The sequence below is a fragment of the Pagrus pagrus genome (genome assembly GCF_965226575.1).
Source record: "Pagrus pagrus genome assembly, chromosome: 17".
NCBI classification, from domain to species: Eukaryota; Metazoa; Chordata; class Actinopteri; order Spariformes; family Sparidae; genus Pagrus; species Pagrus pagrus.
In genome coordinates this window covers 29,082,057-29,370,414 of record NC_140201.1, presented here as the reverse complement: position 1 = coordinate 29,370,414, position 288,358 = coordinate 29,082,057, and the positions used below count along the sequence as shown (strand labels likewise).

General features: G+C 41.3%; 7 protein-coding genes and 4 long non-coding RNA genes across 25 annotated transcripts; 4 read left to right on the top strand and 7 right to left on the bottom strand.

The window, feature by feature from the left end:
* Positions 1-2,636: 2,636 nt before the first annotated feature.
* Positions 2,637-6,499, bottom strand: LOC311272593. Its single transcript, XR_014624582.1, has 4 exons — positions 5,976-6,499; positions 5,569-5,699; positions 2,908-3,053; positions 2,637-2,785 (listed from the first exon to the last, which is right to left on the bottom strand). It is a non-coding gene; the product is annotated as an uncharacterized lncRNA (long non-coding RNA).
* Positions 6,500-22,444: 15,945 nt separating this feature from the next.
* LOC311272422 (sterile alpha motif domain-containing protein 3-like) lies at positions 22,445-36,148 on the bottom strand. Its single transcript, XM_084378812.1, has 5 exons — positions 36,143-36,148; positions 30,732-30,896; positions 29,237-29,431; positions 25,492-25,571; positions 22,445-24,709 (listed from the first exon to the last, which is right to left on the bottom strand). The coding sequence occupies exons 2-4, from the start codon at positions 30,882-30,884 to the stop codon at positions 25,497-25,499; spliced, it is 423 nt and encodes a 140-aa protein (XP_084234938.1). The 5' UTR covers positions 30,885-30,896; positions 36,143-36,148; the 3' UTR covers positions 22,445-24,709; positions 25,492-25,496.
* Positions 36,149-43,393: 7,245 nt separating this feature from the next.
* LOC311272331 (uncharacterized protein) lies at positions 43,394-44,749 on the top strand. The gene is made up of 2 exons (XM_084378676.1): positions 43,394-43,518; positions 44,162-44,749. The coding sequence occupies exons 1-2, from the start codon at positions 43,412-43,414 to the stop codon at positions 44,550-44,552; spliced, it is 498 nt and encodes a 165-aa protein (XP_084234802.1). The 5' UTR covers positions 43,394-43,411; the 3' UTR covers positions 44,553-44,749.
* Positions 44,750-62,315: 17,566 nt separating this feature from the next.
* On the bottom strand, positions 62,316-64,830 carry LOC311272327. Its single transcript, XR_014624548.1, has 3 exons — positions 64,091-64,830; positions 63,876-63,969; positions 62,316-63,767 (listed from the first exon to the last, which is right to left on the bottom strand). It is a non-coding gene; the product is annotated as an uncharacterized lncRNA (long non-coding RNA).
* Positions 64,831-64,927: 97 nt separating this feature from the next.
* LOC311272839 (uncharacterized protein) lies at positions 64,928-77,318 on the bottom strand. Of its 2 annotated transcripts, XM_084379539.1 has the most exons (8): positions 77,228-77,318; positions 77,044-77,153; positions 76,857-76,932; positions 76,495-76,752; positions 76,039-76,210; positions 75,630-75,778; positions 75,324-75,543; positions 64,928-65,438 (listed from the first exon to the last, which is right to left on the bottom strand). In XM_084379539.1, the coding sequence occupies exons 2-7, from the start codon at positions 77,080-77,082 to the stop codon at positions 75,353-75,355; spliced, it is 885 nt and encodes a 294-aa protein (XP_084235665.1). In that variant the 5' UTR covers positions 77,083-77,153; positions 77,228-77,318; the 3' UTR covers positions 64,928-65,438; positions 75,324-75,352. The 2 variants fall into 2 exon arrangements, with proteins under 2 accessions (XP_084235665.1, XP_084235664.1); XM_084379538.1 differs by lacking the exon at positions 64,928-65,438 and having other exon boundaries at positions 73,498-75,543.
* Positions 70,327-74,319, top strand: LOC311272840. Of its 2 annotated transcripts, none has more exons than XR_014624604.1 (3): positions 70,327-70,541; positions 73,275-73,487; positions 74,239-74,319. It is a non-coding gene; the product is annotated as an uncharacterized lncRNA (long non-coding RNA). The 2 variants fall into 2 exon arrangements; XR_014624605.1 differs by having other exon boundaries at positions 73,275-73,491; positions 74,239-74,296.
* On the bottom strand, positions 77,230-81,093 carry LOC311272430 (uncharacterized protein; the record flags this gene model as incomplete). Its single annotated transcript, XM_084378818.1, has 7 exons — positions 77,230-77,318; positions 77,410-77,692; positions 77,832-77,958; positions 78,042-78,270; positions 78,533-78,698; positions 78,999-79,277; positions 80,914-81,093. The coding sequence occupies 6 exons, from the start codon at positions 81,091-81,093 to the stop codon at positions 77,450-77,452; spliced, it is 1,224 nt and encodes a 407-aa protein (XP_084234944.1). The 3' UTR covers positions 77,230-77,318; positions 77,410-77,449.
* Positions 81,094-82,055: 962 nt separating this feature from the next.
* Positions 82,056-189,843, bottom strand: LOC311272994 (large proline-rich protein BAG6-like). Of its 4 annotated transcripts, none has more exons than XM_084379814.1 (25): positions 189,539-189,843; positions 189,266-189,355; positions 189,062-189,179; positions 186,952-187,178; positions 186,804-186,875; positions 186,556-186,678; positions 161,041-161,219; positions 155,859-155,988; positions 154,702-154,905; positions 153,168-153,393; positions 113,965-114,027; positions 113,493-113,803; positions 113,211-113,289; positions 102,252-102,559; positions 100,785-101,034; positions 100,450-100,619; positions 98,445-98,498; positions 98,221-98,323; positions 91,082-91,206; positions 90,626-90,760; positions 90,229-90,291; positions 88,382-88,593; positions 87,202-87,309; positions 84,476-84,622; positions 82,056-83,597 (listed from the first exon to the last, which is right to left on the bottom strand). In XM_084379814.1, exons 2-25 carry the CDS (start codon positions 189,341-189,343, stop codon positions 83,594-83,596), a joined length of 3,489 nt encoding a protein of 1,162 aa, XP_084235940.1. In that variant the 5' UTR covers positions 189,344-189,355; positions 189,539-189,843; the 3' UTR covers positions 82,056-83,593. The 4 variants fall into 4 exon arrangements, with proteins under 4 accessions (XP_084235940.1, XP_084235937.1, XP_084235938.1 ...); XM_084379811.1 differs by having other exon boundaries at positions 88,382-88,579; positions 189,539-189,842; XM_084379812.1 differs by having other exon boundaries at positions 88,382-88,579; positions 161,041-161,186; positions 189,539-189,842.
* LOC311272995 (uncharacterized protein) lies at positions 189,172-214,504 on the top strand. Of its 4 annotated transcripts, XM_084379816.1 has the most exons (8): positions 189,173-189,252; positions 190,275-190,356; positions 190,446-190,670; positions 191,733-192,229; positions 192,878-192,927; positions 193,561-193,694; positions 207,973-208,139; positions 213,618-214,504. In XM_084379816.1, exons 3-8 carry the CDS (start codon positions 190,604-190,606, stop codon positions 213,786-213,788), a joined length of 1,086 nt encoding a protein of 361 aa, XP_084235942.1. In that variant the 5' UTR covers positions 189,173-189,252; positions 190,275-190,356; positions 190,446-190,603; the 3' UTR covers positions 213,789-214,504. The 4 variants fall into 4 exon arrangements, with proteins under 4 accessions (XP_084235944.1, XP_084235942.1, XP_084235941.1 ...); XM_084379815.1 differs by having other exon boundaries at positions 190,275-190,670; XM_084379817.1 differs by having other exon boundaries at positions 189,175-189,252; positions 190,275-190,670; positions 191,698-192,229.
* Positions 214,505-232,107: 17,603 nt separating this feature from the next.
* Positions 232,108-285,560, bottom strand: atat1 (alpha tubulin acetyltransferase 1). 7 transcript variants are annotated; one of them, XM_084379742.1, is made up of 13 exons: positions 285,151-285,559; positions 284,461-284,521; positions 270,945-271,036; positions 270,561-270,618; positions 270,301-270,414; positions 262,626-262,727; positions 258,055-258,100; positions 257,629-257,674; positions 251,817-251,891; positions 245,346-245,559; positions 241,999-242,084; positions 240,089-240,191; positions 232,998-233,135 (listed from the first exon to the last, which is right to left on the bottom strand). In XM_084379742.1, the coding sequence occupies exons 1-13, from the start codon at positions 285,240-285,242 to the stop codon at positions 233,088-233,090; spliced, it is 1,137 nt and encodes a 378-aa protein (XP_084235868.1). In that variant the 5' UTR covers positions 285,243-285,559; the 3' UTR covers positions 232,998-233,087. The 7 variants fall into 7 exon arrangements, with proteins under 7 accessions (XP_084235866.1, XP_084235864.1, XP_084235863.1 ...); XM_084379743.1 differs by having other exon boundaries at positions 240,089-240,173; positions 285,151-285,558; XM_084379740.1 differs by lacking the exon at positions 240,089-240,191 and having other exon boundaries at positions 232,108-233,135; positions 285,151-285,560.
* On the top strand, positions 236,571-239,236 carry LOC311272953. Its single transcript, XR_014624624.1, has 3 exons — positions 236,571-237,121; positions 237,214-237,301; positions 238,293-239,236. It is a non-coding gene; the product is annotated as an uncharacterized lncRNA (long non-coding RNA).
* Positions 285,561-288,358: the final 2,798 nt, after the last annotated feature.

The window sequence follows — 288,358 nt, the reverse complement described above, 5'->3', positions numbered from 1 at the left end:
ACACCTCTAAGCTTCAGCTGTTGTCATTGGAGTGGTTATGAGGATGTTCAACAGCGCCACAGTCTCAGAGAAGGTTTCCTGGATGTTGTAGCTCTGTAGAACCTGGTACAGAGCCAATGCACTGCAGCAGCCCCTGAAGTCCGGACTCTCGTACATGAGAGAAAGCTCAGTCCTGAGCCTCTCCTTGTGTAGCATCGGGTATGCCCTCACGGTGGTATTCAGAGCCTCTTCAGGGAATGTTTTCAGATGCCGGTCAAACAGCTCTGCCTCTAGCAGCACGGCACTCACAAGGTAGCTGGTGAAGGAGAACCTGTCTTTGGCATGGCCCAGGATTGTTTCACAGATCTGTTAAAATGATAAAAATGTATAGTCAGTAACACACAATTGTAAAAAAAAAAAATTCTACTGGTGTTGGCATTAATGTGGCCATGATCTACTGTATCTACTGTCTCACAGTTCCAAAGTATGCATTTTATTATTCATGCAGACTTATTACTGTATCCTTGTGTGAGTATAATGGACAAGTAATGGGTGAGTAAAAAAAATGGCTATCATCCATTTCTGAATCTAACTCTGTAAAAACAGAGATTGTGACTTTAACACTTGGTTCCAACACTTGAGTATGCCTACATCATTGGTCAGTAATGAATGCAGATACCTCTTTTGACAGCCTCTGCTACTCTTGTTCCTAAGGCTCTCCTTGATCGTGTGGTACCTGGTGCTTCTTGCTGCTGCTGTTGAGAGGCGCTTTGGTCCCTGAAGGGAGACAGATCAAAAGTGTGAGAATATGATTACAGTATGTCAATGCCATTATCAATAATTACTGTCTTTAAAAAAAACAGTAATACTAGTAAGTAATAAAAAAATGCCTGTGTTGCACAACTTTCTGGACATGGCTGAAAAAATATCACTATTTCTGGATGTGCTAAACTTACTTATGCACACAAATGCAGATGACTAAAGTGGCTCATTACTTTTGAGTTCCTATACATTATAACCATCACAGCATGCTGACATTTAGTAATGAACATGTGCATAACTATTATTATAATTACTCTATATTATCTTACCTGATGGCCTGAACACTGCTGGTGAAGTTCTGCAGGGCACGTTTGATGAACACCATGTCAATGTCCCTCTTCTGGAGCTGTTGGTACATCATGTCAGCATGAGGCATGATTTGATGAAACAGCTGCAGGAAAAAAACAAAATCTTCATCCTGCAGCATCCTCAGGAAGCCAGATGCCTCCCTCACCATGGTGCTGTCAAAGGTGTGTCTGACCTGATGGTCTTAAAACACTCTATGAGGTTGCCCAGGTTCTCATAGACAGTGCTCACGATAACACAACAAATTTTTGCAACAGCATAAATATCTTAAAAATACCATTAAGTGCAAGAGAGAAAGAAAATAAAGGAATACCACTACACTGCATACAGCAGGAAGATTGTCCACTGGGCCTAGCCTTTATAGGTTTTTCTTTCTTTAACAGAAGGGTACAGTCAGATCTGCATTTGATGGTTAAACCTGCATGCAGCAGCAGCAGCAGCTTAAGACTGCTAACAAACATGTCCTTCATAAATTATGTTCATGAATTAAAGTTAACACAATTAAGCACATCCTGTACAACACATGTAAACTAAGTGTTAACTTAATGAACATTGCAACTATTATACAGATGTGCCAAATGTTATTAAAGGATAATTACCATTTTTTACAATCTGGACCTTATTTCTAGCATAAAATATGATCATTTACTCACCCAGATAACTTTGGTGTCATTACAAGTCGTTCCGACGAAATTAGCTCCAGCTGAGAGCCGCGTATATCCGTATAATGAGTATACGGGGCAGCACAATGCAGCCTCTAAATAACACATTATCTGCCGCGAAACTTGTTCATTCACCAATATTTTGTTATGATACGCTAGTGCTATTCCCCTCTGAGTCCGGGGTTAGGTGTTATCAACAACCGGGGTCTGTAGGTTGACTTACTGACCTCTAACCTGGACGATATCATCTCCGACCGCTGCCCAGCTCATTCTGATAATAATCATTCCGCTTCGGCATTCGGGTCCATTTTTAGTGCAACTAGCCAAGGCTTTAGTAAGTCTAGGTTGCGGAGAGGAAGCTCAACTTCGTCCAGCGGCTCATTTTGTTCAGACAAGTCGGAAACACGCAGAAACGAACCGTAGCATTAGCGATAGCAACAAGCCGCGCCGCGGTCGGAGATGACATCATCCAGATCAGAGGTTAGTAGGTCAACCTACAGACCAACAGCTAACCCCGGACTCAGAGGGGAATAGCAGTAGCGTATCATAACAAAATATTGATGAAATTAACGAATTTTGAGGCAGATAATGTGTTATTTAGAGGTTACATTGCACTGCCCTGTGTACTCGCATTATACAGATATACGCGGCTCTCAGCTGGATCTAATTTCGTCGGAACGACTTGTAATGACACCAAAGTTATCTGGGTGAGTAACTGATCGTATTTTATGCCAGAAATAAAGTCCAGATTGTAAAAAACGGTTATTATCCATTAATAATCAAAAGAAATATACCATCTGACCCATTTAAAAAAACAAAAAACAGTGTTATGAGTATGAAAAGCCTCAGAGTTATCAATGTCCTGTATTAAATCATGAATGCTGTGCAGTGAATATGCCAACAGCTTCCTCCTTGTTGATCTTCTGCAGGGATCTGGAAAGGGGAGCCGCAGCAGACGAGGACAGGACAGTGCTGCACTCTCGCACTCTCAGAGAATCCATGAGGAGCCAAAAATGCTGACAGACATGGAAGACATATGTGAAAGGCAGAAGATTACAGTACATAAATAACACAAGATATACAAACTGAAATACAAGTTATGATACTCTTTCATCAGAAATCACAAGAAGACCCTTACCTGCTTTATTTTTGCACAAGTTCCCTCCTGCGTCTCAATGTTTCCTTCCGTTGGAGTTACTGACTTCAGTTTCTCCACAACAGGCTGAGCAGTTAGTAAATAGAGACATCAGCTGGCTTTGGCACACAATGAACTTGTCAGTAGCCCTGAAAAAAGAAAATGACCTATTAATTTGCACCATGACACATCTTGGGCTGTGCCTGGAAAGCTAGGATAATAAGAGGTCAATCTTTATACAATTATGTAACTTAATACATTCAATGGTTGGTTTACTACATATACCCTTGTCCAACCTGCAATCCCATACAACAGCTCTGTCACAGAATGTGTTCAAGTGTGTTAAAAATGGAGGTCAGATAGTGTTGGAGTTGTACCGCCTGTGTGCATATAGATAGCATATATAACTAGAAAAATTTTATTTCCTGCGAAAATACAGTGTGAATGCTGACGGCTGAAGTGATTTCGGAAATCTGCTGAATGTGCTGGAAAACACTTGCCTAATGCATAAAAAATAAATAAAACTATGAGAATGAATGGTCAAGAATTTGCAGAAAAAGCTGACTTTTTTCAAAAGCTGAAAAGTCAAAGGCTGAAAAGTAATGAACTGAAAGAGCTTAAAAAGCTGAACATTTTGATAGCTGAACAGTTTCTCTAGCTAAACATCAAGTTGAATATTTGAAAAAGCTGAAAAGGGAGAAAAGCTGAAAAGTAATGAACTGAAAGGGCTTAAAAGCTGAACATTTTGATAGCTGAACAGTTTCTCTAGCTGAACACGAAGGTGAACATTTTGATAGTTGAACAGTTTCTCTAGCTGAACATGAAGCTGAATATTTGAAAAGGATGAAAAGGTTGAAAAGCTGAAAAGTAATAGGCTGAAAGAGCTTAAAAAGCTGAACAGTTTGACAGCCAAACAGTTTCTGTAGCTGCACATATGCTGGAGCAGTAGCAGAACCAAAGTTGAAAATGTCCCCATAATAATGAATGGGAAAACACCTCCCAAACTCCTGCAGGTTTAGAAAAAAGTGTAATGGTTATGGCCAAAATATGTATACAGTGAGTAACAGGAGACATTGCTGAACCATGTGATGTCTTTTTTATTTCTGTAAAGAGAAAAATGAGGGAGCCAGAGCGAGAGACAAAACCGGTACCGTCTGCTCCACTCCAGAAATTTAGGCTCAAAGTTAACACTGCAGCTAATTGGGGAGTTGCTGGAGTGATTGTCGCTCGAGGGCTTCTACAGCCAAAAGTTTAAGTCCTACATCTGAAATAAGAACATCATCTGAAAGCCAACAAGATTTCCTACATTTCTATGTATATATTGTGTTGAAAAGGCTGTCTATCATCAGGAGCTGAAAAGAGAGTGGCTCATTACTGACCACTAGAGGGCGCGCTATTGCTGTTCTGCCTAGCAACAGGAACCAGTTTGGATTGGTTTGCTTAACCAGTAGCAGAAAAGGAGAGAGGACAAAAAGGTCACTAAAAGGTGTTGCTGGCAGTTTTCAGTCTGTTTTTTTTCCTGTGTTCCAGGTCTAGTTTTTTCAGTTTAAGAGGGATGTGTGCGTCCATTTGTCCTGTAAGTAGAGTCCAGTTGATATTAACAATGATTATCTTGTGGATTGCAATTCTTTTGAGTTAAGTAATAAGCAGTGTGTTAATGTGGTAAACCTTTAAGCTACTATTGGTTATACACCTTTTGTTGTATGAAGATGTAAACAATAGTGTGATTCACTCTTTTGTTCTGTGTACATCCTAGAAACCACACACACAAGTCCCTGTAAGACCCAACAACTTTATTAGAAATTAAAGAACTCTTTCTGCACTCCACGGCCTGGTTATTGAGACCCACCAGAGCCCTGATCGGACTCTCCACAGCGATTCGTGCTCTCCAACCACCCTACACCCTAACACCTATTTATCAATTGTCTATGTGAAGTAAAAGCTGTGGGACCCAAATCAAGCTGAAGAGAGTTTTTTCTCAAGTTTTTGCAGCTGCTCTCCACTCTAGCGATGATGTCACCCACTCTAGCTCACGCAATACACACCCATTATAAACCCAGAAGACGAGCTAAAAATCCTTAAAACTAAAGCTGTGATAATTTCAAAACCGTAAAAGATTTTAAAAAGCTGAATACATGCCAACTAGTTCGAGGTCCTGTGACTATTTTAAAGTTGGAATGGTGTCTCTAGCTCAAAGTATGAGGGAGCAGAAGAGCTTGAAAGTGGATGAGTTTTTAAGAGGATTTGAAGATTTTCCCATTTGCTTCCATATTAATTTTTTTTCTGAAAAAGCTGAATATTTGAAAAAGCTGAAAAGTACAAGGCTGAAAGAGCTTAAAAAGCTGAACATGTTGATAGTTGAACGGTTTCTATAGCTGAACGTATGCTGAAGTAGTAGCAGAATGAAATTTGAAAAAATCCCCATAAGGATGAATGGGGAAAATTTTGCAGAAAAAGCTCAATATTTCCAAAAGTATAAAAGATTGAAATGCCAAGCAGTAATGTCCTTAACGAGCTGAAGATTTTGATAGTTGAATGGTTTCTGTAGCTCAAAATTTGTAGGAGGAGAAACGAGCCTAAAAACGTACGGAATACGGAATAATAAATTCCAGAGGAACAATAGTGTGAATGCTGACATTCTCTATATGAATTATGTTACACTACCTGTTTCACGATGAGAAGGTCTGGGGCTGCACTGTGAGCCGCAGTGGGGCACTGAGGAGCCAGGGAAAGCCTGTTGCTGCAGCACTGACTGTCATCTCCCCTGCCTCATTACTGCCGATGTCTCCCAAATCCTTCAGAATATAGCACATAAAATACATTAGGAATGTTTTAACTGTGCAAACAGGGTCACTGGGCTGTAACTAAACTTGACACTTCTTATATTGGCAAACCGAGTGCCTTTTCATAAGATAGGTTGTGCAAAAAACGTTGCTAACGCTAGCTAGTGTTAGCTAGCATTGCTCACTTATTAGCAAGCTAGCTGCGCTGCTCTACAACAACATGTCACGTTGCTTCTTATGTACGTCCAGTAAATGGGTACTTAGCAAATGCTATAAAACAAGACTTACAAGTGGCTGTTCACGTTCAGCTGAGTCTCTGTCTGATCCGTGACTGTCGCCTGCCGGGGCGGCAGCACCAGCAGCTGCTGACAGACAGCGGTCCGGATGAGGCTGTCGGCACCGAAGGCACCGCACCGCACCGGGGGTTGGGAGGGGAGAGGGGGGCGGGGGGTCGCACAGTTCTTGCTTCGGAATCCCAGTTTAACTCCATCAGATCGCTGGAGTGATAATCCTCTGGTTTAAAGTGAGCGACACACAACCGAGTTTTTTCGTAGCTGACGCAGAGGTGAAGCCCCGTCTCTTCAGCTGCACAACACGCACCCAGGCACGAAAGATAGCACCGTTTTTTTTCTGTTAGGAAACCGGTGGACTCGGTGTCGTGACAGGCTGGAGTTTGTGAAACCACCACAAACTCAATAATTTACCATGTCCATGATAACGCAATCCAAACCTGCTGTAAACACACTGACTCACGATAAGATGGCCGCTCTGACAGATAGCCATCTGCTCCCACACTAAGCTATGGCAGTTGCTAGCATACAACTCCCTCTCGTGACGTAATATGACGCAAAATCCTCACTCAACTTTTCAAATGGTATTTTTCACACAACATTACATATTTATTTTGTAAACTAGTATAACCTGCAATATGAAAAATCCTTAGGCACACTTGTATTGGGGGGTCAACAACCGTGCAAAATTTAGGGTCTCTAGGGCCAAAGGGCGAAAACTTTATCCTAAATGAATACGATTTGAGTATGTTGCTCAGCTAAAATTGTAATACAAGAACATTTTGGTCCCATAATTGGAGCTTTCTTCGCTTTCCTAGTGGCCAGCAGTGGTGAGCTTTTGGAATAGATAACAAGTTTCAAGTCATTCAGTTTGTTGTAATGGTGAGCCTCATTTGGTTTGAAAATGTGAAAGTTTGAAGGCCCGCCTACCAAAAAGTAGATGTCTAATCAAAGCCAAACCAATGCTTATCTACTCATCTGGGGCTACAGAACAACATATCAAAAGCTCAGACTTCCACGACCTCTATAAAAAAAATGCTATAAATTTGTCAGTATGTCAGAGGGTGTAACACCCTTTTGAATTGGGTTTTTGAAAAGGACCTTTTTTCTAAATGACTTATATTTTGCTTTCGTATTCTTGTGTAGGGGCCCCAAGACAACCTTCATGCAAATTTTGGGGTCTCTAGGGTGAAAGGGGGCTGCATGGCAGCCAAAGAGACAAGGGGTATTAAAGGTGAAAAAACAGGATTGAAGGGATTTAGCCAGATTGAAGAGGATTTAGCCAGAAGTGTCATACAAAAATATTTTTGTCCCATAATGATTAGAGCTTTCTAAAGCTACTTAGCTTTCCTATTCAAAACACTCTGTATACATTCAGGATGACAAACTCTCTGTTATTCCTCTCAATCTGCACACCAATGCACCAGTCTGCTTCGAGTCGGATTATGCTGACCACTGGGGCATACCTTTTATGCAAGAGTGTTACTGTTCTGTGCATGTTTAAAATACTTTTATTAAAACATGTTACTGTATATCCTACTGTATAGCCTCCCTTTTCACCCCCTCCATGCCCCCGGCTTTACTGTGGAGCCCCCGCTGCACCATCCCGCCGGTAATGCTCCACTGTCACACCAACTGGGGTAAAAGTCCTCGCAGACATCTCATGGGACACATAAATAATCAAAGTGCAGCTAGTGGAAAGGAGCCAGGAAAGAGCAGAATGAACAGAATGATTGACATGTTGGAGGACAAATAAGATGATCCACCCAGGGTGCTGCATTTGCAATGTTATAAAAGGTTGGCCACCAGAAAAATATCTTTGACCCAGTAGGATTACAACCTATATGGACAACCAAGTTAATTTTTTGCTGGAAATCCAATATGGCCACCACAATATTAGCCCCTGTATAATTGAGGTGAATAGGGCAAAAATTTAAACTAAGCGATATCTCCATGAAACTTCACAGGTTGATCACTGACATGAATAAGAACATCCTTTGTATTGGCGGTTTCCATGAATGTATATTTAAATATGCAAATAGGGCATTATTTGATTACATTTCCCTTAACCTAACCCTAACACTGTAAAGTAACTCGGATTAATGGGTAGTCGGACTCTTGGGTGGTCGGACTGACGTATGCTCCCCCAATTCTGTATGGAGGCAATTTCCCGAGCAGCATCAGAAATCTCTCTAGTGAGAGGGAGAAGACAGACTTCAAAGCTAAGGCTGTTAAAAGAGGACTCAGGGTGGGGGAGGGGATGCCACGATAGGATGCCACTCAACAGGCTTAGAAACTGACCTTCAGTCAAGGGCGCAATTTACACTGGGGACAGGGGGGACATGTCCCCCCCACTTTTCAAAATCATGTTTTTTGTCCCCCCCACTTTTTACAGTTTGAAAACTAACAGTAGGCACAAGCTGTAATTGCAAAACAACAAGAAACCCTGCGTATACTGACCGCTCGGAAGCCCCCCTCCCCCTCCCCTCTCACTACGTGCTCAATCAAAGACACAGACAGGACGCGGCACAGCAGCAAAAAGATGAAAAGGAGCCGACAGCTCAACTTAAAGTCCTTATTTGGAACGGGACTAAAAAGGAAGAAAGAAAATGTGGGTTGATTAGTCATTACTGGTATTTCTAACTTTACTCTATACGCTATTGTAGCTAACGTTAGCTAACTAATATGTTAAACCAGGCGCTTAGCCATCTCTGTTTAAAACGTGTATGCAGCGCACTGATCACACAAGGAAGAGAGGAGGTGAAAAGAGACAACAACACCGTTACCTGTTGTATACTGGCCTTAGGCTGTACGATCGCTAAAACGCTGACGACCAGTGAGTAACGAGTTTGAAAGTAGCCTCTAACTTAATCAATCAATCAATCAATCAAATTTTATTTGCATAGCACTTTACAATAGCCAGACGGTACCCAAAGTGCTTTACATCAAAACAATAAAATAATACATAAAAACAATACATAAAAAACACAGGAAAGTGCTACAGTGCTGCAAGAAAACACAAGAAAGTACTACTAGTGCTGCAGGGTGTTAAAGGCCCTCCAAAAGTGCATTAAGTAAAAAATAGGCAAAATAAGTACACCTAAGAGCAGGACTACCCTAGTCAGATTTAAATGCCAATCTAAAAAAGTGTGTCTTCAGCTTCGATTTAAAAAGGCTGAGGTCAGTAGTGGTGCGAATGTCAGGGGGCAGTCTGTTCCACAGCCTGGGAGCTGTGACAGCAAAAGAACGATTGCCCCACTGTTTAAGTCTTGACCTTGGGACCTCTAACTGGAGCTGGCCGGAAGAACGGAGGGCCCTGCCATGATCGCGGACAGTTAAAATCTCTGACAGGTAGGAAGGAGCCAGGCCATTAATGGCGTAAAAAACAAACAATAAAAGTTTAAAATCAATTCTAAAACGAACTGGAAGCCAGTGGAGTGACGACAGCACAGGGGTAATGTGTTCACGCCTGGACGTGCCTGTTAAAAATCAGGCAGCAGCGTTCTGAACAAGTTGGAGACGCGAGATTAAAGACTGGCTTCATGAATGCAGCTCAAACCAACCCGGTGCCTCAGCATGGTGACCAAGCTTTGATAAATACACCAGATCCGCGCATCCTCATGCATTTCAGCCGGGTCGCTACCGGAGCTAAATTTAAGAAAATAATTTTTTTTTAAAAAGTGCTCCTTGCGGTGGAGCTGAGAACAGCGGAGTTTCCTCTACTACAGCTGAACAGCTGACATGTGGTCAAGACGTACAGACCTGTCACAGTCTCACGGTGCATTTCATAATTATAAACTTCAACCTCAGAGCTCTCTGTCCTCAGACTGTCCTCACCTGTCCTGAACATCACACAGGGACAACATGGAGCCATGGAGCTGCTTGTGTGATTGGTTACTGAGTTGAGTTGATTTGTGTCTGACTGTCAGTCTGTGACCAACACTGTCTATGGTGCTGAAAGCTCAAGCAGGTTGATGTCTGGCTGAGTCAGTAGCTACCATGTCTTTGGTACAACACAAACATTAAATGGACACAGACAGTCTACAATTAACATGGTAGCTACATGGCTTAGACATGGTAGCCACTGACTCAGACAGTGACCTGTGTGTGTGTGTGTGTGTGTGTGTGTGTGTGTGTTAGAGGGGGTGATCTGTGGCATTGTCTTCTGCAGAAATATTTAGTGTGACTAGCATGTTTAAATAATGGAATAAATGCAATGTTTAAATAACTATCACAAGGGCCAATCGAGAATGCTCCTGTCTCTCTGTGCTGAGACCCACGCTCCGCCACTGGCAGTATGGCTAATGACAAAATAGTAGGCTAGGGTTAAATAGAAATGGCATGATTTAAGCTCTACGCAGGCAGAAATCGAGCGCACTATGCATGCACAAATTTGCCGTTCCTACTTGTGTCCCCCCCACTTCTGAAACTAAAGTTTCGCCCTTGGTTAAGTATATTTCTCCAGGAAAGTTTCTTCTGCCTCTCAAGTTTACAATTACAGTTTATAATTCAAGAGAAGGTCCAAACAGTCCGATGACATTATTTTGCATATGAATTAGCTATGTGCTTCTGTTCCTTTGCAGACCATGTCAATAACACCCGAAGACATAGTGTAGTCGGATTCTCTGAGCACCGCATACAGTTCAGTCCTTTTGAATTCTCCTTCACATCTTTCTTTGACCTCATGACGCTTTCCAACAAGGTCAAGGTGTGGTTTGGTAAACACTAGGAGGTCATTTTTGACTATGCGCATTCCTCCGAAAAAGGGCGCTGACGTCCCCTGCAGAGTTTAATCTTGATATTTTCAACACGTCCTCTATATAAAATCACAATCGAGTAAGTCGACATTAAAAAAAAAAGCGTCGCGCATGGAAACGTAATTTGTTACATACTGGTTGAAATAAAATCCTTGGTGACTACAGCTGTGGCTAGTGGTTGTGGCTAACCTTGCATGCCACCATATGCACAAAGGATTGTGCCATGAGAACAGCTCATGGCAGTCTATCACAGATGTTAATCATTAAAATCTGAATCACTTTCACTGTTTGTTTCAATCTCGTAATTTATGTATTTTGTAACGTTACAATCGACCTAATACGGCTTGGCTTGGCTTTATTCGCGGACTTCATGCTACGAGGATACGATAGACAATAGTAATTAAGGTTTCAAACATTTAGTAAATGAGGTAATTTGAATGTCGACAAGATAACATGCAAAAATTAATTTTTAAAAAATAGTACCGCAAACATACCTCCAGTCCTCAGTCGACTTCCCGCACGATCCGCTTCTCCGATTGCATTCACAGGCAGTGGGAAACTTCACTGCTCTAGGCAGTGGGAAACTTCACTACTGTTATGGCCTCAAATTGAAAGGAAACTTTTATCAAATGTTTCAATGCAAAAATACTACAGATTGAGGTAATTACTCCCATATTAAATAATTACTTCAAATATAGTTATAAGCAGAGTGAAGAATACGAAAACTGCCTATTAAAAATGAAATAATCTTAATATTCTCAGTCATGCAAGCCATGGGATGGTTTTGATTAGTAAAAACGAGTTAAAATAGTTTTTTATCTTTAAATAATTTCAAATCATAAAGGGATTAAGAAGTTATACATGTATTAATAATCATTATTTATTCAGTTCCAGGAAATCAGTAATTCCTGCCTGCCTTGAACGCAGCAGTGTTTTTGGAGGGAGTTTGGAGGTGCAGGTGCATTGAAAGCTCCCCTCCCCCACCCTGACTTGCACCTGACCTGACTGTGAACTTTCAGAGGAGCATGTAGTATGGCACTTATTCAATCTGAGATACAGAGCAGCACAAGTCTGAACTTTTTAAATGCTGTTTATCTTTAATAGGGATTTTCACATATTTTATACCAGATATGTATATTTAAATTACTATTGAAAATAAAATAAAAAATACAATTAGAATTTTTCTTTTCTATTAAATTTTGTTACTTGTAAAAAATGACTTATCATGGAAGGCTGAATATTGAGACAATATTTAGGAAAGACTGATATTTTAGCTCTGGCAGCTCATTGTAGTGACACTGAAGGCAAGACGACTGTCAAGGCCGGCCTGAGAGAGCAGCTGGACAGCGGTGCTGTCTTGAAATGTTGCTATTGCCAGGGCGCCAGTGTCGGCGGCTTTTTAACTCGTTAAATAATTGTGCTCCAGTATAATCGGTACGCCTGAAACTCATCCAGTGAGAAACGTTCGGCGGTGCAAAAATAAGTGCGATTAAAATGCGTTAATTTTTTTAACGCGTAAATTTTTGTGTAATTAATTAATCTTAACTAACGCGTTAAAGTCCCGGCCCTAATATATATATATATATATATATATATATATATATATACATATATATATATATAATAATTCATCCAATGTTTTTGAGAAAATCCTCCATATTCAACCTTTAATACAGGTTTTTGAACTTGTTCCCCTGAATCCTTGAAGAGGTGGCAGTGTCCATTTGCGTGGCAAGAATGAGTTAACATTTCTTTTCACCATGTTGCGTGTAAATAGCTCAAGTGGAGGTCATTGGAGTGACACTTTTCACTAGATACAGGTCTCTTCTCTTATTGCTCTCAAGTTATAAGTTCCAGGTCTCTTCTCTTATTGCTCTCAAGTTATAAGTTCCATTATTTCCCAAACTACAGAAACATAAAATGAATTTTCATTACTAGGCATTGGCGATGTATCACATTGTCATTTTTGAGAAAACAAATGAAGTGGAAGTAGTACCATCAAATTGGGTCAATGGAGGAGAGTGCATGTGGCCACCAAGCAAAGTGGATGTTACCAAGGCCACAAAAATTCAAGAACAACCTGGAGCTGACTGGACTCCATATGGGGTCCGAGTTATATATACATCAAGTAAGTAATTGAATGGTTATGTTGACACTTAATATCTTAAGTTAATGTGTATAATCATCACATACAAATGTAACTTTGATATTAACCAGTTGTGTTTAGGCTGTTATGTGAATTTAAAAAATGAACCAACTAATGACTTCATTGTCCCACCTTATTGTGAGGGACAGTCAATGGTATGTTCTTTTTCCTTTTTCTTTTTTGATGATTACAATGAGGCAAGGCTAAAGCTGCCAGAAGCTGTTAATAACACTGATCTTGGGACCGATTGGGAGGATTCTCCAAATAAACCCAAAAGGCGAAGAATGCAAGTCACTATGATTTATTTCTACATGTCTACTCTTGTATGTATTTTAATTTTAAATAACATCCAGTTCTTTTTTTATCAGACAAAAGAACATCCTCTTTCCTGGTGAAGATGAAGATGACGATGAGGCTCAACATAAGTTGCCAAAAGATAAGCCAAAGAAGAGGTAAGAAGTTACGATTGCAGCTCATTTGACTTCGATCATCTATTCTCAGTAGGGATGTCCCGATTAAATTTTTTTGGGTTGGATTCCGGTATTTCCTTTTCAACATCGGCTGATCGCCGATATTTCCCGATCCGATATCATTTTTTTGTGACATCAGACAGATAAAACAAGTAGTCGTCCGTGAACGCAACTCATTTGTCCGAGGTGGTGCTGTGACACTTTAACGCACCTTCGCTTTCTGTCTTCCTGTGTAATCGGCTGATCCAATCCACCTTAAAAATGCTGGATCGGTATCGGGACATCCCTAATTCTCAGTAAGTAAAATTTTGTTTTGTTTTGCTATGACACCACAGAGCAGCTGAATTACCCAGTCCACCAAAGATTCTTCATCCATTTCCCCCAGGAAAATCACGGTATGGTCCATCTACTGTTAATTTGAATTGGTATTGTTATTTCCTTACATACTAGATGGACTGTCTAATGCACTAGCCTCTTTAACTTTGTTTATTCCCCTACTCAAGAACATTACCATTCAGAAAACTCAACCAAGGAGGGGCATCTTTGCAACACAAAACCAAAAAAATCTAATGTTTATTATGCTAATTGCAGAGTCCATACTCACCATACTCCTGAGGTGGATCAGAGAAGCCATCTGTCCCCTAGCCCTGACCAGAGAAGTCACCTGTCCCAGAGCCCTGACCAGAGAAGTCATCTGTTCCCTAGCCCTGACCGAAGAAGCCATGCATCACCTAGTCCTGACCAAATAAGCCGTGCATCCGCAAAGCTGCACCACAGAAGCCATGCATCCCCTAGTCCTGACCAAATAAGCCGTGCGTCCTCAAAGCTGCACCACAGAGGCCATGCATCTCCTAGTCCTGACCAAATAAGCCGTACAGTACGTACTCAAAGCTGCACCACAGAAGCCATGCATCCCATAGTCCTGACCAATTAAGCCGTGCATCCTCAAAGCTGCACCACATAAGCAATGCATCCTCTAGCCCTGACCAAAGAAGCCATGCATCCTCAAAGCTGCACCACAGAAGTATTTCGTCACCTGATCTCACCTAGAGAGGGACCGAGCCACAGCCATTAATAAGGAGACCACAAACAGGTCTTGACACATGTGAGCATTTTATTTATTCATAACGGTAATCTGCTGTCTACTGCACAATCTCTATATGTTCTCTATCTCTACTTATCCACAAAATATTTTTTTCCTTCCTAGCTCTCCTGTGAAATCTTCTTGCAAATCAACAGATAATGATGGACCAAATGAAAATCATTTTCACAACTGTGCAAGGATTGAAGTCCGTCACTGAGGAGGAGATAGGAATCGAACAAAATCTGCTGCCGTTGACAGATCACGAGTCTCTTGAGAAACTTGAGGAGCGGCTCACAACAACCCCTGACCTCAAAATCCAATTGGTAATGTTGTGCTCACATCACACGAGGCACCATAATGTAGTGCTTCATGCAACAGTAATAGGGAGTTTTGAGTTAAATTTGGCTATCAATAATAATTAATGATTATCAGGGACAATTATTAATTATGATTACTAATAAGATCCAATTTACATTAGATCACCTCGGGGCACCACCCTTGAAGAAGGGAAAATATAGCCAATTCACCAAATCAGTCTCAGAAAAGGTACTAAACTGTTTGTAACTCTGATTAATAATTAACTTAATAACTACAACCAATATTACCATAACAGCTAGTAATGGTCGAAGGATTTTGGAGCTCTTGACAGAGTAGAGGTTGGCAACATTCACTCTTGTACAATGTTAAATAGACAACATGTGGGTTAAAAAGTCTTTTATTCAACACAAAGATGAAAACACACTAACTAACATGTACTATATACAGGTGTGTGTGTATGTGTATGTGTGTGTGTGTGAGTGTGTGTCTGGCAGAACAAAGAAACAATGGTGGTCACTGATATCACATGTGGGTGTGATATGCTCCAGGCTCAAGGAATGTGTGTGTGTGTGTGTGTGTGTGTGTGTGTGTGTGTGTGTGTGACGTGATGCCAGGTTATAGACGATGGTTAGTTGCATGCAAAGACCCTGAGTCTGTGTGAAGCATCATTCGACTAACGTCGAATTAGCCATCTAGGAAAGCAAACTACCAATAACCTGACCTGAGATCACAATAACACTCAAACAGTGGACACACATAAATTGAACACATATTTTATTGCATTACATCAACCAGAGTTTAAAGTCCTGTGCTTAGCCGTGCTATGCTATGCTATCTAAGCCCAGTTCAACGTTACCAGTCTTTGAAGAAAAGGTGCTGGTGGTTGCAGGAGAACGTTGGGATTCCAGTGTTGAATGCTGTTCTTGCTGCTGTGCAAGGACTGATGAAAGTCGGCAGAGGAGGAATCGGTTCGCTCCTTTCCTTTGCAGGGATAGCAGCTCAGTGCTAACTTGCTTGGTGTTCCTCAGATTGTGAAGTTAGCTGGCAAGCTTTGCGTCGCAGCTGCTGGTGCTAACTGATCAGGAATACTGGCAGGACCTCGTGTCGCTGCAGTGAGGAGAAGTTCTTTGGGCCTGCTGCAAATGAAGCTTGCAGCTCTCCGCAGCTGTTAGGCCCAGAAGAAGAGATCTTGAGGGCAGGCAGCCCCGTGGGGGGGAGATGGAGAGGAGCCCTTGAGGATAAGAAGTTGGAGGAGAAGAGAGACTTGAGGAGAAGAGAGGCTTGAGGAGAAGAGAGAGAACAAAGGAAGGTGCTGGAGTTTTGACTCTCTGATCAGAGGGGGATCTGTCACCCTGACCAATAGTAGCTCAAAGCTGAATTTTGCACCTAGGTGTGAAGAATGGGGAATTCTGGGACACTGAGTTCAGTTCAGAGTCCATTTTGAAATCCACAATGAATGACTTCATCTGTGGGTCCCAACAGTAAGAATATCTGGTCGGGACCAGGTTATGAGCTAAGCATAAGTTACCATGGTAATCCTGCCGGGTTAAAAGAGAGCCACCTTTGTAGTGCAGGAGAGCCTGGCTTTAGACTCAACATACCTCGCTAACCCACTAAACTCACTTTGCAGTACACCCCTCTGTATAAGGAATGTTCAGCTAAAATTTTCCCCTTAAATTTAGGTTCTCAGGAAAATCGCAGCTTATCAGGTTAATCTTGTCAATCGTTATTATGAGTGTTACCGGGGGCGGTATTTAATCAGAGATTTCATCCGGAGTTTCAGTGACGGTGAGCGGACGCTGCTTCATTGCCGCCGCTGTTCAGAGTCGGGACAGATGCACAGTAAGGTTAGACATACGGTAACAGTCACCTGTTACCAGCGTTACCATAGCGAGGAGCTAACGTGTCCTTTTTTTTAATCTCCTCTCCTTCAGCCTCACGTTCTCACTGCTGCAGATGGTGCTGCAACCCAACTACACAGCTGTTAGCTGGTTGGCTGTTTGCCTGTCACTCATAGCATCCAGGGATGTTTCAATGTTCCACATTCTTTGACTTTTGAATATAAAATATCAAATTATTATCTAAAAATACTTGGTATGAGTGCAGGCTGACAATGGTGTTGTCATGATAGAATAGAATAGATTTTCTATTCTATTCTATTGTCTACACTTTATTTAGATTAGATTCTGCAGGTGAAATTGCAATAATAAGGTGACTTGACTTGGACTTGACTTGACATAACCTGTGACTTGACTTGACTTGCCCAAAGATAATAGCCTAACTATTAGCTTCCAATGTAGACGTGCGACATGCACACTCACAACCAAAAGCGGCGTGTAGCCGCGTGCATTCGGTGCGACGGCATCGCCGTTTTTTACCCCTGTGCATGTCCGTGGAGCTGTGCGCCGCAGACGTGCACGGTTCCCTACGTTGCTGTGTCAGGCAGGTGTTTCCCACGGAGCTCTGCCCCGTTTCAAAGGTGAAGGAAGCCCTAAGTGGAAAGACGTTGCCTCCGCGATGTAGAATGTGTTTTATAGAAGAGAAACACACAGTTCAGGACCGCTGACTTGTATCATCAAAACAGACAAATGTAAACACAGAAAGCTGAAAATCACTGGACATGTCTGTTGGGATTATACAAATCAACAGTGTAAAGTAGAGCTGTCAAGATGTATGCAGTAGTTAATTATTGCATATCCTACTGTACCTATCACTCCTATTGTTTCTGATGTACAGGTGCATTAGAATATCATGGGAAAGTTTATTAAGGCCTATGTCACTAATTCAATTCAAAAAGTGAAACTAATGCATTATATATATGTCCATTACACACCTAATGAAACATCCCATGTCTTTATTTATTCAGTTTATTTTAATAGTAATAATTATGGCTAACATTCAATGAAGACCTAAAATTCAGTATCCCCAAAAAGTTAAATATTACAAAGGAACTTTTTTTTTTTTTTTTAAACATTGTTAATATAGAAATGTTGGCCTTCTGAAACTATGTCCATCTATATGCACTCAATACTTGGTTGGGGTTGAACTACTGGAAATGGACTTTTCTGTGATACTATAATGTAATTATTTGTTAATGGTGAGCACCCCCCACCAGACAATTACTCTCTTTTTTTGTCCTGACCCGTTTGCATCCCTGTATTATATTCCTATTTCTGGCCGCGCTTGGACAGTAAAGTTGTGAGGTTTCAACTACTTCCGGTGGCAGAGTTGCAATGACATGCGCACTGTTTTGATTCTAGTCAGTTTCCACCGCCTGCCGATGCCCTGTGTCACGGCTCCAGCAGTCCGAAACCCAATACAACACATACGCAGAGCTTATGTTTTTGCCGGACGCCGGAGCACGGCATATCAATTCAGCACAGAGCAGCTCGTGCGGGACAGGAAGTCGTGCACAGACACAAAATAAAACATCCGGTTTATTTTCAAAATAAAATACTCCATGTTCAAGGCAGATCGTATTTCCCGCACTACACCTTGAAAACGGTATTTTGTTACACGTGAAAGAAACACTGATTTGCAACAGCATTTGTTCCGAGAGGGACAAATTGCACTGTCGGACCTGGGTCTCTGCTCTGTCTCCGGTCCCGAATGGGCTCCGGACACGGAGCAGAGAATGGGAGTGAAGCGCTACAGCGAAACTGTGACAGAGACCCAGGTCCGACAGCGCAGCGGGGAGAACAGTACGTTAGGAAGATGAAGAACTAATGAACGATGAGCTTGGTCGCTAATGTGTAAAAATAAACTGAGGGATTTAGAAATAAAGGCCGTCGGCCGTAGCCTACGTCATACTGAGCTGTCAGATGCAGCCTGACTCCATACGCCAGATGCCAGGCTGCTGTATGGAGCCAGGCAGGCTGCATATCACATCAAAAGCATAGATCTATGCATTATATGAGATAAATGTAAGTCAGACAAATTGAGTTTAAATTCAGTCTTTTTTTTTTTTTTTTTTTTTAAAAGCGTAATGCTGGGGTAGGGAGGCTGATGGAGTGCAGGAGGGGGGGCGGATGGGAGGGGGTGCGGCCGCACAGGCAACTCTATGTTTTCCCTGTGTGATGTTCAGGGACAGGTCAGGACAGTGTGAGGACCGAGAGCTCTGAGGTTGAAGTCCTATAATAATGAAATGCACCGTGAGACAGTGACAGGTCTGTAGCTACGTCTTGACCACATGTCAGCTTATCAGCTGCAGCAGAGGAAGCTCCGCTGTTCTCAGCTCCACCGCAAAGAGCGCTTTTTTTTTTTTTTAAGATTTACTGTACAAAATTTGATGAATAAAACCAATGATCGTAGACTAGACTAGTCTGAAAATGACATAGGCCTCTGTGCTGTAAGAAAAAGAAAAACAAATCGAGGATCAAATCGAATCGTGACTCTAAAATCGACAATTAAATCGAATTGTTTGGAGAATCGTGACACCCCTAGTGAAAACAGCGGAGACCTATTCAAGATTTGCGTTTGGGCAACACTTGACATATAACAGGTGATCGGAACATCGGAGTTAATTTATTCATGGTCACATTAAGTGAAATTATTAACTTTACTGATTATCCATCTGATTATCTGTCCTGCTTTCTTTCAGCGGTGACTGTATATAAAAGTGAAACATATAGGCTATAGTCTAATATATAATGAGCTCCGGATGCTCGGCTCAACGGGTGAGCAGCGTATTCCCTCAGCTGAACATCTGTAGGCGGAGACACTCATCAGAAAGTAAACAACAGTGGATCAGCGCGATCTCCCTCCGTACAAATGCTCCGTTCTGATCCAGCTCCACTGGACTTTCAAAGTAAAGGTGACGCCAGCTGAAAATGAGTTAAATAGTGAAACAGCGGCGCTTTTATAACCGATTTTATGATTAAACTCTGAACATAACCTGGTCGGGACCAGGTTATGAGCTAAGCATAAGTTACCATGGTGATCTAGCTGGGTTAAAAGAGAGCCACCTTTGTAGTACAGGAGAGCCTGGCTTTAGACTCAACATACCTCGCTAACCCACTAAACTCGCTTCGCAGTAGTGTGAGAAATTAAGTAGTTTTCCATTCAGTAATCAGTGTACTGTAAAGACCATATCAGGATGTGAGAGGAGGAGGGGATAATCCTCCTTAGGTGTAAGGGTCATAAAGTCACGTGAAGGGCAATTCTCTCTGCCTGAGGTGTTTACAGGAAGGATGATAAGATGATATTTACATTTCAATAAAACAGCAAATGGTCACTGCCCTGGGAAAGACATGATCAAAACAAACACCAGGGGGTCATTGTTTTTGGGAAAAAGTAATTCATGACTGTCGTAAAGTATGCAACCACTGTATTTAAGGCAGAGACATTTGGAAGACTGGAGAGAACACTTTGGGTCTTCTCTCCATGCAGCATGTATTAAAGAGATCTGATTCATGATACTGATTCTGAAGTTCTTCAGAGAATTAGCAACTCTCTACTTCAACAAGGAGAATTTCCCTTACAATTTGGCGACAAGGATGGGATGGACGCTCTGCTGATTGACGCCTGAGCCTGGACTGAAGGTTTAACTGTCGGCAGGAGTTTCAAGGAGACTCAGGGAAAGTTCCGCTCCGACAAATGGAGGACTGGATCCCGCCTGAAGTCAGGCACGGTTGGCGGACAGCGGACGCTCCATCTAATAAGTGAGTACGGTGTTATGAATAATTTGCTCTATTGTGAAACCTAGGTTGCTCACATAATTCCTGTGTGGTAGTGAGTTCACGTGTGTAAAGGGTCCATGAGGGGTGCCTGTTTTCCATGTAATTCCTGTGTGGTATTGGACTTCCATGTAATTCCTGTGTGGTATTGGACTAGAAAAAGAGAAAGAAAAAAAAAAGAGAGAACTAAAGAAACTTAAGTAACAACACAGCAAGAGGCTGTTGTAATACTAAATAAAGCTTGCAAAATAACTGATTATTATATTTATATATTGTGATTTCAAGAGGCTGAAGGAGTTCTAGATAATCTTTCAGGCGACTAAGAAATTGAATAAGAGTGTTTGGAGCAAACCTGATAATATAATAAATAATAATATAATAAATAATATAATAATATGATCCTATATGAGATACTGTACTATAATGATATGATACATTATAGTATTATATAGGGCTGTAGCTATCGATTCTTTTTGGAATCGATTAATCTAGCACTTTATCGATCGATTAATCGATTAATCGTATATATATATATATTGCATTTTTAAACAACCAAAACAAATAATGCATGACGAAAATGATGTGGCTGTAAAATGATCAACCATTTGGCTTTTATTTCTTTAAAAAACAGAGGTATTTCTTACAACTCCAACTCCTCCTTAAATAACAATACGGTTTCAACTTACTGTAAAACATGTATAACATGTAACACTATGAATCAATACAAACTTAAATAGTAACGGCCATTTTGCCTTAGTGTTGTCTTATACAACATTACAAAAAGGGATTGCACCTTCTAACCACCTACTAACAAATAATATATAATCTCTGGGATAGGCCTATTTGCTATGGTAACCTAGCAACCTATGTGTGTGCACGCATGCTGTGTTATATATAATGTTATGTTATACACAGCACCAAATCACAACAGAAGTCATTTAAGGTCACTTTTCCTATAGAACCGGTCCGGACCGTGTTCATTTAATTAATAATTTCTTCATCGTCGCGCATCTACAATTCTCCTCCGCTCTGTTTTACGAAGGGAGGAGCTCCGGACCGACGTAAACAAACACACGTGCACACACACTTACAAACAGACAGAGAGAGAGAACATGTCACGTCGGTCTCAACTGTCTGGAAAGCAGATATCATATCTACGTTTTTTAAACGCGCACAAACTGACTCTGCTCTGGCATGTCATCTCGAGCCTTCGCAGTTCTCCGTCGTGGTGGCGGATACGCAATGCAATCTCCCCCGGGCTGCTGGAGAACCAGCGCGAGGACGTGAGTTTAGAGGACCAATCACAGCCCTTGCCGTCTCCGTTTCCCCTCGACGGAGTGACGGACACTCCGCGCCCGGAGAGGCTCTCCGTCAGGCTCTCCGGCTCTCCGTAGTCACAACGGTCCGTGTGGAACATTCAAGATCCCTGCGCGTCATAGGAATTTAACGACGCTTCGAGGCAGAGTTTTTGCCTCGACCAATTTTTGTAATCGAGTAACTCGAGTAACTCGATGAATCGTTACAGCCCTAGTATTATATGATAGGCCCCACTACAATAAAATGGGCGTATGAGTGAATATATATATATATATGAAATAAGAATATAAAAAATGAACTTTGTGGTGACATTCAGTGACTAGTATACACACCAAGAAATCAAAGTACAGGATTGTACCTAAAAGAGTACAAATGCTTTGTCGCTCCAATGGTACCCTATCATGGTACAAGCACTGTACCTTTAAAATTAGTACATTTTTGTACCTGCTTGTTTTTACCTCTAAAGAAACATTTCTGCACCCCTAGCGACAAAAATTTACCTTTATGTCCTGGTACAAAAATGTACTGATGATTAGAAAGGTACAGTGCTTGTACCGTGATAGGGTACCACTGGAGCGACATGCTATTTTGTACCTTTATGAGGCAAAAACATACCTTTAAATTGAGACAAAAGACTTGACAATCATTCAGATTCAGATCACTTTATTCAAACAATTTGTTTACATCTTGTAACAAAATCAATATTTTACATGTTAACGATTTTCAGTTCATTTTCATAAACCACTTAAATTTCATTAACCACTTTTGAATTTCTTTAATCACATAACCACAAAATGTGACATTCTAAATAAAGCACACAACATTAACCAAACTCATCTTTAGAACTGTAATATAAATTCAGTATGAAACAACATTTGGGACGTGTTTAAATTGTTTAAGCGCTTAAGCACAAAAACTGAAGGCATCAGGCCCAATGAGCCGCTCATAAATCAGTCCTAAATGCAAAACACTCAAGCAGTTCAACAAATCCATGTATCCTGACACTTCATGCAGACTTGTTTTCATATTAATTTTGTCCCTCTTTGCAACAATGACCAGGGTTTCCACCAGTGTATTATAAGCCTGGTGGGCCGCCAGGTCTTACTTGCCCCCCCGCCGGGCTAAGCATCGTTTATTTTTATTTTTTTAAATCAGTTTTTGCGCTCCATCAACACGTGATCAGGTGTCTTTTTCATCACCTGACAACGTCATCATGGACATCATGCTCATCAGACCGCCGCTTCACCAGCTGACCGAGAGGAACGCACCAAGTCGACGTCGACCTCGTAGCCGTTAACGTGAGCCGAGCTGTGGCTCTAGAGGCTCAGCCAGCTGCTGCAGCGGCTAGTAGCTGTTAGCTGTTAGCACGTCGTCCCCTGCAGTGTCAGAGCTCCGGACTTCTGTGAGCCGAGGTGCTTTCACTAGATGTGAAAATGACCCAGTGTTTAATTTTTCAGCTCGTACGGTTCGCGTTTACACACGTTTGTTTTCTCTGGTCCCAACAGTAGATTACAGAGTATCTTTGGTAGATCCGTGATTGTCACGTTTCCATGACGACTGACCGGAAAAAAGACGCATGGTCATGTTTACGTGACTCCAGATTGTAAAAATCTCTGAGGAAAAAAATAAAAATCTCTGGAGACACCAGGCAGTTATTTTTTAGTTTTTAGTGCAGACAGTTGATATTATTTATCTAAATAGTATATTTATTATTTATTTTTGTGGTTGGTTGAAAAGCATTTCAAGAGTGCAATCTGAAAGACCTGGTGTTACATAAATGTCTTATAATAACACATGATAATGATAATATTTTCAAATTTCCAGTCAACTTTTAACATTGATCTTAAAGCCTTATGGAATCACTCCTAAGTTCTACTACTCCATTAATGAATCTGTTACCTATAGGGCCCTGCCATCAGTCAATGGTCAGGGTCAGGCCCCTGACACAAAAGAACACCGGTGGGCCGCTGGTGGGCCACCCTACCACCGGGCTTAACATGTTTTCTGGGGGAAACCCTGAATGACTACAACCTTACTTGATGATCAGTATGCAAATTTGTATTTTGAATACATAAAACACAAATCAGTAATCTGGACAGGATACTAGAATCCATTTAAGTGTAAAGAGGGATAAATATTCTCACTCCTAATACTTGTACAACACTAAGCCTTCCATTTACATACCCTTGTCAAAAGCTTGCAAGCATTCATACTAGATGCCTCAATCCGACATACAAATTATCATCAACTATATATGTGTCAAGTGACATGTGGTCCAACTCATCTCTGGGTTTGAGCAAAATCCAGTCACTGTCTACTTTTACACGATATGCATGAAAATGTATGTCAAAGGACAATGGAAGCAAAATTTTTCTGCAGAGCATCCACATGGTATCAATGTTAAGACTGTATTTGATCTGCCCAAACACCAGATTTTTTTCAACATGTATAAGATCTATTGTCAACACATCTCTAACAGCATACTTGATGTTGTCTACAGTCATCTCAGAGACACGTTGAGTTAAGTTGACTGACAATCACCCACACCACACCTGATACTGAAATTTGGCTCATGTGCATGAACAAGTCCAACATGTTGGATGAACTTCATCAGAGTACGCGTCCTTCGAGTGCACTTTGGGCACTGGTACAGTTGAGGTATGATGATCTAGCACAGACGGTTAATCACTCAAAGTACTGTCACTGGCAGGGGCTTGTCTCCCTCTTCCACAATACCAACAATACGCCTCTGGAGGAAGGCGAATGTGCTTCTCAGGTGCTGTGGGTATGCAATGTTGAAAACAAAATACATACTGAAGGCTGTTATGAAGGCTTCATCAAGGCCTGCACACTGGCACACATCTACTCCATCTGCTTTGACCACACTTAGTCCTCTTGCTGTGATTGCCATTTTCCAGTCATTGTCAGTCAGTTGTATGGTTGGATGGAGTGTAGCAGGGTCCCCCTACATAGAAGAAAAACATGTAAGAGAAGCAATTACAAGTTAACTAGTCCTTTTTAAAAAAAATGTATTTACAATAATTTATTTGGCGAGTACACATCCATTCTGTAAAATGTTTTGATTTTTACATATGAGAAAAAGTTTCTGGGACAAAAAAAACTATAGTAAAATAGTGTGTAAAAAGTGAAAGGTGAAAAGTCAATTTAAAATCTGTGCCACACTGAACAGTTTAATTTACATATAACAAATTCCATAAATTAGTTATTCTTACAGTTAGCCATATTTTTTTCTGGATAAATCCATCAAATTTACATTGCAAACTCCCTGTAAGCAGGAGGATTTTATGGGTATACTTACCCTTTATTCTTTCTATCTCACTAATAGGCTTTATGCACAGCTCCACTACTTCCTGATCTTAAGCCAGCTCCTTTATTTCCTGTCTTACATTATTGGACAAACTGATCCAGGTGTGTCTGACCATTGTTGTGACTAGTACTGAGGTCAGACACACCTGGCAATCAATTTGTCCAATAATTTGCCAATTTGTCCAATAATATAAGATGAAATAAAGGAGCTGGCTTAGGTTCAGGAACTGTGCATAAAGCCTATTTAAAGAGCAAACAAACAAAATACTAATACCAGCTGAAGACATAAAAAAAAAAGGGGGAATTTAATTAGGATTAAATCAGGCCCATCAGTTATCAGAAGAGTCAGTTAATTCCTGAACCCAAGATATCTTTAAATACTCATACATGAGGTCAGTATAAGCCGACTCAGATGCCTACCTCTCTCACAGTGATGCAGTGTTCGATATTTTCTCTGAAGATGGATGGTAAGAGGATAAGCCCAGCCCTAAAGTCGATTCCTGCAATGCAGAAAAACATGATACTTTCACAATAACCTACAATTTTCACTTTCACCTACTTAATAAGGTGACTTAGCTACTTGGTAGATCTTCAGCTAGGGCATCCTGCCTTGCATCAGTGTACTGTTTTGCAAGGAGAGATTTTCCCTCAGCAAGTTTCAGCACATTTGGCAAAACAGTGGCGAAGCTCTCCCTGAAGCAATGACAGAAGCTATGTGTTGAAGGATGGATTCGGTCAACCTCGTCAAAAACCTGTAGAATACATCCCAGCAAACATTTTCTCGACCTGCGTCTAGATGAAGACGTCCAATCGACGTCGCGTCACGACGTGACTTTAATTCGACTTTTTTTCGACATGATAACATTAAGGGGAATACGATCTCAAAGAAAACATATTTAACTGAAAAAACACTGTCAAGAATGATTTCCTCTATCTACTGCTGTGTCGAGATGCAGATATCCAATCATGTCGGGACGTCTGATTAACGTCGGGCAGGCAGGTTGATTTGACGTCTATCTGAGGGGCTGAAATGACCAACGTCATTTAGACGTTGTTTCAACGACATCAACGCACGAATGTTAAAAACTATTCGAAATAATGGAAATATGTTCGTGAATTTAAGAAAATAATGTAGTATCATATTGGCAATGTGGGCTGAAATGTTTGTGATTCTAGCATCCATCTAGGAACTATTTTTCCTCGCGTAGTTAGCGCACCTAGTGGTTTCCTACGCATGCGCAAGAAGAACTTTGCAGTGTCAGTTGACGAGGAGGAGACACAGACACCTGTGAAAGGTGAGTTACTAAAAGTACTGTAATTTAAAATGAAACCGTGTTTGGTAAGACATTATACGTTTATCAGTTGCATGTTAGAGTTTTGATTTTGTTGCTGCATCGTGTATTGTTACAGATAGCTGTTTTTTTTTGCTTTTATTCGTAACCGAGCGGCGGCTAGCAGCCGAGTTAGCTGCCATGTGAAACTAGCCCTGAGTTAGCTCACAGGCTACGTGAGGTGCTCGATGCTAAACCGAGCCGAACATCTGTGCAACTCTCGGTTTAGCATCGTTACAGAACCAAAACACTTTAAGGGGCCGTCCAGACGGGCAAAAACGTTATTTTTTCTCCGTCTTCCTCGGCATTGTTTCAAGAATATTTGCATCTAGACGGATCCACCGAAAACGCTGTAGTTCATATGCCAGGCCTATAGGTGTCGCTTGACATACACCAAAAACGGGACGGACCATACGGTCCATACCAGCTCCCGAAAACTATCTGGTCCACGGACATTGATATGTGGCCAGAAATCGTCTTATAACCGGGGTCTAACCGTTGACACATGCTGATAGTTGTCTGGTGTCGCTACACGACCGCAACGGCAGAGGGCACCAGCTAATTGTAGAGACGTGACTGACAGTGTGGCTGGTTATCTGTCACAGCGTAGGTGTAGAATGGTCATACTTTGTGCCATCTTCTTCAAATTTGAAACAAGTGTTCACTGATAGTGTGGCTACAGCCCCATAATGCCATTGACATGCTCAGATGAAGCCACAAGCAGTTATTCATCCTTACAGTTTTTTTTTATTTGAGGCGTTCTAAAATTTTTACATTTTTATTGACTTCAGAGGTTAATCAAAGTCACTATCTCTCTACATATAAAAGTAATCTATTTGTGTGTCTCTGTCCCTCGCATAGGCCTGTTTTGATAACTATTTGTCCAATTTACCTCACTTCACAGGTTTATTGTGAGACGCACACCAGGTGAGATACACACACACACACACACACTTGAATGGGGGGGCTTGAATGAATACGAATATTTGGATACAGCCTCAGAGCCGTCCGCCACTGTTTTATGCTGTTGTGATGATGCTTGGACAGAGGAGCTAATGCATAACAGCAGCAACAGTGAGGAATATCTTCAAATTCATTCTTTTAGAGTAAATGTATTCCGAAACTGTAGCACATGTTTGAAATGAAATGGAATTGTCCTTTAAAAGAAAACCTCTAATGTGCTATTGTGCTCCCTGTGTGAACAGCTAGGCACCTGCATGAAAGAGAAATTATGTTTAGTGTTGCCTCTCTGTGTTGTGCCTTTTAAAGCCACAAAGATGTTCCATGTCATCAAGTGTAAGAAACTAAGATTGATATAATTGAAATTACTGAATGGGCTTCATGTGCATGTGGCTATCCTGGGCTAAGCTGGGCTACCATAGCACAGACTGTTAATGCCTACTGGCTTTATTAGGAACCATCAGATTCAGGCTACTGAGTGGCTCTAAGAAGTGGTTCTTTCATTACTCTTTCAACTCCCAAAACAATTTGTTCTTGCCATCTATAAAGTGCATTTAACATCTGAATAGGCGCTCTGTAAAAATGTTTATTTTTTTCTTATGCCCTCTCTCCAGCTGCTGTGAAGAGACGGAGTCTAAAGGCCACAGATGCAGAAATAGAGAGTGTGATTCAGAACCAACTTAAACATGCCCCAGCAAGAAGCAGGGGCAAGGGGCAGACCCCCACAGGACTGCAATAAAAAGGAAGTCAATAAAACATTTGTTCCAATAAACATGTTCGGTTTTTATTCAGTTATTCAATATATAGATAACTCGTTACATATATCTGGTCCTGAATGCTGTCTTTTTTTTTTTTTTTTTTTTACCTGAGATTTGTCCATGTACTACTTGTATTTTACAGTATGGGTGAACATTATTCGAGTATTTTTAACTTTATCACAGGTGAGTTTATTTACTATGAAAGTTTTAACCAGGTTCACCATTCCTGTGATATTTAAAGTTGGCAAATGTGAAATTTGCTGGTGTTGTCTATTGAACTTTTTGACCTCTTTGCATTTTAAGGATTTTTTTGCTGAAATTGATAAGTTAATTTAAATAGTTGCAGATTAGAGCATTGAGAATTGCACGTATAAGCACAAGAGCTGTGCTTGTCATAGAATGTATGGATGTGGTAATGCCAGTTATGTAGGCACTAGTTGAAACTCGATTTAGGTAAACATATTTTTAAATGCAATACATTACCTGTGTATTTTGACAAAGGTTGATATGCTGTCGAAACGACGTTGAAACGACGTGAATTGATGCGGTCTAAGAGCCGTCAAAATGACCGACGTCAGAAAAACTTTCATTTCAGCACCTCTGCTAGACGTCGAATCGACCTGCCTGACCGACGTTGATTAGACGTCAGATAGACGTCACGTAGAGACGTTGAAAAGTCGTCTATACGACGTAATAATGACATAGATTGAAGTAGCCTGCTCTGTGAGCCGTTGATATGTCGTTGAAACTACGTGAATTGATGCGGTCTAAGAGCCGTCGAAATGTGGTCGGTCATGAGACCGACGTCAGAAAAACTTTCATTTCAGCACCTCTGGTAGACGTCGAATCGACCTGCCTGACCGACGTTGATTAGACGTCAAATAGACGTCAAAATGTTTGCTGGGATATATGAAGACATTACTATTAGCATTCTGTATGCCACTCAAGTAAGCTTTAATGCTGTCGCCTTAAACGATATCAACTCATAGAATTTTTTTTGTTTTACTTTTTTCAGTGGTAAAAATTAATACGCCTTCAATTTCACTTTCACTATATCCAAAATCATTACAGATTGATAATACTCAATAACATTCACTGTATTTACACAATACTTACCCCGGCAGGTATCCTTAAATATGGGTATTTGTGGAGTACATCCTCCATGGGCACTCCTTCCATAATTTCACGACGTCTCCAGGAGAACATGCGGTCTTTGACAGTCAGGATGTCTGGATGTGTCTTCCGACACTGACTTTGCAGCACGTTCACATGGGCCTCAACAGATGTTGAATCCTCGCCAACACAAAGTTCCTTTGGCACAAGGACAGAGACAGATACATGCTAAAAGTCTGCACACTTGTTCTATGTACTCTAAATAAAAACATCCACTGAACTGTATTAACATTTTAAAACCTAGTGTACACTTATATACTCCACTCCCATCGTTACACTAAGTGTAGTGTTCTGTAGATATTTTGTATATAAAAGATTTATGTCTATAGCAGGGGTCGACAATATAAATGGCCCGGTGGCCTGGACGTACTTTTAAAACCGCCCCACCGGGCCACCAGAACGCCCCAAGCACTGGCCCGGTGGGGCCAGCAAGGATTAAAGTTCTCCGTCGCTAGAACTGTTGGCTGATGTTTATTGACAGATTGTCACACTCTACAGCTAATGGTATCATTAACAGCGTGTGCGCGCCTGACCAATGACAGTGCAGTGAACCACACGGGGCTGGATCTCAACATGAAGCGGCACTAAAGTTTAGCTGCTTAGCTAGCAGGGACTCGTCACGCTGCTACGTTATCAACTGAGTTTAGTCAGCACGTGAGAACTCGTCTGACACGTCGAGTCTCCTGTTGTGTGCTACATGTGTGAAATAACAACTATAGTCTGGACTTTGTCTGCAGTGTATCTGTGTACAGGAACGCCCTGAAACTTTATAATGATGATCAATAAGAAGTTTTTGGTTAGTTTGACTGTACAGAATCATGAATGTCGCCTGATTCTAGCTCAATGCTAAAATCTTGTATTATAACATATAGAACAAAGCCTCAGAGCTTCTTTGATTGAACAGTATGTTAGTGATGACAGAAAGGTGATAACTCGCCATCAGACTGACAAGGCTGCAAAAGTTGCTGTTTGTATGATGTATTTTTCTGTTAAACGAGAAGAGGCTCACTTTAAACAATATTATTAATAATAATAATTAATGATAATGATGATGAGAAGAAGTAGAAAAATAGCGTACTGAAAAGTTCTGTAGATGGTTGATTATTTGAAAGAGTAAAATTTGAGAAGCTTGGCAAAAAAAAGGCACAGATTGACAAAAAACATTTTAAGTGTGAATATAACCGCTGTTCAGATCATCCTCCTGATGACAAACAAATAAATGTTATTAAATCAAATTTTTCTTTTTCATTATTATGGGGATCGATTCCTGGGCCAGTGGTTACAATGGTGGGGCCAGTGATCTTCAGAGGGCCAGTGGCAAATTTCCCTTATTGTCTACCCCTGTATAGTATCTGCATTCAATTGCTTAACAATAACTGAAAAGGTTATGATTAAGTGATTAAAACATAATAGGTTATACACATGGCAATGGACTTACAAATGTTTGATTGGCTGGCTTTCGACCCAAACTTGCAGGTACACTGGTGGCTTTGGACTGCTTTGTGTGGCCAAACGTGTCTTTTAGCCTTTTGACCTCGTTGTCACTGACAAGTGGCGCTCGCTCTGCTTTAAATCTTCGCTTTAGAGACATGTGCCAGGTGTGCTGGTAAAAAATAAAAGACCTTTCACTGTTAGGTACAATACCATATGTAAATATACACACACAAATACCTTATGTAAATATACACACACAAAACACACACACACACACACTGTCAGGCAGCCTTCTATGACAGGGAGAGGAGAAACCTGGATCTGACACAACAGCGGTGGGAGATGCACATCCGTGGAGCTGTGCCACCTAACATGGCCCACTATGGAGGCGACGTGCGTCTACAAAGCCCCCATGAACGCACACACATTAGTCGGGCACGCGAACGGCAAGGACTGGGATTGGTCCGCTCAGACCGTCATTCCGGCAGTTGCTTTTCCGGTCAACAGTATAACAACACCGCCAGTTACTTCTGCTGCTTGCATGCTTGTCTCCTATTGCTTGTGAACTCCATGCTTTGTGAGATCCCAGCAGGGCAGGAGGAGTATTGGTGTTGTGCAGCATGTAGCTTGTAAGCCCCACACTGTGACCAGAATGCTACACAGCATATCCGCTCTGACCGTAACTGCAGTGCAAGAGAGCAAGAACCCCCCGAAACCAATTCCCCTCCCCCATCCCCCCTCGCGGCTTGGCGGTGAATTGCAGACCAACGCGTTCCCTCGACGCAGAACTTCGAATGCTCAATGACGGCGTAGGGTCGCCGACGTAGCTACGCCGTCGCCGCGACGCAGAAGCATAAACTAAGCTTCATACGCCTCCCGTAACATAATGAAATGTGATAAAGTCACCAATTAACACGACCACCACTTGAACTAAAACACCTGAGCGGCTGGACACGGAGTACACAATCCTGAAACAAAGCTAACACACATCAAACCGAATAGTTAGCTAGCTAACAACTCGCCGACGTTACATCATCCACATTGCATAAAAAGCTTAATTAATGTAGAACATTTACACAAAAGGCAGCTAGCGACCATGCAAAATTATTTAGGGTGGACAGTGACTTCATATTACAATCGAATGATGAAACTACCAAACATAACCATCTTTAAGCTACTCAAGCAGCACCTACAACATGCTGACTCACCGAGATGCCATGCCTAACTTCGACTGTGGAGGAAAAAAAGGGGTGCACTCCCAAAGTCTGCAGGGGCTCCGTACGTGAGCGGGAAAAAAACAAAGAGTGGAGAAAAAAGGGGCTGCTACACAAAGTCTGCAGGGACTCAATGAGGGAGTGCTTGCAAAGGGGAAAAAAAAAAAAAAGATCGACGCCGACACCATGAAAGTAATAAAATATGACGAAATGACACACGAACTCATGTTGGTCGCACTTTATTTTACAGTACGTTAATAAGATGTAACAGGCCGTACTTTGTATCAAATTAGACAAAAACAATATGCTAATAAGACGTAACAAGCCGTACTTTGTATCAAATTAGACAAAAACAATATGCTAATAAGACGTAACAAGCCGTACTTTGTATCAAATTAGACAAAAACAATATGCTAATAAGAAGTAACAAGCCGTACTTTGTATCAAATTAGACAAAAACTATATGCTAATAAGAAGTAACAAGCCGTACTTTGTATCAAATTAGACAAGAAGAAATAATGTAATGTTAATTAGACAGTAAACGAGAAAAGTTAAACTATTATTAGACACTATATAGCCTACCCAAATTATGCTGTAATCAGAAACCACATATAAAGCCTTATTACTTACAATATAGGCTACTATACTGAGACACTATTATACCAAATTATACTGTGATTACAAACCAAATCGGAGATCCTAATACACTATTAGACACCATTTCACAAGATCTTTGTCTAATTACAAATCACACACAATGCCATATTAGATATTAGACGCTATTCTACCCTCACTACCAAATAATGCATTTAATGCTACCAACATCGGCCTATAGCTTAATTAGACGAATGTACTGCCATATTATATCAGACATCGCCTTTATAATAGGCTATTCGGACAAAACACACAGAGTTCTGAGGAAAATACATTTATTTGAACTTTATTTAACATAGTTTCACTTTCTTACAGAGTCATTTAGATCATTAGAAGAAAACAGCACCTTAACTAAAGTCAAACCACATCGGTTAACATCTGGTGCTACTACACACGTCCCTGGTAACCTGGATGTTCTCCGGAGTCTTGTGGAGTTTGTAGGTGGCTCCCTCGATGCTCCACTCCCATAGTTAAGACATCAGACCATTTAAAACCATGTCACTATCCAACCCCAGTAACATTAGACTCTTATTAGACTTACTTAGAGGATAATTAGTGGCACATTACAACAGAACTGCACTGTAAAATAAAGTGGTCCTCCTCACTGTTAGACCCTTATTAGAGTCTTATTAGACATAGTTAGAGGATAATTAGTGGCACATTACAACAGAACTGCACTGTAAAATAAAGTGGTCCTCCTCACTGTTAGACCCTTATTAGAGTCTTATTAGACTTACTTAAGAGGATAATTAGTGGCATATTACAACAGAACTGCCCTGTAAAATAAAGTGGTCCTCCTCACTGTTAGACCCTTATTAGAGTCTTATTAGACATAGTTAGAGGATAATTAGTGGCACATTACAACAGAACTGCACTGTAAAATAAAGTGGTCCTCCTCACTGTTAGACCCTTATTAGGGTCTTATTAGACTTACTTAGAGGATAATTAGTGGCACATTACAACAGAACTGCACTGTAAAATAAAGTGGTCCTCCTCACTGTTAGACCCTTTATTAGAGTCTTATTAGACTTACTTAGAGGATAATTAGTGGCACATTACAACAGAACTGCACTGTAAAATAAAGTGGTCCTCCTCACTGTTAGACCCTTATTAGAGTCTTATTAGACATAGTTAGAGGATAATTAGTGGCACATTACAACAGAACTGCACTGTAAAATAAAGTGGTCCTCCTCACTGTTAGACCCTTATTAGAGTCTTATTAGACTTACTTAGAGGATAATTAGTGGCACATTACAACAGAACTGCACTGTAAAATAAAGTGGTCCTCCTCACTGTTAGACCCTTATTAGAGTCTTATTAGACTTACTTAGAGGATAATTAGTGGCACATTACAACAGAACTGCACTGTAAAATAAAGTGGTCCTCCTCACTGTTAGACCCTTATTAGAGTCTTATTAGACATAGTTAGAGGATAATAAGTGGCACATTACAACAGAACTGCACTGTAAAATAAAGTGGTCCTCCTCACTGTTAGACCCTTATTAGTGTCTTATTAGACATAGTTAGAGGATAATTAGTCGCACATTACAACAGAACTGCACTGTAAAATGAAGTGGTCCTCCTCACTGTTAGACACTTATTAGACTTTCGTAGAGGGTCGCTTTTCAGACCCTTGTGGACGGCCTCCAGTGCTCCAGAGCCCTGCCAGCATAGGGCTAAAGGGCGCTGTGCGGCTCACGATGCGTCACTGTGGCCCTCTCTTCACACAGGGGCCTCCGCAGCTGTTCGTAGCCGAGCTCCAGCTCAAACACACGCTGATGGTCGCTCTCTGGAAGTCCTTCTCTGGAGGTTTGCTGAAGCGCCAAGAAAAACAACGTTATCTCCTAAATTAAGGAACAGATGTCAGTCAAATAACTGAACTGTCCAGTGACGTTCACTGAACAGCTAACCAGTGTAGCATCCCCAGCTGAATGATGGTCACACTCTCTAACTGATGGTCCAAAGTGTTTAATGCAGGAACCTTGTACACTTGAGCTATGAAAAAAGTATAAAAAAAAAAAATAAAGGTTCTTCCTTCATGCCCTTTTTGCATCATAAATTCACTCCAAATAAAATTATGTATTTTTGTATTTAGCTGCTTCAATCACTGTTACATTCACGGAAAAATCACATTTTAATCTGCTTTAACTTAAATGAAAACCTCTATTAGAGGGCTGTAATACAAACCACACAAAATGCGTTTCTTTATATTAATAAATAGATAAATGAAACGACCAGCCTCATCTCTGTTCTTCTGACCCAACAGGATAGCTGAGCTAATGCTAATTAGCGTCCCCGCTAGCTCAAACAAGCTATATCAAACTGTACACAACCATAAAAGTTACCGCAATCTGAACTAAACATTAAACATATTATGAAACGATATGACAACAAACCTTGTGCCCTTCATCAGCCAGGTGCTAAGTAAACAAAATGATTGTTTTCATCACTTTCAGCAAACACCGTGCAGGTACACTTCCAACACGCAGACACTATCCACAACAACACGGGTTGTTTTCGGTTCACAGCGAGACGCTTTCAAAATACAAGTCCCGCATTTAGCGTCTAATATACAGGTAATCAATGAAATAATAACCCGGCTGCAAACAATATCAGTAAACTAAATGAAAACAACATGTTCTTAAAAACAAGTGTGTTTTGTCCAACTATTGTAAAGGCCATGCCCGATATAATATGGCAGTACATTCGTCTAATTAAGCTATAGGCCGATGTTGGTAGCATTATATGCATAATTTGGTAGTGAGGGTAGAATAGCGTCTAATATCTAATATGGCATTGTGTGTGATTTGTAATTAGACAAAGATCTTGTGAAATGGTGTCTAATAGTGTATTAGGATCTCCGATTTGGTTTGTAATCACAGTATGATTTGGTATAATAGTGTCTCAGTATAGTAGCCTATATTGTAAGTAATAAGGCTTTATATGCGGTTTCTGATTACAGCATAATTTGGGTAGGCTATATGGTGTCTAATAACAGTTTAACTTTTCTCGTTTACTGTCTAATTAACATTACATTATTTCTTCTTGTCTAATTTGATACAAAGTACAGCTTGTTACCTCTTATTAGCTATTGTTTTTTGTCTAATTTGATACAAAGTACAGCTTGTTACTTCTTATTAGCATATTGTTTTTGTCTAATTTGATACAAAGTACGGCTTGTTACGTCTTATTAGCATATTGTTTTTGTCTAATTTGATACAAAGTACGGCTTGTTACGTCTTATTGGCTATTGTTTTTGTCTAATTTGATACAAAGTACGGCTTGTTACTTCTTATTAGCATATTGTTTTTGTCTTATTTGATACAAAGTGCGGCTTGTTACGTCTTATTAACGTACTGTAAAATAAAGTGCGACCCTAATGTTAATGGCAGGTGGAAGTAATTTCACTGTCCTGCATTGACCAAACCCACTCTGAAATAAGAGAAACGAGAAATAACATGCAGTTAGCTCACATTAACTTACATTGCCTAAGTTAGGCTCGCTAAAGTTAATTACCGACAGTGTTATGGACAGACATGTTACTTACCCCTAAATTTCCTTGCTTCCTCTTCATTTATTTGTATTCCAGCTTCAGTTTTTTTTTTGAATTAGCTCGTCTGTGGACAAGCTTGATAGAGGAGAAGTGTGCCAACATGTCGGCCGCCCGCCGTCTCAAATTCTATTGCATTGTGGGAATCCACTCCAGAAGCCGAGGATTCTGGGACTCCGACCCCTGTTGGTCTTTCGAAGTAATGACAGGAGGGTTAGCTAGCTAGCTAACTGGCTGTTTCGATAGCTATTATTATGCAGTAAAATCGGATTTTGCACTAAAACACGACCAACAATAACTAATCAAAACACTCAACCGAATGAAAGTGTCTGGGTGAATGTCTATTGATCTATGTATCTACCAGCTGGTTAACTAGAGAGCTAGAGACAGCCAGTTGGCTAGCTAGCTGGCTAACTGGCTGTCTGGCTGTCTCGGTAACTACTATTATGCAGTAAAATCGGCTTTTGCACTAAAACATGACCAATAGTAAACAATCAAAACACCCGAATGAAAATGTCTGGGGTAATGTCTATCGATCTATGTATCTACCAGCTGGTTAACTAGAGAGCTAGAGACAGCCAGTTAGCCAGCAAGTTAGCTAGCTAGCTGGCTACCTGGCCGTCTCGGTAGCTATTATTATGGAGTAAATTCGGATTTTGCGCTATAGCATGGCCAATAGTAAACAATCAAAACACTCACCCGAATGAAAATGTCTGGAACACACTTTCATATATCTCTGGATGCTGGCAAACTTGATCTCCGGGAGTCTTACGGCTGCTAGCCGAGCCATCCGTCTCCTCTTTGTAATGTCGGACACAATGCTTCCCTGAAGGAAAACCATAAAATGATAGTCCGTTGTCGAGCTGTCATCCCTTATGGTAGTGAGACCGTGTATTGCAGCTGACAACGCAACAGGTCCTTCCCATGACTCAAACTTTCCGGTATGTGGTTATCGATAGTTCACACTGCATGAAAAGTGTGATTTTCGGCCCCGTAAACGCCCGGAAATCTCCCTAATTTTCGGCAGTTAACGACAATTAACAGGCTGTGAACATGGATCTATAATATATATATATTTTTTTTAAACTTTCTTAATTAAACATGTAAGAACAAATGCAATAACATACTCATTTCTGTCCATGTGTGCAAATGAACATATCTATAATATAACCTAGATATGACGAAGCCTCTCAGCAGGCACGCCGATTTTTTCCAGTGGCCACTCGCGGTATTGCAACAAAAAATCCCATGGGGCCCAGAAAGCATTTTTCCCATAAGCCGTAATAGTAAAAGAGAAGCCTGTAAAACTGTCCTCAGGACACCTCCAGCTGTCACCACTGTTAATTGCTAATCTTTATATTCGATATTTTTAAGTCATGGACTTTTAAACCGTCAAAAAGTTTTCTAAAGGCCAGAAAAGCCCCCCCAAAGTCTCATTTTCCATGGTGACGTCACAGCTGTGTGCATGAACTCCCAAGCGCGGTCGTGCTGTGTCTCGGGAGCGAGGATGCCTGTTGGCTTAATGACAGCTCTGAACGGGGCTAAACGTGGTCGGAAAAGTGAATTAAATGACTCCAGGGTGAGTCTTTTTCGAGACAGAGTTGTGATACAAGTTTGATATTTTAATGGCATGTATTTTTAAATGCAATTCTAAAGGTATTTTGGCGTTAAATTACCCGCTTAATGACCACATGTTCACTTACTGCCAGTGCCACTGCTGTGGAAAAGTCCAAAAGTTATGTACCATGCATGTGATAGTGTCGGTGATGTGTGTCACCAGGGTCTGATGACTGTTTAATATCCTTTTCATCCTGTCATAACGACCTTTTATTACGGTTTGAACCGTCTCAGTCTGACGGCCTGGAGTCATGCAGTCTGCAGCAGAGCATACTGATGATGATGCAAGTATAAACTACAACGCAATAAATAATAAAGCTGAATAAAATAGAAACATATAAGAAAAATATTTTACAATTATTTTTTATACATATATGCACAATCAACTTAACAATGCACATGAATAATGGCACTTGCACTTCGGTAGATATCTGCACTTTATTGGATTCACACACAACATTGTTTACACATCACAGCAGCTCCGCCTGAAAGGGAGATAGTCAGGATCCTGAATAGAGGGAGACTGGACATGCTGTATCACTTTGTTAGTATTTGGTGGAACATGTGCCATAATTACTGTGTCTCACATGTGTAGGATACAGTGCCATCAGTGCCATCAGTGTTGCATCAGAGTTGCTCGCGCCAGGCGAGCAACTCCGTTGAAATCAACGGCGGCCATTTTCCGGTCCTGTATCCACTAATAATACATCCATGGCCCGGACTCAGACGGGAATAGCACTAGCATATCGTAACAAAATATTGGTGAAATGAACTAGTTTAGTGGTAGATAATGCGTTATATAGAGGCTGTGTGTCGATGCCCCGTTACTCGCATTATATGGATATATCGGCGCTACACTGGATCTAATTTCGTCCGAACGATGCCGAATGACACCAAAGTTATCTGGGTGAGTACATGACCATATATTTTGCTGGAAATAAGGTCCAGGTTGTAAAAAACGGTAGCTATCCTTTAATGATGTCTCTTTGTTTCAAACAGGAGCTGATGTTTTTTTTTTTTTTTTTTAAAAACCTCATCTAGCATCATGAAGGCTGCATGAAGGCACAGTACTGCAAAAAGCTATATTCCCTTTTTGGCAAATTTGCCAAGGGGGGATGTTGGATATTGTAAATAGATTGTGATATGCGCCAGGGTTTTCAACTTTTGCTGAAATGTTTTGTAAGAAATGTGTGATTGTGCAACTAACAATGGCCGCGTTTCCCAGATTCGATCGTTCTTAAGGACTTAAGAAGGCTCTTAAGAAGGGTTCGGCTAAGAAGGAGCGCTAAGATACGGGTGTTTCCCAGATGCGTTCTTAACTGCCTTCTTAGGAGAACCTTAAGATCAAGCCAAAGAAGCTTCTTAAGAAGCTCTTAGTGGGAGCTGTCCACCGCGGTGCTGCTGTGCTGAATCAATCGATGCCAGGCAAATCGATCACCTACCTCTTTATCAGCGCATAAGTGTGTGTGTGTGTGTGTGCGCTGTCAGACCGGGCTGTCCAGGCAAAGAGATCCAACGGCCGTTGGATCTCCGCACGGGGCAGCCGGTACTTTGCCTGGACAACCCGGTCTGACAGCACGTCCAGTGGGGAGAAGTGCTGATGCACGTATGCATTTATGTAAACTCTAGCTTCGCGCACGGCGACACTGTTGGTTCGCAGGGAGAATGTGCTGTATTGCAGCCGTGGTTTCTCACACGCGCGGACTTTGGCAACGCAGAGTAGCAGGGGAAGCCTCTCTGGATGAGGTTCAGCTAAGTTTAATACATCTGTTCCCTTGATATCTGTGAAATGCCACAGTGTTGTTTTTTTTATGTGTAGTACTATAAACTCATATATGCAGATGTTGCGGAAAACTTAAACGTGTAATTCAATAAAAAGGTTTTTTTTCATCTACCATTTTCTTATTTTCTTTTCTTGCGCCAGTGGTCCGCAGCTATGAGCGCATTTCAACACTGAGCATTGTTTTATTATTTTGCAAAGTGGATGATGTAAATTTCCCTGACGCGCTTGATCACTGAGCATTCGGTCACTAAGAAGGCTGTTAAGAGTGGGTCAGCTCGATCTTACATTTCCTTCTTGGTGAAAGATCTTCTTAAGCTAAGAGCGACTCTGGGAAACACATCCTTCTTTCACAGCGTTCTTAAGAGCGCTCCTAAGAAGATCTTAGCACTTAAGAGCTTCTTAACGAATCTGGGAAACGCGGCCAATGTTGGCAGAGGTGTAGCAATGCCCCTATCAGCCCATCCACACCTGAAAGTCCTTTTTGAGCATTTAATGATGGACTTTATTAAATCTTCTCCATGTAGGGGGTATAAATATTACCTTAGTATTGTTGACATGCTTCCAAAATGGATTGAGTGCTTCCCATGTAAACATGCTACAGTTGCTCCAGTTTGCTCCCAGTAGCAAAAGCATTGTTGAGAAGTAATTCCATGTTGAGAGCCTTCAATCTAAATTAACTTGCGATAATGGGTCTCATTTTATGAATAATGTAATTCAAAGCTTCTCCGATAGCCTGTAGATAAACCTAAAAAAAAAAAACATTGTGCCTACCATCCAGCTAGTGGAGGTGCAGTGGAATAGGCTAACCAGACCCTGAAAACAAAACTAACAAAATTAGTGGCAGAAACAAATTTATTAAGAGTTGAGGTTTTACCTCTTGCATTAATGTTTATGAGAGACTGCCCACTCAATTGTCTCCTTATGAAATACTCATTGGCCATCCTATGAGAATGATTAATAGCCCGTTTCCTCAAAACAGGTTAACTCTGACAGGAATGGATGATGACATGTTAAGATATTGTTGTGAGCTTAACTATGTCTTGAAGCTTCTCTTCCCTGAGGTAAAAGCTGCCCCATCTGAGCCTGACTCCACATCTAGTCGGGAGACTTGTGAATGACTCCAACTGTGTCTGGATAGCTGAGGGAGAGACGTGAATCCAGATCCAGGAATCCGAGTGCAAACCTTCTCCAGCGATTATTCTTCTGAGAAGAAGACAACTTAACCTGTGGGGAAAGTGATGAGGACTTCTGGTGGACGATCGTGGCTACAGCTGTAGATCAATCCTGGTCTTCAGCTTAACAGCAAGATTAGAGCTGTTCCTGCAAATTCAGAAGCTTGCAACAACTGGACTCCAAACGTCCTCATATATTCATACCTATCACACCACCGCTGATTCACTTGCAATCACCAGTCAAACTGATGTCATTATACTGATACTTAGACACCCATCCATCACAGAAGGATGGCAATGGACTGTTATCAACGCGGGTGTAAGAAGACACAGAGGAGAAAAAGTGACATTGGCATGCTGACTACACAGAATCAAGTGACCCCCGAAGAAGATGACATCAGAACAACCACAATAGCGCAGCTGATCAAGGAATAAACATTTTTTTAAAAAGCAGCACTAGTTTGAACAAAATGATTTCTGGAGTTCAATGCTGTTGAACTAATTGATTTGCTTTAATGCTGTTGTTGTATTTTCTATGTACTGTAACGAAGAGTCATAATTTTTTAGGTCAAATTAAGTGATTTTTGAATTGAATCCTCCTTAGGTGTAAGGGTCATAAAGTCACGTGAAGGGCAATTCTCTCTGCCTGAGGTGTTTACAGGAAGGATGATAAGATGACATTTACATTTCAATAAAACAGCAAATGGTCACTGCCCTGGGAGAGACATGATCAAAACAAACTCCAGGGGGTCATTGTTTTTGGGAAAAAGTAATTCATGACTATCATAAAGTATGCAACCACTGTATTTAAGGCAGAAACATTTGGAAGACTGGAGAGAACACTTTGGGTCTTCTCTCCATGCAGCATGTATTAAAGAGATCTGATTCATGATCATTGGCGGTTTGTCCATAAGGGCGATCGGGCGACGCGCCACCAAAGGGGGAAAAGGAGGGATTTTTTTCTATCATATTCTTCCACAGTGTTACAGTGGCTGTGACAGGTCAAGACAGTTTGAGCTGCTCTGTATGTCATTGTCCAATCAGCGCAGGGCAGTGCTCCATGAAGTACCGCCCCATTTGGGAGACTTCAGTCAGATTGAAAATCGCCCAGATTGCTCTCATAGACTCTCATGTAAAATCAGTTTTTTTCGAATTTCAGTCGTTACAATGCATTCTCTATGGGTTCCGGGAGGGCTCGCCCTAACGTGCTTTTGTCATAGTAACGTGAGCATAGCCGGCGTAGCTAAGCCACCGCACCGCGCTAGTCACGTTCAAGGTCAGCATGGCGGTGAGTGTACGGAGCTACTCAATCGTTTCACTGAAAGAAGTCCCTTTCAGTCGTCGTAGTAACGAAGATAAATTGGCAACAAAACAATTAGGACCTCCCAGACCAAATTTAAACATAAAACAAGTTTCTACCAAGGGGGGGAAATCATACAACCGGGGATTTTCGCGGAGCTGGTATGAGCGGAAAACCTGGCTAGCAGGCTGTGAAGCAGCTAACGCCTTATTCTGCTACACTTGCACACTGTTTCACCCTGATGGCAGCACGACAGACACCACCGCATGGACAACTACAGGAGTCACCGACATGCATCATCTCTCTGAAAAGGTGAAGAAACACGAGTCCTCTAAGACCCACATGGACAGTTGTCTGAGGTTTTCTGCGTTTGAGCAGGTGAACATCGCAACGCAGCTGGATGAGAGCTACCGGCTAGCGGTTCGTCGTCACAACGATGAGGTGAGCAAGAACCGACACATCCTAGCCCGCCTCATCGACTGTGTCAAGTTTTGTGGAGTGTTTGAGTTAGCTTTGCGAGGCAAAGACGAAAGTGAGGGCTCCAACAACCCAGGCGTTTTTCGTGGCTTGGTTGACTTGGTGGCATCGCTGGATGAGGCGTTTGAGGAGCACCTGAAAACGGCCACAGTTTTCAAGGGCACGTCAAAGACTGCAGAATGAGCTCCTGGAAAGCATGCTAGCGGTCATCAGGGGACATATTACGGAGGAGGTAAAGTCCGCTAAATTTGTTGCCATCCAAGCGGATGAGACGACCGACGTGTCAACACAGACGCAGCTGGTGCTTGTGTTGAGATGCAACGGCTCAAACCATGCGGTGCAGGAGCGTTTCTTTGAGTTTCTGCCTGTTAAGGATGCAACATCTGAGTCGATTGCTAGCGTGCTTCTGGAGAGACTGAACGGTCTTTTTTCCGAAGGTGACAGAGAGAAACTCATTGCGCAAGCACATGATGGAGCCAGTGTGATGAGGGGAGAGCGGGCTGGTGTGCAGCAGAAGGTGCGTGCGCATTTCAAAAATGCCCATTATGTGCATTGCTATGCACACCAGCTGAATCTGATCATGCAGCAGGCCACTTCTCACGTCCCAGCAGTGAGAGTTTTCTTTTCGGACCTCTGCGGTATTGCCACTTTTTTTACCCGGTCACCAAAACGCACCAGCATACTTGACCAGATTGTTGACAGAAGGCTGCCAAGAGCTTCATCCACAAGATGGAACTTCAACAGCAGGATCGTCAACACTGTGCACGAGAACCTTGATGAGAACCTTGATGCAGTGTTTTGAATCCATCAGGACATCGGGTTCATTTGACAGCACCACAGTGAGGGAGGCATCAGGCTTCCTGAGGATGCTGCAGGATGAGGACTTCCAGTTTTTTCTGCAGCTGTTTCATCAGATCATGCCTCACGTTGACATGCTGTACCAGCAGCTGCAGAAGAAGGACATTGATGCAGTCTTCATCAAGCGTGCCCTCCAGAGCTTCACAAGCAGTGTGCAGGCAATAAGGTAAGATAAAATAATATTGTTCAATCCTTCTCAATACTGAACCCGTCATAAAGAAATACACTCACTGGCCACTTTATTAGGTACACATGTGTAACTTAATACAATCCAAAACAACAGCTCTGCTATAAAATCTACATTAATGTAATTTATACATTTTCAGTTTTTGTTGATGCCAATAAGGTGATAATTCTACTTTATTACTGAGGTCATAGTGGGTGATTGTGGAGTATTAGAGTGCATTATATTGACTGGTGTTCCTAATATTTTGTCCACTCCATTAACATACAAAATATTAGAAACACTTTTCAAGGTAATGCAATTCAGTACACCACCACCACCCACTGCAATCAATAATAAAAATAAAGTAGAATTATCACTTTTCTGACAATGTCAAAACTGAAAATGTATAAGCTTTGTAAAAGCAGAAGTTATAGCAGCTGTTGTATTGGATTGAATTTGATTGCACAGGTGTATCTAATTAAGTGGCCGGTGACTGTATATGCATAAAGTAAAGCGAGATACTATTATTACTAATAGCTAGATAAATATTAGTGTTTTGAAATGAGCATTTTCTTAACTTTTCTAAATGCTACCAGGCACTTATATTTTCATGTGCAAACACTGTTGGTCTGCTTGCCCTCAGAGACTCCTCTCAACAGCAGCAGGAAGTAGCAACAGGAAACACAACACCAAGGAGGGCCTTGGGAGAAGAGGAGAAGCAGAAGCTGTCAAGGGAGATCTGCAACACAATCCTGGCTCACGCCAAACAAAGGTTCTCCTTCAGCGACCACCTCGTGAGTGCCACACTGCTACAGGCAGAGATGTTTGAGCAGCACTGCCATACATTTCCTGTTGAGGCTCTGAATGCCACTGTGAGGGCATATCCCATGCTGAACAAGGAAAGCTCAGGACAGAACTGTCTCTCATCTATGAGAATCCAGAGTTCAAGGGCTGCTGTGGTGCTCTGGCACTGTACCAGGTTCTGCAGAGATACAACCTCCAGGAGACATTTTCTGAGACTGTGGCTCTGTTGAACATTCTCATTACCACTCCCATGACGACGGCTGAAGCTGAGCGGTGTTTCTCAACACTGAAGAGAATCAAGACGTTCCTGCGCAATGCAATGGGCCAGGAACGTCTGAATGCACTGGCCATGCTCTCCATGGAGAGGGAGCTAGTCAGGAACATGCCTGATTTTAATGAGAGGGTTATTGATCACTTTGCTGCTCTGAAAGAGAGACGAGCAAAATTTCAATACAAGTAATCTAGTGACACTGTCATTCTTAGTGTCTGTCTCTCTCTCTCTGTCACACACACACACACACACACACACACACACACACACACACACACACTGTATTAACTGTTGATGTTGGTTTTTAATAGTTTCTTTTTTCATTCAAATGCTGCTTTCAGGCAATATGTTCATCTGTTTATTTTTGTTCATGTTCATTTTTGCAAATCTATCCAATTGGCCAGAGATTATATTTGTATTTATAGTTCACTGCTGAATGTGTGCACTTTCATTTGCACTTAAAGATAATTAAGCTGCGCACAATCTTTAAAATGTGGTTACTGATATGGCAATCTGTACATTTACTGCATTTACTGTTTGTTTCTGCAAATACAGAGTATTGTTTGTGCAATGTTTGAATGCACTACCCTTTTATTTGGATTTATATAAACTATTTGTAATTAAAAAAACTACTTTAAAGAACTGTAAATAAATACTTTTAATGTTGACTTATATGTAGTCCCCTTTGTAATTCATGGTTTATCTCTCTGTTTATCTTCATTTGTAGAGCCAAGATAATTTTATTTGTTGAACACTCCTGGATGTAACTTTTCCCTGTAGTCGTTACATTTGGTATTGCTATGTAAGTTGACCAGAAAATAACAAGATGTGGCAATTGTCTTGCTGCCTATTAATTTTCCCATATAACGGGTCACCTTAGTCATCATCAGAACAGTTGCCCCCCCTGAGAAATTTGTCAGGAGCCGCCACTGTTCATGATACTGATTCTGAAGTTCTTCAGAGAATTAGCAACTCTCTACTTCAACAAGGAGAATTTCCCTTACAGTAGCCTACACCCCTCGCGTCTCCTTCTCTCTCTCTCTCTTCAAGCTCTGCGCCGGAGGGGTGTGTTCACGCTCAGCACAACGTTTGAACAGAGCGGAGCCCCTATGAGCCCCGCGGGCACACAAGCAGCGCGTCAGCGTCATTTTGCGGCCCGGAGCTGAAATCAAACGCACCCCTTCCGCTGCGGTCGAGTTGAACTGAGTTGAAAACAGCGCCACTGAGCTTCCATAGAACTACATTGATTTTCAATTTCAGCGAGGCGGCCGCCTCAAAATTTATAACGCAGAAAAAACCCTGTATATACATTACATTTTCCCAGTTGTTTGTGGCAGTGTAGTATGTATTGTGCCTGTTAAATAAATGTTTGCGCTTCATTTATAACACAAGACAAAATGGCATGCGGCACTATAATATTTTTTTCATTTAGATTATCAAGTTTTCAAGATTGTGGGCAGTCAATATCGTAAGCAATGATTTTTGGTGTGCTGTATGAACAGTATTGCAATGATACAACTATGAACTAACAAAGAAATATCAATTTACAGAGAAATGCGCTGGCTCTAAAAGGGGGAGGAGACATAAAAAGAGAGATATATAATGCACCTTATGTCAAAGTGACAGGTCTATTGTTCTCTATTGTTCTCTGTGGACCAATGAGATTGCAGTATTTATGTAAGCCCCGCCCCCGTCCGACCAATGAGAGGGGGTGACGTCACAAGGTCCAGCCTCCGGTGTTGAACCAATGAGAGGGGAGTGATGTCACAAGCTACCGTGTCCGATGTTGAACCAATGAGAAGGGGGTGATGACATCAGTCCTTTGGTCCATTGAGTTTGAAGGGTGGGGGAGAGGAGCGTGTATTTTAAAGTTTTCAAGAATGTGAGAAGTATTTTAACCAAATAAAATAAAATGTCGACAAGACACATTGCAACTCAAACGGAGGCAAAAGAGGTAAAACAAGAAAATAGCCAGCCGGCTGACAGGATGTGTTAAAATTCTACAGCTATGCATTGGAAACAGAAACTGTTAAAAAGATACGCAGAAACAACCATGGATGGGATAGAAGAAGAAGAAGAAGAAGAAGTCGAAAAATCACATACAACTGACTCTACATCGCCAGAGCACTGGAAACAGAAAATGCAAAAAAGATATGCAGAAACACCCGCGACATTGGAACTGGAGAAATCTACATCACCAGAGCAATGGAAACGGGATCTTGTAAAACGCCGTACTCTGAACGTGGTGCTCTCTGAAACACTGGTGACATGCTTTCGGGAAGTATGGGGAGCTCCAAAGAAGCGACTATCACATCTGTGTCGCATTCAGATGCCCCCGCCGGAGGCTCTCCACAAAGAATGGCCGCTGCAGGATGGTGGTTATTGGGGTTATGCGTTCAACTACAGCGCAAACGAAGCGTGTTTTTACCAGCTTAAAAAAGGGGAGAGTTATAACCCTTCTGGGTTCAAGGTCACACTCACCTCCATAGACTGGTCTGTCTTGAGCCTGTTGGGTTCAACCACTCTGAAACCATAAGCCCTTCAAAATGGACAGAGCGAGGAGAGAAAAAGAGCCGGGAACACAATTGTATCCAACATGGTGTGGGAGACCAAAAGTTCAGCCTCTAGCAGATGGTACCTTAGAGCTAGCCATCAGGAGCGCGTGGAAGCAGAGAAGATTGAGGATGATTTTGTCCTGGAGTACTTTAGCAGCGAATGTGGTGTATTTCAGACAGCACTGCGCATTCCTCTCGGGGAATGGTTGAAAGTGATGGAGGAAAATGGGGAGAAGCTTAGACTTCTGTTTGTAGCCAGCCGGGCCTTTACAGACATCATGTGGGTGAAAAGGGTTTTGTAAAACGTAGACACTCCTTCTTTTTCTACAGCACCCAATCAAGAGTCCCTCCCTCCCTCCCTCCCTCCTCACCATCTAACATGTTTAAAAGACGCTAGATTTTGCATCTGTTTCACTACTGCCTCAAGATGACCTCTCAGGAAACCCTGCTGCCGTCTCCTCCTTCACCACCTCCTCCTTCATCGCCTCCTCCTCCTTCATCTCCTCCTCCTCCTCCTCCTTCGTCGCCTCCTTCCGACCTTGGAGTCGGAAGGAAACCACCGAGTCCGCCGGGTGGGCCGCGTAAACCCAGATGTACAGCTCGACCACAACGGAGGGTTAGTAGTCCGTTTCCAAAGTGCCGCAAAAGGTTGTTTAGATGTTTGTTGGCCCCTGCAGTACTGTACAGATCTTATTCTTCTCTACCATCAACCATTCAGGAAGAGAGCGATCCAGAGCCTTTGACTGACTCTCAAACATTGCCGGCTCCAGCACAATCACCGGCATCACCAACACCACCACCACCACCACCACCGTCTCCCGAGCAACGAGAGGACGAATCCGAGGAAGAGGACAACTCAGAGGACTCTGAGGCCTCGGGTGTGGAAGAGGAAGACTCAGAGGACTCGGATGGGAAAGAGGACACGACTGACGGGGTGCTGTCCGCCCTTCTCATGAACAAGGTGAAATCTGTGGTGGTGTACGTGTTGGAGCATGTTCTGGTGTCGTATCGAAAGGAAATATGCAATGGTTGTGCGGTGAATCATCCTAGCCAGCTCCAGCACCCGTGTTTGGAGGCAGAGGCCGATTACTTTTACCTGTCACATTTTGAACGAGTGAACAAAAGACTCATCTAAAACTACACTCATCCCCGCCATCACGTACGCTTTGGCGACACGGCGCATTTACGTCTCTGAGTGCAGAATCTACGGGCTCGTGGAGGCCTTTCTGTATGATCTGAAATTTGCCACTCGCATTAGTGAGAAAATAAAATCTCTACTTGACACAATGATGGGCAACATCAAAGCTAATCATTTCATGTTAGCAAGGTCCCTTGAGATATGGGAAAACAAACCAGTGGAGCAGGAGGAGGAGGATGACCTGATGATACCATGCTTGCACCTAGGGTAATGTTTAAGTAAATGTTGTAACTCTGCTGAAAACAAGTAAAAAAAAAAATTTTAAAAATGGGGAATTTTCCTCAAAGAATGCTGACCTGTGTAGAAAAACACATGATTGTTGATCGTTTAGTCTCTGTTTTGACTCATGTTATCAAAAACAAAACAAATTGCTCTCTGTTTAGAGACGCGGAGGTTATTCAAACGGAAAAGATGTTGGAGTTGGCTCGATCTCACTCTGTGCAGACACCTTGGGAAACGCTTGTAGACAGCGCCTTGACGCTAGTTGATGAGCGTATACTTTTGTCAACATTTAACAAAATTATCAGAGAGACAAACGCCACGCACTTGGGACATTTATTTACATTGTATGCTCTGTTTGTAGATGTAGTAAGTCGGCGTGTACAAAACAACATCCCAACAGATGTCTTGGCAGAATTGAGAAAGATACACATTATTCTCAGAGACACCTTTGATAGCTCTGTACTGAGGAGAGCCCTGGCTACCATTCAATCTGAGTGAATCAATAAAAATTTTTCAATATGTTACTTTTATTGCATAGTTTTAGCTCTTTTAATGCATAGATTTTTTAGTTCTTGTAATGCATATATTTTCTAAAATGCTTAGATTTTTTTACTCTTGTTACTTGGTTTTGCTAACGTCACTTGTTTTGCTTAGATTTTTTTTTTTTTCTAATGTCACTTGCTTAGATTTTTTTAAACTCGTTAGTTGATTTTGTAATGTAGTTTAATGCATATATTTTTTAGTTCATGTAATGCATATATTTTCTAAAATGCTTAGATTTCTTAACTCTTGTTACTTGGTATTGCTAACGTCAATTGTTTTGCTTAGATTTTTTAACTCTCTTGTTTTTCTTTTCTTTTTTGTAATATATTTTATTGATTTTACAAAAACAAACAATGAACCATACAGCACAGATACAGCCAACCTGCAAAATAGAAATACACTAATTCACATACATGAATTGCACATTATACAACATAAAGAAAAAAAGAAGTTTACATGGGGACTATACTAAGAAAAGCATTCTATGACTTGTTGCTGAAGGCAAAATATGGTCGCCCTTTCTGCAGCAAATCCACAAGATCACCAGGAAGGTAATTCAGGAAAGGTTGCCAGATACTATAAAACAAATCATCATTGCCCTTTAACGTAGCACTGAGGTGCTCCATAGGAAAAACCTTGAATATTTCCCTGTACCACTGTGTGACTGAAGGGGTTTTTTCTTTTATCCATTGAAACAGAACACATCTCCTCGCCAAAAGGAGAAGTTTACCCATTAATGTCAGCTGCCCTGCAGATAATGAGAGCTGCCTCATAGGTATATTCAGAAGGAATAAGACTGGTTCCAGCTTAACTGTTTTGTGGAAGATTGAGCTGAGCTCCTTAGTGATATTTTTCCAATATCTGGCTATCAAGGGACACTGCCAAATACAGTGATAGTATGTCCCTACCTCTTTTTTACACTTCACACATAGAGGGGAAATCTGGGGATTAATTTTGTTTAGAAAGTGAGGGGTGCATTGTAATCTGTGTAATATCCTATACTGGCTTTCTCTGAGTCTATTACAAGTTAAAATTTTCTTTACAGACTCAAAAGCGTCTGACCATGCGTTGGCATCAAGGTCAACCTCCAAGTCTCTTCCCCATGACTCCATATATCTGCCGGCAATGACAGGATTAACAGAATATAGTTTTGCATAAAACAGGGAAATACATTTTCTACCGTTCATGGCAGTTAAATTAAAATTAAGAAGGAAGCTATCAACTGGGCTAACTATTGGTTGGTCTGTTGGGAATATAAGATTAGTTTTTACAAAGTGTCTCACCTGTAGAAAACCAAAAAAGTGATTGTGTGGTATTCTGTATTTAGTCTGAAGCTGTGTGAATGATGTAAAATTACCATTTTCAAATAAGTCAGCTATAAATCTCAGGTCCCTTGAGTACCATTCACCAAAAATACTTTTCCCTACACCGTGAGGAAAGGCTTTATTTTGAGTTAAAGGTTGTAAAGCTGATGAGAGACCTCCTCTGCCAGAATGCTTAGCGACATCACACCAGATCTTAACGTAGTAAGCATGATGGCATTGTCTTTAACCTCAGCAGGAAGTTTACTCATTTCAGTTAAAATAAAGCAGAGGGGGGAGAAAGGGGCACAACACCAAGCATCCACATGTGTCTCCTGATAAATAAAGTGTTTGAGCCAGCCTGAAATTATCCTAGCATGACAAGCCCAATTATAATAAAGAAAGTTAGGCAGGGCCTGACCCCCCTTATCTATTGGTAATTGTAGAGTCTTCATTTTTAGTCTAGGTTTCTTTCCATGCCATATAAAATTTGAAAGAAATCTTTCGATATCTAAATTAGTTCTCCTAGTAATCTTCAGTGGCAACATTTGCAATGGGTATAATATTCCAGGGAGCACATTCATTTTCATTAGGCTAATCCTACCCATCCATGACAGAGGGAGATCGAACCATCTGTTAAGATCACTTTTAACTGCTGCCAGGGTTGGTGTTAAGTTTAGTTTATACAGCTCTTTAATATTAGCTGATACTCTGATACCCAGGTAAGTAAAGCCCGAGGGTGACCATCTGAAAGGGAAATTAACCAGGGCTGCCTGGTCCCCAAAGTCGCCCAATGGCAAGGCTTCCGACTTGCTATAATTAATTTTGTACCCTGAAATCTGACCAAACTGACTAATAATTGATAACAAAATAGGAATAGAACTCTCTGGGTTAGTAATAAACAGCAAAACATCATCAGCATACAGTGAAATTCTATATTCATTGTCTCCCAATAAAACCCCAGACATACCATGGTGGCTCCTAATAGCTTCGGCCAGTGGCTCCAGTGCAAGTGCAAATAATAGTGGTGAGAGGGGGCAGCCTTGTCGTGTACCTCTACTCAAGGCAAAAATATCAGACATAGAGCCATTTACAAGAACTCTAGCAGTAGGAGACCTATATAGAAGTTTAATCCATTCAATAAAACCCGAGCCCAAGCCAAATCTATAGAGAACATCAAAAAGATACTCCCATTCTACGCGATCAAACGCTTTTTCGGCGTCTAGTGAAACGGCGAGGACCTTTTTCTTTGTACTATATGAGAATTGTATTACATTCAGGAGCCTGCGAACATTGGATTAAGAATATCTATTTTTAATAAACCCTGTCTGGTCTGGCTTAACTAAAACAGGTAGAACCTCCTCCAATCTTCTAGCCAGGAGTTTTGATAGCAACTTGCAGTCAACCCCGAGTAAGCTTATCGGTCTGTAAGAACCACACTGATCCGAGGGCTTATCTTTCTTTAAAATCAGAGCGATGTGGGGCAGATTTAGAGTTGGTGGGAGTGTGCCTCTTTCACAAGACTCAATAAACATGTTGGTCAGAGGTCCCACCACCGACTTCGCCATCTTCTTATAAAATTCAGGGCCAAACCCGTCAGGGCCCGGAGCTTTCCCACTCTGTAAAGATATAATAGTCTCCAGGACTTCCTGTGCTGTAATTGGTCTACACAGATCATTTTTACATTCTTCGGATAATGTGCGAAGGTTTATTCTATCAAGAAAAAGTTTCCTTTGCTCTGAAGTGTTTTGGCACTCTGAAGAGTATAGTTCCTGATAAAAATCCTTCATTATTTTACCTATCGTTTTAGTTTCAAAGTGTTCTGTGCCCGTTCTGTCCCTAAGTGATGGTATTGCATAAAGCCCTTTACGGCCCCTGGCCAGACGAGCAAGGAGCCTACTGGGTTTATTACCAGATTCAAATAACCTATGTTTAGCAAAGAATATTGCTGATTCTGCTTTTTGGGTTAGCAATTGATCATAAGCAGATCGCGCCGCTTCTAATCTTTTAAAAACAGATATTGAAGAGGTAGCTTTAAACTCCCTATCTAATGTTGTAATTTGCTGTTCGAGTTCTAATTGTTTTGCTAATGTACTTTTTTTCTTTGCGGCTGTGTATGATATTATGCTGCCCCTCAGGAAGGCTTTACCTGTTTCCCATAAGGTTGAAGCAGAGACGTCAGGCGTATCGTTTGTAGAAATAAAGAGTTCCCATTGTGATTCTAAATATGTTAAAAATGTAGGATTGCTAAGAAGACAAGGATTTAGGTGCCAGTGTCTGGATGTGGGGTCATAATAAGGTGGTAGAAGGTCAATGGTGACTGATGAATGGTCTGAAAGGGTACATGTGTTAATGGAGCAAGTGTTGGTCCTGTCTAGAGCTAGTCTTGAAACAAATATATAATCAATTCTAGAAAAGGAATGATGAGGACGGGAGAAAAAAGTAAAATCTTTCTCTTGTGGGTTAATAATCCTCCATGCATCAAACAGACCGAGATCAGAACAGAGCTCCCTTGTGGCTCTAGCCATCTTGGAGAGAGGTAGGGCACTAGGTGGGCTATGATCCATCCCTGGGGCCAAAACACAATTGAAATCCCCTCCAATTATTACTAGTGAAGGACAAATAGAAGAGATATTGGCCAATAACTGAGAGTAAAAAGAGCTGTCAAAAGTGTTGGGGGCATAGATGCTTCCTATAAGAATATGTTCACCATACAGACACCCAGTAATGACCACAAACCTTCCCTCTGTATCTTGTATAACTTTATCTAGTTTAAATGCCACATGTTTATTGATTAGTATTGCTACCCCCCTACTCTTAGAGTTAAAAGAAGAATAGTATATTTGGCCAACCCAATCACGTTTTAATTTTAAGTGTTCAAGATCAGTGAGGTGGGTCTCTTGTAATAATGCCACTTGTATCTTATCTTTTTTGAGCATAAAGAGTATTTTACGTCTCTTCACCACGTGATTGATACCTTTGACGTTTAATGTAACAATTTTTATGTTACTCATAGTGTAGATTACTTGTCTGGTGATAAAGGACAATGATCAGATTCAAACAGGTATAGCCCATGACAAGAACTATGCAATTCACAACTGTTTGGCAAATAAACTGTGCTGATATAAACATCTCCTACACATGGGGGAACAAGAACATTCCCCATGCTCACAAAAAAATACAAATATGAAAATATTATTAGAGCATGAGAATTCAGGAAAAAAAAACCCCCAAAAAAACCAAAGAGCTACCCACTGGGTAGTATTACGGGATTACGTGCTGCTAAAAGGGGTATTCACTTTGGGAGAATAAAACCAAAACAACTTCCCTATCTCACCCCCGCTCCCACAACATAAAATTATTGACAAGCATGTAGATATCCTAGTATTCTAAATGAATTTAACATTATCCTTTCTCTGCTAACACATCAACCTAATATATCAGATATGATTGTAGCTGCAACATGGTATATGAGACACTGAACCAAACCAATTCAGATTTGAAACCTTTTACAGTATTATACAGACTGAGCATGCTGTTTCTTTCTTATATCACACAATTCTGTTAAACAGAATAGGCTACTTAAGTGAAACTTACTCAGTCCTTGATGATATGTGGTCATGTCATCCCACAGTAGACAGGTCACAGTCCAGAGCCATCCTTCAGATTATTCCAGTTTATTAAGAAAGTCCTCTGCATCTCTCCGCGCTTCGAACCTGTGCTCTGTGCCGTTGTGGTTTATGGTGAGTGTAGCCGGGTAGCGCATGTTGAAGCGGACTCCCTTGTCTATTAAGGCTTGACACACTCCATTGAAAGCGCGACGCTTCTCTCGAACCGCAGGAGACAGATCCTGATGAATGAAGATCCGCTTTCCTTCATATTCCAAGTTAGTTTTCCCCCTTACCGCTGCCATTATCCTTGGTTTGTCCCTGGAGTTGTGGAGCTTGATAACCACCGGTCGGGGACGCGCTCCCCGCGGTCCCAGGCTGCGATGTGCACGGTCAATTTTAATGCAGCTCTTAGTCTCGGGGCTCGCCGTCAGTCCAAGTACAGTAGGTAGCCAGGATTAAAAAAACTCTATTGGACGTTTTCCCTCCGTGCCCTCTTCCAGATTAAGGACACGGATATTGTCCCTTCTGCTTCGGTTCTCCATATCGTCCATGCCATCAGCGGAATAGAGTGTTTGTACCCCGACCTCTGGTTCAATTCCAGGCTGACCTTTGCGATATGCAGGCTTTGGTAAAGCACAACGACGGTTACAATTATCTCTTGACCGTTAGAGACGTATTTTCAAAAAAGGCCTACGTAAGGGCTCTAAAGAGAAAATCAGCCCCTGAGGTCTTGATCGTGAAAAGTTACAGACAGACGCCGGTAAAGAGTTTTTCAACAGAAATTTTAAGAGCCTGATGAAGATTATTCACCTAGCCACAGGGAGCGATCTGAAAGCCTCGGTGGTGGAGAGATTTAACCGCACGTTGAAAACGAGAACGTGGAGGTATTTTACAGCCAAAAATACACGCAGGTACTCGGACGTTTTGCAGGATCTGGTCAAAAGTTACAACAACAGCTACCACAAGAGTATAAAAATGACCCCTGTGCAGGTCACGGTTGAAAATACTCCTCAAGTTTTCCAAAACCTGTACGGTTCTTTTCCTCTCCGATACAAAGAAAAGTTTATGCTTAATTTTAATCAGGGGGATCTGGTGAGAATATCTAAACTGAGAGGCGTATTTGATAAAAAGTACGAGCAGAGCTTTTCCGACGAGCTCTTTAACGTATCTGAATGCATTCCGCGTCTACCCCCTGTTTACAAACTCAAAGATTTTGACGGGGAACCTATAGAGGGGACTTTTTACGAAGCAGAGATGCAAAAAGCACAGGTACCTCCTGACAAGCTCTACCGAGTGGATGAAATTTTAAAAAGGAGAGTAGTGCGAGGTGAAGAGCAGGCGTTGGTACAGTGGAAAAATGGGCCTGAAAAACGCGAGCCTCAACGTGTTTAAAAATAACACGGCCTCTAAATTTCAGGTGGATTTAGCCCAACATATAAATTTAGAGGGTCCCTGGCAGGTAGCGTTGACGGAAATTTCCTATCCTCATACCTGGTTTAACATACCTATAGACAAGGGGTTCTTTGAATGGAGAATACAACCTTACGAGGGTGACCCTAAAGAACCCCCAGTCAATCGTCAAAGGATTAGAGGAGGTTATTACAATGACCTGGGTCAATTTACAACCGAGATGAACGCCTTTCTAAAAAAAATTGCGGCGGATATCCAGCTACACTATGTGAACGTTCAAAAGAGATATGAATATCTCGCAGGGGGCGTATATCAACTGCGGTTTTTTCCACCCGTGGCTTACATTACAGGGGCAAATCCCGGGGAATGGATTACTTTCAAGGACAGGATAGCTACCTACCCGGCCGATATAAAGGGAGGATTCTATCACCTCTTTTGTTACAGTGACAGAGTGAGGCATCAGGTGGTGGGTGACGCTTACGCTCCTCTCCTGAGAATCATCGATGTGAAAGGCAAATACTGGGATGTGATTACCCAGCATTTTAACCCACCCTACTATCTACCTGTGGCAAAAAACCACATTGAAAATATTTCCGTCGAGATTAAATCGGATCAAAATCAACCGATCAACTTCACCTTCGGCAAGACGTTGGTAAAATTACATTTTAGACCCGTGTCTTCTCAGCAATAAAAATGATGCATCAAGCCCTCGACCCTCACCGGTTTGTGAGTTAACCCCATCTAAAAACAGTGGCTAAAAATATAGCCTCGCAGGCCGTCTCACACACCATGAGTAGAATAGCCGGAGATTCTCAAGAAGGCTCAGGTGGTATTATAGTGTTGTCCAGAAGACCCAGGAAGAGGCCCCCGGGGGACCGTGTTTTATCATCCTCTAAAAAACCCAGACGCAGTGGAAGGAGGTCTGTCGCCGGCAGAGACCTAGGCTCCGGAGACATATTTCTCTAAGATTTTTTAGAAGAAAAAAATTAATTAAAAAAAATGGCCTTACTGCATTATAAATCAGTGGAGTGCAGCATGGCCGAACTGGATTTATTTTCGGCTCCCATGTTGTCTATCGACGAGAAACTCTACACAGAGGTCATGCCTCTGTCGGCCATTACAGATACGGGCCCTATAGAGTCCGGGGACGGTGAAAAATATTTGGATTTAAACGACACCTTGCTCCACCTCAGGGTGAAAATTACCAACGCCGACGGCACAGACCTGGCGGTCGACGCACCTGTGGGTCTAATCAATTATCCTCTGAATACAATCTTTAGCCAGTGCGACATTATTCTGGGGGATAGACTGATATCGCAGTCCAGAGCCACTCACCCTTACAGGGCTGTGATAGAAGCCCTGCTCAACTTTTCAGAAGCCAGTCTACAAACACAGTTTAGCTCCGGGTTATTTTACAAAGACACCGCCGGCTCTATGGACTCTGTGGTGACCATCGACGGTCCCAACACTGGTCTAAATCAGAGAGCCCTTTTTATAGCAGATTCCAGAGAGCTCCACCTGCTGGGGCCTCTCCACTCTGATATATTATTCAGCGAGAGACTTCTTTTGAACTTCTTTTGAGCATCCGACGCCTTTTGTCTCATGGGGGCGGCCAACACCACATACCGTTTGAAAGTACTGGCTCTTTATGAAAAAAGTCACAGTTTCCCCACCCGTCCGTTTAGGTCACGCCGCAGCCTTGATGAAGGGTAACACTCTCTACCCTCTGTCACGCGTGAACGTGAAAACCTACTCCATCCCGCAAAACTCTAGGATATGCAACCAAGAGATTCCCTTTTTGGGTACCATGCCAAAGTATGTGGTGATAGGCATGGTGCACCACGAAGCTTTTACGGGCCGCAGGGATCTGTCTCCTTTCAATTTTATTCACAACGATGTTGAATACCTGGCTCTGTGTCAGGACGGAAGACAGGTACCGGCCAAAGCTTTTCAACCTCAATTTAACAACGGCGTCTCTGTCAGAGAGTTTTACAACATGTTTACAGCTACAGGGCGACACTAAGGATTTACCTCTGAGCATCAACAGGAGAGAGTTTGAACAAGGATACTCTTTGTTTGTCTTTAATCTCAACGCCGGGGAAGATGCAGACGCCCTATCCCCCGTTTCCAACGGGAATTTAAGACTGGAGATGAGAGCCTCTTCCTCACACCACTACTCTGATTGTGTACGCTTGCTACGAGTCTATTTTGGAGATCAACTCTAAAAGTCAGGTAATGGTGGATTATTACTAAAAAAAAAAGAAGAACATGAACAGCCACCAGTTGGAGAGTTTAATTACTCGGCTGTTGGGAGATGCTTTCTGCGGAGTGTGGGCCTCTGACCAGCTACCCCTGCTGACATCATCTTTTAAAACACCGGCTTACCTCATTGTTAACACACACCCGGCACATGAGCCGGGAGAGCACTGGCTGGCCCTCACCCTGGAAGAAGATGGATCAGCAACTTTTTTTGACTCTTTTGGATTTCCTCCTTATTTTCCTCACTACCCTAAACACATTTTACAGTTTTTAAAAGACCGTTCCAGTGTTATTTTATTTCACAACAGACAGTTGCAGCATACGCTATCCTCCGCTTGCGGTCAACATTGTGTTTATTATTTATGTCATAGAGCCTGCGGGCAAAGTTTTGAAAATGTTTTAGCGTCCTATCAAGAAGACGAATTAAAAAATGACGATGCTTTGACAGCGTTTGTGAAAAAATATCAAGGATGTGTAAAGCGACAGAGATGTCAATCTTTTCACCACACCGTGTGTCCTTTACAAATGTTTAAAGAGTGTAACAACTTGTGAAATAAAGACAAAAAAGATGAAAACTTGTTTTGAGTTTTTATTGATATTATCATTAGTTACAACTTATGAAGTAAAACTAATCCAAGGAGATTTGTGTTTCCTTTTTCTCTCTGTCATAGACGCGCTCCACTTGGGAGATAACTAAATTTTTCTCCGTTTTAGTTCTCTGTAGGACGCCCCCCTCTCTTTGTCTTTTTCTTCTCCATCGCTGAACCTCTCTGTCATAGGAGTGTTCCACCTGGGGGATAACACAATTTTTCCCCGTTTTAGCTCTCTGTAGGACGCCCCCCTCTCTTCGTCTTTTTCTTCTTCACCCCCGTACCTCTCGGTCATAGGCGTGCTCCATTTGGGAGATAACACAATCTATTGTATTGTTCGCGAGCGTCAGGGTTATTCACGGCTGATAAAGGAATGTTTAACACGCTCAGAGTATTCAAGAATCCCGACCACCCTTTGGCCTCTGTTCTCCGGGCTCTTTTGTAAGATGATGACAAATGTTTAATTAGGTCCATCATATGGGAGCCTTTGATTGTTTTTCCCATGTAAACAAATTCACCCTTTTCACTCCACCTCCCATCACCATTTTTACTCATTTTTTTCAAGATGTAAGAGGCGTTTTTTCGATCCCGCTGGGGAAGGTTTTGTATTATTTCATCGACTGTTTCATCAGCCTTCTGTTGTTCTTGTTGTTGTTCTTCCTCTTCTTCTTCTTCTCGTTCAGAGACTTTAGACGGACTAGTGTGACTTTTCTCCTCTTTAACGCCTTGTTTGATAAAGGCGAGATATCTTTGCAACAGCGAGTTGTATTTTTTAATTTTTTCATAAGGATTTAATCCCGGCTCGTCTAATACAGCCCTCATTTTTTCATCCAAATCACTTCCGGCCGTGCTTCTCATGGTTTGAGTCTGAGTTTCACCGACCGCGGGCAAAGGGTTTGAATGAGTCAGACGACTCATTTGCTGAGCGTTCAACAGATACATTTTTTGAGTTGCTTTTTGTTGACTCGTCATCTCGCCCCACAAATTTATCCTCTATTCACCAGACCTCCTAGAAGCTGTCCAAATATAGGTACCACGGCAGAGAGCAGCGGTAAAAGGAAACCTCCTGACTGTCTCACCAAAGCCACACGTCTGTTTTTCAGAGATGTTTTTTTATCCGCCAGCAGTCTGATTGTTTTTTTCTGCTTTTTCAGTTTATTATATTGACAGGGTGTGAGAGGGACGTTTCCCTTTAGCAGGTTTAAACAGATTTCACCGAGACACTGAAGAAAGTCTGACGAGCAGTGTCGGAGAATCTCTCTCCGCTTCTGAGGTATACAGTGACATAAAGCGCTCAGCAGAGGAGCGTTTCTTTTTATGCGCTCAGGCATGGTTGTGTGCGTGTGTGCGTCTTGCTACTTGGCTTTAGGCAGATAAACCACGGGCCACTGATGAGGTAGTATTCCCGCCCTTAGTCTGTAGCACTCTGGACAACCCGGCGTGAGATCTACTACTAAATATGAAAAGGGGCTCTGAGTGGCGTCTTCAAAACTCTGAAGAAAAAAACTTTTTCTCCCAGGAAATATCTGCTGAGTCAGCACGTTGATTTGCAGTTTGTCTCGTGGGTTGTTAAAGAGCACCAAGTAGTTGGTGTTCAAGCTGGTGGTGCGACTGTATTTACCTTTATAAAAAAGATTTTGTGTGAGCAACATCACGCTCATATTTTTATGATGCCTGTATTGCGTGAAAATTCTTGCCACTTCAGGGTGCTCGGCTGCTTGTAATAACACATCGTCCAGTATAACAAGGTGGGAATGATGAGGTGGAAACAAATCAGGGTCATCAAAAGAATCTGGTAACCCTTCAATGAATTTAATATTTTTATTATTTTGTTGCAGTTCATCATACATAGGTTGACAAGAAGTATAAATCCATACAATATTGTCAGGCACTCGTTGCATTACATCCTTTCAGTTTTCTAAAACATTTTTTACAAAATGCGTCTTCCCGCAACGACTAGGTCCTACAATCTGACATGAGAAGGGAACACACAATCTAGGATCAAACTCTATTTCTTCAGCAAGCTGCGACATTTTGCCCTCAAAAACCAAAAGGTAAAGTATGACCGGTAGGCAGCAGCCTTCTCTTGTCAAACACTACACGAAACCTTTTTTGAAATGAAGTGTTTTTGAGAAGGAAACCTTTCTTATCGCATTGAATTCCTTGCTGAGGGGTTTCAAGAAAATAGCCCCCCTCCTTCTCCTCCTCCTCCACTCTCTCTGCACCCTGTCTGCGTAAGAAATTCACAAAACCGTCCACCAGTTTTTTGACACTGTCAAAGTTGATTTTTTCGCAGCAGGCGTGCGTCTGTGCAATACCCTTCACTTTCAACACCACTTTGTTGTTTTTTTGTCTGATAGGCATAACTTTTAGGACCCGCGGCTGCAAATTCCCTTCCCCCAGCTCATCCGTCAAGTCCCCCAGATAATTACCCAGTTCAAGCGTATTCTCTCCTGGTTTCGTGGTGTAAATGAGGCTGTCTGTGTCAAAATAAAGCACTCTCTCCTGCATCTGTTGTAAGTAGCCGTAAAGTTTTAGACGCCCGTACGCCGTTGTGAAAGCAGCGATGAACACGTTGTCTACTTTATTAGGAGGGGCAATGTACCGGTCGCCGTAGACCCACTGGACCAGGGCCACCTTGTCGTTTACGAATGAAAAGTATTTAATGCGGTGTTTTTCAGAAAACATTAACGAAAAAACTCTTCGGGTTCTGTAACGAGTTGCGTCTGGCAGAGGTTGCTTCTCTGCGCAAACTTGCCCCAGAAGCTGTTGAGACACAATTTAGACACTTGTCTTTTAGCCGGATTTGGTTTAATTTTGTCAGCGTCCAGCAAGATGCCCTGATGTTCTCGATATTCTTTTATGTATTTTTCTCTGCTCTCCTGATCTACAGCCTCGGGAGGGTAACCCGAAGCCTCTTGTTTTCCTTTTAAAAACGTTTGCATGTACTTTAAAAAGATTGAATCGTCCCTACGTCCAAAATGCCAAACCTCTGTGATTTTCGACAGGCGATAGCCCATCTCCAGAGCCTTGTTAAATTCTGGAGTGACCCAAACCCCCTTTAAAGCTCTGGCCTAGTCGTCATGACTACAGGGTCCGCTCTGAGCATTCAGCTCCGTGCAGGTGCGGCACAGTGTAAACACCAGTTTACCAGCTTGTGTTCTGTAATGTAAAATGGGAAAATACAAACCCCTCGGCGGATACACAACGGCTCTGATTAACCCAAAGTAGGAGCGCGGATCTTTAAAATCTTTGTGAATTATTTCAGGGTGACCCAGGGGATAAGGGTAATTGCAGTTGACGTACGGGTAGAGTGACGTGACGTCTACGTAACGCACGCTCTCATCCTGTTCGGCCGTGTGTCTCAGCCTCACTGCGCATGTCCTTCCCCCGTACAAAGCTTCCCGGGGGAGGAGGGGCTGCGGGGGTCGTAGCACTCGAGGAACTTTATCACGCTCGCGTCATTCTTTTTCATCTCGTTCCATCTATGCTCCCTCATAACTATCACTTTTACCCCATACGCGGATTGTAGCGTTTCTAATCTCCTCATGGTGCTCGAATGAAGCTCTTCGAATGTGGTGTTGGTGAGCGGACAGCGGTCCTGAGGCTGGAAACACATCGGGCAGCCGTGATAAAAACAGCCCACATCAGGCAAGTTATCTGAAAAAATAGATCCTTAGGTTATAAATATGTCACAAAATACGCATTAGCAGAAAAACTGTAGACTAAAGAATTTAATAACTTACCGTTCTGCATCTTGTTTGTCAGGAGAGAGTTTCAGAGGACTGGCCAGCAAAAGTTGTCTCGAAATGTCTTCAGACATCGCTCGAGTAAAATCGTGGTCTCTCTTATAGCATTTTCTGAATCCTTTCATTTTCATAGGAAATTGTCTATTATAAGCAGTAGAAAAGGGGGGTGGCTTTTACCTAGCAATTAACAGGACGAAGTTGTCTCGAGAGAGAAAAGTCTTTCTTATAACAATTTCCTCGCTCGAGTTTGCTTTTTGTTAAAGTATAAACTCTCCGGAGTTTACCTATTGTTCACTGCTCATTACAACTTGTAACCCAGAAAAGGGTGGTGACCTTTGACCTAGTGGATAATTAGGACAAAATCATCAGTCAGGGGCCATTTTCCTCATTCGAGTTTGCTTTTTGTTCAATGCTCATTACAACTTGTAACCCAAAAAAGGCTGGTGGCTTTTTACCTTGCAGTTAATTAGGACAAAATTATCAGTCAGGGCCTATTTCCTCATCTGAGTTTGCCTATTGTTCATTGCTCATTACAACTTGTAATCCTGAAAACGCTGGTGGGTTTTTACGTAGCAGTTAATTAGGACAAAATCAGCTCTCTCAGAGAGTGAGAGAGAGAAAGAGAGAGAGAGCCAGAGAGAAAAGGGAAGGAGAATCAGAACTTTTTGTATAATACAGACATTAAGCCTACAAATCTGCATTTGAGTTCAATTTCCGTTTGAGTTGCAATGTGTCTTGTTGACATTTTTATTTTATTTGGTTTAAATACTTCTTGCTGTCTTGAAAACTTTACTTTCTTAAAAACCAAAGGACTGATGACATCCCCCCCCTCTCTCATTGGTTCAACATCGGATGCTCTAGCTTGTGACGTCACCCCCCTCCCTTCGGTCGGATGGGGGCGTGGATGGGGCGTGGCTTGCATAAATACTGCAATCTCATTGGTCCACAGAGAACAATAGACCTGTCATTTTGACATAAGGTGCATTATATACTCTCTCTGAGGTCTGATTTTTTTTGTTCTTTTTTCTGAACATATTACGTATGGACTACTCTCAGGATGGAAAGACCATTTCACCTAGTATAACAAAAAGTGTTTCTGAAGAGGATTACCAACTATACCTTTAAAGAACTGCACTGCAGTGGGACTGCATGTTAAACTCAGCCAGTTTTCAACTGTTTACATGCTTATGGTGTTTAAGGTGTTGTTGTCTGTTACTGATGACCTTCAGAAATACCTGCAAAGTGAGTCAGTAGATCTGGCAAGGGCTGCTGAGTTTAAGGCAGCTGTGTGTGATACTCTGAGACAGATGCGTACTGATGAGAAGGCTGCTGAACTGTATGATAAAGTGAAGACCTTCTGTGCAGCAAACCAGATTCCTGAAGCATGTGGCACTTCCAGACAGAGGCAGAAGCAGAAACGCATGGAAGATTATGTAGTGGAGTCTAGCTGTGGAGCAGTAAGTGACCTCAGTGATTCAGAAAAGTTAAAGAAAAACCTGTTCCTTCCTTGTCTAGACAGGACGGTTGCAGAAATGAACCAGCGCTTCTCATCTGTAAACATCCAAATTCTAGAGGGTGTTCAGGCATGTGATCCAAAGTCAGACAACTTTCTCTGTGAGGAGCGCCTCTCTGGCCTGGCAGGTCATTACAAGGTTGAGCTGAAATCATCTTGATGATCTTTGGGAGGTCTCTCTGGCAGCTGACCATTCCCCTCCACAAATACCTCTGCCGGAAACCTACAAAATGAAAATTGATTGATGAAAATGATCCACAGAGTTACCTTACTAAACTCTACAAGGAAATTATTGTATTCCCATACGTATATTTATGGTCTGCAATATTACATGTTTTGTTTTGCTTTGTATGCAGTTGGCGAAGCTTGTGACGTCTTCATCCTTTGCTATGAAGACACTATCAAAGATGGGCTGTTCCTCAGATCTAAATACAGCAAAGGGACACTTCATGACATCTTGTTTTCTAAGGTTAATTCGTTCACATTGAGAGACTTATGTTTTGTTATCAGTTCAAACACTATTACATTCTAAATATTTTATAGTACCGTGCTGCATTCTTGAAGCGATAATGCTTGCGATTTCCATCCACGCACACTGCAAGCATATCCGGACAGCACGCAGGACAGGTGAAGGGCTCCTCCTTGCAGATGCTGTCCACCTCATATTGTACAGCCTCCCACTCAAAGAAACTTTTTAGAAAGCTATCTCCTGAGATTTTCCCAGTCTATCACAAAAAAGGATATCAACAGCTAATGATATTTAAAAAAAAAATCCAATCAAAAAGGGAAAACAACCTCAGTACTCACACGGCCAAAGCGGACAGTTCGCTGATCTAACATTCTTAGAAATGCCTGACAGGACAGACCAGGTGCAGCCATTTTCATTTCTTTAAATGAGAAGAAAACATCTGTGGCATAAATGGTGGCGAAGTGAAGGGTGGCTGGCCAGTAGTCACTTTGCAGAATATCATCAATTCCAGCAGTCCACGTGGCATTGCAAGCTTCACAAGCCAATTCCGGCATACTGAGCTCATGTCGTCCTTGAAATAACAAACACAAGAACAAACAAAAAGCACAAATTTAATGTAGGATTTCATAACTTTGTTTTTTTAATGTACTGCTGTAGTACTTGATAGCCATGTTGAGATTTTATATGCAAAGCTATTGCAAACATGGGAGTTGTTGATAAGGGATAAATTAAAGAGTCACTTTTTCTTTGCATCCCTAACATTCATTGTGATCACAGTGAGAGTCTTTCCTGCTTTGATCCTCAATGACTCTGCTGGACAACCACAGATTCTGTCAGGGATCTCCACTGGCACAAACCGCTCTGAAAAGAAAGAAAGAAAGAAAGAAAGAAAGAAAAGAAAAATACAAACAAACAAACAAACTCAAGAATTAAGAATCACTTGTATCTTGAGGAAGCTAAAGTTTTCAACATGATGTGCTCAAAAAGTCCAGCAAGGACTATATTTTATACACTCACAAAACCAGAACTTACCACAGGGGCAAAGGGCCTAATTTAGCACAACAGTTGTTGGGGGTAATGGCTGATAGAATCCTGCTGTACTGGCATCTCTGTTGTGAAGGGGGTGTCTGGTGTGCATGCTATCATCACATTCAGCACAGAGGAAGGGGCGTGGTTGACAATCACGACAACGAATAACAGCAGAATTGCTCCAACACTGTTGACAGATGTGGGCTTTCACATTTTCTTTTGCCACTGTGGTGTTAACTAGATGTGGTCTCTCTGCCCTCCAGCTCTCTGAAAAGAGACTCTTTCGTGTGCTCCAGTTTGAGGAAGCCAGAAGTGGTGCTGGTGCTTCCATGTCATCTTGTATTGCATCTCCTGTTGCATCCGTAAGTGCTTGCTGGAGATCTTGTAGAAGCTCCTCTGATAAAATGGTACAAAAGAAGTTAAAAGTAAGAGGACTGTTAACTGCTGTGATCAAAATTCTGGCAAATTTGTATTAAAATACAAAGATAGAATTTACATCTTAACTCTGTATCGCATCCACCATACAGATACAAGTACAAATGTCAAACATTTCGCAAAAGGCTAATGGAGACCAAATAAAGTGCATACCAACATCTGGAGCAAAGACCACCTCAGAGTTAGTGTTGGAAGCATTGATGGGTGGATGAGTCATCTGAGTGTGGCAGGTTGAGTGTTGCATCACCTGTGCCTGATTGCGCAGTAGTGCCACCGGTTAATTGGTCGGGCTTTGGCTGGTGCGCGGACTATTGTCTGGTGTTCAGCAGGAGAGCGTTTGCTCCGGCGTGCTACGGTGGTTTGCACCGAGCTCGGGATTTGTACGGTCGGCGTGAGTGCTACTATATGGATGTGTCCAAATTCAGGGGCTGCAGCCTTCAATGACCTAGCCTTTGCGGTCCACGAGGGCCGGGTCCTTCGAACAGGTCTTTGAAAGCCTCGTCCAGCGTTGTTAAATGGGACGGTCTAGCCTTCAGAGTATTTCCTGGTTGCCTCACCAGATGTTCCCGCCCCTTACCCTTACGTCACGATTGTGAATGAAGAGATGCATTAAAGTCTGTTTTGGTTCAAATCTATCAAACGTGTACATTTATTTGTGTGTACAAAAATTAATGACAAAATGTGTCAAATCTAAATTGAATTATCAACATTACAAAATAAACATTAACCCATTGGTGAATAACAACTATATTTACCATAGCATTACCAGCGTCACGTATTTTAACTGAAAGTTAACATCTGGAAGTTTTATAGTCCCTTGAAGTTTAACATATCTGGCGTTGGATGTTCAAATGACTAAAAACCGAGTATAAACCCATTACTTAAATTTGAATGTCATGTCTGCGCCACTTGATGTCGCCATTTTCTCTTGCTTCCTCTTCTGTTTCGGGACTGAGCAGCGGTGCGCAAAGGATCTTGGGATATGTGAGGCCGCGAAGGATAGTAGCGGTGCGTCCTCCAAAAAGAGGGAAGGCCAGGCTGCATTTGTGGGCTGCGTTTGAAGGAGCCCTCGAATTTGGACAGCCTTCGCGCAGCATTGTGACGTAATTGGCCTTCAAATGCGCCCTTCGTGGGCTGCAGCCCCTGAATTTGGACACAGCCTAAGTCTTTCTCTGGTACTGATTTGGTCATGATGTTACAGCTGTGTCGATTTTGTGACTTCACAGTGGTGTTGGCCGTACTGTTGGGTGTAGCGTCGGCTCTCTGCCCTCACCGCAAAATGGTGACGGTGTTGGGATTTCTTCAGTCAGCTGCTGAGGCCACAGCTGGTCCCCTCCTCCCCCCTGCGCTCTGTGTGGGGCTGCGCTGCACGGCTCTGACGTGGGCTGCCAGCGGGGCATCGTAAAGGACGGCTGTCCACTGTGTGGTTTTGTATGACTCTTATTTTAACTGCATAATCCATTTGCCTGAGTGTCCCACTAAAAGCGGTATTATAATTTTCTTTCTTTCTTTTTCAGGACGGGAGCGGGTGTATTGTGCGGCAGACTCCCCCGGTAGTGGTCCCCCTCTCACTCCCCTGAATTTGGTGTGTCACGTGGTGGTTGGTAGTGGTCTTTTTTTGGTTTGAGTTGTGTCCCCTCCTTTGGTTGTTTTTTTTTAGTCTGTCCGCCAAGCTAAGCCTTAGCCCTGTTCCTGTTATTTGTTTATCCTTTTCACCGCCGTTTATAGTGCTTTGTCATTTTGACACTTAGGTTGTGTATTTGACATCCTTGTGTTCTTTTAAACTTAGTATGTATATTTTTTAAATCAATAAATCTTGTGCATTTGGAAGTCCGTCTCCCATGTCCTCTTTAAATTAAGTGGTGTTACGAATCTGTGTGTAACCTTCTAATAAGAGTGGTGACCGTATTTCCTGGGGTGCAATTCCCCAGGTTGCGTTGTCTGGCAACTCGACTCTCTTGCCCCCATTGTTTGGCCACATGAGGGTAACCAGGGGGGTATTCCAGAAAGCGGGTTTTGTGAAAACTCTGACGGTGCGTTCAGACCAAACGCGATGGACGCGATGAACGCGATGAACGCCACAACTTTCCATACAAAGTCAATGTAAATCACGCGATGGCACGTCGGGCGACGCATTTCGGGCGATACGAGCGACGCGATGACGCGTCCATCGGTCATCGCTTCATCGAGTCCATCGCTTGAAGTTGAAAAATTTGAACTTTTCAAGCGACATCGCGTGACGCTTTGCGGCGACATCCAATCAGCGTTGATATCCAAACCACGTCACCGACGTAGTGACGTCAGGCGCACATTTCAAAAAGTGGAGGAGAAAGTTATTGTGGCCGTCTGTGGGTACGCTGAGCTGTACAACACCACATCACACTTTTACCGGGACCGAAACCAAAAGGACAATGCCTGGAAAAAGGTCAGCGAGGAGGTACAGCTTCCTGGTAAGTTGTGAATATGTAGGTTGTTTACAGCTATCAGACGTGACTGTGGAGGTTGTTAGCAACAGTTAGCAGTAGCATGAATTCACATTGCATGAATCCACATTGCAACAGACTTCAAGGAAATAGCGGGAGGTGGATTGCGTCATTGCGCGATGAAGCGATGGTGAAAAATGTGACAAATGTGTCAAGCGACGCGATGCTCGCGTTACGGGCGATGGCATCGCGTCCATCGCGTTTGGTCTGAACGCACTGTTAGTTTGTTAACCCTGAGATGAGAGAAACTCTGAGTTTTCAGTTCCAGAAAGAGAGGTAACTTAAACTCTGGGTCTGTTACTGCGGTAACTTACTCTGTGAACCTAACCTGCTCACTGGCAGGTTCACCTGAAGAAACCCTGAGTCTGACGGAGCTGTCTGACAGCGGCTGTCCTTTCCTTCTCAGTCCGATCATGTTGAAGCAGAAATAATTCAGTTTTACACCAGGAGGAGAATTTAGATTCATTTAGATGAGCTCTCACTCCCTGACGAGGACTGAACCGAACAGTAGACCGCTTCTCATCAGTCCGTCATTTATATTCTCCACAGCGAATATCAGGCTACACGTCATCGCTGACGTGCTCTCAGGTCTAAACAATCCTCTTTAATCACTTCGCAGGTTAATCAATCACCTTCCAACAGCCAGAAAAAGAGAAATAACTCACATTTCATTTGGCTTTCTTTATTTCCCACAGATAGCTACAAAAGTAACCATCAGTAGAGCCTATTGTATTTTTTCCAACAACGTAATTTCAAAGTCTGTGTTTCTAGTTTGCCGCCGCATTGAGTATAAGACTAAATGACTTCCTGTTCAGTCTGTAGACAGTAAGTGTGTGTCTGCCTCTAATGTTGGGTCCTGGGGGTGAGTGACGCCCTCAGCCTCTGGTCACCCAGCGACCTGACTCAGGACCAGCTCCTCTGCCTCTGGCGGACGTGGTGGAGGTGGAGGTGAGCACCACTTCGTTAGGACACAGATGTGTGTTAAACAGCATCTGTTGGTGGTAAAAGCTACTACAAGGTACAATATCCACTGAATAAACTTTGACTTTGTTTAATATGTGAAATAAAACCAAAGTGAGGAGCCATCGTGAGACTGTTTTTATATTTCATTTTCAGCCGATTTAAATAAAATAAAATAGCCTAAAATAAAATAAAACATTGAACAACATTCAACCACTTCCTCAAAGGCTAATATAAAATAAAGTGATGTTACATTCAAAATGAAAAGAAGACCGCATCTAAAACTCTGTCAGTGATTTTTATTACGGCCGCAGCCGTGTTACTTTTTTTCCCCCAGAAAATGTCTGCTTCCTGTTTTCCCCCGTTGCCATGGTGAATCACAGTATCGGAGCTCCATTGATGATGGCTTTTTACTAGTCGTCAGGCACGAGCTCAACTCAGAGTTAACATACTCAGAGTCGACTTACCTAACTCAGATCAGCTGTTCTGGAACTGAAAACTCAGAGTTTCACTTCACAGGGTAAGTCAACTCAGAGTTCAGGGTTAGACTCAGAGTTTGTTGAACCTCCTTTCTGGAATACCCCCCAGCTGTACCAACAACAACAACATCAACAATCATGTATACTATTAAAATGTTCTACTTTTATCAATACTACAGGCACATGTTGCCCTATTTAACAGAGTGAAACAGCACAGCCTCAGTGTCAAACATTTATCTACATGGGTATGTGGAAAGGACAACTAGACTTTTTTTCCCCCACATCATCAATGACAGCAAAGGGAAATACCAGCAACTCAGTCAGAACAAAACATCTGAAATGGAGCCTTGCTAAAAATAACATATCACCAACTAACCTCATTCATGCATGATCCAGAACGGGAAATCTCTGCAGTAAGTGACCACCAAGTAGTAAGTATTAGCGCCCAGCTACACTATGTCAGTTACTGTATATCAGTCCGCAAAGCCAAAAGGATACTCAAAGACCACATCCACTTAGAGTCTGTTACCCCCTACTGCCATTTGACAAAAGATATACAAATATTTGTTACCATTAGACTATAGGCAGTGACCCTTTAAGTCATCCTCTGTACGCCAATATTAAATTTTTGTGACAGCATCATTTATTCATTAGTTTGAATAGTTTGCATACACGTGTGTGTAAAAGATTTGATAGAGGTAACATTTAAGTGCAAAACCATGACTTGACATTTTTTTTATAATCTTCTGTAGTATCACAGTTATAATGTTTAATATAATATTACTGCTTCAAAGTAAAAAATGAAAGTAAAAACAGGAATTTTGTTTGCAGATCAGTTCAAATGCTAGTTCTGGATCGTTTCCCTCTGCCTGCACCCCCCTCTGTCCCCCCCTGCGCGCACTCATCACGTGTCACCGTTGCCGGATATATTCAGCACACTCGATATGGAGTTAGCGGGAGATACACCTTCCAGGTCAGAAGGTGGCGGTAATGCACACGTAAAAGTTGTTTGCCAACAGCCATAAAACAGCAGCAGAAGAAGAAGAGTTAGCACAGTTAGCAAGAGAACGATGGCAGAGAAAATGCAGCTAAAGTAGCACTTCCAGAAGTGATGCAGAGGTTGCTGTCTTTCTGTTGGACAGGTAACTATTTGTTTTGCTTCGGGGGGATTTGTTATTTTCATGAAATATGTAACGTTAGCCAACTTAGCTACTTTTGTAGCTTGTATTAGCCCAGTGCTAACGGCTCTCCTCTGCCCTGCTGACGGACTGTCTGACGCGTGTTCAAGTTTGTGGGGGCGGGGCTTTGGACGGAGCATTGACGGGAGGGGGAGAAGGGGATGGAGCTTAGACGAGGTGCCACTTTCAAATCTTGCTAGCTCTCCAACATTACCAACTATACCTTTAAGTTCTCATTGTCATAGTTCGCAATGTTTTGACTATGTTTATCACAGACCTAAAAACTGTGTGCGCCTTACATGCTTGTACTTAGACAGTTTAATGTTTTGGCTACCTTTCAAGGTGTTAAGCATTTAAATGTACAAGACGTTTGTTTAAAGAGCATATTGCAGGTTAGACCCCCCTTTACATCAGTGTTTAGAAAAATAATCTAGGAACATTTAAAAAAATATATATACAGTACAGACCAAAAGTTTGGACACACCTTCTCATTCAAAGAGTTTTCTTTATTTTCATGACTATGAAAATTGTAGATTCACACTGAAGGCATCAAAACTATGAATTAACACATGTGGAATTATATACTTAACAAAAAAGTGTGAAACAACTGAAAATATGTCTTATATTCTAGGTTCTTCAAAGTAGCCACCTTTTGCTTTGATTACTGCTTCGCACACTCTTGGCATTCTCTTGATGAGCTTCAAGAGGTAGTCACCTGAAATGGTCTTCCAACAGTCTTGAAGGAGTTCCCAGAGATGCTTAGCACTTGTTGGCCCTTTTGCCTTCACTCTGCGGTCCAGCTCACCCCAAACCATCTCGATTGGGTTCAGGTCCGGTGACTGTGGAGGCCAGGTCATCTGGCGCAGCACCCCATCACTCTCCTTCTTGGTCAAATAGCCCTTACACAGCCTGGAGGTGTGTTTGGGGTCATTGTCCTGTTGAAAAATAAATGATGGTCCAACTAAACGCAAACCGGATGGAATAGCATGCCGCTGCAAGATGCTGTGGTAGCCATGCTGGTTCAGTATGCCTTCAATTTTGAATAAATCCCCAACAGTGTCACCAGCAAAGCACCCCCACACCATCACACCTCCTCCTCCATGCTTCACGGTGGGAACCAGGCATGTAGAGTCCATCCGTTCACCTTTTCTGCGTTGCACAAAGACACGGTGGTTGGAACCAAAGATCTTAAATTTGGACTCATCAGACCAAAGCACAGATTTCCACTGGTCTAATGTCCATTCCTTGTGTTCTTTAGCCCAAACAAGTCTCTTCTGCTTGTTGCCTGTCCATAGCAGTGGTTTCCTAGCAGCTATTCTACCATGAAGGCCTGATTCACACAGTCTCCTCTTAACAGTTGTTCTAGAGATGTGTCTGCTGCTAGAACTCTGTGTGGCATTGACCTGGTCTCTAATCTGAGCTGCTGTTAACCTGCGATTTCTGAGGCTGGTGACTCGGATGAACTTATCCTCCGCAGCAGAGGTGACTCTTGGTCTTCCTTTCCTGGGGCGGTCCTCATGTGAGCCAGTTTCTTTGTAGCGCTTGATGGTTTTTGCGACTGCACTTGGGGACACTTTCAAAGTTTTCCCAATTTTTCGGACTGGCTGACCTTCATTTCTTAAAGTAATGATGGCCACTCGTTTTTCTTTACTTAGCTGCTTTTTTCTTGCCATAATACAAATTCTAACAGTCTATTCAGTAGGACTATCAGCTGTGTATCCACCTGACTTCTGCACAACACAACTGATGGTCCCAACCCCATTTATAAGGCAAGAAATCCCACTTATTAAACCTGACAGGGCACACCTGTGAAGTGAAAACCATTTCAGGTGACTACCTCTTGAAGCTCATCAAGAGAATGTAGAGTGTGTGCAAAGCAGTAATCAGAGCAAAAGGTGGCTACTTTGAAGAAACTAGAATATAAGGCGTATTTTCAGTTGTTTTACACTTTTTTGTTAAGTACATATTTCCACATGTGTTAATTCATAGTTTTGATGCCTTCAGTGTGAATCTACAATGTCAATAGTCATGAAAAGAAAGGAAACTCATTGAATGAGAAGGTGTGTCCAAACTTTTGGTCTGTACTGTATATTCATACATGCCGTATTTAGGCTTTGGTGACGGTTTTTGTGATAAAATTGTACTTCCGCATTTGAAAACGCTTGACCGGAAGTGACGTAGGCAGAGGGAGAGCGGTCAATTTGAACAATAGGAAAACAATGGATTCTGGTGCCGGTTCTGACCCTGAGGAAACTGTAAATGTGTACAATTACACCTACGACGGACCGCAGCCGTATAATTACGAACCTGAATTACAACCCAGAGAGCAAAGAGAGATTGGGAGAAGAATTAATGGCCTGAGGAGGGAGATTGAGCTGTGGTGCCAGGAGAATCAGTGGAGAGTAGGGCAGGTGTCTCGGTGAGAGACCGGTGTTAGCTTATACGCATTAGCTACGAATATGAATGCTGTGCTCATATCACAATATCTTACACATTACGATCATGTATCAGGCAATAAAAACTAGCATTGGTTATCTAATTCAGGTCTGAGCATCGATACTTAACAGTACCAATAACAGAAACTAAATAGCTTGTTTACGTCCCGTCTCATACTCGTTAGTAGCGCTTTACCGTCACCATCCGCGAGAAAGAGAGTGAGAAGATAAACACTGTCCTGACACACCTTTTATTTGATAGGTGCTTGTGTGGGAAATGCGATTCCCATGTCCACAACTGAGGAGAGTATGTGCTGCACTGGGCCTTAGTGGACACCGTCACCCCCAGGCTAGACGTGCAGTGCCTAACACAGCACCCAGGCTTCGAGGCGTGCTGCCTTAATCCCTATGTGCTGCAGGTCGCCTACATGCACTTCAGACAGGAGCATGGACCTCTCCAGGCCAGCAGACATGAGTAGGTTAGGGCAGAAATAATTTATTACTCTGAGCTCTTTCACTTATTCTGTTTTCTTAACACTATATGTATGTGTATGTTTGTGTAATAGTTTTATAAATAATGGTGGTGTAATAGGTGCAGTATATTGAAAGGTGTTTCTAACATTGTGTTCACTCTGTAATCACACAACAGGGGCGAAATATTAGGAGCACCAGTCAATATAATGCACCCTAATACACCACCATCACTTTGTATGACTTAATATGGAGTAGAATGAGCATCTTCCTGGCAATATTTACAAACACTGAAAATGTTTACACTTCACAAATGTGGAATTTGAAGCAGAGCTATTATATTTGATTGAATTGGATTGTACTGTACAAGACCTAATTAATTAGCCAATGACTGTAGATGTTTGTTTTTTCAACCTTTATTTTACCAGGATTGTCCCTTGAGATTAAATCTCTTTTGCATATATATTTATATATACAGTATATATAAACCATCACACACACCCGTACACATACACGTAGACACATATAAGGAGTACACGTTGCTTATATTTGTCATTATTGTCATTTTGTATACAAGTGTTACAGAACAAAAGTTTATTTGGCTCAACACAGAATTTTAAATAAAAAAAAATTGTACAGCATATATATATATTTTTTTATAAAAAAAAAATTAAATGCAAAAAAAAGAAAAAAAAATCATTACTGCCCGTGTCACAGTTTTTGATGCCATAGTAATTTTTTGTCCCTATCCCTAGGCAATACCGATACACTGCATACAGGCAGATTGTCCGCTGGGCCTATGGCATTCTGGGAAGGCACATCAGAAAACCTCTGCCTGCTTGTGTTGCGTCTGCCATTCGAAAGCAGTTTCCGGAGGAAGGAATAGATTATAAAGGCTTTGAATGGCCTCATTTGGGTGGAAATTAATAATAAAAAACAAATCACAATTACCAAGTGTCTCTCTGAAAATGTGTACAAAATTGTATATCATTTATCATTTTCTGGTCAGGCACATCAGAAAACCTCTACCTCTCTGTGAAACATGGATCAGGCTCAGTTCTGTTCTGGTTCTGCTTTGCTGCAACAGATAGAGACAGACAGATACACAGTACAAACAGAGATATGTTTCATTTTGCATCTGTGTACAAGGAGCTGATGTGACTTACAATAAAGCTTCAGTTTTGGTTCAAAAAGTTTCAGCAAAAGGACATTCTCCCAGAAGGTTTGTGGACAGATGAAACAAAGCTGGAGCCTTTTTGAACCAAAACTGAACGCCTCGAAGTCTGGGTGCTGTGTTAGGCACTGCACGTCTAGCCTGGGGGTGACGGTGTCCACTAAGGCCCAGTAGGCATCTACCTCCCTGCAGCACATACTCTCCTCGGCTGTGGACATGGGGTCGCATTTCCCACACAAGCACCTATGAAACATACAAGAACACTGTACCTACTGTGAAACATGGATCAGGCTCAGTTCTGTTCTGGTTCTGCTTTGCTGCACCTGGTACACGGTGTCTCTGTGTCTCTGTGCAGGGTTCAATGAAATCTCAAGACTATCAAGTCATTCAGAAGCCAAATGTGCTGCCCAGTGTCACAAAGTCCCGTCTAGGCCACAGGTTAAGGGTACCATCATTTTTGTTGTTGTTTGTTTTTTAAAAACTTCTGTTCAAACAAAATTCAAAAGCAATGTCTGATTTTTTGTGTGTACATCTTAAGCAGATCTGCATCTGATGGTTAACCCTGCATGCAGCTGCAGTTTAAGACTGCTAGGCACATTCTGTACAACACAACATTGCAACTTTTATGCAGATGTGCCAAATGTATAAAAAAATATGTGTGTGTACTTTGAGTAAGGCAAGCCTCTGTGGGGGCATCAACGTCTTGTATTAAATCGTGAATGCTGTGCAAGGTACACGCCAACAGCCTCATCCTTGTTGATCTTCTGTAGGGATCTGGAAAGGGGCGCAGGTGCAGAGGAGGACAGAACTGTGCTGTGCTCTCGTAGAGCCTGTGGTGACCTGGAGTATTCCACTCTCAGAGACTCCATGAGGGCTGATGCATATGCTGGGGGAAGGATAAAAAATTTTGATCACATTCACTGATTTATGGACTGACAAAATTATATTTAGGAACTGACTGAAACTGCTAACCATATGATGGCTTTTCCTTGACAGGGCGAACTACCCAGCCACCTTGGCGAAACCTTGGGTAGCGAACCGCATAACACACTTCACCATCACTGGTTTGAGCAACTTCTCTGCTGCCATTGCTGTTGAAATGCAAAGCTGCCAAGAGAAGTCTGTAGTAAAAAGCAGAAAGTCACAAGTTGTACATGTGAATAAATCCAAAAGTAATAACTCATGTAGAAAATTTGAAGACCTAATTTTCTTGTGTAGTGACCTAGGGCAATGTTACAGAACAAAGTATTCAAATACAATAAATCATTCACCGTTGACAGAGTACACCAAGCTAAAACTCAGGCAGTCTAATACAACATACCTGCAATGAATTGTACCTATAATTTTAGCCGTACTCACTCTTTAACAATCACATACTTACCTGCTGTACATCCCAAGGAAGGAGAAGCCAGTGTGCTTTGGTGCAAAGTGCAGGATGAGGGAGTGGAAGGCCTCCAGTGAAAAGGTCTGATGCTGTGGGGACAACTGACGAACATCCTTTACCAGTGCTGTTCTTGTAGCTACATGTTCCAGTTTTATTGCTACAGTTGATCCTGCATAAACACAAATTTAGTTCTGATGATGTGGCAAGACTGTATAATCATTCAGGGATGCAAACAGCGGGCCAAAAAGCGCAACTCGCTTTTCCCCCCCGCAACCCCGCCCCCGCCAGACAATTACTCTCTTTTTGTCCTGACCCGTTTGCATCCCTGAATCATTATTAGCTGATTTGTATTACATTTATGTTTATTATTTGTTTTATATCTTTTAATCTTAAAAGCACCTCTTAAAATCACAAGCAAGCACATTGAACAAATGAAGATTCAATATGTTGTACCTGGTTCCAGCCACTGCTTGTTCCTTGCTTCTCCCTCAAGAGGTTGATGTGCACAGCTGAGAAACGCAGGTGTGTCATGTTCGTGGATGTCCTGAACATGGTTGACCATGCTTTTCCACTTGGCCTCCATCTCATCTGGATCTCCATCAGGAGTTGAAGCAGCAGCCCAGTAAAGGTGGTTTATAACAGCTGGCCTCCACAGCTTCAGATCTTCACACTCCCTCTCCTTTGAAGCAGCATCCAAAGCTTTCCCTACACCTGTTTCAGAACAGAAACACAAAATGTAAAAACAAATAACAAACCAACAAAAAAAATGTGATTATAGACAACCCAAACAAAACTACGTTCATCAAGATGCATACTTTTGCCAATATGCCAAATGTCAAAGAAATTACTGGTTCCTTTTGGGCACAGCTCCTCCCGCACCCACTTGGCAACCTAAAACAGGGGGTACAACACATTAAAAATATTTTTTATTCAATTTTAGCTTCAAATAGATTCATCAACAAGATTTTCAATGGACACTGGTCTGTTCTTGCTCATCTTTACCTGTCGATTTCTGTCCGTGATGAGGGCTGACACATGCATATGTTGCTCATCAAGAAACCTTACGCTGCGCTTAAGACCCTCTAACTCACACCAGCTACTACTTGGGACCTCTGTGTAAAACATTAAGCAATGTCATTATCTTGCACTACACAAGTGGTTCATGTGTCTGATAATGTTAACTTACCTGGACAAGTTGAAGATCTAACACCTTGTTGATTCTGTCCTCAATCAAGGAGTATGTGCCGTATTTGGCACAATGACCAGGGGAGTCTGACCTATGAATGACAAAAACAGTTAAATTCAGACATGTAAGCACAGTTCTGTTTTGAACTGCTTTCTATGTTGATATAAGTTGAGGTGTGCTACCTGCAGTCACCAGACAGGATCAGTCCACCTCCCATCTCATTCAGCTTTTTGATGATCCCTGCCTGTTCATTCTGCCACGCCTGCACAATCGTTGGGATTGTGTAAAGAAGGTGCTGGTGCTGATGCTCTGAAGCCCGAACAGCTTCAGCATCCTGATCGTCTGGGTAGCCATGCAACCTGAAAAGTGGATGGCTCCACTCAGTAACAGGTTGCAGGCTGGCATATTTCGGTGCAGCATGGGCTGGTTCTGCCAAAAACGCTGATACCCACATGTGACACAGACCTGAGACATTTTTGAAAGGCAGAAAATTACCAATCTATGCCTTAACAAAAAAGTATATGAACAGACCTAGACATACAAATTGATATACAAGTTATGATACAACTTAGTTTTCCATCTGAAATCACAAAAAAAATATTACCTGCTTTATTTTTACATAAGTTCTCTCCTGAGTCTCAATGTTTCCTGGAGTTTCCCCACAACAGGCTGGGCAGTTAGTAAAGAGAGACATCAGCTGGCTTTGGCACACAATGAACTTGTCAGCAGCCCTGAATAAAGAAAATCACCTATTATTTTACACTGACGACACAATTTGGTCATACACATGTTCTAAAATCAAAAGAAGTCTTACTTGAGGTCATGGTGAGAGTTCTGCAGAGGCGGATTTGAGAGTTCCTCATCAGATGAGTCACTTCTCATTTCTTCCTCTGGGATCCGTGACATGTCTCCAGCAGCTCCCATGAAAACAGAGGACGATTCATCATCGCTGTGCACAGGACTGGGCAGTGGAGTAGGTGTTTGTTTCTCAGAGCTTTCTGTCTGAGTTCCCACACTGACCATCTTGGGCTGTGCCTGGACAGCTAGAATAAAAAGAGGTCCCCCTTTATTTGTGTAATTTCATACATTCAGTGGCTGGTTTACTAGATACCCCTGTCCAACCTGCAATCCCATACAACAGTTCTGTCACAGAATGTGTTAACTCAATTATGTGTTAAAAATGGAGGTCAGATAGTGTTGGAATTGTAACAACCTATACAGAAAGATTTTCTATTTTATTCCCCTCCAACATTGTACATAAATGGCATATACAATTACTTCTATATATGAGTGATGTTACAGTACCTGATGAACGATGAAAAGGTCTGAGGTTGCATTGTGAGCCACAGTGAAGTGCAGATGACTGAGGAACCGGAGGAGGGAAAGCCTCTTGCTCTGTGTCCACGTGCGCTGCAGCAGCAGAAATGGCTGTCATCTCTCCCGCCTCATCACTGCCAATGTCTCCTAAATCCTTCAAAATATAACGGATTACATTATGAATGTGTGCAAACAGGGTCACTGGGCTGTATCTAAACCTGACTGTTATAATATAGCAAACCGAGTGTCTTTGCCTATGACAGGTTCTATAAAAAATAAATAAAAAACGGTGCTAATGTTAGCTAGCGTTAGCTGGCATTGCTCGCTTATTAGCTTGGGAGTTGAAAGCTAGCTGCACTCTACAACAACCTATACATGTCATATTGCTTCTCATGAATTAAATCATTATGTTGAGTAAGTAGGTAGTTAACAAATGTTAGAAAACAAGACTTACAGTGCACAGTTCGCGTTTACGCCGAGCTGAGTCTCTGCCTGATCCGTGACCGTGTCTCCCGCCGGCGGCAGCGCCAGCAGCTGCTGCTGACGGCGGTCCGGATGAAGCTGTGGGAACCGAAGGCACCGCACCGGGTGTGAGTCGCACCTGGTTCTTGCTTCGGCATCCCACATTGAACTCCAGTAGGTCGCTGGGATGATAATCCTCCGGTCTGAAGTAAGCGCCACACACGACCGCGTTTTTTGTAGCTGACGCAGAGGAGAAGTCCCGTCTCTTCAGCTGCACAAAACGAACCCATGCACGGAAGATAGCACCGTTTTTTTTCCTGTTAGGAAACCGGTGGACTCGGTGTCCTGACAGGCTGGAGTTTGTGCAACCTCCACAAACGCAGTAATTTACCATGTTGATAGTAAATTAACGCAATCCAAAACTACTGACAACACACTGACTCACTATAACACAACCGCTCTGACTGATAACATACCTACTCCCACACTGAGCTATGGCAGCAGCTAGCATATAACTCCCTCTCCCTACGTAATATGACGCGGTGTTTAAAAAAAAAGCGGTTTTGAGCGCTTTGCTCAAAACTGTCACTTTTTCGGTTAAATATCTCCCCTAATGTCTTGAAAAACATTTTAAAGCCTCAATCAACTTTTCAAAAGGTATTTTTTGGACCAGATTACACATGTATTTTGTAAAAAAATTAACCTGCAATATGCTCTTTAAGCAAATATGTTTACAGTTGTTTTCTGTTATTTACATTGTACATTGTTAACAAGTCACTTGAATGGAATGTATTGACATTGCCAAGTGTAAATGTTTGCATGTTTGGTAGAATGCCATTATCCACATAAAGAAAGAAATTCTAAATGGTCCTGTGTGAAAGCTTTCTGAAATAGGTTGATCTTGCTTGGTTTGACCCATATTGATTAATCACAGACACACATCTTCAGTTTTCAGACATTTTACTTCTGAAGAGATCTGACACTTGACAGACACAAAAACAAATTGCCTGTTTGTCATTTAGTTAGAAAATCGGAGGACAAGCATAGTAGTGCAAATAAGCTGCCTCTGTAGTGCAAATTGTCAAGTAATAAATAAAGGTATCTTTCAGGTAAACTTAGACTTAAAGAGGAATAACTAAATTGACAAAAGTAGCGCACATAAACTGCCTCTTCAGTACTGCTGTTCAACCAATAAGCTGAACAAAAACACTTTTCAAGTAAAACCTATAAAGACTTCAAGAGGCCTTGAATAGAACTAAACTCAAGGCTAACTCGTTTGTACATAGAATCCATTTGTAAACTCTTGGTACAAAAATATTGGAACTGCTGGGGGTAACATTTCACACTGAACACCCCCCAAAAAACTAGTGTACAGATTTGTTTTTACAAATTAGCATCGCAGCTGGTAAGACAAGCAATTGATACTTGCCATTATTTTACATTTCAAAATATAGCTGTGCAGGAACAGTCATAACACACAAAATGTATGTGAAGACATAAACTATCAGAGGTAAGATTGACTAATCTTCCTTGAAAAGGGCTTGGGTAAATGAAAACTGCCCCATGCCCTTGACAGGTGTGTGTGTGTCAAATCTGCTGTGTTGATGGTGCTGAGTGGCACTGCATTCTGTGTTCTATTGTCAGCTGATGAGTTGGATGGGAATGAGTGTTGAATTGGTGCTGAATTTGGGAAATATGACTGTAGTGGTGGTGTGTGTACATATATCTGTCTATAATGACCTCTTCCATCTCTTCACATTTCCCTCAGCATAATCAATCTATGAACAAGTCTAAGACTAAAAATCACGATTCACTACAGACTATAGTATAGGAATATAGAAAAGTATTTGATAACATACACATACATACACACGTTCATTGAAATAAAGCCAACAATAAATACATACCTGAAGCAGGTCTCTCCTCTCCTTCACTGTGGGGGTGGGGGCCACACTGCCATCAAAATCTATCTCTGCTTCAGACTCGGCGTCCGCGACTTTCGATGCCAGACGTGATGGTTGTAGAGGCAGGGGAACCACCCCAAACCTGCTGGCATAGTTCGTAGTAAAGAAGTACCACTCTACCATGAGAGTGGTACTCCCCCGTGAGAGTGGTCGCTCCTACGTCCAGTGTCAACTGCATTTCGGTACTTTCCTCTGACTGCCTTCATTTTCGTCGTCAGGTGCGCCTGAGTTATTTCCTCCTTTACATGAGGATACTCCTCGGAGGTCTCGGACGGGTACTGTTCCAAGAACAATGCCAACATGTCCACATATTTTGTTTGGCATGATTCCCAATCTACATTCTCTTGGGCTTTACTTGTCTTACAATCTAAGGCGACTCGAAGGAGTAACTCCACTTCACTGTCAGTCCAAACAAATGAACCTCGCGCCATATTTACTATTTTGAAAGGAACTTGAAGTCGCTCGTGTTATTCATTGTTGTTGTTGATTTTGAGGATTCTGATTGGCTGGCATGGCTTTATCCTTCTCATTACACTGCCACCTACAGGTTTGGCATAGTTATGATGGCGCTCGATGGTGTATATGTGGGTTCATGTAAACAAAAACTTTTTTGAAAACGATCTTGTGTGTACGACGTTATTTTTGAAAATGGAGGGGGAGAAATATTTGTTTCTGTAAATGTGGTCTAAGCACACAACCAAGATAACAAAAGAGTGGTTACGGGACATCTCTTTGAATGTCCTTGAGTGGCCCAGCCAGAGCCCAGACTTGAACCCGATTGAACATCTCTGGAGAGATCTGAAAATGGCTGTGCACCGTTTCTTCAACAAAATACTGCTTTGATTTACCCTTAATAAATGTGAACAAGACATATTTGTTAACAGTTACGCATTGCTTATTATTATATAATTAATTGTTAGTAATGGCTTTTTTTCTGTGTTAGCTGTTAATAGCATCTTTATTAATGATTGAATTATGTATAAATGAATGAACATGGTTTACCTCCTCTTGGGGTCTCAGCAGTTTGAAACGCTGGTTTTGTAAGTGTTGCTCTAAACTTGAGATTCCTTATAAAACAGTTGAACAACATTGTTAAGTTAATTTATTTCAGTGATGTTAACAAGCGCAGAATAACCATTCACAGTTTGACAAACCTCTTGTGTCTGCAGACAATCATCACAGACTACTGCCATCACCATAGTCTGATCATGCTGTGGCAGATTATAGACAGTTGAACACATGGTCAGACAACATCACTGAAGTTTCCTGTTTAAATAGACACCAGTGTCATTGATAAAGATAATGCCCTAAAATACAAACATAAACTAATTATCTTTGTGATATACATGATGCTGAAAAATAAAAATCTGATACCATGGCAATCAACACTGATTGGTTACCTTATTGACACTGACAAAGCTCTATGATATCACTCATTGCCCATTTTCTGTGTACAATTTGCACTCGTATACAGTTATGCAGATATATAGAGCAACTACATTTGCAACATTGGATAGAAATTATCAGTACGATGGATTATCAGGACTTCACTGCTGTGAAACAAAAATGACATTTTGAGGACAAAGTCAGAATAAAGTAATCTTGAAACAAGAATAATGCCATCATTTTATGAGAAAGAAAATGTGAGAATATAGTCATAGTATTTCGAGAAACAGGTTGCAAAGAACACAACATTTCATATGATTACAGAGCATATGCATGTTTTAGCATTTTCCAGCCCATATACATATTTATAGCTAGTATTTTTCCTTGCAAAAGAGAGGTTTTGCAGTGCCACTGTTAACTGTTGTTATGTTGATGTTGTGGTTTTTTTCTTGTGACAAATGTACTTGTATGTACTGGACAAAGCGTTTGCTAAATGCCCTAAATGTAAATGTAAATGTTAACTATGACGGACAATAAATATTTTTCTCATGATATTATGACTTTATTCTCCTATTTATTCTCTTATTGTTTTTTTCTTTGCAACATTTCAACTTTATACTCCTAGTATTTACTTTTTTTTCCTCACAATTCAGCAGTTTCTCAAAACATTACAACTCCATTGCCTCTTCGGCCCTTATACATATCTCAAGCTGCTTCAGACCTACAGAACAGGATTGATTCTTAATCCAGATAATTTTTTCTACACTGACCTGCTGTTGTCAGATTCTGTCTTATATCAAATGATTGGTACTCTTGACACTTCACTAACTGATTCCATTGTTAGTTTCTGTCTGAGAGCAAAGGGAATGTTTAAGCATTAGGGTGACTCAAGTAGCTCACAGTTCCTGAATCCATGAGCCATGGGGGGTCCAGAGTCAGCAGGTTTTTCCATTCTAAATAAACCACAGCACACTCTGAGGAGGAGGAACCATTCAGTGAAGTCAGTAGCTGTTGTCCTTCAGGCCATGTTTACAATGGGATGTTAAAACACTACATGAACTAGAGTTCCATGCTGCAGGTAGTGAGTACAGATCCTGTTCTGGACCTAACTTTGCTCCTCTGTGGCACAAGGCCATGGATGATTAGTATTCTTCTATAGAGAAAGCTTGGTGTGTGTTGGGGAATCTCTGGGCGTTGTAGTCTGGATCGTCTCTCACTCGCTCTTGGATGTCACTTTTTACCTGCCAGGTGGACACAGAGAGAGAGAGACAGCAGTTTAATGACCTTATTAAAGTTAGCTGAGGAAAATCTTGATTCTAGGTCGCCAGTCTTCGTATGTGAATGACTAAATGTGGTTTATTTTACTGTTGACAGGACATAAATCTGGATATTTTGTGTGTGTTCTTCACAGCTGGTTCAAAATGATTCTTGGGCTGATGTCAGAGGAACAAATCCTTCCACTCAAACTTTCAAATATTTAGACATGCTTACTTTTAAAAGGTTCATGAGTTTTTTATGGAATTAGATATGTGCCAATAAGAATCAAATAAAACTTATTCAATCTAAAATAAAAATAGGAATTTGAGAGAAAATAAATCTAACAGAATTACTTGACTCTTCTATGAGATTATGTAATGTAGGCAAACTTTCTTTCTTTAGCAATTCTGAAGAAAGAAAGCTGTTTTTTGAACGTCAGGTTGTCAACACACAGTCATCCTCTTATAAATTTGTAGATTCCAAACCCAAGATGAGATAACCCTGAAGACATTACTATGACATCATCAAATCTTTTGAATGAGATTCAAATGTTTGCCTCTTTTGTGTTTGTTGTTTGCACCATTTTTAAAAAAATATACAATATGACACCGACACTGTATAAATAAGCACACAAATAGTATGTTTTAGTAAAGTAATCTGCAAGCATATGTGTAGCCACAGCGCAATGTCAGCAAATCATAAAAGTCTTGCTGATTATGGTTTCTATTCTGCAGTCATTTTGTCTTTATTTCAAAATAATCAGCACAACTGCAAGACCATCAAACAATCCTTAACCTGTGTTTGAAGCTAGATGACACTGAACAAGATAATTCAGGATGACAAACATCATGCTGTCATTTACCTGTTGGGTGTATGCTTCCTGCAGCTCTGGCCTCTCCAGCTCCACCTGCAGGCCATTTGGGGCAGTGACAGGTAACACTCCTGCAGCACGTGCAGCTCGATTAACTGCATCTGACAGGTACAGGTGTGGGCCTTCACACTGTGTTGTCTATGAATGAATGAATGAATGAATGAAATTTATTGGTCACTCAGAGAGTATAAACTCTGGTCACAACCAAAGGATGGGGGCGGAAGCCTCAGCTTATATATAGCCCCCCCTTTTCTTACATATCAATCAAAACAAGAAGCATATACATACCTACGTACAAACATATGCATCACAAAAACGCCTACACACCCAGTACATGCTTAGATATATTATACATTCACATACATAGATACAAACATACATACATACATCTATTTTTCATAAGTAGTTATAATTATAATACTCATCGCTCATTGCTCTCCATTGTTTGGTTACCCAAGTCTGTATTTATCTATCATCATATCTTTGTACCTTTTTTTAAATATTGGCACATTCTTACTGTATTTTAGTTCATCAGGTAATGCATTCCATAACTTCACGCCACAAACAGAAATGCACCTGCTTTTCATATCTGTATTGTAGACGGGCTGTTTCCAATTTAGTTTGTTTCTGAGGGCGTAACCCCCCTCTCTCTCTTTGAACATGGATTGTATGTTGGAAGGAAGCAGGTTATTTCTGGATTTGTACATGAGTAATGCAGTTTTCTGGTCTACCAAGTCCATGAATTTAAGTGTTTTTGTCTTTATAAATAGTGAATTGGTATGATCATAAAAACCAACATTATTTACTATTCTTATTGCTTTTTTTGGTACTGTGCATACTGTCTGTAGCGTAGTTTTGCAGGCATTACCCCATATCTCAACACAGTAAGTTAAATATGGCAGAATCAAGGTGCAGTAAAGGAGGTTCATAGATCTGAAGTTTAGAAGGTGTTTGACTTTGTTCATCACACCGATGCTTCTGGAAATTTTGGATCTGACTTGGTTCACCTGTGGTTTCCAACTGAATTTGTGGTCTATCCTTACTCCTAAAAATGTGTTTTCATATACTCTTTCTAGTTCCATCTCCTCTATCCTTAAGTTTACTTGAGTTGTTAAGTGGGTTTTGCGATTTCCAAAAATCATAAATTTGGTTTTTTTCACATTCAAAGATAGCTTATTTGCATCAAACCACAATTTCAGTTTACCTAATTCTACTGACACCTTCTCCATTAACCTCTGTAAACAGTCATCTGTACAGAAAATATTGGTGTCGTCGGCAAAAATTACATATATATGTTGGACACATGACAGATGTTGTTTATATACATAATGAATAATTTTGGTCCAACTATTGAACCCTGCGGCACTCCACATGTAATTTCTGCTGTCTTGGACATGGCATCACCAACCTGTACATACTGGGTCCTATTTCTGATGTAGCTCTTTAGCCATTCCAGTCCCACTCCTCTTACTCCAAATCTTTCCATTTTCTTCAACATAATATCATGGTCTATCGTGTCAAATGCTTTCTTCAGGTCTATGAAAACCCCCACTGCAAACTTCTTCTTATCAACAGCACTTGAAAGCTCTTCCATAAGTTCCATCAAGGCCATTGAGGTTGATCTACCGTCTCTGAACCCGTATTGACAATCAATTAATAGTTTGTGTTTTTCAACAAAGCAGTCCAGTCTGGCAACAAAAGGTTTTTCAAGTATTTTTGAAAATTGAGATAAAAGTGAGACTGGTCTGTAATTTGTATATGAGTTTTTATCTCCTGCTTTGAACAGTGGGATTACTTTCGCTGTTTTCATTTTGTCTGGGAAGCAGCCCAACTGGAAGGATAGGTTACAGATGTGGGTTAGAGGCACTACAATGGCCGAAATTACTTCCTTAACTAACATCATATCAATTCCATTCCAGTCAGTAGATCTTTTATTTTTGAATTTATTAACAAGTTCAATAATCTCTGTCTGGTCAACTTTTCTCAGGAACATTGTTGCTGGATTTCTACTGCCATAAATTAGCTCTGCACTGCTTTCCTCCAGTGGTACTATTTCCCCTGCCAATTTGGGGCCCACCGAGACAAAGAATTTGTTAAAACCATCTGCCACTTCATTCATGTTACTGACAATTTTTCCATTGTCAATAAAATGACTAGAATAGCCAGTGCTGGTCGATTTGTTTCTGATAATTTTACTTAGTATATCCCACGTTCTCTTAATGTTGTTTTTATTGATCTCAAGCTCATTATCAAAATACTCTTTTTTACATGTTCTCATTATATCTGTTAATTTGTTTTTGTACCTTTTGTATTTGATTTCTTGGTCTTCACCTCTATATTTAATAAATTCCCTGTACATAGTGTTCTTTTTCTTGCATGCATTCAGTAAACCCCTGGTGAGCCATGGTTTGTCACTGCTCTTCTTTTTCCTTTTATTTTGCCTGACTGGACAGCTTTTGTTGTATAGTGCTAAGAAAGAGTCTAGAAATATTTCATAAGCAGAGTTTGCATCATGGGCCTGTAAAACATCACTCCAGTCATGAGACATAAGATCCGTTCTGAAGGCATTCTATGGATGGAAACACCATTGTTACTCTCCTCCGTAGACAGCAGGCATTTTTATTTCAATTCTGACAGGATAAGTCTGGTAGAATCCCACAGTCCCATGTTAAGTGAGACTAAACCCACACTAAACAATCATGGGTTGCACTGCTCACCTTCCTCCTCTTGGCAGGCATCCCGTGCAGGTAGGCGTCAGAGAGTGGCGGCTGGGCTTTAATCTTCCTCTGAGACAGCATGTCATGTCTGATGATGGGAACCCATTCCTAGCCAATACATTATTATACAGTCAAAGTCCAATTAACTTATGGTCACTTTACTCATATATCAACTGATTTACCATATGGTACTTTTGGCACTTATCACTTTTATGATTTATGTGTTTTTTTTCTGTTTCGTCTGACTGTAACTTAATACTGTAATGCTGTTGTTGACCAGCAGACTGTGCGGACTGTCTCAATGTAACTACCTGCTTGAGTAAAAGTTAAATAAAAGAAATATAAAGAGGCATGTTCATTTATATAGCATTTTTCATTCATGTCTTTATGTCATGTCGTTATATGTTAATTAAGTTATGGGGAGAATTTAAGGTGTAAAAGATTCACAATGCTTTTGTTTGCATAGAACACAAACTAGCCTCCTTCCAGCAAAAATAATTCAAATCCTTGTAGGAGACAATTTTCCAGTCTGTCTAGTGATATGTTTTCTGACTAACTGGATGTAGTGTTGGTGTAATCATTAGTGCCATTAGGCACCTATTTTAGGCCGCATTCTCCTCCCTTTCATCTGTGTGGGACTGTTTTCAAAATCCCTGTCAATTTGGGAAACAACAACAACAACCACCTCTGAGTCAGCAACCTAAATAACAGCAACTAGCTGTTTGGCAAGTTTTTAGCACATTGTCTGGGATGTTATCAGGCTCAGCAGCTTTGCTTATATTAACTCTCAGCATTGTGAGAATAAAGTTCAGCTCATCTGGCAAAGAGGACTCAAATGAATAGGGTGATCCTATTTTTGTAGCCTGACACATATCTTTAGTGTGTTGAAAGGCAGCTTTTTTGTCTCTGGATTTGAGCCATCACTTTTTCCAAAAATCAATCTTGAATGAATTTGAAATGACATCTAATTCATTCAATTGCCTATGACTGAAATGTAATCACTGTAAAACACAATCTGCTCGTGTCAATGTGTAGTCACAGGTTTTATATAAACAGGTCTCATATCAACATATCAACAGGTTAGTCCCAGTTCTGGAAAGAGAGATGAGCTTCATAGCAAGTTTAGATAAGGCATTACCCCTGTATTGCAATATAATCCTAGGCAAACCACATTACTTACAGGTGGAACAGCTGCTGCCCATTGCTCCACCTCAGGGGCTGCCTCCTCCCGTCTTGCTGGGGCCACAGCAGGACACTGAGTGTCCCCTGATGAGGAAGAGTTCTCTCCAGGAGATGCTCCTCTCTCTCCATGGTCACCTGATGAAGCCATGGCCTCCTCTGCTGTGGTGGCTTGAGCTGGAGACAAACTCTCCTCCATCTGACAGTGGAAAGCTTTTGTATCAATTAGAATCCACATGATTGCAAGGACCAAAAGTTTCCCAGCAGAACATTGAAGTGATCAGTTTTAATCGCTTCACCAGTCAGTAGTTATGTGGTAGTGGCTGGTTGGTGTAAGTATCCATAGAAAAACTGGACATCCATATAGACATTGTTATGGGTCATTGTTACAGCTATTTTTTCACCTAATGTATGTATGTATATATATATATTTGTGTGTGTGTGTGTGTGTGTGTATATGTATATAGATATATACCATAGATAATACCACATGTTTATTTGATCTTCTTTGTTTAGTTTTGTTCTCCTTGTTTTAGCTGTATGTCTTTCTTTATCTCTATTAGAATACTGTACAAATCAGAGCGAATTACATGCACGTGTGTAAATACATGGCCAAAAGGTTCTCATTCGGAGTCTGTATTTGTGAACAACCATATTTGATTCCAGAAAAATTCAAGCTTTGACCATTTTAAAAGCATAAGTCTGGTAATATTTTTATATCTTTCCTCCCAACAAATCCTGAGCCAAAGCAACACTGAATATATTAAAGGCCTGACATATCTTCTTCTCCTGTGCCAAAGAGCTAAAATGTTGTCCAAAAACTTTTAAAACACATGAGCCACACTGTTGCAAGGGATGGCATGTTCCCTCATTACCATGAACATACACACTGTAGTTTATTGTGATGTGTGTCGGCTCGGCCTGGAGCCCCAAATACTTACTAGATCAGTGTTTTACCAAACGTTTGGGGGGACCCACTTTTTGGCGACCCGATATACAATAGGCCTTATAATGTTGAGAATAATGAATTTGTGCATAAATTAACATTCCTGACCATTTTACTATCATTTCAACATCACCTTATATTGTCTTGAATGTTTTAAATGAGATTTAAAAAAAAAATGCATTGAGGAGGTGTTCACAGGATTATTGTTTTTATTTCCTCTCACTAAAATCATATGCTTTTTAAATACTTCTTCTACTCCCTCCTCTTGTTTCTCTTTAAAGTGACTCGTAAATTGCTTGTTTGCTTATTTTTAATATATTAAATCTGATTTTAAAAAGAGAAAGAGAGAGAGAGAGTGGTCACAGAGTGATGCCTGAAGCTATGAGTTTAGTGCACGTCCAGTAGGCATACTGGATTTGTTATGTGTTCCGTGACTTTTCTCTCCCCCTGACCCACCGGAGCAGTACTCACTCGCCGAGTGCGCCACTACCTCCTGATTTACAGGTTAAATACTGGATATACCAACAAGCTCCCCTCATGTGACTCAAAGGTGTACTGCAGATATTAGTCTTAAACGATAGACTATGGTTGAAATTCTGCAAATGTATTTGGTGACCCGCATAAAATCTTCTGCGATGCGTATAGGTGGCAACCCAATCTCTGGAAATGAATCACTGAGAGCTCTAAATGTGAAATAATCTGCTGCTGAAATAATCCCCAACAAATGCAGAGAGGTCAGAAAGAATTGAAAGATGGATTACTACATTGTTGGTCTACACATGGGATTTGTTGGTCATAACCAAAAACGTAGACTAACACCAGACCAATGCTTCCAGAGCATGGCTGGCAGAAATTATTCAGATCGAGGTCTTTAAAGATAGATTAAACAGAACAAAAGTCACCTCTGCATTCAGACTCTCTGATGGTGGTTCCACCTCAGCCTCTGTCCTCTGGTTCATCTGCCCCTGAAATGACATTGCCGTTTTATAATCTGAAACTGGATCTGGGCCTAAATATTTAAAATATAAAAATCATTTTATTTACAGTATTTTGTTAAAGACATATTAATTCTGATACTTTTGATCATAACCTGATGCAGGTGACCAAAATTAGATGCCATTTTCAAATTCTATTTTAATTTTACAAACCATGACCAAGACCTGATGCTGTTTGTGTTACTTAGAGTACAAAATCGAAACATGACATTATTGTTATAGAGGCTGCCTGATATTTATTAAATCCAGTCAGTGCCTACAGCAGGTGTTGCTGGGTGTGCTCACTACTGACTCAGTTTATTACCTGTGTATAGATGACGTTGTGTTGGATTTGGTCCTCAGTAACTGGGTTGTGTTCCAGAATGACATTCAGCCTCATAGACATCATACTGGTTAGCCAGTTGACCAGACTGGGATTGACTTCTGCAGACATCCTCCTCTACACAAACACAGTGACAAAGTCATGCAGGAAAATAAGTTGATAAGCTGATTTACAATTGCCTGTTGTTTCCCAATGATGATGTGACATTTGTTGGAGTCAGTGCCAAACATGTTTTCTTAAATAAGGGGATTTGTTGGCCAGTACATCTCTGCAGCTCTACAGTACTTCATTATAATGCTGTCATATATTTCATCCTTATTTAAAAATTGCAGCTTCTAAGATTTGGGATGTTGCACTTGGCCATATTGCCATTTCATAAAATTGTGATTAATTGTGCAGCTCTACATAATGCTATGGTTATAAAAGATGTATACTAACAATGCGGTGGTTGATGACTGCAGTCAAAGCTCTCTGTTCTCCTCCAAGGCAGTACAGGTTTAGAGCCAAACACTCAAACAGACCCTGAGTGCACAGCAGCAGCAGACGGGGGCCAAATGTTTGATCTGCATGAAGAAAAACCCAAGAAAATAATGAGTGGACAAATGTGAGTGTTTTTGAGTAGTCTTGCTGCTGTATTGCAACTGCTGCATCGTTTAGGTAATTGAATAATGAGTTACAGTAATCGAGTTGGGAAGAAATGAGGGTTCAACTATGTTTGTGAGTAGCACTAGAGGTGGGAATCTCTAGGCACCTCACGATTCGATTACGATTCAGAGGGCTGCCATGCGACGATAAAACACATTTTTCTATACAGGATTTCTTTTTTCTCACTGTGTGACTACTAAAGCAAAGTACTTGTAATGATCCATACTGAGTTTACTTCCAATATCTTTTAATAATAAAACAAATGGAAGAGATGTGGCAAGTCAATTGGAAGGTTACATTTGCCAGCAAATATCCCAGCTTTGCTGCCTGTAGCAGCATACATGTAGTAAATTAAAACAGCTTCAGCATATTCTTGCTCTCTATAAACATAAAAAAAAACCTTCTAACCAACATCCTCCTGTAATGTGCAATGAGCAATATAATTCTTCAGACAAAAAAACCCAAAACATTTTGCTGTACCAAAATCACAAACAGCTTTCATTCATTTCATTCTGTACCAGCAGCTCTCATACAAAAATAATGTTTGTGGACTTCAGCATATTCTGAATAACAACATAAAAAGCTGCCTTTATTAAATAAATAATAGAGTCCAAGACTTCTCACTCGACCAAAACACAAACAGAACATTTTGCTGTATACCACAATCAAAAACAGCTTTCATACCAAAAAGATCTCAGGCACTTAAACATCTGCAGAAAGGAAAAAAAACCCGCAACTGACAATATTTGCAAGCGACTTTACAGAAAATCAAGCCCAAAGTCGCTTATAACAAGCAGACTTGGCAACACTGTTGTCTGGGCGCTGCACTTCTGCACTTCCGAGTTTTGCCTTTTGCGTTCCGTCAACATTACGTTATCAATTAACATTTAGAACATTTATTTTTGACATCTGTGAATTGATTCAGAATCGTCCACGTCCACATCGCGATGCATCTAAGAATCATTTTTTTCCCCAACCCCTAGGTAGCACTGGTTTGACTTTGGCAGTAGGTCTGATTTGTAAATAAGGGGTTGGAACAAATCTGTGAATGCTATTGATTAAAGTTGACCTACTGATCAAAAACAACTGCTGACTGTTTGTTGTTAGTTATTAGGGGTCCAGGGTTGAGGGGTGACACTGCTAGAAATATGAGCGGGGGGGTCACGTGATGGCGGCTTAGGAGACGGTCGCTTGTGTGGGAGCTCCGTAAACACCCAATATATATTTAGTATTGTCACTGAAGATACGGCTCTTTTTCGTAATGTTATAGAAATAGTATGACTCTTTAACAGTACTGGACGAAACAACACGAGACAATGCCGTCGGTCAAAGGCAAAAACAGCAACAAAGTGCGACAGTTAGCTACCGACAACACTACAACTTTAGCTCAACATGGCTGCGAGCAGGAAGATGACGACAGCGTGCTGGACCTGGAGCCTGGACTCGCTAAAGCACTTGACATTATGACCAGTAAACTGATGATGACCATTAACGATAAACTCGAGCCCCTGGCTAAAACAGTCCTCTCACACACCAACGAGATGAAGAGGGCGAGAGACTGACTGGATGAGGTGGAAGCCAGGACGCTACACCTGGAGACTGCTAACGAGCCACAAGCTGCTAAAATATTAGCCCTGGAGAAGAAAGTCGAGTCTCTGTCGGAGCACATAGACGAACTTGAAAACAGAGGACGACGAAAGAACATACACATTTTCAATATGCCAGAGAATATGGAGGCATGGTTAACTGGAGTGACCTTTTCTCACTCAATTTAAGTTTTTTAATCTTAATGAGAAACGTGCTGGTTCTCAGGTGCCTTACGGGACAGCAATCCCCCTGCAACCTGGGGAGGGACCCCCTCTACGTATTTCTTGTTATGTTGTTTACTGTTAAGGTTCTGCGTTTGTGTTCATATTTCATGCTCAGTACTGGCCTGTCACATCAAGTATATCATTATACCAACAAATTCGATTATGTTAGTTAACCAAATGATACGATGGTACAGAGTGAGGTGCATAGAGTCATATCTTCCACCTTTGGGGAGATTAATTCATTATGTCTACAGGTATGCTGATGCAGTCCAATAATATAATACTCTGTTCGTGGAATGTGAGGGGCTTACAGGGGAAGGTGAAGCGGCGAAAGGTTTACTCTTTACTAAAAAAGAAACGGGTAGATGTGGCCTTATTACAGGAATCACACCTAGATGATAATGAGCATCTTAAACTTAAACAGCTGGGTTGGTCAAGTTTATTTTTCCTCTTTCACTTCTAGCAGCAGAGGGGTAGTCGTACTGATACATAGAAATCTCTCATTTCAACTTTAGACGTGTATTAAGGATAAATACGGAAGATTTGTGATTATTAAGGGCGTCTTACATGGTGAAGAAATTACCATTATGAATCTGTATTGCCCACCAAATTACTCCCAAGATTTCCTAACTACAGCCTTCTCAGAATTTGAAGAGCTATCCTCAACAATAGCCATAGTTAGAGGAGATTTTAATTGTCTGCTCAATCCCTTAGTCGACAGACATCCACCTCGAAATTCATCTCTGTCAAAGCAGGCTAGTGCTCTCTCGGCCATTTGTGAAGAAATAAATCTTGTAGATGCATGGCGAACCCTTCACCCATCTGATAAAGAGTTCACATTCTATTCACCTCCTCACAAATGCCACACTCGAATTGATTATTTTTTTATACCTAAATCACTGGTGCAATACGTGAAATCTTGTCTAATTGGCAATATTGTTGTTAGTGATCATGCAATTGTGCTTCTGAACCTCTCTATTGGCAAAGATTCTGTGAAAAGTAGAAGATGGAGATTTGATTCGCGTTTGCTAAAGGATGAGAAGTTTACTTCTTATCTGAGAACTGAATTTAAAATATTCCTTGCTATAAACTCTCAATCTACCAATGACCCCTCCCTATTGTGGGAAACATCCAAAGCTTATATCAGGGGGCTAATTATAGCCTACGCAGCCTCAAAAAGGAAAAAACAATTAGAACAACAACTTAAACTTGAAAATGAATTGATGGATATTAAGAGAGCGCTCTGCTCATCATCAGACCCTTTAGTGTTGCAAAGGAAGTGTGCTACACAGGCTGCATTAGATGCCTTATTAACCCAACAAGCCAAGTGCGCTATTCTCTTTTCGAAGCAAAGGCTTTATGAATATGGTGACAAACCTACTAAGTATTTATCTCGCCTAACTAAAGTCAAGACAGATCCACAGGTGATACCTTCAATTATGGACGTGAACGGTGCACGTCATTTTGACAACAAAAATATTAATAACACCTTCAGAGAGTTTTACATTAGGTTATATGAAACAGATCAGTCCATGGGAGCATCAGAAAAGATTCCATCTTTTCTGAGGGGCCTTAACCTCCCTATTATCTCTGATGCTCAGAGACATGAGTTAAATGCTCCCATCTCCAGGGAGGAGGCTCTCTTAGCACTCAAAAGCCTACAATAAGGAAAAGCACCAGGGCCTGATGGCCTTAGTTGTGAATTTTATAAAGAGTTTAATGACGTGCTGGTGGACCCTTTCCTGGAGATGCTAGAACACTCATTTATGTCTGGATTGGAAACCTTCCCCTTTCGCTAAGGGAAGCTGATATCACCCTAATCCTTAAAAAAGGTAAATGTCCTGAAGACTGTTCAGGATATAGACCTATTGCCCTTCTAAATCAGGATGTCAAATTATTATCTAAGATTTTAGCACTACGATTGGAGAGAGTTTTGCCATCTATCATCAAGGAAGACCAGACGGGCTTCATTAAGGGCAGGAATAGTAGTCACAATATTAGAAGGCTCTTGAATATTGTTCATCTCTGTCAAACACAAGAACTCAACAGTATGGTCATTTCGTTAGATGCGGAGAAATGGGTCAAGCTCTTATATAATAACCCCTTAGCATCAGTTCTCACAAATGGCTACAGATCACAAAGCTTTCCACTTAGTCGTTCTACACGTCAAGGCTGCCCCCTGAGCCCTGCTCTTTTTGCTCTTGCAGTGGAGCCTCTCGCTGAAGCCATCAGACAGGATCCAGCAATTAGTGGTATGAATGTGGGTGAAGCCCATCATAAGATCTCCCTTTATGCTGATGGTGTCTTGCTGTATGTATCTGAGCCTGTGACCTCTGTTCCGCGACTTGTAGACGTCATTAATCTGTTTGGATCTTTTTCTGGTTATAAAATTAACTTCTCTAAATCCCTAGCCATGCCAATGGGAAGCCTTAGAGGCAAAACCAACTCTCTACCCTCATTTCCATTTTGTTGGTCCATATCAGGTTTTGTGAACTTGGGTATTAAGATTACTCCTATGTTTCATCAGATGTTCAAGGCTAACTTCAACCCTCTATTAGACTCTATAAAGAAGGACCTGTGCCGGTGGGCTCCACTTCTCCTGTCGCTCCTCGGCAGAGTCTCTCTCATAAAGATGATCCCTACACTAATATCAGGCAAGGTACAAAAGCTACTTAATGGTTGGTTAAGTGATTTCATTTGGAACAAAAGAAAGCCCAGATTAAAAATGTCAAAGTTGCAGCTTTCTAGTTCTGAAGGAGGTTTAGATGTCCCAAACATCAAATGGTATCAGTTAGCATCTCAACTGAGATTCATAGCAGAATGGGTGAAAGAGGATCCTACCTCTGTTTGGTTGGACCTGGAAAGGTCACAAACATCTGGCTCCTTATTGGGCCTTCTATTCTGTAAGGACTTAAAATCAGCTAGAGGCCTTTGTAACAACAATCCTATAATTTGCAACAAGGCATGGTTTACAACACAAAAACTTGAAGGGAGGACAAATTTCACATCTTTACTGATTCCAATTCAAGGTAACCCTGGTTTCCCACCAGGTATGACAGACACTGGATACAACATCTGGACGTCTCAGGGATCAAGAAAATGTGTGATTTATTTCAGGGTGCCTCCCTATTGTCTTTTGAACAACTCCAGGCAAAGTACAATCTTCCCAGACATCATTTTTTTCGATACCTTCAAATTCGAGACTTTATAATTAGAAAAAACACTTTTAAAATCAACGTCACTGCATCAGCAATAGAGCAGTTACTTCTCCTAGGTCCAACCAAAAAAGTTGTAACCCGATTCTACAGAGTTTTAAGCCAGACTGATGGGATAAATGTACAGGATGTTTCACAGACATGGCAAAATGAGCTTGGTTTAAATATTGATGAGGATAAGTGGAATGTAATATGGAATCATACAAAGAACATTTCGGTGTGTAACCATGCTAGACTGATGCAATTTAAGATCCTACATCGCTTACAAATCTCTCCCAACAGAAGACACAAAATGAAGCCGGAGCTTTCTCCTTTATGCTTGAAATGTAAAATCTTAGTGGGGACCTATACTCCACTCTTCAAAAGGACAATTCACGAAGATGTGGACTCCATACCTCCGCTTCTCTAACTCCACAGTGGCTTCAACACTTTCAAGCATTATATTTGACTGACTGTGGCTTAATTTGGTCTAAAGGGCGCCTATGCATTGTATCGTTTTCTTTGAAAAATGTATTTCTTTTTCATTGACATTGATTGTGAGGACCTATGTTTTTTGCTGAGCTTGTTGTTCTGTTTTGTAAATGAAAAACTCAATAAATGTATTTGAAAAAAAAAAGAAAGAAATATGATCAGGACCAATAATCTGTGTTCAGTTGCAAGAAGTTAGAAGTCATCCAGTCCTTAATTGCAACAAGTCAGTAGTGCAGAGGATCCTGAATATTATGATTTTCAAAGCTAAAGGGAACATACAACTGGGAGTCATCAACATAACAATAGAAGGACCCCAGGGTGAAATGGCAAATATAATGCCTGAGTGACAGCAGATTTACTTAAAATCAGTATGGTCTTACAGAACACAGCAGCACTGTCGCTACAAATGTTAACATGCCTACAAAATCTTCTTTGATTTATTTATTTTTGCATTTCTGCTTTATTATGATAGTGACCACTGGGAGATACAGGAATGGCAGGGGGGAGAGAGGAGAGATAGCATACAGCAAAGGGCCCAGACTGAAATCAACCCTGGACTGCTTGGTTTGTGGACCATATCTTATCAACACTGTCTTGATTTTAAAATCTTGTTTTTTTCAGTCTACGTTTTCCCAAAACAGGAAACGATATAGCAACCACTTCTGCTTCATGCTCTTTCTTGGAGCTAAACAGTATGCTGAAATATGTCTCTGACAGTTTAGACAGTTTGATCAGAGTTTAGTGAAAGGCCCCTCACTTGATCCAAGATTTCGACTGGAGGATTTCTGCCAGCAACTAAGTGGGGGGCTCTGTGTGCGGGCAAAATGGAGAGAAGTTCACCATTTTTCATATGCATAAACTACCAACATTGTAGTGATACAAAGCTCGCATAAAATCAGCAAAATTCTAGTTTAATGACGATGAGCCTATTAAAACACACGTTAGACATTTTTCTGAGATCATGCTGACTCTGAAGAATCCACTCTACAACAATCCAAACTTTGCTTTTACAGCTGCACAGATAATGCACATGAGTCGAGGGTCCTCAAGGGCCTGTAGTAAACATGGCAGGCCACTCACATGGATTGAACAGGTGAAACTCGTGTATTTTTCCATAACTTGGGAGGGGGAATTTATAGATCAGTGTATAATCTGAGGAGCTGTATGACTGAGAACTACTCGTTGTGACAGATTCATCAGCATGTCAAGGTTGTATTTTCCGTGATACTGTGAGGGTGTATGCTCTCCTCTACTTTGCAGCAACACAAGGACATTCTAAAAATTATGTAATTTTTGCTGAAACGGTATCTTTTAAGTTAATTTCACACTACAGGATTTTGGCTTTGATTTTCGAGTCAGTATGTGTGAACTGTTCAAAAACAACAAGCTACAGTCAATGAGAGCAGCAACTGACTTCCCCTCTAACTGAACTTACTGTTGCAGCGCAGGACATGAGTGGCCATCTGTGTGAACTGCTGTCTGAGGAAAGATAAGTTGGTCTGAACGATGTCCACTCCCACTCGCACTGTCACTGTGGCCTAGACACAACAGACAACTCACTTATGTCCATCCCTATATACCTAGCATACAAAACAGTGCATTATAAAAAAGACGGCAGGAGTCTGCATGAGGGTTACGTGTGAAAGAGGTTGTCCTTACAAAGCTCTCAGCTATGTGCTCTTCCAGTCCGTTGATGAGGTCCTCAGCTGCCGACTGCAGAGAGGACAGTGTGTTAGTCTTCAAACAGTTCAAATGAGCAAATCAAGGGATCCATTCAATAAACAAAGACAACAGACTTGAGAAACGCTGCAAAAGTGTGTACAGTTAACATGCAGGTGTCACATTATGGTGTCATGACAGAGGAAGAACTACTAGACAAAAAAGACAAGAGTTGACCAAGACAACTGTTTACAAAAGCTAATCAAATCTTTGTGCTTTCTTGTGTCCTGACCGCCGTCATAGTACTCTATCATGAACAATTTTCATTCTTTCTGCCGACTGAAGACTGGTGGAGAAGTAAATTACAACCAATCCGGTTTAGAAAACTTACTGTTGAAAGACTGCAGAAAAAGGATTTTTAAACACATTTTTAAAAAATTGTTAATGGTACCTACATGCTCATATATATGTTGAACGATTTTTTTTGCTTGCTGTAATTATTCCTCTTGTTCATAGTTGACATTAAAATACCTCATTGTAAAATGCTTTCAATGGAGGAGATGGGACACAAAATCCACAGTCCCATTCTGCACAAAATACATTTCAGCTTTCTTTCATTAGTTTGAGTGAGACAAATCAAGTGGGTACCTTCCAAATTTAGCCTTTTTCTAGCAAATTCCCAATTTGTGTTTCCCCCAGAGAGTGCCTTCTATGTTGCACTGCAGTGGAGGGATAGTAACACATACACAGAACTTTTTACAAAACAGCATATGACTTTGGAAGGTATCCACTTAATATGTCAAAATCAGACTGCTGAAGCTTCATAATAGCTTCTTTAGCTAAAATTTGTAATTCATTTTCTGCACAAAATGAGGACTGGATTTTGTCCCCCATCACTCGCACTGAAATTGGTTTAAGGGATCTCTTGGGTGCAATGTGAACAAGAGGAATGATTAAAGCAAGCAAAGCCTGTTTCGATGATCCAATGGGCTACTGTGGCTACTGTTTTAAGAGAGACTTTGAAAAAAATAAGAACCTATCATTTAATGTAATTTGCATGATTTTTGATTATTATTACTTTATTACAGAAAGGAACAGTTTACCAAAAGTGAAAACAGGGGCCACAAAGGTAACCAGCTGTTATCAATCAGAATCACTCAGAAGAAGAGGCCATGCTACAAAGAACATATGATTCACACAACTTTCTATAATCACCAACATTGATTGTTCTAGTTACTGTATGTATATTTTTGATCCAGCAGTTTTGGTCACATTTTCAGAAGACTTATAATAAATGCATTACTGTACCAAACTTCATGAATGTTTTTGTGACAAAGTAGTTTGTGTTCCACTCATTCATCACAGAAACACGAGAGCTATAGAAATCATTGGAAATGAAGACTGCCATGATATACATGTTATTTACAAGTGTAGATAAACTTTTGACCAGGACTGTAGCTGATGATATGTTTTAGAATGTGAAGCCTCTGTTGTGGCTCTGTTCCTACCTCCGCTGGCGGAACAGAGGCGGAATGAAACTGTCCTCTCATTCCCGCCTTGAAAAGGCAGTGCTTATTACTACTAAAATGCTGTACCCATCTGGTCTGATCCATTTGTAAACCTTAGTTTACTAGAATCCATTGCGCTATAGGTAAGACAGCATTGTGAAAGGCGCCACTAATAATTGTATCAGTTAATATAATGAGATTAGGAATGGTAAATGCATCATTTCTTTAGTGCTTTTCCAGTGTACTGACCGTTCAAAGCGTTTTACAACACTTCACACACATGTTCATACAGTGATGGTGGAGGCTGCCATTCAAGGTGCACACCTGTTCATCAAGAGCTTTTGGAACACTTGGAGCCTGGGGCAGCCGGTAAGTCGAACCAGCAACCTTCCAATTACTGGATGACCCACTCTACCTCCTGAGCCACAGCCGCTCAAGCAACACACCAAGTAGCCCAGTGTGTGAACAAATGGTGAGGAACTCTCTCCAGTACTTACAGCTATGTTAGCATCAGTGGGCTCTCTGCCCTGGAGGTAGTGTTCGGTGAAGAAATCAGTGAGCTGAGGTTGAATGCGGCTCAGAGGCTGAGCGTTCCCATGAAGCAACAGCACCATGTCTACCATGGAGAAGCTCTGACACACCAGGGACAGCAGGTCACCAAAGAACCCTGCAGGGATGAGAGCCAGTTAAGCAGAATATGAATAACAATTGTAGTAAACGTGTGAATGGTGAATGGTGTGTTGGCCTGATTCCAGCACACTGGATTTGAGGTGACTATAAAGTTAGTGACTAAAAGCTGCAGCTGCATTCATTCTCCTGTTTTGTGACTCACCAACAGCATCTCCAGAGCCAGGAGTGAACAGGTTGCTGGTCTGGGACAGTCTCTGGATGAACTGGGCGATGCTCTCTCCGTTGCCCTGCTGTGCTCCCAGAGTGCTCATCATGGTGGACAGCACTCCCTGCACGATCCCGGTGAACAGTTCTGGACTCAATGAGTCTCCACCTGAATCGCTTCCGGCCTGAGGTAGGGTAGGACCGGTGCACTGAGGCGGGGCCAGAGCACCAGGGCCACTGACAGGTGGCTGGGTTGAAACAAGAAACACTTGATATCAACAAACCTACAAACAAACCTGTACACATTAAGAATGTTTCTGCATATAGGAATATTTTGAGTCACTAAAGTCAAAATGTCATGATAAAAAACTAAAAACTGCATTTGAGGTTTGGTTTGGCATTCATTCAATCAGCACAGACATCTTCAAGCAAATTGGCTGGAAATCTGTCCTATCAACTCTCCCCTTTACCTGACTTTTATTCATGCCTCCTGACTCTGCCAGACACTCGCCTTTCTACTTTGTCCTCTCCTCTGTGCAGGCTCGCCAAACCCCTCAGCTGTCTGACTCAGTGTGTGCTGACAGAACCTCCCGTATGGGCAGCTGAAAGAAAATGGTGTAAATCCCAGCACTCAGAGGACCTCCTCTTCAATTAGTCCCTGCCCTCCTCTTTCTCCGGCTCCGTATCTGCAGCTAAACGTTCTTTCTTTCAATACAAAATTCAATCCTCCCTATCCAAAACCTCTTTGCTATCTTCTCTACCGTCCTTGATTCCCCCCACTGCCCCACCTCCCTTCTACCGAGCAACATTTTGAACCTCTTCACTTCTTTTTCACCCATCTGTCTCAATAAGGTACTAACCAGGGTGACTTCTCCTTACTCAACCACCTGCCCTCATGAACCTATCTCCAACCGTACCATCTATTGCTCCTGACCTCATTGCTTTCCACAACCATCTCATCAATATCTCTTTGACAGCTGGTTGGTTTCCCAAACTCTTAAACAAGCCAGAACGAAGCCTGTCTTAAAAGAAACACACACTCAACCCTTCTGACATGAAGAACTACAGACCAGTCTGTGCACTACTATTGCTATTGCCAGCCGGCTTGCTACTCCGTCACAACAAAACGGCGGCTGTGGCTCAGGGGTAGAGCCAGCGTCTTATTATCGGAAGGTTGCTGGTTCGATTCTCCTGGTCTGCATGTCGAAGTCTCCTTGGGCAAGATACTGAACCCCAAACTGCTCCTGATGTGCTGATCGGCACCTTGCATGGCAGCCACCGCCATCAGTGTATGAATGTATATATGAATTACTGAAAGTAAAGGCCCTAAAATGTAATGTAAAAACACAATGTTTGAACAATCAATCAGTCAATGTAACACTTCTTGCCTTTCAAGACAGGGAAGTGAAAAAAAATGTTGTACACCACCATACTCTGGCTTTTCTTTAGCACTTGATGAACTTACTGGTATGAAGTCCGTCAAGCCCTGGAAGAAGCCGGGCACCCCAGGCAAGGTCACCGTGATTGAGGGAGCTGGTCCAGAGCCTCCCGGCCCAGCTGATCCCAGCAGAGAGCCCAGGAGCTGGGCCAGATTTCCCTCAGGACTACCCTCTCCTGGTTGACCCAGGGAGGTAGTGCTGGTGGTGCGAGTGGACGTTTGTCCAGATGTGTTGGCAGAGGAAGGGGGAGGAGAGATGGTGGAGGAATCAGATGAGGAAGAGGTAGAAAAGGAGGACTGAGAGCTGGTTGAAGAGATGGTGGACCTGGCCTCACCTGAAGCAGTTAGGGAAAATGGGAAAAAGGGGCTTATTGATACTCAAAGGCCAATATTGATATTGATATTTGAGAGTTTAAAAACCTACTAATGATTTATCTACCGAGATGAATTTTTTAACATAAAAGACAAAATAAAAACCAGATTCAAATCCCTTTGATTTGTTTTTTATAGGAATTATGACCTAGACTGGGAAATTTTCTAGAAAAATCAACTTGTCAGTGCTTTCTGATGAACAACCTTTGAGACAAAGACACTGTGTCTACGTCAACTCAAACCTTGTTTGACATTATTGGATTGCAATATCTTGTTACTTATCGCCTAATGTATAGTATACATGATATATCTGAACTAAGCTTACATAGGTTGATATATTGGACTCCATTTTGAGAAATGTGAGTTAGTTACACCAGCAACCATAGCCAAGGGGTCTGGGGCCTGAGCAGGGAAAAATATTGAATTAAATTGAAACTGCTGGCTAAAGTTAAAGGATAAGCGTGAGCACAAATAGAGTAAGAATGTCACTCACGTCAGTGGTAACGACAGCCGATTATGACAACTGGAGGTCACTAATATTCAAATTGAGTAAGTGTGTACATTTGTGAAGAAAATGTTTGGGCCCCTGCCAAAACTGACTAGTAATGACATGTTTAGCTGTATATCGTCATTCAACTACTGGCTGTCAAGGTGGTGTTGGAGACGACTGGCAGACTTTCTGGGGGAAGACCTTGTCTGATAAGGAGAGACGACCTTCATCCTACTTTAAATGAAGCGGCTCTCGTCTGAAGGAATTTCTTAGTGAACCAAAACCATGAAAACAAAGAGCTGAGACCAGGAGGTGGAATTGCAGTCGTAGAAGCTTCTCTGCGCTTCTCTTAGAGCAGTTACCCATCGAAAACCCCAAAGAGACCGTGTCTGCCCCATAGAACACACATCAAAAGTTAAAAAAAGCAGAATTTTACACAAAAACATAATAAAAATTAATACTGCCACTGCAATAGTTCTGAAAATACAATAAGTAAAGTGGACACTTAAAGCTTGGGTCGGTAAGTTGGAAAACCCGTCAAGCCCAGGCTAGATTTTTAAAGTATCCAGCCAGTAAACCCTGCCCCCTGCACTTCGGCCTCTCTCCAAAGCCACTCCCCCCAAACCATGAACGTACACTGTCCGATGACTGACGAAGACTGCCGACTCATTCATCTGTCAGTAAACACCTAATATTATCATATTGAACGTAAAAGCATAAACAACCAACACATTACAGTTCTTACACTTTACATGATGCACTAATAATAACAACTGAATTAGGTAAGACTCTTGTTTATTGGATTTTTTGGAACACATGTAAATAAATAACACTACAAAAATACTATACTTTTTATCATTTAGACAATATGCAGCATTAGCATAAACAAATATATGCAGGCAGGACATCCAGAGGTTTCTTGACTGGTTATAAACACAGATCAGTGTTGGCTAACAGGTTAGGCTGCTGATGTCGGTGCTGTCTCAATCCTTTGCTGTTTTGGCAGTGACTGTCCTGTAGAAAGAATAGCACAATTACTTATCTGACAGCTTTTCAAGGACCTTGATATATCATATTACTTTACAACATTACTTGTCCAACTCCTCAACTCCTGTGACTGAAAAGTCATCATCTCTGCAAAATTCTAATAATTACAGAAAGCTGGATGAGGACGGAGAACTAAATGTGTTTACAGGACATAAAGTTACATCTGAATGTGTTTATGGGGCATAAAAATGTTATTGATTCTCTCAAAGACAACACAGGTTTGTTGCTATGTAAAAACAAAAAAGTAATAATGAATGTTTGGGGTAAGGTGGGTGATGGGAAGCTTATGTGATAGGTAGCAAGTGATTATTTGAAGGGAGTGGTAGGTGCATTGTGTGCAGCGATTATGGTCAGTTTTTCCCATAATTCTACTGTGGTCAGCTGACAGTTAGATCATGAATTGGAATCTTTTTCTTTTCTTAAAAAATGTCTTACTTATATGTAAAAGTCTCAAGCAGTAGACTAACACTTGACTGCTAGGACCAGTACTTGAAGCATTTTCCTGGTGCAGCTAAAGAAATGATGCCATTCCTTTTCGTATTGTATCCCTGCTAAGGAGCACATTTATGCACATAAAGCAAACCAACTTGATATGAAAGAAGGACACATGCATATATGAAATGTATCTATCAAAGACACATATTACATGAATAACAGTGGTCTGATCCATGTTGCTATCAGCATCAAGTTACACTCACCTGTCAGAGACAGACTCTACAGAAATAGTGGAAACATCAGGGCATGGTTCTGCTGTGAACTGACGCTTCAAGGCTGGAAGTTGTTGCGTACCTCTCATAACTATAGGACACAGAAATAGGCAACATCAGCACATTTGTAAAACGTCTAGTTCAAAGTCTATATGAATGACGTCACATAAGTACCATCTTACAACATCTGCTCACAAATACAATGCAAACCACATTCACAGATATATGTAATCTTCCCATGACTTCCAAACAGTGGACTTAGCCTTTCACACGTGTAGCACACAAGAATTAGTCTGCCCCTCGCATACAGCTCGTCCTGCTAATGTCCATACAGCCCAGGGTAGCAGTACATGTGTGAACACTGCTGTATGGATTAGATCAACAGTACGTGTAAACGTTGGCCTGCTAACGTTGACGTTACATGTGGATATGTCTCATATGGCAGAAGTCTATAATAGATAGCTAGCTAATGTTAGCTACAAGCTGACCGTGCTAATGATGTTAGTGTTGGGCTTATAAATACGACAGCAACATAACGAGCTAACGTTAACTACGTTGACTACATAATGCAGAGTATAAATACATTTCCCCCAACCAAAACAAACCAGCTCATTACCTGTTCAACAAAGACACAGCTACCATGGAGTCTGTTTTCAGGCCTTCCACTCCATTAGTTGTCTCCATCGTTTAACAGCCACTCCAATGTCGACTCTCGTTTCACCTCTTGAGCTATCCAACTTCTTTTTGTTTGTAGCCTTCTCCAGTTCGGTCTTTCTTGTCTTGCTCTGTTTGGCAGTACAAGCTGCTGTAGGTACAGCTGCTAATGAAAAGTGTGTCTGTACTTTCTCTGCCATTCTTGTCCGTAAACAACGAGCTCACTCCACCACAGCTCCAGCAGTGCGGTGTGTAGAGTCCGGTCACGTGCAGTGAGCGATGGGCGGAGTCGACGAGGGTGGGCAGGTAAGGACAGATTGATGGATGGGTAGGCTGTCCATACGATATCTTCGGGCTGCTAAAATTGACTGGATGAAGTTATTACAGCCCTGTTGCTGCCAGAGACCATGGATTTTTTCCCATTTTTTCCCCCAAAGCGTTTTATATTTTGTTTGCTGTCTGGATGGTGAGAGATTTCATACAAATATAACAAAGGATACTTCTGAACAGAATTACCAACCCCAGCTTTAAACTTTGGATCTCAATAGGTCAGCCTTAATGAATCCACTCCCCGCAGTCATATAATACTCACATTCCTTGAGACACCAGCCAAGGAGGTGGAGTTGTAGCCATATTCAAATCGAGCCTTTTAATCAATCCTAAACCTAAACTCAATTATAACACCTGTCTAGGTAGATGGCTGCCCACTAGGGCTGCCCCCGACCAAGGATTTTCTTGGTCGACCAGTGGTCGTCATTTAGAACGATTAGTCGACTAATCGACGCATATATATTTATATATATAGATATACATTAAAATAAATAAATAAATAAATAAATCTCCACAGTAAAGTGGATGCGCCTGTAGAGAGATTTACACAATAAGTAAAACACAGTGAGCTGAATAATTTAGCTTCCCCAGTACACACGAATAGTCTAATATTAGCCCATATAACAATAATAATATGTATTTATCTCTGCTTTCAAACGTTCGGGCCGCCATGGGCAGGTAGCTAGGCTACTTACACTCACAATGGAGGTGCGCGGTGCAACTTTTCTGTAGCATCAAAATCGCTATTTTTAAAACACTAAGAAGACTCGACACAACATGAAACTTTGCTCGTAGCATCACCAGGGTTTCTACACATGAACACAAGCATTGAGAACATCATTTGTGTACACAAAGTTTGCTAAAAAGGTTTTTCAACAACTCACGTTAGCAGTAGCCTAGCAGTAGCAGCAGGGCCGGCCCTACCTAAATTAGTGCCCAAGGCGAGATTACTCTCCGTGAGGAAAAACTTGCCCCCCAAAAAAGGCCCTTTTAACAGGGAAAAAAAAATGCGGAAGAAACCTCAGGGAGAGCCACAGAGGAGGGATCCCTCTCCCAGGACGGACAGACGTGCAATAGATGTCGCATGTACAGAGCAGATCGACGAGATCACAATGTATTCAATTATAAGCGATGGTTGACAGGAGTGAAAGTACATAAAGTACATAACTGTCTCTTAGTTTTTCGTATTCTCTTCTGCTTAAGGACAGCCTCTACGTTCATCTTGTCACACATCTCCTTGGCACACACTTGAGCTGAAGCAAATCCATTGTCTCTGTAGCCCACAAGGGAAGCTTCAGTTTTCCTTAGAAGATCAACTGCAACATCCATTTGCATTGTTTCTGACTGCAATAATTTGCTGACATGTTTGATGTTTGTCAGGATGTCATGCCAGACCACAGTACAGATTGAGAATCTGTAAGATCCAATCTCTTCAGCTAGTGATTGTGCCTCGATTTTTATAGTTGAGTCTGTGGCGTTGTCCCTCACCTCTATGAGTGCATCTCTGACTTCTGCAGCCTGGTATCTCACGGCCTCTACACTGTTGATTCGACTCTCCCATCTGGTATCTGACCAGGATTTCAGGGTTGTGGTGACATGTTTTTTTAGAATGGACCATCGCTGAGTGGAGGCAGAAGAAAGTGTGAACAGCTTCTGCAGGTAGCCAAAGTAGCAAGTGGCATCTGCAGAGCTTTTTGCTGCATCAGCCACCACCAGATTCACTGTGTGTGCTCCACATGGCACAAATAGAGCCCTTGGGTTTTTTTCAAGAAGCCTGGCCTGGACTCCTTCCTTCTTCCCTTTCATATTTGCTCCATTATCGTAAGACTGCCCTCTACAGTCTTCAAATGCGATGCCGAGCTCTTCCAGTCTCTTCAGAATGAGGGTTGAAAGGCTTTTTCCTGTGGACTGCTCTGCCTCAAGGAACCCCATAAAATGCTCTTTTATGTGTGGGGTGTCCGTGTCCACAACTGCAACATGACGAATGATGACAGATAGTTGCTCTTTATGGCTTAAAACAGGGGTGCAATCCAAAATTATTGAAAAGTATTTGTTCTGTCGAATTTCTTGGACCATTGCCTCAACAATCTTTCCACCAATGCAACCGATGAGCTCATTTTGAATATTTTTTCCTAAATAGGATGTATGGCTAACTCGTGTTTCCACGTCAGTTACATGCTGCTTCAGTACTGTGTCAAACTTGGCCATGAGCTCTACTTCTTTCAGGAAGTTTCCGTTATCTGGTTCATGAAGTCTTTCTGTGGTTCCCCTGAGAGCAATATTTCGCTCTGCCAGTGACTGTATGATGGCCACCAACCTGGTCAGGACTTCACGCCAGCGCCTCCTTTCAGCTTCTATTAGTGCCAACTCAACTCTGTCTATTGTTTGGTCCTTGTCAAGACGAGCTTCAAGCTCCTTCCATGAGGTCATGTGTTTCCAATGTTCTGGACTGTTCTCATGAATTTTAAGTACATCGCTGCAATTCTTCCAGTCATTTAGTCCATCACTGATTAGTTTATATGTTTTCTGTGAGAACAGCTTGCAACAGAAGCAGTACAAACTGTTGTTTTTAATGGAATATACCATCCAACTTCTCTTGGATCTTTTCTCCATTGATTAACTGTCTATGGAAGTAGTGGTGATGGCAACTTCTCCCATCTCCTCTTTTTGGGAATTCAAAGTCAGATTTCAGCTGATATGGCCCTCTGTGGACTAACTCCACCCTCACCTTATCAGACAGGGAAGGCCAGTCAGCAGGGTCTAATGGTGCTGCCTTGAGAGATTTTTCATGGACTTGAGGATGTGTTGACGGGCCTGGGGTGTCCTCAGGCTGTGGAACAGTGCACGCTGCGCTTGTCCCTTCACCTGCAAGAAAATCAAACACACACACATGGAAATATAAATATTAATCCTTCAGTATTAGTAAAGTCACACAATGATTTACAAATTACAGGACATCAGGCAATAAACACATCTTAAGCATGAATTAGGAATAACAGTTGTATTGTTCAGTGAAGTGACTACAACATTTAATTACAGAACTCACCTGCTTCATGCTGACTTGCAGAGGTGGGTGGTATGGTTGACGTGGTAGTGCTGCTGCATGATGCCTGACTTGTAGCTGTATTCAAACAGAGCACATCCATACTGTCACACCACTGCATTAAGTTTGTTGTGTCATTCTATTTCACTTAATAAATCACTTAATTTTAATTGACTAATTTACAAATTACAGGACATCAGGCAATAAACACATCTGAAGCATGAATTAGGAATAACAGTTGTATTGTTCAGTGATGTGACTGCAACATTTAATTACAGAACTCACCTGCTTCATGCTGACTTGCAGAGGTGGGTGGTATGGTTGACATGGTAGTGCTGCTGCTGCTGCTGCATGATGCCTGACTTGTAGCTGTATTCAAACAGAGCACATCCATACTGTCACACCACTGCATTTAGTTTGTTGTGTCAATCTCACTTAATAAATCACTTAATTTTAATTGACTAAAAATTATATTTATTGGCATTACTAACAAGGTTGTACCATTCAGTAACAACAACAATAACATAGTAGTGTGTCAGAGACCACAAACAATTGGATAAACTTCAGAGAGTGGTGTTCCTGTGGATGTGTGATCAGAAGGCCCCTCTCCAGAAGCTGTTTGAGGTGTCAAATATTTTCTGAGTGCATCTAGACAGACAGAGTAAATGTGTTACATTACAAGCAAAAACAAGTAATAATAATAATAATAAAAAACCTGCTGCAGCTTGCATTTTCATCACTTGGCTACTGATTTTCAGCACAATATCAAACGTGATAAGACAGTAGTAGAACTAAGCACCAGCAGCAGCAACTGTGTCAGTGGGCACACAGGTGTTAATATACTAGTGATGACTATGGTAAAGTTAATTTTCAACTCGACCAAACATAATGATGACGTGATGAAACTGAAATAAAATACCAAATCAGACTGGACATCCAGGCAGGCAGAGATGATAACTGTGTAGAAAACTAATGAAAACTCATCACAAACATAAACAGCGCCAATGCAGTGCGCATTTCACATTAAACACGATGTAGGTAGCAAGCAGAAATATGTGCTAGCGAGCTAGCACAAATAAAACGTCTTCACACAAAACGGCATAATTAAAAAAAATGGTACAGGCTAATGTTACCTTTATATTGCAACTTCCTCTTCTCCTCTTCTCCTCTTCTTTTCTTCTCTTTCGGTTCTGCGCACCCGAGGGCTTGGACGGCCTTTTCATCTCGTAAATAACAAAAGCATCACCTGTCTGTGACCTGACTGATCCCAGCTCTGACCCTGAGGTGCGCACTGCGCACCCGTCATGTGATTCAGCAGCACCACATTTTAGGAACATCATTGTTTCATTTTTTTCATTTTTTAATATTTTATTATTATTTTTCAAGAGAGAACACACAAAGGAGGGCGACTGGGCATAGAAAATTATTTTTATTTTTATTGTTTTTAATTTTTTTTTAAATTTTATTTTTTTTCCCCTCGAGGCCAAGGGTGCCTCGCGGTGCCCCTCCAGCAGATGGCGCTCTAGGCGACCGCCTATATCGCCTATGCCAAGAGCCGGCCCTGAGTAGCAGTCCTGCGTCGATCCCTGAGTGCGGCGTAACATGGAGCTTTCTCCTTAATGTTACGCCGCACTCGGAGGGGTCATCCTTCTTCTTTCCAAAATGATCCCATATTTTAGACGTCTTTCCCGACATGGTTGGCTATTAATTGTTAACTGTCTAACCGCGATGTCGAAGGGACCTGCCGTGTGAAAAAAAAACACTGACAGTGAGTGAGTGTCACGACCTCCTGTGTCTGGCCCTTCAAATTAAAAGCCCTCCAGCCTTTTATACACAGACCAGCCGCCAGTCACAGATTTTTACTTAAATTTGACAAGACACGGCTCCAAATGTTTTTGGCTTTTTTTTCTGCGACCAATCGACCAATGAAATTTTGGTCTGCTAATGATTTTTGGGTCGACCAGTGCTTGGTCGACTATTTGGGGGCAGCCCTACTGCCCACCATTGAGTCTGGTTCTGCTCCGAGGTTTTGGCCTGTTTTATGCAGGTTTTTCTCGCCACTGTTGCCAAGTGCTTGCTCTTGGGTCTCTGTAAATAAATGAGTTAAAGAGTATGGTCTTGACCTGTTCCAAGTGTCATGAGATGACTTCTGTTGTGAATTCGGGCTATTCAAATTAAGATTGATTTATTGATTGAACTCATTTGAAAGCCTTATTCTTATTCTTATTCTCGAAAACAATACAATCCTGTTTGTTATAGTGTACCGCACTCCTGTGCTGTCTTCAGAATTTTTATTTCAATTCTCAGATTCAGATTCTCAGAAGTTTATTTGTAAAAACAGATCAAGTTATTATTGTGGGTGATTTTAATATCTATGAGGAAACTAATAATGATAGCCTCGGTACTGCATTTATCTCATCTTATCTATTAATCTGGTGCACTTGAGAGTATCAATCACGTATCACATCAAGAAGTTGGAATGACAATTTCAAGGTTTTTAATAATATGAGCAGTTCATAAAAAAAATGAAAATTTGATCATCAGTTACTATGAAATTGTAGTTGATGTGCAGCATTTTTACCAATGATTTGCTCCATAACTGCAGACCTGCAAACTCCTGAGAGTGAAAAAGGTGACAAGGTCCGAAACCAAACCAAGGTAGGGGGGTCCAGGGGCATCGTCCCCCGGGAGAAAATTTTAGTGATTTTAATATGCAAATTACGCTTTTTGGAGCGTTTTGACACTAGAATTTCTGTGTGCAAGTAGGCACATAGTATATCCATCCATCCCAATTACAATCCCAGACAGCAAATCTCTCATAAAAGACGGCTTTGAGAGAATAAGAACACCTCACTTTCTTTCTTATCTTATATCTTTTTATTTTTTAAGTCTCTTCGCCTGTACAAGAATTTCGCATGCACGTGACTGACAGAAAATCAATCAGCAACAATTTTGATAACCAAATAAGGAAAAATGCCAACATGTATTTGTTGTAGCTTCTCACATCAGATGATTGTAAGCTTTTTTGTGTCATACCATACGTGATAGTAAACTGAATATATTTGGATTTTGGACTGTTGACCAGACAAAATATGACATTTGAAGACATCACCATGTGCTCTAAGAAATTATAACCAACTATTGTAACTATTTTCTGACATTGTGTTGTGTTTATTACTTGTTTCACATCAGGTTTAATGTTTTGTGCCACTGTGCTCAGAGATATCAGCTGAGCTAAGATTTAAAAAAGGACTGTTTCATTTAATTTTACATTTCCTGAGACTTTCAGCACCACAGTCTGGGTCAAAATGAGTCCAGCCGACTTCACTGCACTCAGCACCGGAGCACAGAAACAGAAATGAGTCGTTTGTTTCCGCAGGTTTTGCTCTCAGAAATTAAGACTTGAATTTTTAAAATCCTGCTGTTGTCCTGCGTGGCAAACCGATGCTTGAAAACAGATAACATTGAACGGTGTTGTAGTTTTCCACAGATTGAACGAAATACAGAAGCACTCAGGACTTGTTGCTCTGTCTTTCAGTGATTTCTCTCCTTATCAGTGAAATATGACAAACTGAAGTCGCAGCTCCGGTTAACGTGGACGCCTATAGGGAGTAACGTTAGCGGCTAGTAGCTAAAGCTAAGCTAACGCTAACTGTATTTAACGAGCACGCAGCTGCTCCAGTGTTGACAGCGGAGTGAAAACACTCGCCTGCAGACGAACCCGACAAATCCGCAGCATCACGCCTGCACTGGAAACGTTACAGTACCGGCTGACCGGAGTTAGAGATACTTTGCTGAATCAACGGCGCAAAACACAACGTTATGTTATTGTGAGCAGCATAAAAACATTTTCGGTTCATTATGAGACTATGGCGGGGTGAATTAGACTGCGGCGGGCCGCCATGGTCTCGGTAATTAATGGGAAACAATGGGACGGGTGCTTCTCTGTGGGTTTTATTCCTGTAGGTGTCGGGCTGTCGCCGCTGAGTTATTACTACATATTGTCCAATAAGGTTTATTCCAGTCTGAACATCAAATAGTCACTCCGGTGAGGCCAGACTCTATCACTCCCCGCCAGCCGGACAACATTTTTTATCATGTTGCTGTGGCAACATGATAAAAAAAAAAATTCACCAAAATATTCCTACGCCGGATTTCCGGCACCGGAGGTCTTCAAGCCCTGTATACACCCACTCACCAGCATTGATGCATCTACCTGTAGGGATGGCAGAAGCATTTTATGCCCATATAAACTGATAGACTTTACTGTCTGTGTTAAAGTGAAAAACAATAAACATTTGGTTTGTTAGCTGCTATAACTGTTAAAAAGAGCTGAGACGGACCTGGCTGCGCCGGCATCAGGAGCTGTCCAACCAGACCACTGATCACCTGGCTGAGGGAGGAGGGAGCCGGAGCTGTGCCCTGCTCATAGAGGAATAAAGGAGGCAGAGATTAACAAGCAGCTACAGGCTTATTACACTGCAGTGAATTAATCTGTATAACTCAACAGTGTATGAAATAGCTAGAGCTGCAACAGTTTGTTGATTAGTGATTCATCGATCGAAAAAAAATCACGGCAACTAATGGCAACGGTAATCTTATAAAACATTTTCAAGTTGTGTTACCTGTCCTGGCTGCTGGCCAGCTGTGGGTACTGTGGCCCTCAGGTTGATGGTGGTTCCCCTGGTTTCTACAGGCTGAGGGATGCGGGGGGAGAAGGATGGTCTAGTGATGACAACCCTGGCCTGAGCAGGGTGGGGGAGTTGTGGGGAAGCAGTTCCCTCAATGCTGGGTGTTGTGCCAGGGCCAGACATCATCTGTGCTGAGTGGCTTGCTGAGGCTGCAGCAGCCATGGCAGCAGCTTGGTGAGAGATCTGGTGCACAATGGCCTGCATGAACTCAGGGGGCAATCCTGGCAAGTGGACAGGTGTCACCCCTGGATATAGAGAGAGGTTTGGGTTGAAAATCAGATCTCTCAGTGTGTCTGCTTAAAGTTATTCAGACCCAAAGTCTCAAAATAAATAAATCAGTGCATCTTTAAGGAAAATATTGCTATTACCACAGTAACAAACTACTTGATGTTAGAGCAGCACTCACCAGGCTGTCCAGGACCTGCAACATTTGGCTGTCCTGTAACCTGGGACCCAGCAGCTGACTCACCTGTTCAACACAACAAAGGGCAGAAATCCATCAGCTTCACAGTGAGAGTACAGGAGGGATGGTGTTGAGACAGGGTGGTGCCACACTCATCAAACAGAACAGGAAAGGGGTGCTCAGGACTGCTGCCTCAAATATGATCAAATCAAATATCTTTTTCTATTAATGCAATGACCAACTTCTCAGGTTTAAGTTTTTATTTTTATTCGTCATTAAACAATACAGGATTGCACAATGAAATGTAGCTGTAGCCCCTGCCAGAAACAGGTTTCCTCAAAGGGTTAAGGTCACATTCACTTTAGGCTCATGAAATCATGTGTGTCTTGTTGTGTCAAGTCCTGCCATTTTATCTTGTTAAATCACATGATATGTTGTAACCGGTATCTGACAGCTCACACGAGGCAGAGGCAGAGGCAGAGGAACACTCTGTGACAGGAACCAGGCATGTGCTTTATGTGGCATTTACATGAGACATTTGGCGTCCCATGAATTCATAGACCAAATACACTTAAACCACTTAATTGTTATAATCATTGACAAATCAATTAACCATTTAATTAATATGTTATGTGACAAAATCACCAAAGCTGGTCAACTGGATTCATAAATTGGACACCAGGTTAGTGTTGGGTCAACTTTCCATTTCCAGTGTGTCAGTTACTAGCCAGGAGGTTGTTGTTTCCTGTAACGATGCATATTTTGGAAGTTTGAGTGACAACCCTGAAGTTGAAATTGTACACACACGTATATATACAGTACAGACCAAAAGTTTGGACACACCTTCTCATTCAAAGAGTTTTCTTTATTTTCATGACTATGAAAATTGTAGATTCACACTGAAGGCATCAAAACTATGAATTAACACATGTGGAATTATATACTTAACAAAAACGTGTGAAACAACTGAAAATACGTCTTATATTCTAGGTTCTTCAAAGTAGCCACCTTTTGCTTTGATTACTGCTTCGCACACTCTTGGCATTCTCTTGATGAGCTTCAAGAGGTAGTCACCTGAAATGGTCTTCCAACAGTCTTGAAGGAGTTCCCAGAGATACTTAGCACTTGTTGGCCCTTTTGCCTTCACTCTGCGGTCCAGCTCACCCCAAACCATCTCGATTGGGTTCAGGTCCGGTGACTGTGGAGGCCAGGTCATCTGGCGCAGCACCCCATCACTCTCCTTCTTGGTCAAATAGCCCTTACACAGCCTGGAGGTGTGTTTGGGGTCATTGTCCTGTTGAAAAATAAATGATGGTCCAACTAAACGCAAACCGGATGGAATAGCATGCCGCTGCAAGATGCTGTGGTAGCCATGCTGGTTCAGTATGCCTTCAATTTTGAATAAATCCCCAACAGTGTCACCAGCAAAGCACCCCCACACCATCACACCTCCTCCTCCATGCTTCACGGTGGGAACCAGGCATGTAGAGTCCATCCGTTCACCTTTTCTGCGTCGCACAAAGACATGGTGGTTGGAACCAAAGATCTCAAATTTGGACTCATCAGACCAAAGCACAGATTTCCACTGGTCTAATGTCCATTCCTTGTGTTCTTTAGCCCAAACAAGTCTCTTCTGCTTGTTGCCTGTCCATAGCAGTGGTTTCCTAGCAGCTATTCTACCATGAAGGCCTGATTCACACAGTCTCCTCTTAACAGTTGTTATAGAGATGTGTCTGCTGCTAGAACTCTGTGTGGCATTGACCTGGTCTCTAATCCGAGCTGCTGTTAACCTGCGATTTCTGAGGCTGGTGACTCGGATGAACTTATCCTCCGCAGCAGAGGTGACTCTTGGTCTTCCTTTCCTGGGGCGGTCCTCATGTGAGCCAGTTTCTTTGTAGCGCTTGATGGTTTTTGCGACTGCACTTGGGGACACTTTCAAAGTTTTCCCAATTTTTCAGACTGACTGACCTTCATTTCTTAAAGTAATGATGGCCACTCGTTTTTCTTTACTTAGCTGCTTTTTTCTTGCCATAATACAAATTCTAACAGTCTATTCAGTAGGACTATCAGCTGTGTATCCACCTGACTTCTGCACAACACAACTGATGGTCCCAACCCCATTTATAAGGCAAGAAATCCCACTTATTAAACCTGACAGGGCACACCTGTGAAGTGAAAACCATTTCAGGTGACTACCTCTTGAAGCTCATCAAGAGAATGCAGAGTGTGTGCAAAGCAGTAATCAGAGCAAAAGGTGGCTACTTTGAAGAAACTAGAATATAAGGCGTATTTTCAGTTGTTTTACACGTTTTTGTTAAGTACATATTTCCACATGTGTTAATTCATAGTTTTGATGCCTTCAGTGTGAATCTACAATGTCAATAGTCATGAAAAGAAAGGAAACTCATTGAATGAGAAGGTGTGTCCAAACTTTTGGTCTGTACTGTATGTATGTGTGTATGTATATATGGATATATGGATATATACATATATAATGTACAGTGGTGCTTGAAAGTTTGTGAACCCTTTAGAATGTTCTATATTTCTACATAAATATGATCTAAAACATCATCAGATTTTCACGTCCTAAAGGTAGATAGAGAGAACCCAATTAAACAAATGAGACAAAAATATTATATTTTGCCATTTATGTATTGAGGAAAATGATCCAATATTACATATCCGTGAGTGGCAAAAGTATGTGAGCCTCTAGGATTGGCAGTTAATTTGAAGGTGAAATTAGAGTCAGGTGTTTTCAATCAATGGGATGACAATCAGACAATCAGTGGGTGCCCTGTTCTATTTAAAGAACAGGGATCTATCAAAGTTTGATCTTCACAACACATGTTTGTGAAAGCGTATCATGGCACGAACAAAGGAGATTTCTGAGGACCTCAGAAAAAGAGTTGTTGATGCTCATCAGGCCGGAAAAGGTTCAAGACCATTGTTACCCTCCCCAGGAGTGGTTGACCAACAATGATCACTCCAAGAGCAAGACGTATAATCGTCGGCGTCGGCGAGGTCACAAAGGACCCCAGGGTAACTTCTTAACAAACTAAAGGTCTCTCACACATTGGCTAATACAGTGGTATGAAAAAGTTTAGGCACCCCTCTGAGGCTGCATAATAATTTAGTAATTAATAATTTATAATTTATCACAGAAAATGATCACAGTTGCATGCCATTCATCTTCTAATAAAAGCTGAGTTCTGGGGTATTTTCCAGACAAAGATTTTTAGTGTAGCAATATTAAAGGGGAACTACCATTTTTTACAACCTGGACCTTATTTCTAGCATAAAATACGATCATTTACTCACCCAGATAACTTTGGTGTCATTTGGAGTCGTTCGGACGAAATTAGATCCAGTGGAGCGCCTTGTATATCCATATAATGCGAGTGATCCGGGCACCGAAGCGCAGCCTCTATATAACGCATTATCTGCCACGAAACTAGTTCATTTCACCAATATTTTGTTATGATACGCTAGTGCTATTTCCCTCTGAGTTGCCTGTTATCAACATCCGGGGTCTGCAGGTTGACCTAGCCGTTTAGCCTAACCGCAGCCGTTTGTTGTTCTTTGGCCAGCTGTTCCTCCCTCTGCCTCCGCATCCTCCTTTCAACAAGCTCCTCATCCGTGTACTCTGGCTCAAAACGGTAAGGATGTCCATCATAAACAAAGTCATCGTCCACCACCTCAGAATCGCGAAAATATTCAGCCATGTTGCAAAAAACTAGCAGTAGCAAACTACAGGTAAACAAGCCGGCTGTCGCGGGTGCGCGCGGCTTTCAGAGATGACATCATCCAGGTCAGGAGTTAGTAGGTCAACTTACAGACCCCGGATGTTGATAACAGGCGTATCATGACAAAATATTGGTGAAATGAACTAGTTTCGCAGCAGATAATGCGTTATATAGAGGCTGCGCTTCGGTGCCCGGATCACTCGCATTATATGGATATACGCGGTTGGCTGAAAACCAGCTGTCACATAGTGAGGAAATGGAAGACCACAGGCACAGTTCTTGTTAAGGCCAGAAGTGGCAGGCCAAGAAAAATATCGGAGAGGCAAAGGCGAAGAATGGTGAGAATGGTCAAAGACAACCCACAGACCACCTCCAAAGATCTATAACATCATCTTGCTGCAGATGGTGTCACTGTGCATTGTTCAACACTTCAGCGCACTTTGCACAAGGAGAAGCCGTACGGGAGAGTGATGTGGAAGAAGCCTTTTTTGCACACACGCCACAAACAGAGTCGCTTGAGATATGCAAAAGTACATTTGGACAAGCCAGCTTCATTTTGGAATAAGGTGCTGAGGACTGATCAAACAAAGATTGAGTTATTTGGTCATAACAAGGGGCGTTATGCATGGCGGCGAAAGAACACAGCATTCCAAGAAAAACACTTGCTACCCACAGTAAAATTTGGTGGAGGTTCCATCATGCTGTGGGGCTGTGTGGCCATTGCCGGTACTGAGAAATGTTGTTAAAGTTGAGGGTCGCATGGATTCCACGCAATACCAGCAGATTCTTTGGAATAACAGGGCTTGAAGCAGGAAATAATCCTGTGCCTGAAAATGTTTTATGCCGGGGGGGGGCCTTTGCAATGTAGATGAATTAATCTGGTGCACTTTGAGAGTATCAATCACGTATCGCATCAAGAAGTTGGAATGACAATTTCAAGGTTTTTAATAATATGAGCAGCGCACAAAAAAAAAAGAAAATTTGATCATCAGTTACTATGAAATTGTAGTTGATTTGCAGCATTTTTAACAATGATTTGCTCCATAACTGCAGACCTGCAAACTCCTGAGAGTGAAAAAGGTGACAAGGTTTGAAACCAAACCAAGGAATGGGGGGTCCGGGGGCATCCTCCCCCGGGAGAAAAATGTTGGTGATTTTAATATGCAAATTACGCTTTTTGGAGCGTTTTGACACTAGAATTTCTGTGCGCAAGTAGATACATGGCTCTTGCTAGGCACATAGTATATCCATCCATCCCAATTACAATCCCAGACATATCCCAGATTCCCAGTTAAAGAGAGAACAAATCTCTCATAAAAGACAGCTTTGAGAAAATAAGAACACCTCCCTTTCTTTCTTATCTTATATCTTTTTATTTTTTAAGTCTCTTCGCCTGTACAAGAATTTCGCATGCACGTGACTGACAGAAAATCAATCAGCAACTATTTTGATAACCAAATAAGGAAAAATGCCAACATGTATTTGTTGTAGCTTCTCAAATCAGATGGTTTTAAGCTTTTTTGTGTCATACCATACGTGATAGTAAACTGAATATATTTGGATTTTGGACCGTTGATCAGACAAAATATGACATTTGAAGACATCGCCATGTACTTTAAGAAATTATAACCAACTATTATAACTATTTTCTGACATTGTGTCGTGTTTATTACTTGTTTCACATCAGGTTTAATGTTTTGTGCCACTGTGCTCAGACATATCAGCTGAGCTAAGATTTAAAAAAGGACTGCTTGATTTAATTTTACATTTCCTGAGACTTTCAGCACCGCAGTCTGGGTCAAAATGAGTCCAGCCGACTTCACTGCACTCAGCACCGGAGCACAGAAACAGAGATGAGTCATTTGTTTCCGCTGGTTTTGCTCTCAGACATTAAGATTTTATTTTTTAAAGTCCTGCTGTTGTCCTGCGTTGCAAACCGATGCTTGAAAACAGATAATATTGAACGGTGTTGTAGTGTTCCACAGATTGAATGAAATACAGCAGCACTCAGGACTTGTTGCTCTATCTTTCAGTGATTTCTCTCCTTATCGGTGAAATATGACAAACTGAAGTCGCAGCTCCGGTTAACGTGGACGCCTATAGGGAGTAACGTTAGCGGCTAGTAGCTAAAGCTAAGCTAACGCTAATCGTATTTAACGAGCATGCAGCTGCAGCGGCTCCGGTGTTGACAGCGGAGTGAAAACACACCTGAATCTTTTCACACTAACTAGCCTGCAGACGAACCCGACACATCCGCAGCATCACACCTGCACCGGAAACGTTACAGTACCGGCTGACCGGAGTTACAGATACTTTGCTGAATCAATGGCGCAAAACACAACGTTATGTTATTGTGAGCAGCATAAAAATATTTTCGGTTCGTTATGAGACTATGGCGGGGTGAATTAGACTGTGGCGGGCCGCCATGGTCTCGGTAATTAATGGGAAACAATGGGACGGGTGCTTCTCTGTGGGTTTTTTTCCTGTAGGTGTCGTGCTGTCGCCGCTGAGTTATTACTACATATTGTCCAATAAGGTTTATTCCAGCTATTCCACTTATTTTTCACTCCCGCTTCCCATCTCGAGGTTTCTTCGCCTTGTTTAATATACCTGGCATCCATGCTAGCAGTATACAGTAAACCAGCTCCTCACCGCTCTAATGTTGTCCGAGGTGTCTGAAAACTTAAGGCCCGCCCTACTATGCCTCTGATTGGCTAGAACTCCTTGGTTACCTTGAGTACCATTGGTAGTTGGAACTATCACTTTAAACGACTGGTTACAGTTTGTTTTTTTTATTTAAAAAAAAAAACCTCACCAAAATATTCCTACGCCGGATTTCCGGCACCGTGCCGGAGGTCTTCCAGCCCTGGAATAATGTTCAAGAATTAGTCACAAAGTTGAAGTTATGCCGGGGCTGGATATTTCAACAAGATAACGACCCAAAACACTGCTCAAAATCTACTCAGGCATTCATGCAGAGGAACAAGTACAATGTTCTGGAATGGCCATCCCAGTCCCCAGACCTGAATATCATTGAAAATCTGTGAGATGATTTGAAGCGGGCGGTCCAAGCTCGGCAAGCATCAAACCTAACTGAACTGGAGATGTTTTGTAAGGAGGAATGGTTCATCCAGAATCCAGACACTCATTAGAGGCTATAGGAAGCGTCTAGAGGCTGTTATTTTTGCAAAGGAGGCTCTATTTTTCTGTTGGGGTGCCCAAATTTATGGACCCATCTAATTTTGTTTTGATGCATATTGCACATTTTCTGTTAATCCAATAAACCTCATTTCACTACTGAAATATTACTGTGTCCATCAGTTATGAGTCCACCGTCAGGAGAACACTGAAAAACAATGGTGTGCATGGCAGGGTCCAAGGAGAAAGCTACTGCTCTCCAAAAAGAACATTGCTGCCTGTCTGCAGTTTGCAAAAGATCACGTGGACACGCCAGAAGACTATTGGAAAAATGTTTAATGGACGGATGAGACCAAAATAGAACTTTTTGGTTCAATGAGAAGCGTTGTTTGGAGAAAGGAAAACACTGCATTCCAGCATAAGAACCTTATCCCATCTGTGAAACTTGGTGGTGGTAGTATCATGGTTTGGGCCTGTTTTGCTGCATCTGGGCCAGGACGGCTTGCCATCATTGATGGATTCCGAATTCTGAATTATACCAGCAAATTCTAAAGGAAAATGTCAGGACATCTGTCCGTGCACTGAATCTCAAGAGAATGCGGGTCATGCAGCAAGACAACAACCCTAAGCACACAAGTCGTTCTACCAAAGAATGGTTAAGGAAGAATAAAGTTAATGTTTTGGAATGGCCAATTCAAAGTCCTGACCTTAATCCAATCGAAATGTTGTGGAAGGACATGAAGCAAACAGTTCATGTGAGGAAACCCACCAACAGCCCAGAGTTAAAGCTTTTCTGTACGGAGGAATGGGCTAAAATTCCTCCAAGCTGATGTGCAGGACCAGTCAATAGTTACCGGAAACGTTTAGTTCTAGTTATTGCTGCACAAGGGGGTCACACCAGATATTGAAAGCAAAGGTTCACATACTTTTGCCACTCCCAGATATGTAATATTGGATCATCAAGTATAATATTTTTGTCTCATTTGTTTAATTCGGTTCACTTTATCTACTTTTAGTACTTGCATGAAAATCTGATGTTGTTTTAGGTCATATGTATGCAGGAATATACAAAATTCTAAAGGGTTCACAAACTTTCAAGCACCACTGTACATATATAAATATAAATCTCTCTATATATATATACATACACACACACATATATTAATACATATATACATATATAAACCGATCAGCCACAACATTAAAACCACTGACAGGTGACATGAATAACATTGATCATCTCATCACAATGCGATGGTTCTGCTGGGAAACCTTGGGTGCTGGCATTCATGTGAATGCCACTTGACACACACCACCTATCCAAACACTGTTGTGGACCAAGTACACCCCCTCCTCACAACAACACTACCCGATGGCAGTGGCCCCCCAGCAGGACAATGTACCCTGACACACTGCAAACACTGCTCAGGAACAGCTCGAGGAACACAATAAAGGGCCCAATGTGTTGACCGGGCCTCCAAATTCCCTAGATCCCAATCTGATCGAGCATCTGTAAGGCGTGCTGGAGCAGGTCTGATCCATGGAGGCCCCATCCCCCAACATACAGGACCCAGAGGATCCACTATAAATCGCCCTGGTGCCGGACACCACAGGACAACCTCAGAGGTCTTAAGTCTGTGTCTTGACAGGTCAGAGCTGTTTTGGCTGCACAAGGGGAACCTTCACAATACTAGGCAGGTAGTCATAATGTTATGCCTAATCAGTGTATACATACATATATTTTTTTACCTTCATCATTTTTGTTTTATCTTCATACCCACCCTATTAAAATTTTGTTTGTAATGTGTTTCGTGATGACACTGATAAAGGCCACAAGCTGAAATGCATTAGACTAATAATAAAGTTCGGTAGTGCAGTTTTGAGCGCCTCAGTTGGCTCCAACCAAAAGAATTCTCATTGGCAGAGGAAAAAGAAAATTTGGTGAGTGTGTGAATGGTATGATTAAGTACAAATACAAATAAATAAGACTGAAGTACAGTTTAGTGTGTTTATTTCGGTCTTGTAAAAAACAAATACAATAGACAAATATGAAAGTATAGATACAAAACAAAACAAAACAAAACAAAAACACAACAAGCAATACAATGCACTTTGACCGAAAAGGTGTAGACTGAAGCATCAGCTTATTTTGCCTACCCTTCTTAAATTAACATTTTCCATTCACTTATTTTAAAAATTTTGACAGAACATAAAACCTGCATATTCTACATACAGCATTTTATGAGAACACTGGTATTTATAATTCAGTTTTATATTTATTAATAATATTATTTTTAAATAACTTTTTGAATCTGTTAAGTGTGCTGCAAAGTTTGATTTCTAATTCTAGATTATTCCATTGATTGACACACGAGGCGCGCCTGAGTGAGGCTATCAACAGGCTGGAGGATCAGGAGAACCGGTCCAGACGTAACAACATAAAGATCATCAACCTGCCAGAACGCACGGAAGGAGACAACGCCAAGGACTTCTTCGAGACCTGGTTACCAGGAGTCCTGAACCTCACGGTGAAAAACGACCGGATCAAGATGGACAGGTGCCACCCCAGTCCCACACAGCTCCGGACGGAGTCGACGAGACCGAGGATTGTCTACATTCGGCTCCACAACTACGCGGATAAACAACTGGTCATGCAGCGGGCACGTAACATGGGTGAAATCGCCGTCTCCGGGAGCCGCATACATCTCTTTGAGGATTTTTCACCCGCGGTGGAAAAGAAACGGCGCGAGTTTCTGGAGGTAAAGCAGTCTTTCCGAGCACTGGAGATCCCCTACAGGATGCTTTTCCCCGCGATGCTGCGCATCACTCATGATAACAAGGCTCAACTATTCAAGACCGCAGCAGAGGCCAAGAGGTATGTTGAAGAGCTGCGTAAGGACAAGACATGATGGACAAATCCAGGGTGATCCACATCTAAGTCAAATGAGTCCAGTTATGGTTTGTGCCTATAAGGTATACGTTGATTTCATGGTTGATGTTTCAATTCAGTGGAATAGTCTATTTTTAGGTTAAGTTTGCTGGCATTAATATTAAGTAAAGCTACTATGTTGTGTTTAAGGAAACAATGACTCCACTGCTCTTTTGGTTAATTAATCTTTAATATTAGGGGTAATAAGGAAAGGCTCACTAGCAATGAGGATTCATTCTAGATTTCATGGCACATTTTCATTTGTCAGGAGTTAACCCATAGAGAGCAAAGGGCTGTTGCTGAACCAATGCCATAGGTTATAAACAAAAATTGAAACATTAGCGATGTGTGTATACTGAATAACCGCTATCTCGGTAATATGTGTACATTTAACATAGAGCCGGGGAGCTCTGTTCTATCCTACAAGTGTTTGTGTAGTTTGTAGTTTGATGTCTATATTAGAGACCAAAAGGTTTCACATGTGCCCCACAGACAAGTTAATGATGTTGATGTTAATGTCAAGGTTACAGCAGGTATGTATGTGTTTAAGTTTTTGTTTTTGTTTTTTCTTGTTATTGGTTTTGTTTAATCACTGGTTCTTATCTAGCACCACCGGAAAGGGATATTCATTTGTACTGGGTGGGCTGAGGTTGGGTTTGGCCAAATTGATGTCAGGACAGGGGTTTTCTATAACAACAAAGAAGAGTGGTAAATGTCAGGTATAAACAGCATCAGGTTCTGTACTTACAATGTGAAGGGGATTCATCATCCAATCAAGCGGAAGAAAATATTAACCTTTCTCAAAAAAGATAAGGAGCAGATAGCCTTTTTACAAGAAACTCACTTAGTGGATAAAGAGCATATGAAACTAAAGCGGGATTGGGTAAGCCAGGCTTATTATTCATCATTTTCCTCCAATAGTAGAGGAGTCGCTATCTTGATACATAGGACCACCCCATTTGTACTTAATACATGTAAAAAAGACCCTGAGGGTAGATTTGTCCTGATCCATGGCACTATCCATGGTACACGTGTTACTATTAACACGTGTACCATGGGCCCGTGTTACTATTAACACGGGCCTGTCCTGGACCAGCTCTTAGTTATGCTGCTATAGGCCTAGTCCGGGGGACAATGACACACTGAGCTTTTCTCTCCTCCCCTCTCCTCTCCTCTCCATCTGTATACATTATGCCTGTATACATGCCCCATCTCTGCATGTCACTGACTTACTTCTTCCCCGGAGTCCTTGTGCTTTCTAGTCCTACAGGCTCCCATGGATCCTGGGCGCGCCCGGGTCGTGGATCGTGGATGCGCCCACTGCTATGGCCCTGCCTGATCGTGGATGCGCCCACTGCTATGGCCCTGCCTGATCGTTGATGTGCCCACTGCTATGGCCCTGCCTGATCGTGGATGCGCCTACTGCTATGGCCCTGCCTGATCGTGGATGCGCCTACTGCTATGGCCCTGCCGGATCGTGGATGCGCCTACTGCCATGACCCTGCCTGACACCCACCACTACTGTCGCTAATATTAGTCACATCTCTGTTACATACGTTCCACTACTATTATTGTAATGCATTACTACATACCATCCTTACCATTAATCACTACTACTGTTATCACTAGTAATCACATTTCCATGTGCATTTCATTATTATTGCTGTAATACATCTTTATGTACTTTCACTCCTGTCAACCATCGCTTATAATTGAATACATTGTGATCTCGTTGATCTGCTCTGTACATGCGACATCTATTGCACGTCTGTCCGTCCTGGGAGAGGGATCCCTCCTCTGTGGCTCTCCCTGAGGTTTCTTCCGCATTTTTTTTTCCCTGTTAAAAGGGCCTTTTTTTGGGGGCAAGTTTTTCCTCACTCGAATCGAGGGTCGAAGGACAGAGGGTGTCGTCTCTGTACAGATTGTAAAGCCCTCTGAGGCAAACTGTGATTTGTGAATTTGGGCTATACAAATAAAATTTGATTTGATTTGATTTGATTTGACTATGATGAATATATATGCCCCGAATTCACCACCCCCCTCATTTTGGACCAGGGTGGCAGTGGAACTGGAGGAATACAAATGCTCTTTTACAGTGTTGGGCGGGGATTTTAATTGCTGTTTGGACAACAAATTAGATAGGTCTCCAGTAGATACACATAGAAATTGAGCACGGGTGTCTCACTACTTAAAATGTTAGAGGATATCGATCTGACAGATGTATGGAGAACCCTTAACCCATCAGTCAAAGATTTTACGTTTTATTCTAATCCACACAACTCCTATTCTCGAATTGATTATTTTACTATACCTCCACAGATTATGGGGCAAGTGATTACATGCAGCATAGGGTCTATACATATGAGTGACCATGCTCCAGTCTTCCTAGAAATAATCATAAATGAAGCTACACCTGGAACACAGAGGTGGCAATTCCCATCATATCTACTTAGTGATAAGGACTTTAAAAAAAGGATGGAAACAGAAATAAATTCATTTTTTGAGATGAATGATAATAGTGATACGAACCCTGAATTTCTTTGGGAGTCTGCAAAAGCTTATCTCCGGGGATTCACAATGTCATATATGTCTCATCGAAAAAAAACACTGCTGCTCAGACAAAACGAACTGGAACGAGACTTAAAGACAGCAGAGTCAGATCATAAATCTAGGCCTACTAAAGCAAACCTTATTAAAATGCAAACGATTAGAGCGGCATTGAATTCAGTCTTCGACGAGAAAGCGTCAAGGTCATTATTTTATCAGAGACAACGACTGTATGAGTATGGAAACAAACCTAGCAAATACCTGGCACGCCTACTAAACCAAAAGCAGAGTAACAACACTATAGCAGGGATCAGAGATTCAGAAGGGAAAAGGCATTTTGACAAGAAAGCCATTAGCTCTGTCTTTGTATCATTTTATAAGTCATTATATAAATCGGACAATAATAGCACTAAAGAGGAACTCGACAATTTCTTCTCCAAAATTAAATTACCAACATTAACTGAAGAACATCAGAAATTTCTGGGGAAAGCCATCCAGGAGAAGGAAATATTAGAGGCAATGGCTGTAATGCGCAGTGGGAAATCCCCGGGTCCTGATGGGTTCCCGGTGGAATGGTTTAAAGCCTTTAAAAGTAAGATCACTCCCTACCTAGCCAGGACTTACGACCACAATTTCAACATTACGCGCCGTCTACCAGAAACAATGTCACTAGCCAACATCTGTCTGATCCTGAAAAAGGACAAGGACCCTGAAGACCCAGCCTTTGAGACTTGAACCATTGATATCAATATTAGTTAAACCTGATCAAACAGGATTTATTAAAGGGAGGAGCTCCGCTAATAATATCAGAAGGCTCCTGAATATAATACAGTTAGCCAGTGATAATGGTGTACAGGGCCTAGTAGTATCTTTGGACTCTTTAAAAGCCTTTGACAGGGTCGAATGGCCCTTTCTCTTTTATACTATGGAGAAATTTAAAATAGGGACAGAATTTATTGATTGGGTGAAACTACTGTATCGATCCCCGAAAGTGGCCGTTATTACTAACTCTTTTTGCTCAGATTCTTTCCCATTGCAGTGTGGTACCCGCCAGGGATGCCCATTGAGCCCTCTCCTGTTCGCATTAGCTATTGAGCCTTTGGCAGAACTCATAAGAACTACCTCGTTGATTAAGGGCTTTAATGTTAAAGGCACAGTACATAAAATTTCGCTTTATGCGGATGACGTCCTCTTGTACTTAGTAGACATAGACAGCACAATTCCATGCCTGGTCGATTGTCTACAAAAATTTGGACACATATCAGGTTTTAAGGTGAACTTATCTAAAACTGTAGCCATGCCTATTGGTGCATTGATAGGCTCAGCCCCACCCAATAGCTTTCCTTTTCACTGGTCAACCAAGGAAATAACATACCTTGGAATGAGGATTGGCCCCTCTCTTAGGAAATTGGTCAGACTTAATCTTCATCCTATCATAACACGAATTAAGGAGGATCTATATAGATGGGGAACCCTACCTGTTTCCTGGTTAGGTAGGATAAGCGTGCTCAAAATGAATATATTGCCCAGGCTGTTGTATCCCCTACAGATGTTGCCAAACTCAATCCCCAATAGCTTTTTCATAGATTTGGACAGGATGTTTACAAGATTCATTTGGCAGGGTAAAAAGGTCAGAATGAAGATAAATAAGTTACAGAGAAGCAAAGACCAAGGGGGCCTTGGAGTTCCAAACATGCGACTATATTATTGGGCAGCACAAATGCGGTACATATATGAATGGGTGAACCCGGAAGCTACAAATACATGGATTGATATGGAGTCTAAAAACTGTGGCATACTTTCACTGAAAGATTGCCCCCTGAATACATGGAATAAGATTAAGGCTGGTTTTAAACTTAAAAAGCATTTTTCACTCCTGGCTCCAATATGGAGAAATCCAGATTTCCCCCCCTCACACCAAGATATAGTGTTTAGACTTTGGCAGGAGAGTGGTCTAGATCGGCTTGCAAAACTCTATGAAGGAGGAATAATGCAATCATTTGAGGGCTTGAAGAGAAATTCGTCTATATGTATTAAATGCAACTCTGAAAAAGGTACATATGTACATATGTTCTGGACATGTGCAAAGATACAATCTTTCTGGAGAGAAGTGAGAGACGAAGTGTCTTCCCTGATTGGGTATGACTGTCAGCTGTCACACCTCTTCAGTGTATTTTGGCAGCTAGGGGGGACAGTGCACGAAACAACCCTAATGCTAAACTGATTGGAATACTCTTGTATGCAGCGAGAAAAAACATTCTCAAGCTCTGGATTTCTAAGGACACCCCCTCACTGGACGATTGGTATATAGGTGGCTGCATATATGGAAAAAAAACACCTAACCCTGAAAAAATTCTAACAAAAGGTTTCTCAGCAGTTTTTTGTAGTATTAGGTGTCCTTAATAACATACTAAAAGTTTACCAAAGTTTGACCACTAGAAAGGTGTAATTTTCAAGATGGCGTCCAAGATGGGCACGAAGCCTTTAAAATATCCTAACTCCTTCATTATTTGACCTAGCCAAGTAATCTTGGTGTCTAACCCCATGTTTTCTGGGTCTATGAATTCATTGGACTTGTCTAAATTGCACTGGCATGATTACACACTTATGGAATATATGATTTTGTGAAATTACTGTAAGGTTTTATCTTTGTTTGGGGTGACCCAGAGATGTAAACGATTTAGCCTATTATTGTGAGAATCACTATAATCAACCTCTATGGGAGGAAGAGTGTGACGACTAATGGTAAATCTAGTGAAGGTCACAGTGCAAAAAAGTATAAAAAAATAAACCAAAATTTAGAGGAAACAAGTGAAGAAAATAGAAAAAGATATGTATAAATAAGAAAAGTATTAAAAAAATATAAAAAACAAAACGCAAAAAAAAAAATCAAAACGCATTATAAAAAATATAAACGTATATATAAAAAATAAAACACAAAAAAATAAAAGGGGTTAGCAGTACTGAGCCTTCACGTGGCAGCCCTGTTTTTTTTTTTTTAAGATTTATTTATTGACAATGCACAAGGTACATTGGTCATTTTTTATACAGTGTAAAAGATAAAATAACAAAGACAAAGAGAAAAAATACAAAAAAAAATACAAAAACACATAACACAGTAACTTCACTCTTGCAATTTAAACACCCCCCCCCCCCCACCCCAGCCATAGATTGGCACAGTTCACAACACTCGGTCCTTATTAGAGATAAAGAAAAGGCCAAAAAAAGAGACGGATACAAGAAGTAGATATGCATACTTAACTGAGAGGGTTAATTGAAGGGAGAAGTGCTAAAAATGAGCCCCATATTCTATTGTGTTTCAGGTTTTTTCCTGACATTGTACAGAATTTTCTCTGGCGTGCAGTATGATGAAAGTTTGTTCAGCCAGTGCTTTTGTGAGGGTGGGTTTTCTGATTTCCAGTTCACTAGTATAATTTTTTCCCCAGCTGTGCTGGCTAATGACACAAAATATTTCTTATGTTTAGTTATCTTAAGCATGTTGACATCTCCCAAAAGCCAAATTTTCTGATCTCTTGGAATTTCGGTCTCTTTAACATCTGAAACAGTGGCTATAACGAACTTTCAAAAGTCTTCTAGATAGGGACAAGTCCAGAGCATATGGAGTAACTTTCCTTCATTCACCTTACACCTTAGGCACATGGCAGAGACATTCCTATCAATCTTATGAAGTCTGTGTGGGGTGAGATAAATTCTATGAAAGATCTTAAATTGTATTTGTCTATGTTTAGTGGAAATTAGTACCGTTGGGGATCTTTCCAATGTGTTTCGTCAGTCGGCATCTTCATAATTACAACCTAGGTCTGTCTCCCACTTGTTTTTAATCGATAGTCTATCAGAAATTGGCAAGTTTCTGTTCAAGATGTTGTATATAGAGGATATCAGTCCTCTTGTGGAGGAGAGTCATGTATCAAGCAGATGCTTCTCAAAGGGGGATTCCACTGGCAAATTTGGAAAGTCAGCAGAGTTATCTTGGAGTCAGTGTCTAACTTGAAGGAACTTGCATGAGTTTCCTGCCATGCACAAAAAGTGCTCAAGATTATGGGTTTTTTGTTATTAAAGAAAGGTTTTTCTTTGATCCCAACAAGGGGATATTTTTTAATGGGGTAGCTTTCAATATATGTTGTTCTATAGAGAGCCATCTGATGTCACTACTCTCAGGGCCGGATCTACTAAGATCCCAAATTGCTTGTACTAATCTGCGTGGGCAATCTAGAAATTTGCGTGTGGGGTTGAACCGCGGTTTGCGAGCGATTTACTAAGAGTGATTGCGTTAATGACAACAGGTGCAAACGTGTTGGAGACACGCCTATTTAAATGAGGGTTTAGTGTGTTTCATGGTTTTCAGCATGGCAAGTTTGAGAGCGAAAGCGCAAAGTGAAATTGGACCCTTTGGAAAAGAAGTGTTGGTAGAGGAAGCGAATAAACATTTCAATGAGCTGCAGCAAAGGAATCTGATGGTCGCGCAAAGGAACGCTGTGTGGGAGAAAATCAGTGAAAAAGTTAATGCTGTTGGAAAAAAAGGCGAACAGTGGATGAAGTGAAGAGGAGATACCAAGACATCAGAAGAAGAACAAAAGAAAAAAAGGCGTAAAATAATATAAATATTAGTAAACTTGCGAGGAGTTTTGTTATTGCAGGTATTGCGTGACTCCTCGTAGCTGGCTCCAAATCCGCTCTGAGTTCCTCCAACAGCTCCAAAATGGCAAGGCTGGATAGGCGATATGTTCTAATGATAGTTTCCTCATTCATCCCAAAAATGTTCACACGAGGGTGAAAAATGCGTTCTAGGCGTCTCCTTCTTGCAACAATAACCGCAGCCATGTGTGCGCAATTACGCAAACAAACCGTTTGCACCTCCCTTTGAAACATGGTAAATATAGACGCAGTTTCTATGAGCAAAATTGCTTTCCGGTTTGATAAATCACTTTGCGTGTGCTAAATTAATATATTTCCATTTTCTCCACCCACAACACGCACAATTGCGTGTAAACGCCCCATGTTGCATATTCATTGCTGCAAACATACTAACTGAATGCAGACGCGCTATTTTGCACCTTTGACAGACGCAACCCTTTTTGCGCACTGTTAGTAAATCAGTTTGCACCTTTTTTGCGTGTGCAAGCAGTTTGCACACATTTTAATACACGCAAACCTTAGTAGATCCGGCCCTCAGAGTGTAATTTTATGCTCAGAAGTACCAAATTTGACACCAGAGATGGCAGCATTAACTTGGATTGGCATGAGCAAATGGTTCGATGGCAAGCGAGATTAATAACGGAAGAGACACAACAGCCCTGTCGGACCCCTCTAAAAAGTGAGAAGCGACCGACAGGACTCCATTAATTAATATTTGTGCTTTAGGTGCCTTGAAAAGTGTTTTAAGATAGTGAATGAATTTTACACCAACATTCATTTGAAATAGAAAGGTAGGTTCGATCCTGTCAAACACCTTCTCAACATCCATTGATATTATCAGCCTAGGCTCTTTTGTCATCTGTGCAGAATCAATTATATGAAATAAATGGCGGACATTATCTGACCCTTGCCTATTCCTGATGAACCCAGTTTGATCTGGGTGTATTATTTTTGGCATAATGTCTTCTAATCTAGTAGCAAGCAATTCAGAGATAACCTTGTAATCAGCGTTTATAAGACTTAAGGGCCTGTAGGAGCTACATTTTTGTCTATCCTTGTCAGGTTTTGGTAATAGTGTAGTGGTAGCTAATTCGAGAGAGCTGGATGGGTCAGTCAGAGACCTGCCATCATCAATAATTATTGAATGAATTATTTCATCTGATTCCCCCTTCTTGATTTGCCATGCTAGTAATTTACCAGTTTTATTGCCGCACCCATAATAGTGGTACTTGGTCCAAGCTGAAGCTGCTTCGGCCTTGGTAGTACATAAATTATTATACTGTATTTGTTTCACAGTCAAATAATTTAAAATGTCCATTTTTTTGGTTTCAGAATGTTTTTGTTCAAGTATTCTAATTTCTTCATCTAATTTTGTCAATTCTTTTCTCCTTTCCCTTGATTTATATGAACTGTAGGACAAAATACATCCCCTCATAAAGGTCTTAAGGCATCCCATATAATTGCATTGGAGGCAGAGTTCACATTGGAATAAGATTTATGAACGTTAGAGAAAAAGGAGAAATCTTTCTTATTAGGATTGAGAGTGCGCCAGACATCACATAGCCCCAACTCTTTTATGCCATGGTTCAAAATCACGGCTGCCTTTGATGGTGTGGGTGATTTAGGCAAGGAACGGGCCATAGTTGGATTAAAGACCAAGTTAAAATCGCCACCAATAAGGCAGTGTCCCTGAGCTGCAGCAATCCCTAGGAGTAGTTCATTAAAAAAAGAGGATCATCATGATTGGGTGGCAGCCCTGTTTTGACTAATTTTACAGTACCATACAGTTCTAATGAATTTATTCATTATTGGAATCAAAAGAATGGTTATGAACCACAGAAACCACCAACACTAGGCAAAACGATATGAGAAAGGAGAAATATGCAATTAATTAAGGGAAAGTGTACTTATTTTTCGCATAAATACGCTTGTAACCAATTGCTTTAATATATTATTGTACTTGTTATCACTTACCTATCATGCAAATATGCTATTTAGAATATTACATGCCCAAAACATGTATCAGGCACCAATGTTCTTGGTCTAGGAGGAATACAAAGGTGTAATGGTCATTTTAAGGACCTGACGGCCGCCATTTTGAAAATGGGGCCTTTCTTGGAGTCAAACTTTGGTAAACTTTTAGTATGTTTTTAAGTACATCTGATACTACTGTAAACCACTGAGAAACCTTTTGTTAGAATTTTTTCTGGGTCAAACCATATTTGCAGCTGACTAATAAGGAGGTACTGAGAATACTCCCTCTGGAAAGACTGACCTACACCATTCATGACAATGTGGACGGATTTATTAAGATCTGGCAACCAGTATTGGACACGGTGGACCCCTCCAATCTGAACTTTGCCCTATCTGGTTAATGACAATGGAGCTGGCTACAGCATATCATGGTACCTTGAATGTAAATCTGGTGGTGTGTGTATATATATGTATATTATTTATTTATTATTATTTTTTATTTATTTATTTAATTAATTAATTTATTTATTTTTTTGTTTGTTTGTTTGTTAGTCCTGCTATCCTGCTGTATTTGTGTGTTCCTGTTGTTAAGGTAGTTCAGTAAAAAAAAAAAAAAAGGGAAAAGGGGGTTCTGTGTATGTTGAACAAAAAAGTGAATATGTGTTGACAGAACTCAATAAACAGATTTAAAAAAAAAAAAAAAAATCATTTACAATCTCCCTTGTTTTGGTTGTGACTGATTGATTTTTTTTAATAAAATAATTTGGGTAATTTGATTTTCCTATACCTTTATTAATTATACTGTTAAGCACTTTCCATATACCCTGTGTATTATTTTTGTGCTCTTGTAGTTGTTTGTGGTAATAATCCTTTTTATTGAATCTCATTATACTTGTTAATTTATTTTTATATTTTTTATATTGATTTTCAGCTTCCTTTGTTCTCAATTTTAAAAACTGTTTATAAAGTAATTTTTTCTTTTTACAAGCATTTTCTAGTCCCCTCGTAATCCAGGGCTTGTCATCATACTTCTTCTTTTTTGTTCTTATGGGACAGTGTTTATCATATAAGGTGGTAAAAAAGGACAGAAATTCTTCATATGCTTTGTTTGGATCTTTATTTAAATGTCTGTCCATCTTTGCTCCCTTAAGTCGCCTTTAAGAGCTTCTATGGCTTCAGATGTTCTATACCGAATCTTCTTGTGAGAATCAGGATTTGTCTGGGTTTGAATCTCATATGAATACTGCACCGTTGTAAAAACAGGAAGATAATCACTTATATCATTAAGAAGCAGTCCACTTACTATTCTTTGCTCAATTGTATTGGTAAAGATGTTATCTATTAACGTTGCACTGTCAGTTGTTATTCTAGTTGGTTTTAAGATGGTAGGGAATAAGTTTACGCAGTACATTGTGTCAATACAATTCTTTGTCTTGCTGTGATCATGTGAGTTTAACAGATCTATGTTAAAGTCTCCACAAACAAAAACCTATTTCTTATCATTCATATCAATAATTTTACCTTTAAATGACTCAATACAGGATCCTGGTGTTCTATAGATGCAACTTATTATCATATTCTTGGTTTTATCCATGTCTACTTCTACTGTGATACACTCCATAATATTTTCTATTTGTACTGACATACTCTCTATTTTTTTACATTTTAAATCACAATTTACAAATAGTGCCACTCCTCCTTTCTTATTCACTCTGTTGGTGGTAAATAGCTCATAGCCCTCCAGGTTAACATTAACTTCCTTCTCATTGTCCAACCAAGTTTTTGGTATTGCAATCACATTAAAGGTGGGGAATTTTTTTACATAGTCCTTAATTTTAGAGAAATTTCTATTCAAACTTCTGCTGTTGAAGTGTATTACTGAAAATCTTTTTTCCATCATTTTCTTTCTTATAAATTGTTCATCTGTATAGTACTCACAGTTGCAGTTGATGTTGTTGTAGTGGTGATTTTCTGGGTCAATGCCATTCTCCATTTCATACATTTTATGTTCCGTATAATCAAAGGTTTGTAAGTTCAATTGTTCAAAGTTCTGATGATCACTCACACAGTCTATTGGTGTCACTTCAACTGATTCATCATCACTTGTGTCGCTAAGTGGAAAGGTATAGTCACTGTCAAGCCCTGTTGTTGTGGTTATATTGTGTGTCATTGAGATATGGACATCCCTCACTCACTTGAGTAGTACTGAGATGTAAACATCCCTCACTCACTCAAACCTGTCCAGATCTGACAGGTCCAGATCTTACTATTAGGGCTGCCACAAACGATTATTTTGATAGTCGACTAATCACCGACTATTTTTTTGATTAGTCGACTAATCGGATCATACGTAAATTGAATGTATAACATACAGTTTATCGCACCAGCATGCAGCTGCTCTTATATAACAATCATGAGCTTTCAGCTGGAAGTGTTTAAGGTATATGCTAACTACTAGTGACATAGGCCTTAATAAACTCTCCCATGACATTCTAATGCACCTGTACATCAGAAACAATAGGAGTGATAGGTACAGTAGGATATGCAATAATTAACTACTGCATACATCTTGACAGCTCCACTTTACACTGTTGATTTGTATAATCCTAACAGACATGTCCAGTGATTTTCAGCTCTCTGTGTTTACATGTGTCTGTTCTGATGATACAAGTCAGCGGTCCTGAAATGTGTGTTTCTCTTCTATAAAACACATTCTACATCGCGGAGGCAACGTCTCTCCATTTAGGGCTTCCTTCACCTTTGAAACGGGGCAGAGCTCCGTGGGAAACACCTGCCTGACACAGCAACGTAGGGAACCGTGCACGTCCGTGGGAAAAACGGCGTTGCCGTCGCACCGAATGCACGCGGCTACGCGCCGCTTTGGGTTGTGAGCGCGCATGTTGCGCGTCTACATTGGAAGCTAATAGGTAGGCTATTATCAGTATAATCAGAGGCAACCATGAATGAGTTCGCCTCAGTTTCACGTGATTGTCACTGTCAGCCCCCCCCCCCCCCCCAAACAAAAAGTCTTCGGATCTGAACGATTCACACAAGTCACCTAATTGGCCACGGAAAAAGCGAGTTGCGCTTTTCGGCGCGCTGTTTGCATCCCTGAATATAACAAAAGTGCATTTTGTGCTCAGTGCTCACAACGAACTGTATTCAACTTTACTACACTCTGACTCTATATAATCCCAAACTGCACAAGGCTCTTGTTCCTAAGGCTAATGAATCAAATCGTCATCGCTAATGTTGACGTTTACAGCTATCAATATGAGTAAGTAGTAAGTTAGCTCTCTATTTACGCTAATGTTAGCAGCTAACTAGCCAGTTAGCTTAACGAGACGACGGTCCCTCTTCATCGTCGTTGTCAGCCACAACGTGCTTCCTTTTCAGGAGCTCGTGCATCACACTTGTGCTGCCGTGAAAGGCAAGTTCTGTCTTGCAGATATTGCATCGCACACCTTTCTCTTTTGTTTTCTTAAAATGCTCCCACACTTTTGAGCTCCGTTGCCGCTGGGTACCCATGATACCAGAGAGCCCGTCTGGTATAACTTCAGGTGACACCACGGCTGACCCAGATTACCACTACTGCGCATGTGTGTCAAGGACAGAAAGGCAGACGCGGCAGTGGAAGGTACCGCAGCAGAGAGAGAAAACAAAGTTTAAAAAAAAAAAAAAAAACGACGCGTCGACTATTAAATTAGTTGTCGACGACTTTAATAGTCGACGTAATCGTGACTAGTCGACTAATCGTGGCAGCCCTACTTACTATGCTGACTTTTGCTTCCTCTGGTGTTCCATTTGTTTTAATCCACACTTTACAATCCCTTGTCCAGGTTGCTTGAATTTTCATTTGTTTCTTGAGAGCCCTGGCTTGTCTAGCAATGTCAGAATTTTTCTTAGTCAGATGTTCGTTAAGATATACATCAGTTCCTCTCAGTTTTTTGGACTGTTGCAACAAGTTGTTCTTAACTTTCCTATTTACGAACCGGATAACAATAGCTGGTTTGGCCTTGTCTTTTCTTGGAAGTGCATGGCAGGCTGAAATAGCATTGCTATCAATATAAATGTCTTTGGATGCAAAGAACTTGAATACCTGTTGCTCCAAGGAGTGTATTTCTCCCTGTGTGTCTTACTCGCCGCTGTGGCCACTGGCTCCTGCTGTAACTCTGGCATATGAGCGGTGTTTGGTGTTGAGTCCGCTCACAATCACGTCATCCATCCTCGTATATTGTTCCAGATCATCCACTCGTCTTTCTAAGAAGCTTATTTTCTCTTCTTTTTCCCTAATCATTTTCTTTAATTCACGCACTTCCTTCATTAATCCAAGCAGTTGTGTTTGCTGTTTTGCCACTTTAGAAATTTCATCTGACATGAAATTTAGAGATTGCTTAATCTCTTCCATTTCCTCACTAAAACCTGATAGCTTTTTTGGAGGCATTCTGGGCCCGGTGGTGGTGGCTGCTCCTGGGCCTGATGTTGTTAGCTGCTCCTGGGCCTGGTGGTGGTGGCTGCTGCCGGGGCCTGGTGGTGGTAGCTGCTGCCAAAACCTAGTAGTGGTTGCAACTTAGGCCTAGTGCTGCCAGGGCCGTGGGCTGGGCTGTTGTTATGGCAGTCAGGCCTAAGTCTGAATCCACCAAAAATCTCCTCTTAAATTGTCAATCCACTACCGCAAGTTAACCAAAATCCATTTTCAACCACAAACAATATCCACAAATGATGAATTAGTACCAGTATAGCCAATACAGTCAGATGCATTGATCAATAATAGTTACTCCTTGATCTGATAGGCTACAGTTGTCAAGACAACATCGATACATGCTGGCATGGCACTGCTGATCCTGAATAAACATTGCAATAAATAAGAGGGAACATCCTTTTGTTTTTCCGTAATATGGAAATAAAAAAGCTTGTTTTTCTGAGATAATGCTACAAATGAAGACGTTATCACAAGAAAACAAGCTTCGTTATCTCAACATAATGAAATAATTAACTCATAATTTCAAGATGATGGCACGAAAAATACAGCTGCACTCAGGGCCGTTCTCTACTTCATAGTTTTAGAATAGTTTTTTTGTGAATTGTTTTTTTTAAGGTCATTACCTGCACACAATAGAACCTTGTCAGTGGGAATACTGTTTAATATAATTTATGTAAAGGTAAAGTGTGAGCCAGTGGTTTCTTTTTCCTAACACTTGCTAACATAAATAAACCCACATAATTAAAAGTGCACAATAAATTAAAAATAATTGATTAACAGATATATTAATGAATGGTCGATAAACAAGGAAAGATTATTATTTTATTTTTTCTGTATTTATTAATTTAATAATTTTTCAACTGTTTTACCATCCACATTAAAGGGGAACTACCGTTTTTTACAACCTGCACCTTATTTCTAGCATAAAATACGATGATTTACTCACCCAGATAACTTTGGTGTCATTTGGCGTCGTTAGGACGAAATTAGATCCAGTGGAGCGCCGCGTATATCCATATAATGCGAGTGATGCGGGCACTGAAGCGCAGCCTCTATGAGCATTATCTGCCGTGAAACTAGTTCATTTCACCAATATTTTGTTATTATACGCTAGTGCTATTCCCCTCTGAGTCCGCCTGTTGTCTGTTATCAACATCCGGGGTCTGTAGGTTGACCTACTACCTCTGACCTGGAAGATGTCATCTCTGAGCTGTGCGCGCACCCGCGACAGCCGGCTTGTTTACCTGTAGCTGCTACTGCTAGTTTGACCCCGGATGTTGACAACAGACAAGCCCGGACTCAGAGGGGAATAGCACTAGCGTATCATGACAAAATATTGGTGAAATTAACTAGTTTCGTGGCAGATAATGCAGATAATATAGAGGCTGTGTTTCAGTGCCCCGTCACTCGCATTATATGGATATAGCGGCGCTCCACTGGATCTAATTTCGTCCGAACGACTCCAAATGACACCAAAGTTATCTGGGTGAGTAAATGATCATATTTTATGCTAGAAATAAGGTCCAGGTTGTAAAAAACGGTAGTTCCCCTTTAATAAGGGGTCCAAGCAGCAAAATGACTGGAACCCTATTATATCTGTTATCTTGCCCACACAGGTATTCCCTAAAATGAAGCTTTTTCTATGTATTTGCTTTGATGCAGTCCCAAAACTTTACAGGTGTGTAGTTGAGCTCAAAATGGAGGCCACGCTAAAAGACGAGTGATGTCCGACCCATGAGTACTAAGTCGGTGGATCATCGCTATGCTTCGACACAGTGATGCGCTGATCATCACGATCTGTCTGCTATTGTCTGGAGACATTCATCAGTGCCCCGGCCCGCTCCACGCTGGACCGGAGATTGAGGTCAGCGTCCCGGCGGACGCAACACGCAATACAGCTGTCTCACAGGTACGCACTGGAGAAAAGTTACCATTTGATCATGTTCAACAAACTAACCTTCCTCATCGCCCCCGCTTGTTCCGCGCTGTTGGGAGTATGCTGCCTACCCGGACTGGAGGAGCTGGTGTGGCGGTCGCGGTGCCCGGGCTGACGGAGGCTTCCAGGACCGGGATTGACGGGACGCGACATGCCGTTGGGGGTCTGTCGGCGCCGGGGGAGAGCTTGACTGCCGGCATGGAGGCCGGGAGCGCCGCGGCGTTGTCAGCGGGTCCATGCGTCGCGGCTGATTCGGAGAGCGAGGGGAACGGTACACTGGCTGAACCGCAGAATATTCCGACCATTGTCGACTTTGGTTCAAGTAATCCACATGCAGTTATTTCGCACAAAGTAAACAGGAAACGGGCAAATCCGGCGCACTTAAAGAACAGGAAGTGGGATGTCTTTTGGACTGTCAATCACTCAAAAATTGTTTGGGATGTTAAAGCTAAGAAGGGTCTTTTGGGAGGGCATTTGAACATAAGAAGTATTAAATCTAAAAGTGATCAAGTGCATCATCTTTTACTGGATTCTAATTTGGACTTCCTTTGTTTATCTGAGACTTGGCTGCACAAAAACACTCCATTAGCAGCATTAAATGTCCCGGTTTTAACTTATATAGGAGAGATAGAGTGGGCTCAAAGGGAGGAGGAGTTATGATTTATGTGAAAGACAGAATGCAGTGTAATGAAATCCATTGGTCAAACTGTGAGGAATTGGAATGTATTGGTCTAAATATCATTTTGTCACCACAGATGTCCTTTACTCTTATTGTAATTTACCGGCCTCCCTTCCAATATTAGTTTCTATGAGAAATTTGAGAAATTATTAAAAGAATGTAATTTCAACAAAGAAGTAATTATTATGGGAGATTTTAACATCAATTGGGGGGATAAATCCTCTAGAAAGAACTTCAAACAGATAACCGATAAATTTGACCTTATGCAGCTGATTAATGGGCCCACAAGAATAACTAATTCCACCAGTACTCAAATTGATTTAATATTTAGTAACAGACCTGAGAGAATTTTAAAATCCTACAATATGGTAACTGGTCTCTCTGACCACAATTTGACACTGGTAGCCAGAAAACTAAGCAATAAGCGGTTTAGCCCTAGTGCCAAGGAATATGAATCTTTTGGAATCCCCAAAAACAAACAGGAGAACTTTAAAAGTGCTGTTCAACAGATTGAGTGGGATAATTTACTGTTGGGCATAGACCATGAAGAAGATAGTCAAATATTCTCGAAAAAACTAGAGAGCATTATTAAAGATTTTAACTGCAAATTTAGGCGCAAAAATAACAAAAACACCGTCCCTTGGATAAATGCAGACATTTTAAAACTAATGAAAGAACGGGATCTTGTTTTAAAAACTGCAATAAAAACTAAGTTGAGTCATGACAGACAACACTTTGCTAGTTTAAGGTAAAGAAACTTTAAGTGGTAAAGAAACTGAGAAAAGCAAAGGCAGATTTATTCTTGACCATAATAGAAAAGGCAAGAGGTAACCAGCTAAAAAAATTAACAGGCAATCAAAATAAAGACAGGAAACTGCTTGAACTTAAAATAAATGGAATACTTACAAACGATCCTGCGGAAGTAGCGGAAGCTCTTAACCACTACTTTATCGATTCTGTAGCTACTATTGCACAGTGTTTTTCACCTGAGTACACTAATGTTTGTCCAGTTAATACAATGGAACCTGCTTTCAGCAGAAGGAATGTCACTGAATCAGAGGTTGCAAGAATGATTCGATCTCTGAAACAATCCAGAGCAAAGGATATATTTGGTATGGATGCAGTTATGCTCAAAGAGCTCAGGACAACACTAACTAATCCTATCACCAAAATTATTAACCTCTCGATTTCTCAGGGACTGTTACCAACATCCAAATGTATGCTGACGACACAGTAATTTATGTACATGTTAGCAGCATGACACAGGTTGCTGATAAACTCACAAACTCCATGGCTCATGTAACAGCATGGTTAAAGCAATGCTGTTTGCAGCTGAATGTGTCTAAAACAGTATGTATGTTTTTTACCAAGAAGAACAGTCCTAGTGTTGAGCCGGATATCTTTGTATCAGGGGAGAGGCTACAGGTTGTATCTGAATACAAGTACCTTGGTGTTTTGGTTGACTCTAAACTTTCTTTCAAGGCTCAGGTGAAAAAGGTCTGTAACCGGGTCAAATTCAATCTCTCAAACTTCAGGTTCATTTGAGATTATTTGTCAACAGAGGCGGCTAAGATGTATATGCATTCCATGGTTTTTTCCCATATCATCTACTGTTTAACTATCTGGTCGCAGGCTAGTAACACTTCTCTAAAACCAATAGAATCTTTGTATAAACGAACAGTTAAAATCCTTGACAAGAAACCAGTACATTTTCATCATTGCCCAATATTAAGAAAATATAACCTGCTGAGTTGGGACAATTTGATTAAATATGTAAATGCCTGTCTTATGTACAGTAGGTACTACTTCGTTGTGGCCGAGTTCACGCGAGAATCACGCACCTTTTTAGTGGAGGATCAATTGTGTTTTCATGAGAAGCGGCAATGTGCCCAAACAACCACCAGGTGGCATCTGTGAGCAGGAGGACGACAACATGCAGCAGCAGGGAGCAGGGGCCATGAACGGGAATGGACAGAGTTGCCTGATTTATGTTTCTGTTCGTTGTTGCTTGAATACAAGAATGTAGCTAATAATACCTCACCCACTCCACACCTCATTCCAACTCCTTCCTTCAGCCTGTCGCTACAGGGTCCCTCTAGCAAGGACAAACTTAGTGAAAAAAATCATTCATCCGCCATCATCATCATCAACAACTCACTATGAAGCCTTTTAAATGTCTTTTAAGGTCTTATTCTTTGTATTTTGTATTTATCTGTGATATTCCCATTTTATGTTTAACTGTGGTCTTTTTTTGTGCACACGTCAAAGACCCTAAAGACATCTGAGGTTGTGATTTTACTCGCTCGCTCGCTCGCTGCAGCCACGGCTAATAAGCGGAGGCAGAAACAATTACGCACAGCCTACAGAAGTTTCAACGTCAATATAAGCATTTAAGAAATGATTCTTATCAGTTCCATAATTCAGAGAGGATTTTTACTCAACGAAAAAATGTATAAAGATCAGCTTTTAGGTTGAAGACACGACAGCAGCACGTATGTCCAGACGCTGGTGTGTGTCATGACTGATGTATAGCTCCCCTGGTAGAGCAGCTCCGTAAGTAAGCAGAATCTTCTGCTAGTATGAGTTCGAATCTCCGTATAGGCAGTAACTTTAGTTAATGTGTTTTCTTTTCTCATCATCATCATCATTATGATCACATATAGCTCCAAGTTTGAGCAAATAAATGAGCAAATGAGCCTTAATTCTCCGCCGGCCGCGGCACCAGCTTTCCTGCTTGTGTACATAAAATACATTAAATTCTGACACCACAACTGTAGCGTACCGAATATCAATAGATGATAACCAGAAAAAAAACGTTCTATTGATCTGATTCACCGGCTTCATGGACGTCGGAACTATTTTCTGAGAGGGGGGGGCGGGGGAAGCACGCACTTTTATCAATGATTAAGGATTTGATTTGAAGTTATTTTATTATGGCGTGCAGTTATAACAGAACTAGATGGATGAACATGGCATCTTTATTGTTAAGAAAAATTGACTCAAAGAAATTGGGTGCGGGTGTGTGTGTGGGTGTGTCGACGGCCGCGTAGTGCTTTCTACCGATCCAGCACGGATCCAGGGATTGTGGATTGGAATGAGGGTGCCATCCATGGCATGGCGCAGGAGAATCGGTGTCACAGCTGCCACACTCCGTGACACCGATGCCTTGCTGAGGCCAGTGCCATCCCCCACCACCTCCAGGAAGCTCCCCACTGCGTAAAAACGCAGCGCAGCCGGGAGCTGCACCTCCGGGCTGAGGGCAAAATTGCAGCGGGTTGCTCTCGGGATGTGTGGGGACACCGAGTGATCAGCCGTTGGATCTCCGCACGGGGCAGCCGGTACTTTGCCTGGACAGCCCGGTCTGACAGCACGTCCAGTGGGGAGAAGTGCTGACGCACGTATGCATTTATGTAAACCGTCTGGCTTCGCGCATGGCGACGCTGTTGGTTCGCAGCGAGAATGTGCTGTATTGCAGCCATGGTTTATCACACGCGCGGACTTTGGCAACGCATTTATATAGTGTAGCAGGTGAAGCCTCTCTGGATGAGGTTCCGCTGAGTTTAATTACATCTGTTCCCTTGATATCTGTGAAATGCCACAGGGTTGTTGTTTTTTATGTGTAGTACTATAAACTCATATGCAGATGTGTGTGGAAAACTTAAACGTGTAATTCAATAGAAGTTTGTTTTTTCCTTCTATTAACCTATGTTTCTTGCGCCAGTGGTCCGCAGCTATGAGCGCATTTCAACATTGAGCATTGTTTTATTATTTCGAAAAGTGGAGGATGTAAATTTCCCTGACGGGGCCTGATCACTGAGCATTTGGTCGCTAAGAAGGCTGTTAAGAGTGGGTCAGCTCGATCTTACATTTCCTTCTTAGTGAAAGATCTTCTTAAGCTAAGAGCGGCTCTGGGAAACACATCCTTCTTTCACATCGTTCTTAAGAGCGCTCCTAAGAAGATCTTAGCACTTAAGAGCTTCTTAACGAATCTGAGAAATGCGGCCATTGGCAGGGCCAGACACAGTAATGAGCTTCTCCACCTCCGAATGCAGGATGGACACATCCTGGATGGTGCTTACTTCTCGTCCCCTATACACATTCCTCAGTATGGGGGAATGCAAATGTTAAGGCATCTGGAACAAGTTCGCTTAACTGGAAAGACCACATCCATCCCCCACACTTTTGAAAAGCTTGCTACGCCAGCGCCCCCACCCCCACCCCCGCGCGCTGAGGACAGCAAAGAGGTCTGCAACAAATACATTGATCACTTGGCCAAGGGATCTCCTCCTGCAGGGAGACTGCTTCAGGGACTCACTCCGCTTTAAATAACCTTCTGTATATCCGACTGCTGTGAAGCTGCTGATTATGTATTTTAATAAAGCTAGAGAAAACTGTCTGACATGACGTGGCGTCGTTCTTCTTTCTATAAGCCTGTTGTAGAAAATATAAGGAATAGAAAGCACAAATATTTGTGTTAAATTCTGACACCACAACTGAAAGAAAGAAAGCAGCCGGTGAATCAGATCAATAGAACGTTTTTTTTTTTCTGGTTATCATCTATTGATATTCGATACGCTACAGTTGTGGTGTCAGAATTTAATGTATTTGATGTACACAAGCAGGAAAGCTGGTGCCGCGGCCGGCGGAGAATTAAGGCTCATTTGCTCATTTATTTGCTCAAACTTGGAGCTATATGTGATCATAATGATGATGAGAAAAGAAAACACATTAACTAAAGTTACTGCCTATACGGAGATTCGAACTCATACTAGCAGAAGATTCTGCTTACTTACGGAGCTGCTCTACCAGGGGAGCTATACATCAGTATTCACATCAGCGTTTGGACATACGTGCTGCTGTCGTGTCTTCAACCTAAAAGCTGATCTTTATACATTTTGTCCTTGAGTAAAAATCCTCTCTGAATTATGGAACTGATAAGAATCATTTCTTAAATGCTTATATGGACGTTGAAACTTCTGTAGGCTGTGCGTAATTGTTTCTGCCTCCGCTTATTAGCCGTGGTTGCAGCGAGCCAGCAAGCGAAATCACAACCTCAGATGTCTTTAGGGTATCAGATATTATTATAGGCTATTCTTATATTTAAGCAACATCCAGTCAGGCCGTGATATAGGCTCACGGGGGCGGACTGGGACAATAATTCAGGTCGGCAATTTTACCAGTAAACAAATGTTCCTTAAAAAAACAACTAATGTCCATATTTTAGCTCTACTGTAAAACAAAGAAAGCACAAGTGATTATCCAAGGTCACCCAGATAATTGAGGTGTCCCACCGCTGTGAAACAATCAGTCTGAATCAATCTGATACGGTTTAGTAGTCCCCCTCTCCATTCACTCTACCTGTAGCCTAAAACAGCGCCACTCTCCATTGCAGCTACATTGTGGTCAAATGTGGAATTGTCCCAAAATCATTTGAGCTGCAATTCAGTACTATGCTTCCACCTAGTGGCTACAGTTGTCACTGACATTTCACGCGTTGCGTGAATCTCGCTCCCCGCGAGTGAAATGGCCACTTTGAAGTAGTACCTACTGTACAAGATTATACATGGTTCCACCTCCCCTCCGCTCAGACAGTTCGTCAACGTAAGAACAACTGCATATGGGTTCACAAGAGGTGCAGCAAGAGGTGACTGTATTATTCCACTTAGGAAAAGTTATTTTAGTCAGTCTGCATTCTCTGTTAGAGCTGCACTACAATGAAATTCCATCCCAGCAACTATTAGAGACCTGAATACCTACAGTTTATTCAGAGCTCATTTGCATGCCACGTACTACGTACTACGGTAAGCGTGTTGCGTCATTGCGTCATTTCCTGTTGTTGTGTTACTGACTGATAGCTGTGCTGCTCCGGCTCGTCCGAGCAGATTATTGTTGTATTCCTTTCTGCAGCGACCGAGATCCCGCTTGTGATCGGGCACTTGCTGGTCCACTAAGGCATTCAACAATACTCTGTGTTTATAGCTTGGTCGCCGGGCTTGCTACTGTTTGTAGCTCTCCTAGCTCTGCTGGCTAATCTATCGTGTCCTAGCTTAGCCACTATCAGCTAGCGATGGCTTCTCTCTCTCCCTCTCGCTCTCCTCTTTTCTCCTGCTCAGTGTGCCAGATGTTTAGTTACACCTCTGCCTCCCTTAGTGATACTGGTACATGTATTAAGTGTAGTTTATTTGTAGCGTTGGAGGCGAGGCTCAGTGAGTTGGAGGCTCGGCTCCGCAGCATGGAAACTCCGACTGTAACTGCTGCAGTTAGCCACTTAGCTAGTGCGGACCGAGCAACCGTAGCTTCAGCTAGCCGTCCCTCGGCAACTCCCGAGCAGCCGGGACAGCAGGGCGGCTGGGTGACTGAACGAAGGAAGCATAATACAAAGCCAAAGCACACGTTACACCACCTGCCACTTCACGTTTCAAACAAATTTTCCCCACTCAGCGACACACCCACTGAGAAACCTACTCTGGTCATTGGCAGCTCCATAGTACGAAACGTGAAGTTAGCGGCACCAGCGACCATAGTGAAATGCATCCCAGGGGCCAGAGCGGGCGACATCGAATCAAATTTGAAACTGCTGGCTAAAGCTAAACGTAAATATAGTAAGATCATAATACATGTCGGCGGTAATGACTCCCGGCTACGCCAGTCGGAAGTCACTAAGATTGATGTTGAGTGGGTGTGTAACTATGCCAAAACAATGTCGGACTCCGTAGTTTTCTCTGGGCCCCTGCCAAACCTAACCAGTGATGACATGTTCAGCCGCATGTCATCATTCAACCGCTGGCTGTCGAGGTGGTGTCCAGCAAACGATGTGGGCTTTGTTGATAATTGGCGGACTTTCTGGGGAAAACCTGGTCTCATCAGGAGAGACGGCATCCATCCCACTTTGGACGGAGCGGCTCTCATCTCTAGAAATTTAACCCATTTCATTAGCCAACAACCAGCCTGACAACCCAGAGTTGAGACCAGGAGACAGAGCTGCAGTCTTACACGCTTCTCTGAGCTTCCATTAGATCAGTTGCACACCCAAAACTTCATTGAGACTGTGTCTGCCCACCGACCACCTAAATTAATTAAATTAATCAAATCAAAAGTCCACAGAAGAGGAGTTGTGCATGAAAATCTAATAAAAATTAACAGCAACTCTGCAATCTCAAAACAAGACAAGAGAATTAAATGCGGACTCCTAAATATCAGATCCCTGTCATCGAAAGCTGTACTAGTAAATGACTTAATTTCAGACTGTAATATTGATTTATTCTGTCTTACTGAAACTTGGCTGCATCCTGAATGAATCCACTCCACCCAGTCACATTAATACTCACATTCCTCGAGGCTCCGGCCGAGGAGGTGGTGTTGCAGCTATTTATGACTTAAGTCTGTCAATCATTCCTAAACCTAAATTAAATTATAACTCATTTGAAAGCCTTGTTCTGAGTCTTTCACATCCAACGTGGAAAACTTTACAGCCAGTTCTATTTGTTGTAGTGTATCGAGCACCTGGTCCTTACTCAGAGTTTTTATCAAGTCTAGTCCTCAAATCAGATAAAGTAATTATTGTAGGTGATTTTAATATTCATGTGGATGTCATTAATGATAGCCTTAGTACTGCATTTATCTCATTATTAGACTCTATTGGCTTCTCTCAGTGTGTACATAAACCAACTCACTGTTTTGACCACACCCTTGATCTTGTTCTAGCTTATGGTATCGAGATTGAAAATCTAACAGTTTCTCCACAGAATCCTCTTTTATCAGACCATCACTTAATAACTTTTGAAGTTCTATTACTGGACTACACACCATTAGGCAAAAACTCCTTCACTAGATGTCTATCTGATAGTGCTGTAGCTAAATTTAAGGAAATTATACCGCTGGCACTAAATTCAATGCCATGTCTTAATATAATAGAGGACCCCTCCGCTAACCTCAGTTCCTCACAAATCGATCATCTTGTTGATAGCACTGCAGGCTCATTGCGAACAACACTGGACTCTATTGCCCCCCTGAAAAGGAAACCTATAAAACACAGGAGGTTAGCACCCTGGTATAACTCGGATACCCGCAAATTGAAGCAAACATCACGGAAATTTGAAAGGAAATGGCGTTCCACCAACTTGGAAGAATCCCGCTTAGCCTGGAAAGATAGCCTTAAAATATATAGGAAGGCCCTCCGCAATGCCAGAGCAAGCTATTACTCGTCATTAATAGAGGAAAACAAAAACAACACCAGGTTTCTTTTCAGCACTGTAGCCAGGCTGACAGAAAGTCACAGCTCTACTGAACCATGTATTCCTACAACGCTCAGTAGTAATGACTTCATGAGCTTCTTTAATGATAAAATTTTAACTATTAGAGACAAAATCCATCATCGCTTGCCCTCAACTGGCACTATTGTATCTTTAAACACAGGAACCTCAGAAACAGTTGTAAATTCTGACTTATATTTAGACTGCTTCTCTCCCATCGACCTCCACCAACTAACTTCGATGGTTTCTTCATCTAGACCAACAACTTGTCTCCTAGACCCCATCCCAACTAGGTTGCTGAAAGAAACTTTACCTTTAATTAGCACATCTCTACTAGAAATGATCAACCTGTCTCTATTAACAGGATACGTACCACAATCCTTTAAACTAGCTGTAATTAGACCGCTTCTTAAAAAGCCTAATCTTGATCCAGAAGCTTTAGCCAACTATAGACCTATATCCAACCTCCCTTTCCTCTCCAAGATCCTTGAGAAAGGACCCGCATTAAACTGGTTTAAGTCCTATTTATCGGATCGATTTCAGTTTGTACATGTTAATGATCCCTGTATACCAAGGTTAGTCATGGTGTTCCTCAAGGCTCCGTGCTTGGACCCATACTATTCACCTTATATATGCTCCCTCTAGGAAATATAATTCGGAAACACTCCATAAACTTTCATTGTTATGCAGATGATACACAGTTATACCTATCAATAAAGCCAAATGAAACTAATCAGCTTACTAAACTCCATGCATGTCTCAAGGACATTAAGACCTGGATGACCTGCAATTTTCTGCTGTTAAACTCAGATAAAACCGAAGTTATAGTACTTGGTCCTAAACACCTTAGAGATGCATTATCTAATGATATAGCGAGTTTGGATGGCATTAACTTGGCCTCCAGCACCACCGTCAGGAATCTGGGAGTTATCTTTGATCAAGATATGTCCTTCAACTCCCACATAAAACAAATTTCAAGGTCTGCATTTTTTCATCTACGTAACATTGCAAAAATCAGGCCCATCCTGTCTCAAAAAGACGCAGAAAAACTAGTCCATGCATTTGTTACTTCCAGGCTGGACTATTGTAATTCTCTATTATCAGGCTGCCCTAACAAGTCTCTAAAGAGTCTCCAGCTGGTCCAGAATGCTGCAGCACGTGTACTGACAGCAGGGCTCGAAATTAACTTTTTTCCTCAGTGTCCCACAACTGTCCCGAATTCTACTTTGTAGTGTCCCGGATATAACCAACAGTGTCCCAAATTTAAATTATTGTCGTCGCCCCCCCAATTATGCAGAATACATATAATTTGATCCTTTTTTGTCACTTAACCATCACACTTAACCATCACACCACCATTTATATGGTCCACCATATAAGTTTAAAATACTTATTTTATTAAACATATGAATATCAGTCTGATCTGTTGCCTCTCCTAGACTAGAAGGGAAAGGAGTTGTTTTAAGACATGTTTTCTATTCTTTCTCAATATCCAGACTAATTTATCATTATGTCAACATTAAAGAATTCTGATAGTTTTTTTTTTTTATTCAATATGTTATGGCTGTATGGTCTCTGTGTTCCATAATACAGTTTAATAAATGTATCTTTTTTCAGTTGTAATTACAAGTTATCATTACAAGTCAGTAGTACTATAGGAATATCATTTTATCTTCTGTTATCATTTATGAATGTCAATCATCTTGCTCTCACTCATTCACCCACCCCACCAGATCTCCCCCTTCACATTTACTCTGCTTACTCCTGCCCTCCTACACAACACTCCTCTCTGTCTTGATGTGTCACTCTCTCACATACACCTCAAGACCCAAAAACACAACACATTGTTCAGGTGCTCCCTGTAACCTATGAGTTACTAGCCCTTTTCACACAGAGACGCCGCATTATCGGTTTCTCCGCCGCTGGCTGTTCACACAGAGCCGAGCAGCTCCGGCGCAAAAGACGAAGCAGAGTATAATTCACACAGAAAGCCGGCGATGATGACGGTACACGTCATCATCATGACGTGTATGATGACGTGTGTGTTTTTTTCAAGGTGTTTCCCGGTGTCCTCCTATATCTAAACATGTACCGCTGACTGTTTATAATCATATGGATGCTGTTATAATGTGTTGTGATTGAGATCCTGACCCACCAAACATCCTGGAAAGTGACAAAGTTACGTTTTTCGTACAAAGTTACATAATCGCCATCAGTAAACAGGACGCTGTCTGACTATTTCACTCGCGGGGAGGGATGCTGTTTTCTGGGGGGAAAGTTCACTGAAGTCTCGGTCAGGACGGCTGACCGCCGCGGAGATTTTTTTTCTTGTCTCACACAGAGTCGTTGAACATGGGTCGGCATGTTCTCTGACCACTTTGCCACCACTTCTCAACTGCCTGCTCTGCATTATAGTCCTCAACCTCAGGGAAATGCAAAGATATACGGAGGAGGGAATTGAGCATTTTGTTTGAGTGAGCGTTAGCTATCGCTGAGCACTAGCTAACATTGACAGTTAAGACAACTAACTTACCACAGGGGAGGACGATGAATCATGACCAGGACTTGGGATGTCCTCGTTTCAGGAGTCGGCAGTATTGGGGCTTGCATCAGGGGGCTGTTTATTCAACCACCTGTCGTTAATGATGGTCCATCGCTCTGGCTCTGTGAATGCTGCATTGGCGCGAGTCAAGCAGCAGCCAGCAGCAGAGTGGATGACGCAGAATGCAATTGCACGAACAGGCTAACTGCCTATCGTGAGGTGCCGCGAGAACGTAAGCCTTCTATAGTTTCGCCGCTCACACTTTTTTATTAAATTATTCAAACGATAAAGTAACGTCTAGATACTCATATTTAATGACTTTGCAAACAACACCCATTTCGAAGTTTAGTTGACATTTTTTTTTCACTGTCCCGTCATTGTCCCGGACCAAATATATTTGTGTCCCAGTAGGAATTTTTATGGTCCCCGGGACATCGGGACATCGTTAATTTCGAGCCCTGACTGACAGGAACTAAGAAAAGAGATCATATTACTCCTGTATTGGCCTCTCTGCACTGGCTCCCTGTAAAATCAAGAATAGAGTTTAAAATCCTTCTCCTAACTTACAAAGCTGTTAATGGTCAGGCACCATCATATCTCCAGGAGCTCATACTACCCTATCACCCAACTAGAGCATTACGCTCCCAGAACGCAGGATTAATTGTAGTTCCTAAAGTCTCCAAAAGTAGAATGGGAGCCAGAGCCTTCAGCTATCAAGCTCCTCTTCTGTGGAACCATCTTCCTGTTTTGGTCTGGGAGGCGGACACCCTCTCTACCTTTAAGAGTAGACTTAAGACCTTCCTCTTCGATAGAGCTTATAGTTAGGGCTGACCAGCTCTTAGTTATGCTGCTATAGGCCTAGTCCGGGGGACAATGACACACTGAGCTTCTCTCTCCTCCCCTCTCCTCTCCTCTCCTCTCCATCTGTATACATTATGCCTGTATACATGCCCCATCTCTGCATGTCACTGACTTACTTCTTCCCCGGAGTCCTTGCGCTTTCTAGTCCTACAGGCTCCCATGGATCCTGGCCGCGCCCACTGCTATGGCCCTGCCTGATCGTGGATGCGCCCACTGCTATGGCCCTGCCTGATCGTGGATGCGCCTACTGCTATGGCCCTGCCTGATCGTGGATGCGCCTACTGCTATGTCCCTGCCTGATCGTGGATGCGCCTACTGCTATGACCCTGCCGGATCGTGGATGCGCCTACTGCCATGACCCTGCCTGACACCCACCACTACTGTCGCTAATATTAGTCACATCTGTTACATACGTTCCACTACTATTATTGTAATGCATTACTACATACTATCCTTACCATTAACCACTACTACTGTTATCACTAGTAATCACATTTCCATGTGCATTTCATTATTATTGCTGTAATACATCTTTATGTACTTTCACTCCTGTCAACCATCGCTTATAATTGAATACATTGTGATCTCGTTGATCTGCTCTGTACATGCGACATCTATTGCACGTCTGTCCGTCCTGGGAGAGGGATCCCTCCTCTGTGGCTCTCCCTGAGGTTTCTTCCGCATTTTTTTCCCTGTTAAAAGGGCCTTTTTTTTGGGGCAAGTTTTTCCTCACTCGAATCGAGGGTCGAAGGACAGAGGGTGTCGTCTCTGTACAGATTGTAAAGCCCTCTGAGGCAAACTGTGATTTGTGAATTTGGGCTGTACAAATAAAATTTGATTTGATTTGATTTGATTTGAAGAGATGGTTAATTGGTGCTCAGCTCTGTCAGCACTAGCACTTGATTACACCTTCCTGTCCTCGGTCCGTCTGCGCTGAACCTGTAGCCATCTTGCTGTTGTCTGTTTGCCTTCATGTGTCAGCATGCATGTCTTATTGTGGTCTTGCTTTTATTGTGTATGCATGCATTTTGTGTTTGTGCTTCTGCTTTGCATGCTGTGGTGTGATGTGTCTTGCGTCATGGGATTTTGTGCTGCATGTTTTGGGGATGTCTTGAATGATGTTTTCTGATTGATGTTATATATGTTTTTGTCATGTTGTTAACTGCTGTGCATGTTTTGCAGATTGCCTTGGCCAGTAACTTTGTCATTTTAATCTTATTTTTCATGTTCTGTTCTGTTTTTAGGGTGACTTTAACATCTGTCTAGGGACTACAGATGAAAAAAAGCCTCTTGGCTAATTCTGGCGCGTTTACAGTAATGTTATCAATGTGCACTGTCCCTGTTTTCAAATAAACGTATTATTATTATTAACGCATTGACAGCGTTGTGGCTGGTTGGATCCCATCACGAGATGGGTGAAATACATGAGATAGTTAGTTTCTGTGGTGACATGGCAGCACACATACCGTCTATGTTCATCTGCATCATGACTACCGGTTCCATGGTCTGGTGGGTGATTCGGATCACTTGGGGTCCTCCCTGTCCTTGCTGATGAGTGGCCCCATTTGACTGAAGAGTTGGAGTCTGGCCTGTAGCCTGCTGATGTGGTTGGCCAGCACCCTGAGAGGACTGATGCTGTCCTTCAGTCTGTCTCCCATTAGATGTCATGGTAACTGTTGTCCCTAAGTTTATCTGCAAGAAAGAGACATATTTACATCAAGGTTGAGTATGAACTAATGTAAACAACATCATCATAATGTTAAGTTTGAACATATATCTGTCAATGATGTATAAAGTTGTCTAAAGGCTTACAATAAATTCTCTCTGGTTGTCTCTTGAATGTTGACATTACAGGTATCACTGCTTGCTCACAGTTTAACCAAGTTGCTCATTGGGGGGGCTCAATGCTCAACGCATGAGAGAAGCATATTGACAAATATACAAACACTGTTAGGAAAACCTTCAGCTATGTTAAATGCTACGCTTCGATTAATCTGACAGAATGTACATGAATAAAACTTCCAAGTTTGTAAAGCTTTTGAATGTGAGGCACCTGGTTTGGGAGTTACTGGGCACTTACGCACTTACCTTGATTATAGCGCTACCCGCTGGTGGACGTATCTTTTTTGGTGTCTGAGGTGTGTGCACGGTTCTACAACAGTCCTGAAAGTTGTGCTTACATAACTTTTACGGTTTAGGCTGCAGCACCAATTTCATAGACAGAAGAATAAAATAAGCAAAAATCTGTGCAGTTTCATTGAGGTCTCCCGCACCACTGGTGCTGGGAACCACATTGCTCCCAGTCCCCTCTGGCTTGGGCCCCTAGTTAATTCTTCTTGACATTCATTACTGTTCATATTTTTTCTGAAACAAGGTGGTCCACTGGAAGGGATTGGACTTTGCCTCTGTATATGTGTGCCACAATTTTCGACAAAGAATCAGATATATGTAGTAAATATGGGAAAAATTTTAGGAAACTTTATAGGAAAGAATAGGAAAGAAATTCAGAGAAATGTTGGGAAATTACAAATTCATAAAATAAAGCTTTAATATTCTAATAGATGTTTACAGTTAAAAGCAACAGTTAACATTTATTTACGCTTTCTCTTCCAAATTATTAAGTAGTTTAGAAAAGGCAATAAAGTGAACCATTAGTCAGTATGCACCATGAAGCCACGAACTCATAGCTACCATACAGTAACACTAACAACAGTGCTTTGGCTGCTGCCTGGTTAAAAATTAGCATGGGTAAGAAAACGAATCGAAATGATTCTAAACATCCAGAAAAAACACCAAGAAACAAAAGATCTATTATATCAGATGAGCCTCAATAAATGTCAACTCGATACTCTCTGAACTTGTTGTTCATCACTCTTTTGTACCTGAATTAAGGTTATTTTGTTATGACTGGATTCTTTTAACACAATGGTATTTTGTTTTCCACAGCTGATACAAATCATTCATTATTTCACATAAAAGATCAGTATGGTGTTAACCTACTGGAATGGGCATGTGTGGTAGACCAGCCTGGAACAGGACTGGGTGGGTGTAGTGAGCCATGGGGCGAACCACATACAGGTGCCGTGGAGGAGAGGTTGCAAGGTTACAACGCAGGTCACTGAGGACAACTAAAGTGTTGCCAAGGAGACGCAGAGCATCTCCAACCAAGTTGAGAATGCGCTGGTCTTCCTCTCTTTCTTGGGTCTGTGAATAAAGACAGGCTCAGACAGTTTTAGATAATCATGACAGGAAGCTGGGTCGAAAAATGTAGTAAAAAAAGTCTGTTCTGAGGGTGAAAACACTCAGGTCTTATTGATTAGCACTAATTGCAGTTCAGTATACGGTTAAAGGATAACTACCGTTTTTTACAACCTGGACCTTATTTCTAGCAAAAAATATGATCATTTACTCACCCAGATAACTTTGGTGTCATTTGAAGTTGTTCGGACGAAATTAGATCCAGTGTAGCGCCGGTATATCCATATAATGCGAGTGACGGGGCACTGAAACACAGCCTCGATATAACGTATTATCTGCCACGAAACTAGTTAATTTCACCAATATTTTGTCATGATACGCTAGTGCTATTCCCCTCTGAGTCCAGGCTTGTCTGTTATCAACATCCGGGGTCAAACTAGCAGTAGCAGCTACAGGTAAACAAGCCGGCTGTCGCGGGTGCGCGCGCAGCTCAGAGATGACATCTTCCAGGTCAGAGGTAGTAGGTCAACCTACAGACCCCGGATGTTGACAACAGACAAGCCCGGACTCAGAGGGAAATAGCACTAGCGTATCATAACAAAATATTGGTGAAATGAACTAGTTTCGGTGCCCGGATCACTCGCATTATATGGATATAGGCGGCGCTCCACTGGATCTAATTTCGTCCGAACGACGCCAAATGACACCAAAGTTATCTGGGTGAGTAAAGCATCGTATTTTATGCTAGAAATAAGGTCCAGGTTGTAAAAAACTGTAGTTATCCTTTAACAGTGATAAAGGCGTTACTGGAGGATTTTATGAATGTTAACTGACATGCGAATCAGTAAACAAGTTAAATTTCTGGATGTGCTCCTTCACATTCTTCTTAGGGGTCATATTGTGATGTGAATTGCTTATTGTTATTGTTGTTCTTTGCTTCAGTAGCACTTCCTCCTTACATTATTGTTGTAGTCTGCCGAGGTGGCTGCTCCGAGAATTGAGTGGGTCCTCTCTATGAATGGACGTAACCTCTCCTCCACCCTTCTGACCTCAGAGAGAACCTCCACAAACTCTGCTGGACTCGGGTGACTGAGAACAAATGGGAGGACAGGAGAAGTCAGCACTGCAAAGGCCCTGCTGATGAACACATCGGTTATATCTACATATACAAAGGTTGATGTAATGATGTCTGGATTCACTGCAACATGACAGTCTAAATGGCATAAACAGATTTTGATGGAACATTTAATTAAAGGCAAAATAATGGATGCAACCTTTCTAGCGCCATCTACATTAGGATTGCTTCATCGGATTTGATCAAAACTCGGTTGATCAAAACTCGGTTAATGTTCAGGAGAAGTCTCCAGCTTAATTAGGATTGCTCAATGAGCAAGTATTTGACAGGCCAGGCCTGCATGCACCAATCAATATGGCACCTCCGATTTTGGTTAAAACTAAAAAGAATACTAAATTGGTGAAATTGTATCCACTGGGTTTTGATGTACACGTTTAAGGCATTTGTGGTTTGCAAGTGTAACACTCTGTCACCCAGTGAACACTTAAGATGACTACTGTACTCTAATTCGACTCAAGGAGCAAGGGATGGTTAGTATGAGGTAAAGACAGATACATTTATTCCATCAACAACAAAGAGTGGAAATTCAGATTCAGATTCAACAATATAATCAACAATAAGGAAATAATAAAATATAAAATAAAGTGTCCTCTGACAGCTTATTACTGTTGTTACGCCCCATCCAGGGGTGACTGGGACCAACATGAAGAAGCCCCATTCTCCCCAAAACCCAAGCAGCCACCAGGATGCAAACTTAAAGTAGTTGAAAAAGAATTTATTGTTGCAACATAACTGCGATTTAAAGAATAATCTCAGGATGGACTCAGGCCAACATAACAAACAAAAAGGAATCTAACTCCGGAAAACAGCTGACCTGCCAGGAAACAAACAGAAATCAAAGACAAAGGCTAACCTCCCTGACTGGCCAAAAACAGGAGAAAACAGATCAACATAAATGGCAGTCCACCCCTACAACGCAAAAGTGCAAAGATGCTCTGGTGTGGCTGGTTGGATATGTGAGGAGCTTGTGGACTTTGTCTCTCTGCCTCTCTCCGACACCATCTCCGTCTTTTATAGCCTCGGCTGGGTCCGGCAACCAATCCGCTCTCGGAGGAGGAGGAGTCCGGTCAGCAGGCTGCGTTCAGATAGGACACAAGAGCACACACACACAGACACGCACCTGTACACGTCACAACATTACGACAACAGTCGTAACACTGTCTAATATCAAAGTTCAGTAAGTCCAGTCCAAAGTTCCGTTTGAATCCATGTCTGTCCAAGTCTATTCAGTGTGTATGTATTCTACCCGGGTGGTATGTGTGTATGTATGTTACTGCGCACTGTTCAGGTTATCTCCTCCAGGTGCGATTCTCCATGAAGACGATGAAGATGGAGGATTCTGCATCCTCTCCGATCCCGCCTCGCCTCAGACAGAAAACCCTGGTCGAACTTAACGCTGTCTCGATGTAGATCCAGCAACTCGGCATATTTAAAAAAAACAATCTGCATAGCAGAACATAAAGTTAACTAGCAGTAATCAATTTCTGTAAAGAATTATATCTATCTTTCTCTTTTACTCAAATGTAACTTATAGTACTGACCACAAATGAATGAGCGACTGTATCATGAGACATTAAAAAAACCTCAAGTCACCATTAATGTGTGTCTTTTTAACAGTATTATATCAATCATGTTACACAAATTATTTCTTATCCATTCAATCATGCTTCTCATTCACATTTACAATGAAACATCTTCAGTCACTTCAAAATGAACCAAAACATATTATTTATATTTGAAAAATCAGGAAAAACCCTGTATGTGCAAATATCATGAGCTTTAGCGCACATGAAACCCTTAACATTGAACATGGCGTCCAGAAACGCACAGTGAAAATTACCATTTATACAAACCAAATGCATTTTCAAACTCAATACCCAGCATATTGACTCATTACAACATCTTCATAATATTTACTGTCAACTCCGATTGTTTTTTATAGCATAAGATAGGTTCAATATTCTGCATCCATAAACAAACTGAGAATGTACGTATCTGTTAGCAAGTTAGCAACGTAGCATATCAACCCATAGCATAGGATAGCAACTCACCGGAGTCCTCGGTTGAAAAAAACAAAACACAGCAATTGCTCCGGTCACAGCCGTCCAGGCACTCTCTCTTGACAACTCAAAATCACCTACAGGCTTCTGTCTGTGAAATTAAACAGTACTCTTCTATAAAGCGTCAATAATCTTGCTCGTGAATATCTCGTAGTAGCATCATTGTCGGGCCTTTGCTAGCGTGTCTCCTTCCCAGCATGCAATGCACGCACTACTAGATTTCCTTCATGAATGTACATGAAGCGCCCCCTTGTGGCTACTCAACACAACTACAATCATACACTCATCATAAATTCACACAAAATGAAAACTATTTAGCAGGAAGCCAACTATAAAAAACATTTAGTAAACCCAACTGTATTTTCATAGGGGTTACACAAGGCCTCCAAAGACATTTACATTTAGGGCATTTAGCGACTTACCATAAGTACATTTGTCACAAGAAAGAAACCACAACATATCTCTGTTGATAAAGTAGAAAGGATAGAAACAATATTCAAGCCCTCGTCAGAGCAAAGTAGCTGCTTATTCATCAAGGATACCTTCTGTAAGTACTATGATGTAAGTGCTGAAACATACAAGTGCATATCAGTACTTTTTTTCCTGTTTTTTGGGGGTTTTTTTGTGTGTGTGGGCGGGGGTCGAGGTGAAGTCTGAACAAGTGAGTCTTGAGTCTTTTGCGAAAGATGGCGAGCGATTCTGCTGTCCTGACGTTGGTCAGAAGTTCATTCCACCACTGGGGTGCCAGAACAGAGAAGAGTCGGGATTTCGCTGTGCGTTTTTGGTTTGCTCTCAGCGATGGCGGTACCAGCCGGCCGGCCGATGTAGTAGAGCAAAGTGCTCGTGATGGGGCGTGTGGTCTGATCAGTGTTTGGAGGTAGACAGGTGCAGTTCGGTTGACGGCCTTGAAGGCCAGCACCATGGTCTTGAATCTGATGCGGGCCGCAACTGGAAGCCAGTGGAGGTCATGGAGTAGGGGGGTCACATGGGAGAATTTGGGTAGATTGAAAACAAGGCGTGCTGCAGCGTTCTGGATACCTTGCAAAGGTTTAGTTGCAGAGGCTGGGAGTCCAGCCAATAGCGAGTTGCAGTAGTCGAGGCGGGAGATGACCAGCGATTAAACCAGGAGTTGCGTTGCTTCCTTTGTGAGGAAGGACCGAATCCTGCGGATGTTGTGGAAGGCAAATCTACAGGATCGGGCCACCGTGGTGATGTTGGGGGTGCAGGAAAGTCCGTCGTCGAGGATAGCACCCAGATTCTTTGCAGTCGATGAAGGCAATACTGTGACGTTCTCGACAGTGACTGACTGAGGTCCATGTGAGGGCAGTCTTTCCCCGGGATGAAGAGGAGTTTAGTGAGTTTAGAGGTTGAGCTTGAGATGATGGGCAGTTGTCAAAGCGGAGATGTCTGCCAGACAGTCCGAGATGCGCGTGGCAACATGGGTGTTGGAGGATGGTGGAAAGGAGAGGATAACATCAAAGACTTATCATCAGCATAACAGTGATAAGAGAATCCATGTGATGTGATTGCAGAGCCTAGTGATGTAGTGTATAGTGAAAACAGAAGTGGTCCGAGTACTGAGCCTTGAGGGACACCAGTTTCCAGGGAGCAGGGTTTGGACAAGGAGCCATTCCACACGACCTGGAAGCTGCGTTCTGTGAGGTATGATGTGAACCAGGTTAAAGCAGAGCCAGTAATGCCAAGTTTGGCCAGCGTGGAGAGGAGGAGTTGGTGGTTGACTGTGTCAAACGCAGAGGATAAGTCGAGGAGGATGAGGACTGAAGAGTGGAATGAGGCTCTGGCGGGCCGGAGCGACTCAGTCACTGTGAGGAGGGCCGTCTCAGTGGAGTGAGCAGTCCTGAAGCCTGACTGATTAGGGTCAAGGAGGTCGTTTTGCAAAAGGTGAGCAGACATTGCAAAAGGTAAGCAGACAAAAGACACTGCAGCTGCGGCAGCCAGGTGGTGTGTTTACTGGTGGGGAAACTGCGGCTCACAATCTGCTGCTGCACTAACGGCCGCTGGCTGTTTGTTTTTACAACCGCGAGAAAAATACAACGCCACCCCAGACAACCACTGAACATACAGTGAGGAAATAATAATGTTTCTGTTACGCCAACAGAGATTTTCATGGCCCTGGCTGTCTCCTGGACAACAAGAGGGAGGAAAACTGCTGGGACCTGAGTGTCTGTTCTCAGCTTTCCTCCCCTGGCATACCCCTGGGTGCCCTGGTAGTCCTGCTGTACAACCAGAGGAAGGACGGATTGCTACTGGCTGCAGTATTGTTCTGCAGTTGTACATAGTCCAATCATTAGTTACCAAAGACAAATCATGGCTACTATTTACACATGCATAGGTCATGGCCGGCTACTTTTATTTTACTACAGAAGGAAAGCAGAAGGACCTCAGGTAAAAAGTAAACACAAATTGTGGATGAATTAACGAATGCTGTACACATCACATTTATTATTCAAGGACATTGATTAAGTCATCTTTTCTTTTATTATCGTGATAAATATTGTACTGTGAGCTTTGGGTGTGGTTACATCCCTATTAATGAGTTATAACCATTTTCCTGCTAAGCCATGCCCTGGTTGATGGCGGCTATGTTTTTCGAGCAATCTTTCTCATACTAGAGATTTAGATCTCAGTCCTGCAAAGTTGCATTCCCATTGTCCTGTTGATAAAGTCAAAATCCAAAAAGTTCTGATCATCTTACTATTTAAAAAAATAATTAAAATCTATTTTACCAGACTTTCATGGTCCAAGAGGCTTTTTGTAAAGCACATTGAGCTAGATTTGTGTCTCCCTCACACCATAAGTCAATCAGACTTCCGGTATGAGAGTCATGGCATTTCCAAAATGGAATATCCACTCAACCTGTCCAGATACAGATGACATGGTCAAATCAGGTGTAATCAGACCATTTAATCCACATCTCTGACTTACTTTCGTCCGGTGTTGACTGGTCCCTCAGTCTGGGTGGAGGTGGAGGATGATGGAGCAGAAGGAGAGCTGGTGTCCATGGGTTGTAATGCCTCCCCTCGAACAGAAGAAGAGGGCTGCGCCGATGAAGAGGACTGAGGTACCTCTGGCTGTGAATCGGAGTTACTGTCACTGGATACCCCCTACAACACATTATAGTGCATACTAACACAGATGTACAATCAGTACTGTGGCTGTACGAGGGATGCAGCGATACTGATATCACTAATATGGTCAGACTTTCATAGCTGTTAAGGCTCAGCTACACCGATTGTTTCTGTTCTCACTCTCAGAAAAGAAAGAAAATATAACGGTACATTGCTGTGTAACCAGCTGACTGCCACATCCTGTCACATAATCCCCTCAAAGGCATAACACATGAGATGCTTCAATCTCTTTCATCTTAAAACTGCACTTTTTTGTTTATTATTTTTTATATTAGTTTATTATTTTATTTTGTTATTATATTATTTTGAAATGTATCATTACAAAAGCCAACAAAGAAATGTTGGGTCAAAATACAACAAAACCTCTAATTCAGGTCCAGTTACTACTTTTTTAGAAGGGCCAGATTTGTAAAAAAGTGATGGGCTGGACTTTTACATTGCATATGTCTGATCTGTAATGCTTGTAACTTAATGTGTTAAATCAATGCACTTTTTGTTTTTCTTTGTTTATTAGTTTTCACAATTGAAAAAGAAACATAACTGTACAAAAGTACAGGATAAAAAAAACAAAGCACCTTTTTAATCTTGGGAGTTGGTTGTCAGTTTGATTCTCATAAATTCTCCCTGTTTAAACAAACTGGGTTAAAGGTTTTTCAAGAAATAAAATAATACATTTTTGTGCTTAGCAACAGACGTGGGCTAATTAACCTAGTAACAGGGCCAGAATGAGGTTCTTTAAGGGACACAATCTGTCCACGGGCTGATTTTTTATATCTGTAGTGCTAAACTAATTAATGCATTATAAATGTGAAACCTGGAATTTTTTCCTCAGACTATAGTTGTACCATCAAAATGTATAATCGTTGTATCTCTACTCTGTTGTATTGATTTCTCTTAAGTGATGTAGAATAGACACTAAAAACATCCTTGAGCCAATAAGCTCCTAGGAAAACATGCACAGCTGTGAATTTTAGGGTTTTTTGAGAATATTAATTTTGAATTGAATTTTGTATTAAAGCTGGGGTTGGTAAGTCTGTTCAGAAGCATTTTTTATTATCTCTTAACATCCAGACAGCCATCAAAATATAAAACGCTTTGGGGAAAAAAAAGGAAAAAAATCCATGGTCTCTGGCAGCGACAGGGGTTTTATTAACTTAATCCAATCAATTTTAGCGGCATGACGATATTGTATGGACAGCCTATCTGTCCTTACCTGCCCACCAGAGAAGTCACTTTTTGGAAGTCCAAGTCCAAGTCGAGTCTCAAGTCTTTGAGGGGCAAGTTAAAGTCAATTCTCAAGTCTTTTGTCACAAGTCCAAGTCAAGTCTCTGGCCATCTGATCTGTCCCTAACACTGTATTGTAGGGCTGACCTCCAATAGTCGACTATTCGACGATTCGATTCGGAGAGGTCTGATTTGACTATGAACCTTGTAGTCGAATTGTCGGAAAATGTTGTTATCTAACCAAGACCGTACCATTCTGACTATATGAGGGTGCCCACGGCTGCTGAGCATAAATTGTTACATAGAATGTATTTTTGTCATTATATAAAAGCCTATCTGCCTACTTTCTGTTAATAAAGAGGTTAAAATGATGTGTGCCTTTAAACGGTAGTCTCAGCTTCTTACTACGTATTAGTAAATCACCCACTGCAGTTGCACAATCCAAATAAGCGCAGGTGAGCAGCACACTACAGGACCATTAGCATCTATGGATTTATTGGCTCACAATGGCTACTAAAAAAACATCCAAAGTGTGGGAGTATTTTGAAAAGGTTAAAGATGACCCGAAGAAAGTTAAGTGCAAGTTGTGTCAGCAGCTTCTTTCATATCACACGACGACAACCAACATGGCCTATCATTTGAAACGGGTAAGGCTTGTTAACTTTACAAAACAAACAAACAAACAAACAAACAAAAAACCCAATCTGTCAATAAAACCCTATATTATTATATCATTTTTCTGACAGTTACACCCGCAGTGTCATGACGACAGCTCAGCCAGCACATCTGCATCAGCGGCGGCCCCAAGACTAACGCAAAAAAAACTTGATTTGAGACCACCACTTTCAGAAAAGAGAAAAAAGGAAATTACTGAAAAAATTGCGGAGTTTGTGGCACTTGATATGAGGCCTGTGGGCATTGTTGAGGGTGTGGGATTTAAAGAACTCTTGTCCACACTTGAGCCAGGCTACACCGTCCCTACAAGAGCTACAGTGATGGATGTCGTGCACACAAAATATCTATCGACACGGTCAGAGATATACAAGGCAATGCAGGACTGTGAAGCTGTCAGTTTCACAACTAATATCTGGACCTCGCTTCAGATGGAGGCTTATCTCACAGTCACATCACATTTCATCACCGGAGACTGGCGACTGGAGAGTTTTGTTTTAGAAAAAAAAAAAATGGAGGACAGTCACACAGCCGATCACATTGCATGAGATCATTTGCGAGTGGGACATTCCAAGTACCAAGATCATTTCTGTGGTGCATGACAACGCAGCAAACATGGTTGCGTGCACCAACCAGTTGGTCCAGCAGCCCTCCTGGGGGAATATGAAAGGGGTGCGCTGCGCGGGCCACACATTACAACTCTGCATAAACAGCGCTCTGAAGCAGGACCCCATTTGCCGCACTGTTGCTGCTGCAAGGCGCTTGGTTTCTGATTTCAAAAAAGCACAAAGGCCACCACAGCACTTCAAGATAAGCAGAAACAACAGAATGTTCCTCAGCATAAACTGGTGCAGGATGTTGTTACCCGTTGGAACTCTCTTTATTTGATGCTCGATCGCTTGATAGAACAGAAGGGGCCAGTTTCAGCCGTGCTCACAGATGAGAGTGTGAGCAAACGGTCCGATCGTGACCTGGAGCTATCCACATCACAGTGGCGCACAGCAGAGGACTTTGTCGCTGTTCTTAAACCAATGATCACTCTGACAGAGCTTTTGTCCCAAGAAAATAATGCATCCCTGTCTGCCACTGTCCCCATGCTTATGAATATTAAAAAAAGACATTTGGTGGTGCATGAGGACGAGAGTCAAATCACAAAGATCATCAAGACTACGCTGTCCGAGGAGATGGACAGGCGATGGGAGCTTAAAGGGCCAGGGCTGGAAAGAAGTGTCTACATCAGTGCGGCGGTGCTTGAAACCACACTTCAAGAAGCTCTCCTTTCTCTCCGACGAGGCGTATTCAGTGGTGGCAGAACTAGCTGAGAGTCTAACTGACAGGTCTTGTCAGGAGGAAAGTGACACAGTGGATCCTGGGCCGACTGCCCCAAAACAGGACACTGTGATGGCTATGCTGCTGGCCAGTGATGAAGATGAGGAGGAACAGGATGAGACGAGTGAGATGAAGGCCTATTTGAAGGACTTCACTAAATGCAATGGAGGCCCCCTGGAATGGTGGCAGAAAAACGAGGATAGATATCCAAAGTTGTCAAGAGCTGCTAGGAGATTTCAAACCATCCCCTCCACCTCCACGCCATCAGAGAGCATATTTTCAAAGGCGGGTTTCATTGCCAATAAATCAAGGAGCACACTTTTCCCGACCAACGTGAACAAGCTGGTTTTCCTGGCACACAAACTCAGAAAAATCAGACAACCACAGGTGCAGTAGAACACTTTTCATAGGTGAAGAAGTGATTTTTTTCTTTTTTTTTGTTAACTTAAGCTGGAGGCTGCACGCGGAGCGTCTCAGCAACGAAGACATCCTTTCCTTTTCTCTCTCTCTCTCTCTCTCTCTCTTTTTGCTGCATGTGCACTTTCTGAAGCCCATTCGATTCTGACTTCTATTATTTGTATTTTTTCGTTGTTTTATAATTGTTTTTATTTATACAGGCAGGCTTAGGCTTATTGTATTTCGAAACATATTTATGACATTTTGCACTAGTGCCAGGCTGTTGCGCTAAGTTTAATGTTATTTATTTATTTTATCCCGATTCCCGAGTGTGAACTGTGAATTAAAAGCCAAGAAATAGGTTCCTAACTGAAAGATAAAGTCATGTTTTTGCACGTTGTTGTTTTTGAAGCCATTTTGTTCCTATTTTATGTGAACTTTTCTGATGTTTGATATGCCCAGTTTTGTTCATCTGGCTTTGAATAAATAAATAAAGGTATTTGTTTCACACCTACCATGTTTTTGAGTGTTTTAGCTCTTTAGTTTGAAACGGTAAAAAGTTGCAAATAAGATCTAGCTGCTATCTAAAAAAAAAAAAAAAAGGCAGATTCGACTATGAAAATCCTTAGTCGAAAACAGCCCTACTGTATTGTTAAATCTTATGAATTCAAAGCATGTCCTGTAGCTACCATCCATACAGTAGAGTATCAAAATCAGTTGTAGGATAGCTTTATGGGGTCTACTGCAATGCAATCTGGAGAAACACAAATTAAGAACTCTGTTTCAATTTCATAACTGTATTTTTCAACATTTTGGTATCTGCCCCAAAGGATACATGATGTTTGTCTGTGTTACTAACTGGCTGTATAACCCAACCTCATCATGTATTACATTTTTAGTGTTCAAAGTTTGAGGAAACCATCTGTATTGAAAGTTAAATCACCAACCATGGTGCAAACATGTGAGGACTGATACTTTTCTTATTGCTATTAAACAACAACAAAGAATGAGAAAATAAGAAATTAAAATAAACAATTACCACTAAAACTGAAATAAGAGGAACCATTTGATCTTCTAAATTAGCGCTCTAACAACCCTGGATATGGGCCACATGACTTTTCTGGCAACAAACTTAAGTGCCCTTTAGTGGCTTAAGTCCTGGAAAGTCTCTAAACAACAGAATGGTTACATTTCAAAAAGACCAAGTATGACAGTGTCTTTGCCGAAAGCCTGGCCCGATGAGGACGCATGATAAGCCCTCCATGGCTGAACACCCTCTCCACTGGTGCACTGGTAGCCGGGACAGCAAGCACTCTCATAGGCACAAGATAGAGCCGCGGGAATGCCTTGGACTGTCTTTCCAGAACTCAAGACAGTCCACTTCATCTTCATCAGATGCTACCTGGACATAGCGGACCACACTTTTCTTGGTGCTTTTCTTCTGGTAGCCAGAGAAAATACGTGGAGTTTTAGCTGGTGGTGACTCCTCCTGATCATCGTCTCCACTACTGCTGTCAGGTACAGTCACTTTCCGAGCTTCAGCCAAGACCAGGTCTGTAAGTTTATCAAAAATCATGTTTAGTTAAAGCATCATGGTACTGATATACAGTGTCAAAGTTGTGAATCAATCTAGGAAGACAACATACAATATATTTGGCATTTTTAATATGCTTAATGTGATGTGTGTTATAGTATGTAATAGTTTGTGTTTGGAAATGGTGGGTACACCTACCTATTATCATCTCCTTGACTTCACTCTTCACTTCATCTGGTGCTTGGACATCTTGCTCTAGCCAAAAGAGGCAGAATGATGGATCTAGTAATGCAGACATCATGTAGACAATGTCCCCAAATGGAAGATCTACAGCCGATTCACTGGAGTCATCCAATTTTCACATTTACAAATATCCCCTTACAGCGGCGTTGAAGGGACTTCTGCAGCACTTTCACTAAACCAACCAGGTGGCGAGTAGCATTTAACATCCTGACGAGATGGCTGTAAAGTGACAGTACACAAGGGAGGGCTGCAATAAGGGTCACAACTTTCTCCCCTTGAGTGAGGTCCGTTGCTTGAAGAAATGGGGCCAAAATTTCCAAAGTTCTTTCAGCTGACCTCATTCTCTGGCTGATAAACACAGGCCTTTATGACGATGGGCATCCAGGAGTGTATTCAGGCTTTGAGGATCTGAGTTAGTGACTGCTTCAACAAGGCGCAGAGTGCTGTTCCATCTCGTCACTACAGCAGACGGGATGCTACGGTTGGCTCCATACTCTGCTTCAAATGGCTCTTTTAGGCCAGTATAAAGAGCAAAATTTTGTCACCTTTGCCATTGCACTGTTAGAACTTTTATATCCAGTCCATCTTGCACAACGAGCTGCAGCGAATGTGCAAAGCACTGAAGTAATTTTTGCCGGCAGCTGCTCTGGATGGATTCCACATCATCCTGGTAATCCTCATTTACGTCCTCCCACAGGTCGCTGTTTTCCAGGTCATCATCTTCGCTACTTGTAGCAGTGGGAAAACAAACCCTGAAGGCTTTCTTCATGTTTGATGCATTGTCAGAGATAATGTAATCAAATTTGTGCTTTATGTTGAAGTTTTCATATATTTCCTCAAATTTTTCACTAATCCCCTCACCAATGTGAGACCATGTGAATCTTTCACAACTTAATAGAATTGACTAGAGTCTTGGGTTGCTTCTGTCTATCTCCATGATGAAATAACCACAGTCACAGACACTGTGTCCATTTTCTCTTATTTTGATTTTATCTTGGCCCTTTTTGTCTGGTGCTAGCCCACTCAGTCTTCTTGTTATGGTGCACCGACTTACTGGACAATATTTCTCATCTACCACTGACAAAAAACATATTGACAGTAGCCCCATTCACACTGCTGTTTGCATGCGGGGATCCTGTGCCAATTCTCTGCATCCGCCTATGTGTGAAAGTCTCAGATGCGGCGAGGCATGAAATTTCGCTGCGCCTTTGATGCGCCTCCGGAGGTAGTATCAGAGGCGTAGTATTGGCGAACCGAACCAGTGTGAACGGATAAGCCAGTGGCGCAGAGCGAGGGCGTGTCGATCCGATGGTGTCCACTGTCTGATAACTAAACAGATCCATCACTCAACAAAATATACAGAAATGTCCCACAAAGCAACGTTACAGGACCAAACAACAGTAACGTAGTAACTGGTCGGGTCTTTGGCAACTTATATGAGGAAAAAAATACCGCAGTTATTCGTAGAGAAGTGTCTGTCCGACCGACTCCTCATCACATTTCTGCCCGAAAAACAGCGTCTGTCCCCGGCAAAAAACTTTAACTCACCAACTGTTTGTTTTCACCGCGAAAGTCAGCCCTCCAGACTGAGACTTCAGTGAACTTTCCCCCATAAAACAGCATCCCTCCCAGCGAGTGAAAGAGTCAGACAGCGTCCTGTTGACTGATGGCGATTATGTTATTATGTAATTTAGAGAAAAACGTAACTGTGTCACTTTCCAGGATGTTTGGTAGGTCAGGATCCCAATCACAACACATTATAACAGCATCCATATGATTATAAACAGTAAGCGGGTACATGTTTAGATTAACCGGAGGACACCGGGGGAAACACGTTGAAAAAAACACACAGACGTCATCATCATGACGTGTACCTTCATGCCTCTTTGAGGGGGGGACATCGTACACATCGGGGACATCAACTTAGGACATCGTATAGCCTAATCTTCTGCTACTTAACACATCCCTCTAGCCCTCAGACCTGGTGAAATATTAACCTAAGTCTGTCACATCATATGGCCAAATATAAAGATGCAATCTGCCTATTCTCAGCATTAGCACAACACTTTGCGATGGTTAGCTTGTTACCTGTGGCAATATATGCTAAGTTTAATGTCTCTTTCACATTAGCAAGTGACTGACCCATCTGGGTGCGTTTTGAGATGCCTGATGAAATTTGACGTTGTTGAACAGGCATCATTTATCCTGCTGCCACACACCTTGCATGTAGCTGTTCGCTTATTTCCACTGTGCACAAAGTTATTGTTACCAAAAGTAATGATAAAAGGCACAACTCTGGGAGGACTTGGTCGCCATGGTCAATGCATTTTTTGATCTGTGAGTAGCGCATAGCACATGCGTTACGTTGCACATTAAGGCAAAGAGGACATGCAGCTCGTCATATGTTCCCCAACGTATAAGGACCAATAAAATGAAATAGAAATACATGAATAAATTTAGATTAAAAAAAATCAATAATTGCATGAAATACAGGTTGTTCACGCGTCTCAAAGCTTGAGTCCGAATCAAGTCTGAAATCTTTTAAGTCGCAAGTCAAGTTGCAAGTCAAGTCTGAAGTCACTGTTTGTGTGACTTAAGTGCGACTCGAGGCCAAGTCTCAGACTCGAGTCCCCATCTCTGCTGCCCACCCTGTGCTGACTCTGTCCATCACTCACTGCACGTGACTGGAGTCTATGCATCGCACTGCTGGAGCTGTGGTGGAGTGAGCTCATTGTTTACGGACAAGAATGGCAGAGAAAGTACAGACACACTTTTCATTAGCAGCTGTACCTATAGCCGCTTGTACTGCCAAACAGAGCAAGACAAAAAAAGACCAAACTGGAGAAGGCTACAAACAAAAAGAAGTTGGATAGCTCAAGAGGTGAAACAAGAGTCAACATTGGAGTTGCTGTTCAACGATGGTGACAACTGATGGAGTCGAAGGCCTGAACGTGGACACCATGGTAGCTGTGTCTTTGTTGGACAGGTAATGAGCTGGTTTGTTTTGGTTGGAGGAAATGTATTATTACTCTGCATTATGTAGTCAACGTAGCTAACATTAGCTCCTTATGTTGCTGTTGTATGTATTAGCCCAACACTAACATTGTCAGCTTGTAGCTAACATTAGCTAGCTAGCTATGATAGACTTCTGCTGTATGAAATGCATTTACATGTAACATTACCTTTTACACCAGAGGTGTCCAAAGTCCAGTCCGCGGGCCAATCACAGCCTGAGGTCAGATTTTTATACGGCCCGCAGCTTGTGTTTTAAAATGTTTTTATTTATGGCCCGCCAGCACTGTGTAACAGCATGAATATAGCGACTGTAAGTAAAAAAAGGGAAAGTTGATAATGAGGGCCGCCGCTTCCAGGAGAGATGGACAAAACCTAAACAATTGTGTTTGCCTAATTTGTCAAGAGACTGTTGCCTGATTTAAGGAATTTGATGTAAAGAGACACTACCAAACAAAACATGCTTATTCATACAACAAGCTAAAAGAGCAGCCGTGCTGAAAAGGTCAATCAACTCATCGCTGCCTTGGCCTAACAACAGCACTTCTTCTCGTGGGCCTGTGAGTCAAATGAAAACATCACCAAAGCAAGCTACGAAGTGGCTATGCTAATTGCTAAACATAGCAAACCTTTGACGGAGGGTTAGTTTATTAAAGACTTTCTTATGTGAATGTTGGAGAACATTTGTCCCGAGAAGAAGCAAGAATTTGCTAATGTTTGCCTGGTTCGTAACACTTAGGCACAGAGAATTGAAGGTTATCTTTAGATATTAAGAGACAACTGGAGGGCAGGGGGATGGATTTAGATTTTTTTTCGTTAGCCTGATGAAAGCACAGATTCATCTGATACCGCTCAGTTACTGATTTTTTTGAGAGGAGTTGACGATGACATGAACATAACAATGACATCAAGCTGCTTGACATCAAAAGCCTTATAGGCCAAACAAGGAACAGATTTATTCGCTTCTGTTTGTTCAGCTGTTGATGACATCAAACTGCTGTGGAGTTAATAATAATAATAATAATAATCCCATTAGTTAGCGAAGAAGGAAGCAACGCTACTAAACTTCACTGTATAATTCACCAGCAGGTTCTCTGCATGAAACCTCTCAAATTTGATCACGTTATGAAACCGGTGGTGAAGTAAATATCCTTAATTTGCTCTTAAGCCCTGAATCACTGCCAGTTTCAGCAGTTCCTGCTCTACATCCAGGCTGAATACGGAGATGTATTATACCACAACGATGTGAGATGGCTCAGTCAGGGATCCGCACTGCAGTGTTTTTTCTCTCTCCGAGAGGAAATTGGACTGTTTTTGACTCAAAAGGGACAACCAATGCAATAACTGGCAGATACTGTATGGCTGGCAGATTTGGCTTTTTTGGTTGACACAACAAAGCATCTGAAAACACTGAACGTCAGCCTCCAAGGCCAGGACGCAGTGATGAGCCAGCAATATGCACACATGAAGGCCTTTGGAAAAGTTGCAGCTTGGTTCCAAAGACACCTGTCACAGAAAGAGCCAGCACCGCACATTTTCCAGCTTTGTGTGAGGTCATGGACAGTTTTCCACAGGACAATATTGGTGCTCAAAGGAAGAGGTATGCCGCAGCCATTACGTCTCTTACAGTGGAGTTTAACGAATGCTTTCGGGATTTTGCAGCTATCGAAAAGGACATGTTGCTCTTCTCTCCCCCCTTCTCCGTCGATCCTGATGATGCTCCGCATCAGCTGCAGCTGGAGCTCATAGAGCTGCAGTTTACATTGAGGGGCAAGGCCGACACTAGCAGCCTTCTCTTGTGAACTTTTACCGGCAGCTGGACAAAGGCCGGTTTAAAAAGATCTGATTATAGTGTTATAAAGATCTGATATGTGGGCTTTTTGAATGGTAACAACACAAATTATAAATACATGCACACGGACCTATGGCACTTATTGTATTTATCTTTTGAAGATTTGTCTGTAACTGTTGGTATTATCTACCTATGATGTGACACAAAGGCTTACTTATTGAATGATCTTGTGTGAAAGACAGAACAAGTTTTTATATTATGAATTTAATGAACATTTCCCACAATATGTCATGTTTAAAATGAACCTGATGTTATGATATTGATCAGCCTCATGGAAGTTTTCGGTATTCCAGACAGCTTTTTATGTTATGTTATGTTTATGTTAAGACTCAAATGTTATTTGAGTCTTGAGATATGAAAGAAAGGCATAATTGCTTTTAGGATTGTCACACCAGAATGGCTTACATTTGATTATTTTCATGTAAAAAAAATAAATGGGTCATTGCAAATAAATTTGTTAAATAACTGGATTTATATTAGAGCTGCACAATATATTGTTTGAGCATTGTACGCCCCTGCACATGGAGTGTGTCGCTAGTAACAACATTGAAAAATGAGCAACGAACAAGAGAAAATCGCCGAAAACGCCAAAAAGAAAAGCAACGTCAGTTATCTGGAATTATTTCGGCTACAAGAAGGATAATATTGAGCAAACACATGTTCTGTGTCAACAGTGCCTTGCATCTGTTGCCACAACGAGAGGTAACACAACTAATTTGTTTGACCATTTACATCGGTACCACACAGCTCAGTACGACGAATGCAAAGCCAGATCTGACTGTAATTTTTTTCAATCATTTTTGATGAAAAGAAAGATGTTTAGTTTTGCTGTAAAAGATTTCAGTTGTTGAATAAAAGGTTGAATAACCTGTTTATCACTCATTGTTAGTTACTTTATGTAATTATAAAGCTAGAATGTTCCTTTTTAAGATGGAGAGCTCAAAAGGTTCAAAGGTTTGTTTATTGTCATTCAATTCACGTTTGCACATGATAGAACGAAACATGTACTCAGGTCCCAGCACAATAAAAGCAAGCAATAAAAGATAACAATAAGAATATCTCTAAAACACAGACAGAAGCCATATTCGTAACATTCACAAAAAGAGGTAAGATCAGCGCCGGTCAATTGTCCACAAGATAGCAGCAGTGCAGCATAACATAAAGTGCTATTCAGGTCATCTGATGAAAATTCCTGTATTTTTTCATATCGCAATATATATCGCAGGGTTAAAAAAAATCGCAATCTCAGTTTTTTCCAATATCGTGCAGCCCTAATTTATATGTAACTTCTATGGTCCAAAATGTGTTCGGAGTTGGACCTTGGATATTTTCACGTTATCAACTCTGGCCCCCTTTGAAAAAAGTTTGGACACCCCTGATTTACACGCAGGCCAACAATTACATGTACTGTGGAACTCATCCATATAGCAGTGTTCACACCGCTACCCTGGGCTGTATGGACATTAGCCAGACGAGCTGTATGCGAGGGGCAGACTAATTCTTGTGTGCTACACGTGTGTAGTCCACTGTTCGGAAGTCATGATTGCATATATCATATATCTATCTATATATATGAGCAGATGTTGTTAGATGGTACCTATGTGACGTCATTCATATAGACTTTGAACTAGACGTTTTACAAATGTGCTGATGTTGCCTATTTCTGTGTCCTTTAGTTATGAGAGGGACGCATCAACTTCCAGCCTTGAAGCGTCAGTTCACAGCAGAACCATGCCCTGATGTTTCCACTATTTCTGTAGAGTCTCTCTGACAGGTGAGTGTAACTTGATGCTGGTAGCAACATGGATCAGACCACTGTTATTCATGTAATATGCATCTTTGATGGATACATTTCATATATGCATGTGTCCTTCTTTCATATCAAGTTGGTTTGGTTTATGTGCACGAATGTGGTCATTAGTAGGGATACAATACGAAAAGGAATGGCATCATTTCTTAAAAATCACCAGGAAAATGCTTCAAGTACTGGTCCTAGCAGTCATATGTTAATCTACTGCTTGAGACTTTTACATATTAGTAAGACATTTTTTAAAAAAAGAAAAAGACTTTGCATTCCAATTCATGATCTAACTGTCAGCTGACCACAGTAGAATTGTGGGAAAAATTGACCATAATTGCTGCACACAATGCACCTACCACTCCCTTCAAATAATCGCTTGCTACCTATCACATAAGCTTCCCATCACCCACCTCACCCCAGACATCCATTATTACTTTTTTTGTTTTTACATAGCAACAATCCTGTGTTGTCTTTGAGAGAATCAATAGCATTTTTATGCCCCATAAACACATTCAGATGTAACTTTATGTCCTGTAAACACATTTAGTTCTCCGGACAAGTAATGTTGTAAAGTAATATGATATTTCAAGGTCCTTGAAAAGCTGTCAGATAAGCAATTGTGCTATTCTTTCTACAGGACAATCACTGCCAAAACAGTAGAGGATTGAGACAGCACCGACATCAGCAGCCTAACCTGTTGGCCAACACTGATCTGTGTTTATAACTAGTCAAGAAACCTCTGGATGTCCTGCCTGCATATAGTTGTTTATGCCAATGCTTTATATTGTCTAAATAATAAAAGGTATACTATTTTTGTAGTGTTATTTATTTACATGTGTTCCAAAAATGTCAATAACCAAGAGTCTTACCTTATTCAGTTGTTATTATAAGTGCATCATGTAAAGTGTAAGAACTGTCATGGGTTGGTTGTTTATGCTGGAAGTGTAAAGAAAAGGCATTTATCATTTTCAAGACTTTATTCAAACAAGTTAGAGATAATGCAAAACAAGGAATAGTTCCAGCGCTTGATGTGATTGTTGCAAACGTAGTCCTTGAATTCTGGCCTGTAAAGCAACAGATGAGCAACACGATTAGATATCTTTATGGAACAGAGCTCGACTGTCCTCAGCATACTGTGAACATATACACTTATAATACTTTAGACATTCCTGGACAAAACTGTACAGATGTTTTCATTTTATCTATTGATGCTTTTGACTTGAAGTACCAGCCCTTTATCTTTCTTTACATTTTTCTACTTGCTGTGTTTATTGTTATGCATCAAAACACAAATTTAAATGGTGAACAACTATTTGGCAAGAAATGTGATTCTGGTTAGGGCACTTTAGTGTCCAAGTTACATGCCTGGTCAATATACTGTACAAACACAAATAGTTGTAGGTGGTGTTTATCAGAAAAAAGCACCAGTAATGTTCTACTTTAGATACCTGCTCATGTGTAATCCTTTGAGCTTGAAGATCTTCTACTGGAGGTGTGAATACCTGCTCCTTGACCTGTTGCCCTCCCACGCCCACGGCCTCTGCCTCCACTTCGCTCTGGCGTGTCTTCGTCATCAGAGTCAACAATGCTCTCATCGTGGAAGCTCTAACATGCAAAACACCGTATCATCATGAGTCCAATACAATATTGACTTTCATCTGTGAATCACTGAGGGTAACAAAAGAAACGTATAGCAGGCCCACTAATAATCTTGATGTTTTAGCTTTGCCATATCTCAAGTTACCATAGCCAGTTGCTGCTAGCTAACCAGCAATAAGTTACATCATAATACACTTTCAAAACAATTTCTGAATGCTAACAAAGCTAGCTTGACCGCTATCGGTACTAGCAATTGCTATGTTGGTTGTTTACCTTCAATATGATAATATTAGGTGTTTACTTACAGGTGAATGAGACATGAAGTAGTTACTTGTAGTTATATGTTCTGATGAAAACGATGCACTGATACACTCTCCTTCCCACCACTCGTGAGGACTCGGACTCTGTCGGTGGTATTCAGCAGTTGTTGGACAGTGTGCTTTCATGGTTTGGGGGAAGCGGCTTTGGAGAGAGGCCTGAGTGCAGGTGCCGGGGTTTACTGGCTGGATACTTTCAAAATCTAGCCTGGGCTTGACGGTTTTTCCATCTTACTGACCCCAGCTTTAAGAAAGATTATTATATTATGATAATGAAGTCATAGTGTTTTGAGAACAAAATGTATGCTATGATTAGATTGGGTAGATTAGATTACATGTGTATGTCTTAGCATTTCTTGACACTCTATATATAGTGGATAGTAACCATTCCACTTTGCAAAAGACTTCACTTATCTATTACCAGTATTAGCATTAATGTTGCTAGCTGTAGGGAAGGGAATTAGGATCCTGAACCACTGAGAACCAACTCCAATTTGTGTGATCCATCGTAAGTGTAAGCCTCAGAGCTTTTCAATTCCTTTAATCAATGCCAGGATATTTATCAGACAGTTGTGCATCGCAAAACATGTCAAACCTGTGTATCTTAATGCTGGAAACAACAATCATGGCTTCATTTCACAAAGAAAGATGACGACAGTGCTACTAGTAATGTTTGTGAAATGATCATTTCAATCAAGGGGGAAACACCTGTAACATGCTGAAAAATCTTACTGCATACATTCATGTACAGTACAGACCAAAAGTTTGGACACACCTTCTCATTCAATGAGTTTCCTTTCTTTTCATGACTATTGACATTGTAGATTCACACTGAAGGCATCAAAACTATGAATTAACACGTGGAAATATGTACTTAACAAAAAAGTGTAAAACAACTGAAAATACGCCTTATATTCTAGTTTCTTCAAAGTAGCCACCTTTTGCTCTGATTACTGCTTTGCACACACTCTGCATTCTCTTGATGAGCTTCAAGAGGTAGTCACCTGAAATGGTTTTCACTTCACAGGTGTGCCCTGTCAGGTTTAATAAGTGGGATTTCTTGCCTTATAAATGGGGTTGGGACCATCACTTGTGTTGTGCAGAAGTCAGGTGGATACACAGCTGATAGTCCTACTGAATAGACTGTTAGAATTTGTATTATGGCAAGAAAAAAGCAGCTAAGTAAAGAAAAACGAGTGGCCATCATTACTTTAAGAAATGAAGGTCAGTCAGTCTGAAAAATTGGGAAAACTTTGAAAGTGTCCCCAAGTGCAGTCGCAAAAACCATCAAGCGCTACAAAGAAACTGGCTCACATGAGGACCGCCCCAGGAAAGGAAGACCAAGAGTCACCTCTGCTGCGGAGGATAAGTTCATCCGAGTCACCAGCCTCAGAAATCGCAGGTTAACAGCAGCTCAGATTAGAGACCAGGTCAATGCCACACAGAGTTCTAGCAGCAGACACATCTCTAGAACAACTGTTAAGAGGAGACTGTGTGAATCAGGCCTTCATGGTAGAATAGCTGCTAGGAAACCACTGCTAAGGACAGGCAACAAGCAGAAGAGACTTGTTTGGGCTAAAGAACACAAGGAATGGACATTAGACCAGTGGAAATCTGTGCTTTGGTCTGATGAGTCCAAATTTGAGATCTTTGGTTCCAACCACCGTGTCTTTGTGCGACGCAGAAAAGGTGAACGGATGGACTCTACATGCCTGGTTCCCACCGTGAAGCATGGAGGAGGAGGTGTGATGGTGTGGGGGTGCTTTGCTGGTGACACTGTTGGGGATTTATTCAAAATTGAAGGCATACTGAACCAGCATGGCTACCACAGCATCTTGTAGCGGCATGCTATTCCATCCAGTTTGCGTTTAGTTGGACCATCATTTATTTTTCAACAGGACAATGACCCCAAACACACCTCCAGGCTGTGTAAGGACTATTTGACCAAGAAGGAGAGTGATGGGGTGCTGCGCCAGATGACCTGGCCTCCACAGTCACCGGACCTGAACCCAATCGAGATGGTTTGGGGTGAGCTGGACCGCAGAGTGAAGGCAAAAGGGCCAACAAGTGCTAAACATCTCTGGGAACTCCTTCAAGACTGTTGGAAGACCATTTCAGGTGACTACCTCTTGAAGCTCATCAAGAGAATGCCAAGAGTGTGCGAAGCAGTAATCAAAGCAAAAGGTGGCTACTTTGAAGAACCTAGAATATAAGACATATTTTCAGTTGTTTCACACTTTTTTGTTAAGTATATAATTCCACATGTGTTAATTCATAGTTTTGATGCCTTCAGTGTGAATCTACAATTTTCATAGTCATGAAAATAAAGAAAACTCTTTGAATGAGAAGGTGTGTCCAAACTTTTGGTCTGTACTGTATATCTTACACGAGTGCCGCATACATTCATGTATATCTTACATGAGTGCTTCCCACCCGAGCAGCGCATATGTTACAGAGGGTAAATATCCTGCGTTATAGTAACATTAGCATCATGCAGACAGGCTATGCAGAATTTTTATTGACTAAGAAAACCTAAATGAAAACAAATGCTGTACAAATACTGTTTCATTTCCTCCATTTTAGATGGTGACAAACTGTTACATATAGATATTCAGCTTGCAATATGATTCATGTTTAGTGGGAGAGAGATCATTTTTGCATTACAACTATAAAGTTGTATATTCACTGAAAAAAACTTTTAAAATGATGATGATGGGACATTTGTTGGGGTCTATGCTGGATTTGTAAGTCATATATTACATAAATACATATTTATTATCTTACCGACTTGATTTGTTGTTATGTGGTGTTCATTGGGGCACTATTTGTCCACAGTTTATAACCATAATAAAGCCGGGAGATAATCTAATGCTGTCCGTTGTGATAGCTTGCACATTTTCATGTAGTGACTGTAAACAATGACTAACTTACTAAAACACTATGAACGTCAGATAATAACAGATAATCAACGTAATTGTTGAACAGTGTGGTCGGGAGGTAACGTTAGGCTATTGTTGTTATCGGTAACGTTAGCATGCTACTTACTGTTGTCATACCGAGTTTTTTGTAGTTATTACACCAAACACAACGTCAACTTGCGATTGTATTTAGTTACTCCCAAAAACATAGTTATATTTTCAGACGTTACTAAACACATTCACGCCCAAGCGTCGTGTTTTGGAAGTAACTTAGTCGGTGCAATCACTATAACAAACTTGGTATGACAATAATTCTAGCATGCTAATGTGCTGTGCAGCCTAAATGCTAACAAACTACCAACTGCTATCTCTGAATCTAGCTTGTTGTTGGCACTCGATTGAGGCTTTTTTCTGCATTGCGGCAGGTTACTACAAACACTCTGATTTATTTATCTTTTAGTTATCAAAAACCTTGTCGGTGGACATGTTTCCAAACGAGGCTTCGTGATTCGCCAGCTCTGTCAACAAATTCACGTGTATTCATTTTCCCCAGGGATGCTCATACAGCGACAGTATTTACGACACTGGTAACAGATAATTGCACTTCTCAACCAGCTGGGGGTAGTAATGAGTCCAAACTACCTAGTGTTGCTTTAAATTATGTAATACTAAGGTGCATATTGATGAAACCTACTGTTTAAGGTGATCCACATACCTCATTTGATATATGAAAGACAGACTCACCGGGTTTACGATGACAACTTGTTAAAATAAACATGTAAGAGTTCTTCATTCTTAACTTTTCTAGACTTTTTTGTCAAATACCTACATTTAACAAGATTGTTTCCTCTCTCAATGTTACCAATGTTTGGCTGAAAAAAAAAAAATGGGGCTCATCTGTAATCCACAACTAATTCACTGACTCCACTCCTGTTTACATCACCCAATGCATTATGGGAACTATACTGCAAAAATTAAAAATATAAAAAATAAATAAATAATAAAAATTAACATATTAAAAGGAAAGACCAAGAATACAAACAAAACTCCTTTTAAGCCAATCAGCACCTATGTTATTAATTTTCATTTTACTTCACCCCCATTGACCCTAGAGACTAATACCATAAGGAATTCTGCGAATATGCACTTGATTGCTCTTCCAGAGTAAACTGAAATTCAATTGCAAAAACTGAATCTGAAAGATGAGGCCTGAATGTGGGAGTATACACTGATCAACGACAACATTAAAACCACCAACAGAAATAGAGGTCGGGGGACTTCCGGTGATGCGGACCGAGTAGCTGCGTTCGGTGTGAGCTCCCGTATTGTCGATGCAAAAATATCCTGATATTGATGCCTAACTCAGCCCAATTCGATAAGAACACTTGTAGAACCTTAGCTGATGTCACTGGACCACTTCTGGGGTAAAGCTTTTGTTAAAATGGCTTCAAAATCCGCGAAAAAGACACAGGAGAAGAGGAGCGTCGCAGCTGGCAACACGGAGAGGGCACAAGAGGGCGGCGCAGTGACTGAGGAGACAGAAGTTTTGAGCCCAGCAATGACCAAAGCCATGGCCACATTTCTGGCAAATATATCCGAGGTTATAGAGGCTGAGTTTGACTCTTTTCTGCAAAAGATTGGAGACATATCGAAAGAGTTGCAAGACACAACCAAGCGTGTTCGGGAAGCTGAACAACGCATCTCCGAGGTGGAGGACGTAAATGTAGAGACGGAGAAACATGTCTCTTACCTGGAAAAAGCTGTGGTCACACTGCAGGAGCGTCTGGATGACCAGGAGGATCGAGGCAGATGTAAAAACCTCAGAATAAGCGGCCTGCCAGAATCTTCAGAGGGCTCCTCTGCCGTACAGTTCATGGAGTTGTGGCTTCCCAAAGTTTTGGCACTGACCACCAAGGACAGGAAATAAAGCTGGAAAGGGCGCACCGGGTGTCGGGGCCAGCGAGGAAAGGAGCCGACTCGCGCAGACCCTACCCCCGCGCTATGATTGTAAGATTTCACCACTACAGCGATCGGGTCCGGGTGCTGGAGGCGGCCAGGCGGGTAGAGATATTCCGATACCGATTCCGATACTTATGCTGTGGGTATCGGCCGATACGAGTACCGATACCGATACCAGTGTGTTACAAAAAAATATATATATATCATACTACACCTGCATGACTGTGATATGATTATCATTGTGGTAAGGCCTGGCTCAGGTTAAACCCTTTTGTAAAACATGAATGAATACAGCAAATGAAAGCCATTTATTTTTAAATAGAACAGTATAAAGCCGAATTCAGCACAGAGCATACAGGAAGTCAGACACGAAATAATAACACGACATCCGGTTAATTTTCAAAATAAAACAAGCACAAAAACCTCAAATAAGAGACAAATACGCCCTCTTCTTCTAATCCTTCAGTCAGGAACACTTTGTGTTGTTGTGTTTATAACACATACATATAACTGCGGTCGTGCGTGATTATGTAATTATCGCAGGAATTCCTCGGTTTCGTTACTCCAGCTGTTCGGCGGAGCTGCGCTGTGGCGGACTCAAAACACAGCTGGTGGGGGTTGCCAGACGAGGACGACGGAGCCAAAGCGTACCGGAGCCGTAACGCAGCGGACACATATCCAGTGGAATCTCGGAGCTAACCGGTAAATAGATTCCTATTTCTAGGCTAATAAATTACGTGGTATCGGATCGGTGCCTGGACTCCAGTACTCGCCGATACCGATGCCAGCATTTTCGGCAGTATCGGAGGCATTTCTGATACTGGCATCGGAATCGGAACAACTCTACAGGCGGGCGAAGGATGTCCGTTCTGAGGACAGCAGGATTTTCTTTTTCCAGGACTTCTCCAGCAGAACTCAGAGGAAACGTCAGGCTTTTGACGAGGCCAGAAGGAGGCTCCAGTCGCTCGGACTACACACCCATGGCCTAAATTATCCTGCAACTCTGAGGATCACCGTGAATAACACCACCAAGTCCTTTACCAAGCCCGAAGAAGCTATGGCATATATAAACACACTGGGTGGTGAAGGCACTGTACCGGACGAACAAGTGTGAGTAATTAAGATCTCAAGATCTCACAATTTAGTCATGGCCTTTGACGAACAATTTAAAAATATAGTTCATGCTGCTGTAGCGTTTGTTGCCTAAGCTCAATGTTCTGGAGAGCTAATGTAAGAGACTGGCAGTAGCAGTATAACATTAAGACTATCGTGTTAAGGGCTTTTGGACTCTTGTCTCGTTGTTTGTTCTCGCCCTTCTGTTTCATGTCAGAAGTTCATCTTGGAAACGGGACCAGAGCAGCATGCAGCCATAAATAATTGCACTCTGCCGGTCATAAGTGAAGGTATTCGGAGGAGCCGGAGAATGTCGGACATGACCAAGATGGACCGGAAATGGCTGGAGTTGGCCGAAAGTAGCAGCATTTGATTGACAGGCCCTGTCATACGGATCGTATGTGCGTCTCCTGCTGTCACCACCTGGTGGTAGCACAGATATTTTCTTTTCCTTTTTTTCCCTGTGACTTTATATTATTTACTTTTTGACGGTATGGATACCAACTACTCATATTATCTGACTGAGATATCCCTTTTCTTTATGTGTAATATTCTGTGTGAAAAATACAAGTGATGGAGGAACATCAGCTTAGTGGACGTAGGGCTGATTTAAATAATTGACTGCATTCGATCTTGCGGACTCAGGAACATCATAGCCGCATCTGAAGTAAGGTTAAGGTTAAGGGTTTCTCTTTTGAAGTTGGGGTCTCCACCCTTCTCTTTATCTTGGGTCCCATTAGTTTATTTGTTCATGGGGGACTATGTGTATATAGTTGTGTTCAGGGGTTTATTCTAGGGCTATGGGAGACAGCGCAGCAATTTGAGTTTCTTCTATTTTGTTTTTGTTTTTTTCTGGTCACAAGGTATGGCGCATGGAGGGAATTAGATTATGGATAGTATAATGCATACAGACTTAAGGCAACGACTGATCCTTGCCATATTTAATTTTTTACAACTACCATGACTAATTCTGTACTTAAGATATGTACATGGAACATTAGAGGCATACATCATCCTGTGAAAAGAAAAAAAGTATTGACATATCTAAAAAAAGAAGGGGTTGATATAGCACTACTTCAGGAAACACATCTCAAAGACAGAACATGAAAAACTTAAACAGGAATGGGTGGGACATGTATTTTTTTCGTCGTTCACGTCCAATAGCAGAGGAGTTTGCATCCTTATTAACAAACAGCTTCCTTTTACGCTAGAATCCTGTATTAAGGATAATGCAATATGTTGCAATAAAAGGACACCTGGCGAAAATATTTCTATTTTAAATGTCTATGCCCCACCAGGTCATCCTCCTGAACTCATAACAAAAGCTTTTTCAGAATTAGCGGAGCTGGACTGTGCTCAGTCAATTGCTGGCTGTGACTTCAATTGCATATTAGACCCTCACATTGATAAATCACCTGCTGAAGGAACTAACCCTACTAAACCGGCGCGAGCAACAGCTGATGTATGTGACAAACTAGGCTACTTGGATGTGTGGCGAGCATTAAATCCAAACAACAAAGAGTTCACATTCTTCTCCTGAGTGCATTAAAGTAGCTCTAGAATAGACTACTTGTTTGTCCCTAAAACAATGTTGTATTCTATTGCTCCGGTTTACTTAAATTTCTCACATGGCCCAGCAACGATCGAGTAAATGGCGGTTTAATAATCATCTATTGGATGACCCGAATTTCATATCTTTTTTTTCAGACTGAGATTCAGATATTTTTTTCTTGTAATAACACACCTAAAGTATCTCCTTCTATTTTATGGGAGACATGTAAGGCTTATTCACATGGTCTGATTATGTCTTATGAAAAAAGCACAAAACGAAAGCGTCAAGAAGAGCAACGGAAATTAGAGATACAGCTATCTGAATGTGAGAGGGCATATAACCAGAACCGTGCCGATGCTAATCTTTAAGCAACTTTGACCACAAGAGCAACGCTTAACTCACTGCTCACTCAGAAGGCAGAGCAGAGTATAAGATTTGCGAGGCAAAAACTATATGAATTTGGTAACAAACCCAGCAAGTATTTAGCCAGCCTGGTCAAGAGTAGATCTGCTTCTCAGAACATATCTTCAGTTAAAGATGTCTCAGGGCAGGTGAAAATGGATAGCAATGGCATAAATAAGGTTTTTACAGAATTTTATGAAAAGTTATATACAAGTGAGCAGCCAGCAGGGGTCTCTGGACTCATGGAGGGCTTTTTCTCCAATCTGAACCTGCCCAAGCCTAGTGACCAACAAAAGACAGTACTGAATGGACCTATAACATTGGAAGAAGTAACAGAAGCAGTTGGTGTTTTACAATCAGGAAAGGCTCCAGGTCCTGATGGCTTTAGCTCGGATTTTTATAAACGTTTTAAGCCGTTGTTGGTGAAACCTTTACTTGTCATGTTTAATCACTCCTTTGAGAAGGGAGCTCTTCCCAAAACGCTTACAGAAGCAAACATTAGCCTGATTCTTAAGAAGGATAAACCAGTGGATGTGTGTTCATCCTACCGACCTATCAGTTTACTAAATTTAGATTTCAAGATTTTATCTAAAATGCTAGCCTTAAGACTAGAGAAAATCCTTCCATTTATCATTAATAATGACCAGACAGGGTTTATTACTGGAAGGAACTCATGTAATAATGTTAGAAGATCAGCATTATTCAGCTGTGTAGGCAAAATTAACTTAAAGGTATGGGAGTGTCATTGGATACTGAAAAAGCATTCGACTGTATAGAATGGGATTTCTTGTTTTTCACACTCAAGGAATTTGATTTAGGTAAAGAATTTATTGAATGGGTCAAGTTGCTTTATCATAATCCACTAGGGGCTGTTATCACGAATGGTAAATGTTCTCCCTACTTTGCTCTGGGGAGGGGCACGCGTCAAGGGTGCCCCTTAACGCCTTTGTTATTTGCGATCGCAATCGAGCCACTGGCAGAAGCCATTAGAACCCACTCTACTGTTCATGGTATATCGATTAATCACAGACAACATAAGATTTCCTTGTATGCTGATGATGTTTTATTGTTTATCACTCAACCGGAAATATCTATTATGTCAGTCCTTACTGTTATTAATGAGCTTAGTTAGTTTTCTGGTTACAAAATAAATTTTAGTAAGTCAGAGGCCATGTCATTGGGTCAGGTGCACCACTCCCTTCCCCCCGGCTTATCACCCTTCAGATGGGCAACAGAAGGTTTTGTTTATCTAGGTATTTTTATTACTCCTCTTATCTGCTGCAAAGGATGTTTAAAGCAAATTTTCAGCCTCTGCTTAAACGCATCCACGATGACCTTTACCACTCTCGATGCTGGGAAGAATCTCTTTGATTAAGATGACTATTTTACCTTGGCTGCTCTACAAATTGCAAATGATCCCAGTCCTACTAAATAATAATACTATCAAGATGGTGAATGGTTGCTTTAGACATTTATATGGAACTGCAAAAGACCACGACTTAAATTAGCAAAATTGCAATTGCCATCGGGTCAGGGAGGATTGGCAATTCCCAATATTAGACTGTATCAAGGTGCTTCTCAATTTCGATATCTAGTAGATTGGGTACAGAATGACCCAGACTCTGTCTGGCTTGATATTGAAGCATATAATTTAGGTTAACCATTACAATTAGCTAGTCTCCCATTTATCCTGAATCGGAATAAACTAGAGGTTGCAGATGGTAATTCCATTGTGAAATCCACACTAAAGGCTTGGGACATAATTAAGAAATGGGGAAAAAAGAACTGATGTTTTATCTCCAATTACTCCAATACAAAGAAGTATGGATTTTCTCCCAGGTACAACAGATAATGGGTTTGCTCTGTGGGAAGGTGCTGGTATCACAACTTTGAAGGACTTATTTGAAGGGGACAGAATGATGTCTTTTGACCAATTAAGATTGAAATACAAACTATTCCACACACATCTTTTTAGGTTCCTACAAGTCAGAAGCTTTATACAGAATCCAATTCGGCATAAATTTACCTTGGAAATGTCACCAACTGAACAACTACTATACAAAATACATAGCAATAAGGCTATAGTAAGACGATGCTATGAGGCCCTTTATAAGTCCAATAAGGCTAACAATACAATTATGCAAACATGGGCTCAGGAACTTGGGGTGATAATAGACGAAGCTATGGAGGCGGACATATGGGAGCATGCTAACAACATATCCATATGTAATAGAGCAAAGGAATCACAATTTAAATTACTGCATCGCCTTCAGATATCACCTGAACTCAGACATAAGATGGACCCAAAGAAATCAGCTCTGTGTATGAAGTGTAATAACAAAGTTGGTAGCTTTATACACACTGTATGGACCTGTGTGTATATCCAGGATTTCTGGGTAGAAGTGGCTTTGAAATTAGATTTGGTTTTTAATAAGGAGTTGGACCTTGACCCAGTGTGTTTGTTGTTGGGATTACCACACCCACAAATAAAAGGATCTCATTGTCAAAAACTATGGAATGTTTTAACATATGCTGCACATAAAACTATATTGCTGAAATGGATTTCAAATAAGCCACCTACAATTTTAGATTGGCATAAGGTTATATTTGACCTTTTACCCATGGAATATCTGACATACTGGTCCAGAGGGAAAATTGGTTTATTCTATCATATATGGACCCCATTTCTCAATTATATAGGACCTAGAATATCTAACGTATTTTGAAAGGTGCTTCCCAGACCAAGGAATAACAGTTGAATGTTAAAGGAGAGGTTTTGCTGTCTGTTTTACTATTTTTATTTCTTCTTTTTTTTTATCATTGCTTAATTATTGTAATGTATACTTATTTCTCCATTTTATATTATTATTAATTATTGTCGTTACTATTGCCATATGATATTCTACCATGCTTGTGACTGACTGACTGCTGTGCTGAATGTTCAACTTTGTAGGGGGGGGGGAGGGGGTTCTCTCGAAGGGGTGGATAAATGTTAAAAAAAAAAAAAAATGTTGGATATGTGAATAAGATGTGACACATAATTAATAATAAAGATATACTTAAAAAAAAAAAAAAAACCACTATCAGATGAACACTGATCATCTGGTTACAATACAATGTTCTGTTGGGAAACCTTGGGTGCTGGCATTCATGTGGATGCCACTTGACACACACCACCCATCCAAACACCGTTGTGGACCAAGTACACCCCCTCATGGTACAAATACAAATTTCACGTAAAGGTATTCAGATTCACTTTTTCAATGCAATTATTCAAATAACACAATACAAATTCAAAAATATATAGTTACAATATAATATAAATTATATACAATGCTATCAAGCTTTAAATAACAGCATGTGTACCAGAAGTGGCATATGTACTGTACCTCCAACCTGTGGATCAAAGAGCAAGCATCTCTGAGCAGGTTCTCAGCCAGCTGCAGCCTCATCCTGGGCTCACTCTGCATTGACTGGTCCATGTTGATCTGCACGTCCACTGAGCCATTGTTCTATACATACAAACATCTGTCAGCTTTACAGAAGAGTGAGACTGAAGGAATAAAAATGAAATTAAACTTCAATTCAGTTCTGAAAATACTGATCAAATGAAGACTGGTGAACAATGAGCATTTACCCCAGAGCTGGTGCTGACCCTGGCATTCCTTCCAGCTTCACCAACTCCAGCCATCATCTGCTGAACAGACATCTACAAAACAAATTCCAGCTGTCACAAAGCATCAATCTCTTCTTCCTTTCAGAAAAATACAATGCAGCATCCCCACCTGTATCTGCTGAGGGTCCATTATGTTGACAGGCAGGTTGAAGGTCCCCAACATAACGTAACTGTTGCCATTGCGGTCATGTGGTGTACCCTGGGAGGAGGTGGAGACATGGCTGCTGCTGCTTCCACCCTCTACTCCCACGGTAGGAGTACCTGCACCTCCAGAACCGGATATGCTCGTCTGAGGTGGGGCACGCTCCACCAGGTGGATTACCTTCCCATCTACATCTGAGGGAGAAACAAAAGGATGGACATCATCATATCCTGTCAAAACAGTCACTGACCATGACCATTTACTGCAAATTTTCAATTTATACACAAAATGAACTCTCTTTGACATTTTTCAAAGGGTTGTTTTCATTCAGGTAAAAGTAATGCGTTTCTTGCATAATTATTTGGGCATTTCATAGACCCACTACATGGCAGCAGCAATACACTACCACACAAAATAATTACATAATTAATCAACAAAAAAGAGCCGTTAGTATTTTAGTCATGACACTTGAGCTCCAGAGCACTGCTGGTTTTTCCACTTTATAGAGAATATAATACAGAGCTTGACATTAAGTCTCAGGCAAGTGGTTGAAATGTTTTACCCGCCCGATAGCCAAATGTACTTGTCCCAAATGAAAAATGTAGCCCTTAAAAAGTAATAAAATCAACAAGGATTTGGACAATTACCATAATTTATCAACATACAAACATGTCATTAACAGTTAACAATTACATGGCTGGGACTATTCTAACTTAAGCATTACACCTAGCAATCAGCTTCAAAAAGATACATTTTTGCCAAGCTCCTCCATCTCCTGCCTAAAGACAATGCATTTCAGATCAGCGCATTGGTTGACAAGTCAGTAACACAGCCTTTGATTGGTCGACAGACCCAACCCAAGGTATCATGGACAGCTTGTGGACATTGGACAACAGCAATAACTGTCTGCAACACTGAAAAACTGATTAATAATCACAGAAGACATTCAGTGTTGAATCAATCATTAAGGATTCATTTTACAAAGGCTCCAAAAGGACACTGCAGTTCAGGGCTGGATCACAGAGCTGCTCCAAGGGATACAATCAAACCAGAGCCAGCATGAACAGTAGCATCTTGTTATTAAAAAGAGAAGTCCACCAATCGGAGAGTCGCTGGTTGATCCCCCAATCCCTCAATTCTACATGTCAAAGTGACCTTGGACAAGATACTAAACACCAAATTGATCCCAGCTCTTCCATCAGTGTGAGATTGTATGAATGGTTATTGCTCCTGATGAACAGGTGGCGCCTTCATGGTAGCCTCTGCTATGGTGAATGGGTGAATGCTGACTTGTGTTGCTTTGAGTGGTTGCTAAGCCTAGAAAAGCGCTATATAGATTCAATCAGTTTACCATTCTAACCTCACTGGGATTTTCCGGTAAAATAAAATAAATAAAAACTGCTTTCAATAACTTTAGTAGCTAAAGCTATTTATGCTATATTTGAAGTTTGAATTTTAAAGACATTACATGTTTTTTTTTCTTTTTACAAATGCATCCTTGCTAGTGAAATCCAGAGTGAGATACAGCAAGATAGATTTGGTCATATGTTTGATTCCAGAGGTATTTGCTTGATAAGTACCGTCTGTTTTTTTTCTCCCAGATGAAAGTGTGTCCCTCCTGTACTTTACCTGTTGTTTTGTTTCTGAATAATACTTGATAGTCTTGTTAACATCATGCACTTTTTGTTTCTTTTGAACATTTTGACCTATTACAGGAGGCAAAAACACGGAGTGGAACTAATTATATTAATGATGGCTCTGTTCCTACAGTGACTTCAATGCAATGTAGCAACAGATTTTTTTCATTTCTTCCATTCTGTTTTTGAGAAAGACTGCAACAAAAAAGATAATTTTTAACTTCAGTTTCACTTCATATTTAGAGTTGTGGTAAAGCTATTTGAATGAGCTCTGCACAGAATATATCATAGTGTGTATATATATCAAAAGTAACGTGAAGTATCAACTTCCCTAACCTTTGTAGGTTAAAAAAACACATTCCCTGTTCATCCCAAACCATGCTGCTCCCCTGTGTGCACTGTGTGTGTGTACTGAAGATTAGCAGGTGTCATTTACTCACTGTATTCAGTCAGCGTTCTGTCATCCTGCAGCACTCTGCCCTGGTAGATGAGCCTCTGCTTGTCTACGGGGATCTCCACTGACGATGCTATGTGCTCCTTGAACTGCTTCACTGTCAGCTGGGGGACAACACAAAATACACTGTCATTGAAGTGGGAGGAGAAGAGGAGTCGACATAGAGCGGTATTTGCAGTAAGAGCATTACCTCGCCTCTGACTTTATAGCTCCTGGTCTGGGAGTCCAGAGTCTTCACAGTGACTTCAATCATGCCGTTGGATTCCATATTCCAGAATGACTGAAGTAATACAACAATTATAGCTGTTAATTAAGCACCAGCCACATCCTACTTATGTGCATTAGGGTTTATCATTAAATATGAGGGCTGGGGGACAGAAGAACCACGCTGCAGCTACGTCAGAAAGCTAGTGACCTTATCCGCAGTCAAACTAATTAATGTGCTAAATTAATCAGGCAGTACCTGGTTACAGACAGCTCCAGAGCCTTGTTATTATTAGCCAGCTAACTAACGTAAGCTAACCCCAGTTACCGGGAGAATAACAGTGCTAACTAGCTTATCTCCCCTTGGGAGATGTTTGTCCACGTTCAGCGAAAACCCGGTCAGAGGTATTACTTCTGATTTAAAGTCTGCCGAAGTACACCACAGCCTGGGAGACTGTATTCCTTACTAAACTCTGACTGAGCGCAGTCAGGTTTAACCGTTAGCCAACTAGCTTAATTTTTCCAAATAAACACGGATCTGAATGCAACGTCAAAGGACCCCAATGACGTAAAGAGAAGCGTCTGTTCCATGCCTGAGCGCTTTTGTGTTTTGGTAGCTGTCGCTTTGGCAAAGTGTTGAGTTCATTTATAAAGTGTTTGAACATATGCACATGTCAATTATTTCTACTGTCACCTCAACATCTGTATAATATCTGTTCTATGTACAGAAAAGTAAAAAAAAATATACTAAACATTCATTCATTCTTCTTCTTCCTCTTCTTCTTCTGAATACTATTTCAATTCTTTATATTGTTCTTATTCTTATTATTCTTATTCATATTATTTAAATTCTTATTATGTAGCATTTTGTATTATTGGTCGTTGTAGTGGTAGAATTTGCAGTCGTAGGATGGATAGTATTTTCCAATTGTTTTTGTGTTTACACAAAGTGTGTGTGTGTGTGTGTGTGTGTGTGTGTGTGTGTGTGTCTTCAGGCGGCTCTTCTCTACGTCTCGCTCCAGTCTGACGGACAAGTTCAGACAGAAGTGAAGGTGTGGCGGCAGCAGTCCTGACGAGGTCTGTCTGGGTAGTTCAGGTGTCACAGCGGTGAACTTCATGGAACTTTCCCTGATGTGTGTCTTCTCTGGTTCCGTGTGTTTGCTCAGATATTAGTGCTGTGGCAGGAGGCAGGTCGGAGTGAGTGTGTGCCGCTCACTGAGCCAAGAACAAGTCCTGAGATAGCAGCAGCAGCGGGAGCGACGCACGTTGGATTTCTTTCTTTGGGGATCTGAGGTCGACATCGCTGAACCTTCGGTTCTTGCCCATGTTGTTCATAAGACCTGCAGCCTTAAGCGACACTGAGGAAAGCTTCGTATCTGCTGGACGAAGAGGTAAACATACACTAGTGTTAAGTAACCTTAGTTGAGCGTCGGCCTCAAAATGCCTTGATTAGTTCAAGTATCAGCCAGCTGCTCTTCTTCACAGGGCAGAGGCGGGCAAAGGTCTATATTGGCTGGATGTCATGTATTTACATGACACTATCATCAAGACACGATTTAAAATGGCACAGTGGAAGCGTTCGGGAGCACTTCCTTATTGACAGTTTGCCTGTCAGCTTGGTGCTTACAGTGACAACTCTTATGTTTTATTTTCACTCAGCATTTGTGACAGAAAATCTCAAACTTTTGACTCACCATTATTTTTTTATGAAGAATAATGTCTCGCATGTCATCTGCATTTTTCGGCTTCTATAGTTATTGGATGCAGACAGGTTTCTAGGTTTTGATGTAATCAACATCTTTAGCCTGATTCTATTATTCAATATAATTTAAGTTATTAGGAGCATTTTTATCTGTGGTATTATGAGCCAAAAGTATTGGCTATTCTCTCATGTGTTGTCAGTTGTCTTTTATATGTAAAGAATCACTACTAATCAAGATCCAGCTGGACAAATCAAATCGTTAAGGTGCTATCTGAGATGATTTAACAGTAAAAACACAGAACTTTGCTTGTGTCTGTGTGTGTCAGTGGTACAACTGGGGAAACAGAATCCATTAATTCTATGCCTTTTAAATTCCTGAACCTTTTAAATGAAGATGAAGGTTTAAAGGTTCATGGACAGTTGTGTTTGATCCTGAATAATCAGCACTTGCATCAGTGAATTCACCTTGAGTGTGTGCATATTTTAAGAGAGGTTAAAGGGTTGTTGTAATCTTTTATTTGGGAAGTTGGTTCTCGAGTGAGTATAAACGGTAATGTGTAGCAGTTAATTGTCAGTAACCCATTTTACTTTTCAAATGCATTGCCTCTGCTCTATATAACAGGCTGTGCTTCACTGCAGCTCTTCACTGCTCTCATCTCTTCTTAACCCTTTTACTTAATTTCTCTTCTTTTATTGTCTTTTTCACCTTTTTGCAGCACTTCCTTTTTCTACCCTTCTCCATCACATACAGCTACCATGCGTAGATTCAGCTCTGAGGGATCCCTCCTTGATCTTGACTTCCTCCCATGGAAGAGGATGGCGCTGAAGAACCCAGATTTTGAGAAGAACCGGGTATCAGGCACTTACACACCTCACGTGGAGGTGGATAAGCTGGACGGGAGGTCAGCCACTCCCACCATCCTGGAGCCCAGAGGGAGCCCCGGTGAGCCGAGGAGGAAGGAGCTGACCAAGGAGCACAGCGTCAGCGTAGAGAACCTGAGTGAGCTGGGGAAACTGGAGAAGAGCCACCTCGGAGTGTGTGTCATCAGTGAAGGCTGCAGGGCCTACAGTGACAGTCAACTGGCCCCGGCCACCCAGGGCAGCACGGAGAGCATGGAGCGAGATGACCTGCCTCCCCCGTCCCCTTCATCCTCCTCCAACTCATTCCTCTTCAAATCCCAGCACAGGCACCACCATAGACCCAAACTGTCATCTGCTAAACTGCACCTCAAGAGTTTGTTTGGACAGGTGGGACACAGTTACGTTTCAGTCCACACTGTAGAGCAGCATTCGGCAGCTTCTTAAAAAGTCCTAAAGCTGATTTCAGGTTATCAAAGATTTCAACTGTACTGTAGCCCACACTTTTAGCCATTTGATGTCTGTTTATTTCAGTATGCTCTAAAACTGGACTTGCAGTGACTTACTGTAACCTGTTTGAGCAAGTTAAAGAAAAAGACTTTATTCTACATGACAATGCAATGATAACTTGGAGTAGAGTAAATGCAGACATAAATGCATACACGATTCTGAAATGTCTAACTTTGATACAGTACTTGTATGATATTTGATACCATGATACAAACAATGACACAACATTGAGGGAGTAAAAGGTTTATATTTTTTTGAAAGACATGCAGGCCTGTGTTGGCTCTACAGCTCACTGTCGGAGAGAGAGCAGAAAGACACAAATAGTACTGGTGTATCAATACTGCACAAAATAAGTATTGAAACCATTTCAAATATTCAGAATCAATATGAATTGATATTTTGATATTTTTGATAACAGTAGATCATGTTGGAGTCATGTTTCTGAGCTAGCTGAAAGCTGCTTTATTGGGATTTTAGTGAGTGAAAGAGGTCGACGAGCTCCGGTTAACTTTGTGGTTTCTGTTTCAGAGCCCTCATTCCTCAAATTCCAACCTCTTCAACACAGAACAAAAAGACAGGTAAGAATCACATTTATTTTCTGTTAATTGTTACTAATTCACATGTACAGTCGTGGTCAAAAACATGGATATAATGGCATCCTTCAGTTCCAATGATTTCTACAGCTCTCATGATACTGTGATGAAAACAAAAAACATTCATGAAGTTTGGTTCAGTGATGAATTTATTATACGTCTTCTGAAAATGTGACCAAATCTGCTGGCACAAAATATACAGTAACTAGAATGGCCAATTTGTTGAATACAGAAAGTTGAGTGAATCAAATTGTATTTCGTGACAAAGTAGTTTGTGTTCCACTCATTCATCACAGAAACGTGAGTGCTGTAGAAATCATTGGAACTCTAGACTGCTATGATATACATCAGTTCTTTATGAGTGGATGGAAACTTTTGACCATGACTGTAGATTACATCAAAATAAGAACAAAAATAACAAAATAACAAGACATTTAATTTACTGTTCGTAGACAAACATTGGATGTCATTTGATTTGGAAGGCGAGTCAGTTGTTTTTAATCTTACCTTTGTCCTTTTGAGAACTGGAGATGTGATGATAGCAGTGTCTTTTGGTCTGGTCTTTCTCTGACTGCTGCCTGCTGCCTTTCCCTGTCCTTATGTGATGCTGGTCCGCAGTGCTACAGAGAGGAGGTCTCGCCTGCACTTCATGCGTCAGTGGAGTCAGATTGGCCACAGTAAGAAGAGAAAGATTAGTCGAGAAGAGCTAGAAAAATGGGCCGAGTCCCTGAACTCCCTGCTGGCCAGCCAAAGTGAGTATTTTTTGGTAAAAAAATGTATTAACTGGATTATTTATATATTAGAATCACTGAACAAAGCAGAAAAATTGGTGGTGATAAAGAGGTCTGGAACAAGGTAAACATACTGTTTAAACCCATAGATTTTCTCAATTGCACTTTTGCCCTATGAGAAGTGCGGCCTGAAGTTGTCAGCTGATAGGTCTGTCTCTCAGCTCATCATACTCTTTGCTCCAGAGATTGGTGATTCATGCTCGTGAAAATATTTAAAATGAATTATTTTTGGACATGTTAAAAAGGACCAATCAATTACAGAATACAACAGTATTTATTGAGGTACAATTATAGGTCTAAAAGACAGAATGTCAGATGTGTAGTGATATTTAATTGCTGCTGCTATGGGTGTCTCAATCAAAACAAAACCCAAGACATTTGTGTAACATTTAGTGTTGTGTGGGGAGAGCCTCGGAGCAGGGGGGCATAGCCACTGCTCAGCTGCTCAGAGCCAGCCATCTCTGTAGGAGAGAGTCAGGTGCAGAGCCAGACCTTCAGGAGGAATAAACGCCCAGATTCTGTTGTGATCCAGAGCTGTTTACCAATTAGAGGAAGTGCTCAGAGATGACTTTTTAACTTAAAGGATTAAAAAATGTAGTTATTTTCACTCCTGTTTATCAACCTGATCCAGTGATCCGTGGTGGTGACCTCTATTGTCTATTTTACTATGGCAACAGCGGTGCATGAAGATTCTGCGACCGGTAGCTCTTCCAAATTATGCCACATTTTTGTTTTTTCAACCGTGATTTTTTTCAGCTTTATTGCTGAAACACGTACTGCCCATGGCAAGAAAGCAGGTGTTTTGGACCGAGAGCAGCAGACCTTGAGACCATCACAGCCCAAGGAGTCTTTCAAGCATCTAGCCTGACTGGCCTGACCACCCCAGAGAGGAAGAGAGCCGGGATAAGAGCCATGCTAAGAGCCATGCTAATTCAGCTTGGTTTCAGGCTGCTCATGGCTAATGTCTGGTCACAGTAAAAGGAAATGGATAAAATGGGACTCAGGCTGGACAAACAACATGAAATTAGAGACTCTTGTGCCCACAGAGACCTGTCTCCACCACAACATCACTTGTCACTGCTACTTACAGACACCCTGACACAGATTCAAAAGATGCACCACGTGTTTATTTATATTTCTATATTAATAACTGTATATATGTTCTGTAATTTGTGTAGCATGGAGTTTACAAGCTTTCATTTTACAATTATTGTGAATTATCTTGTTCCTTGTACTGTAATGTTGACTGCCAACTGGAGCTGATGGAGAAATGTACTTTATGAACGGTTCCGCAGTCAAATGCACTTTGCTGGTGCTGAACACACCATTAAACAACCACCATTGGTAATGAAAATCTATCTGACTTGACTGAGGCACAAATGTTTGCTGATGCGGTAATGTTTTACAGTTTTATTCACTTTAAGTTTAGTCTCATTTGCCCACTTCCTTCCTCACTCTCTGACTTTATCAACAAATGAAAGGCACCATTACCTTGAATAAAATTATGTATTACTCTTGGTTTATCATCTCCTCCCTCCATGCTGATGGAAAGTCAGGTGAAGTCTTGAAGTCCACAAAACATTTATGGAGCTTCACAGTAAACAGCGTTGCAGCATTCTGCTAAACAACTGAAGTAGCTGGAGACTTGATTTTAAATCCAGAAACCCCAAGATCCCAAATTGATTTGAAAAGACATTATTTACACCCTTTTTTAAGCCAAAATTTTGAATGGAAAACTGTCTGATGTGGGTGCAGGAGCTTGACTTTGTGTCAAGGGTGTGAATAAAGTCTTTGCATATCAATTTGGAAACTTCTGGAGATTTGGAGACGAGCTGTATGGAGCCATTTTTTTTATTTTTAAAAAAAAAATGTTTTAATGTTTTTAAAACTACTTCAGTTGTTTAGCAGAATACTGCAACACTGTTTTACTGTGAAGCTCCAGAAATGTTTTGTGGACTAAGAGACTTCACCTGACTTTCATCAACATGGAGGGAGGAGATAAAGAGTACATCTTCATTTTGAGGTGAGCCGCTCCTTTAAAAAACAGCATCAGAGGAATGTTGGCAGAAAGTCATTGGCCAGATATGGTGCTGTCAGAAGTGAATCCATGTGATTTTGACAGCGTGGGAAAGTGGAAGTGATGGAGTAGATTGAAATGAGAAATTCTTACTGATGTTAAGCTGTATTTATGGTCAAAAGGAAGATGGTTTGTTGACCTCAGACCTTTCTTGTAGCACCACCATCAGGTGATTTTTACCTAGTGAAGAAATATTAAAATCTAATGAATAGATTGCCATGCTTGGAGGATGGACCTTTTGCTTTTTGTGGACAGTATGAGCTTTTCGGTAGTTCCATCAACAAGACAATCATTTTTAGTTCCACTGCTGTCAGAGCTTTGACCTCTTACTCTGTGTCAGTTTGTCACAAGTCTTCTAGGTTACAGGATATTAAATAGACCATGCAGAGTTTTGGACCACTGATGGTGCTGTAGAGCAGTGTTTGGATGAGTCTTTGTATTACGTGTTCTGCTGGTGACAATATACACATTCCAAGGGCGGAAAGAATTAATGGAAATGACATAAAATAGCAATATGCCAACAAAACAGGGGAAGAAGACAAAGATTATGTAAATGATCCAGACTTTAAAACACACAATACGGTTTTGCAAATTCTTTATGAGGTAGGAAATAAATTCAGCATATGTTGAAATAAGCCTGTAAGGATACAAATAAAGCATTTCCTTTATAGCAATAAAAACTCCACAGCTGAAGGTCACCTGATGTTCGATGATAGCTCTTCCTTTACCTCTTGGTGGTCTGACTTGAACTCTACACCCTGACATTTAACTGACCAACCATCTCTGGCTTGGAGAAATGTTTGTGCAACTAAAAGTCAAATCTGTCTCAAGTTCCCCCCTGCTTTTATCTGAACTTACATGTTGCTGCAATGATGTTGACATCTGAGCCGACGTCATTGGTTACTGTGTACTGTGCAATAAAGCCAAAAGAGCAGCACTTCCCCTGACCGTACTGCTTTTATGAATAGAACAGATGGTAAACAGCTGTTATAAATCACTGCTACAACAGAGTCTGTCTAAAAGTCTATCCAGTTTGAGAACAAGGATTCTGGTTGTTATATTACATGATGAGGAACCCTGTTGAATCAGGTGGATTCCTTAATCACTTCTCTGTTTTCTGGTAGTAACGTTTCTCTCGGTGTATTCCAGTATCCTCCAGTATCTAATGGCATTCAAACATTGTAACCCATATCAACAAAACTGGGGCAGGCCCTGATTAAACCCTGCGATAACACAGACAGCACTACAGGATATTTTGAATGCCACAAATGTTTGCATTCACTTCACTGTTTTAGAGATTACAGTGTTTCTGCATCTTGTAGCTCAATTATTACAAATATGTACTTGGAAATATACTATCTAATACTATCTAACTAATGTAAGAATATCTGTTGTCTAAAAAATGACTCGAACTTTGTTGTAGATATTTTTTTAGGTGTGTACTTTCCAGAGAAATCCACAGTTTTACTCAAGGTAATGGTGCGTTTCAGTAGGTCACCTGTTGCTATAGCTTCTGAGAGAGTCAGAGAGTGAGGGAGGAAGTCAACGAATGAGACTTAACATAACTTGCATACCATTACTCTGTCCATAAACATGTCAAATATATTTTCATCAGTGATAGTGGTTGTTAGGTGGTGTGTTCACCAGCAAAGCAAATATTTACTGGTGTTACTGGTGCGAGTTTGACCACAGGATCATTTGTGTTTATCCACATTACTCACATGAGTGTTTATTTGCCCAAAACAGCCAGATTACTTTGCTGTACATTAGCCGTAAGTGGGTGTGTTTGTCTGTGTGTTTGAATTCAGGTCAATCACTCAACTCAGTACTCAGCATAGACTCTGGTTCTGGTTCTCTCTCTCCTCTCTGTAACGTTACGTTCATGAAGTAAAGTACATTTCCCAACCAGCTCCAGTCAGCAGTCAACATTTCAGAACAGAAACACCACAATGAAGGGTCACCTCTGCGGATCACTGCTGCAGTCAGGTTGATAAACAGGAGTGAAGATAAATCCACGTTTTAATCCCAAAAGTTAAAAAGTAGTCTGTGAGCTCTCCTCCGGTCGGTAAACAGCTCCGGATCAGAGCAGAATCTGATGTGAATCTGGGTGTTTATTCCTCCAGAAGGTCTGGCTCTGCACCGACTCTCTCCTCCAGAACTGGAGGCTCTGAGCAGCTGAGCAGCGGCTATTCCTACACAACACTGTGAAACATCTTTTTGAACTTCTCAAAAAAAGGAAAAAGAACAACTTGCTGAGACTTTGCACTTTCTTGAGTTAAAGTGCTAGAATTTAAAAGGGCACTCCACAGATTTTTCATGTCACAGTCAGTTTACTAGTCATGGTGAGTAATACTCAATCCATGAAAATAACTGAGAAATCTAAGTGAATCTAAGTGAAATCACTCAGGAATACTCCGAGTGTTATACCAATAAATCACCCTTGCTAATTTAGAGTATTAACCAATATTATCTTTCCACAGGTAATGTGTAACTGTTTTAGAATATACTGTCTTAAAAAAAAAAGTTTGTCTATGTGATTTTGAACACTCAAATATCGAACAGCACCTAACTCTGGCCAAGTCCAAATTATATACAGTCCAGTCAGGTCAGTATCCTGCTGCATTGCCAGAGGTGGGTCTGCTCGGGTCACCTGCGTTTTAGAATTGTGACAAATTATCCTTGTATCAAATTGGACTGGGTCTTCAATTTTGTATCAGATCCAACCTGTGAAGACCTTTAAAAGACGTCAATGTTTACCAAAAGATGCTATCAAGTTGCAGGGGAAAGGGGAATGTGTTTCTGCAGCTTGACACATTCTTGTCAGGATATCTCAGTCTCTGCTACTTTGACTTGCCAGTTCCCCAGCCTTATTGAATTCAATACTAGATCAGTGTAATTCTCATTAAACCAATGCATCACAGTCATCATGTCTGGTGTAACTGGCCAACTGTACTTGGTGCTGATAATTTCACAGTGATAAAGAATTTAAAATGACCACGCATACCAGTTACATTTTGTCTAACGGAAAGAAGCTGTGAAACTGCTGCTGGTAAGTCAGAAAGTAATTGTAGATCCAGTGTTTAGGCATTCTGTGAGGAGGGTTAGTTGAAATATTTAATCTTGTCTAGATACCTTTTGTGTGAATTCTTGTGAAACTGCTGATGCTGAGTAGTCATTAGCCAGTTTCAGCCAACTCTGCTATGGTAAATAGGCTTGATTGCAGGGCAGACCTAACCCTGCATGAGGTAAATCTAGCACATATGGGCTAGTCACTACAGCGTCAGCTGCAGTGTCAGGACAGCTGAATGAAGACTTAGGGAGTCTTTCTGCGGGAGTCCATCGAGGGAGTCCAAGTAACTCACTGTCCTACCCCCCAATGCAGCCATGAGTCTTACCCAATCCCAGTCAGGACATCAAACCAGAGAAGATTTCACCGGAGAACCATTTGCTCGAAGCTGTAATCAAGCCAATCTCTGTTACCCAACATTCTCCACCGGTACTGAACTTGAAGTACTAGGGGGGCTATGGAACTGTCAGTCTGCAGTCAAAAAGGCGGACACCATTTCAGCCTATGCCTCCCTGCAGACTCTTCACTTCCAGGCCCTTACGGAGACATGGATCACCCCAGAAAATACTGCCACTCCGGCTGCCCTCTCAACTGCCTACTCATTCTCACACTTCCCAAGACTAACAGGTCGAAGAGGAGGAACTGGACTCCTCATCACACCCATGTGGTCCTACCAGGTCCTTCCCCTGGACCACCTACCCAGATCTGCTCTTGATTTCCACGTTGTCTCTGTCACCCTTCCTTCTTCTTCTGTTGTATTTTTTTTTTTTTGGCAGCATTCAAAGATGGCGCCGGTGTGTCTGGCAGGCCGTCTTACGCTGGCAATTTTTGTGTTTGTTCTGTTATTGACGTCTGTCCCGAGGACCATTAAAGCTCTGGTCTACGATCTGAGAAAGGTTTGAAAAAAGCATCCCCCCACACACACACCCCTCCCCTCTGAGCTTGTATCGCTCTCCCCTCGGAGTCCCGCGACACACCCCCTCCGGCTACAAGCTTTTTTTTTTTCTTTCTTTTTTTTTTCTCTTCAACGAACTTTATACCTCCCGCAACAAGCACCAAGAGCAACAAGCCGGCAGAAACCAAATACAGCCCAGCTTTGAATGCGGAGTAACGATGTCGGATTCACAGATAAAGTTACAATGCACGTTGAAACTAACGTAAATCTTGTAAGTCATTACAATGTCCACAGCTAAGCTCCACAGCCAAGCTAGCGTAACGTCATTACCATGCTACAGCTACGTTACCTTACAGCTACGTAATAAGTTACAACAGCTAAGTTAGCCACTTCTAAAAGTTATTGAGGGCCAAGAGACTAACAGATGCTGCCGTCAGCTTTCATCACAACGATCGCTGCCACATTGTGGCTGAAAAACAAACCTGTGTGAGTCTCAGAGCAGCTGTGTGTGTCCCAGCTGCTGTCTGAGTAGCACCAGACAGCAGCTAGGACACACACAGCTGCGCCGAGACTCACACAGACCGCGACACAAATGTGTCTGTAAACCGTAATCTCTTGTTTATGACAGATAAGACACACAAATACACACATCGTAACGCGTTTATGATAATCCATCATATTGATTTAGCAAAGGCTTCGGTGAAAACAAGCGGACAAGACCGGGAGGAGGGTTAGCAAAACAGCTGAGTAGTGACCGGGCGAGAGGTTGTTATGGAGAAATAAATCCGGACAAATAAGATAAAAATCCGGAAATAAATCCGAAACCCCTCCGCTTCGCGTTGGGATTTCATCCATCCCTTCATTCATCTTACTTGCTGCTTCATTTAGCTGCCACGAGCAAATAAATAGGCTGATTTGGTGTAAACATGTTAGCAATGTTAGCTTGTTGTTAGCTTACAATGCTAGCATAGAGGCTAACGTCTCCGTCGAACAAGTAAACAAGTGTTGACAATACTGCAGAGACAGACACCGTCTAATAACACAGAAACAAACTAACGGCAGCTTTCACAGTCATAAGCCAGCATCGGCATGAAACTTATCTGTGTCACAACATCCACAATAAAGACGAAGGTTACCTGCTCAACAGAAACGCCGCTGTATCAGATGTTTATTCGGTTTGAGCCCTCTTTGTTTCACATCTCGCTTTGTGTCTTTTCAGTGACAGACTTTCTTTCTTTGACTCTTTGTCGATGGGGCAAGCAGAGGCAGCTGAACTGCTCAGGGCAAAACAAACCTCTTGTCCGCTTGTAGTTTCAAATGCGGAAGTGGGTCGGGACCAGACGTGAGCAGGAGCAGGAGAGTGAGCGAGGATTGGATCGGAAAATTGATCCAATAGGAGCCATCCGGGCCGGATGGTTGCTATTGGTCAATTTCTTTTCAGTTTTACAGACACTAGAGAGAATGGATTTTTTTGGTTCCTTTTACTCTCCACATTGTGTGGGTGGTATTATTGGGTCATAACCACCATCTAAATGATGTTAATAATAATAACAAATCTTTCAAATCGTAGACCATAGCTTTAACTCTCTGCTGGTAAATGATCGCCAGGAGTTATTAAAAAATCAAAACCTCTGCAAACCTTTTTGCGAATTATGGCCGGGGTGAACAAAAAACTTTTACTCCGCCTCTCCGGGCGGATATCCCTGCACACCTGCTCCGGGCTGGAGCTCAATTTCCCCGGAGGCATAGACGCAGAGGAACGCGTAGTGGCCGGCTAGTCAGGATTAAAGCCTGGCTAGCCTCCTCGTCCGGGACGGCTCGGTTTCCCTGGAGCTATTTACAGGAACATGGAGCCTGTCTTTGCTGGTTTGTCTCCCGCCGCGCCCTCGTTCAGGTCAGCACCTGGCTGGTACCTGTTGTTGGCCCGTATGAGGAGCTTCATGCTGTGCGCCCTCGCCTACCTCGCTTCCTCCGGCGCCCTGGTGGAGTGAACCAGCGCAACCTCAAGCCGCTGAGCCGGACAGCTCACACGGCCGATATTCCGCGGCTTCCCTGGCTTCGACTAGATGTGCGCTGGTAAACGCAAGATTGGTGATGAACAAGACTTTCATTCTCCAAGACTTTTTCACCTCACACGCTTTGGATGTACTTTTTTTGACTGAGACCTGGATAAATGTGGGTGAGTCAGCCGCCTTCATAGAGCTTCTGCCTCCTGATTGTACTTTTATTAATTCACCGAGGACATCTGGTCGTGGAGGAGGAATAGCGACTGTTCTTAAAAACTGCCTCTATTGCAAGCCTTTACCGCTTATGTCGTTTTCCTCCTTTGAACTGAGCCTGTTTGAACTGAGTCGGCCGGACCCAGTACTATGTGCGATTTTTTACCGGCCACCCAAATATAACAGAGACTTCATAAAAGACCTTTTGGCTGGTGTTATGACTAACTATGACAGGATTTTATGTGTTGGTGATTTTAACGTGCATGTCTGCTGCCCTTCTAAGCCATCGACTAAAGACTTTTTAGACTTGGCTGACGCTTTTAACCTTGTACAATATGTTTCTGGACCCACACATGAACATGGACACACGTTAGACCTTGTTTTATCACACAATTGTGACGCAGTGTTCTCTGACCACATGCCTGTTTTACTTGATTTTAATTTGCCCTGTCATAATTTAAAACCGTGTGCTCCTATGCGCCACTGCCGCATGCTAAAACCCTGCACCGCTGCTCAGTTTTCTTCTGCGTTTTTCGCTGAAAATCAGCTTGACACAAGACCCTCTGCCCTCCTTGACACTGAGCAACTAACTTCAACCTTTCTTTCCACCTGTGCCAGCACTCTTGACACTGTCGCTCCTCTAAAAATTATGTGCCCCAGACCCAAATCTGACCCATGGCTGAATGTTACCAACCGTGCAGCCAGGCGCGAGTGCAGGAGAGCTGAGCGCAGGTGGAAAAAAGATAAGCTTCATGTGTCTTATGATATTCTTAAAGAAAGCTGGAGAAAATATAAAAAAAACTGTCAAAGCAGAGAAAACGTTCTATTTCTCTGACATAATTTCCCAAAATCTTAATAAACCACGTGTTCTTTTTAAAACTATTGATTCAATTTAAATGCCCCCGAATCCACCTGCCTGGAAGCTTCTCCCCAAGTCTGTGAAGATTTTCTCCGCTATTTTATTGATTAGGTTGCAACCATCAGAACTCATATTTCACCCCCCTCTTTTGACCCTTCCATACCCGTCACTTGCTCAACTGTCTTCAAAATCGGTTTGAGCCTGTGTCGCTTTCAACTCTCACAAAAATTGTCACTCAACTTGAACCCTCCTCCTGTCCCACAGACATTTTTCCTCCTCGCCTCTTTAAAGAGGTCTGGGAGACTATTGGACTTAATGTCCAAAAAATCATAAACAGCAGTCTTGCTTCAGGCGTGGTCCCAGCCTATTTTAAAGAAGCAGCTGTGCAACCCCTGTTAAAGAAACTAAATCTAGACACTTCAGTCCTTCCTAATTATAGACCCATCTCAAAGCTTCCATTTATCTCTAAAATCTTAGAGAAAATGGTACTTGTACAACTGCAGTCCTTTTTAGAAGTACATGGCATTCTTAAGATTTTTCAGTCTGGTTTTAAAGCCTTACATAGCACTGAGTCTGCACTTTTAAAGGTTTTTAATGATCTTTTATTAACTACTGACTCCGGTGATTCTGCCATTCTTATGCTTTTCGACCTTACTGCGGCTTTTGACACAGTTGACAACACAATTCTCACCTGTCTCGAGCACTTTGTGGTAGGGCTGCCCCGACCAAGGATTTTCTTGGTCGACCAGTGGTCGTCATTTAGAGCGATTAGTCGACTAATCGACGCATATATATTTATATATATACTGTATATATATATATATATTAAAATAAATAAATAAATAAATAAATCTCCGCAGTAAAGTGGATGCGCCTGTAGAGAGATTTACACAATAAGTAAAACACAGTGAGCTGGATAATTTAGCTTCCCCAGTACACACGAATAGTCTAATATTAGCCCATATAACAATAATAATATGTATTTATCTCTGCTTTCAAACCTTCGGGCCGCCATGGGCAGGTAGCTAGGCTACTTACACTCACAATGGAGGTGCGCGGTGCAACTTTTCTGTAGCATCAAAATCGCTATTTTTAAAACACTAAGAAGACTCGACACAACATGAAACTTTGCTCGTAGCATCACCAGGGTCTCTACACATGAACACGAACATTGAGAACATCATTTGTGTACACAAAGTTTGCTAAAAAGGTTTTTCAACAACTCACGTTAGCAGTAGCCTAGCAGTAGCAGTCCTGCCAGTCCTGCGTCGATCCCCGAGTGCGGTGTAACATGGAGCTTTCTCCTTCATGTTACGCCGCACTCGGAGGGGTCATCCTTCTTCTTTTCAAAATGATCCCATATTTTAAACGTCTTTCCCGACATGGTTGGCTATTAATTGTTAACTGTCTAACCGCGATGTCGAAGGGACCTGCCGTGTGAAAAAAAAAACACTGACAGTGAGTGAGTGTCACGACCTCCTGTGTCTGGCCCTTTAAATTAAAAGCCCTCCAGCCTTTTATACACAGACCAGCCGCCAGTCACATAGATTTTGACTTAAATTTGACAAGACACGGCTCCAAATGTTTTTGGCTTTTTTTCTGCGACCAATCGACCAATGAAATTTTGGTCTGCTAATGATTTTTTGGTCGACCAGTGCTTGGTGGACTATTTGGGGGCAGCCCTACTTTGTGGGTATCAGGGATGCTGCCTTGGATTGGTTCCGATCATATCTGTCTGAGAGATGCTTTTCAGTAAGGCTTGGTGACTCTGCATCGTCTTCTGCCCCCCTGTCTTGCGGAGTTCCCCAAGGCTCTATTCTCGGGCCCATCCTCTTTTCCTTATACATGCTCCCCCTTGGTTTAATTTTTAAAAAACATGGCATCTCCTACCATTTTTATGCGGACGACTCCCAAATATACCTGCCGCTGAAGAGAAACGATAAGCGCTCCATGATACCCTTACTAGAGTGCCTAAAAGATGTTAAGGCATGGATGGCTTTTAATTTTTTAAACTTAAATGAAGATAAAACTGAGGTCATGGTGTTTGGTCCCAGTCGAACCTGTGGTGTCTCTTCTACAGACCTGGGCTCTCTGCAGCCATATGTAAAACCCATAGTCACAAACCTTGGTGTAAAAATGGAAAGTGATTTTAAACTTGATAAACAGATAAACTCAATAGTTAAAACCAGTTTTAATCATCTGAGGCTTTTATCTAAAATTAAATCTGTTGTATCTTTTAATGATTTTGAGTGCTTGATTCATGCTTTTATCTCGACCCGTCTGGACTACTGTAACACACTTTACACTGGCATTAACCAGGCCTCCCTCGCTCGCTTGCAGTTAGTCCAAAACGCGGCTGCTCCTCTTTTAACAGGAACTCGTAAGCATGACCACATTACCCCCATTCTCGCCTCCCTCCACTGGCTCCCTGTCCATTTTAGAATAAGTTTTAAAATGTTATTGTTTGTTTTTAAGTCACTAAATGATTTGGCACCCCAGTATATCACTGACCTTATACATGTCTATACCCCCCCGAGAGCATTGAGATCTGCTGATCAGCTGTGTCTTGTTGTGCCAAAAAGCAGGCAAAAGACCAGGGGGGACCGTGCTTTTTCAGTGGTAGCTCCTAAGCTATGGAATGAGCTACCCACCCATGTCAAAATGGCCCCCACCCTGGATACTTTTAAATCTCGCCTAAAAACTCATTTTTATTCCCTGGCTTTTAATACAGCGTGAGAGTTGTGTGGTCTCTGTCTGTCTTTTTAGTGTATTTTTATATTTCTCAGTGTTTTATCTGATCTTAAGGCATTATTGCCTTTTATATGCTTTTAATTTATTGTATTTTAACTTTAACTTTCTTTATTTTACTGTTTTGTATTTGTTGTGCAGCACTTTGGTAACCTTGTTGTTTTTAAAATGTGCTATACAAATAAAGTGGATTGGATTGGATTGGATTTCAAGCTCAACATTGTGGTGATCTTTCGCCCTCCCAGTCCTCTACGTGACTTATTTGATGAGATGGACGCCCTCCTAAGCTGCTCCCCGACCATGGCACACCACTCGTTGTCCTGGGTGCCTTCAACATCCACCCAGAGAAGCAGCACTCATCTGAATTCATTGACCTCACTCTCTCCCCCTCTCCACCCCGCTTTTTCTGACCACATGGATATGAAGCCTTTACAGTGACAAACAGTCCTAACTGGAGGCAAAGAAAGAAAAAGGAAAAGCCATAAGCAGAACCAGATCCCACAAATGATACTGTAATGTGAGCTCACCCTCCTCTATCTGATGTTATGGGCAGTAAGCTGGGGAATGTGTTGTCTATTCACAGACCAGGTAATGTGATTCAGTAGTGGCTAAAATGCACTTCACTATGATGCAGCTAATTAGAGAGGAAGAGAATATTTTATCACCTCATATTCTCCTGCAATATTAATACAGTCTGGATGAGGCTTTGACCACAATAAAAACAGAAATGATGTTCAAGCAAGTATTTATGTCTCTACATGCTGATTTTCATACTGTATGTTAGGGAACAGAAGCAAATGAAGATAGAAAAAACACATTCAGTAATCAAAACCACTGATGTATGTTTGAAAACTGGCAGTTTACAAGATTGTACTTACTAGTACACTGGTATGGTCCTGTTTGAGGGGAGGCGGTGTCCAAAGCTACTTGACCATCTGACAAGCGTATTGGCAGCCTAAATGCTAACAGATCTTAGCTTAGCTTGCTAGCATGCTAACATTTGCTAATTAGCACTAGACAAGATCTACTGCCACAGATGATGTTAATGTAGTTAGTTTTGCAGGTATTTTGTCACAAATCAAAGTGTTGGACAATGTTGTTGATTGTGCAGGATGAAAAGTAAGAGGATCGCCAATTATTACAATTCACCCTGAAATGGATGCACGATATATATCGGACTGATAAATTATTAGCCCAATAATAGAAAATGTGCATTATCAGTAATCAGCAGATAATGAAATTAAAGTTGATAAATAGAGCCGATAATACAAAGACAAACTGCTTTTGTTCACTTAACAAGTGCCACATCTACACGCAGTAGGTGCGGTATGCACCTTTAAAGTTGTTTTGTATGCAGCCAGTGAACACAGAGAAGAACAACAACAAAAACTCTGTCGTCATGCTCATGACTTCGAACTGCTGCTCCTGTGTAGAGCCACGCTTTGTAGAAGAGACACACATGTCGTTGCTGGTGTGGATGTTTTTAAAACATTTTTTACAGGAAGGAGACATCACTGTAAGCATTTAGAGGGGAGGGAAAAGTCTTCGAGTTAATACAACGAATCTTATCACAGCCGTGGAAAATTAAATCTACCATCTTTGCTCACTACGTCTGAGCCTTTACACACAGGTGTGCATAAACTACAGGTTAGAAATGAATTTTTAAACATAAAAATGTGTAATTATTGTTATTTTACCGGTATTGGCCATGAGAGGCAGGTAATTATTGGTATCGGCAGAAAAAAATCCATATCGTGCATAATGTATATTATGTCTGACCAACACACTCTGGCTTGTGGCTTTGATCAGGGTCATCATGATGACCTCCCTGTCCATGATTTGGCTCTCAGCCCAAAGCCAGGGGTTTCCATTGCCATGAATATTTGAAATGACTCTGAATATAAATAGTCATTGTCATACTCAAACAGGAGGAGCGTTTCAACTTTCTCCTGACAAATTCCTAACACTCACATGTTTGGTTCCTCTTTGCTGTGACTGTACTGTGCAGACGACTCAACCTCGGCACTCTGTAAACAGTACAGTCACTTGGCCTCCTTATCACTGCCATGCTAATATGCAGTGTGTGAATGTGTGAACTGTGACATGTTGTACATGTGTTTGTCAGCAGTTTGAAACTCCATATTAAAAACAAGTCTTGGCTTAAACAGCCTAGCAGTCAGTTCGAGTAGAGATGATGGGTGTGTGCCAAGTTTTTACAATTAGCCTGAGAAACGTTGCTGCTGGCAATACTTGTGCTTCTGCTATGGGCTTATTAGGCCTCAGGGACTGTGCGTAGGTGTCTTCCTCTTGTAACGTGTAATGTGACGCTGCATGAAGAGGTAAGCCCCACTTATCTTCCTCCTCCTCCTCTCAGCTGGTGTTTCAGTGTTTGGAGCATTCTTGCGCTCTGAGTTCAGCGAGGAGAATCTGCAGTTCTATCTGGCCTGTGAGCAGTACAGACACTCGTCCAACAACTTCAGCCTGCAGAGGAGGGCGAAGGACATCTGCACCACCTACATCCAACCAGGAGCCCCCCGGGAGGTACAGCCCTGCTTTTATATTCAATCTAGCTGCATGCACTAAAACTAAATTGTGCAATCTTTTTTCAGGGAACAGGAAGCATAACTCAAAGTATGTGTCTCCCTCCCTAACAATGTGCTATGTGTGTGTTTTGCATGCTCTTTGTCTTCAGAAGCTTGTGTGGGTGGCTCAAGTTTAACATCACAATGTTACATCAATAGCTACGTTTGTTTTGAGCCTCTTTACTGTAATTGAGCTAGGGTTCAACCAAAATAAAAATATTTTATGCAAACACCCCTCAGTTACAAAATTTTGAAAAAATGTATTCTATCTTTGACCAGAAGAGCCTCTTTAGATCGAAAGTCTTTTTGTCCGGAGTGTCTCGACCAAGATAGGCAGAAAACTGAGTTATCAACTAACAACATGCAATAACACTCAAAATGATCATTTGTAGAAAAAAACAAAACAAATAACCAAATCTTCTTTAGGTATGAGTTTTAGAGTTCAACATTGAAAATCGTATCTGCCTCATGATTGACTTATCATTGACTTTACCAACCACCTAAAGGCATCAAATGTTGATGATGTTGCTAAATTCTGATTGGAGCTAGAATGCTGTGACATCACCGTTTTTCAATAAAAACCCTGCAATAAAAACAAAAGTAGCACAAAATAGTAGGACAGCAACTAATAATGATGTTAATAATCATTATTATTTAACAATGATTAATCTATCGATTATTTTCTCAATTCATTGATTAATTGTTTGGCCTTTAAAATGAAAAATGTGGATCTCAGCGTCCAAGATAGCATCCTGAAATGTCTTGTTTTGTTCACATCCCTAAGACATTCAGTTTGCTGTCAGAATAGAAGAGGAAAGAAACCAGAACATATTTACATTTAAGAAGCAGAATCAGAGAATTCAGACTCTTTTCTCTTTCTGTCCTCTTCACATGGTAGATCAGTACTACTAATAATAATAAAATAAAGCCCTATTCACAAGGAACTAGTATCACTAGGGGCCTCATGTGATTTAGACATTGCCTGTGCACGTTTGTGTCGTGTCGTGTATTGACACAGGACTGTATTTTACTCATTCACTGACATTAACTCATGGATATGACATCTAGGCTCTGTGTAACATCACACATTTCAGAAGCGAAGCGTCTGTTCTTCAGCAGCCACATTAATGAGATATAGTTTAGAGTTGATTTGTCCACTCACTGCAGGGGTTACAAGCAGAAATACACACTTAGAGCTCATTTGCAGTAGATCAAGTAAAAGATGCTTTGTGGCTGAACTTGAACACGGCAACCTTTTGTTGCTCCTAACCTTCTCCATCACAGTTTACAAATTACTGACAAGGCAGATTCACTGATTCTGAGTGATCACTCGGCCCCCTGTGGTGCGCAGTGTTGTAAAAAGTACCCACTCTTACTTTAGTGCGTTTTCACACCTGCCTTGTTTAGTTCGGTTGAATCAAACCTGGAGCGTTTACCCTCTTGGTGCAGTTCGTTTGGGAAGGTGTGAACACATCAATCGCACTCGGGTGCTGACCAAAACAACCGGACCGAGACCTTGTTGAAGAGGTGGTCTTGGTCCGGTTCCAAACAAACTCTGGTACGGTTTGTTTGTGGTGAGAACATGATCCAACCTCGATCCGACCCAACTGCAGGAAGCATTGAGCCTGTTTTGGACTAAACCACCTCCCGTAGCCAGCCGTGGACAGACATGGACTCGTGAGGAGGTGCAGTGCCTCATAGAGATTTGGTCGGATGACTATATAAACTCACAACTTTCGACAATACACGAAAACACCGAAATCTACTCACTCTTTAGCAAACGGCTCGGGGAAAGGGGGTTTCTGAGGTCTGCTGCATCTGCTGCGTATCGGATGGATCTTCAGAAATGTTTTTGACTGATGAGCATGTCACAGTTCACAAGGATTAATGTGCGCCTCCACCTGAACTGTCTTGATATGTGTCGTCGGCGACTCCAGTGCATCGTGACATTATTTTCCAGCCTCAGCCTTGCCTCATTTTCAAACTGTACCCTTTGCCTACAGTGATAAGTGCAAACTATGTAATACACCATGACCAGGGCCAAGAGTCTGCTCTTCTTTGTTTACTTCCAGGAGTTTTCCCGCAAGGAAATTCGGACCAATTAGAGAGCAGTTTCCTCGCGCATCACACATTTTGGTCCGCTTGTAAATGCTGCCGTGTGAACACAAACTAAACTCGAGGCAATATGCAACATTGTAACAAGTTGGTCGCTGATTCGGACCACAGCAAACAAACTATAGGTGTGAAAACGCCCTAAGATACGTTCTAATGTTTGTCTTTTTCCCAATTGTGTTTCCTTCAATGCTACTACTGACCGTAATCTCCATTGTTGGGTTAAGGTTGGTGGGAAAGCAACACAGTATTCAACACAGTATTGAATAAAATAGGTCAGATAAATGAAGAATAACCTGTAATTTAACTACCTTTTTTTTGTAACACTTCTGATTAAATGTTTAATTTGAATATTTAATCATAAAATGATATGGCAATTTACACTTCATTACAAATTGTACATTAAAAACCTTTTGTTTATTTATTGTAAAAGACCTTTTGTGGCCCTCCTGCAGCACCTTCACAGCCCACCAGGAGCTGCGGCCCACACTTTTAGAGTCACTGTTCTGAATGTACGACTTTGCTTTTTTAAATGTCAGAATTTTTTAAGTGCATTTACTAAAATTATCTGAGGGAGGGCTCACATTTGGAGCCCCCCAATGTCTACCATGGCAACACCCTTGAGGACTGCATATTCACTGGGCCACATAACCGCAAAGTAAACCCAAAAGCTAGAAAACTTTTTGGTGAGTAATTCTCATTGGATTGAATAGATGCCATCTTTGCATTTGATGTCATGCTCTACTAAAAACCTATAATAATGACATATTATGACTTTTGAGCTTTCATTAATGTTGTGAAACAGCTGCGGTTTGTTTAGGTTTAGGTACCAACACTACTTAGTTAAGTTTAAGAAAATTTGATACTTGGGGTTATAATTATGTTATTTCTATAAGACATGACCCAACCAACCACCCCCCACACATCCACCCCTGACTCAGATTTGTCTGGCTCTTTGTAAATCAAATCAAATCAAATCAAATTTTATTTATAGCCCAAATTCACAAATCACAGTTTGCCTCAGAGGGCTTTACAATCTGTACAGAGACGACACCCTCTGTCCTTCGACCCTCGATTCGAGTGAGGAAAAACTTGCCCCCCCCAAAAAAGGCCCTTTTAACAGGGAAAAAAAATGCGGAAGAAACCTCAGGGAGAGCCACAGAGGAGGGATCCCTCTCCCAGGACGGACAGACGTGCAATAGATGTCGCATGTACAGAGCAGATCAACGAGATCACAATGTATTCAATTATAAGCGATGGTTGACAGGAGTGAAAGTACATAAAGATGTATTACAGCAATAATAATAGGTGCATCCACGATCAGGCAGGGCCATAGCAGTTGGCGCATCCACGATCAGGCAGGGCCATAGCAGTGGGCGCATCCACGATCAGGCAGGGCCATAGCAGTGGGCGCATCCACGATCAGGCAGGGCCATAGCAGTGGGCGCATCCACGATCCACGACCCGGGCGCAGCCAGGATCCATGGGAGCCTGTAGGACTAGAAAGCACAAGGACTCCGGGGAAGAAGTAAGTCAGTGACATGCAGAGATGGGGCATGTATACAGGCATAATGTATACAGATGGAGAGGAGAGGAGAGGGGAGGAGAGAGAAGCTCAGTGTGTCATTGTCCCCCGGACTAGGCCTATAGCAGCATAACTAAGAGCTGGTCCAGGACAGGCCTGTCCTGGCCCAGCCCTAACTATAAGCTCTATCGAAGAGGAAGGTCTTAAGTCTACTCTTAAAGGTAGAGAGGGTGTCCGCCTCCCGGACCAAAACAGGAAGATGGTTCCACAGAAGAGGAGCTTGATAGCTGAAGGCTCTGGCTCCCATTCTACTTTTGGAGACTTTAGGAACTACAAGTAATCCTGCGTTCTGGGAGCGTAATGCTCTAGTTGGGTGATAGGGTAGTATGAGCTCCTGGAGATATGATGGTGCCTGACCATTAACAGCTTTGTAAGTGAGGAGAAGGATTTTAAACTCTATTCTTGATTTTACAGGGAGCCAGTGCAGAGAGGCCAATACAGGAGTAATATGATCTCTTTTCTTAGTTCCTGTCAGTACACGTGCTGCAGCATTCTGGACCAGCTGGAGACTCTTTAGAGACTTGTTAGGGCAGCCTGATAATAGAGAATTACAATAGTCCAGCCTGGAAGTAACAAATGCATGGACTAGCTTTTCTGCGTCTTTTTGAGACAGGATGGGCCTGATTTTTGCAATGTTACGTAGATGAAAAAATGCAGACCTTGAAATTTGTTTTATGTGGGAGTTGAAGGACATATCTTGATCAAAGATAACTCCCAGATTCCTGACGGTGGTGTTGGAGGCCAAGTTAATGCCATCCAAACTCGCTATATCATTAGATAATGCATCTCTAAGGTGTTTAGGACCAAGTACTATAACTCCAGTTTTATCTGAGTTTAACAGCAGAAAATTGCAGGTCATCCAGGTCTTAATGTCCTTGAGACATGCATGGAGTTTAGTAAGCTGATTAGTTTCATTTGGCTTTATTGATAGGTATAACTGTGTATCATCTGCATAACAATGAAAGTTTATGGAGTGTTTCCGAATTATATTTCCTAGAGGGAGCATATATAAGGTGAATAGTATGGGTCCAAGCACGGAGCCTTGAGGAACACCATGACTAACCTTGGTGTACAGGGATGACTCATCATTAACATGTACAAACTGAAATCGATCCGATAAATAGGACTTAAACCAGTTTAATGCGGGTCCTTTAATGCCAATTAAGTGTTCCAGTCTCTGTAGTAGAATGTGATGATCAATGGTATCAAATGCAGCACTAAGATCTAGTAAGACCAGGACAGAGACAAGTCCTTTGTCAGAAGCGATTAGGAGGTCATTTGTAACTTTCACCAGTGCTGTCTCTGTGCTATGATGTGCTCTAAAACCTGATTGAAAATCCTCATATAAACTATTTTTATGAAGAAAGTCACATAGCTGGTTGGCGACTGCTTTCTCAAGGATCTTGGAGAGGAAAGGGAGGTTGGATATAGGTCTATAGTTGGCTAAAGCTGTTGTACAACTACACTAGAGGGTCGCCTCCAAACATTTTGTTCTAGAAGGGTAACCACAGCATCATACAGACCAGGCTGCTGTATTTGACGCATTTGGAGTGAGAACGGGCTGAACCACCAAAGGATATAATATTACTAAAAATACATCTTAAAGGTAATGAAACACAAGCAGTCAGACAATCAGACACACAGGTTGGAAACAGCTGATAGAAATGATGGTAAAAACTACAAAAGCAATGCTTAAATTCTAACAGACTGACATTAATTATTGCACTGTGGTTGTTGTAGGTGAACCTGGACAGCAAGACGAGGGATCTGACCATCCAGCTGCTGCAGGCTCCCTCTCACACCTCTCTGTCCCATGCACAGAAACGCATCTACTCGCTGCTGGACACAGACTGTTATCCCCGCTTCCTCCAGTCCAACATCTACCTCTCCTTACTTCAAGAGACTGATTAGCCTCATGTTGATGAAACACCTTGACTCAGGACTCCTGTGTCCAGTCTTTATGTTGACCTAATCACATCGTGATTCCAGCTCTGTATTTAACACACAGCCATAAGACTGATACATATCTTTTAATACCAATTACCCAAAAGATATGTTTCTCAAGATGTTATACTATTCTTTTATTAGGCTGCTTGTGGGCTTTGAGCTGCAGCAGTTGGCCCTGAGAATTTTGTAAAACTCTGCTGAGGCAATTTTCTTTCCGTCACTTAACATGACCCGTGAAACTATGCAGCTCCGGTTTTAATCATTAAACATCCTCCATGTAAGTAGCTCATGTCCCCATGGTCCAATAACTCTCAGAGTTTCCCCTGCTGACAGAGAGGAAAAACAAGTTCTACAAGAATGAGCTCTTTGCTGAAAAGGTCATAGTACAATGTAATTTACTTACATGACAAAGGTGGTAACCTGAGCATATTGACCCTGACTGTAAATGACCCTGAAATGGATACACAGCTACAGGGAAGCAGTTTTCAGCCTGCCTCTGAATACTCACTGTTCAAACTGTGTATGCATACGACACACTGAGAAAACAGTCTTTTAAGTAGGTTTCTTCTAATGAGTGCTGTTGAGTAGCATTTTCTTGAATGTTGGGCCTAGAAAAACAGAAAAAAAGTGCTTGTCAGGTTTGAGTTTTAAAGAGAAAGAAATAAAATCCTGTTTTTGTATCTGATCTATCTGTTGATTCTTCAGTGCTCATGCAGAGATGGAGATGAGCTTTGGCAGTGGATTGACAGCTTACTGTGGCTGCAGAAGGCCTGGCAAAGTGACTGACAACCTTTTCCCAAAATGATAATAACAAAAATAGCACTAATTAGGATTATTTATCACTATGTATTTCAGGAAGTTACACAATCTGATATTGCCGTGTTGGTTTCATTCCCGGAATATCATAATTATTGTTGCTCCTGGACCTTCAGTGAAACTGACCAATCACGTTTTTTTTAATGTCATAGCTGGGGGGAGGTTCTCCTTTCAAACATGTGTCTAACATTATGAAAGGGTCTATTTTAACCATAATCATGTTTCCCTAAACCCAACCAAGTACTTTAGTTCCCTAAACCTAGCCAAACTGCAACATAAAACTGAAAAGAAAATAATAAGATCACTTAGTGTAACAATAATGGCCGCGTTTCCCAGATTCGATCGTTCTTAAGGACTTAAGAAGGCTCTTAAGAAGGGTTCGGCTAAGAAGGAGCGCTAAGATACGGGTGTTTCCCGGATGCGTTCTTAACTGCCTTCTTAGGAGAACCTTAAGATCAAGCCAAAGAAGCTTTTTAAGAAGCTCTTAGTGGGAGCTGTCCACCGCGGTGCTGCTGTGCTGAATCAATCGATGCCAGGCAGATCGATCACCCACCTCTTCATCAGCGCATAAGTGTGTGTGTGTGTGTGTGTGTGTGTGTGTGCGCTGTCAGACCGGGCTGTCCAGGCAAAGAGATCCAACGGCCGTTGGATCTCCGCACGGGGCAGCCGGTACTTTGCCTGGACAGCCCGGTCTGACAGCACGTCCAGTAGGGAGAAGTGCTGACGCACGTATGCATTTATGTAAACCGTCTGGCTTCCCGCACGGCGACGCTGTTGGTTCGCAGGGAGAATGTGCTGTATTGCAGCCATGGTTTCTCACACGCGCGGACTTTGGCAACGCAGAGTAGCAGGGGAAGCCTCTCTGGATGAGGTTCAGCTGAGTTTAATACATCTGTTCCCTTGATATCTGTGAAATGCCACAGGGTTGTTTTTTTTTTTATGTGTAGTACTATAAACTCATATATGCAGATGTTGCGGAAAACTTAAACGTGTAATTCAATAAAACGTTTTTTTTTCATCTACCATTTTCTTATTTTTTTTTCTTGCGCCAGTGGTCCGCAGCTATGAGCGCATTTCAACACTGAGCATTGTTTTATTATATCGCAAAGTGGAGGATATAAATTTCCCTGACGCGCTTGATCACTGAGCAAGAAGGCTGTTAAGAGTGGGTCAGCTCGATCTTACATTTCCTTCTTAGTGAAAGATCTTCTTAAGCTAAGAGCGACTCTGGGAAACACATCCTTCTTTCACAGCGTTCTTAAGAGCGCTCCTAAGAAGATCTTAGCACTTAAGAGCTTCTTAACGAATCTGGGAAACGCGGCCAATAACAACAGTTGCATTGATGGTCCTGGATCAACCTTAATTATGATGTTGTAGGAACACCAGCAACACAGCGATATGAAATACACCCTGAAAGCTCATTCAAAATTATAAGGAATCCTCAAAAGGTACACCTACTAGCTATTTTCTGACAATTTTAACCTGTGTTCATCAATATCAAGTTTGCTCAGTGGTCATCACCCAAATATGTGGAACTTAGGTTTGCTGGTTAAGACCGTGAGATGCAGCTGATAGAGCTTAAAAAAAAAAGCTAGTAAGTGGACCTTGAGTGAGAATGATTTTATCATCATATCAGAAGATCGTTCTGGTCTCTGTACCAACACCCATGGTCCTCATTTATAAAACTGTCCTACAGATCAGGGGTCTCATTTATAAAAATGTTCATAGATTTATACTTGAACGTAGTCTTAGGATCATTTTTTCAACAGTGTGCGATTAATTCATAGAAGATGCTGTGCATTAAAACTTTATGAGAATCCCATTTATAACTTATACACCTGTGATCTCTAAATCTCAAATCACTGTGATCTGGTCTTCCAAAAATTTTGATTTCCTCTTTGGTCCTGGCTATTCCTGACTAAACCCTCATTTGTGCTGCATTAAATGAGGGGACATCACAAGGCAGGAGCTTAACTGAACTTAAGAAGAAAACCATGTATAAGTAGTTTTTTATAAACCTTATTCTGACGTGGCAGCAGGAAATATGTTTTAAACACTGATGTACTCCTCCTAGCTGGATGACCGGATCCACCTCTAACTTGGTGAGAAAACACTTGAAGACCAATGATGCTGTATTGTATATAGTTTTCATTGAACAAGGTGGCTGCAGCGGCGCTGCAAATGCAAATGAAGTCATTTACATAACAATATTCAATTAGAGTCATGGTGCCACCTAATGCTACAGTAACAGGTGACATGACAATGACATGTTTTATCTGTATGTACTCCTACCAGCAGATTGACTGAATCTACCTCAGAATTTCCTCAGAAAATGCTGAAGGCTTTGATGATGGTGTTTGGTGAACATTGGTAGATTTCATTGGATGACGTTGAAACATTAAACAGGACGTTGTAGTGACGTGGCTTTACACTGTCAAATCTTCCCCAATTTGACATGCCTCATCACAGTCCCGCCCTGAGGATTTCTACATGCCTATTTTGGGGTATAGTCATAGTGCCACCTACTGGAAACAGGAAGTAAGCCTTCTGTGACAATCATTTCATTTACAATTTACATTAAATAGTTGAACCTCATGTGAAATTAGTGAGTGTTCTCTGGTGCCACATAGTCGACACAGGAGGTCCCACTGAACTCCTTTCACATTTCCAAAACAAATGAAAATGTAGCGGCCAGTGTTCGGTACACCCCGACTTGTCCGGGGTGCGAGGGCGCGTTCAGGCTGCTTGCACCTTTAATTGTAATTGCATTTATTATGAAAGATAGTGTGTCTTTCTTTTGTGTCCTTCAAGAAAATGTCTGTTTCCGGTGGGTCCCACTAGGCCACCACTTTGTACATAACAGTAATTCTGTTGAAACCCACCATCAGTCCACATTTAATTCATCCCACATGTTCACAATGTGAACAGTTGTCAAATCAGTGATGTCAAATACAGAATACTGACATAGATACTGATTTTAAGCACATTCTATCACATTATAAAAGCACAATTCAGAGGTAATGTGAATTCTGGTGTGTTTACTTCAGTTTTTTATATGAGAACTGAACAGCAGACTCTGACTCAACTCGAGAAATCTCCAAAAGAGATTGGATAGATGTCAACATCTGATAAGGAGCATTTCCTCATGCTTAGAAAGTCAAGTTTCTGGGTGAGTTTACTTGGCACACAAAGAAAAATATTTTCTCACCTAACCAGGTAGTGAGCCATAGAGATATTTAGTTTTATGGATATCTGACTCAGACACATGTACCTTGGAAGTGAACGAAAATTCTCCACACAATCATCAGCTTTCATTGACACTACTTTTTTGGGAAGAAGAGTGTTTCCATGGCTATGTGCCCGTAGGTGATGTCATCGTCATATGTTGCTAACAGATGCAAACTCCAATGGTGATAACTCAAGCTACTTATGAACCTGGAAGCTTTTGTTTACAATCCATCTTCACTTAAAAAGGGCCCAACATTCCTGCTCTTGTTAAAGGTCTCAGTGTGCTTCAAACAAACTAGGCTCCCTGATCTCTCTCCAGCGTGTCTTTTGCGTGTATTTATAGTCTAATCACCATGAATCATACATGGGGAAAAGATAAGGGCGCCCACTTTGAAACAGCCACAAAGAAATGTATCTTGCTTCACCAGAAGTGGTGGGAGTAGTTGTACAAGGGTCTCACTAAAAACTTGGCATTTCACCTGGATGGGCGTAGTTTTTCAGGACGGAGCAGTGCACGGTTTGGTGAGCTCTGTGACATTAACAGCCCATGCTCTGAGTGCATGTTGTTTTCCTATAATTTGTATATTTGGTCTCACATCTATGTGAATGGAAAGTGATAAGTCTGCCTTGTAAGACCGTTTGGGGGGTTATATGAGAAGTTGTCTGTCAGAAAAGAATATTGTGGAAAAGTTAATTTATTTCAGTAACTCAATTTAAAAAGTGAAACTCATATATAGATTTATTACACCCAAAGTGGAATATTTCAGCCTTTATTTGTTTTAATCTTGATGATTACGGCTTACAGCTCATGAAAACCCAAAATTCAGTATCTCAGAAAATTAGAATATTGTGAAAAAGTTAAGCAATATTGTAGACTCAAGGTGTCACACTCTAATCAGCTAATTAACTCAAAACACCTGCAAAGGTTTCCTGAGCCTTTAAATGGTCTCTCAGTCTGGTTCAGTAGGCTTCACAATCATGGGGAAGACTGCTGACTTGACAGTCGTGTAGAAGACAGTCGTTGACACCCTCCACAAAGAGGCTAATCCTCAAAAGGTCATTGCTAAAGAAGCTGGCTGTTCACAGAGTGCTGTATCCAAGCATATTCATAGAAAGTTGAGTGGAAAAGGTGCACAAGTGACAGGGATAACCGCCAGTGTTGGGGAGACTTAAACTACATGTAATTGAACTACATAGCTTAACTACATTACAATTTGCTGTAACTTGCTGGTAGTTAAACTACTTTCATATTTTTTGCTGCGTCAAGTATTTCAACTACTTTTTGGGTAATTTTTTGTAGTTTAACTACTCAATTTACTAACTACAATTTTGGCCAATAACATGATTTTTTTGGTTATAAAATAAAGACCTATATAATATACATTTTATTTTATTTTTCTTTGAATAAAGGCATGAAACACGTCATGACATGCTAAGCCAACGCTGCCTCTGATTGGCTTGCCCTGGCAGCACTCAAATGCTTCACAGAGTGGGTGGGTCTTTATGCCAAGGAAGGCAGTGCTCATATGGCACAAGCAGGTCATGGACAACCGAGGAGGGCCAAGATGGCGCCACTGTAAGACGCTTTTTTCTGCGCTGTCGAAGCTTTTTCGTTCAAGGCTTGAATTTGCTTGCTTTAAAGGGACAGTGTGTAACTATTTACGTAATTTAATAACTCAAATCAACGTCTTCGTTCATAAGTAAGTCCTCATTGGTGTACAATGGCCTCTGTCATCAGTCTGACTTGTCCTCCAGAGGCCACCATGTCTTCCGGTTTTAAGAAAACTACGGACTGCCGAGAGGGACAGAAAGCGCTACGTGGTGCTAGTTAGCGAAACGCGTTTCCGCTCAGAGCCAGCCTGACTGCGGTACTGAGAGGGAGCTCAGGGAGCTGTTTTATTATAACGTCTAGTTTTATAGCCTTAATAACTAACTACATATTTACCTCATAACTTGAATCATTAGAAACACTCGACGCTGTTCGGAAAGAGTCCATATTTTGAAAATGAGTTTCTTGTCCGTCAGGGCCACCGTAGCTTCAGGGAACGTCTCCAACGTCTTCAGGACGGGAGGGGTGAGCGAAGGAGTGTTGCAATGCAGAACCTCACAGCTAGGTGGTGCTAAAAACGTGATATATTACACACTGTCCCTTTAACCCTTTGACGAGGAAAAAAAAACTCGCAAATCTTCTACGTTTTTCCAACATCTCCTGCTCGGGCCTACGTTCACCTAGAAACACCATTCAAACTTTAAAATGTAGGCACGGGTCTTGTCTATCTGAGTTGTATTTGAACTTTTTTCGTACGATGTTTCGTTTTTGAACTCTGACCCTTGAAAGATGGTGAGTGATTTTGGAAAAATTCAGGACTTTATAATGGGTGTGTATTGCGGAATGTTCTTGCAGAGCCAACTGCCAGAGTGGGGGGAGACTCAGAAAAACTCTCACAACTTTTCTCTTTCTCTGATGACCACAGCCACAAATTACACAGTAGAAGAGTGATTTTTTCACCAAGTTGTAGCCACACTTGTCTTCTTTCTCCCAATGTGTCCACTTTATTGGTAGGATTTACGGTTTCTGATTTATCTGCCTCCAACCGACAAGAGTAGCTCTCAACTGCTCCATTTACCCCAATGTTAATCTGGAGGAGGATTTTCGAGGATTTTCCAAACTGCCCCTGTTTTTAACTCGCTCCTATTACCACATTTCAGAAGCTAGGACCACCAAAAATAATGGCTGTGTTCTTTAAGGCCTTCCTGGCTTGATGGTGAAGAAAATTTTCCAATATCATGTTTGGTTTTGAAGATATAGCACTAGTTTGAGGTCTAGATTTGGGGCAAAAGTCACTCTCAAATCAGCTGTCCCAGGTGGTTGCTAGGGGTTAACGACAACCATCACCGCGGCAACCGAGCTGAACTGGGCCTGCAGATGTTAGTATTACTACACCCCTTTGCCATATTTCGGCACTTAACTCGTCCCGCACCGTTGAGCGCACGCAAACAAAAAATATATCAAAACGTGCGGCTCCCTCTCACTCGGTATGCTATTATTCAGTTTTCCAGAATACTAATTTTTCGCGTCGTAAGACGCGAAAAACTGTTTCCCATAAGAATAAATGGGATGAGGTCAAAAGTCTGCGTCTTTTTCAAACATCTCCTGCTCTGGCCTACTTCCACCTAGAAACACCATTCAAACTTTAAAATGTAGGCACAGGTCTTGTCTATTTGAGTTGTATTTGAACTTTTTTCCTACGATGTTTCATTTTTGAACCCTGACCCTCTAATGATGGTGAGTGATTTTGGAAAAACTCAGGATTTTATAATGGGTGTGTATTGCGTGAGCTAGAGTGCAGAACATCACTGCTAGATTGGAGAGCAGCTGGAAAAACTTGAGAAAAAACTCTCTTCAGCTTGACTTGGGTCCCACAGCTTTTACTTCACATAGACAATATATACATAGAAGTGTAGGAAATCTTGTTGGCTTTCAGATGATGGTCTTATTTCAGACGTGGGACTTGAACCTTTGGCTGTAGAAGCCCTCGAGCGACAAGCACTCCAGCATCTCCCCCATAAGCCGCAGTGTTAACTTTGAGCCTAAATTTCTGGAGTGGAGCAGACAGTACCGGTTTTGTCTCTTAGTCTGGCTCCCTCATTTTTCACTCTACAGAGATAAAAAACACATCACATGGTTCAGCAATGTCTCTTGTTACTCAATGTATGCATATTTTAGCAATAACCATTAGACTTTTTTCTCAAACTGCAGGAGTTTGGGAGGTGTTTTCCCATTCATCCTTATGGGGACATTTTCAGATTTCATCCTGCTACTGCTTCAGCATACATTCAGCTACAGAAACCGTTCAACTATCAAAATGTTCGGCTTTTTAAGCTCTTTCAGCCTATTTTCAGCTTTTCAACCTAGATATAATGTAATATAATGTAGATATGAAAGTTCTCAACGTACGTGGGGTGCGAATTTGCACAGAGCACAGCCCACTCTCGCGATTTCCCGAAGGGAAATTGTCTAGTTCTCTTTAACGTTTGCGCTTCGCTCGGGGGACCGCGGCTGAAACTTGTTGACCCATTTTATTTTATTTTTTTTCTCGTCGACTTTTTTCTGTTGGACTCCCACTGTAACTGACGTTAGCTAACGAAGTTGGCGCTGCTTGCTAGCTCGGAGTTTCAACACTCGGTGAAAAAAAAGAAAAAAGAAGAAGAAGAAGCTCCAACTGCCAAAACAACTGATTTCGCTGACATGTCGACTACAAGGGAGGACGTGGAGACGACAATGGAAGTGGCAGCGGAGAGTTTTAAACGGTGCCATTCATACGCCAAACAACACCTTGTGGACAGTGATGATGACTCTCCTAGCGCGAGCCCACAGAAAAAAACACCCCGTTGCGAGCCAGAGCCCTCCAACGCTGTCCTGCTGGCGGCAATTAACAAGCTCACCGAGTCGCAGCTCGGCTTCAGAGAGAAGCTGGAATCCATAGAGGCGTCCATTGAGAACAACTTCAAGAGTATTCAAACACTCTTTTCCTCAGTCCACGCAGCAGAGAAGAATGTAGGGGAGCTCTCATCCAGAATGGATCCCCTGGAGCTCCAGGTTAAAACCCTGACCGCTGAAAACAAGAAGCTGGTGGACAGAATCAACGACATGGATGCGTACTCCAGACGCTGGAACTTGGAAGATCTCCGGGATCCCCGAGTCCGAAGGTGAAAATGTAAAGATGACGGTGATTGACATCTTTTCCCGTGTCTCACCGGGTCTCGCCGACTCTCTTCAAAAGACGGTGGACATCGCCCACAGACTGGGACCACGACCGAAGAAGGAAGATCAGCATCCACCGCGCCGCATCATAGTTCGGTTTTCGCTCCGGGCACACCGTGACCAAGTCTGGGCGGATGCTAAAACCTCTCGGGTCCTCAAGCAGAAGAACGTGAAGATACCGGAGGACTTAACCCAGCAGGTGAGGGATGCGAGAGCGAAGCTGTGGCCGCTGGTAGAGGAGGCGAGGAGGCAGAACAAGAGAGCAGGCTTCAGCGGCCCTTTTGCTATCATTGCTGGTAAGAAGTTCTCTGCTGAGGACTTAACATGAAGTATTTGCCTGAGTAGATAGGCTCAACTTGGAAGAACAATTTAATTTTGATGTATGGCAGCTATTTAATAAGCTGCATATGTTTTGTGCTTATTTCCCCTTGCCTCTTCTTCTAAATAGACAAGAGGGTATATACAACTAAACTGTTGGATTTTTGTGTTTGTTCCTAGAGGATAGCTCTAAGTCTTGAGCTGGTTAGGATATTTCTTTTTTACATTGTCCTAACTAAAAATGATTACAGAATCTGTTTTGGGTTTATTATTTTGTAGCATGATTCTGCTATATAGTTTACATGGGTCAGTTTCTAAATTGATCACTCAAAGTAAAGGTTTTGGCTTGTGAATTCAAGTTTTGCACATTTCTCAACTTTTTGCATATCTTCTTCTAATTCTACTACTGTTCAAGTAGTTCTGTTCATCTGTGTTTTGTGTACATGTCTGATATTCGTTTGTCATGTTTTTCTCTAAATGTACGGGGAGTACGAGATTTAACTAAAAGAAAAGCTTTATTTTTATTTTGTAGTCATCAAAATAAGGATGTCTATTTTTTACAGGAGACCCATTCCACTTCAAAAGATGTTGCATTTTGGCGTAATCAATGGAGGGGGAAAGCTATTTTTTCTCATGGTACTAATTTTTCAGGAGGTGTTTTAATTTTATTCCATCCTAAATTTAATGGTGAGATCATATACACTGAGGTTTCAGAAACTGGTAGATGGATTCTGTTGGTTATTAAATGTGGAGATAATATTTTTATTTTGGCAAATGTTTATGGCTTTAATGCTAGGAATTCTAACATCACACTCCTTAACTCTTTATCTAACAAAATTCTCCAAGAAATGAGCAAATTTCCCTCAGCATCTGTGATTGTTGGCGGTGACTTTAATGAAGCTCCAAACTTATGTACAGATAGATTCCCTGCAAGAGGTAATCAAGATAATTTTAACCCTGTTATAAATGATTTCTGTGGTAAGCTTTCATTATTAGACGCTTTGAGAATTTTACACCCTTTGGAAACAAACCTCTATACCTGGTTTAAAGCAGAACTATCACAAAAATCTCGTATAGATTTGTGGCTCATCTCTGATAATTTGGCTCCCTGGGTCCAAACTTGTAATATTACTGCTGCTCCCTTAACTGATCATGCTGGAATAGACATATCTTTATCAAATTTAAGATCTACTAGTTGCAACAAACCTGGATACTGGAAATTAAATTCTTCTTTTCTACAAAAATCTGATTATTGTTTGGGTATTAAACAAATTATTACTAAATTCAACTCAATGTCTGAAATTACACCTACACTAAAATGGGAGCTTTTCAAATTTGAATGTCAGCGTTTTTCAATGCGTTTTGGAAAGCAACAGTTAAGAGATCAAAATAAGGCTTATACTAATAATTTAAAAGAGTTAAATTATTTGTTAAATATACCTGTTCCAAGTAATGAAGATAAAGTGCGCTTGCACTCATTAAGGGAAAAATTAGACCTTTTTTTCCAGACAAAAGCAAGGGGAGCATTCATAAGGTCTCGGGCTAGATGGTTGGAACATGGAGAGAAAAATTCATCCTTCTTTTTTAATCTGGAGAAAAAACGTGCAGAGGCAAGAAAAATATCTGCTTTATATATTGATAACAATCTCTCTGAAAACGAAAGGGAAATTTCTTCATTTATCTCTAACTTTTATCAGAAATTATACACTTCCTCGTTTGACCCTCAGGCTTGTCAGGTTTTTTTTGATCAAGTGTCCCCATTCATTCCTAAAATTTCCAGGGAGAATTATGAGCTTTGTGAAAGTCCAATTACACTAGAAGAATTGCAGAAGACTATTACAAAAATGCCAACTAATAAAAGTCCTGGTCCAGACGGATTGCCTTATGAATTTTATTTAACTTTTTGGGAAGACTTCAAACATATGTTATTGGAAGTCTTTGTTGATTGTGCCCAAAATAAGGAACTGACTGTCTCTATGAAGCAAGGGTTAATATCCCTGATTCCCAAACCTGGTAAAGATATTCTTTATCTGGATAATTGGCGTCCTATAACGTTGCTAAATTCAGACTACAAAATACTTGCAGCACTGTACGCTAATAGATAAAAATTTTGCTTAGAGGAAATTATTTCTATAACACAGTCAGGTTTTATGAAAGGTCGGCATATCTCTAATAATATAAGGCTTGTCCTAGATATTTAAGATTATGGAGATTTGTTTGATAAAAAATCACTGATTTTGTTTTTGGACTTTTACAAAGCTTTTGATAATGTAGAGCATTCATTTATTTTTGAGGCTTTGCAACATTTCGGGTTCAAAGAAAACTTCAGGAACATCATAAGTACACTTTACACTAATATTAATAGCTGTGTATCCCTGGCACATGGTACCTCTTCTCGTTTTGATATAAACCGTGGGATAAGACAAGGGTGTCCAATTTCCCCTTTCTTATTTTTGATAGCTACTGAACTTCTTCATCTGTTTATTGTTAATTGTGTGAAGGTAGAAGGTATTAAGATAGGTCACAATGTTCTAACCATCAGTCAGCTGGCCGATGACACCTGTCTGTTTCTTCAAAATGAACTTCAAGTCCCTATTGTTATAAAAGCTTAAAATGTGTTTTCAGGTGCCTCTGGTCTCACAATTAATAAGAGAAAGTGTGAAATAATGGCCATACATGATTCGGACACTGTTTCAATAGATGACATAAAGGTGAAAAAAGAGGTTAAATACTTGGGTATTACAATAAGCAAGTCTTCTAGTGAGAGGATTTCTCAAAACTTTATGCCAAAAATTGAAAAGTCTAGATCTATCTTCAACTGTTGGTTACAGAGAGATCTTACTATTATAGGTCGAACTTTACTTTCTAAGGCAGAAGGTCTATCTAGACTAGTGTACCCAGCATTATCTTTATATGTAGATCGCAAAACCTGTGCAGCTATTGATTCACTCTTATTTAAATTTATATGGAAACACAAAAATGAGTATATAAAGAGGAAAACACTTATCAGACAGTTTTCAGAGGGGGGTCTTAATGTCTTGGATTTCCAAACTATCAACAGTATATTCAAAATCAATTGGCTAAAACATTGTCTAGCACATAATAATGCTCCATGGTTTTTTATTCCCAACTTTTTGTTTAATAAATGTGGTGGCTTAAAGTTTTTGCTGTCATGTAACTTTACCTCAGGTAAACTGCCTGTTAAACTTGCCAACTTCCACAAACAAGCCCTGGACACATGGAAAATTGCTTTCAAACACAACTTCTCTCCTCACACATGTATCTTATGGAATAATCAACATATTATTTACAAGAATAAGACCCTATTTTTCAAAGACTGGTATGATCAAGGTGTTATGTTTGTTTTTGATCTTTTGAATGATAATGGGGACCTAGCTACCTATGAAGAATTCATCCAACGAAAAGGTTTAGACATTTCTCGCTCTATCCATTCCAGAATTCTCAAATGTATTCCTACTAATTTGTTGTCTCTTATTTGAGCGCCTGTTCTGTACACACCTTTCTCAGGAATGATTCCTGCTCTGTGGCTTGGTGGAAAGGTTCTTGAAGAACGTTCATGTAACAATGCTCATATTAGATCAGTTTTTACTTCTGTTTATAGTCAGTACCCAAACTCATTTCATCGTTGGAGAGTGATGTTTCCTGACATCAGTAACAATGTCTGGACTGAATTTAATAGATTTTTTGTCCCCAATAAAGTTAAAGAAATACATATTAAAGTCTTACATAGATATTATCCCTGTAATGAACTCATTAACAGATTTAGACCTGATGTATCCCCTTTATGCTCCTTCTGCAAAAAAGAGGTTGAGTTGTTTTATGGATGTCTCTATGCTACTAATTTTTGGACTCAAATATCTTTATTGATTTGGGAATCTCATAAAGTTTTGATCACTATTACTGAAAGTATGGTCTTATTCTTAAATGTTGAATGTAAAAATAAGGAAGTTAATAACGTAATAAAATTGTTGTGTCTGTTGGGTAAATTCCATTTACACAAAGCCAGATTTCTCCAGGCTATGCCAAATGAAACTTTATTCTATGTGAAACTTAAATCTTTTTATGACTCTGTCTGTAAAATATGTAAAAACAAGAAAGCTTTGAAGACATCCAGTCTTATGGAAAAGATTATGGTCCATATTACTAGATAAAATCTCTACTGTTTTTATTTATTTATTTTATTTATTTATTTATTTTTACATATATTTATTTTCTGGCTCTTTATTGTTCATAATTATTCGTAGCATCTGGATACATTGTATTTTTATTTTATTTATTTATTATTATTTCATTTACTTATTTTTGTCAAGTTCTGCTATATGCGTTATGCACTCTCTGTACTTTAGTGTTGTTTCATGTCAGTATGATGTCATGTTTGTATAATGTCATATCTGTATGTTTCAAATATGATAATAAAGTTTGGTTAAAAAAAAAAAAAAAAAAAAAGGTCATGGACAACCCTCCAGCTACCGATTCTGCTAGCTAGCGATTCTGCCCTGACGTCTAGTTCTAGTGCCTGAGTGTTAGTGCCTCTGAAGTTCCTGTGATGTTGACCAAAAATGTCAGCTTTTGTTCTTTAAAAAATAAAACTTGAGTTGAGAGGCATATTTCTGCTGGCATGTGAATTTTTTGTAGGCTATAATATCTTGTTTCATATACACCATATGTTGATTTATTAAACGCTGAGTTAAATGATTATAATGAGTATAAGTAGTTGCTAAAACTACTTTTTTTAGCAGTAGTTTTACAAACTACATTTCTCCAGGGGTAGAAATGTAGTTTGTTCGAACTACTGCCAGGCTGAACTACATGTAGTTTTACAAGCTACGCTTGCAAAGTAGCTTCCCCAACACTGATAACCGCAGCCTTGAGAGGATTGTCAAGCAAAGGCCATTCAAAAATTTGGGGGAGCTTCACAAAGAGTGGACTGAGGCAGAGTCAGTGCATCAAAAGCCACCACACACAGACGTATCCAGGACATGGGCTACAACTGTCTTATTCCTTGTGTCAAGCCACTCCTGAGCCAGAGAAAACGTCAGAAGCATTTTACCTGGGCTAAGGAGAATAAGAACTGGTCTGTCGCTCAGTGGTCCAAAGTCCTCTTTTCAGATGAAAGTAAATTTGCATTTCATTTGGAAATCAAGGAGATGCTGATTTCCTTTTCCAGCAGGACTTGGCACTTGCCCACACTGCCAAAAGTACCAATACCTGGTTTAATGACCATGGGATTACTGTGCTTGATTGGCCAGCAAACTTGCCTGACCTGAACCCCATAGAAAATGTATGGGGTATTGTTAAGAGGAAGATGAGAGACATGAGACCCAACAATGCAGACGTGCTGAAGGCCGCTATCGAAGCAACCATAACACCTCAGCAGTATCACAGGCTGACCGACTCCATGCTACGCTGCATTGATGCAGTAATTCATGCAAAAGGAGCCCCAACCAAGTACTGAGTGCATAAACAAGAACATACTTTTCAAAAGGCCGACATTTCTGTATTAAAAATCCTTTTGTTACTGGTCTTATGTAATATTCAAATTGTCTGAGATACTGAATTTTGGGTTTTCATGAGCTGTAAGCTGTAATCATCAAGATTAAAACAAATAAAGGCTGAAATATTTCACTTTGTGTGAATCTATTTAATATATGAGTTTCACTTTTTAAATTGAATTACTGAAATAAATGAACTTATCCACGATTTTCTAAATTATTGACATGCACCTATAGATGGACAAAGGCACAGGACTTGAATTGACTGGAATTCGTGTTCTGCACGTGTTCAGAAGTATTTGTTGTGTCATTTTAGATGTAGTAAATGCATTGTTTTCAAACATATAAATAACATTTTCAGTTTTTCATTGCAGTTTGGTTAGGTTTAGGAAGAGATCATGTTTGTGTTAAAATAAGAAGTCAACGTTCACTTTTGGTTTCACATGGGACACGAACAGCCATGATCACAACAAAATAAAAAAAACCATCTGTTTAAAGTTACAAGTGAAGAGAAACCCAATGAGAGCCAACGGGAACACGCATCAGGCACAAAAGACTGTGTGTGATGCAGTGTAGGATACGTTTTTAGACTCCCAGTTGTGTAAAGAATGAAAAAAGAGAAGTTAAAACCCTGGCTATTTTCACAACTCTACACCCCTGACTAATCACTGTATAGAGTGTGATTGGATGTAAATGCAATGCTTACCTAATGTACCCGCCAGAGATTAGGACACAAAGGGCCAAATGTATAAAACTGTATATTCAGGTGTAGAAATCTGTGTACACACAAAACAGGAAACATGCATACGCAGTAGGGCTGTCAAAATTAACTTTGCTATTTGAATACAATTCAAATTTTTTAAAAAATGAGAAGATTCGAGTGTGGAAACTGACGTTCGAACTTGTGCCTTAGCAATGACGCAAATCAAAGTCAACGTCGTGCGTCGTGACGTTCTGCATTGTTATGCTTACAAGATGGCGGGGAGCAGCGCGCCACAGAGGCAGAGCTGGAAACTCCTGAAAACTTAAAAAGCGTTCTGTGGAAAAATTTTAGATTTCCATCAAGAAACGGGAAGATTACATCCAGAGAAACCGTCATTTTGCCGTAAGTCGTTAAACTACCACTCGACTACGAGCAACATGAGCGCACACCTCCATTCAATGCATTACTCGGAGTACGCAGCCATAAGCACTTCTGTTTTCGTTTTGATATGATTTAATTTATTTACTTAATCCATGTGTTAATGGCGGACCGGTAAGAAAATTGCCTGCTTTATTCATGAAGAGTTGTCTTTTTGAGACTTAGCTTCTTCATTAAACATTATACATATCTATATATGTGTATCTGGCCTAATAACATTCGATTTCCCTTCATGAAGTTTTGTATTGATTTGGTAAAACTTGTTGCAAATGTTACATAACAGATTTGGTTGAAGTGCCCTCTAGTGGACACGGGACGTAGGCCTGGTATCGGTGAATATATAAAATATATATATAATATAATAAAAATTTGAATATTATTCGAATATTTAACATAGGAAGCATTAGAAATTTGAATATGATTTGAGGGGAGGATTGACAGCCCTAATACGCAGTCTTTTTGTCAGATTTATGAAACCCCACGTACGTCTGTTCCCACGTGTCTTCTCCTCATACATCTCAATCTTCCTGTAATTTAATGCACATGCACAAGCACGAGCATGAGCTCTCTGACCATCCACACAATTTATTGTAAGTGACTGTAAACACCCCCCAATTACCTGGTTTGCATAAAAAGGCGAATAATTTAGTTTAGTGTTGAAGAGAAGTTGCAGAAGCAACTAGAATCAGTTGAAGAAGAGGACACGTAATATTATCTCAAGTCATCTCTTTAAGCTCATCTCTGCTCACAGTGAGACTGTGCCAGCTCCTGGAGGAGGAGAGGGGATCCCCACGTTCTCTCCACATGATGAGCGGTCATCATCATGGGCCAGAACATCAGTATGGTCCCTGAGAAGCAGTTGTTGTATCATATGGCAGAGCTTTAAGCACTGCAACAGCCCTTATCTAGTGCCGGTTACACCTGAAGCTATTCTTTCTCCCCAATAATACAGGAAAATAATCTACACTTATTGATTATGAGATCATTATAATTATCATAATGCATACTGACAAACATATTTACAGAAGACAGTAAAAACAAGGTTAACAACTCACACATCACTGTATAATCATAGTTAAGGTTTTTACACTACAGATATAAAACTAACACGATTCAGTGAAAAAATGTCAACCCAATCACACTAATCAGACTAAAAAGACTGTTTGTATGGTACACATGGTTCTAAAGATGTGTACCAGTACGCACATTCTCACCAGCCGTGGATTTTTAAGTACAGTTTTGTGTATTTTTCCCACACATAAAGTGGTATTTATAAAGGAAGACTGCGGTGAGAATGTACCTTACATACACTTCAGACCAGCGTACACATGGTTTTTTGTGTGACAGCTGCAGGTGAAATGATGAGGTGGACATGTAAAGATAAGCACATTGTTTAAGTCGGTTGGTGTTGCCAGTTTCACTGATTGTGTTATTATTTTGTGTTCAGTAAGATATCACTGAGAGGTGCATTTTAAACTTGGTTTAAGTAATTTATGAGTGATGAACTTCATCATTCTTTTTATTTACATTGGAACCATTACTTCCCCACTAATGAACTTTTCATTTGATTTAAATCGCAAAGCACTGTAAAATCTGTTTTAAAATCAGCTCTATAGATTAATCATTGCTTATCCCACTGAAATTTAATAATGGTGGTTGGGATCTTACTGTGATGGCGGTTTACAGCTAGGCTTTGTGTGCGGCCTCTATAAACAGCCACAGCTGTGTAATGACAGCTGTTCTGAGCCTGTTGGAGAGCCTCGCTGATGTAACACACACAGTTGTACTTTTTCCTCTCATTGACTGGTCTAGTGGAGCAGGCACACATATCGGTATACAAATTAATGTTTACAGGCGTTTCTACATCCATTTATGAATAATTGTGGGAATGTAAATAAAGCTCAAGCACAAGTGCCCGTTTCCACAACGGTTGAGATTAATAAAACAGGTTCAGGCGCCAGACAGCTTTATAGATCTGATACAAAACAGCGGCTATGCATATTTCTGTCTTTGTGTGTACACATTGATTTGTGCATCTGGCCCTTAGGGAGCTAGACTAGAGGGACAGTGCTATGACCACAACTCTTTTGTTGAGACCGTGACGGACAATGATAACCCTCAACTGGGAAGCATTTTGGTTTAGCGTCTGTCTGCATCTGTTTGTTAACCTAAATCAAGTGAAACCAACCAAGCTCAGCTGGTTGTTAAATGAGAAGAGGAGGGGAGCAGCTGGCCAGAAAACCCACTTGAGTCAGTAACACTGTGGGGAATGAGTGGAGCACTGGGGGCCAGTTAGAAGATCTCAGCAGTGTTAAGGTAAGGCTTTTAGACTTTTCATCTAGTTGGCAATGAAGACTTTCAGCATACAGGAGGTTGTAGCCCGTTGGTAATTGGTGCAGCTCTAAGACTTAGCGAAAATTAAATCGCCTTGGTCTCAAAAGCAGAACATTTTACCAGTACTATCTATGCCATGACAAAAGATACAGAAGTGATTGCTGCAAGACAATCTGACAGCCCTACCTTTAATACATACTGACACCTTCAATAGATTTCTTATTTGCAGATTATGGGTCTTTTTGGGATGAATTCAGCAAATACTGCACACTATTTGTTCTCAAATGTGACAACAAAGCAGTCTGAAGTCACTGCAGTTGTAGTTTAAACCTCTTCATCTTACAAACATTTTTGGACATTGCCCTCCAGCTACTGGAAGAGGGCTTTCAAATGCTGTTGGTCAATCGGACTGAAACTGAAACCTTTCGGCATGTTCAGCAGCAGTCACCCAAAATGAGTGCTGAGAGCTAATGCTAATGCTATGGTTATCAAATTCTGCCTCAATATGACTGCTTCAATACGACCAACAATTTCAAATGAGTTGGCTGCTGTCTGAACAGTTCATTGGCTCCAGCACCAGTTTGGTCAACCGTTCAAGATGAACTGGTGTCCAGGTAAATCACTCATCTTGGAGACCAAATCAAAAAGACACTGCTATAGCCGCTGTAAACGAAAAAGACTGCCCATATCTTTTCCAGAACAGAGTTTGGGCCCTGAACTGAAGATTTTAGTTAGAGCTCTCAGTACTTATTCCCTTTAGCAATAAAGCAATGAATGGGCCTAGAGTTCAATAACAAGTTCATTTTTTTGCAGCAACATTTAAAAATTTTCTAACTTATGGTAATAATCGCAAAACTGGCTCCTGATCACCAGGGCTGGGTGCTCCTGATCACCAGGGCCGGGTGCTCCTGTATTCCTGCTTCTGCTTCACCCACTGGGCGGTGTAGCAGTTCTCTCCTACAATCCACGACCAGCCTTGTCTGCTCCTGTCACTCTCCTTCTCAAACAGATGTCTCTGGTTGACCAACATGCCTCCTTTTTGACGCTGTAAACTGTCCAACACCCTGATCTCCTCTGCAGTACCAAAGGCTTCAGCACATCTGTCCATGTGTGTCTCTGTGCTGTCTAGGGAGGTCTTGCTGCAGATGTCATCCTTCTTGCATGCAGACAGAGGTGGAAGTGAGAGATGCTGGGACCTGCGTGAAGGGGCATGACAGTACCAGGTCAGCGGAAGGAAGAGGAAGGATGAAGGTAGAGGGCAAACGTTAGCTAAATTTGAAATAAAAATGAACTGCATAATAACCCTATGTGCAGAAATTTGTGACTGAAACACTCTGCAGGAAGCAAGTTAAGTAATCCTAACTGCAGCAAAAGAGGTCATTTGTCCAGCCTTCCTAAAGGACCCATATGAAAATTATTTTTTTCTGATCTGCCATTTCTTTGGGGTGTCACTATTTTGATTCTAAATCGCAAAAATGATCAATGATGAGTTTTGTTTGATCATCCCAACTAAAGCATGATCATCATTATCCCAGTACTTTATTCTCTCCACCCCCGCCTCTCTGCATGTGTCCCAAGGAAAAAACAACAGTTGAGAGACGACACAGCTAGCTCTCTGGTAGCTGCAGCAACACTTGTCCTTTGTGAATGTATACGATCAGCTGACTGGTACTGGAAGTAACTCCGACAGTGTCAGAGATGTCAGGTTTATTTTCTTCTTCAGATATCCATTACTGATTTGTTTGTGAAGAGGGTTTATTAGGGACAGTTTTAAAAAATCAAACTTTGTACCAAACTGAATTTCTATCTCTTCTCTCTATCTTGTCGTTTATTGTTGATTCACTGAAGGCTGGTATATATTTTTTTTTAACTCTGGAATCTTTTTTTGGTGAATATTATTTGAACTAGTCGAACCCTTTCCTTCAAAAAGACGCAAGATAAAGTCAAGCTGTTGTAAAATACTACTAGGCCTATCTTTTTAAATAAGTATTTTTAAGAAAATGTAAATGACAGTCTTCATAAATACAGATGTAGCTGTCAGTTCTGAAAAAAGAAATGCTAAAACTGAAACTCAAATCAATTGTTTGAATCGTTACACTCTTAATAAATATAAATGTGTCCCTATTTGTGTTGATTGACAGCAGCTGGATGGCTGAATCCCAGCAGGGGAACCAGCGACAACAAAACTTCATTATCTATGTGAGTAGATAATGGCTGTGTCCGAAATCACCCCCTACTCACTAAATAGTGCACTATATAGTGACTACGCCATGTTGTAGTGGTGGCCGAATGTTTATTATTCACTATATAGTGCACTCATTGTGTCCCACAATGCACCGCAAAATGTAGTGAACATCCGATGGTCAGTAACCAAAGCAAGATATCCCATCATGCATTGCCAGAAATTCTCTTGTGGCATTGCGCTGAAAATGGCAAGTGTACCCGTCTGCAGCCTGCAGAAAGGGAGGGAACTAAAGGTCGATTTGTGATTGGCTGGAATTCAATTGTGGGCGTGGCTAAGGACGCCAGTGATTGGCTGAAATTTGAATGTGGGCATGGCTAAAGGTTGCTTGTGTGAGGTTTCCCGCCCGCCGTAAAAGAGAAACAAGAAGAAAAAATAGAAGAGATTTGCTGCTGTTGAAGTGTACTAAGACTTCTATTTCTTCTTCTTCTTTCTCTTTTACGCGGTCAGTCCCTTAATGTAAACAAGCTGATGGATGCTAATGTGCTAACATCTAGGTGACCAACGTCCTCTTTTGCCCCCCGGACATGTCCACTTTTTACATCCTGTCCGGGGCGTCCGGGCGGGTTTTATAAATTCATGAAAATGTCCGGGAAGGGTTTCATTGTTTTTCATGGGACCATTAAACATACAGGGTTCTTACACTTTTTCACCAATGATTTTCCATTACTTCTCCATGACTTCTCCAAAACCTTTTACTGAATTTCCATGACCAAAAGAAATTATTTTGTCTCAATGGGACCACCGAAAACTAATTATCGTAACACTGAGTAAAATTAGTAGGGGTGTCACGATTCTCCAAATCCTCGATTCGATTTAATTTTCGATTCTAAGGTCACGGTTCGATTCGATTCTCAATTTTTACATTTATTTTTTTTAAAGCACAGTGCACTATGCCATTTTTGGACTAGACTTTTATGCAATAGCTATAATATCTGACCTTTGTTAGCAATGTACCACACTACATTGTCAAATTTTTTACATTTATTAACAACATAATGTAACAATAACTTACATCTTCAGTCAATTGGAAACTTAAACAAAATAACCTGCCATCTAGTTTCTCTTTTGTAACTGCAGTCTTCTTCACAGAAGATGACATTCAAGTTCACAACAAAACAAACAAAAAAATAAAACAGCCATGTCCACAGTCTTCTCTGAACAATTAAGTGTCTTAACAAACTATTTCCGAACTGTTGGACATATACAAGGTGCGTAAGGTGTGAGTGGGCGAGCGAGAGTGAGGGAGCGTGCGTACGTGCGGACAGTGAATGAATGGGAGAGGAAGGAGAAGCGAAAGGAGTAGCAGTAGTAGCGACAGCAATAAAGTGTACAATATAGGCTGCAGTTTGGCTGAATAAAGGTGAGGGCTCCTCAAGATACAGCAAAGCTCCCTGCTATTATTTCCCCACCAGCTTAACACGTCAAAGTGGGTTCACGCCCAAGGTAAACAGAAACTTCGGCTCTGGAGGAAATCATCTCGGCTGTGCTTCCCGACCACGGTCCGGGAGCCGAACAGGAATGGTGTAACACCATGCTATCCTTTGACTGGCTGTGGCTAATAGCTACTTGCTTAGCTAGTAGCTAAGTTAGAGGAGGTTGACTCGCAGCACTTCAACACGTGTTTTTTTCCCCTTGGCAAGCCGACCAGACGTGACATGGGGCCGTGGCAGCATCGACAATTCTATTTTTTAATTCGAAGTTCGAGATTGTGAATTAATTTCGATCGATTTCTATCTAAAATCGAAATCGTGACACCCTTAAAAATTAGGTTTACATTTGAAATGTATGGTGCCTCTCTAAAACAAAAACACACCAGACAGGCACACTTAGATACATTTTCTCATATTTTAATTCCAACGGTTTTTTGTCAATGTCTCAAAAGATAAAAATGCCATCACATTTTCTGTCAGAGATAAACAGAGAGAAATAGTGCATTGGGGTAGGAATGCAAGTGCTAACTACTCATTACCCAGTAATCAGTACGTCATGGGTTAGTGTCTTTTGCCAGCCATAATTGGTATTTATCCTTAAAAAGCCATGCATTACTGAAGCTGCACTTCCCTGGCATTTTGTCGGCATTGTCCGTTTGCTAGCAGAAGCAACTCCAGGCTAGTGGGTAGGCCTGCAGTTCCTAGCGCTTGCACGCCGCATGCCCGGTAACACAGACTGAGCTAGTTGATGAAACTTTAGATGTATTTCCATGACTTTTCCAAAACTTCTGAAAAAATATTATTTTCCATAACTTTTTCAAGGCCTGGAAATTGAATTTTAAAATTCCATGACTTTTCCAGGTTTTTCATGACCGTAAGAACCCTGAACATACTTGACTGGCACTTTCCACAGAATAAAACTCCGGTATTTTGTTGAGTCTCGGATATAAGCCTACCAGTATGGAACGGCGAATAATATACACGAAGAAGAGCAACTTCCGGTTGGGAGTTCGACCAACTTCCGGTCGGGATTTCCGGTATGGATGAGCTATGGCGGCGCTCTTGTCCCTGCATACCAGGTCCCTCTCGCTCCGGAGGGGAGGGCTGGCCGGCCATAACCTCCTTCTTCTTCTTTTGAGTTTGATTGACGGCTGGCGTGACCAATCACAAGCGACCTTTAGCCATGCCTACATTCGAATTTCAGCCAATCACTAGCGACCTTTAGCCATGCCCACAATTGAATTCCAGCCAATCACAAATCGACCTTTAGTCCCACCCCTTTCTGCAGGCTGCAGACGGGTATGCTTCTGCTCACCCAGAATACGTCTCTGCATCAATACTGCGTCATATCTATAGCACCACCCAATGGACACAGCAGGGTCACTGAAGATGTCACTGTTGTGTTTTGTGTGACACGTATCCCATTTACAGTAGGTAGAACATTTCCACAGGCAACGGGCAAGCACACATCTGTGCGCACAGGGCTCCGACGGTGCCACAGCCCAACGTACGTGGGGGGGCGAGGGCCCGTTCATCACTGCTTGCAGTTTTAATTGTTGTTGTTTTTTATCATCCTGTACTTGTTATTGCATTTTGTAGAGCTGTGCTGAAAGAAATGGGGCTGACTGGGGTGGTGACTCCTGCCCGGGCAGCTAAAAAGTGGGAGAACCTTAAAAAGACATACAAGGTTAGGATGCATCATAATTAACTACAGCTCTAGTGACTTTTACATTTTTGTATATTTTCTTTGCTGTGTTTAGCATTATAAACGAACACTACATTAATTGCACACATCAAATGTGTGTATATTACAATGTGTGCAGGAGCTGAGGAAGCCACCAACTGGGAGTGGCACTGAATCGGGGGAGTCCACTGCCAGGACTTGGAAGTGGTTCTCCCTCATGGAGGCAATAGGTGGGAGGCCTTCTATTCAGCCTCCTTGCCTCATTGCCTCAGCCTGGGGGGAGAACCCTCCAGTCTCAGCATCAGCCTCCTCTGATTCAGTGCCACAAAGAGCCAGAGGGTCAGGGTGCAGAGCAGAATTCAGAGTCTGAGGAGCCAGCTCCACCTAAGAGACAGTGGCGTGACCCTGTCTTAGAGCTGTTGGAGAGGCAGGAGAAGAGGACAGAGGAGTGGGAGAAAAGGGAAGAGGACAGGGAGGAGAGGCTATTGAACCTCCTCGAAAAAATAATTGAGAAAATCTAAATTGAATGAATAAATAACAAATTAGAAAATATATGTCTCACAAATTTGTTTAATTGCAACTTGCAACTTGAACCAAGAGAAGAGAAGAGGGCAGAGGAGAGTGACAGGACAGCTGAGGCCAGGGAGGAGAGGCTGTTAAATGTTTTTAAAAAAATTGTTGAAAAAATGTAAAATAGATATCGAAAAGACAGATGTGTTAAGAAAATATTCTTTTATAAAACTGATTTACAATGACTGAACTCATCTCTATATATGTAACAATACCTAACACAATGATTATCAAAAACAAAAACTGATTAACTAATATTTACAAGGCAAATTCTAACATTAACATTTCTTTAACTAACTAACAAATCAAAGATTATATTATTAAACTTTTAACACACTATAATATCATTTGAAACTAAAACTTAACTTCTAAGATGTATAACCTAACCAAAAAACTTGACTTTGTACTTCTTTTTTTTATATAGTTTTTAACAGTAGTCGTGCTCTTGAAGAGCTTGGGGAGTGTTCTCCGGTGCAGACAGCGCAGCAGCGATGCGCCCACGCAGCTGTTCCCCACAGTGCAGGTCCTGCTGATGCTGCTCACCTCCATCATCCGGAAACTCATCCACAAGCTCTAGTATGTCCCCATCCCTGATGCAGAGGTTGTGCAGGATGGCACAACAGGCAATCACCTTCACTGCAAATGCAGGGTGCACCTCCAGAGCCTTGAAGAAGACCGCTCTCCATCTGGTCTTCATGATGCCAAAGGCCCGTTCTATGACTGAACAGGCCTTTTCATGGTGCCGGTTGAACCTCCCAGCGACCACACCTCTGACAGGCTCTCTGTAAGTGGTTACAAGGGCCACTGGTTGGGACATGCAGGGGTATCCACCATCCCCAAGAATGCAGTACCTCTCAGGTGGATACAGGCTGCGGACATACAGGGGGCTATTTTTTAGGACTCTAGAGTCATGCACTGAGCCAGGATACCCAACAAATATGTCCAAAAATTGGCACTGGTGGTCATACACGGCTTGCAACTGTATAGAGTGGAACAATTTCCGGTTAAAATAACACTGCGCCTCTGCACCGGGTGGCTTTATGCGGACATAACTCTACAATAGTGAGATGGTTGGTCTTGCTGTAAAAAAAATAAAACAAAACATAGATGTCATAAAATGAAATGTGCAATAATAATTATTTTAACTTATTTATTCATGTGTGTTTTTTATTAGCTACTGTACAAATGAATTTTCTCTAAGGGATGAATAAAGTATATCTATTTATCCATCCATCTAATTAGATGTATGAACAAAGTTGTGCCATGTCTGTTTCCACAGGAGGGGGTGTAGTTTGACAATACGAGTGAATTACTGACACTGACAATACATTAATGATTTAGATGTCTTGTATAAATGTAAAATCCTTCATCTTTATACTTACAATGGGAAGACGTCTCGCTAGATTAGCAAGAGCCGCGAATCTCACTCATCTTCTCCTCGTTTGTTGGATTCGTATTCTCCTCCTTATCAAAATCATCTGGATGATGGTGAGTAAGTACACCGATAAATTAATGTTCGGTGGCATTTTGGGAAGCTCTGAGACTCGTATGAAAATGAAATGAAGTAAGCAATGAATGAATGAAGTAAATGAGGTCTAACTATAGCTCTGATTGCAAGACAAAAGAGACAAAAGATGTGGCACGAAAATGGTGTGTATATATACACATACATATCTATAGTATATATATTTTATATATATATATATATATATATATATATATATATATATATATATATATATAATCGGGATGTACATTAAACTGCTTGTGTTTTGACTCAATATTAACGGTATACTTTTTAAATACTCATTTTAATATTTAATTTTATTATGGACACAACCGGCGTTGATATGTGACGTTTCAACTGTGCGACAGCAGTGACGTAATTAACGGTGCCTGAGTAGTGTCCGAAAGTGCTTTTTTCTTTCTGCGGATGAGCTCACTATATAGTCCACTATGTTGGACTCCCTATGTAGTGAGTAGGGAGTAGGGAATGAGTGAGTGATTTCGGACACAGCCAATGACTTAATTTTTGTGGAGAACTTTTCCATTAAGCATTTCACCAAGTGACCAATGGTGTCTCTTTTACGGTGCGTTTCAGCCACAAATGCCCTACTGCACATAGGGTGAGCCACTGAACCTCCTCATTTTCTTCTGTCATGCTTGTTAAACTCCTTGACAACAACAAGTTAAATGTCCAAGGAGCAGTAATGTAAATACCTGCTTTGTGATGCGTGCATACCGGCCAACCTGTGTGTGTCTGTGTGTCCCAGTGCGTATGACTGATCCTCCACTGGTCTCAGACCTGAGGAGGCACAAGGCACTAAGACATGAGGAAGGAGAGCAGAGCTGCATCTGACTCTAATAATTCACTCAGGGTGCTTTGAACTTAGATTTATATATTCATATTCTTTAACAGAAGCCGCTAAGAGCTACATTCAGCTACATTCATTCCCATGACAAAAAATAATTGTTCACATTGGTAAAATTTCCCACTGAAGCCCAGGTTAATATCAAGTAATATCTGTTCAAGACAGCTAATTAAATAGGTAGTTCACCCATAGATGGATGATTTGTAATTTACGCTTATGCAAAAGCATTGACATTTTTTTTAATGATTGTGCTGTCACTTAAATATCTACCCCACATTCTTAAACAGTATGGTAATACTCACTCTACAGTGCTTGGAGGACAGCCTGCCATCAAGGAAAGTTTTGGAATTAACCAGGAAAATATTGGACAAAAATAGACTGAGCAGTTGTTTGGTTATAAACACAAACAGGTTGAATATATATTTTTTATATAATAAATGTCTTTAAATATTTTGCGATGCATAGAAAATATACTAAATCTATAGTCTGTATATCTATAGACTGTGTTTAGTGGTTGGAACTAGAGGCTCATACTGGATTGGGAATCCTTTGGAATCCACTTGCAGCATCCCTGTGATTTAATTAGACTGTTTCAGGAAGTGAACAGGAGTTGAATAGAATTCATTAGCTGCAGTATATTACTGTCTGAAAGCTGTTAAATATGCAGCAACCAGTTCATCCTCAGAGGCAACTTAAGATCTGCCAGATTTATTCCCTTGTCAGTGTCTAATGCAAACAACAGCACTCAGGTTTCAGCTGACACTGTAAGAGTGGTTGATGACTGCAGTGTCATTATAGAGTGAACTATTCATTTAATAGATTCACACTGATGGCTGAAGTTGAGGCTTAAGATCCATAAAGGTTCCTATAATAAATGCTTAATAAAAATGTACAAAAGTAAATAATGAATGAATGGTCGGACTACGTTTGCTCTTGAAGGTCATTAGGTCAATGTTGCCCATTCAATTTTATGCATTATACTACATAACATTTAGGCATGAAACTTCCTTCTTGACCTTGGTGATATTTTAACTCAAGTTCCACTCGTTTATGTCATCAGACCTTTCAACCACATCTCACCCTCTTCATCAGTGAAAGGAACTGGCTCCGGTGTTAGATACGACCACTTACAATGTGACTGATCACAAGGGACAACACCTGATGAGGACTGTGAGATGCTGTTGAAAGCTAGCTCAGGCAAATCTGATAAGTGGTCTTTTCGTTAAGATTACTGTCACCTTAATGCAGTACATCTCCACAGGTAATGACGTTTGTCTTCTATGTATTAAGGCTTATGAAGAGGTGCGTAGGATTGAAAAAATCTTAAAGAATCCTGCACACTGTCCATCATCTATACACACTCAATTAGAAACATTTTGATCTTCAGACATTCAGGTAAAATTCATATAGGGGTCATTCCATATTAGCTCATGTAGGCCCTCCTAGTTCATGTCATGGATTGTTTTGAAGAAACGAAAAAAAAAAAAATCATGCAAAAACTTCTACTTCTATTCCTATTCCTAGTTCCTAATTCCTATAGCTATACTGCAAATACTTTCTTAGTTATGAATTTCTGAAGTTTGGCCCTCTGAGTTAAATGTAATTATTTATTTATGTGAATTTTAAAACCCTGCAATTGCTTATTTTCCACCCAGATACCCTAAGGATCATTAGCAACATGTATTCATGTAAATGGTTGTTCAATATGACTGATATGATAAGTTTTTAACTGCCATTAAAGTACCCACTAAACCTTACCTGGCAAGTGTCTGTCCAGCAGTCCTACAACTCTGTTGTCCAGGTGTCGACTGTACAGGCTGCATCTGGCAACTAGACCCTGTTGGCTACCAGAGAAATGGTACAGCAAGGAGGATGAGAAGAAAACCAAAAACATACAGGGCCAAAAAAAGAGAGAGGAGTACGAGAGGAAATGGGAGGGCAGGCCAAAGGACAATTAGAAAAGACGGGAAAAAAAGAAAAAAAGACATAATTACAAAACTGAGTAAAATCAAAATGTAACAAAACAGAAATGAGGATAAAAGTTCATGGTGTGTCAATAAAATCAAATGCATACAAAACAAAAAGCCACAAAATTGGAATAAGACTTTTGAAAAGAGGGTGCAGCATTACCTGATACCAACCAGTGTGTTTGGTTAACACCAATTTGTGTATGACAAAAGGCAATCTCAAATGTTCAGTTTTGTAGCAGATAGTTTAATGGGTTCTACAAAAAGACAAACAGATAAGACAGAGCCACCATGTTCCCCTCTGCTGGGTAAATAACAACTACATTTTAAAAAAGGCTTAAGGGAGCCTGTCATTCTTCTTCTTCTTGTTTGAGTCAAATAGTTAGACTCTCCTTCTCCATGTAAAAGAAACAGGGTATCTATCAAGCTAAGACTCCACAGCCACTCCTTCAAAAGGGAAGAGGAAATGGTGCCAGAGGTCAGAGGCTGGTCAATGGTAGCCCAGTTGAGATCTATTAAGGGAACTATTGAAGTATAACCAGACAATGATGACAGTGAAAGGAGAGGAGGAGATAGATTATACAGAAATAATCAAAAGGGGTAAAAAAAGATAAATGGGGTTGAATGGTTGAACAAAAAAAAGAAGGGGAAAGGAAAGCGAGAGAAAGAGACAATGTGTTTAGAAAGCCATGGTCAAGCAGAACAAATAACAGGTGAACGTTAGGGCTGCCTCTCTGTGCTGGACACAATAAGTGACTAATGAGAGGGATGCAACATCGTCTGCCAGGCTGATCAAACCTGGCACTGACATCGGCCTGCACACTGTAATAGCTATCATGCAAGCTTCTATGTACAATGTTTTCCACTTTGTTACTTACAGTAACATCTCATTTGTAACTGGTTACTAAAAATATTACATGTAGCATTTTAACATCAATAAATAGTTCAGTAACTCAGGTGCACTGACTGGGGCAACCAGGAGGCCTCTTTCAGAACTGAACTTAGGGACCTGATGCACCAGGCCGACGGTCAGCCGGTTTTGGGGATTTGTTGGTGATTAACAAAGTATGTTTGTTTCTTCTTGCGGTGTATCCCGCATTGTTGAGACTAGTTGGCCATTGTGAGCAGCTTTTTGGCTGACTAAACATGTAGAAACTGTGGCATAGCCTGGCAGTGAGAGAAATCACTCTGATTGCCTGTTCAGCTAAGTGGATCAGTGCTTAAGAAGAGAAAAGGAAAAGGAAAGTGAAAGTCCCTTGAGCCTGTCACTCTAAAATCCATGATTTCATCTATCTAGGGTGGTTTCTCTTTATTCTCTTTCTTCTCTTTATTTTTCACCTCCACCTCTTTTTATCAGACATATTCTTCATTAGAAACGGTTATATTAGTGAGAGTTAGGGGTGTAACAATACACAAAAAGCACGGTTCGATACCTACCTCGGTTTTGAGGTCACGGTTCGGTTCATTTTCGGTACAGTACGGGAACAAAATGCAAAACATAAATTTGCTTGTTGTTTATTCAGAACTTTTGTAAACCAACAATTTATTTTAACATTATACAAAATATGAAAATTAAATAAAAAAAATAGAATACTGTTGTAAAGTGCTGCCTGGTAATAAGTTAAATAAATTATGTTCACTGTCTCTTTAAGGCCCTCTGCCAGGTTTGCACTGGTGTGTTGTTCATACAGGCTGAGTTGCTAGGGAGAGGCTGCTTGATTGCCAAAGTCAGCTGCGTTTGCACTAAGGTCATTTTTTTTCTTGTCAGTGATATTCACACTTGGGTGGTGCCGTTTCAAGTGCCGCAGCACAACGCAGAAATTCAGCCGAATTTAGCACAGAGCAGACAGGAAGTCTGACACGAAACAACAGCAATACATCCGGTTGATTTTCAAAATAAAACACTCCGTGTTGATACAAGCACAAAAACCTCAAAAAAGAGAAAAATACGTGCTCTTCTTCTAATCCTTCAGTCGGGAACACTTCGTGTTGTTGCCGTGCTGGACTCGTCTTTCTCCGTTGCAATATTTAACCAGGAAGCCTAAGTGTTCCCAAGCAGGAGACTTAAGTGACAAGGGAGGGTTTTCAAGCTCTGGTTGCGCTAGCGTTAGCCATGATGTAAACGGGCTGCACGTGTGGCAGCAGGCAGAAAATAAACACACGCAAATTCCATTCCGGGAACTCACCCGTGCACAGCCCTGTACCGAACCGAACGTCCTGTACCGAAACGCTTCAATACAAATACATGTATTGTTACACCCCTAGTGAGAGTGGCGTCAAAAAAAGCTGCTTTATCATAACATTGGTTCGTATATCTGCACAAATTTTATTCCTCTCAACCAGGGGCAGAATATAAGAGCTAGTTGGCTGGCGGCTGTAGTTTTTGTGTCATGTTCAAGTAGCAGCTTATTGGCCGAGATGCATTCCTTAATCTGCATTTTTACACTGGACTTGGTCTCTGACAGGCTCCGATTTAGGCATGGACCATAAGGCTGTGAAGTTGTGACTGCATCAAAACTTTTCTTAATAAATAATTTTGTGCCTCATTTACATGTTAGGAGCTGTTCTCTGCAACACACAAAAACATTTCAACATTTCTTTCTGAGTATTATGTATGGAGAAGATAACAATAAATTCTACCCAGAGCCTTGAACCTTGTATTGTATGTAACCAGTGTATTTTGTTAATTTTCTGATATTTGCGTATTTTTTCGAATCCATGCTGGTAATATTGATCTTGCTGGAACGGAAGTCTGGTTGTGATCGTAATCATTACATATGACTATTAACCACACCCTCATTCTCTGTTTGAGGAAGAATGTTGACCGTTAGACAGGAAGAAGCACTGGCTGGAGGAGGGCCTTAAACCCTTAAAATGTTATGAAATACACTGAATATGCAGGGGCTTTAATAAAATAGTTAAATGACAGCAGGAATGGTTTAGAGACTATTACAATGATGTAAATCACAAACTGTAAGTTACTGATACTGCCTTATTAATCATGACAGCATATCTATCCTGGAGTGATGATGTTTGTAACTGACTGACAACACATCTCCCTCCAGTAACAGAGGAAAACTTGTATAGATTGTATTTCCACTTGACTGACATCAGAATGTATAAAATGTGCTTTCTTACCTGGTGCGTTTTGCCCTGCAGCGATCTATTAGAGGGGACTCTGGGCTCTGATCCCTGCTCCCCCCAGGGGCAGAAGCCGGGGCGGCTAGAGGGGGCACCCTGCTGGGAGATGATCCCACGCTGAGGGAGTGGGAGCACTGGGAGGATACCAACCGCTGGGGGGAGTGAGGAGGACGAAACGGCCAGGGAAGAGCCCTCTGCTCCTGACGCACCACTGGACAGGAAAATAAATCCATATAGTGTTGATGAAGGTTCTCAGTCACCCAGGTCATGGTAATTCTAAGTGCTGTATCGTAGGAAACTGGACATGTTTCAGTTTGTTAAAGATGTTTCATCTCTCATCCAAGAGGCTTCTTCAGTTCTAACTAACTAGAGGGGAGCTGCAGTCTTTAAACTCTGTTTGGGAGTGTCCTTACAGAGTTGTTAAGGACATGTGTGAGCTCTGAGTTTCAGAGTCGTCACAACTTGTTCATATAGTGACTTTATTTATGTGCAAACGTCTGCAAATATTTCTGTTAAAGGTCCAGAATGCAGGATTTGGTAATATCCATAATTATGTTTTCATATATGTATAGTGACATCAAAATAAGAGAAGTTGTGTTTTTATTACTTTAGAATGAGCCTGTTATATCAACAGAGAGAGCAGGTTCCACAGAGTTCATCATGTTGCACCATCATGTTCCTACAGTAGCCCAGAATGAACAAATTACACATTTTAGTGGCCTTCAGGTGAGGGGCATTCAGTTGGTTGCAATTTGCAACTAAACTACTAAATGCAAGTAAATCCTACACACTGGACCTTTAAAGGCAAATCAACTGTTTGAATATTTACAGCTCATAGTGATTTTGTGATTGAAGCTGTTGTCGTGTTCTTCCAATAACAACTGATGAGATAGATTTTGTGAGGCCAGCTAAGCACTAGGGTACACATGAATAGTACACAGGGGATGGTTTGTGCACAGAGGTCATAGCTGACTTATTACCTGAAGTGAAACTGAAGTAGCAGAGACTGGGTCAAACTCTAAAAACAGCATTATGCAGACTTTGACTTAGACTTTGAAAGCCTCTCAGAGCCAGAGATGAGAACAAATGAGAATTGGTGGAGTGCCCCCTTATTGGCTTAATGCTCAATGTCAAGTTATAATAACCTACATGAAAATGAGAGTCTCAATGAATGTAATTTTACTCACTGCTGTACCTATTAATTGTATTCAATTTGATAATTTGTACGATTTTGGGTTAATAAAACACAAAATATTGACCTGGAGCTTGGTGGGCGGTTCATTTTTTGTTGTGGCGGTCAGAGTACAGTAAATAAGCTGGTAGCTATCAGCCCCTTACTCCCTCCCTTTTCACAGCTGGTATCCAACCTGCACCTTTGCCCTTTGGACTTATTGTTTGTGTCCACCTTGCTTAATAAATTACTCTTGTTCTACGTAAAATCTCTTGTGTGTGCTCCCTCCTTGTCGCCTTGTCACAACCCTGAGTTTGTGACAAATGGGGGCTCGTCCGGGAAACAAACCTGTAAAGTTCAAGTCCAGCCTTTGTGTGATGATGGTTAAGTGTAGATTGGTATGTTTGTAAACTCCTGTAGATTGTTAATGCTAAACTGAGTTTATGCATGAGTACAGAGTAAAGTGACATTGGTGTTTAGCATTGTGAATAAGGTTTTGGGGGTATCTTGCAAGGTTTGTTCAAACTGGGGACAAATGTTGCTCCCTTACAGCATCCACCAGAACACAAAAGTAACCAAAATAACCAATTTAGTTTGCAAACCCATTTGTTAATTTAAGGTAAATGCTGGTCCATGTAACTATGGCCATTCAGTTGATATGGGCAAGGCAGTCCCTTTGTAGGCTGAAGTGGTTGCTCTCAACAGGAGACCAACGAGTTTGTTGTTTTCACTTAGTGTGGCGGAAAACGTGGCTGAAGACAATGTCATGGGAGCATTTCCCTGGTTTCTGGAGGGCTGACAATTTTCTGGTTGCCTTTCAGTGTTGGCGGAATAGGTGCATAAGTACCCATCACAAGTATCTGTTCGAAGGCTAGGGCTGAGAAAAGTCAGATGGTGAATGGAAATAGTAAGAAGCTGAAGGGCTTGGGCTCTGTTGTGGCCATCTTTTATTATGCCATTGTACATGTCCAGTACCCTTTTTTCAGTGAAATGCAGCTTAGGCGACTGTACAGTGCAGAAACAGGCTCCTCTCGGTCTGAAAGGCTGATTTTTGACATAAGCCAGTTTTCACCCTTAATGAATTAAATTCCAGGTAAAAACTTGTTTGCCATGAAGAAGATCCAAATTCAACCAGTTCAGGCTAGAAAACTTGTTTGAAAGACCTTTTTTCAGTGAAATGCAGCTTAGGCGACTGTACAGTGCAGAAACAGGCTCCTCTCGCTCTGAAAGGCTCATTTTTGACATAAGCCAGTTTTCACCCTTAATGAATTAAATTTGCCATGAAGAAGATCCAAATTCAACCAGTTAATTTTTGTTTTGTCTTGTGGGTTTGTGATGAGTTATAATGGTGAGTATTTTGGAGTAAACATTGGTGTCCTTTAGTCTGGTCTTGTGTGTCAAAACTGGTCAAGATAGTTAAGCATGTGGTCATATCCTGTTTGGTAGGTAAGAGACCAGCGTATTGGCGGTGAGGGAAGTTAAATGATTAATTACATTAAATGCTGTAGCTGAAACTTTTCAGCTTGGTTGAGCAGTTTCGATAATAACCGCTATAGCTCATGCTTTGGTTGGTTTTGTCTCTGAGCTTTGTTGTAGCCTGGTTGCCTCTTTGTATTGTGCATCTTGGGACGACATGGTTGGCTAGTTCGTTTAGAGGAACTTTTGGAAATGCTACTTTGGTTTAGCGCTTGTATAAATTCCAGTTTTGTGTGTTTAGTAGTTGGAATATGGAAAAGACAAAGCATTGAGTTGCGACCCCTGAGCTGGCCCATCCCACCTGGAGCTTGGTGGGCAGAGTAGGGTCATCAGCGAGATTCAGCTTACCTGTTGTGGCTGTCAGAGTAAATAAGATGGTGGCTATCAGCCCTTCTCTCTCCCTTTTCACAGCTGGCATCCACCCTACGGCTTTGCCTTTTGGTTGTTTCATTATGTATGTCCACCTTGTTTAATAAATTACTCTCGTTCTACGTAAAATCTCTTGCATGTGCAAGTTGTTACAACCCTGAGCTAGTTTGTGACACTGTAAATTTCCTTTACATCAAGCAGAATATCATTTTGAGATTGAGACTGTTGATACGTTAAATGTAGGCTGACCCCCATATGCTGTAAAATCATGGAAGATATTAGAGGTATTGAATTTCTCAACTAAGATTCATCACAATGCAGACATGGAAGATTCCACATTGATTCAGTGACAGAGTTTTTATATGTGGAAATATGTGGCAGAGAGAGGCAGCAATATGAGATGAAAAACTTATAGTATTTTGAAAGTAGATATCTGGGGACATTTCAAGTTTTTTACCTGACTGGAGAACACAAAGTGGACAAGACACATGCTGTGTGTAAAATCTGCCTCACTACAATTACAGAATTATACAGTATTAAAGCTGCAAGCAGCCATGAACAGGCCCTCGCAGTCCACGCGGGTCGGGGCATGCTGTTGTCGCTACATGCTGCTGTCGGGGCCTGCTCATGCAACAACTTCCGTTGAGGAGTCAAAAGTGAAGGCAGTCAAGCTGTTGTTTCGTCATTTAGCAATAAAAGCGCCCCCTATTGGCCGATTTGCACCAAACTTTTCACAAGCCGTCATCGGGCCATGGAACACAAAAACTTAAGTGTTAATAGGACAATGTGCAGGAAATTATTGTTCCATATTTTGGGCGTTCTTTGGACTATCACAATTCTTTTATCAACTTTTTGTCAGGAGGGTCCACAGATGCTGTGTGCAGAGTTTGGTGCAAATCGGTGAAATTGCCTGAGAGGAGTTCGAAAAAGTAGGTTTGTGACATTTTGCGAATGGAAATGTAGCGCAAAAGTGGGCGTGGCCTTTATCACACATTTCAGCTGAATTCAGGGAACACATAGATATAAGGTTTAAAACTGTGCCACATATTATGTGGGAGTTATTAGCCAAAACACTTTTGTGTTGATAATAGCGCCACCTGCTGGTCATTTTTGGTGTGTGAGTTACAGGGGCCAGTCTATACCACCCCTATGAATTTCTTATCCATAAGTGTTATGGTGTGGACACAGTGCCAAATACAAAATTAGACTGCCACCAGAGCGCCACCTAGTGTCAGATCGGTAACACCTTCATCAGCTATCGTCAGGAGGACAGTGGCAATGAGTGTACCAAGTTTGGCGTTAATCCGACCAACCGATGTCGAGATATAGAATACTTCAATTTAAAGAGTGCCACCTAGTGGTTATCTGCCAAAATTTTGAGCCTAAGGGGCTCATGTGGAAGTAGGATCCTGAGTTTCATGTCATTTGTACACACCAATGTGGAGATATGTAACACTTCCTGTTTTGACCCTAATCTACAGGAAGTTGTTATTTAATAAGTTGAGTATTCTTTGGCATATCAAAATTCTTTTAATAACTTTTTGTCAGGAGGGTCCACAGATGCTGTGTGCAAAGTTTGGTGCAAATTGGTGAAATTGCCTGGGAATTTGCGAAAAAAAACGGTAGGCGGAAATGGGCGTGGCCTATATCAGGAGATTCAGAACAATTCAGTGAACACGTGGATATAAGGTTTTTGAATGTGCGACACAGCATGTGGGAGTTATTAGCCAAAACGCACTTTCCTTGATTATAGCGCCACCTAGTGGTAGAAATTCACAACAACAACAGATTATACATTTTTTGGCCAGGTGTGACGTATATTCCAAATTTCGTGAGTTTTGGGGTGTGTTCAGGCAGTGAAAAAAAAAAAATCACTACAAAAACAATAGGGACCTCACAGGTTTCCTGCTCGGGCCCTAATAATAATACAACAAATCTGAGCAACCATGTTAGCTGTTTTTACCCTGAGCTAAACTCAGCAGTTAGCCCAGCTAGCAGAAGAGGCACTGTCTACTTTGCCTTTCAACGAGAGGTGTGTGCAGCAGAGTCATGTCTGTGATGTTTGCCACATTCAAGAAGTGAACAAGCTGCTATGTGAGTACGATATTTGCAGAACCGGTTCAGACCTCCATGGGGCCCTAGGCAAAATTCTGCTAAGGGGCCCTCCTAACTGAACTCCAACAATTTTCAACAGTCGCACCTGACACCCAGTGCTTCCACTCATCCCCCCTTTAAACATATTGCACTGTCGCCATCTGTTGGTCTAATTAACGCCAGGTTCAGACAGGACGCGGAAGCGCCCCAATCCATCAAATTGGCTGCATTTGTTTTACTTTCATATACTTCAAATGTAATAATTATATAATTATTATGTATTTAGCACCACTGTCATAATATTTCACAAGTTTTATTTATTCACTAAGATATCTGCATCTATATTTGCCTGTGGGCTATTCAAGCAAACAAAATTCAATCTTAGTCAATATTTATCCATTACTTTCCATTTTGTATAAGTGCAGTTGTAACTACACTACAACTAAAATGATAGAAGCCAGCAAGACGCACACGGAGACCGGGGTTCACCCTTGTAGGTCAAACACGGACTAGTCCCTCCCACTCTCCCACCCAGTGAGGAGAGTTACCTGACTGCTGTTCCCGCAGTTCATTGTCATGCTGTTTCTTCCTCCTTTTTTCATTCCCAGAGGGATAACTCCGCTTCATCGTGGCGTGATAAACGCTGTCTTGCTAGGCTGATGCGCTGGGAATCTGGGACATGTGTGCGACGGACGGTCACGTCGTCATGTTTTTTTTTTTTCACGGGGCCTCTATTAGTTTGCGGGGCCCTACGCACCGTGCGTAGTGTGTGTATTGGGTGAACCGGTACTGGATATTTGTGTCCAAGTGTAATGCACTGTAGACGGATTAATGTGTGTGTGTGTTTCGGTATCAGCATATATGTTGTCTAATATGTGCTGATATGATTTTTTTTCCTTTTCTTTTTTCAAAACTTAATTTAGAAAAGATGCTTTGGGCAGGCTGCAATTTTTCAATTCCTGGTGAAGTTTGCTGTTTTAGTGCAGTGATGTCATTTTAGACAAGTGTAGTTGTTGGAATGTTTGAACTTTTTTTACTCCCCAATATCAGTATTGGTATCAGCCTGCTATAGTTTTGATGTTGCCATTGACTGTTGACCGTTTTTCTAAATAAAACGGAGTTCAGATTTCTCTGAGTGCTTGTATTAAATGATGAAAAAAGAGCTGTGTGCAGTAATGCAATTCATTAAGATACATTAAGTGGTTGACAGGTGAATCGTAATCGAGTCGTGAGGCCAATGAAGGCACGACCATCTATAACACATGGTTTTGTAATGGATGACTTTAAAAATATAACTATATATAATATAACTCTTGTATCTAATGCTTAATAGAAACAGAGGCCATGAGACGATTTACCTTCTCTCTCCATTAAAGAGTAGGGTTTGATCTCTCCGTCCGGCTTTTTTAGGGGAACCTTTCTCAACTGGGCTGCTGTGGAGGAAAACACACTTAGAGCAGGGCTAAAAACAAAACAGAACATGATGGGATCTCCCTCTCTCCCCCTGCAATACACTCTTTCTCTGTCAGTACTGTTAAATTATATTGTGGTAAAAGCTGGAATAATGGGTGTGAAAGCTTCAAGAGAGGACTGACCCTAAAACAGAATTTATTTTTTTCCTTTTTCTTTTCTTTGCTTAATTGTTTATCATTGCTTTCGATAATGATGCTACATGTTGTTGCACCTTGTTTAATGGAGAAAATGAATAAATAAATTAAAATACAAACAGAAAAATAAACAGAATTTACATAGCGGTCCTGAGATCTTCAAAAATGCAAAATCATTCTCCCAAAACTTGAAACTAAGACTAGACTGTCATCAAGACAAAGAGCTCCTGACATGATCTCCAAACGACTAAATAGGCTTTCATTCAGTCATTAGAAACAGCTGTTCCTGTGCATATTTACATAGGGTCCAATATCCCAAAAAAAAATTTCAAGCAGTTTTTTAGTTTAAGATGTTTTTTTATTAATCTTTATCAAATTTACTGAGGTGCAGTTGACACCAATGAATGGACTCTGATTAAAATAGATAGGTACAATAAGATAGGTAGCCTCAATGCTTAAAAAGAACATGTTTTCTTTTCCACCATATGCCATGCTTTGGCTATGTTCGTCGAGTGATCCATTTGGCTTACAGTCACTACAAAATGTACTTGTTCCACATTTTGTTATGTTGCAGCCTTATGCTTAAATCGTCTAAATACATTTTTTTCCCCAATCCATCAATCTACGCTCAATACACCATAATGACAAAACAGAAAAAGAATTTTTGAAATTTTTGCAAAGTTATCACATTGACATAAGTATTCAGATTCTTTGCTATGACACTTGAAATTTGGCTCAGGTGCCTCCACCTGTGGTAAATTCAGTTCATTGGACATGATTTAGAAAGGCACACACCTGTCTATATAAGGTCTAGGGCTGCCCCCGACCAAGGATTTTCTTGGTCGACCAGTGGTCGTCATTTAGAGCGATTAGTAGACTAATCGACGCATATATATTTATATATATATATATTAAAACAAATAAATAAATATATCTCCGCAGTAAAGTGGATGCGCCTGTAGAGAGATTTACACAATAAGTAAAACACAGTGAGCTGGATAATTTAGCTTCCCCAGTACACACGAATAGTCTAATATTAGCCCATATAACAATAATAATATGTATTTATCTCTGCTTTCAAACCTTCGGGCCGATCAAAATGATCCCATATTTTAGACGTCTTTCCCGACATGGTTGGCTATTAATTGTTAACTGTCTAACTGCGATGTCGAAGGGACCTGCTGTTTGAAAAAAAAACACTGACAGTGAGTGAGTGTCACGACCTCCTGTGTCTGGCCCTTCAAATTAAAAGCCCTCCAGCCTTTTATACACAGACCAGCCGCCAGTCACATAGATTTTGACTTAAATTTGACAAGACACGGCTCCAAATGTTTTTGGCTTTTTTTTCTGCGACCAATCGACCAATGAAATTTTGGTCTGCTAATGATTTTTTGGTCGACCAGTGCTTGGTCGACTATTTGGGGGCAGCCCTAATAAGTTCCCACAGTTGACAATGCATATCAGAGCAAAAACCAAGCCATTACATTTAGGGCATTTGTCCAAAGCGGCTTATAGTAATTCATACACTGATGGCGGTGGCTGCCATGCAAGGTGCCCACCAGGGGTTCAGTATCTTGCCCAAGGACGCTTCGACATGCAGACCAGGGGAATTGAACCAGCGACCTTCCATTAACAAGACACTGGCTCTACCCCTGAGCCACAGAAGCCATGAGGTCGAAGGAACTACCTGCAGAGCTCAGACCCAGGATCCTGTCCAGGCACAGATCTGGGGAAGGCTACAACAAAATTTCTGCTGCATTGGAGGTCCCCAAGAGCACAGTAGCCTCCATAATCCTTAAATGGAAGAAGTTTGGAACAAGCAGGACTCTTCCTAGAGCTGGCCGCCCGGCCAAACTGAGCAATCGGGGGAGAAGGGCCTTGGTAAGAGTGGTGACAAAGAACCCGATGGTCACTCTGGCTGAGCTCCAGAGATCCTGAGAGGGACACTCAGACTGTGAGAAACAAGATTCTCTGGCCTGATGAAACCAAGATTGAACTGTTTGGCCTCAATTCTAAGCGTCATGTCTGGAGGAAGCCAGGCACCACCCATCACCTGCCCAGTACCCAACGATGAAGCATGGTGGTGGCAGCATCATGCTTTGGGGGTGTTTTTCAGCGGCAGGGACTGGGCGACTGGTCAGGGTTGAGGAAAAGCTGAACGGAGCAAAGTACAGGGATATCCTTAGGTTCACCTTCCAACAGGACAATGACCCCTAAGCACACAGCCAAGACAACGCAGGAGTGGCTTAGGGACAACGGCTTGAACCCAATTGAACATCTCTGGAGAAACCTGAAAATGGCTGTCCATCGACGGTCCCCATCCAACCTGACAGAGCTTGAGAGGATCTGCAGAGAAGAATGGCTTGTCGTGTCATTCCCAAGAAAACTCTATGCTGTAATCGCTGCCAAAGGTGCTTCAACTAAGTACTGAGTAAAGGGTCTGAAAACTTGTCAGTGTGATATTTCAGTTTTTCCTTTCTCATAAATTTGCAAAAATTCTAAAGTTCTGGTTCAGAGTGTAGACTGATGAGGAAAAAGACTATTTCAAAAGATTTTAGCATAAGGCTGCAACATAACAAAATGTGAAAAAATGAAGGGGTCTCAATACTTTCTGAATTCACTGTAAATTAATACCAATCAAGCACAAGAGGTGCTCACCAAGTACAACACACACCCCATTAAACTGAAAGGCATGTAAGACATCTTTTCGCCCCTATTCAACCAATATGCTTTACGTCATCAGTGTGTCACATTACACAACAAGTTACAAGTTTCTGTAATCATTGTAATAATTTGTCCAGTTGTAAGCTGAAAGACAGATGATATTGATTAGTGTGAAGATATTTTGCCAAAGTCATATTGCATTGGAAGGTGAAATGTGGTCTACACGCAGACATACTTTCAGTAAATGTAATTTTTCAATAAAAATGTACCAAAGGCGATGTGCTGCCATCAAGAAGCTTCCAGGACATCGTAATGGGATCACTTCTATATATTAATGTAAAATAGGACACTGCCTTACTGCTGTAAAGTGCATGCGCAAGTATAAAGGACTACTCTGAACCAGGACTTGTGGAGGGAGTTGCACAAGCTAATAAAATGTGTTAAAATACTAAAAGAGTAATCTAACACCTTTTCTATACTGTCTTTTTGCCTGTCCTATTTTCTTCTTTAGAAAGAAGCTTCTATTCCAGCACTTACAAACTATAAAACTGTGGGTGTGTCTGTCCCTGATGGCAGGTCTGGTACCTTTGGTCTTGTATTGGCCTTGTTGTGTAGGCTGCAAGCTGCAGATAGACCCCTATACAATGCAAAAGCAGTGTAGAAGCTGGTACAGTATAGGGGTTACCTATCTTCTTGGTGGACAATGGTCAAACTGTTTCCAGTGAAGACATTAATTTAGCTTTTTGATGGCAGAGTGATACAAAGAGTACCTTCAATTGGCTCTTAACAGACTGACAGACATTTATGGCTTTTCCACCATGCTGCACTGATTTCCATTTCCATTACCAGTTTAACTGTGACGAGTTGTACCGAGCCTTGCCAGGGAAGGACCCTCTTTGGAGTGTGGCCAAAGCGCACCCACTCCACCCTGTCTCCAAGTGGGCTACGTTGACATCTCGCAACTACGGCCAACCCATAATGACTCCCCTTCTCCCCCTCAAACATGGATGTGTAGCAAGACTCAACTCATGTCTGTGAAGGAAAACTGAGACAAAGGCATTTTTAAAAGTCTCTGTGTTCAGCTTTCAGTCCTTTTGTAGCTTCTAAAGTGAATTTCTTTATTTTTCCCTCCTGTGTCCCTATTTGTACTTTCCGATATCTGCTTTATTTTAATGTTTCATCAATTTGCTTTCAGCTGTTTTAGGAGTTGTGTCAAGTAAGTGCAGGTGAAAAAACAACATTTCTGGGTTTTGCTGCTTCACAATACAAGCATGTTAATAAATATCAGGGTTTCCCCCAGAAAACTTGCTAAGCCCGGTGTTAGGGTGGCCCACCAGCGGCCCACCGGTGCCCAAGCGTGTTCTTTTGTGTCAGGAGCCTGACCCTGACCATTGACTGATGGCAGGGCCCTATAGGTAACAGATTCATTAATGGAGTAGTAGAATTTAGAAGGAGTGATTCCATAAGGCTTTAAGATCAATGTTAAAAGCTGACTGGAAATTTGAAAATATTATCATTATCATGTGTTATCATAAGACATTTATGTAACACCAGGTCTTACAGATTGCACTCTTGAAATGCTGTTCAACCAACCACAAAAATAAATAAATAATAAAAATACTATTTAGATATATAACATCAACTGTCTGCACTAAAAACTAAAAAACAACTGCCTGGTGTCTCCAGAGATTTTCATTTTTTTCCTCAGAGATTTTTACAATCTGGAGTCACGTGAACATGACCACGCGTCTGTTTCCGGTCAGTCATCATGGAAACGTGACGATCACGGATCTACCAAAGATACTCTGTAATCTACTGTTTGGACCAGAGAAAACAAACGTGTGTAAACACGAACCGTACGAGCTGAAAAATGAAACGCTGGGTCATTTTCACATCTGGTGAAAGCAGCTCGGCTCCCAGAAGTCCGGAGCTCTGACGCTGCAGGGGATGACGTGCTAACAGCTAACAGCTACTTGCCGCTGCAGCAGCTGGCTGAGCCTCTAGAGCCGCGGCTCGGCTCACGTTAACCGCTACGAGGTCTGTCAGCTGGTGAAGCAGCGGTCTGACGAGCATGATGTCCATGACATGTCCTGTTATGCGCGACGAAGTTGTCGCGTTGTCAGGTGATGAAAAAGACACATGATCACGTGTTGATGGAGCGCAAAAACTGATTAAAAAATAAATAAATAAACAATGCTTAGCCTGGCGGGGGGGCAAGTAAGACCTGGCGGCCCGCCAGGCTTATAATTCACTGGGGGAAACCCTGAATATATAACACGACTTTGATTGTGAAGATTTTATAGGATATTAAATGTGTTTATCACAGAATTAGTGAAACTTTTTTGGTGGTTAATCTTCAATACTCAATAATGCTGGGAGGAAGATCATTTACAGTTGTTCCGTTTAGCATTATTCAAGACAAGCGCGTCATCAGTCTCTAAGCGGTTATCCCTGTTGTTATGGAAATGCAAATCCCTTCCGCACTGGGCTGACGTGCTGAGTCAAACCTAGTCAACCTGAGTCAGCACATTTTTATGGAAAAGCCCCATTAGAAACATTGGGGGATCAGAAAACAGTTGGTCAGGTGGTCTGTAGGGGTTTCAGGTGGTCTACAGGTTGTGGCTCTCTGTGGACACTGTAATGCTCTAGTACTCTGGGAGGGCTGGCTCAATATATGACATGACTCATAATACATGTCATATATTGTACCTGTAAAGGTAGATACTGTAAATACAAGGGATAGGACAGAGCAAGTGAGACTGGCTGAGAAATGATGGCAAAGAAAATAAGTGAGACCAAGAGCATCATGCATATAATATGGACCTAATTATAAGACCAAGGGAGGGGGACAAGATGCTGAGGATGTATGAGAAAAGAAAAAAGATAGAAAAGTCCTTACAAAAAGCTGTACATCCCCTGATCCGTCAGAGGAGTGAGGGGCGAGCCTGGGAGAGTTTGGTGAAAAAAAAAGATTTTGGAACTGAAATAAAAGCAGATCAGCACTCTTGGGTCGAGTGCCTGTTTTTCAAACTTACATCTCTCTAATGAAGGAGATTTTTTTCTTCCACATATACATATGCAATGAAAAAGATGAATTTGTTGTGATGTCAAAAGCAAGAGTTCATTTAAAAGCTGTAGCATGCAAAACATGTTTGATAACTGAACTTGATGTATTCACATGCGGCTGTTGTGCAGCCATGTCAAAGACGACCACTTGCACAAACCTCATAGCTCATATTACCACAGAGAACAAAACAGTTACATAACCCTTTTCACAACAACAAAAATTAAAAAAGTAATGAAATTAGAGTAGTGAAAGCATTACCTGATCTGTTGAGGAAGAAGCCTTCAAAAACCACAAAGTTATTGACCTGGACAAAATAAAAACAAAGATAAATAAGAAAACTAAAATTGCTCATGAGAAAAGGTTACTGTCTGTGAAGTTTCAATACAAATTGTTTTTTATAAAAAGGTTATTAGTTTATTATCAGTTTGAGTATGTCTGTAACCCTGTATGTTCAACCAAGTGTTCTCTGTCCTCTTTGTGAGGTTAGGATGCTTTAGTTTACAATTCACTGAGCTTGCTGTAGCTAGCAACCTGATCAAACAAGTAACGATTAAACAGGAAAGCCATTAGCCCCTTTCAGCCCCAGATACTGCCTACATGCCAATTTACTTATCTATTTGTTCCTTTTAAAGACTTGAGCAAATTCCGTCTTGATCTTTGGGAACAGTGTATGGAACCGAAATGATGGAAGATCAGAGTTCTACTAACTAGCTTTTTGATCATTCAATCACATCTCATTCATTCAGAAAAAAAGAGCTCTCTCAGGTATCAGTAAGTAGTGACACGGCAAACTCAATGTGGACCACCAGAAGCATTACAGCGGGACTTCCTTAAGATGAGCAGACAGTGTGTTTTTATTAGGAATGTCCCAATCAAGTTTTCTGGCCCTTGTTGGGCCAAATGTTTATTAAATGTGTATTGAAATAACAGATGTGGCTACTTAATGTTACTCACCTTATTTTTCATAAGCTACTTGACCCAAACACTGGAAGTCCTGATTCAAAATTATTAATAAGTGTATCAGCTTAAATTATTTATATATTATGAATCAAAGTTTAACTGGGAGAATGTGACTCCTAAAACTGACGTGAGGCAAACAGCTGATAGTTTTTACTGGAGCAGATATCTCACTCTGTTGGGTCATTCCATGCCGACTCACCCAGAATTCAAGAATTCAAGAATTCTTTGTCAGAAAACTTCCCATTAAAACTTCCATTAAATTCACTGGTCCTTCCAAAATTTCATAGCTGTACTCCAAATACTCTAATTTTAAACAGTAATCAAATGAATAATCATACATCAATTTATTAAATTTCCTACTTTTCACATCCAGTGGTTTAATTTCATAGGTAGATATTTTTACTGGTTTTCTGTCTGTGTGAAGAGTTTTTCACTGGGTTCAGCAAATTAATTGCAGTTACAGCTTGTAATAGCTTGGTTAGCTGCATACTAGATGATGTCATCTTGTTCGGTGTCTGGAAGAAATATTAATCTTAGTCCCTGAGTGTTACGTGCCCAGCAGGGGCAGAGGGTTTGTTTTCTTTCTCCGTCTCTTCTCTGTCTCTCCCTCCCCTAGTTTTCCTTCAGGTGCTGACAAGGTGACGAGCTGCACCTGAGAGGCCATGAAGCCACCGCCTGTAAGTAACTCTTAAAATGACGTTTCTGTTAATAAGGTATTCACTTCCTGTGTGCTTTTATTTTTGGCGATCGGCGGCGGAAGTAGCAAGGACGGTTTTCTTTACGTTTCTCTGAGCAGACGGCAAACGGTGCGGTCAGGCACGATAATTCTGCTCCTAAAGGGTTCTACAGCATATGGCTAAGCACCCAGCTGGAATTGGGAACAAGGTATTGTGTAAACAACATGTTTTTTATGTTCAGCCATGTGTAATTTGTTTGATTTAATGTGGAAAAATGCTAATTTGTCATACGCTAATAGCCATGCTAATGTTAGCCTCCGTGTAGTGTGCATATATGTTTGGCCTCATGGTGGTGGTGTTGAGCTAACAATAGTCTTTGAGTCTGTTTATGTGTTTATGGTAAACGTTTTATTGTCATTATCTCATGTGAAATGTTGATTAATACTCAAATGTATTGTTATAAGGCATATTTTGGTAAAAATCATTTACAAAGGTTATTTTTTATTTATTTTATAAGAGCTCATTTTATTTAATTTATCTGTCCTTTAGCTCTTACGGTGTTGAAAGAAGAACGGATATGACTGAAGGACAAATATATTTATGTTCAAATAAGGATGACGGCTGAGCATAAAGGCAAATAAAGGCTTCTTAAAAACATCAGTAAGCTTCACCATTGTCTGGCTGTGGCTCGCAGGGGGCGGTGGCAGTAATTTCTGGGGTGGCCAATCACCTGACTGGAGGCCCAATAAAAGGGAGCCTGGCTGAGGAGCTCTCTCTCTCATTTTTCATTTGGTCCTCACATAATACACATGCTCAGGCAGACTTGTTTTTGTTTTGGATTTGTAAAGGTATGTGGTGGGAGAAAAAAGTTATGTAAGTTGGGATGCCCTGTACATTTCATCACGTAGTAAACTCTGTCTAAAAACACTAGTTTAGCGATGGATGAATGCCACTTGTGTATCGTTTTGAAAGTTGTTTTGAACTTCTTTTTTAGAGAAGACAGAGGTTTTTGTGTTATGAATAAGAATTAGTATAGGCCTTGTTTTGATTTATTGATTTCATTGCTTTGGCAATCCACCTCCCTCCTTTCCTTCCGCACATATTGTAAACCAAGTTGTGAGTTAAGTTCACCCTCATTAAAACATTTTTTCTTTAACCGTTAAACGTTGTCTCGTCTAAATCCTTGGTTTGTTGTGTTGCCGTTCCCTGTTCCCCCTGGGCAATAAAAAGGGACGTACAGGTAACGTAAAGGGACACTGAGCTCAATACACATATTATACCACAATTCCAAACTTTTCTGAACTAATTTCTGACATCATCAACTCAGCCAAAACTTTCCAATAATGTAGTCCATCATGGGACAGTTTTTCTTCTAGCCTTTTTCCAATCGAACAGTGCTTCATGATCTCACAATCAAATCAAACTGTTTAATGATGAAATGAATCATGACTGCACACTTTAAATACATCTGGTTATATTGCTATCCATTTTGCAATAATCTACCCAAACCTGTTTATGTGGGATTAGCCCAGACTTGCTGTATTGTTTTCTAATGCTATTAGTTAATGATGTCAGAAAGTTCAGAAAAGTTTGAAATTGTGATATATCTGTGTATGGAGCTAAGGAACAAGATGACATTATCTGCAACAAACTAACCATTACAAACTGTAACACAGCAACCGGTATCACACAGACAGAAAACCTTGAATTCAACACAGTACAAATACGTACCTATGAAATAAAACCACTGAATGTAACATTACATCCACTGAAGAGCAGCAAGAAGTTCAAAAAAGTATTAAATGGTGAAGGAGAAAAATAACATCTTTGAATTTTTTACAAATAGGCAATGAATGTTAACACTTAAACATTATAAAGTTTAAAGGAAATTTAAATAATCCTTCTTTGGAAAAAAAAACAGTCAAAATAAGTTAAAATGTGGGCTTTTCAGCCCAAAAGCCATGTAGTAAGACATGTTGCACTCAATTTTTTAACTTCAACTTCTGTGATTGAACTATATTAATACATCACAGCATCAAAATTTGGTGGCAAGAACAACTAGTGGGGGTATTCATTTTTGATATTGAAATATTGTTCATGTGGATTAAAACATTTATTTTGTTAATTTGATAACTGTAAACATTTTGCAACAATTATTGAAATGAATACACAAAGTTTCTTTAGGGCTCAGTAAAAATTTCAACCCACTGAAAACGAAGCAATTGGTGAGGCTGAGAATACACATAAAGAAAATCACAAAAATTATGAAATTTAGCTCTGACAGCCAAACTTCAAAAATTATATGTATTTATTATTTATATTAATTAAAGTAATAGCCTCGATCTTCATGTAAATAAATATCTGTTAAGTCACTATCTATTGCCAAATGAGGTAAAACAATGATGATTGAGCCTATGGCCCACTGATGAAAGCCCTTGCATTTGCTGTAATACCAAAGATGTACAATGGGTGTCGGTGGTGACTTTCCCAGAAAATATCACAAGTGACGTGTTCATCCAGCATTTTTAGTACGAATACAGGATTTTGCAAGGTCCCATGAGTTTAATACAGTTTTTACATTAATTTTTCAAAGTCTATGACATGAACTGGGGAGCCAAGGATACTTGTGTATTTGTAGAGCAGCTCCTTGAATAATAATAACATGGACCATTGGTCAGTCAAACCTTTGGCCCAAGTTCAAAGCATTGTAATTTTTTCCACTGAGTGAAGTTTTAATGCTGTTCTGTTGAAGTATGTAGTTATAGTCAAACATATACCACAAGCTGTTGAAGATATGACTTTTTCAGTAGTATATTTGTCTAAAGTATTAATTGATTGTCATTATATGCACCTTTTGAACATCGTGTTCTATACAAATACATGAACAGTGACCTATCTACTCACTAATAAGTGTTTCATGCATAACATCAAATAATGAAACCGAAGCCTCAAATATAGCCAAAATAAAAGAGAAAGAGGAAGGAGGAAGTGTCCAAATATAACATAATAAAACAAGAAAAGAGTTTCACACTGCCACATTAAAGCAGATGGCATTTTCTGTGGGTCCCCTGAGGAAAGCCAATACTGCCAAGAGATCTTATCTGTAGAACTGGAAGTCAGGCAGATTTGTTGTAGTACAGTGTAGAATAGATAGGAGGGAACCATAGTGTGAGATGAAAGTACAGACTGTACCTGAGGAACACTTTGTGTCAGGCAGTAATGCCTTGCCAGGAAAGACAGGAACTTGGGCGAGGGCCTGTCGTAAGCCATCAGAACTGGCTCGACATTCTTGTGCTACAGTGGAGAAATGAGAAAACATTCAGTCACTGATAAAGAACGCATAACAACCATCTGCACTGCAGGTTGCAGATTACTGCAATAACATTATGCCAGGTTCTCCTTTTGTCTAAATAAAGCTGTGGAGTGCAATATTCTATATTATTTTTGTTATAAAATTTTGTTTGTGTTTTGTTCCTGAAGTCCCATTCATTTTCTCAGTACAAAGTATTGGTACTTTTACACTTCTTTCACAGCTACTTTCACAGCTGGCAATTCACTGAATACAGTGACTAATATTGCCCAATCCCACCACCAGAGAGCAGGTTTTGTACAATGATGATGCAACACTTCACTTTAAGCTTTAAATGTATTTAGTTTAGGGCTCTGTGTGAAATTGGGAATGACTTTTGTCATATTTTGTTCCAAAATGCAGCAACAGGCACATTGCCTCTGATAAAAAGTAGTAACCAAGTGTGCACGCAGTTGGATACAGATAGGAGGCTGACCTGTGAGGTGTTTGGTTCCTTCCATATACTGTCAGGCTGTGTATAAGAAGTAGTCAAACTGACCTCCTGATGCTGGTACGACAGCATATTTCCTTCATTCTCCAGATCAATCGACAATTGGTTCTTTATTTTAATTTGCTGATGGCTATTTCTTATGAAGGTATTTGTTCATTGCAAAATAAAAGATCTTGTAAACTTGATATGAGAACTTGTAGAACACAATTCTGAACTTGTATGTTTAAATATTCACTTGTATAAAATATTCACACAAATATGAACTGAATTTGAAGTCACAGACGAAAACATAAGAGAATGTTGTATGTTAAAATTAGCACTCAAAATATGACCACACACCTGTATTCTGTAAAGTCACAGATACAACATTCACAAATGTTTATTCAAGTCTGTCATCCAGTCACGGTCATGGCCATCATCTTGTTCTAAGTTAGTCTTGACATTTTTTCCCTCTAAATTCACATTTGGCAGAGGTGCTAACTCATGAGAAAAAACTCAGTGTTTATCAAGTGTACAGCATATAGCTTGAGAGGCATATAAAGTCATTTTGCTGTGTTGCTCAGGACAAAACTCTTATGTTAACCTATGTAGCTAATGTTCAGGCTTGGGGACTAACGGAATACATGTAAAAGGAGTATACCAAAAAAGTTACAGAAATAAACATGTAATTAGATTAAAGATACATTCAGTGAAGAAGGGGATTACTAATAGGATTACACATTTAAAATAAAGAATGATATACTGGTCTGTAACCATGCACATGCGCACACATGACAACACGTGTCTCACACACTCTGGTCTTGAGTGAAACCAAATGCACAAGTGTGTATTCTCAAAGATTACAAACTCATTATTAAAATTAAATAAAAGTCATCTTACTTTTAGCAGGTAAATAGTAACTGTATCAGAATACATTTTAAAAGTAACACTCCCAGCCCTACTAACATTAGATTTGTCAAAAGTTTCTCAGGTGAAGAAGGACTAAGATAACTATTTTGTCCAGACACACAGAACAAGATGGCATCACCTAGATGCAATTTAGGTGATGTCAAGCAAGCAATTACAAGCTGTAACTTGCAAATTTCGAAAAGCCGATGAAAATCAGGCTCAATAGGTATCAGACAGATAGAAAACCTTGAAGTCAACACTGATGAAAAAAAAAAAATTAGCTAATTTAAAAAAAAAAAGAGTATGACTGATGGAGTAATATAACGTCTTTGATTTTGTATATACAATGAATATCAACATTTTCAAATACAAAAGTTTCTAGAAAATGAAATAATTCTTCTTGGGAAAATCCACAGTCAAAAAAACCCCAAAATTGTGTTTTCAGCTCCGTAGCTATATTCAAATCAAATCAAATAAAACTTTATTTATATAGCACTTTTCATACACAGGCGTGCAGCACAAAGTGCTTTACACATGAAAGATAAAACAACAACAAAGAAAGCCTGTCCCTCCCACCCTCCTTACTACACACACGTTCACACACACACATACAAACACACACATACAAACACAAACACAAACACACACACATACCTGCACACTCTCACTACTGACAATAGGGAGACATGGCATGGCACTGAGGATTGAGGAAGCGCCACCTAACCCTAACCCTAACCCCCCTGGGGAAACACTGGAGTTAAACCTAAAAACTAAAACATAAGATAGGATAAAAACCCTGACAAAAGATAGAGTGAACAGTTAAAAGGATAGAAATATGCAAGATAATAAATAAAACAGTACTGAAGATAAATAAAACAAATAAAATGATTTAAGTTTAAAATCGTCTTAAAAAACAAAATAGAAGCAACAACATAAAATAAGATAGAACCACACAAGAACGAAAGAAGAATTTAAAATATTAGTTAAAAGCCTGATTAAAAAGGTGTGTCTTTAACCTTCCCTTAAAAATATCAACAGTCTCTGCAGACCTGAGGCTCTCCGGCAGGCTGTTCCACAGGTGGGGGCCATAGTGGCTAAATGCCGCCTCACCGTGGGTTTTTGTTCTTGGTTTTGGTATGGATAAAAGGCCGATGCCGGAGGACCTCAGGGTCCGCGAGGGTTGATGTGGTAAAAGCAGGTCAGATAAATATGAGGGCGCAAGGCCGTTAAGACATTTAAAGACCAGTAAAAGAACCTTAAAATCGATCCTGAAGCGGACGGGGAGCCAATGCAGCGACTCTAAAAAAAGTGTAATGTGCTCCTGCGCTCTGGTCCTCATCAGCACACGTGCGGCTGAGTTTTGTAATAGTTGGAGATTTAAAGTACTCTTTTTGGGAAGACCAGAGAGCAGGGCATTACAATAATCCAGGCGACAGGAAATAAAAGCATGCATTAGCACCTCCGTACTGGCCTGGGAGAGAAACTGGCGGACTCTGGCTATGTTCTTAAGATGATAAAAACCTATTTTCGTCATATTTTTGATATGTGGAATAAAATTCAGCTCAGAATCAAAAATCACGCCCAGATTTTTTACTGATTGTGTTGGTTTAAGATCTTGTAGTTTTGGTAAAAGTTTCTCTCTCTGGCCTTCAGGACCTATAACTAAAACCTCAGTTTTGTCCTGGTTGAGCTGTAGGAAATTCACTGCCATCCATGACTTGATGTCTACAATGCAGTTAAAAAGGGCATCAATTTGCCCGTGTCTCCTGATGACATCCCCAAGAGGAAGCATGTAAAGATTAAAAAGAAGTGGACCTAAAATTGACCCTTGGGGAACCCCACATCCACTTTCATGGGTTCCTGAGGAACATGTATCCATACTTACAAAAAAGCATCGGTCTGTGAGATAAGAACAAAACCAGTTAAGAACAGTACCAGAGAAGCCGACCAGATGTCTGAGTCTGTTTAATAAAATGTGATGGTCTACTGTATCAAAAGCGGCGCTTAGATCCAGTAGAACCAACACTGTGAGCTTTTTGTTATCTAAATTCCACCTGATGTTTCTCTAAGATGTTATTTCTGTTTAAAAAGTCATTAACTTGGTTAAAAACCAGTTTTTCTAAAATTTTACTCAAAAACGTTAAGTTGGATACAGGTCAGTAGAATTTTGGGGTCTAAATTGCTCTTCTTCAAAAGCGGCTTCACCACCGCCGTTTTGAAGGCGGTGGGAAAGACACCCGTCTGAAGAGAGCAATTCATGATGTTTAAAAACTGTTCCTCAAAGAATCCATAAAACGATTTTAAGAGTGATGTGGGAATTGGATCTAAAAGTCAGGTGGTTGGGTCTTCTTGGGAGAAAACTCGACCAAGTGTCCTTGCATCAACCAGGGCAGAACTCTCCAGTGTTTCCTCAGGCAATGACAACAGTTCAGGTGTGTTAACAGATAAAACTTGATGGGATAAAAGGCAGGATCTGATGTCCTTGATTTTGGTTCTGAAGTGGTCTGCAAAGTTCTCACAAAGATCATCTGTGGGTGTCCTAAAAACTTTATTGGAATTAGAGCCTGTTAAAATATCGAAGGTGGAGAAGCGGAACCGGGGGTTGTTTTTATTGTTGGTGATGAGTTGAGAGAAATGGGAAATTTGTGCCTTTTTGACTGCATTGTAGGTTTTGAGTTGTTGCCGTAAAATCTCATAATTAACTGTCAATTGACTTTTTCTCCATCTTCTCTCTGCACTCCTGCATTTTCTTTTCAGTTCATTGTTTTCATTGTTTTTTTTCCACGGGGGTGTAGGTTTTCTTTTTATTGTTTTTGTTAAAAGTGGAGCTACTGAGTCCAGAGTTGACTTCAGTCTCCTGTTAAAATTATCAACGATAAAATCACAAGGTGCAGGTAAAATTTCAGCAGGAGTGCTCTGTAAAATCTCCATAAAATTTGCAGCCACTTTAGAAGTTAGATAGCGCCTCCTCACTGTTCTCACCGGGGCCTCCTCTTGGTTAAAACTGGTGATGTTAAAAAATACACAGCAGTGGTCAGACACAGCCAGGTCAACAACAGAGGACACACCGATGGACAGGCCATGGGAAATGACCAGGTCCAGGGTGTGTCCTCTGTTGTGAGTTGGCTGCATGACTAGCTGCTTAAAATCAAGACAATTTAAAAGATTTAAAAACTCTCTGGATATCGGATCCAAGTTAACATCAACGTGTAGATTAAAATCACCAGTTATTAAAATCCTGCTGTAAGAGGTGTGAATAATTGATAAAAGTTCAGAAAATTCACTGATAAAATAACTAGAGTGATGGGGTGGTCTATATACATTAATGCAGAGAATCGGAGGGCTGCTAAAAGTAAAGGCATGGTGCTCAAATGACATGTAACTTAAAAAACACTCAATGTGAGTTCAGGGAGTTACGTGTAATGGATGCCGTCCCGCCTCCTCTTCTACCCTCTCTAGTAGAAAATAAAAAATTAAAGTTTGGTGGGGAAGCCTCGGTGAGAACAGCAGGTGCGTCAGTGCCAAGCCATGTCTCAGTTAAAAGAAGACAGTCTAACTTATTATCTAAAATCACATCATTCATTAAAAAAGTTCTATTTAAAAGAGAGCGAACATTAAAAAGTGCCATGTTGATGGTGACAGGTTGACTGGAGAGGTGGATTGTTCTGTGAGCGGTCTTAGGTTATGAAATTTCACAGAGTGGGTATAGCAGTGTCTGATGTGCTGATGGAGTGTAATGATTACGGGAATGGGTGAAGTGTTGGTGAGAGGTCCAAGTCCGGTGTTGTGTATATGATGGTCAGAGGTGGAACTGAATGAATAGGAGCAAGGACCTGGGGGACATCAATCAGTGGCGGACAGAGCAGCTGGTGCGGGTTTGGGGAGACTGGCATGCTGTATGCCGTGTGCCAGGTTGGCTGACAGCATGCGGGCACCTGCTCTATTCAGGTGAAGCCCGTCTGGCCCAAAAAGATGTCGCCTCTCCCAGAAAACATCAAAGTTATTGACGAAGCCAACATGGTGTGAGTTGCAGGCAGAGGAGAGCCAGGTGTTGAGGCTGAGCAACCTGCTGAAGCTGCCTATCCCTCTGCCCAGGTGGGGGTGGGGCCGGAGATAAAAACAGCCACCTGGGACTGTGAGACGGTGTTAAAAAGGTGGGAGAAGTCTCACTTTTAAGTTCAGACTGTTGCCTGGCGATGTCGTTTGCACCTGCGTGGATGATAATCCTTTTTGCCTGCAGATGCGAGCTCAGGATGTCGGGTATTTTCCCCGTTATGTCCGTAACGGTGGCTCCGGGAAGTGACACAGTGAACGCCCCCCTCATGCGGACGTGCCTCACAATTGAGTCCCCGATGACCAGGGTTGTGGGAGCGTCCGCTCGGTCTTCAGGGGAGCAAGCCAGCTCAGCCACCCCGCCACCCACCCCAAGGCCCCCGGGTGTGATCCCTCGCCTGGTTGGGAGAACGGGAGGAGTGCCAGCGCACCGCGTCCCTGACGAGCCGCTTGCGCTGGGATGAGGAGCGGGACGGTGGAGGCAGACCGCCCCGTGTTGGACATCCACCTGTTGGAGGGCAGCTAGCCGAGAGTGGAGGGAAGGCTGTGGTGTCCGTCAACGGGGGAATGGTGTCTGTGGCCGCAGGAACAGGTGATGTCTCCTGGTGCGGATCCCGGGCCGCCGGCTTCTCGCTCACGGACAGAGCCGCGTACTTGTTGGAGAGCTGTAGGCTCGGGGGAGAAGGAGCCCCGCCATGAATCCCGCTCGGAGCCCTCGTCCGCCCGCGCACGACCACTTCGGTCCAGGGGGTCCCCCTATTTGGAGTGGAGCAAGCGGGCCGCCAACCGGAGGAGGACGGCTCCCAGAGAACTGTGTGCCCGAGCGCAGAGGTGGTGTTCTGTGGTGCTAACTCACCGGCCCGTGAGGTCTCCAGCCAGCTGGTCAACGCCGGGAAACGGGATCTGAGGGAGATCAGCAGGGAATCCTTCCTCTGCAGCTCATTTGACATCCTTTCAATGTCCTCGAGAAGGTCGGCGATCTTTTTGAATGCCTTATTCGGCGTTTGCTCCATCTCTCCAGGTGAGTCTGCAACATCCAGTTTTGACATGGCGGCTCACCGGGCCTTTCTTTAAAAAAAACTTAAAATCCAAATGTCCGATGACTAAAAAACTTTCACCCAGTAAAAGACAAGCGTTTAAAAGCAAACATTACATTATAAGCCCATATATTTAACAAGATCTGTGGCACACTTTTTTATATAGGACCAAGCAATGTCTAGATGTGACAGAACTTCATTAGAACTACACAGAATTTCATTAATACTACACAGAACTACATTAATACTACACAGAACCAGAATTTGGTAGAAAGAAAGATAAAACCAGCTTCTTTGTTCTGGTAAAAAAATATTTTCTGTCATTAATTTAATTACTGTAACCATTTAGCGACAACTATAAGTGTCTCTTGGATGTTCAGGACAAATTTCAACCCAATCCAATTCCTTTGTGTTTCATCCCAACATTTGTCTTGGCAAGCAATAAGCCTACAGACTATTTTATGTTTTGAACTGAAGAGCCTGTCATAACACCCAACACAACACTCCAGGTCCATTTTGCTAGTTAAACGGCGGATAATCTGGGCGCAAAGTGCGGCACACGGTGCAAAGAGGTTGTATTTAGGCTCTGAAATAGTCATGGGTGTGTTTTGGGTGGAACATAAATCAAACCAATCCGCATGTCGGTTCCCATTCCCTTTAAGAGCCATATTAACCAGTGGCACTCGTCTTCACTGAGGGAACGGGATGTACTGTAGTCCTTGGCTGCTGGACCCTCTGCCCCGCCATTCCACAATCATCTGTCCCATTAACAATTCTGTTTGATTGCATATGAGAAAACACATTGACATTTAACTGAGGAGGAGGAGGAGTGCTGCTGCGTCCCTCTGTGTGTAGACGCATCTTACTGTCTGAATAATGCATCCTTTAAATATCAGGAAACAGACTGCGCCTTTGACTTTAGACCAGCTTTTTGTTGGTCTATGGCGCTGTCACTTTCCACTGCCTCAAGATAGAAATCCACCATCAGTGCGCCTGACCACACCTCACTTTAAGACCAACACGCCCAGGTTTGAGCCGAACATAAGGTAGAGCCCTGAGTCAGGTAATCTAGAGAGAGGAATGCTTCACCTGCAACATGAAATCAAACAGCTCCAGCCCATAGCCATGTCGCTGCAGGTTCTCTGCGATGTAGAAATCCAACACACACAGTGGCTCTGCCTCAATGTGGACACCCTGTGGGTTCTGAAGAGCAAATACAACAAGCAAGTATACATATAGGTGACAAAAAAAGTTCAAATAGACCTAAAACCAGTGAAGCATGTGAAATTATAGCTGACCTGAAAGGACAAAAATTAGATTAAAATAAAGAAATAAAATGGATGACTCACAAGCAGAAATAGCTTCTTATAGCCGACCTTGAGAAATCCCACGACCATGCCACGTCCTCTGTATGTAGGGGATAGGAGGGGCAGCAAGTTTGATTGGGTTGGAGGGGGTTTACAATGTAGTACAGTGAATAAAGCTCTCAAGCTAGTTTCCCATTTGGGTGATTTGAGTTGAGCTTCTTCCATTTGCATTAAACACAGTGTCTTATGTCCTATGTCTCAACACTATAGTACATGCATTGTGACCACAGTATGACTCAGTATGACTGCTGGTGAGCTAAGCAGGGCCAGCTGAAGAGGACTAACTTAGTCAGTTGAGAGACAAACAGTGGAAAATGTGTGTTTGTGTACAATGAGTGAAAGCTGAGGGAAGGATGTGAGATGTACCCGTTGCTCTCTCCGTCCTTCAGCAAATACAGCTGATGCCTCTGGGACTGCAGCTTAGAAGCACTTGTTATAGGTGCTGTGAGCTGTTGGGCCTGTGGAGAGCAAGCATGAACATCGTTAACACGTGTAGAAACAGTACTATCACAAAGTCTGCAATTGTTAAATAATATATGTGTATTGAGCTAAGGAATTAAGATTAATATTTTGTCCACAGAGAACAAGATGTCATCATCTAGTATGCATGTTACCAAGCCAATTCATTTGCAAATTCCCTGAACCCAAAGAAAAACAGGCTCTATTGGTATAATGCAGATACAAAAACCTACAAGTCAACAAAGCACAAAAATCTACCAAATCAGCAAGATGAGTGGCACTTTATTTTTAATTATTGTTATTAATCTTATTACTGTAAACATTCTGTAACAACAAATGTAAAAAATACATGCTGTAAATTATTTAGGTTTATTAGATGTTCAATAAACATTTCAACCCAATCCAGTAAAAAATAAGCAATTGGTGAGGCTTAGAATACACATACATGAACTTGATGGAGGTTTTATATTAATCTCTCTGAGAAAATCCATGATATGAACTAGGAAAAGTTCTGAATTTTGGTTGAGTTGGCATTGCTACACACATAGCTACAACACACAGCGGCCAATTGGGTATTGTTTTTTTTCTCAACAACCAAGATGTTCGGATACATACACGTTTAATTAACTTGGAATAAACACGTGAACAGAGAGCTGCTCTGCTCACAGTGCAATAGAGGCTGTCTTATGGAAGAATTATCCTATCTTTATTCAAGAGCGTAGATTTTCATTTTAACATTGGTGCGTGTAATGCAGTGTATTACCTTCACTTACTACTAATTAGTTAGCCTATTTACGCTGACACCCGGGGGTCAAAGCCAGGGGGCGCATTACATTAGGTTAGTGTTGTTATGCTTTCTCAAGAAGAAGGAGACTTTGAACTGGACTCGGAGCGAGGTACTGAGTGGGAGACGGGATGGATCAGCACGGTCAAAGACCTAAAGCAAGTTTATTGCTCAATGTTGCTACAACTCAAAACACATCATTCATCTCCCACTCAGTACCTCACAAGAGTGCGGCGGCCGGGATGTGAACCGGCGTCCCATGGTTTATAATGCAATAGCTGGCACTGTACTTAGCCCCTCGACTATGGTTGCTACGCTGTTGTGAGTATTTATACAAAATATCATATATCCGCTAATATTGAATTAAAAAAGTCTAAACTACAATAACTCTTTTTAGGATGACTTATATAGGTATAGGTGACGATTCAAATAGCTGGCTTATATGGTAAATTGGTGTATTTTGAGAGAAGCAGTTTTACAAACAGACCATATACCCGCCCCTACGGAGCACTCAAAAACAGGCGAAGGAACGCACCCAAGGCAGCATCCGTCATTTGATTGGTCCACACTCTAGCTGTCTCCCTATTGGCTGGTGAAACACAATATTTTAAGTGCAGGGAGGGACAGCCTTGAGTCTGAGCAGACACCTATACCTGAGAGGAGGTGCTTGTTCTGAGTGCGTGCACATTAGATTTGAGCGCGCAGACTTTAGATCTGAGCGCGTGGACTTTAGATCTGAGCGAGCACAGGACATATTTGAATGCGAGCTAAATTTTTGTGTGCAAGAAGAAGAAATGTGAGCACAAGCATATGATTTTTGAGTTCAAGCACACATTTTGAAAGAAAGCAGCAGACATCTCAGTGTGAGCACAAAATGTGAGCATGAGGAGAATAAATCTGAGCACGAGAAGGAGCTGTGTCACTGAAAAAGAATGAAATCATGCTCTCAAACTGAAAATCGAAGCTCTTGAATAAAGATAGGATAATTCTTCCATACTGTCTGATATTAACACAGACACATCACAGCAGGGTGGGGCTTCAAGGCCCTGGCTGACTGAGAGGGACAAAGGCACGCCGCTCTCAGTTAAACTGCCCGAGAAGTCTGGTGATGTTACTGTCTGGATTTCAACCATGAATTATTACATTTTTATAGTTTTAATTGGTATATGTGTCACTTGATATATTTAAACTAATTGCAAATTAACTCAAACATGCTGGTGGAGAGAGTTTTGGTCTTTCTTTTCGCTGTGAAAGTACTGTTCGCAATGAAGTCGGCCATCCAGATCAACAGACATCCCCAAAGAGATCTGGAGAAGGACACACAGAGGCAGGGGAGGAATAAATCAGCGGAATCCAAGAGCAAAGTCAAGACATCGGAGGCTTACGGAGAAAAGGAGTTATAAGCCATGTCTTTCCTCTCTTATCATGTAGGAGCTAACGCTGCTAGCCAGGAGTCAGAGGGAGTACCGGAGTGTAGTTTAATGTGTTTTACGGAGACATGGCTGCACCAGGACATTCCCGGCGACAACGATTCCATCAAGGGCTATGAGACTGTTTGGGCCGACAGGGACTGCACCGGGAGTGGTAAGCGTAAAGGAGGGGGGCTTGCCGTTCTAGTTAACAACAGGTGGTGCAGTCCTGCTCATATTACCGTCAAAGAGCGCATCTGTTGGCCGGACTTTGAACTGTTTGCCATTGGACTCCGACCATATTATCTGCCTCGGGAGTTTTCACATGTTGTGATGGTGACTATTTACATTCCTCCCTTTGCCACCCCGACATCGGCGTGTGACGTCATCCACTCCGCCATAGCCTGGTTACAGACTCAACACCTGAGTGCATTCATTGCTATCTTGGGTGACTTCAACCACGTCACCATGGATACAGCACTCCCCAACTTCACACAGTATGTGAGCTGTCCTACCAGAGAGGAGAGGACCCTGGACTTGCTGTATGCTAACGTAAAGGATGCATACAGTTCCTCTCCCCTCCCCCCACTTGGTAGATCAGACCACAACCTGGTGCACCTCAACCCCTGTTATGTGCCTCTGGTGAAGAGCCAGCCTGCGACCACAAGGACAGTGAGGAGATGGTCGGAGGAAGCTTATGAGACACTTCAGGGATGTTTTGAGGTCACGGACTGGCAGTCACTCTGTGAGCCGCATGGAGAGGACATTGATGGGCTCACCAAGTGCATTATGGACTATATCGACTTTTGTGTAGACTCAACTGTTCCAGCTGAGACTGTGCATTGTTACCCAAATAACAAGCCGTGGGTAACAAAGGACATCAAAGAAATCCTCAATGAAAAGAAGAGGGTTTTCAGAGCTGGCAACAGGGAGGAAGTGAGAAAAATACAGGGACACCTAAAGGTGATGATCAGGGAGGCTAAAGAAAACTACAGGCGGAAGCTGGAGCGGAAACTTCAGCAGAACAACACGAAAGAGGTCTGGGGAGGAATGAGGACCATCACTGGAATCAGGTCAGCTGGCAATAGAGGAGTTGAAGGCAGCGTGGACCGGGCCAACGAACTCAATCTGTTTTTTAACAGATTTCATACTGAGGCCCCTGCACCCCCTGCTAACACCACCATCAATCCTACTGCTGTCTGCCAACTACCACCTTCTCCACCCCCTCCCCCTCCTTACAGCCTTTCATCCTCCTGTGAGATCCCTCCCCACACCTCCTCCCCTGGTCTTCAGACTCACCACACTCACCACACACTACAACCCAATCAACCAATCACAAACCACTCTTGGACCCCCTACAGTTCGCCCATCAGCCCCAACTTGGAGTTGAGGATGCCATCATCTACCTGCTCAACCATGTTTACGCCCACCTGGACAAGCCGGCGAGCACTGTGAGTCATGTTTTTTACTTTTACTTCTCCAGTGCATTCAACACCATCCGTCCGGCTCTTCTGGGTGAGAAGTTGACAGCGATGCAGGTGGATTCCCCCCTTGTGACCTGGATTATTGACTATCTGACTGGCAGACCACCGTATGGGCGCTTACAACACTGTGTGTCAGACAGAGTGGTCAGCGGACCTGAGGAGGACCAAGGTGCCGTTGACCCCTGTTTCCATCCAGGGGGTCAGCGTGGACATTGTGGAGGATTATAAGTATCTGGGGGTCCACATTGATAATAAACTGGACTGGGTAAAAAACACTAACGCCCTCTACAGGAAGGGACAGAGTCGTTTCTATTTTCTGAGCAAGCTGGGGTCATTCAACATCTGCCGGACTATGCTCAGGATTTTTTATGAGTCTGTGGTGGCCAGTGCTATCCTCTATGCTGTTGTGTGCTGGGACAGCAGGCTGAGGGTAGCGGACGGCAAAAGACTGAACAGACTGATCCGCAAGGCCAGTGACGTTGTTGGGGTGGAGCTGGACTCTCTGATGGTGAGGAGAGAGGAGGATGCTGTCCAAGTTACATGTCATCTTGGACAATGGCTCCCATCCACTCCATGACGTGGTGGTCAGCCACAGGTGTACATTCAGCACTAGACTATCCCACCAAGATGCACCACAGAGCGCCACAGGAAATCATTCCTGCCTGTGGCCATCAAACTCTGAGTGTCAGACATTCTGAATCAATGGGAGGACTCTGGATGCTTTGTTTCTCTCTAATGTGCAATAATTAAGACAAACAATGTGCAATAACCCATATTTCAACTGTAGCATTATTTATTACACTGTATATTATTATTATTATTAGTATTAGTAGTAGTAGTAGTAGTAGCATCACACTGTATATATGGATATATTCTAGTAGAATGTAAATTTCTTGTATTTTTGTTCTGTTTTTGTTGTTCTTGCTTATTTAAAATTTTTATTCTTCTGCATATTTCTGGGACTTTGAATTGGAGCAGCTGTAATGCGTGTGAGTATTCCTGATTCTGATTCTGATTCTAAATAATCAGAACCATCCAAAAGGATCGGCCGGCTTGGTGCTAATATACAGTACTATAAAATGTATACACCCCCTTGGATGTTTTCCCCTTTTATTGCTTTTATAAATAGAATCATGGTCAATATATTTGGCTTTTTTCACAAGAATTTACAAAAAACCTCTTTAAAAAAATCCAAGGGGGTGTAAACTTTTTATAGACACTGTCTTGCTAAAGCTATTAACAACAAGAATGGCAGAGAAAGTGGAGCCCAAATTTCCTAATACTAACATGAAGGCGTTGAGTACTAATAATACCCATGTTCAATGCTTAGATTGATTGTATACATTGTGATCTCGTTGATCTGCTCTGTACATGCGACATCTATTGCACTTCTGTCCGTCCTCGGAGAGGGATCCCTCCTCTGTGGCTCTTCCTGAGGTTTCTTCCACATTTTTTTTTCCCTGTTAAAAGGGCTTTTTTTGGGGCAAGTTTTTCCTCACTCGAATCGAGGGTCGAAGGACAGAGGGTGCCGTCTCTGTACAGATTGTAAAGCCCTCTGAGGCAAACTGTGATTTGTGAATTTGGGCTATACAAATAAAATTTGATTTGATTTGATTTGATTGATTATGATAATATTATCCAGTATTTCCTATAGCAGCTGAATGGAGACTGCCGCAGCTGAATTTTATTTTTTTTTCACAACAGGAAGAGGAGGAGGAAAGGTGAAGACAGGAGAGGAGGAAAGGTGAAGACAGGAGTGGAGGAGTGGAGAGGGCTGCATTTATCTTACTGTTAGCCTATATTATTTTGAGCTATGGACATGAAAGCATATAAGCGGAAAAGGGAAACAAACGTTTTATTATTTTGCACTGTCACACACTGTCAGTAAAGCACAGAAACAAAGTAGTGTTATAATTTAAGGAAATAAAGTTGTATGTTTTCTTGCTACTGGCGCTTCATATCCAGACCTTTTACACACACATACACACACACACACACACACACACACACACACGAGTAAAGCCTTACGCAAATAAACGATCATCGATTATAACAAGCATCGGGTAAATGTGAACGCTGAAGGTAGCAATGTTAAAGACAGATTCATGATTATCATTCTCACAGGAGGGAAACAAAACTGTTCTGCAATTTCAGCTGAGTGTTGCACCGTAACGTTACGGCCAAGGCAGTCATGTGTTGGGAAAACACAAGTAAATGCTATTCTGTGAAATAAACAATATTTGTTTGATCCATGTTGATATAAAGACAGTTGATAATCAACATGATCTGACTGTTTTCTTCATCCTGGAGGCCAGCCTTTCCCTGTGCGGGCACTGTAAAGTGTCCAGCTGTCAATCAACGACAGTTGACAGATTCCCGTTAGAGATATTAACGATTAGTTAGACAGGAAATCTACAAGATGTCAAAAATGTAAGTTATTTTATCACTGAAAATGTTGTTAAATTCTAGTGAATTAGCAGAGAAGTCCTAAAGGGCCATGCATTCATACATTTTGTTTCCTCAGTTTTCCCGTGATAACGAGTGAATTTCATTTGCTTTCTCGAGATCGCCAGTTATTATCACAAAATAACAACTGCTGTTTTCCCGAGATAACGGGATAATTTTCTCGAGATCTTGAGAAAAAAGGATAGTGTACTAACGGTATATACATTCATTGCAGGAAATATCATTCAGTGTAGCAATGTCAGAGGAGCAGGAGCATATCGATCACAGCGTCACATATCTTTTCAATCAAGGCCTGACACAGGCTGAAATAGCATTATGCCTTGCTATTACAGATAATATACACGTGCATAATCTAAAAAGACAGTTAGCAAGGCCTCAGCTATATCGGCGGCGCAATCTAAGTGAGCCTGATGTCGTCATTAACTACATAGCTGACCAGCTATGTAGTTAATGACGAGATCTCAAATTTATTATCTCGTTATCTCGGGAAAACGGCAGTTGTTATTTTGAGATGATAACTCGAGATCTCGAGAAAACAAATGAAATCAAAGCTGCAAGCAGCGATGAACGGGCCCTCGCAGTCCACGCGTGTCGGGGCATGCTGATGTCGCGGCGTGCTGCTGTCGCTACATGCTGCTGTCGGGGCATGCTGCTGTCGCGGCTTGTTCATGCAACAACTTCCGCTGAGGAATCAAAAGTGAAGGCAGGCAAGCTGTTCTTTCGTCATTTAGCAATAAAAGCGCCCCCTGTTGGGCGATTTGCACCAAATTTTTCACAAAATGTCATCGGGCCATGGAACACAATTAAAAAAACTTTAGTGTTAATGGGAGTGTATTTCATCAAGATATGGAAGATTGTCTGCCTGACCACAATGTGCAGGAAATTGTTGTTTCATATTTTGGCCGTTGTTTGGACTATCACAATTCTTTTAATAACCTTTTGTCAGGAGGGTCCACAGATGCTGTGTGCAAAGTTTGGTGCAAATCGGAGAAATTGGGTGGGAGGAGTTCGAAAAAGTAGGTTTGAGATATTCCGGAATTTGCAAATGGAATTCTGTCGCGAAAGTGGGGGTGGCCTACATCACACAATTCAGATGAATGCAGGGAACACGTAGATATAAGGTTTAACAATGTGCGCCATATTATGTGGGAGTTATTAGGCAAAAACGCTTTTGTGTTGATAATAGCACCACCTGCTGGTCAAATTTGGTGTGTGAGTTACAGGGGCCAGTCTATACCACCCCTATGAATTTCATATCCATAAGTGTTATGGTGTGGGCCCAGTGCCAAATATAATGTTAGACTGCCACCATAGCGCCACCTAGTGACGGATCTGGAACACATTTGTCAGCTATCCTCAGGAGGGCATTGGGAATAAGTGTACCAAGTTTTGTGATAATCCGACCAACCAATGTTGAGATATAAAATAGTTCAATTTAAAGAGCGCCACCTGGTGGTCATCATCCCAAATTTTGCACAGAGCCTTAGAGGCTCATGGGGAAGTAGTATCCTGAGTTTCATGTCATTGGGCCAAACCAATGTGGAGATATGCAACACTTCCTGTTTGGAGCGAAATCTGCAGGAAGTTGTGGGCATGGCCTATATCACGAGATTCAGCACAATTCCCTGAACGCGTGGATATAAGGTTTTTGAATGTGCGACAAAGTATGTGGGAGTTATTAGGCAAAACGCACTTTCCTTGATTATGGCGCCACCTAGTGTTGAAAATTCACACAGACAACAGATTATAAAATTTTTCGCTAGATGTGACATCTTTGCAAAGTTTCGTGAGTTTTGGGGTATGTTCAGGGCTCCAAAAAGCCGCCCAATACGCAGATGAATAATAATAAATAATCCGAGCAAATACAATAGGGACCTTGCAGGTTCCCTGCTCGGGCCCTAATAATAATAATCACTACAGAAACAATAGGGACCTTGCAGGTTCCCTGCTCGGGCCCTAATAATCATTCGAAAAACAATAGGGTCCTTGCAGGTTCCCTGCTCGGGCCCTAATAATAACCAGTACAACAACAATAGGGTCCTTGCAGGTTCCCTGCTCGGGCCCTAATAATCACTACAAAAACAATAGGGTCCTTGCAGGTTCCCTGCTCGGGCCCTAACTAATTAACTCGTTATCACGGGAAAACAGAGGAAATAAAATGTATGAATGCATGGCCCTTTAGGGCTTTCGTAAATTAGCACTGCTTGATAATACAACGCTGTGGTGATGCAAGTTAATTCTAGAAAAAAGAAGAGTTAAGCATGAATAATTAAGAATTGAATAACTGACAACTAGCTAGCCACACCCAGTGGATGGAAATGGTCACCTAGCGGGTGTTAGGGGTCACACATAAAATAATAGGCTAGCTTGTTTGTCAAATCTGGCTGGATTCAAAATCACACCGAAATCAAAGTAAAAAACTAAAATCATAGCTATGCCTCCCCAGACCATCACTGACCCACCACCAAACCGGTCATGCTGGATGATGTTACAGGCAGCATAATGTTCACCACGGTGTCGGGCCCTCATGCCACCCTCATGGAGTCTGTTTCTGACAGTTGCTCAGAAACATGCACACCAGTAGCCTGCTGGAGGTCATTTTGTAGTGCTCTAGCAGTTCTCCTCCTGTTTCTCCTCCCACAAAGGAGCAGATACCAGTCCTGCAGCTGGTTTATGTCCTTCTACGGCCCTGTCCAGCTCTCCTAGTGTAACGGTCGGTCTCCTGGGAGACACAATAAACCCTCTTGCGACCACAAGTATTGATGTGCCTTCCTGGAGGAGCTGGACTACCTGTGCTACCTGATTGGGCTGCAGGTACCGCCTCATGCTACCAGTAGTGACAAGGACACTAGCAGAACACAAAACTAGAGAAGAATCAGTCAGGAAGGATCAGGAGGGCGCAATCATCTGTGGACACCACATGTAAAACCATTCCCTCTTTACGGGTTGTCTTGCTTTTGCCTCTCCATTGCACCTGTTGTCTTTCATTTGCACCAAAGCAGCTGAAACTGATTCACAATCACTTGTGCTTCCTAAATGGACAGATTGATATCCCTGAAGTTGAACTGACTTGGTATTTTACTGTGACCATAAAGTGATCCCTACATGTTTTTGAGCAGTGTATATATGTCACGTCTCCCCTGTCCCCTATACTGCCAGGCCCCAAAAAGTCACACACCTGATTATTTCGTTGGACCGCCTTTAGCTTTGATTACAGCACACATTCGTTGTGGCATCGTTTTGATAAGCTTATGCAATGTCACAACATTTATTACCGTCCAGAGTTGCATTAATTTTTCACCAAGATCTTGTATTGATGATGGGAGAGTCGGACCACTGGGTAAAGTCTTCTCCAGCACATCCCAAAGACTCTCAATGGGGTTAAGGTCTGGATTCTGTGGTGGCCAATCCATGTGTGAAAATGATGTCCCATGCTCCTTAAACCTCTCTTTCTCAGTTTGAGCCCGATGAATCGTTGCATTGTCATCTTGGAATATGTCCGTGCCATCGGGAAGAAAAGATCCATGGATGTAAAAACTTGGCTATTCAGTATATTCAGGTAGTCAGCTGACCTAATTTTTTGGGCACATAATGTTGCTGAACCCAGACCTGACCAACTGAATCAACCCCAGATCATAACACTGCCCCCACAGGCTTGTACATTAGGCAATAGGCATGATGGGTGCATCACTTCTTTCCGTCTCTCTTCTTACCCTGATGGGCCCATCACTCAGGAACAAGGTAAATCTGGACTCATTAGAACCTCATGACCTTTTTCTATCACTCAAGAGTCCAATCATTATGCTCCCTAGCAAATTGAAGCCTTTTCTTCAGATTAGCCTTACTGATAAGTGGTTTTCGTAGGGCTACACAGCTATTTTGTCCCAATCCCTTGAGTTCTCTTCACATTGTGCATGTGAAAACGCTCTTACTTTCACTATTAAACATAGTTGTCAGTTCTACTGTTGATTTTTTACGATTTGATTTCACCAAAATTTAAGTGATCTCCAATCACAATAATTCAAGATTTTTTCTGACCATATTTCTTCCTTGAAGATGATGGTTCACCACTATCCTTCCAGGTTTTAATAATGCGCTGGTCAGTTCTTAACCCAATTTTAGTAGTTTCAGCATCTCCTTCTTTGCTTGATGCAGGCCAATAATTTGACCTTCCTGAAACACAGTAACATGTTTTCCACGACTACAGGACATGTCTTCCCACATTGAGAAGATGAGAAATGAGAAGCTACTCACTGCGTCAGTTAGGGTTTAATAACTTGTTGCCAGCAGAAACATATTAATCACTGCAGTACTTATCCAATGGAAGGCTCTTAACTTTTTGCTTAGTTAAAACTAGGGGATCTTTTTTCTTTGGCCAAGCAGTGTATATAGGGACAATACTGAGTATGTATATAAATACGCAATGTTTAGATATAGGAATCAGTATTGTAAGGAACAAATTGTACAGCTCTATTTCTGTGGTCACTGAGTGTATATCTATAAAATTTAAGGAAGTTTAAATGGTTCAGTTTAAAACATTTTAAAAAATGAAAAAACATTATCCACAGAATGGGGAGAAATACAAGGTTTTACGGTATGTCAATTGTGTCTATGTATTGTGTTGCCAGGGTGTCTACTGAAGTTAGCATGCTAACCAGCTAGCCCCGATCCGTCCTGTCCTGTAAATCCAATTTGTACCTCAAAAAGGTGATACTCCGATAGTACAGTCCCCCAAATTTCAGCTGAGAGATATATGCGAGTCACATATTAGCTACATTTTACAAGCTCTCTTATCTGTTTTAGTCTAATGAATAAACAAAAAATGAAAAAAATCAAGAAAGAAAGTATTCTTACACCCATTTTCCTACAATACAACCGTACACCGTCTGAATTCAAGATTCTCTCTTTTACAGAAGTAATATGAGCTAAAGTGCCTTGTTAACTCACAAGGAAACACTCTTCATTCAAACTCAAAAGAAACACGGTAAAGCTCACCAAAACCATCTCGGTCTGACTTTACACTGTGCCAACAATCACCTCTGGTTTGGTCTGATAAATCCTTAATTCACCAAGTTAGATATAAGAATATTCCAGCTGCTTTTCCACACTGTTGCTGACCAACTTTCCACTCACTCCTCTACCACTTCATGTCTCTCCTGTCCCCGCTTGCCATGTTCTCTCATCCCAGGAGTTATAGTCCTAGTTGGAGCCGCTGTAAATCACCTCACACGGTCTTCCCTCGTCAAACTGGCATCCGTGAGTCTTGGAAGCTGTGTTGAATCATGATTCGACCGTGTTCACTGGGAGGCTGCTGTTGCCAGCAGTATAAACACCAACAACTGTTGCTTAGAACCCGTCAGCCAAGAGTGCTGCACGGCTAATTGGGCTAACTAGCTAATGGCAACTAGCAGCAATAGCCAAAGCAAAGAGTGTAGCGAGCACCAGTTGGCGGTTTTTCTAATGATATGCTGCCCCCTACTGATGTGCAGTGTCCTTCCATAGGGTTGGCCAAGCCTCACACGTTGAACTTTTAAACTTAGATGAGTTGACTAGTGCAAAAGTAAGAAAAGACTGAGATAACAGTCAAAATTGGGCACAATTTAAATCTATAAGGTTAAACATTGCCTGAAAAGATTTTCCATATATCACATCTTAGATGCAATAGTTAATTGTCGTTGTCAATGAGAAAATTATTAAGTTTTTCTTTCTATAAGCAACATTTGAAAAGAAAAACAGACCTTTCAGTGTAAATCATGTTGATATTGTTCATTATTTCAATGTGTAATTTAAATATGTATGTAAATAAAACAATCTCTGCACACTGCACACATCCCTAATGCCTACACTTACAACTCAACAACAACTCAAAGTAGGGCTGGGCGATATGGCCTCAAATCAATATCACGATATATTGAGCAACTCACCTCGATAACGATAAATGAACGATAAGTACAAAATCCCCCCCCCCCCCCACGCCTAAAAAAAAAAGGTAGTGTCACTTGTAAACAAATAATAAATAATGTAATGAACAAAAATGTCAATAAAACACTGAAAAAACTATTGCAAATAACACTGCTATGTGACAGGTGACAACGTTGAACTCTTTTAAACAAATAAGAGCACTGATGATTAAGAATAAGAGGGGCTTGAACAGGGCACTTCAAAAAGGAGCAGCAGACTTGGTATCCTGACCTGTTTACTCAGACTAGTGTTGTAGATGTCAATCTGACTCATGGTTGCATGTGATCACTCTACTCTACACACTAGTGTTTACTCCAGGTTCTTGCTAAGAAACACTAGCATGTTTACCATTTCAGGTTTCAGGCAGGATCTGAGGCATGTAACAATGTTTCCTCCAGAACTGAAAAAGCCACTTTTAAGATTCACCGTAGTTTCGTTTCCAGGTCAAACTCATTTACAATGGAGGTGCACGGGTCAACTTTTCTGTAGCATCAAAATCGCTATTTTTAAAACACTAAGAAGACTCGACACAACATGAAACTTTGCTCGTAGCATCACCAGGGTCCCTACACCTGAACACGAGCATTGAGAACATCGTTTGTGGACACAAAGTTTGCTAAAAAGAAGGTTTTTGAACAACTCACGTTAGCATTAGCAGTAGCAGTCCTGCCAGTCGCGATGCGTCGATCCCCGAGTACGGCGTAACATGAAGGAGAAAGCTCCATGTTACATCGGGGATCGGGGATCGACGCATCGCGACTGGCAGGACGGCTAAGCTAACGTGAGTTGTTCAAAAACCTTCTTTTTAGCAAACTTTGTGTCCACAAACGATGTTCTCAATGCTCGTGTTCATGTGTAGAGACCCTGGTGATGCTACGAGCAAAGTTTCATGTTGTGTCGAGTCTTCTTAGTGTTTTAAAAATAGCGATTTTGATGCTACAGAAAAGTTGACCCGTGCACCTCCATTGTAAATGAGTTTGACCTGGAAACGAAACTACGGTGAATCTTCAAAGTGGCTTTTTCGTCGTAATTATGCTTTTACACAAAGGTTTGACTCGTGTTCATTCACAAAATAAGCCGAGGTTGCATTTTGGCAACAGTTACACATGAATATACCGGTAGCCTACCTACACACACACAGCCAAACAAGACAAAAACGACTTTTTTTTTTTTTTTTACACACCGAATATACCGACATGGGCAAAATGACGTCGGTTATCGTCGTAAATTTCGGTATCGGTAAATTTTCGGTTTATCACCCAGGCCTAACTCAAAGACAATTAAAAATGAATAACATCTTCCCACATCTACAGACTCACCTTTGCTGAGGCTCTCCCAAGTTCATCAATAACTGTGGTTATGTGGGCTTGAAGATCTGGCCTGCAAAGACAAGAGTAGAATATGGCTAGATCAGTGGCTGAATAGGTTACTATAGCCAAACTTGTATTTGTTTGTAGTTGTTTCCTCTGGATGCTCCACCTCCTTCTCACAGTACAGCTACATGCACAACTCTAGATGGCCCATGGGCGTGAATGTGTCCATCTGTCTGTGTGTTAAGACTGTTTTAACTGAGCAGGGAACACAATGAAGTCACTGTCTCAATATTGTCCTATTATTTCTTACAAATAATAAAGACAATAAAAATGTGATCATGGTATCATCCATATATTTGGACAGTTTAACATGCAAGCAGTCATTGACAGATTATTGAAAGTTTGGGGAAACATGTCCTCAATAGAGGAGATGTAGCGAGGGTACTGTAACAATTTCAAATCAAATTAAATCAAATTTTATTTGTATAGCCCAAATTCACAAATCACAGTTTGCCTCAGAGGGCTTTACAATCTGTAGAGACGACACCCTCTGTCCTTCGACCCTCGATTCGAGTGAGGAAAAACTTGCCCCCAAAAAAGCCCTTTTAACAGGGAGGATTTATCAGGATTTGTTTGTAGATACAGTGTAACACGCTAACAACAAAAAGAAAGGGAAAATTAGAGCTTCAAACTTACCTCCCTGCTGATTTACGACCTACAACAAGGGTCTGGTCCAAGATGGAGACCTTCTCGGAGAATAATTTGTTTATATCAAAGGGAAACTCCATGATACCACTCAGACAGATTAGCTGGACAGTCAGAATACACAGCTCAAGCAGGTGCTTAGCTAGCTCGTTACCGGGGCTGTTCGCTATCTCACTCACCGAGGTGATTCGTTAGCGTAAAAACAACAGTGAGCTAGCTTCTAGCAGCCCGGAGACAATAGCACTTCACCATTACGTTGACAGAATCTCAGTGACACTATAATCCTCCGTGTGAGTAGCAGGAACAGGCACCATCTATTTACATTGTCACTGCAGCTCCATTGTGTCCATTGAGTCACTCCCCGGCAACAGAAACCGTACTGTCTGTAACAGACAGTGGCGTCAATCGGCTGTAGAATAACAGAGCTCACATTACATTTAACATCTGTCAACCAAAGACAGATTAACATCTCTGGAAATGTCTCTGAGTAAGGCCAAAGGAAGAGCATGCATCGGACGATCATTACGTCGTTAGTAAACTTTTACTCCCTAATTATATTTTTCCATAATTTTTAAGGAACATTTTGTTTGACCTTTACGGTAAAATGCATAGCAGGATGCTTGATTTACAACTTTACTTCACTATTTATAAATATGCAGCAAAAGCAGCATACCTACCACAAACACACCTACTTCGACTACTACTAAGAAATAATAATAATAGTAATAATAAAATGATAGTTCAGATTCAAAAGATCAGATTCATTTGGAATCATAGTTCAACTTATGAAAACTGTAACATTAGACACTATTGTCACAAAATGTATCTCAAATTTTATTTGGACAATTGGATCCAAACAGAATCGGCAAGTGATGCCATTCTAAACCAGTCAGTCACTCTCATTTAAAGGTGTTCAAGTCTGTCTCAAGTATTAGAATCACATTCATCAGAATAAAAGTCAGCTTTATTGACCAAGTATGTGTGAACACACAAGGAATTACACTGCTCTCAGTGTATTACAGCAACACATAAAGCTTTATGCCATCTGCTTGTATTACCTAGCAAATATAAATGGCATATTTAGAAAGGTGGTTCGTGCTGCCTTTTTGGCATTAAGACAGTAAACACATTATATTGATTTGATTTCAAATGCATTTATATTTATTACATTACATTACATTACATTACACTGTATATATAAATATATTTCTAGTAGAATGTACAAACCCCAATTCCAAGGAAGGTGGGATGTTGTGTAAAATGTAAATAAAAACAGAATAAAATGATTTGCAAATCCTTTTCAACCTATATTCAATTAAATACACTACAAAGACAAGATATGTAATGTTCAAACTGATAAACTTTATTGTTTTTTGCAAATATTCACTCATTTTGAATTTGATGCCTGCAACATGTTCCAAAAAGGCTGGGACAGGGGCATCAAAAGACTGGGAAAGTTGAGGAATGCTCAAAAAACACCTGTTTGGAACATTCCACAAGTGAACAGGAAACAGGTGAGTGTCATGATTGGGTATAAAAGGAGCATCCTCGAAAGGCTCAGTCGTTCACAAGCAAGGATGGGGCGAGGTTCACCACTTTGTTAACAACTGCGTGAGCAAATAGTCCAACAGTTTAAGAACAACGTTTCTTAACGTACAATTGCATCCATCATCTACAGTCCATAATATCATCAAAAGGTTCAGAGAATCTGGAGACATCTCTGCACGTAAGCGGCAAGGCCGAAAACCAACATTGAGTGCCCTTCGATCCCTCACTGCATTAAAAAACATCATTCTGTAAAGGATATTACCACGTGGGCTCAGGAATACCTTGGAAAACCATTGTCAGTTAACACAGTTCGTCACTACATCTACGATTGCAAGTTAAAACTCTACCATGCAAAGCGAAAGCCATATATCAACAACACCCAGAAACGCCGCCGGCTTCTCTGGGCCCGAGCTCATCTGAGATGGACTGACGCAAAGTGGAAAAGTGTGCTGTGGTCTGACAAGTCCACATTTCAAATTGTTTTTGGAAATCATGGACGTTGTGTCCTCCAGGCCAAAGAGGAAAAGGACCATCCAGATTGTTATCAGCGCAAAGTTCAAAAGTCAGCATCTGTGATGGTATGGGGGTGTGTTAGTCCCCATGGCATGGATAACTTGCACATCTGTGAAGGCACCATTAATGCTGAAAGGTACATACAGGTTTTGGAGCAACATATGCTGCCATCCAAGCAACGTCTTTTTCAGGGACGTCCCTGCTTACTTCAGCAAGACTATGTCAAGCCACATTCTGCATGTGTTACAACAGCGTGGCTTCGTAGTAAAGTAGTGAGGGTACTAGACTGGCCTGCCTGCAGTCCAGACCTGTCTCCCATCGAAAATGTGTGGCGCATTATGAAGCGCAAAATATGACGTACGAAAATACGAGTGCTTTTGGCCAAGCTGCCTTCTCAGTTAAAGCAGCGCAGGACTGGAACTCAATACCAGGGCATATTAGAGTATCAAATACTCAGTATTTCTTTAAAAGGCAGTTAAGGCAGTGGTTAATCAATAATCAATCATGTACCCACTAATCATGTGAACTACATTATGCTTTGTCATGTCTGTTACTGTCTTATACCGTGTCTACCTACTAATCATGTGAACCACCTTATGCTTTGTCATGTCTGTCACTGTCTTATGTACATGTCAATGTCCTGTTTTCCAATGCTTGTTATTGTTCATGCTGTTTCCCAATGTTTGCCATTGCATGTCAAAATAAGACAAATAAGATTGTCTGTGACCCATAACACATCCTGTATGGCGAGTATGAGATGCTACCGTCTGGTAAAAGGTTTAGAGTTCCTCACTGCAAACTGAACAGATTCAAAAACGTGTTTGTACCCGTGTCAATCAAGCTGTTAAATAAGGTCAGATAAGACCAGAGTTCAGGCAACTTACGTTTGCTTGTTTTGTATAAGTTAGTAATTTTCCTACTACAATTTTAGCACTTTTTTGCACTCTCCGGCACTTTGTATGATACAGATGTGCATATCTATTGTATGTGATTGTGTGTAATTGCATGTTCTGTGTTACTTGTGGCTGCAGCATGGGCAAATGGCCCAGAACAAAGTTCCCACATTGTGGGACAATAAAGTTAATCTTGAATCTTGAATGTCCTGCTTTTTAATGTCTGTTACTGTTTGTGCTAATGT

Bases quoted from the DNA above. Each gene is read 5' to 3' on its own strand.
- LOC311272839 (XM_084379539.1), bottom strand. From the start codon at position 77,082: ATGCATGTGTCAGCCCTCATCACGGACAGAAATCGACAG. The intron at 76,933-77,043 runs GTAAAGATGAGC...CCCCTGTTTTAG, and splicing joins TCACGGACAGAAATCGACAG to GTTGCCAAGTGGGTGCGGGA. The intron at 75,779-76,038 runs GTAAGTATGTGA...TTTTTACTACAG, and splicing joins TTCCTTGGGATGTACAGCAG to ACTTCTCTTGGCAGCTTTGC.
- LOC311272422 (XM_084378812.1), bottom strand. From the start codon at position 30,884: ATGTCTCTAAAGCGAAGATTTAAAGCAGAGCGAGCGCCACTTGTCAGT. The intron at 29,432-30,731 runs GTAAGTCCATTG...CTTGTGCCAAAG, and splicing joins AGCCAGCCAATCAAACATTT to GAACTTTGTGTTGGCGAGGA. The intron at 25,572-29,236 runs GTAAGTATTGTG...TCTGCATTGCAG, and splicing joins ATTTAAGGATACCTGCCGGG to GAATCGACTTTAGGGCTGGG.
- atat1 (XM_084379737.1), bottom strand. From the start codon at position 285,242: ATGGAGTTTCCCTTTGATATAAACAAATTATTCTCCGAGAAGGTCTCC. The intron at 271,037-284,460 runs GTGAGTCTGTAG...TGCTCTCCACAG, and splicing joins TTGGGAGAGCCTCAGCAAAG to GCCCAACAGCTCACAGCACC. The intron at 245,560-251,816 runs GTAAATCGTCTC...TTTCCTGTCCAG, and splicing joins CTCTTTAATGGAGAGAGAAG to TGGTGCGTCAGGAGCAGAGG.
- LOC311272995 (XM_084379816.1), top strand. From the start codon at position 190,604: ATGTTGTTCATAAGACCTGCAGCCTTAAGCGACACTGAGGAAAGCTTC. The intron at 190,671-191,732 runs GTAAACATACAC...CATCACATACAG, and splicing joins CGTATCTGCTGGACGAAGAG to CTACCATGCGTAGATTCAGC. The intron at 193,695-207,972 runs GTGAGTATTTTT...TCCTCCTCTCAG, and splicing joins CTCCCTGCTGGCCAGCCAAA to CTGGTGTTTCAGTGTTTGGA.
- LOC311272994 (XM_084379811.1), bottom strand. From the start codon at position 189,343: ATGGAATCCAACGGCATGATTGAAGTCACTGTGAAGACTCTGGACTCC. The intron at 187,179-189,061 runs GTGAGTAAATGA...TTTCTCCCTCAG, and splicing joins CAGAACGCTGACTGAATACA to ATGTAGATGGGAAGGTAATC. The intron at 153,394-154,701 runs GTAGGTTAACAC...TCTTTCTTGCAG, and splicing joins TACCACACATGCCCATTCCA to ATAAACTTAGGGACAACAGT.
- LOC311272331 (XM_084378676.1), top strand. From the start codon at position 43,412: ATGCCTCACGTTGACATGCTGTACCAGCAGCTGCAGAAGAAGGACATT. The intron at 43,519-44,161 runs GTAAGATAAAAT...GCTTGCCCTCAG, and splicing joins AGCAGTGTGCAGGCAATAAG to AGACTCCTCTCAACAGCAGC.